Source organism: Achroia grisella, unplaced genomic scaffold (assembly GCF_030625045.1).
Source record: "Achroia grisella isolate CSIRO2021 unplaced genomic scaffold, CSIRO_AGI_Agris_v1 utg512, whole genome shotgun sequence".
Lineage (NCBI taxonomy): Eukaryota > Metazoa > Arthropoda > Insecta > Lepidoptera > Pyralidae > Achroia > Achroia grisella.
Genome location: NW_026712906.1, coordinates 4,679,010 through 4,932,672, shown reverse-complemented (window position 1 = coordinate 4,932,672; position 253,663 = coordinate 4,679,010). Strand labels below are relative to the sequence as shown.

At 33.8% G+C, this 253,663-nt stretch overlaps 4 protein-coding genes, 1 non-coding gene and 1 pseudogene across 9 annotated transcripts; 2 read left to right on the top strand and 4 right to left on the bottom strand.

Annotated features, from left to right (window-relative positions):
* The first annotated feature begins 21,614 nt into the window (after positions 1–21,614).
* Positions 21,615–92,688, top strand: LOC131846877 (protein halfway-like). Its single transcript, XM_059196300.1, is given in 11 exon segments — positions 21,615–22,018; positions 58,738–58,830; positions 59,964–60,171; positions 80,317–80,442; positions 85,061–85,261; positions 87,890–88,062; positions 88,764–88,833; positions 88,836–88,948; positions 89,867–90,025; positions 91,242–91,346; positions 92,354–92,688. Coding segments are annotated over 11 exon segments (1,557 nt in total). The 5' UTR covers positions 21,615–21,988; the 3' UTR covers positions 92,633–92,688.
* Positions 92,689–95,709: 3,021 nt separating this feature from the next.
* LOC131846858 (DEAD box protein 52 homolog) lies at positions 95,710–107,497 on the bottom strand (annotated as a pseudogene).
* Positions 107,498–109,328: 1,831 nt separating this feature from the next.
* LOC131846855 (uncharacterized) lies at positions 109,329–114,440 on the bottom strand. The gene is made up of 2 exons (XM_059196274.1): positions 110,579–114,440; positions 109,329–110,095 (listed from the first exon to the last, which is right to left on the bottom strand). Exons 1-2 carry the CDS (start codon positions 114,438–114,440, stop codon positions 109,329–109,331), a joined length of 4,629 nt encoding a protein of 1,542 aa, XP_059052257.1.
* An 8,209-nt stretch (positions 114,441–122,649) lies between these two features.
* On the bottom strand, positions 122,650–124,870 carry LOC131846854 (histone-lysine N-methyltransferase PRDM16-like; the record flags this gene model as incomplete). The annotated part of the gene is made up of 2 exons (XM_059196273.1): positions 122,650–124,188; positions 124,768–124,870. Coding segments are annotated over 2 exons (453 nt in total), but the record flags the coding sequence as incomplete, so codon positions are not given.
* LOC131846873 (broad-complex core protein isoforms 1/2/3/4/5) lies at positions 124,790–204,449 on the bottom strand. 5 transcript variants are annotated; one of them, XM_059196297.1, is made up of 7 exons: positions 194,865–195,370; positions 145,415–145,658; positions 140,476–140,658; positions 138,601–139,065; positions 132,563–132,713; positions 132,380–132,427; positions 124,790–125,088 (listed from the first exon to the last, which is right to left on the bottom strand). In XM_059196297.1, exons 2-7 carry the CDS (start codon positions 145,598–145,600, stop codon positions 124,874–124,876), a joined length of 1,248 nt encoding a protein of 415 aa, XP_059052280.1. In that variant the 5' UTR covers positions 145,601–145,658; positions 194,865–195,370; the 3' UTR covers positions 124,790–124,873. The 5 variants fall into 5 exon arrangements, with proteins under 5 accessions (XP_059052280.1, XP_059052277.1, XP_059052276.1 ...); XM_059196294.1 differs by lacking the exons at positions 124,790–125,088; positions 194,865–195,370 and adding exons at positions 125,608–130,142; positions 204,428–204,449; XM_059196293.1 differs by lacking the exon at positions 124,790–125,088 and adding an exon at positions 125,608–130,142 and having other exon boundaries at positions 194,865–195,369.
* Positions 204,450–206,694: 2,245 nt separating this feature from the next.
* On the top strand, positions 206,695–206,778 carry Trnal-uaa (transfer RNA leucine (anticodon UAA)). The gene has a single exon. It is a non-coding gene; the product is annotated as a tRNA-Leu (tRNA).
* The last annotated feature ends 46,885 nt before the right edge of the window (positions 206,779–253,663 follow it).

The window sequence follows — 253,663 nt, the reverse complement described above, 5'->3', positions numbered from 1 at the left end:
TTAACCATATGTCAAATTATTATATACTAGCTGATCCACGCACCTTCATCTGCATCACATTCACTTGATATTTATCATTATACTAGCTTTTGCCCGCGGCTTCGCTCGCGTTAATTTATCCCCTAAGGGGTGGAATATAGGAAAATTCTTTCTTAGGAGATGCCTACGTCATAGTAGCTTTATATATGCAAAGTCTCAGCCCGATCGATTTAAAATTGACAAAGTTTCATCCCCTGTTTTATGCCCTTGGGGGTAGAATTAATCAAAATCCTTTCTTAGCGGATGCCTACGTCATAACATCTACCTGCATGTCAAATTTCAGCCCGATCCGTCCAGTGGTTTGGGCTGTGCGTTGATAGATTACTATGTCAGTCAGTCAGTCACCTTTGAGTTATGTATATATATTTAGATTTCGCCCAATTTACATATATTTTTAAATTATAGCCTATATTCTTTAGCTTTATACATATTCTGATGTATAAGCTATATTACTGTAAAATTTCATTAAAATCCGTTCAGTAGTTTCTGCGTGAAAGACTAACAAACATCCATCCAACTGTCCATCCATATTCACTAACTTAAGTATTGTTCGACAGTATTGTTCTGGTTGAATATATAGTTTTTTTTTATGAATGATAATGGAATGATGCACCCGCCTGCGCTAACGGTTTACGCTGGCGGGGCACCAGTGGAGAATGATAAGATGAGCATGAGGTCAGGTCAGTTAGCCCATCACGACAAATTCACCAGGACCATAACATTTATCATGATGGTTTCCAGGGGGAACCGCGTGGAGGTCAACCTGACATGGTACATTGCTAGCAATAAAGTCATCAGTCCTAATTACTAATAATCCCCTTTCCTCTTTATATATATTATGTATGTATTAAAAGTCAAAGTGTATGTCTATCTGTTACCTAGTACAGTGCATGCTCTGTTTAGTTTGAAACTAGATGGCGCTGTGAGTTATATTAATTAATTGTAACTATATAACTTGGTGTTACACATTGTTTACGTAAGTACAGTGCGTAATGAAGGTACCTCAATATTTGAGAATGTATGTGTCACCATTGTGCAGACATATCCAGGTGTAAGTTTAGGTTTACAAAAAATCCAAACTTTGATAGCCAATTAAATTTAAACATTAATAAGTTGAATTTAGGGTACAGTTTTAAATGAATGTAATTGACAAGAACATGTTTGTATTTAATACAATCTGTTAATATTATTATTTATATAGTAAACTACCTACTCGCCCCGGCTTCGCACATGTATTATACATATAAACCTTGCTCTTGAATCTCTCTATCTATTAAAAGGAAACCGTTTCATAATCCGTTGCGTAGTTTTAAAGATTTAAGCATACATAGGGACGGACAGACAGCGACAGCGACTTTGTTTTATACTGTATAATAATGATGAACATTTGTGTCCAAAACTCAATCAGGATTGGCTTTTAACGAACTATTCTAATTCTGTTGGTAGCAGCTGGCCATTACAGCTTTACCGGACGATAGAGGGCGAGTGCAGATGACACTCCAAACCGGAAGAAACTTTGATGCGGCTACAGGCCAATTCCTTTATGACGGATACGATTTTAGTCTGATGGTACCATTAGGGGTTCGAACCTCGGCTCAGACCGTCGTAATTTCGATCCCCGTTTGAATTGGACTGGCGATCGATGGGGTTTTAAATCGGTGATCTATGCTTACATCTGTATAGGTCTATGTGAATATATCACTTATTTTTTCAATTTACATATAATAAATGAATGTAAATAATATATGACAGTAGTTTCTGTGCGTATAGTACATATATATGTATATTATTATAGAAAATTATCAAACTATTGTAAATAATATTGTGAATACAGATAATCGTTACTTACAAAAATCTAATTTTAATATAAACATATCTATAAACCTACAAACTTCTGCATAACAATGTTAAAACATCTTACAATGTCTGATTTCTCTATTGAGGTATTGCTGTCTTGCTCTTACTGATTACTTTCCTCGTTTGAAAGAAAGTGACAAAACACTATTATAGATAAAATTTGTTAAGTGAATGAGGTTATATAGAAATGAAGATGCTGCTTAGGAATATATTAGCAGATGCTCTATCTATATCTACGTATACGCTAGGTATAAAAACGTCTAGTGTAGGGCTATAAATGCATTATAATCTATTGTTAGGTGTCTAAGGCCACTGGTATACAGTCGGTTGTCCGGTTACCCGATTCCAGCGAATAGTCATATGAACTATTGGCGTATCTCAGGAGTTTATATTTAGACGCTGTAGTACTACAGCCGGCCGCACAAATATAGTCGATTTTGTCATATATAGGGCGTAAACGATGCAGAGGTGATACACCCAGGGTCCTATAAGGTAGTCCTTATTGGGCTCCAGCCCGCGTACGGCCTCGAGAAGCAACCGTTCGGTACTCATGCCTTACGTCCGTGAAAACTCTAGAGTTTAGTTGTTTACGCTGCCTCAGGCAAACTCGTCTGCGTTTATCATTGATGTTCAGATACTATTAACACTACGACCAATGGTATTGGAACCCGATATAGAAGCCTTTATATAATAACCTTGTAAGAACGATACAGCTTTGTACTTCAATTTGAACCAGTAGTTTCTGAGAGCGCGTTCAACCACACAAGCTCTTTAACTTTATGTATTAGTGGATAGCTTATGGTAGCTGTTCCCTATCGGATGGGCCGTAACTTTGTTTGACACCATTAGGGTATAAGAAATCGGAATTACCTACTGTATATGAGTGGCCTAACTAGTGTTAGCTTACATCGTAATAATGCATGAATGTCCAATGATAAGAAACGAGTCCATCTAAAAGGACGTATCACGGACGAGTTGTCAATGCAATATGACTTGACCGGAGTTGTGATTAAGCTCATTTTTCCTAGTATTACACTTATCATGATAAATCAATTATTTTCCAATTAACGTAATGTATTCGACGCTAAATGAAAATATATTTGACTAGTATTAAACGGAATTATTTTTTTGATAATAAAATTGTACACAGTAATGTGTTTTAGTAGATTTTTTAGTATTTCAACGACTCCAAAAAAAGGAGAAGTTCTCAATTCGACTGTATTTTTTAATGTTTGTTCCTTCATTAGTACTTTTTATAAACCTATTTGGAAAAACTTTTTTGTCTCAGTCAGTCTCAGTCTCAAAAAAAAGGGACCAATCTGAAAGTACAGGTACTTTCATATTGGTCCCTTTTTTTAAGATTTCGGAGTCGGTTTTTTTTTATTCTTTTTTATGTTTGTACTACTTTAATTTAGTTTTACCTACTTAATAGAGATTTTACGATATTATTAGATTAATTTTTAAGTTTCTTTTCATAGATATGTAGGTTGGAAGCGCGTATAGATCTATGTATGTACATTTAGATAGAAACAAATTATTATATTTCTATTGCCGTTCAAGGAATTGTTAATGTTTAGAGGTTACGTTCAAAATGGAAACAATTACCCGTTGATTTAAAATAGTTTTTTTTTTTTAAATCAACGGGTATAATTTAAAAAAAAAACTATTTTTAAGTATCAATGTGCTTTTTTTATAATAAGACTCGTGCAATAATACATATAATTGAATATTTTCAACGATCTGATGTGATTAATTTTACTATAAAAACATTAAAATAAATTTTTCAACGTATAATTACTGCAAATTTATGGAATAAGTTACAAATAAGTACATTATATATGATATATAATATAATTTTAAAATATGTATTGTTTTATACAATGTGTATTAAATATTACTTTGATGAGAAATATATGGTTGGCTCTTATTTAGTAAGAATCTGTTGGCAAGTTTACAAAATTCTTAGTGGTATTGTTTAGCATAAATATTGCAAATGTCTTATAAACAGAAAGTATACAATTTTTTTAGTAGTATTGTTTAGCATAAACATTGCAAATGTCTTATAAACAGAAAGTTTACAAATATTTTAGTAGTGTTGTTTAGCATAAACATTGCAAATGTCTTATAAACAGAAAGGTTACAATTTTTTTAGTAATATTGTTTAGCATAAACATTGCAAATGTCTTATAAACAGAAAGTTTACAAAGATTTTAGTAGTCTTGTCTAGTATAAAAATTGCAAATGTCTTATAAACAGAAAGGTTACAATTTTTTTAGTAGTATTGTTTAGCATAAACATTGCAAATGTCTTATAAACAGAAAGTTTACTAATTTTTTAGTAGTCTTGTATAGCATAAAAATTGCAAACAGAAAGGTTACAATTTTTTTAGTAGTATTGTTTAGCATAATCATTGCAAATGTCTTATAAACAGAAAGTTTACTAATTTTTTAGTAGTATTGTTTAGCATAAACATTGCAAATGTCTTATAAAAAGAAAGTTTATAAATTTCTTTGTAGAACAGTCTTGTGTTGCATGAAAATAGCAAAAGTCTTATAAATAAATCCAATTTAAATATCGGTATATCAGAATTTTCAATTTAATTATATTTGTTTATATTATTGTCGAATACGGTACTAATAAATGTTATTTATACGTATAGAGACACATAAGAACAATAAACTTAATGTTAGTAGAATTTATTGAATATTGAAATAAACATCTCAACAAACATATCTTTTGTATTTTTTTAATTTATTTATAAAGAAGAGATGTAAAGGGAGGGGACGCCCTAAGAAAAGATGGATGGATTGTGTGAAAGATGATATGAATAAAAGAAGAGTATGTTTAGATATGACGACCGATAGAGAGCAGTGGAAGAGAATGACATACTGCGCCGACCACAAATAATGGGATAAAGGCACGGCAATGATGATGGCAATGGTGATTTATAAACTAGCGACTTCCTCCGCGTGGAATTTAACGTCATTTTTCTAAAATAAAAGTAGCCTATGTTACTCCTTATTACATCAGCTACCTGCCATAAAAAAGTCCCGTCAAAATTGGTCCAGCCATTTCAGAGATTAGACGGAACAAACAGATAGACAGACAAAAATTGTAAAAAAAAAATTTTGTGTATGTACCCTATTTATATTCATATGCATGTAGTAAAAAACGGTTATTACAATATTACAAACAGACACTACAATTTTATTTATATGTATATACTATTATATATGTATTATACATATAAACTTTCCTCTAGAATCACTCAAAACCGCTTCAAAATCCGTTGCGTAGTTTTAAAGATTTAAGCATACATAGGGACGGATAGCGACAGCGACTTTAGTTTATACTATGTAATGATATTAATGATAAGATTATTGATTTAAAAATAGAAAGAAAGAAGGAAGGAGAACACCAAGACACCAAGAAGATTAAGGAAACAGCGTGAAGGTCAACCTGACGTGGTACATTGCTAGCAATGGGTTTATAAGTCCATATTACATGTAATATATTCCCTTCAGAAATATACATTGACATACACAGTCGAACTAAAAATATTTAAATATTTCTATCATTTACATATTGTCGGCCTCAGTGGTCTAGTGGTTGTAGCACACCGCTTTATCATGGTCGCGGTTCGATAACTCGCATGGTACAAACATTTGTACTTATGAGTTTGATTGTTTGTATCGGTCTGGGTGTTTTCTATCTATATGTACGTATTTACAAAAAAATATCTAAGTATTTATATCAGTTGTCTAATACCCTTTGCTTTTTGCCACGCTCAACCTTGTGGAATCAACTTATTATTGGGAAGTTATAGAAATGATACGTCGATGCAGCAGTACTTTATTTTATTACTTTTTCAAATTACACTCCACATAAATTGCGTCGCTGTACATTCACGTATGGAAGTCTCAGTCGCCTCGAACAAAAAAAGAGTACCCCGCTCCCTTCTTGTTCCCAGCCTCTTTATCTCTATTCCTATTGGTGGCTGCATAATCGTGACACCACCAACATCACGTGACTCGCTATGGTTTTAAATTTGAAATGTAAGTAACAAATTAGTCAACTGACTGTTCTTTATGATTGAAGCTAACATTGTAACCGATATGATATTGAAACCTTCAAGAAAAGAGCTTATTCCTTTTTAAAAGGCATTTTTGCAGTTCCCCTGTGTGTGAATACAGTAATCCTTTACCACCAGGTGAGCCGCATGCTTGTTTGTCCCCTATGTTATAAAAAAAAACACCATAACACAAGCTCTGCTTAGCTTGGGACTAGATTTCGCTGTGTGAATTGTCCAGGGGGCGTATTATGAACTCTTTAAAATCCAGTCAGTTTCCAGGCAGTTCAGTTTACGGCCTTAAACTGAATTGTTCTTTTTCGTATTATGAGGGTCCAAATTCAAACCGTATTCTGCCTGGATAGTTTGTCTCTGGCTGGTTAGTGGATTTTCTCGCGCTGCGTTCGGATACGCATACATTCGTTGCAACGTTAAGTTGAGTTTTTGTGTGTCACTTTTTGGACAAAATATTAATTAAATAAATGTAAATTAAATATAGAAAACAGTAATTAAGATACAATGGTAGAATTTGTGTAATATACAAAAATATTCCAGACAGTTTTATTGTCTTTTTTAATAATTCCGATTTATTTGTAAAAAATATTTTCATTGTAATATCCAAACGAACTTTGTGCATCTACTTAAAATTCCGCGCAAAGTAATGTACAATTTGAAACTTAGCCTTTCCATGACTTTATACGCAAGTTAAATTTAATAATTCAATTATTGTGAAAAATATACCTAATGTAACGTAAGTATTCCTAACATTTTCTTAGTAATGTTTTTTTAAAATGATGCAAATATTTAACTGTTTATATTTGTATATTTATCTAACTAAATTGTATGTAGATCACGGACTGAAACCCCTCGCCAACGTTGTGTATCGTACCGGTAATTTAAAATTATATGGGATTTTTAAAATCCCATAGGGAAATGGCAAATGGCTTTAATAAGTCCGCCCAAGAATACCATACCAATCGCTTGTGTGAGGACGTCGCTCAACAATTAAACTCCTTAGGAAAAGGGGGTTTTAAAGACTGGAAAGGATTGTCAAGTTTAAGCGTTATAAGGTAACCATCTGAATTTTAATTTATTTCATTTAATAGGAATCTCAGTAAAATCTGAAATACATGTATCTATGCAAATAAATTGAAGTATCTGTTTGTAATATTGAAGTTCACCAGTAACAACAGCTTTTCAGTAAATGCATACATATATAAGGTAAGATAAATGAAATTAAAAAAAATATATATTTGTCTGTCCGTTTGTTCTTGCTAATCTTTGAAACAGCTGGACCAAATTTGAGGGATACTTTCACTGTCATATGTAATGAGTTGTGTAAAGGAGTAACAAGTTGCTTTTATTTGAGATATTTTATTTATTTTAACAAAAACTAGGTATGCCATATGGACAAAGTCATAGGTAATAACTAGTATATAATAAAATTATCATATCCCTTTAATTATAACTTAAAAGACATAAATAATTACCTATATCATTTATTATAAAAACAAATAATTAAAACATTGACCTATTAACAATATTATTATTTATAAATGTTTCAATTTCTTAGTTCCACAACTAAACAACATGGGTTTGTCTAGCAGCTAGACCTTCATTTAGTTCTCCATAAGAACTCAAAGTACATGTAGGCATCTAAATCTTAGAAGCCCAATTGTGCTCTCAATGATATTCCATGTTCTTACAGTGTAATATGCTTCTTGTGGTCCTGGTATAGCATTTGAGATGGGAGTATACTTCTAAAGCATATCCTGGATCTCCTAAAAAAAGAACAACATATTATATACTATAATATTAATATTTATTTACAAAAAGTATTATTTCATTAAAAACACAGCACAATAACTGTTGGTGCTGATAAATAACTATGTTTCTAAATTACTGAAGTTTAGAGCTTAGATGTAATGATGTTTGTAGTTTCATAATAAAATTTTGTTCTTACCAAGTACTCATAAGCATTTTTTCCAGCTTAAGTCCTCTAGATGTTGCTTAATGCCTCTGGTTTGCCCAAATGTCATGAGTAGCTCCAGTTCCAGTTGGCATCCACACTTATAATCTCCATGTCAGCATTACTAACCTAAAATTTTTTTCCAGATTAATTACATAGATGAAGATTATTTGAAACATAAGAGAATAATTAATAGATAAATATTATTTGAAACATATGAGATTAATTACATGGATACAGATTATTTGAAACATATGTCTAAGTGTTATGGTCATTTAATATTTAAGTAAACAATTTATTGTTAGTATATAAGTAGCTTTAGAGATGTATAATCATTAACATATTTTGCATGTCTAAAATCTTGTTTATTGTTAATTTATATAATTATATTAAAAAAAGATATTAAAAGTGCTTATATTATTAAACATGTCTTTTAATTTATATTTCACTTACCAATTATATATTTAATGAATGGTAATTGTTTTCTACAGTAATATCTCTTCTTAATTTACAATGGGGTCATGTGTACAGTCAAATACAGCCCAATACACCCAGCATTCCAAATTCCATTATAAAACCTAAAATATAATTAATTTAATTTAATTAATTGTCCTCGAGGAAAGACCAGAGACTGCACATCATCAGACTGTTGCATACTTGTATACTTGCTTTCTAGGCTTTACTTGTATGCATACATTTTACCATATATATTATCACTATATCATATGGTATGGTACAAGGTACTCATAGATGTATTTGCAACAATAACAGTTGCTAATTGTATAGAAATAGATACCTTTGAATATTTATTATCTATCCTTTACTCAGATGTCCTTGGAATTTTATATATGTATTTACTTTTGGATGTTGGGTAAATGCAATAAATCGGTTATTTGCCATTGGCTGTGCTAAAGAATGAACAGCAATATCACTAATAGGCCGTTGATAAATATGCATGTAGCATAAATAATAATCCTACTAAAACCTGACATAGTCAGCTAGTGATTTAGTGAAATAATTACAATACATTATACCTTAGTTTCCACTGGTAGGTCTGTAAATTTCGATGATACCGGCATATGAGTTCGCACGCATATTACGCACCAAATCTTTATTTAGATTATAACGTTTTCTAAATTGTTCATTTTTATTGGATTGGTCTCGTAATCGCCGTCTTTTTACTTTCCTTACTTCTTTTTCGTAGGGTGCACACATTTCCAAAAACTCCAATACTTCGAGTTCATCACACATAATTAAAATTAAAACGAAACAAAAACAATCGAAATAACTGCACAAACATGTTTTAAACATAATAAAAACTGACATAGAAATAGAAATAATAACCAAATTACAATAATGAAGCTATAAATTAGAAAACAATTCTATAAAAGCTAATATGAAGCCACCGTAAACTGAATTGTTTTTAAACGGTCTTTTTGACAGTTGCGTCCGCTTAGATCTGTCAAATGAAACGCTCATAATACGAAATAGCCGGTCAGTTTTCGGGCAGAAGACGTTCAGCTGTCACGTGACTGCTGACTGGCTGGCTAATAGCGTTCGTAATACGAAATCGCCAGGCAGTTCAGTTTAAGCCGTAAACTGAATGGGAATAAGAGTTCATAATACGGCCCCAGGAGTAATATAATTCAAATTCAAATTCAAAATATCTTTATTCATGTGGGAGACTTATAATATGTCAAATCTACCGTCAGTTCTTAATTATTTCGAGATTAGAACGACTGAACAGAAACTGAGCTCGTATTCTTTTCAAATAAATGTTGTACATGTTTATAATAATGCACGGATATTAAAATTCAAATTTGGGAGAATAGAGTGACCACCAGCATATGCTATTGAAAAAAACAAAAAATCTAATCAGTGTTCGCAACCTGAACAGACCAGTCCCCACAAGCAGCACCCGTTCATGAGTATGACGGATGAGCCAGCCATCATTGTACTCAACCATATTTGAGGGAGCACATCGACCCGGCCCACCACGCCGCCACAAGTTTGAACTTTATAGCGAGTATGACTGTTTCAAGTTACTCCACTACGTCAATTATATTATTTACAGCATAGGCTGTATATATACATATTTAATTTACGACATTATCATTACTAAATTTATAACAGGTAAGTTTCAATTTATTAATTATTCTTTTAGTTGCGCTTAGTTTGGGTCTAGATGGCGCTGTGTGTTCTGAATTGTTATTATTATTGTTAATTGAAAATACAGAATCATGTAAGCAGCAACTAAGCTATTGTCCTTGTTTTGTAATAGCTTAGATTGCGTCAACCATTGCAATTTTAAATCCATAACATACATAAAACCCGAAAGTTTGATAACGGTTGCACAATAGCAATACAAAAACCATTTTCCATTTATGCTTTGTATGCTATAAACAAATCTAGGTTCAGTTCCCGGTAATTGGATTTGCGGTATGTAATTATAGTAATGTTTTTAGGGCCGAGTGAATTATTACTATCGAGATTATTTTATACTCTTACGGTGGCAAAATGGCATGCGGCCCGTCTGATGGTAAATGGTTACGCCTAAGACACCAGGGGGTGTTACGTGCGCCCCTTAAGAAATCTTAATATACCCTTTTTTAATTATTACTCTTTAATATTCTCATTACACACAATCTCCCCCCTGATTCCTTATCAGGATCTTTAAAAAAATAAAAGAATCCTACTAGATTTTGAAGTGCTTTTTTTAAACAGATAGAGTGATTCTAGAGGAACGTTTATATATATAATACATTTACATCCATGCAAAGGCGGGGTATTATATAATAGCTAGTATTGAATAAAAAACAGTAAAAGCTACCAACCAACCAATGGTGCCAACATTCTGTAATAAGTACCTATGCTATTTTATTGGCCGTAGAAGGCGAGTCGGTTTCCATCCATGCAGGTTTATAGCCGCGACGTAGTTTTTAGTTTCCAGTTGAAGTTTTTAACGACGTTGATAAGGCCGACAATTTTACGCCTTGGAATAGTGGTTTTATAATGAACAGAATCTACATACCTGCGTGGTAGTTTCTAGAATCATTTCTTGACTATAATTTTGTTATTTGAATGCTAAATAAGTTGATCGACCAAAGTAACGGAGCTAGTAAATAAATAAAATATTCATTCATTTGTCTATATGAATGAATATTTTATTTATTTACTAGCTGGCCCCGCAAATAAATTAAAAACGTTGTTTTGACATATAAAGTAATAACTGTTTTAAACTTGACGCGGTCATTATTTATAGGTATAATTAGTAAAAATCACGGGATCTTACCACGTTTTATATTTATTTACTGAGTTCCCTGAACTCAAAGATATAAAGTATAAAGTAATAACGTTATTAAAAAATAGGGGTTGGTGAAAACTTAGAGTTATATGTATTTTTTAATGCCACATAATAAAAAATAAAAATAAAAAAAATAGTCGAAAAAAGAAAAAAAAATTTTTTTGGATTGAGCCACCCTTAACAGTTAGAGCTATAAAAATTGGTTTTAAACCCATTCTTAGATTTACTGAATATATACATATAAATTTTATCAAAATCGGTCATGCCGTTTCGGAGGAGTGTAAACATGAAACTTGTGAAACGAGAATTTTATATATTATATATTTAGATATATAGGTTTCTAATTGGTTTATTATGATTTTTTTTCGGCCTATTCTAATGCTGTTTGCCGCAGCTGGCCTTTACAGCAGCCTTACCGGACCGGGGCTATTTCAGGTCGGACTCTAAACCAAAGGAAGGACTTATGGAGCGGCTGAAGGGTCTTTCGGATACGACTTTAGTCTGAGGGCACTGCTAGGGGTTCAAACGCTGAGGCCGTCGTAATTACGATATTTTTTTCAATTGGACGGGTTTTGATTGGAGGAGGGATTGGTGTGTGTGTATATATCGCTGATAAAATGCCAAAGGGCCACAACACGCAAACGGTAAATGTTACAGGAGAGCTCATAAAAGTTTTCACTGTGATATTTTTACTTTCTTTACGAATCTATAAGTGGTACATCTACGTGTTAGCTCTAGAATCATGTGTGTCTTTGTTTAATATAAAAATTATAATGATTTAGATACCATTTTTGGAAAACAAAATAATGACAGTTTTTTTGCGTTGTGGATCTTTGGCATTTAATCAGCGATATATTATTTAATTTAATACAATCTATGCTATTTATAATTCATATTAATGTCAAATAATATTTGATATATAAATATATATTATTATAATATTGTGTATCGGGTTTTAACACGAATATTTTTATGGTAAACGTTGAAAGAGGTAAATATCATTGGTATTTACCTCTTTCAACGTTCAATGTATTCAGCCTGCTAACAGGCGTGCAAAATTTATACACATTATTACTTTTATAAATTGAATTAATTTTTAAAATATTTCTAATAATTAAATTAAATTATTTATATATTAAAATATGTCAATGTCACGTTTTGATTAAGTTGCACTAGCCATTGTCTCAAATTGAGCAGCCAGCTCGGGACCACGGTTTGTGCAATCATTATTAATAATAAAATTATTCGTGTTAAGACGGGTCTTAATTAACAATAAGTCTAACCGGGGTGAACAATATAAGTAAAGTGTTTTGAACATGAAACTTTAGAAACAACGATATTATTTATTTGCTCCACAAAATATGAAATATATAACAACAGCAATACTGTAACACTACATAGTATAAAACAAAGTCGCTGTCTTTGTCTGTTCGTCCCCATGTATGCTTAAATCCTTAAAACTACGCAACGGATTTTTAAACGATTTTTTTAATAGATAGTGTGATTCACGAAGAAGGTATATATGTATAATACATGTACACCCGTGTGAAGCCGGCGGGGGAGCTAGTAATACTATAAAACATAGGAGATTGGACCCTGAACTAGATCGGAGATCTGAAATGAACAGAACTTATTTGGGGGAAACAGTATTTTACATGTATTAGACATGTAGCACTGCGATCTGCGCAGATCTACTGCGCTCGCTCTATTTTAAAAATTCGCTACCTAGACCTATCAGAGCAAGAATTTAAGGATATTCTTAGGAGCGATGGTTTTTATCTCCTCAGGATAGTGTGTACTTTGTAAAGGATATATTTAGTTTATGCATCGGTCTGGCTGTTTTCTGGGAGTATTCTGTATGTATGTAGAAAAAAAACATAAATACTTAGACGTATTTATATCAGTTGTCTAGTACCCATAACACAAGCAGTACTTAACTTGGTACTAGATGGCGCTGTGTGAATTGTAATTTTATTATTGGTTTTCACAAAAAAAATATGTTTACGAACTCGCCGTTTCATTTTGTATTGAATAATTTCATAACTTACAAGAACACATTATGTGCATAGCACACATACAGATGGTTAACTGTTATTTTATATTGTGGCCCAGTTAAGGAGGTATGGTCGTACCAAGTTTACGAGCGTATTGTTTCTAATCAACACATTTCGCAAGCAAACTACATTATTTTAGTAATTTTAATTGTTAGTTCACTAGGAAAAGTGCTAGCAATCTGTCGTCACATTTTGTCGACCTCCACGCGATCTACTCCCCCGAAAACATTCTTGGTTTTTTTTTCTACCACTCAAATGCAGCTGGCCTATGCAGCTTTACCGGATGATAGGGGGCGAGTGTAGATGGCACTTCAAATCAAAGGGACGACTTATGAAGCGGCTGAAGGCCAACTCCCGCGAAGATTTTAGTCTGAGGGCCCGATCCCCGTTTGAATTGGATGAGGGATCAAACGGAGGAAGTCAGTTCGTCATGATGTATAGGCTCATTTACCTGACTTCATCATTCTATCATTGTTTACTGATTCCTCGCCAGCGCATACCGTGCTTGCACTAACAGGAGCAAGGTATGGAATCTTGCTATCGCCTATTAAAAAAAAACACCTAAGTCTTTTATCATCGTCATTTACTTGGAGGCTGAGAAGCGCTGGAGTAATGGGTATTCTGTTAGAATGTGTTTCCGAACGCGGCGCTATTCGTCTATGGTTGTTAAGTATATATAATATATTATCTATGGTTAGGAGTCTGTAGTCTATGGTAAGAAGTCTTGACTTAGTCTTGATTATCTCGAAATCTCGATATAGTTTATGCGTGGATTAACTAAAGCTATTACAATAAAGAATTACAGTTAATATTAATTCAAATCGATACATCATTACAGGCCCTTATGATATGTCAAATCTTTTGTCGTAGAAGTCAACAATCAAGGCATATATCATAATATTAAACTCGGCTATCATTTCACATTTATGTTTTTGATGGGATACATCATTCAGGCCCTTATGATATGTCAAATCTGCCGTCAGTTCGGAATGATTTCGAGATGAGAAGAAATTACAAGAAACTCAGCTCGTATTCTTTTCACATGAGCTTTAGGTACATGTTTACAAAATACAGATAAATTTTTTTAAATTCAAATTTGGAAGAAAGTCATTCCAGACTTCATCCTCCACTGGTGCCCCGCCAAAGTAAACCGTTAGCGCAGGCGGGTGCAATATTTCATTATCAACCACAAAAAAACGACCCCCGGGCCGTTCCCGGGATGTGTAAATCGGGTTTAGGTTTTAGAGGCTCTTGCCGAAGTACGTCATCATTCACCTTCACCACTCGTGTTTCTCTATCATACCAGATATGTCTGGATAGGGCCTGCCAAATCATGCTTCATGCATTCTCTGCACCACCTATGGTTGACTGGTAGAAAATGCCGCATGGTGTTAAGTCGAGCGAGCGGACGAGTTTCAAAGCGTTCGTGGCCCGGGTCCCCACCAACATGCTGCCCACCTTTATGAATGAGGACTACTGGCCGAAGGGTGTGGTGTACCGTGGCAGATTGCCGTCGTCAGTGCCGTGTCTATAGAGACAATTTTTAATTTATATTTTATTATTATTTCTTATGTATGTTAGTCTATAAGGTATTTATAATATGGGCCATGTAGCCTGAATTAAATTAAATAAGTTTACCTTTTGTAGTTAAAAAAATAAATATATAAAAAACATGCGACGTCGGTACAACCATACGTAATATATAAACTATGGTTCAGATCTAACTTTAAGACCTAATATAAAGTACTTACTCCAAAATCTAATATAAAAAAAAAATGTCGGTCTGTCTGTCTTACTAATCTCTGTAACGACTGGACCTATTTTGACAGGACCTTCACTCACATATAACTAATGTTATAAGGAGTAAGTTAGACTACTTTTATATTATAAATATTATTTAATTTAGTTCTATGTTAGTTATTTTAGTTTCTAAGCGGAATAATTTGAGGTGTTACCTGCAAATTATTCTGCTTAGAAACTAAATTAACTAGTTTTCAATAAATAGTCATAAGACGATGGACAATTAAGTTAGGTTAGATTGTTACTTCGTATATAGTAAACATGTACAACATTTATTTGAAAAGATTACGAGCTGAGTTTCTTGTCAGTTCTTCTCATCACGAAATCATTCCGAACTGACAGTAGATTTGAGATATCATAAGAGTCTGTAATAGACTTACATAAATAAAGATATTTTGAATTTGAATTTGAATTCGTAGGTACAACCTAGTAGAAACCTCGACTATGATAAACCTTTATTAGGACCACTTAACTATATCATAATGTGTATTATATATGAAAGTTTAAGTTAATAAAGATGGTATCTAGTGGGAACCGCGTGGCGGTTAATCTAATAGGGCAGGACATGGCAACCATTGCAACCATTGCAGGGTATGTACTAAACTCCCTTTTTTTTAACTTGGAGAAAATCTTTTATGTAGATCCGCCCGCACCGTGAGAAGCAAGCGGCTACTGTGTGACTTCTACTCACTGAACTGATGTCACATCTTGGAGTATTTAGTGAGTAGGACGTCGTCCAAGGCCATGTGCCGGAGTTGGGGATCGAAACAATCCACTGCGATTCCGACGGAAATGTACTAAACTCCCTGCTCCATATCATTATACATTATGTCATAATTAAAATGGAATTATGTACTTTAGAACCGATAGGCACTCACGTGTCCTCGCCAGGATTCGTGACGGTGATACACGGCTGTGGTCGGCAGCGAGTGGTGACCATGCAACGGCGAAACGTGACGCCAAACGACTCGAGCCGGGGCGAACAAACTAGCATGCAGACATAGTTTGCTCATTCCGCTCGGGTTGTCTTATTGTCACACTTTGTTCCTTGTCACACTGTATTGTTGGTGATGTAAATGGTGAATGATGAAACGGTGCGTGGTGATGTAAATGGTGGATGGTGAAGTGCGCGCGCGCACCGCCGGAGTACAACTGGCTCGAAAAATGTAATACTGTTTGTACAAGTGTTTTCTGAAACAATTGTTAAGAAGTTTTCTACTATTACCTTTATCATGTTGCTGTTTTAACTGGCGGTCGGGAGAATTGAAAATGGCCGATGATTTATTGAAACATAGCTGTGCTCACGGTTTCACTCGCGTGAAATTTATAGCCTATATGTTATTCTGATGTATAAATTATATTACCGACTATAATATTAAAAAGATTGCTATGCCCGCGACATTTTCCGCGTGGAATAGACGACGAATGAGGAATTTCCATTTCATCCCCTATTTTACTTTATACATTATATATACTTTAAGGGTAAAATTAATATAAACATTGAATGTCTTATTTACATCTAATCAACAGCCTTAAAAATAACTGTCAAACTTCCAGCTTTATAAATACACGATATTTCCATACAACCTTTCATCACCCTTTCAACCCTTTTTTCGCATTAAAAAGTAGCCTTATGTCCTTTCTCAGGGTCTAGAATTACTGTATAAATTTCATTTCAATTAGATTTTATATTTTTTCCAAAGTAGGTTGCATATACTGTGTACCAAGTCTGTTTCACTGATTTCTGCCGCCAAGCAGCTTGCATAGTAAGCTGTCTCGGTTTGAAAGGTGAGACATGGTAGTCAAGTTACATGGCATAAAGTCATGACTTGGTCATCAGGATTGTCAACGCAGAATAAGGACTACGAGTGTCAGCTGAAGATGTGCTATTCAATGAGATTCGATGAGATGAAGAGGCGCTGTTTCTGTACTTAGGCAAGATTGTTTTTTCTGTATTTATTTAGCGATTTTAGCTTCTTTTGGTATGTCAGTCCCATCGCATCATTTAGTTAATAAAAGTATGTAATATTATGTTACCTGTGATAAAAGGTAACTAGACCATATAAAAAAAATGACCATAAACATTCTCTTAATCGTATCATGCCGAACCTCAGACGAAGTCAACCGAAAAGACGAACCGCTAGGAGTCTGTGCATCACATTCACTGTTCAAAATCTACCCTGTACCAGCTGTAGGCACAGACTATTATATTAGAGCCCATTAGTGGTCCACCTAAGTCCTGGGCTCGAGGGGGGGGGGCTAACCTTACCGCCCCCCATGACTCCCCCCCCTGGATGCGCCGTTGTATTGTATTCATGTTGGCCGGAAGGGAAGTTAGTTAGTTATCCTACACAATTTATATTGTTTTGGATGACTGAATAACAAAAAAAAACCAAAGAATTGCTATTAGCACAGATAACATAATATCTGTATATAATCATCCAAAACTAATAGTATGTACTATTAGTTTTGGATCATTATTACAGAGTATAAAACAAAGTAGCTGTCGCTTTCTGTTCCTATGTATGCTTAAATCTTTTAAACTACGCAACGAATTTTGAAACAGTTTTTTTAATAGATAGAGTGATTCTAGAGGAAGTTTTATATATATAATATATGTACACCCGTGCGAAGTCGGGACGAGTAGCTAGTCAATAATAAAAAAATCAAAGAATTGGTATAATATTAGTCGCTTTTGAAAATAACGAACTTCCTGAGTGACTGTGGCACAGACAAACACAAGTGTAGGCAACCACTGCGACCCACATAGCGGTTGATCGGCGGTTATCGCTGTTGATAAACTTAACTACCAGCCCTGCGGATAAACTACAGCGTGAAATCGACGCGAGCAATAATTAGTAGCACATGCTGCCACGGCGCTGTGATTGCTTCGATTTTTTTTATTGATTCTATTCGTTATTCTGATGTATAAGCTGTATTACTGTAAAGTTTCATCAATATCCGTTCAGTAGTTTTTGCGTAAACACCTATATTTACAAACTTATGCGTTTATAATGTTACAAGCTTTTACCCGCGGCGTCGTATGCAGAACTTCATTACTTCTTGCTAGATGTCGCTGAAGTAGCAAAATGTTAATATTTTATATTTTTGTTTAATAGTGCACCCGCCTGCGCTGACGGTTTACGCTGGCGGGGCACCAGTGAAGATAAGATGAGCATGAGGTCAGGCCATCGTGACAAATCCACCAGAAATTTATCACAATGTTTTCCATGTGACAGTCAACCTGATTACTATATATTGTTGTAACAATATACGATATATTGTTAGTAATGAGATCACTATAGTCCAAATAACTAACAATTCCCTTCCCCTTGATTATATCTCTGGACAATTCACACAGCGCCATCTAGTCCCAAGCTAAGCAGAGCAAGCTTGTGTTATGGGACAACTGATATAAATACATGGATACATTTTTTTTTTAAATAAATACATATTTCACATAGAAAACACCCAGACCGATACAAACAATCATACTCATGAATACAAATGTTTGTAGCGTGCGAGGAATCGAACCCACGACCATGGGATAGTAAAGCGGTGTGCTAAACCACTAGACCACCGAGGCTGTCTAATATTAATTATGATGTCAGATTAGTGAGCACCTCGTGGCAAATTCACCAATTCACCAGGAACTTATCACGATGACTTCCTGGGGACGTACCTGCCATAGTACTTCACTAGCAATGGTTATCAGTCCACATTACTAATAACCCCTTTCTCTTCTTCCAATTAGTACCACTGTATTCCACGACGCTGTGAATGCTTTATGATTTTTTTTATTGTTAATAAAGGAATGGTGCACCTGCTGTAACGGTGTACGGTGGCGGGTGGGGTGGCGGTTTTTTTTTTCACGTCAGGAAAATCCATCATGGAGAACCATCCGCTTAGGGACGAATGGATACTGCCGGACTCCTACCTGCTAAAAACCTGACGACTGTTCCTCCTCGACATAATCGCCGTGGCCATGGGATACGCAAGCATTCACCATGACCACCGGCATGGTTCCCATCGAAGGGACCTCCATCTGGGCGTGCAGGGAACAGTGTCTGCACGCCACCTCCAGACCCTAAAACCTAGGTGGGGTGGCGGTTAGCCCAACCAAGCCAAAAGGCTAACAAGTTAGCCCAACCAAGCCAAAAGGCTAACAAGTTAGCCCAACCAAGCCAAAAGGCTAACAAGTTAGCCCAACCAAGCCAAAAGGCTAACAAGTTAGCCCAACCAAGCCAAAAGGCTAACAAGTAAGCCCAGACAAGCCAAAAGGCTAACAAGTTAGCCCAACCAAGCCAAAAGGCTAACAAGTTAGCCCAACGTGACAAATTCACCGGCGTTATACTGGAAATCTTCAAGAAAAGAATTTCTTCTTAAAAGAAACCACCTTTCACCATCGCACCGCTCGCCATCGACAGAGAATTCATTCCCACACGCTGGAACCTAAGTGGTCTCGGACAGTGCGGTTTCAGAGGAGCTTCCTCCCGCGTACACTTAGATTGTGGAATGAACTTCCTGCCGAGGTTTTCTCACGAGACTACAGCATGGGGTTTTTCAAGAAGGGTATATTAAGGTTTCTTAAGGGTCGGCAACGCGCACGTGACACCCCTGGTGCTTCAGGCGTCCATAGGCTACGGTAACCATTTACCATCAGATGGGCCGTTTGCTTGTTTGCCACCATAGGAGTATAAAAATAAAAAATCGGCTACGCACTTGCAATTCCTCCAGTACGGGGGGAAGGGGATTGCTAGTAATATGGGCAAATGACCCCATTGCTATGTGCCATGTCAGGTTGACCTCCACGCGGTTCCCTCTGGAAACCATCGTGATAAATCCTGGCGAATTTGTCACGATGGGCTAACTGACCTGAAATCATGTTCATCTTATCATCCTCCACTGGTGCCCCGCCAGCGTAAACCGTTAGCGCAGGCGAGTATACCATTCCATTATCTTCCATAAAAAAATTCCTCTGGTATTACGGGTGGGCATGGGCGTCGGTAATCACTTACTATCAGGTGTCGCACGCACGTTTGTTCCCTGTGCTGTAAAAAAATCACTAGGAATTTATCACAACTGTTTCCAGGGAGAAACGCATTTAACTGAATGTACAATACATTATTAGTAATAAGGTCCACATTATTAATAATACCCTTTCTTTTTTCAGATTACTACCACTGGTTGTGACGGCACTCTGCTTTTTGATTTTGATTTATTTTAATTTGAAGGTTTTCGAAATATCGTAAGCTTAAATTTGGGCCATACCAAATAACTTTGTCTGCTAACTTTGTGTGACACCTTTGGTAGTCTAGCGATTTAGCATGCTGCTTTACTTCCGGTGGACGCGGGTTCGATTCCCTGCACGGTACAAACATTTGTATTCGTCATTATATGTCATACAAAATTTAAATGATAGTATATGGACACAGAAATACAAATGCACAGGGAGAGATGTCTATGCTACTCGGCTGGTATTAAAAAGCTAAAAAATGATGAGGTACAAAGGTAAAAAGTTAATATTGGCGACGGTTACTATTTACCATCAGGTCAGCTTGTTTGCTATTTATTTATTTATTGTTATTTATTGTTTGCTATTTAACATAAAAAAGATGAATATAACGTTGCTCTATAATATAAGAAAAATATATACATTATAGTTAATTAAATTACTATTTTTATTTTAAATAAATAATGTATTGTATATACATGATAATATGACTTTCGCCTGATTATATATTGGAGCAATTGTTGCAAGATGCAAGAATTATAGAATTATAATCTGTCAGGCGCTAGAATACGGTTGACTTAGACAAAATAGTTGCAATACAGATCAACAATTGACAGTAAATAATACGCATTCATAAAAAATATCTATTCAATTAATAAATATCCATTGTTAGTCATTCAAACAACGTGTAGGTATATCCAACATAAATAGTGTAGTGCACAGTTCAATTTGAATGTTTATCGATAATTTCATTTAATATAATATTTTGATATATAAAAATAAGAAATATAAGTTGAAAATTTGTAAGTTCTAAATTACTTATAAATAATTGCAAAAGTTTATTTCATATATTTAATTAATATAACGCCATTAAGTTATGATTAATTTATAGATTAAATACTTTCAATTGTTTCACCTACTTTACTTATATAGCGATAGGTACTAAATTCCTTTGATTATACATTAAGACTACAGGCTCTTTGTTTCGATGTGGAATGACATGGAAATTAATAATTTACTGAATTCATTAGACGTATTTCTATTATTCATATATTGATAAAATATAGAGGTCAGAACAGTCAGTTGCATGCAGTGACCATTGGCCGTTCCAACCGACGCTATCAATGCTCCACACAAACAGAAAGAACGACAGAAATCTCAAACGGGAATACCGGATACCGTCGAGTGCATGACAAACTCTTCCCATCTCTTTCCATGAAATATGCATCGTCGGTCGTTCGTTCGGATATCTATCATTCTATCCCGCTCGCACCAACGTTAATGGCGTTCTCTCACTGTAACTATAGGTGTAGAGCTAGACTGTGGTTGTGCTTATCCACTTTTGTGTGCAGTAGTTTCGCCAAGTTGGAGTCGTTCGGAATTAGACGCGCTACATGTGTTTTTTAGTGCGGGAAATGTCAAAGTGCTGAGAACGGTGCCGAATTTAAATACCCGCGAGGTGTTGCAAGTGATTTCTTATTGTTCAGTTGAGAAAAATGCACCGCCTCCCCACCGAGCGGCGGAGGCGCGCGAACGCAGCATTTTTTAGATTCCGATAAACTTCGAAAGTCGCTCGGACATATTTTGAAATTGTGCAATTTGTGTTTTGTGATATTATTGTATTACTACGGGAAAGTGTGTTCGAAAGTGGCGTTAGGTGACAATGAAAAATACGCGACTATGTTTGTTTGACGTGAGTATTTTTATTGTTACACTAGCTGTGCCCGCGGTTTCAACGCATGAAATTTATAGCCTATATTATTCTGATGTATAAGCTATATTACTGTAAACTTTCATCAAAATCCGTCCAGCAATTTTTGCGTGAAAGAGTAACAAACATGCGTCCATCCGTCCATCCGTCCATACTCACAAACATTAGAATTTATAATATTAGTAAGAACTAAATACCTATTTTGTTTCATTATAACTTATAAATATGTTTAAATATATATATCTTCTCATTTTCCTTATATGATTTATTTACTAACTACCTACATGACTACATACTACATGTTATAAAGACTATATCGTTTCTTGGAATCTGTGTCACCCAATGTCTAAGCGAGAGTCTCATTAAAATAAATAAATAAAATGTCTAAATCAATTAGAAATTGTTTGCGGAGCGTCTTCGCCAGCCGATGTGGACAAAGATCTGGCATGTGCCCAGTTCCTGGCGTGGAACATGTTGTTTCATTACGTTTCTAATATTATTTCTTTGTTTACTTCGCTCATAGCATGTAATGTCTTCAAAAAAATCGGTCGCACGTGTATTTTGAAAAACTAGAAATAAAATAATTGTATAATTTAATCTTGAAAAGTTAAATTTTTAATTTTTATTAAAACTATTATTATTAGGTTCATAAAAAGTTTAATCTTTAAAAGGTACAAGTTTTTTTTACTAATGCTACAATAATTAGTTAGGTTATTAAAAAGAAAAATGCGAGGGTAAACATCTGTTTCTATAAAAAAAAAAATACAAATCCAATGAATTTATTGTAATAACAATGATATCCAATACACACATAGGTAACTATAAAAATACGACCTATCAATTTTTTTCAATGCATTTAATAAATATAAAAATGTTTATTTCATAAATAATTTAATACTTAATTCAAATTTAAATTCAAAATATCTTTATTCATGTAGGTCTATTACAGATTCTTATGATATATCAAATCTACCGTCTGCTCGGAATGATTTCGAGATGAGAAGATCTGACAAGAAAGTCAGCTCGTATTCTTTTTAAATAGATATTGTACTTGTTTACTATAATACAGATTCATTTAAATTCAATTTTGGGAGAGAGTGATCACCATCATATGCTATTGCAAAAACAAAAAAACTAATCAATGTTCCCAACCTGAATTACTATAAATATATCGAAATATATATCACTCAGTAAGTACTAATAGTTATCTATATTTATTTTATTAATTGAACAATAGTTACTAGAATAGAATAGAATACAAAATCATTTATTCAAATAAACTTACATTGAAGCACTTTTGAATAGTCATAACATTTTTTTTTAATCTACCGCTCATTTGGAATGCTGTCTCATCACAAGAAGAACGAGCAAGAAACTTGTGTGTTGCTCTTTTAAATAATTTATTCTTACTTACAATTTAAGTTTAAGTGTGTGAATACAAACCACCGATTAGCACTAATTCAATGAAATAATAAAATAGAAAAAACATTCAATATACAACAACTGGTTAAACAATTAATAAGAGAAAATAAGTCATAGTGATTAGAGCAGACCAGTCCACACAAGCAGCACCCGTTCACGAGTATGACGGATGAGCCAGCCACCACTGCGCTCGACCATATTTTAGGGAGCCCAATGACCCGGCCCACCACGCCGCCACAAGTCTGGACATTTTAGTGAGCATGACTACTCAAAACACCAGACCACGTCATATTATTTAATAATATTTGATCACACATACTATTTGAATATATCCCTTGTTTATACTTAAATATAGTGTCATATTAATGAAGTTGCTTAAACAAAACTATTTTCCTTAATATACATAAATAGCACCACGAGAACTCAATGAAGATAACTACCTAATATATTGTGTTTGTACTGTGAAAAACCAGAATTTATAACAATCCAACATTCATATTATCTACCTACTATTAAATAAACCACAGACTAAAGAAAGGAGTTTTATATCAACCACAATATAGATAGATAAACACTATTCATAACAAAAGGTACATAATATTACATTTGAATACTGGCATCTCGTCATGCATTACAAATCTTTGAATTTCTCGGCTTGTTATACTATAACACGCATGTATTATATATATAAACCTTCCTCTTAAATCACTCTATCTATAGCTGAAAACTGCATTAAAATCTGTTGAGTAATTTTAAAGATATAAGCGAACAGACAGCGGCGACGATTTTGTTTATTTTATACTAGCTACTCGCCCCAGCTTTGCACGGATGTACATGTATTATACATATAAACCTTCCTCTTCAATCACTCTATCTATTAAAAAAAACAACGCTACAAAATCCGCATACATAGGGACGGACAGACAGCGACAGCGACTTTGTTTTATACTATGTAATGAATATGTAGAGATGGGAAAGACGGAAAATTAAGAAGTGCACGAGAGAAAGTTTTAGTGATCTTGGTGAACTGTATATTTTAGTATTTTGTATGTTTATATTAAAAAAAAAAACTCGGACGCTGTATGTAACGAATGTGTAAAAAACTAAAAAACTAAATTATTGTCATAATTTAGTTAACATCCTACTATTTAGTTAACCTCCTTTGTTAACATTAGTTCTAATTAATATATATAAAAAATGTATTTAAGTGCAATAAAGAATATTATATAAATAAACGGTATAGAGGTCGTCTCTATGGAATTTAATATTATAATTTAGTCGTTATAACTTCTCTTTATGTCAAATGCAAGACTGCTGCAACTTTAAAATTAAAGAAAGTACTATTTTAACTTTCTGACAATATTATCTGATTACATTAATAATGAGTGCGTAGCGATTTCTATGTTGATCATCGCATGCCTCTTACTTGTTATACTGTAATTATTATATAAAAAAAAACATCTATTAAAAAGAGCAACACACAAGTTTCTTGCTCATTCGTCTTGTGATGAATCTGCATTCCGAATGAGTGGTAGAATCAAAATATGACTATTCAAAAGTGCTGGTAATGAGTTTATTTGAATAAGGATTATTTCTTTCTTACTTCCTTTCTATCTTTCTTTCTTCCTTTATTTCTTTCTTTCTTTTAGCCCGCAGATGTGCATATAATTTACGTACAAGCATTAAGACAAATTTGTTTGATGTTCCATGGAGAGAACAGAGCTGGCCAAACAGGCTGCTATTTCTCTGGGATTGAATCTACTCAACGGTGTAGTTAGTCGCTTTCCAGATCTAGACATATTTACTTGTAATTAGCTGGAGTTTCGTAGGATGGCAGTAGATTATTTAGGTAGTATGGAAAATTAAGATGAGATATTATTTTTGTTTTGTTTCCTTGTGTAATTAGTGTGTATGTATGTAATTAGTATTTATAATTCCGTGTATTTGTATACAATCTTCCTAAGTGAGCATTTGGGAGACTGTAAAACTAACTTAACATGACGTAAATAAATAAATAAATAATTATTTAACTATGTCAAACTATTTTAACTTCCAACAAAAACCAATTACAATACTATAGTTGAAAGATTTGGGAGGGAATATTTAATATTTACTGCATGTACGGACTGGCCTGCTCTGATAAAAGCAGGGCCGATTTATTTTGTTACTTAAGTAACTAATTATTTACTTAAATGTATTAAAACTACTTAATGTACTTAAATGTATTTCGTCATCTGCTTCTTTCTTATCCCATTTATTTGGGGTCGGCGTAATATGTTTTTCGCTTCCATTCATCCCTGTTCGCAGTCATCGCGTTATTTACTTCCTTTCTTACCATATCATCTTTCACACAGTCCATCCATCTCTTTTTCGGCCTTACTCTGCCTTAAATGTATTTATATTTTGCTATTTGGCAGTTTGTATTCAAACGAAATCTTAAAAAATATAAGTAATCCTGAACAACATTTATTTAAAAATGCAACACACAAGTTCATTTCTCATTCCTCGTGTGATGAGTTTACGTTCCGAATGAGTGGTAGAATAAAAAATTAGGACTACTAAAAAGTCCTTTTTTAAAAAAAAGTTTTTTTGTCCATTTTTTCTATATCCATTTTACATATGTTAATAATAATAATAAAGTAATTTATTTGGTATTAGATAGTTACTTTTAAACTTTCGTGTTTAATATACATTATTTAAATTATTAACCAGGTCTTAACACAAATAATTTTATGGCAAATAAAATAACCTCGACTGACAGCAACAGCGATGTCAATGTAGAACTCCAGTCAGCTCGTGACCACGGCTAGTGCAACCCAGTCGAAACGGCGAGAGAGGTAAATATCTTTATCGGTAATAGATAATTCAGTAGAGTTTATAATAATGTTTGTACTTTTTTTTTCGGACTACTCTAATGCTGTTGGCCGCAGCTGGCCTTTACAGTTTCACCGGACGATATGGGGCGACTGCAGATGGCACTCCAAACCCGCGGAAGGACTTATGGAGCGGCTGAAGGCCAACTCCCGGCTGACGGATATGACTTTAGTCTGAAGGCACCACTAGGGGTTCGATCCTCGGCTCAGGTCATCGTAATATCGATTTAATTTGGACGGGGGGTCGATCGGAGGGAATATGTTTGTACCTATATATTTTAATTTATGATCCATTTTAATATTAATATCTGAACATGTAGGTATAGGAAATCTTTCTGACGTCGATGTACTTGGGAGAAAATTACATGGGAATCACTTTCAGAGTTACTAGCCGTAACTTTTAAATTATATACTACTAGCTACCCACCCCGGCTTCGTACGGGTGTACACGTATTATACATATAAACCATCCTCTTGAATTACTCTATCTATTAAAATAACCGCTTCAAAATCCGTTGCGTAATTTTAAAGATTTAAGCATACATAGGGACGGACAGACAGTTATAGCGACTTTGTTTTATACTATGTAATGATATATAATCCCAAATACGCCGAGCAAAGATTTGCTATACCTACATTTTTAGGTATTAATATCAAAATGCATTATAAATTAAAATACAAGCGTTAAATACGCACCTGATCATTTGCGACCGACCATATTACGTAGTGGTTACAACATGGTGGATGTAATGAGTTCATTAGTAGGTACTGTGTCTATAAATAGATCTGGGATTAATGATAACTATGCTCTGCCCACTATATCGCTGACAACAAGCGCCACGTCACAATATTATGTTGGTATTGTAATTAATTTTCTTTGTGTTTATGACACAGAATTGTTATGTGCACGTGTAAAGTGAATAACATTGTTATGGCATAAATTATATGTTCACGATTCAATTACATATAACTGTATTGTATATGTTACAATCATTAATATGTATAGTTAAATTGTGCATTTTAGATTTAATTAAATATCAATCATATTTGAGAGAGACGTGGACATCGACTCACTCCTCCAACTCTATCACTGTCCAAGCTATTCGTCTCTGGAACTCTCTACCACTCTCCATTCGATCCGCTCAATCTCATGCAATATTTAAAAATCGTCTAAAGTCTCACTCTATAGCTCATTTTATCATATTTATTTCTGAAATCTTCCAATATGTTGTATATATGTATGATAAATATTTATTTACATAACCTAATTGTACAACTAGGAACCTAAAATTAAAACGCTTAAAAAATATAATATGATGCCTAAAATATATTATTAAAAGGGGTCCCTTTAGGCAACGTTCCGAAGATACTGGCAGCGTTCCCTCTTTGAATAGCTAGACTAATTCTTTGTCCAAGGTAGCTGCCAGCTCTTCGGTCTTTTGTGATGTCGACTATATATGTATGTAGATGTGTAAGTTTATTTATATATATATATCTATATATGTATGTCTATTTATTCGTGTAATAATTACAGTGTCTTGTATGTGTCATCTGCCTCTTCTATGTACGTTAGTCCTATTGATTGTTAGCAGGTTGTCTGTAAGAAATTAGCCTATAGCGATAAGACCGTCATTTGTAATTTTTTTTTTATTTACTGTTTTTCTTATTGTATTGTATGTACACAATAAAGATTATTATTATTATTATTATTAAATCAAAAAGAAACGGACAAACTGGAGGCTTTTGTAATGTGGTGTTGGAGGAGGATGGAAAGAATTAGCTGGAAGGATAAAGTAAGAAACGAAGAACGTGTAGTACACACAGGGTAAAAGAAAAAAGGCAAATATTGAACACAATAGAAAATAGACGAGGAAAATGTTAGGACACTTGATACGGCACGATGATTTCATGAAAATTATTATTGAGGGGAAAATATAAGGAAAGAGGGGGAGGGGAAGACCAAGCCACAGCTACATCAAACAAATTAAGGAGAAGATGGGACAAACAGACAGACAGACAGAATGACAAAAATTTTAAAATATGTTATTTTGGTGTAAGTACCGTATTTACTTATATTCATATGCATGTAGTAAAAAACTGTTATTTCAATATTACAAACAGACACTCAAATCTTATTTATATATATGGATGTATAGGTTCATATAACTGTAATTAAATTTTAATTTTATAAATATCCTTACTGTATATTGTGACATGGCATATTTTAGTTTTTTACATTGGTCAATAAACTAAAATATAAAAAATATAAAAAAGTTTATTTTATTTAATACAATAACTGATAATATTGTTCAACACAACCCCCTATTATAGCCAATGATATCATCCATGTCCTGCTCTAGACGAACATGTGTTATTGTGTGTTCATTAGTCACAATACACGAACGAACTACGAAACTAGAGTTATAAAGATAACATATTTAGAGCAAAATATTTCTATTATAAATCTATGAAACTGATAGTTATTGAATATACAAACTGTACCCGCGATTTTACCCGAGTATAATTTATAGCCTACTAGCTTTTACCCGCGGCTTCGCTCGCATTGAATAAAAAATATTTTGTTTTTTTATGTTCTGTTTCTAATACCTACAAGAATATGCATATAAAATTTCATGATGATCGGTTCAGTATTTTTTGTGTGAAAGCGTAAGAAATCTCCCTAATTTCACATTTACAATACTATTAAGGAATTAAGAATTAAGGATAAGTATGTATTATTCTGATATATAAACTATATTATTGTGAAGTTTCATTAAAGTCCATTGTTGGCGACTGACCGCCGAACTCTTTAGATATTTTTATTATTTTTAAATTTATATTTTTGAAGAGTTCTTTTTTATATATCATGTTACTTGATACTTCAATTTATTGTATTATTCTCTTATTGTCTTTTCATAGATTCGCAACTGCACATATTAATATATTATATTATACAGTCCACCGATCCATTACATCCATTCAGTAGAAAGAGTAACAAACATCAATTTATCCATCCATCCACACTCAAACGTCCGCGTTTATATTATTATTTAATTTTAGAGAATAAAGATATTTTGAATTTGACTTCTTTCAGACTTATTTGTTCATTAGCTGTACACGCGACATCGTCCGCGTGGAATCTAACTTTATTTTTCTAAAATAAAAGTAGCCTACGTTACTCCTTATTACATCAGCTACCTGCCAAAAAAAGTCCCGTCAAAATTGGTCGAGCCATTTCAGAGATTAGCCGGAACAAACAGACGAACAAAAACTAAAAAAAAAATGTTAATTTGGTATGGTACGTGCACCAAGTTAACATTTTTTTTTTAGTTTTTGTCCGTCTGTTTGTTCCGGCTAATCTCTGAAATGGCTCGACCAATTTTGACGGGACTTTTTTTGGCATGGTTATACAATATTACAAACAGACACTCAAATTTTATTTATATGTATAGATTACTAATCAATATAGAGTGAGTTCCAAACAATAAAGAAACGATTAAATTATACTTTAACTTGATAAGCCCGTGCAGTCGGGTAAAGAAAGATAAAATAAGATTGGTACACCTACACGTCTAATCTCCTCACGATTGGTTGCGATGCATCTTAAATTGCCTGCCATATTTGATATCTCCTATTTATGTTATTTTATATACCATCAAAAACATAAATGTGAAATGATATTATTATGATATATCAATTGTTGATACGACAAAAGAGATGAGATCTAAATGGGTGCAAAGTTCAATAAAGTATTTATAACAATATAAAATATCATTTCTTCTTATAACTTAGGATAATATACTGTATTCTAACCGCCTCATATACCAATTATTACTTTCGATTGCTAGTTACTACTAATATTAAAATAGGAGCCGACAAGTAACATGTTTAGAACTTGGAAGGCTACACCTATTTAGTTTTTTCCTTTATATTCACCTAATTACTTCTCATGCCAAATTTGAACTTCCTAGGTCATCTGGAAGTGGGTTATAATTTTGATCTATAGTTGATCAGTGATAAAAATGGCGATTTTTGGACATTAATATCTAAATAACCGTTTGAGATATGTTTATGAAATTTGGTCGCAAGTCTCAATATATGAACCAAATTTGACAGGGTTATGGGAAAGAGTTTTTGAGTTATGAGGGGGTCAAAAGTGGCTCCAAATGGTTCGTGTAAATATACACACGGTGCTGCTTGCCAGTTTACTTGAAACTCGGCTTGACACGCTACCGCGTGTCTAGATTCTTTATTTATATACGAATTACGTGCGTCGCAGCCTCAGGAGTTAAAAAAACCGAAATTATTTTAATATATTTAATTAAGAATAAAGTAAGAAACAAAGAAGTACTACACAGGGTAAAAGAAAAAAGGCAGATATTGAACACAATAGAAAATAGACGAGGAAAATAGTTAGGACACTTGATACGGCACGATGATTTCATGAAAATTATTATTGAGGGGAAAATATAAGGAAAGAGGGGGAGGGGAAGACCAAGGAATAGCTACAACAAACAAACTGAGGACAAAATGGGAGTCGTGTCGTATCAAGAATTAAAGAGCATGATGGAAGATCGCGGAAAGTGCCAAGAGCTCCACCGACAAATTATGTATGAATGAATGAAATTAAGAATAAAATATTACAAATTAAAATCTAACTGTAACTATATTCGGACGAAGTTGGTACCGAATTAAATTGAATTGACAAATACTGAGCCGCGGAAACACTACAATGCGGTGTCAAGTCAGCAGTTGATAGCGCGGTGGCGCAGCGAAGATGTGGAGCGCTGACTCGACATTACCAAGTACTGGCACAAAGTACAAGGCTGTGCTCCTTCATCAGCAATTTCCTTATTAGCTTTAGGGTTTTTAAAGTTTTATTTTGCACTCCGAATATGTAGTGTATAGTAGATCCAGTGGCGTAGTTAGGTAACGAAGTCTTGGGGCAAATAAAAAAATGGTTATAAAATGGTTAAAAAAATGCTTAGCAACATCGTTATCCGTCAAATTGACAACACTTCGAACCCACAGAAAACAACAACTTATAAACAGGTTATAAACTATATTAGTATACTAGCTATTGCCCGCGGCTTCGCACGCGTTAATTTATCCCCTTAGGGATGTAATTTATCAAAATTCTTTCTTAGCAGATGCCTACGTTATAACACCTACCTGCATGCCAAATTTCAGCCCGATCCGTCCAGTGGTTTGGGCTGTGCGTTGATAGATCACTATGTCAGTCACCTTTGAGTTATATATATTTATTTATTTATACAGTTTATTGCACCAGAACAAACAAAATATATTAATTAATATAAATATATATATATACAATCATAGGTACAAAGGCGGCCTTATCGCTAAGCAATCTCTTACAGGCGACCTTTAAGTAGACGGTGAAGGTATATGAAAAAGAGTAGGTGGTGCAAATAACAACACAACTAATATATAAATAATACATGCAAATATACATAAATATAAATATACATATATATGTATATACCTACATAGACATACATAAGTTTAATAATACACATATCCATGAAAAGTTTGAAGGAAAGAAAGGGATTACAAAAAAAAGGAAAAATAGAACAAAGGGAAAGGAAATGAGATTTTACTGATCCTATATATTTAGATTCATATATTTATGTCTATTTTGCACTGGGTCCGCAGCAGTGCAACGATGTCCAGTGTCTCTGGAGGCGACAATCTGACATATTTGATATGGTGTTTAAGAGGCTGTTTGCGCTCCCTCGAACTCTACACATCAGTGATGCAGTTCTATTTCGCATTATGGCTTCAAAACCAGATATGATCGAAGCATAATATTTAATATCTTTCCAGAATTGGGCTATCAAATGCAAAAAGGTTTTTCCAAACTGGACAAACAATCACACTCATGAATACAAACGTTTGCACCGTACGACGAATAAAACCCGCGACCATTGGAATTAAAGCGGTGTGCCTAACCACTAGACCACCGAGGGCGGCATGATTGTTAGATATTGAATGGTAACAGTACGCGTATGAGAGTGTTTTCGTACATAAACCACATTGCTAATCGTGATGTATCTAAAATAGAATATCCCAGTGCTTCCCAAACCTATTCATATAGTGACTCCCTTGGGACTTTATTTTTTTGCGACGCCCCTCAACCCAGCCCCAAAAATACTTACCAATTTTAGTACTAATGACGACCTCGGTGGTCTAGCGGTCTAGCACACCGCTTTACGACCGATGGTCGCGGGTTCGATTCCTCGCACGGCACATTTGTATACATGAGTATGATTGTTTGTATCGGTCTGGGTGTTTTCTATGTATAATATGTATGTATTTACAAAAACATATATCTATGTATATGTATCAGTTATCTAGTACCCATAACGCAAGCTTTAGCTAGCTTAAATTGGGTCTAGATGGCGCTGTGTGAATTGTCCTGAGATTATTATTATTATAGGTTATCAGAAAAACCCTATTTGAACATTTGAAGGTCTGTTTGGGTTGCGAACACTGATTAGACTATTTGCTTTTGAAATAGCATATGCTGGTGGTCACTCTATTCTCCCAAGTTTGAATTTAAAAATGAATCTGTATTAATTTAAACATGTATAATATTAATTTGAAAAGAATACGAGCCGAATTTCTTATCAGTTCTTCTCATCTCGAAATCATTCCGAACTGACGGTAGATTTGACATATCATAAGAGTCTGAAATAGACCTACATGAATAAAGATTTAGTGAATTTGAATAGTTCAGATAATGAAGTGTATTGGGAGTCACCTCTTTCTGCAACCGCAGATGGTCGATCAGCACAATCTGCACATCTTTGAACCAGTTGAATCATAAGAGTCTGTAATAGATCTACATGAATGAAGATATTTTGAATTTGAATTTATAATTTTTATTAGAAAATTAGAACTAATCCAAACATAAGCACATAAATAAAAAGAGATATTTATGTAACTGATTGGTGTGAAGTGAATGTGAAGACTCGGCAATGTCGCATCGACACGCGACGCCCCTGACACAACACTGCGACCCCCTGGAGCGACAATTTATTTTTCGGTCTAGTCTAATGCTGTTGGCCGCAGCTGGCCTTTACAGCTTCACCGGACGATAGGGGGCGAGTGCAGATGGCACTCCAAACCCGCGGAAGGACTTATGGAGCGGCTGAAGGCCAACTCCCGCCTGACGGATATGACTTTAGTTGAGGACACCGCTAGGGGTTCGATCCTCGGCTCAGGCCGTCGTAATATCGATCCCCGTTTGGATTGGACGAGGGATCCATCGGAGGGGGGAGGGTCGCGACACACAGTTTGGGAAGCTCTGGTGTAAGCTACTTATTTATAGTTACCGTGTTAGAACGTTCAGTGTTTGTTGAAATAATCAGTTAAATAACGCACTTGTTTGTGTCTTTGCTGCTGAATCTCTTAATCCTACCGTGTTCCACATAATCATTATACAACATAAACTAGTTTATACCCGCGTCTTCGCTCGCGTTAATTTATCCCCTTAGGGGTGGAATTTATCAAAATCCTTTCTTAGGGTATGCCTACGTCATAGTAGCTTTATGCATGCAAAGTCTCAGCCCGATCGGTTTAAAATTGACAAAGTTTCATACAAACTTTCATCACCTATTTTATCCCCTTGGGGGTAGAGTTAATCAAAATCCTTTCTTAGCGGATGCCTACGGAATAAAATCTACCTGCATGACAAATTTCAGCCCGATCCGACCAGTGGTTTGGGCTGTGCGTTGATAGATCACTATGTCAGTCACCTTTGAGTTATATATATTTAGATTCTAAGAGTATGTTGTAAATGTTATTTTACTACATAACATACATGTCATTGTTATAGATAATATTACTTTTTTTTTTAAGTTTGATGCGGTCATTATTTATAGCAGTTTATTTATATATATTTAGAGAACTAAAATATATTATCAAATGGAGTCCCTTAAGGCAAGGTTCCGAAGATTGATTATTTGTTGTTTTATTCTGATATTCTATACACCGTCAGTTTTATTAATATCACCTCTGTTATCAACATGCCAACCTTACCACACACTGTTGACTGTTACTCAGTTTGTGGTCGGTAGTTTTGTTTTTCTCGCTATTTATTGCTTGTTCTTTACGATACCTAATTCTTATGCATTCCGAAGATATTATCAGTGTTTACATTGACAATGGCAACTGTATCACAAGGTTTTTGACATTGGATTTAGTAATAGCGGTAATCACTCATGTTTATCACTTGGACTATCTGCAATTGATGCAATAAAACTACTGCTGTATGTCGTTTATTGCAGCAGATATATTTATATTTATTGTACTCATGTGCAACATTTATTTGAAAAGAGTACGAGCTGAGTTTCTTGTCAGTTCTTCTCATCACGAAATCATTCCGAACTGACGGTAGATTTGACATATCATAAGAGTTTGTAATAGATCTACATGAATAAAGGTATTTTGAATTTGAATTTGAAAAAAACATAACATATTATAAACACGATAAAATAAATAAATAAAAAAGCCTTTTATATTCCAAAACAATGATATTACATGCATTTCTTTAATTATATTATTATTTAAGTTATATTATTCTGATAATTTTTATTCACTTTATTTGTATATTTTTGTTATCTTATTATTAGCAATAATTATTAGAATTACACCAATTATCCATTTCTCTTTTTTATTTGGGTATCCATATAAGTATATAAGTAGGCCTCTTCCGACCTTTCCATTTTACCATTGCCATTTTTGTTTTGCCTCGATACGAATATAACATTTTAATTTTAATAGTCGCATACAAGTGACTATAGACATAAATCTTATATATTTTATATATATATATATATATATATATGTTTTCTGTTCAATTTTTGCATATTGGGGTGTGTAATTATTTACAATTATTATTTTAAAATTGTTACTTTGCTTAAGGTTGGAAGATTTTGGTCTACTATTCCCACAGGGACCGGCCGTATTAAGAAAGAATTTGTGGTCCTATAAGTATCTGTTTGTGTTCCGGTTACATAAAATAAACACGATATTTTCTAATATATTAACATCATGAGTGTTACTACTAGAAAATATAAACTTCGTAATTTCAAAGAGAGAACGGGGGAGACTTCGATACCTAACGAGCGCCAAAGAAAAGAAAGTTGTCATATTGGGATCTAGATTGAAGATTGAACTGGAGATAGGGATCAATCTAAGATTGGCTGCAATCAATCAATCTAGGTTATGGATACGTAAGGTTAGCTGGGAGAGAATGCCATATGGCAGTAAGCTCGTCTGTTATACAAGATTTTATTGATTAATAAAGAATAAATAAATAAATACGTTATTCAGGTGTTAAACATTATTAAAGAAAGGCAATAGACAATAATAGAAATAGAAATAGTAGCTACAAAAGGTCTTATCGCTAATGCAATCTCTTACAGACATGCTGAAGGAATGTTGACATATATTATCTGTTCTAACCAAACAAAACTCTAGTTGACACTATCTAAATCTGGCCAGTCATTAATTGTGACAATACTCCACTATATATAAGTACAGCTTATGTTTCGGTTTGTTGGCAATTGCTTTATTAAGATCAAGCATTTTCGCCGCTGTAATTTAAATGTTAATGCTGATGATATAAGATCTAATTCAATTAAAATTAACGAGATCAATGATGATTTCAATTTTTTAACAGTATTTTGCATTGTTTTTTTTAGATAAAAAGTTTTATTTTTTCCAAGTTTACAATATTGAACTGTCCTGCAATCCTCCTCGTGTTTTCTCCTATCAGGAGTTGTTAGTAATGTGGATTGTTGACCCTATATTTAGCCATGTACCATGTTAGGTCAACCTCCACGCGGTTCCCCCTGGAAATCATCTTGATAATTCCTAGTGAATTTGTAACGATGGGCTAACTGACCTGACCTCATGTTTAACTTATCATCCTCCACTGATGCCCCGCCAGCGTAAACCGTTAGCGCAGGCGGATGCACCATTCTATTATAATCCATTAAAAAAACCTATCTGGGTTTGTCTGCAGGTACATAGTCCTCACTTATTATCTCTAGTTATTTACTAACTAGGAGTTTTCATACAAAAGTTCGAACCCGCGACAATCATAAGTAATGCGTGTGCTAAACCGCTAGACCACCGCGGTGTCATCCATCACTTTCCATTTCTATCAATTAACTCCCGTCTGGTCTGAGTAATTGTATGGGCAGCCATGTAATAGTAACAATGACTTGCATGACGTAATTAAAATGGAGTCATACAGAACAGATTGTGTGACCGGTCAAGAATCATGAGATAATTCGATTGGGACATTGGCTAATGCAATTGTATCCGAGTCTCGTCAATTGACACCGCACTGCGTGTATACAAACACATGTGGACACCCCACATGTGTTTGTATTTAATTGCATTACACGGGGCGTATTAATGCAACACTTGCATTTAGAATACAATGGAATAGAAAATCATTTCAATTTTAATTCAAATAAACTTAATTTAAGCCCTTTTGAATAGTCATAACAATGTTTTTCTATCTATCTACCGCTAGTTCGGAAAGCTGTGTCATCACAAGAAGAATGAGCAAGAAACTTGTGTGTTGCTCTTTTAAATAATTCTTGCAAGTTCATATTTACAAGTCCAAACGTGTGAATACAAACTACCAACCAGCACTAATTTATTAGGGTCAAATATAAATACACAATAAGATTAAATCAGTCGTAGTGATAAGAGCAGATCTGTCCCTACAAGCAGCACTCGTTCACGAGTATGACGGATGAGCCAGCCATCACTGCGCTCGACCATATTTTAGGGAGCCCAATGACCCGGCCCACCACGCCGCCACATGTCTGAACATTTTAGTGAGCATGACTACTCATTCCACTCGACCACGTCATAGCTACTTAAAATTACTATATGGTAGTTACAGTATTCGCACTTTACATGAGGATGCATGCGGCAAGCAATACAAAGCTGCTACGATATCATATATCAAGAAAGCAGTATGAAAAATAAATTATAATGTTGTCCGCAAATAAACTTATACTTGCTATATATTGCTATCATCTATAAATTCATCTATCCTATAATAGGCTTTTCTACATAACATTTGTTTAATATAAAATTTGAATTGTATTTTTAACGCGACTTCATTTGCGCACACTTCTGAGTTATTATATTGCATTTTACCCGCGACTTCGTTTGTACTTATGTACTATAATACAGAGATATTATTAATATCATAAATGCGAAAGTTTGTGAGAATGCATGGATAGATGGAAGGATGGTTTGTTACTCTTATACACCAAAAAACTACGGAACGTTTCATCAAAATGCGTTCAGTAGTTTTTGCGTGAAAGCATAACAAACATTCATACTTACAAACTTTCGCATTTATAATATTATTAAGATAAATACATACATATTTATAGAAAACATCAGACCGATATAAACAATCATGAATACAAATGTTTGTTTACTGCGAGGAATTGAACCCGTGACTGTTGAAAGTAAGACGGCGTACTAAACCGCTAGACCACGGAGGTCGATATGTAGGTAAACGTAAACGTTAGGAGTCATAAATTGTCGAGCATTCTGTGTGCATAGCAACAGAAATGTTTGTATGAACAGCAAACAGGGTGGGGTCGTAGAATGACTCGGTAAACAGTTTAGCCGAATTGACCGCACGTTGTGTCAATTATGTACACAGTTTAGTAGATATACAGACATACAGACATATAACCGATAAATTATGTAGCAAGAAACACACACAAATATGTGTGCGTAGTTTGGATAGTAATAATCTATGCATGTAAATAAAATTGGAGTGTCTGTTTGTATTGAAAGAACCGTTTTTTACTACATGCATACGAATATAAATACGGTATGTACACCAAAATATTTTTTTTTCTATTTTTGTCTGTCTGTCTGTTTGTTCCGGCTAATCTCTGAAATGACTGGACCTTTGGAGTATTTTGACGGGACTTTTTTTGGCAAGTAGCTGATGTAATAAGGAGAAACTTAGGCTACTTTTATTTTAGAAAAATAACTTAAAATTCCACGCGGACGAAGTCGCGTGTACAGCTAGTAAATAATAATAATAATCATTTATTCAGCATCATAGTTCAGAGTAAAAATATAGAAAACTTAAAAACTAATATTTCGCTATGAGCTGAAAGGGCCTCCACTTAGCTGGTGCCGCAGCGTGTCACTGCAGCGCTAATTTTCAGTGAATCCACTATAAAAATAAAAAGCATTCTTTATGATGATATTATTGACTTTAAATATATATAAAGGAAGAGTGAATTAAATGGATGAATGAGAAATATGTGTAATCAATGGAAAAATATATAAGGATAAAATTTCGTAAGTGTTGAATAAAATACTTAATTGTCTAATATAATGGAGCTTGAATACAATACAAGTAAGTAAGAAAGAAAGAAAATTATTTATTTGGTACATAGCAATACTAAAAATTAAATAGAAGATAGAAGGAAAGAGGGGGAGAGGAAGATCAAGGCACAGCTACATGAAACGAATTAAAGACAGAATTGGAGTCTTAAATCAAGGCTTAAAGAGTATGATGGATGATCGTATCCTTTTGTATCTTAGAAATTTTTATACCCATTCCACAGACAAGAGCGGTGCTTGTCTTAAGTTTAATATTATGAATATATATCTCTTTTTTAATATATATATATATAAGAGAGATAAATATATAAGAGGAAAAAATTTTGGCTTCGAACGGGTGTACATGTATTATATATATAAACCATCCTCTTGAATTACTCTCATCTATTATCTATATATTACACTCATCTATATATATCTCATCTATTAAAAAAAACGCTTCAAAATCCGTTGCGTAGTTTTAAAGATTAAAGCATATATAGGGACAGACAGCGACAGCGACTTTGTTTTATACTATGTAATGATGTTAATGATAAATATTCTCGTGTCACAGTGATAGTTGCCTTCTCATCTCATATGTGTCATTTCATACAATTTCATCAAAATCGGTTAAGCCGGTTCTGATTTTCATGATATTTTATAATAAGAACTTACTTTCATGGCAGTTCTTAGCTCGAAAGCGCTCTGAATTGATAGTCTGTAATAGACTTACATGAATAAAGATAAGTGTGTTTTTTTATGTATTAATTTTTCTTATGTATACTTTTCTTACACGTCTTGATTATAGAATTTTGTATGTAATATTTTATAAACGGATAAACATTGTATCTATCTATCTATCTAAATATAACAATAGTCGCTGTTAACTATTAGAGCGAGCCACAGCGTAGAATTATCGGATTAAGCTAGAACAGTGAGAAATGAAAATCGTTGATGAAGCATTGACCCAATACAGGAGGCGGTTGAATTATAATGACAGTAAATGAGTGTTGCTTCTGTTGTTTATCAAATTGAATTAGTCTGTGCACGTCGGGTGTTCTCAGCTATAGAATTCCTGAGATGAACGACTCCACACGTGATACTGGAAAAAAAATTACGTTCATAAGCGGCTAAAATGTCCTATATGAATAAAGCTTTTGCTCACGGCTTCGCTCGCGTTAATTTATCCCCTTAGGGTTGGAATTTATCAAAATCCTTTCTTAGGGGATGCTTACGTCATAACATCTACCTGCATGCCAAATTTCAGCCCGATCCGTTAGCACAATCGGGTGTACCATTCCATTGCCATTAATAAAAAAAATCGTAAAGCAACTAATGAAATGAAGAGAAAGGGGATTATTAGTAACTAGCTTTTGCTCACGGCTTCGCTCGCGTTAATTTATACCCTTAGGGTTGGAATTTATCAAAATCCTTTCTTAGGGGATGCTTACGTCATAGTAGCTTTATGCATGCAAAGTTTCATCCTCTATTTTCTATTTTATCCTTGAGGGGTAGAATTAATCAAAATCCTTCCTTAGTGGATGCCTACGTCATAACATCTACCTCAGCCCGATCCGCCCAGTGGTTTGGGCTGTGCGTTGATAGATCACTACGTCAGTCACCTTTGAGTGATTATTTTTGATTTTTATTTGGTGACGAGGGTATAGAGTGTTTAATACAGGGATGCTGTTCTTGTTAATTGCTTGAAATGCTGGACCGACGGGACTTTCATTCGTAGATAGCTAATCTATACATATAAATAAAATTAGAGTGTCTGTTTGTAATATTGAAATAACCGTTTTTTACTGCATGCATATGAATATAAATACGGTACATAAACTAAAATAACAAATATTTAAATTTTTTCTGTCTGTCTGTTTGTTCCGGCTAACCTCTGAAATGATTGGACCGATTTTGACGGGACTTTTATTGGCCGGTAGCTGATGTAACAAGGAATAACTTAAGCTACTTTTATTTTAGAAAAATAAAGTTAAATTCCACGCGGACGAAGTCACGGGTATACAGTTAGTACATACATATATGTTCATGTTATTTCTTATCGTTGCGTGTAAATATAACAGTTGTATGTATAACAAATGTTTGTTCACGGTTTTGAGGTTAACGTGACAAACAGTCATACCTCGTGACATGTTCTTAGCTTATGATTAGTGGTCATAGACAAATGTTTTCTATATAGGTATATTTACAACAAAAAAAAACATTAAATACATATATATAATCTTCTTATATATAAAATTCTCGTGTTACAATGTTATTTACCACACTCCTCCGAAACGGCTCGACAAATTTTTATGAAATTTTATAAGCATATTCAGTAGGTCTGAGAATCGGATACTATCTATTTTTCATACCATTTAGTGATAAGGGTTGTCCACCCCTAACATTGTTTTTTTATTTTTTTACAATGTGGCATTAAAAATACATACAACCCTAAATTTTCACCCTTCTATCATCAACCCCTATTTTTTAATAGCGATTTTAATTTATATAGTAAAACAACGTTTGCGACATACTCGTATATATTTACATACATAATTGTCTAGTACCCATAATATGAGCTCTGCTTAGCTTAAGACTAGATGACCACCAGCTCATGCAAAGGCGAATAGTCTAATCAGTGTTCGTAACCTGAACAGACCAGTCCCCACAAGCAGCACCCGTTCACGAGTATGACGGTATTGCAACCTGCCCGATAACAAAATCTGCTGTCTCATTCTAATTGCGCATCTGAACATTCACTGTTGATTTGTATAGGTTATATATATATTATATTTAATTGTATGTGTATGTATGTTAATATATGTATGACTATATTTTTATATTGACGACCTCGGTGGTCTAGGGGTTTAGCACACCGCTTTACGTCCGATGCTCGCGGGTTCGATTCCTCGCACGGCACAAACAGTTGTATTAATGAGTATGATTATTTGTATCAGTCTGGGTGTTTTCTATGTATAATATGTATATATTTACGAAAAAAAATATCTATGTACTTGTATCAGTTATCTAGTACCCGTAACACAAGCTTTGACTAGATGGCGCTGTGTGAAGTGTATTATTATATTTATAAATATTGAGTATATGTGTTTATTTATTTAATATTATGTATTATATATATACTTGTGGGGACTGGTCTGTTCAGGTTGTGAACACTATTAAATTTTTTGTTCTTTGCGATAGCATATGCTGGTGGTCACTCTATTCTCCCAAATTTGAATTTTAAAAACTATATTTATTATAAACATGTTCCACTATTATTTGAAAAAAATACGAGCTGAGTTTCTTGTCAGTTCTTCTCATCTCGATATCATTCCGAACTGACGGTAGATTTGACATATCATAAGAGTCTGTAATAGACCTACATGAATAAAGATATTTTGAATTTGAATTTGAATTTGAATATAATTATGGACTAGTTTATAATGTTTTTTTTAAACATTGTTATTTTAAATGATATACCTACATTTTTTTTTAATTTTGTATGCACTGCCCACATAGATCTCTCTTTGCCCAATGGTTGACTGCGAGAAAATACCTCATGGTGTTAAGTCCGCCAAAATAATAAATAAAAAAAAAATACAGACAGCCAAGTTTCAAGGCGTGGATACCTTGAAACTTGGCTGCCTGTATTTTTTTTTAATTTATTATATATATTTTATCTAATATGTATCTTAATATATATATAGATATATTTTATCGTTATAAGTCATGTTTGGTATTTCTGTTTGTCGCAATTATTTGTGTTTTATGCTGAACACGTAGAGTTGTCGAATTTGAATTGTTACTGTCCATTGTTGACTAATATACACTGGTATTTGTGTATTAGATTATTATCTGCCTCCTAACAATTGAATTACAATATTTCAATAACGGGTATATATATATAGGTACGTCACGACTTTGACATACAAACGGATATATCTAAATATATATAACTCAAAGGTGACTGACATAGTGATCTATCAACGAACAGCCCAAACCACTGGACGGATCGGGCTAAAATTTGGCATGCAGGTAGATGTTATGACGTAGGCATCCGCTAAGAAAGGATTTTGATTAATTCTACCCCCAAGGGAATAAAATAGGGGTTGAAAGTTTGTATGAAACTTTGTCAATTTTAAACCGATCGGGCTGAGACTTTGCATGCATAAAGCTACTATGATGTAGGCATCCCCTAAGAAAGGATTTTGACAAATTCCACCCCTAAGGGGTAAATTAACGCGAGCGAAGCCGCCGGCAAAAGCTAGTAATCTATATGTGTGCGAAATTTCATACTCCACCGCCCGCAGAATTTTCATAAAAGTGTTTTTCCTTCACGTATTAATATACTAGCTTTAAAAATAACAATACTTCCTTACAAACTTTCATCTTTTCAACCCCTCACAACCCTTTTTTCGCATTAAAAAGGAGCCTACATCCTTTCTCAGGATCTAGACTACTAGTGTAACAAATTTCCTTTAAATCGGTTCAGTAATTTTGGCGTGAAAGCGAAACAGACAGACAGACAGAGCTACTTTCCTATTTATAATATTAGTAAGAATATATTTCGAATATTATGGGATGAATATAAAAGCATGTAAATTGCTGTAATTATATGCGGCATTATTCACATAGTCTATGACTGTGCGTGTGTGTGTGTGTGTGTGTGTGTGTGTGTGTGTGTGTGTGTGTGTGTGTGTGCAATGTGAATTCAAATGCACCTAGCCTCTATTTATAGAATGGTGTTTCCTTGACAAGCCTCCTTCACTTTACCTATACAAATAAATGAAATTGAAATGTCTGTCTGTTATTTCAAATTAACAGCTTTTCACTAAATGCCTATGAAAGCATATACGGTACTTACACCACAATTTTTTCTTCTGTCTGTCTATACTTGATGATATTTGAAACGACTGGACCGATTTTGACGGGGCTTTCACTCCCAGATAGCTAATGTTATAAGGAGTAACTTCCGCTACTATTATTTAATATTACTACATATTTTTAATTTAAAAAAAATACTCTAGTACGAAGTCGCGGCTATCAGCTAGTAATAAATAAATAATTTAAGATTTTTAATCTATTCTAACATGTTTGTATGAACGTATTAGTTTCTGGAACTACCTTTTTTTTCTTGGGTAAATCCGTCATGGAGACCCGCCCGCTCCAGGGGTAACGAGCGGGTACTGCCGGACTCCAACCAGCTAAAACCCCAAGAAGTACCCTCTACTGCTTATTGCCGGAGCTCCGGGTGTGCGTGAGCCTTCTTCCGCAGCTCCGACGGCTTCTGGAACTACCTTAACTAATTACTAACTCAGATTTGGAAAAACCGTTTTGCATTTGATAGCTCAATTGAGGAAAACTACTATAACATTACTCTTTCACCATTTGGATTTGTTTGTCTGAACGCATTAGTTTCTGGAACTACCAGTCAGATTTGGAAAAACCTTTTTGCATTTGATAACCCAATTGAGGAAATGCTATTAAACAATACGCTTTGATCGTTTGGCATTAGGAGACTTTTATTTTATAATATTTATTTATTTTTAATAATAAAAAAGGTTAAATACCACACGGACGAAGTAGCAGGCTATTTTATGTAAGTGTAAAAATATTAAGTAATATAATTGTAAGAAGATTGTCTTTTATGTAAACTTACAATGATTATTTAAAATAGCAACACACAAATTTCTTGCTCGTTCTTCTTGTGATGAGACAGCTTCCCGAATGAGTGGTAGATTAAACAAAATGTGACTATTCAGAAGTGCTTAAATTAAGTTTATTTGAATAAAGGACTTTCTATTCTATTCTTCTTTTATACGTACGAATATCGTTCGTTATATAATTGTACGAAGATTGTCTTTTATGTAAACTTACAATGATTATTTAAAATAGCAACACACAAATTTCTTGCTCGTTCTTCTTGTGATGAGAAAACTTCCCGAATGAGTGGTAGATTTAAAAAAAAATGTGACTATTCAGAAGTGCTTAAATTAAGTTTATTTGAATGAAAGATTTTTTATTCTATTCTTCTTTTATACGTACGAATATCGTTCGTTATATAATTGTAAGAAGATTGTCTTTTCTTGTTTCGTGCAATAGTCGGTCGTAACTTGTTGAATAACATATTTATGTGACATTATCGTGTGTGCACGAGATAGTCTGGTAGCTAAATATAGAAACAGCAATATGGGGAATACGTTGTAACGTAACTATATAAAAGGACTTACTATCTTATCTACACAATAACATCGACTATTTGACGAGGTAAGCCCCGGTATTAGGCTCGACACTGTTATAAAAATACTCAGGGACGTTCAAAACAAAATCTCGGGTGTATCTAGGTACATATAGACCGCGGTCTTCCGTAATCACAGCCGAGAAGGACTTTTAAAAAATATATATTTATTGATTATTATATAGGTATTAATAGGTCGACTTAACCAGTAACCCTGTATAATTTCACACCGTCAATAATTTTTTTTATGGATGATAATGGAATCATGTTAACGTGATATAAAATGAACATGAATTCAGGTCAGTTAGTCCATCGTGACAAATGGCAATTTATAACGATGGTTTCGTAGGGACACCGCGTGGAGGTCAGCCTGACATGGTACATTACCAGCTAGGGTTATTAGTACACAATAAAAACCACTTTCCTCCAAATCCGTCAATGATTTCCTCCCGGTTGAAATCTCGTCACCTGAAATATAATGACAATCTCCTTTGGAGATTCAAAAAAGTCCATCTAGTGGTTCTTTTAAGAAAAAGTTAAAATCATACTATTTGATAACTGCTATGTGATTAGTGTCATCATTGTATATATATATCTTTGTAGTATTTATTGTTTGATTCAGTATATATTTATGTTTATCATATATTTATTATAAATGTATTTTTTTGTTTAGGTATTCAAGTACATATATATATGTATATATATTAATATATATATATATATTAATATATATATATATATAAAAATTTATCTTTATGTATATTGTATTAGTATCTGTATTTTGGTAATTATATTTTTATGTTTAGTTTTAATTATTTATGACATTTTTATAAAAAATATTATTTGCACATTTTGACCCACTCAACACTTCCTATGTCACGCTGTATTGGGTTGACTGGAAGAGATCTCTTTTAGAGATAAGTCCTCCTTTGTTAACATTAGTTGTAATTAATATACTTACAAATGTATTTAAGTGCAATAAAGAATATTTAATGTTTTTACCGTGCGAGGATCGAACCCGCGACCATTGGTAAACCGCTAGATCACCGAGGCCTTCAAACATATATAGACAGGTTATATAACACTAATGGTGTGTCAATTAGGCAAAAACTAATATACTCTCGCATTATATATTTAAACAGTTCTAGGTAAACCAATATACTTATACATTGGTTTAAATCGAGACATTATTTTTGTTAATTTGCATAATGTTCAGGTAATTATATTTGCTGACAATATGAGATGACGTACACCAATTATATTAATCTATATATATTACTAGCTTTTGCCCGCGGCGTCGCTCGCGTTAATTTAATCCCTTAGGGGTGGAATTTATCAAAATCCTTTCTTAGGGGATGCCTACGTCATAGTAACTTTATGCATGCATAGTCTCAGCCCGATCGGTTTAAAATTGACAAAGTTTCATACAAACTTTCAACCCCTAGTTATAGTTATTATTCCCTTGGGGGTAGAATTTATTAAAATCCTTTCTTAGCGGATGCCTACGTCATAACATCCACCTGTATGCCAAATTTCAGCCCGATCCGTCCAGTGGTTTAGGCTGTGCGTTGATAGATCACTACGTCAGTCACCTTTGAGTTATATATATTTAGAAGATTTATTGCATACATAATACCTACATTATCTTACAATTTTTGTCTGTCTGTTTGTTCGGGCTAATCTTTGAAATGGCTGAACCGATTTTGACGGGACCTTTATTGACAGGTATCTGATGTAATAAGGAGTAACTTAGGCTACTTTTATTTTAGTAAAAATCTTGTTTTTTTTAGAAAAATAAAGTTATATTCCACTCGGACGAAGTCGCGGGTACAGCTAGTTAATAATATAATATAGAGACAATGTGAACAAAGGGGTTAAGTACCCCTTTGTTCGTATTGTCTTTTTTTTGTCTGTCTCTGTCTTTGTTCCTCATAAAAACATAAAAAAAGAATATTTTATATATATAGATATCACGGTTAACATATATATATATATATATATATATATATACAATTCTCTCGCACGTCGAGAGGAAGTAGTTCATTGGATAATTGGTCGAATGTCCGGGCAGCCCGTCTCAGCGGCCGTCAGGGAATAGCGAGTGACCAGGGTTGCCAGCCTTAGTAATATTTACCTTGTGGCAACATCGCCTGTACGACATTTCAGTTTGTTTAAGCGAAGACATCTGTCAGAAATTAACAGACAGTTTTTTCGAAGTCAAACTTCGAAAAAACTGTCTGTTAATTTCTGTTTAATTTTAAGAGGCCTATTACAAAATGATGCCGCTCAACTTTAGGTTTAATCGCATGGATTTACGCACACACACAGCAATACACGCACACAGACGCAAATAACCGTGTAGCGCAATCGGTGTGGATTTAGTATGAACCATTTTGATCCTTGTAATATTTTAATTAATAATGTGATATGTTTCTACTTAACTGAGTAACATAAACTACTTATTGGATTTTTTAAAATAACGTGATTTATCTTAATTGTCAAAGTGCTAATAATGACCATATTTTTTTATTATATTATTCCTAGAGGGTTGATGTCAGGATGCTGGCCGATTGTACAACTAAAAGCCAAAACCTTAAGTAATATGAGTAACAAATAGTTGGGATAAGGACAAGAAGATGAAATTACTATAACATAAATTTACTAATTCTTCTTACATATTAATTCAGTTTATTTATTAATAGATACAATATAATTTATTATAAGAGTCGGATACATTATTGCCATATTCACTTGTTCTAAATATTATACTTAGCAAATAATTATTTTATTTATATATAATAGTTATGTTTTCAAGGCTTTGTTTTGATTTAAAGGTCCCATCCTTATATGTATATTAGGTGTATCCGCGACTTCGTCAGCGTGGTATAATGAAATTGACCAAATAAAGGAAATATATTTAGATTATAACCTAAAAAAGTTTCATTGTTTCACTTAAACAATGACGATACTTTTATACAACCTTTCATCTCCGCTTTTAATCCCTTACAATATTTTTTCGCACTATAAAGTAGTCTATGACCTTTCTCAGGGTATACTATCTGTGTATATGTATATCTATCTATATAGACCACCTGTGTATATATATGGTAGTGAATTTACAGGGTACAGGGGGATAACACCCGAGTTTTCAGGAATGGCAACGCATGAGGGAAACAATATGCTGATATGAACATGTCAGGTACTGCTCATGTATATAGGCGACGATTACCCTTTCCATCAGGAGAGCCGTCAGCTTGTTTGCCATTCTAAGTTGTAAAAAAAAAGCTTCAACTGCTATCATTGCTGTTCCTGCATCATTGACGTCGCCGCATGATATTGGCTGATATTGCAGCTTCTCGTTCTTGGTTGGCCAATTATTGATTCTTGATAAATAATTACTTGTTAATATCAAACCTATTTATAAATTATTACAAGACGCCTCATTGATTATATGTAATGAAATCACCATGAGCTATAGAGATTTTGGATAGAACCTTAAAAGACCTTAGAAACACCTCTGCTCTCATTGGCGGGATTACTTTTATACTTTTGCTGGAGATTTCTGAAAGACTCTCTGTGTCATTACCATCGTCTCCCTTATGTACTTTAATTGAAAGTTTAAAACTACTGACAAATTTGAGAGCTCATTTTTATGGAAGCACAGATAGTGATTTCCCACACTAACTGCTCAAACTTGAGGAAGGAATTTCTCAAAAGCATGATCCAATCATGAAATTTAAGCCCGCCGAACATGTGCAATGGCATCCCATTGGATATGTTGCTTACTAAAGAATTGAAAGACAATTTAATTGTAGACCATTATAACCGGTACGTTAGCTGGGCAACCAGCTTATATACCAAGAATACCGATGATTCCAACTGATCTGCCAATACCATTTTAACGGCTTCAATTTCCGGTTAAAATATCATCTACACATGTAATAGATCTATGTATGTTTTGATCTTAAAAAACTACGCAGATTTTGATTCGTTGTTATTTAATAGACAGAATAGATAGACTCAAGAGGAAGGTTTATATATAACGACCTAATACTGTACACGGATCTTTAAACGCGCGATAACCTATGTATCCCATATTCACACGGGCGAAGCCGCGAGCTAAAAGCTAGTCACTAAATAAAAACATTTATAATGTTGTTGACTTTTCACCCAAACACGCATAATTATTTGACATAACTGTACAGTAATGAAAGTCCAACGAGTATAATAACAGAATGGCTGCAATTTAGAAATATCTGTATTGTGTAAAATAAAATAAAGTATCTCTAAACATTAAGGAATATAATTTATATATAATTTGGTAATTTATTTACAATCCACATTGCATACTAGATGATATAACACAAGACAAATGTACGTAAAAATAATAATGGTATTTTTATAAACAATAACCCTATTTTAATTTAAAAAAAAACTACAAAATAAACATAAAGTAAAATTGGTTTACATTTTCTTACATTTTTCTCTCAGATAAGCGTTATTTTTAAAAATACTAAAACGTTCTCTTTTTTAATTTTAACAATTAATTGCCATTAGTGTGACGAAATACCATGCTCTTGTGCTTTTCATAGTGCAGCAGGGTAGGTAGGTTTTATTTGTATCATAACTGTACTTTTGTTTTGGCATGCTAAAATAAATATTATATATATATATATATTTAACAACAACTTTAAATTAATATTCGTAGAAATAAGTATGTATTAGCAAAATTAATTAAATATTACTTAAATTATCAAAATTGTTTAGTCGCACTATACTAATGTTCACTGACAAATGTTTACGAATGTCTTATCGTAGCGGTGTCGTAAAAAATAGCATAGGTCCTACCTCGACGAGCGCTAGCGCAGCACTGAGATTTTGCTTTTGGCGCAACGAAATTTATACAACTTTAAATTATTATTATTGTTTATTTTTTTCTTAGAAACTTATATTTTTTTTTTATATTTCTAATTTACAAGTATATTAACTTTATTATTATGTTTTTTTATGCAAAAATTTCGTTGTATTTATGAGAAAATTAGAAATGATTATGGCAAAGTTTTGTTGAAATTTCAGGTTTCATTATGATCAATTTTTTAGATATTTAAGTTGAAAATGAAAAAAAGGACGATGCTGTCACAATTTATGAAGTAATTATCAAGTTTTAGTACAGATATCATATCAATTTATGTTTGTTTATTAATGAACGACGACCCCAAACTTCTGTCTCTTAGCGTTTTTGAATAAACTATTTTAGAAATTAGGAAGACTAACAAAGAGAAAATTAACATTTCAAAGATGTAGTTTTTAAGATTAGATATCTATCTATATAATTCAGGAATAATAATGTATATCCGACTCTTAATTTCTTAGAACCAGAACCCCAAAGACCCTGCTTTTAGGCCAAAAAATGTGAAAGGCCTCTTAATTCAAAATATCTTACAGACTGTTATGATATGTCAAATCTACCGTCAGTTCGGAATGATTTCGAGATGAGAAGAACTGGCTAAATAAAAAAGTACAGATTGATTTTTAAATTCAAATTTGGAAGAATATAGTGACTACTAGTATTTGAATTTAGAAATGAATCTGTATTATTTTAAACATGTACAACATTTATTTGAAAAGAATACGAGCTGAGTTTCTTGTCAGTTCTTCTCATCTCGAAATCATTTAATTAGTAATAATGTAAAATTAACAAAATAAAAAAAAAACAACAGCAAAAAATTAAAAAAATACGCATCAAAATAATAATCATAAAAACAGTCCAAGTACGGTACTACTTTTAAGTTAGGATAAGTTTATGTAAATATATTTTTTTTTCGTAACTATTTTTCAGTAGGTGACTAGCCGTTTTTATGAAAATATAACCTAATCGTTATGTACATGAACGGATGCTGCTTGTAGGGACTATTCTGCTGTGATCATGACTAATTTTGTATAAATTTATTTTTATTTTAATATTTATATTATTATTAACTGACAATATTTTTCTTTCTTTCTTTCCAAGAATGCTTTCTGAACAATTAGGAATGAGTGGTAGATTAACAATAATATGACCAACTAAAAGTGCTTATGTTTAGTTTATTTGAATCGAGTCGAGTTCTATTTCTATTTATCGTATACAAAATTGTACTAGGACGATGTTGCAACCCTGTAACTAATTACAATTTACAAACAAACCAGGGTATCCTACTCCAACATTAAAAATCATGTTTTCACACACACACACACACACACACACACACATACGTACGGAGGCATAATGGCCATTTTTATTACCTGCGATTTTGTGCATTTGCTCATGATTGATCTGCATAGAAAAGTCTGTTTTCAAATAAAACGTTCCTTACTTTCAAAGACTTAAACACCATACCAACTAGGGTTCATGATTTCTCGAGCTTTTCAATTTCTCGGGTCTCGAGAATTCTCGAGGTCAATTTCTCGGGTCTTCTCGGGTTGTCGAGAAATTTACATTTACGTACGTTTTCTCATATTATTTGGTTCCAATAACGTCAAAAAATTCAGTGGTTTTCCTCTCAAATAAAAGTATAAAATTAAACTTTTATTGAGTATATTTAAAATAATTAATATTATGAATATTTTTTTTTTAAATAGAGAAATAATATTAGGTCCTTACATATGAAATTGGCGTTTTGTCGTACTGGCCACTTTGATCTCAAATATCTCCTCTTTGGTTAGGAATTCCATTTCCAAATTTATACAGCTATTCACTTTGGGTCACTCACAGCATACAAAATGAAAAACTTAAAATATCGCGTTATTTACGAGTACGAGTTCCGCTGTGGCACCAGTGCTACACGGTGCTAAACGGTTCGAAGTATTAATTATGTGTATGGCAGTGGTCTCGCAAAAGAAAACACGTGCATTTTTAGTTCCAACGTTTTCGTTCTGGAAATTTCGACCTGCAAAGCAACTCTGTGGGCGGCCGGAATCCAAGGTTGATAATGAAGAATTAAAGACTATTGTGGAAGCGGATCCATCGCAAACCCGTCCGAGTTAGCTGCAGGCTGCGGTATTAGTGACAAAACTGTTTTAATCCTTTAGCAAATTTGCAAGTGTGAAGAAGTATACATACTTCTTAGCGAGCTGTTACTTAGCAACAAACATTATAAATAGTGTCTTTTAAGCTTTTTAATATATTTCTTATAAATAACAAAACATTCCACTGCGCTCAATCCTGATTTACTTAATATGGTAGCAGAGCGATAAACAGTAACGATTTTATGAGGCGCCCTTGACTAGACAGGCAAAGTCGGAACTTGTATTAATAATATCGCCTTCTGAATTCCTATAAAATTTCGGTTACAAAAATTGAGCCCTTAACAAAAGAGAACTACGACACATGGGTAATTCAAGCTGAAGCTATCCTTGTAAGACATAAATTATGGAAATATATTGATATATCTATTAATAATTCATTTGATGAAGATGAATCAGAATTGTTAGAAAACGTTATACAAACAAGAACTTTACGAGACAGATCAAATATAAATCTTCCTAAGCGTTATAATGATTTCATTATGGCCGCAGTTGAAGATATTGAAAACAAACCCAAAGAACCTGTAACATTTAAAGAAGCAATTCAGTCATCAGATAGGGAAAAATGGCAAGAAGCTATGTTGAGTGAAATAATGTCACTTGAACAGAATGAAACCTGGGATTTGGTGGATCTACCTAAAGATCGAAAAGCCTTACCCTACAAATGGGTTTACAAAATAAAAATGAACCCTGATGGTTCTGTCGAAAGGTACAAAGCCAGAATGGTGATCAAAGGTTATTCCCAGAAACCTGGTCTAGATTATGGCAAAACATTTAGTCCAGTAGTTCGTCTGAGCACAGTCAGAACACTTTTAGCCATAGCTGCCCAAGAAAATCTGAAACTATATCAGTTTGATGTGTCTACTGCCTTTTTAAACGGTACAGTAAGTGAAGAGCTATATATGAAACAGCCAGAAGGCTACCAAGAACCATCTTGGTAGCCTTCTGGCTGTTTCATATATCTCTCTTCGTACCAACGAAGAGAGACTGTAAACTAAAGCGCAGCCTCTATGGTTTAAAACAAGCGCCTTGGTGCTGGAATACATGCATTGGAAAGTTTTTAGAAGAAAGCGGATTCAAACAGAGCGAAGCAGATTCATGCTTGTACATCCGAGTTAGAGAAAATTCCAAAATATTCCTTGGTCTTTATGTTGATGATGGACTGGTAGTATACGATGAAGCTACAGCAGGAACGGAATATATAAATGAATTAAAAGCGCGATTTAAAATCACAACAAAGCCTGCATCATATTTCCTAGGGATGGAAATTAATGTACAGAAAGATAATACTATAACACTATGTCAAAATGCGTATTTAAAGAAAATTTTAGAGAGATTTGGAATGGCTAATTGTAAATCTGCACCAACGCCGATTATTAAAGAAAATTTAGTTAAAGACAAAGACAGTGTTATGCCAAATTTTCCATATAGACAGGCTGTGGGTGCATTATCATATCTTTCAGTAGGCACACGGCCTGACATATCATATGCAGTAGGTGTCGCGTCCAGAAACCTTGAAACACCTACTAATAATGATGTAATGTTGGTAAAGCGCATTTTACGTTATTTGAAAGGTACACAAGAAAAAGGACTCAGATTTGAGTCACTATCGTCACCTAAACGTTTAATCTGTTACAGTGATGCAGATCATGCAGGAGATCAGACTACTGGTAGATCGACATCTGGAATGGTTTGCTTACTTTCTGGAGCTGCTATTAGTTGGAGAAGCCAAAAACAACCAACGGTATCTATTTCCTCAACTGAAGCGGAGATTATAGCAGCAAGTGAATCAACACAAGAGATTTTATGGTTAAAGAGTCTGCTCAATAGTCTGATTACAACTGAAAAAACGTTGTTGTATCTAGATAATGAATCAGCTGTGAAACTTGCACATAACCCAAAATACGAATATCACAAGCGCACTAAACACATTAAACTAAAACATTTCTTTGTAAGAGAATGTGTTAGCAATGGAGATTTCGATGTGAAGCAAGTTTCATCAGAAGAACAGCTAGCCAATATGTTAACGAAACCCTTGTTCGGTCCCAGGCTAGAAAAGCTAAGTTCCAAAATAGGATTAAAGAATTTAACTTTAAATTCTTAAAACTTCCGAGGATGTGAAGAAGTATACATACTTCTTAGCGAGCTGTTACTTAGCAACAAACATTATAAATACTATCATTATTCTATGTATAAAAATTATCTCAATAAAAAATAGTGTCTTTTAAGCTTTTTAATATATTTCTTATAAATAACAAAACATTCCACTGCGCTCAATCCTGATTTACTTAACAGGAAGGTGAAAAACCTGAAAAATTAGTTCCTTCATGAATTCAATGGAGTAAATCGACAAACGCGCGTAGCCTGCTGCGTTACATTAATCAACCGGCATAATAATAAAGGGATTTTAAATCAAATCACTTCCTGTGATGGAAAGTGGATCTTATACGATAATCGGAAACGCTCATTGCAATGGCTAAACCCTGGCGAACCAACCAAATCCTGCCCCAAGCGAAAATTGGCTCAAAAAATGTTACTTGTGAACGTTTGGTGGACTATTTCCGGTGTTGAACACTTCAGCTTTCTTAAATCTGGCCAGACGATTACGGCAAATGTGTATTGTCAGCAATTGAGAAACCATGATGGAAAAGCTAGCTGCTAAACAACCGAGGCTGGTCAATCGCCAAGAACGCTTGACCACATACTGCACAACAGACAGTTACCAAATTAGAAGAGCTTCAATTGGAAAAATTACCATTTTTTTCGAAATTTGGATAACTTCTTGCAAGGGAAAAAATTAAACTCCGATGGGGCAGTCCAAAGTGCAAAAACAAAAGGCAAAAGTGCATAAATAGAAATGGTACATACTTTGATTAAATAAATATATTATATTTTGAAAATAAATACTTCAGGTTATTCCCTTAAAAAACGCCAATTTAAATTTTTAGGACCTAATTATTCAGATTTATGTTTATAATGACAGCACCATTTTTGGCTGCTTATTTAGAAAAAAAAAAAACGTAAACAAAAATAGTTTCTACAAAATAAAAAAATAACATGAAAGAAAACAATAACGTTAATATCTTAAATTATTGCGCCGCCACGCAAGAAAACAAAGGGCAATTTAATTTCTATATAGGTACATGATTTCTCGAGTTCTCGACTTTTCTCGAGCTTGATTTCCCGGGAACAAAACCCATGAATTTCCCGGGAATTCTCGGTTCGAGAATTCCCGGGAATGAACCCTAATACCAACCCTTTGGCCACAACTCTCTTGGACTCCAAGGATTACGATGCAGGCTGAAAAGGTAACGTCTGGCTCCAATTTAACACAACTGATGTATATAAAAGGAGTTCCTAAGAATATCCTTCAATTCTTGTCGTCAGGGACAAGATATCGTGTCAAAGTGGTTAATGTCTTTGTCCTATAATGACACAGAGCTGATTCTAACTAATCTGTAGTCGATGATTCTATACAAAAGCACACGCCCACAAACTTCCCTCTGTATACGCGCACACACACACACACACACACACACACACACACACACACACACATACACACACACACACACACACACACACACACACACACACACACACACACACACACACAAAACACGCACAAACGCACGCTCATATACCTACCCAGCCTACACGCAAACTTTACCTTTATTTTAGTTATTATTATTCTTTGTAAAGTACCGATATAATATTGGTTAATTTTGTACCTCGTTGAACTGGAGCCTGTTTTAAGTTAATGTTTTTGTAATTAAGGATTTCTGATTCCTGCAACACAAGCCCTGAGCTTAGTGCAGGGATTGCTGTTAATTGTCTTGTCTACAACCATTGATGTAATGTGTACAAATAAATAAATAAATAAATTGAAGGAGGGTCTAGGTAGCGAACTCTGAAAAGGGCGAGCACAATAGATCTATGTAGGTCGCAGTGCTACAGGTCCACGCACCTGACAATGGCAGCCCTAACAACCAAATGAAAAAAAAATATAAAAGGAGCGACCACATGACTGGATGAGGTAACTCAAAGCAACAGATAACGAAAGGTATAAAATCTAATAAAAGGTAATTGGCTGATTGCCGATAGATAACGAAAATGGAAAAAAATAAATATCTTTCATTCCAAATTTTATGTATATGACAAATTTGATGATATTTCATTCATTCATAATTTAAGAGCTGTGCTCTTGTCGGTGGAGCTCCCGCCACCTTCCACGATCTTCCATCAGTCCTTTTAGCTGTTGATACGACACGACTCCAACTTTTTCTTTGACTTGCTTGATATAGCTGTGTCTTGGTATTCCCCTTCCTCTCTTTCCATCTATTTTTCCTTCAATAATGTTGTTAATTAGTTCGTCGTGTCGTATCAAGTGCCCCAACATTTTTCCCCGCCTATTCTCAATAATATCTATGATCTGTCTCTTTTCTTTAATCCTCTCAAGCACTTCTTCATTCCTGATGATATTTAGTGATGCTATTAAGCTGTGAATTAAATAAATAACTCGATGGAATGGGATTGTTAGTAATGTGGACAAATAACACTATTACTAGAAATGTACCATGTCAGGTTGATGTCCACGCGGTTCCCTCTGAAAACCATCGTGATAAATTCCTGGTGAGTTTGCCACGATGGGATAGCTAAAGACATGCCCTGATCTCATGCTCATCTTATCATCCTCGACTGGTGCTCCGCCAGCGTAAACCGTCAGTGCAGGTAGGTGTACCATTCCATTAATGTCTGTTAAAAAAAACTCGTTCTCCCAAGTTGCTTTTCAATCATATTGACAGTCATCTTGTATTTAATTACCTACCAGAATCATCAAGTTACGCATTAGGAACAAATAGATTTAGCGCTAAAAATACCTGTGAATCATAGATGATATGTGCCGTGTATTTCAAAATACATTCGTAATGGACGTCTCAGTTTCCTTATTACCAGCGGCGTGTTATGTATTTATTGAAGCCGTTATAAAAATAAATAATTTCATTTCATTTTATTGATGTGTAACACATTTGACGGCCTCGATGGTTAGCCCGATGATGTCGGGTTCGATTCCTCGCCCGGCACATTTGTATTCATGAGTATGATTGTTTGTATCGGTATACCATGTTGATAATTACAAAAAAAAATGTATTTGTGTCAGTTATCTAGTACCTATAACATAAGCTTTAGCTAGCTTAACATGAGTCTAGATGGCGTTATGTGAATTGTCCTGAGATTATTATTATTCTAACGGGTGCTGCTTGTAGAGACTGGTCTGCTCTTATAACTATGTCCGATTTATTTTGTTACTCAAATAACTCTTGATTTCTTTATAGCAACTTTGCTATTTGATAGTTTGTATTAATACAAAATGCTTAAGAATGTAATACTAACCTACTAATACTAATAATAATTCTAACAAACCACAATGGAACCCGAAAGGAAGATATTTGTAATATCTTCCTTTCGGGTTCCATTGTGGTCCATAAAAAAAACCTTATTGCGTCTTACAAATATCTCATTAAGTTTTTAATTTTCAAGTAATTTTGTTTATCACGCGTATAAAGACGCAGACGTCGTGTAAATGATAACAATTTTATATTTGCGTGATACCCTTTGCCATTTTGTTCCAATAATACGGGGATTCGTATATTTAGATGTAGATACACTCGTCTATTTATGTAATGTTTGTACTGTGGAATGATTTAAACAGCAATAAACATTAAGCGGAAAATTACTATTAATATATTACATAGTAACAAATAAAACAGATCTTGTTTTAACGCGCCTAGCTCTGGAACTGCCAGATGGATTTGAGAAAATCATTTCATTTCATTCATGTAGGACATCTTAGCCGCTTATGAACGTAAAAATTTTTACATTATAATTTTAATGTTTTCCTTACCGTCCAGTTCAGTATATAGATCCAATTGAGAAGAACAGGCAAGAAACTCAATTTAATTTTTTTTTTTAAAGCTAGTTTATTTACAATATATACTTATATAGGTGTCTATGTCTAACATTTTATATTTCATAGACTAATTTTTAAGAAAGATATTTATAGACATCTATAACATCACGCTACGTCCTTTAGGAGCCGACCAAAAAGAATGAAGCGCAAAGATTCAAATGAAAAAGGAAGTCAGTTCTTTTTATATATATATATATATTTACTAAAACTTTATAAATAGGGGTTGATGATAGAAGGATGAAAATTTAGGATTGTATGTATTTTTGTATGTTGTATCATAAAAAAATAGAAACTAAAAATTTAGTCTAAATAATAAAAAAAAAATTTAGGAGTGGACTACCCCTAACATTTAGGGGGATGAAAAATAGATGTTGGCCGATTCTCAGACCTACTCAATACGCTCACATAATTTCATGAGAATCGCTCAAGCCGTTTCGGAGGAGTATGGGAACGAAAACTGTGACACGAGAATTTTATATATAAGTATAAGATATAAAAATAAGTTTCCACACAAAATATTTGTAGTCTCACACATGTTAATTGTAGTGGAATTAAATAAAATAATATAAATCCATTAAGTAGTGTAATGGACTTCCACAAAATAACACCCAATTCAATTAAATATATAAAAATAAGTATTGTATAGTTTTTGCGACTAAAGCTGTATAGAGGTTATTCTGTAGATTTTATATGCAAATAAAAATAAAAGTAATGTGTTTGTTCGCAGGTGACGATATGGATTCTAGTTATATATTTGACGCTACATTTGCCGTCCATAGAAATGAGGGTAGACGACTTAGAGCAGCCAGTACACAGACAGGTAAATAATTTTATTACTATACTAGCGATCATTGTAGTAGCTGTGACGCTCAGAAATAAGCTCAAAGTCACTCAGAGGGCAATGGAGAGGGTGCTCGGAGTTTCTCTGTGTGATCGTATCAGAAAAGAGATCTGCAGAAGAACCAAAGTGACGTAAGTGAGTGAATTGCGAAATTGAAGTGGCAATCGGTATGCCACATAGCTCGTAGGACAAGATGGCCGTTGGAGCAGTATAGTTCTTGAGTGGCCACTGCTGACCGGAAGACGCAGCGTGGGAAGGCCTCCGATAAGGTGGACCGACGAACTAGTCAAGATCTAGAAAGTGTAGGATGCGAGCAGCGCAGTATCGACCGTCGTGGAGACTTTTGGTGGAGGCCTTTGTTCAACAGTAGACGTCTTCGGGGCTGAAATGATGATGATAATTATGATTAGTTATCATTGCTTAAGTTAACACATATACAAACAAACAAAATATATAATAAAAATAATAAAATTTCTGAATGGTTACGTTTAACGATGTTGTTTCTAAATCTTCTTTACCTATGTTTTGTAAAGAAGATTTAGAACCATACGTATACAACTACATGTATTATTTATCTGTACATAGTATAAATTGAAGTCACTTTGATCTTTTAAACTACGCAACGGATTGTAATGCAGTTTTTAGCTAAAGATAGTGTGATTCAAAAGGAAGGTTTATATATATTCGACGATCTCGGTGGTCTAGCGGTCTAGCACACTGCTTTACGACCGATGGTCGCGGATTCGATTCCTCGTACAGCACAAACATTTGTATTCATGGGTATGATTGTTTGTAACGGCCTGGGTGTTTTCTATGTATAATATGTATGTATTTACAAAAAAATATATATCTATGTATATGTATCAGTTATCTAGTGCCCATAACGCAAGCTTTAGGTAGCTTAATTTAGGTCTAGATGGCGCTGTGTGAATTGTCCTGAGATTATTATTATTATTATTATATGTTATACATGTACACCCGTGCAAAGCCGTATGTAGGTATTTACATAAAAAAATATCTACGTATTTATATCAGTTGTCTAGTAACATCAGCTTTGTTTAGGCTATGACTAGATGGCGGTGTGTGTGATAAATTTCAATTTAAATTAAAAGGGACCGAAACCAGTACAGCATCAGCCACCAGCTTCAACGCAGAAGCCGAAGACAGTGAGCCAGGCTCACTTGAAGAGAGGGAAGTGCTTCCACATGTCCCGCTCCCAGTGCCCACCAGAACGCGGCACGTGCGCCAGGGTCGGAGACGCGTCTGTCTTCTGCTGCGACCTGGACAGCATCAGCCTGAAAGATGCCTTAGCAAACACAAGTTAGTATCTTTTTTTCTTGGAATTAATAATAATAATAATAATAATCTGATCTGTGCAAAGCTGATCTTTAATATCGGTCTGCGCACCGCACTTTGCTCAATAATTTTTTTCAAACTTATAAATTAAAAAATCATTTCTTCATGTAGGACATTTTAGCCGCTTATGAACGTAATTTTTTTTATATTATAATTTTTTCCCTACCGTCCAGTTCAGTATATAGGATCCAATTGAGAAGAACTGGCAAGAAACTCAACTTATATTATTTTCTTAATAAGTCATTTTATTTACAATGTGTATTTATATAGGTGTCTATGTCTAACGTTAAATGAAAATCCCGTGCATGAACAATTTTTTTTTTTTTTTTTTTTTTTTTTTTTTTTTTTTTTTTTTTTTTTTTTCTTCGACTAGCAACACCAACGACAGTTGTCATTTTCAGCTGGCCGTAATAAATAAATAATTTTTAATAGTCTATCACACGAATATTATATTTTCAACATCGTTATTAGTCATATAATAGTGCAATAAGTGTCGATTATTGTTTGTGTACAATTTGGTAGTATATTATTTGCAAAAATCGACATCAAAATAGTGTACCGGCCATCTGTCAAACTTCTTTCGTTGGTAAACAACTAATTTTAAAACTGTTTTTTATTACTATTTGTTGGACTTATTCAAAGAATTTCATAATATATACAAGTTTTATAGAAATATTCACATAAAGTTAAATTGATATTAATAATTGTGAAGTTCAGTTGTTGCGTACGTCGAAGGAAAAAATATACCCACAAAATATATTGTAAGTAATTTTATGTTTTATATTAATATAATTTGAAGGAAAGGAGCACAATCTAATTCCATTTACTTAATCTTGTAAAATATAGGTTGTATAAATATATCTAACAGAAATTATTCAAAATTTTAACACATAAAATAAGTAAGGTTCAGTTGCTGTTCTCGTTGTGATACTTTGTTTCTTTTAGAAATAACTCACTTCACTCTCCCTAGTAACTATTCATATATTCAATAATGTCACTATCTACCCGTTCCACAACTGCACGGCAGACAGAGATGAAGCTTAAAGTGGCCCTACAAGAACTTCAGGCATCCAAAGATCTCAGTGACAAGTTGATCAGGGAGAGAGAAGAGAGTGAAGATGAAATTTTAAAAATTATAAATAAAAATACCCAATTAAAATCAGAATTGTCAGAACTTCATAATAGTCATCAGGAAATTATTGAGCAGCGGGATCAGCTTCAAGAACTAATAAGTAGCTTTCATCAATGTAGTGACACTCATGAGCAAGCCTTGAGGCGTATCACTGAATTGGAACTTGAGTTAAAGCAGGCATATTCTAAAATCAATGATCTAGACACAAGATTGGAATCTCAACAAAATAATGAGATTAGTAATTTATATGAGGAACTTATTAGTGTTGACTGTGTGCCTCCTTCTACTACAGTTCCATGCACCCATCCTGTTGTAATTGACCTTACTAGTGATACATCACCTAAATTAGGCAACTATAACAGTAACATTTGTATGTTGAGTAATAATAAATTAAAAAAATATTTAAAACTAAAAAAGTTTATAATTAAGAATCGGAATATATTAAATAAGCGTTGCAAAAAGGGACAGTTATTGAAAAAAAAACACTTTAAATAATTTAAAATTGCATGATTACATTAATATATGTAATAATAAGTTAGTGGAAAGCCAAAAGTTATATGACATTGATACAGACTACCTAACTTCAAAAATCAATAGTTTAGAATCTTCGCTTCATGATTTAAATACAAAGTATATTATCTCTCAGAAACAAATCCAGGAGCATATTTTAGCAATGGATGATCTGATTGATGTCAGTAAATACAATGCTGACCGTTTTGAGTTGTTGACTAAGCATTGTACATGTAATCACACAAATATATCAAATAATAATTCAGTTGTAACTGTGCTGGAAAATGAAGTTCAGGGTGTTTGTGCCAGTGACTGTAACCCTAAGAGTAGCACAATGGTGTTCTCTGACAGAATAGGCTGTAACTTTGGGTCTATTTTGAAGTATCATCTTAAGGGTGATTTATTAAACTACTGTATGCCAGAAGCATCATTTACACAAATAATAAATAAAATGAAGTCTACGAAAATGAACAATATGACCACAATTGTGTTATTTTTTGGTAATAGTATTCAATTAAATAGGCAGGATGTAATTAAAGGAATTGAATATTTATTACAATTAAATGTGTATAAGATTGTATTGTGCGCTTTTCCTTACACAAAAGGACATCTTCATAAAAAAATTAACAGTAAGGTACATTACCTGAACAACTTATTACATACATTGACATGTCGTCATAGTGACATTTTTACATTTTTTGATACTAATAGTTTTATTAGTGATTTTTATTTGACAAAAGATACAATGTATCTCTCTAAATTATCTAAAAATAAAATAGCCACTTTAGTGGCTTATAATATTGATTACATGAACAGTTTACATGGTAAACTTAAACATAAAAATACTGACATAACAAATAATTCTATTAATATTTGTGACATAAATACTATGACTGCAGATTTAAACTGCTCACAAAGACAAAGGGAAAGCAATCAGAATTAATAATTGTTCATCAGAACATACAAAGTTTTCCCGGCAGCGAGTTAATTATACAATTATTTTTAGAAAAGTATAATATTGATATTGTCTGTTTCACAGAACATTGGCTTAAAGAGAGCAATATGATGTTCAATTTAAATAATTATAACGTTGTCAGCTGCTTCAATAGAAAGTCAGTTAACAGAGGCGGGTCTATGATAATTGCAAGAAATAATATTAAAGTAAAGGAACGTGCTGACATTGTTAGACTCTCTATTGAGTGTTGTATAGAATTATCTTGTATAGAACTAGAAAATTATATCCTTATATGTGTGTACAGGCCTCCTAATAGTGATTACAATGTATTTGAAGGGGTGATGGAGGATATATTAAAAAAAATATTTAATAGTATTAAAAAAATTATTGTATGTGGAGATTTTAACGTTGATATTCTTTGTAACACACCCACATGTACAAAAATTATTAGTTTATTTCAATCATTTGATTTAAATCATGTCTTTCATGAACCCACTCGTGTAACTGCCACGTCTGCTACTTGTCTTGACAATGTTTTTTGTAACTGTGAGTATACAGAAAAATTCATAATAAATAAACTTCCTTCAGATCACTGTGGTCAAGTTGTTAAGTTTAACAGTCAGATCAATAAAGTCAACAATAATAAAAAATCAAAAAGACAAATAAATGTTTACAATATTAACAAATACAAAAGCGCGATTAAAAATAAATTGGATTTGCTGTTACAATCTAGTAATAATCCTGATTATCTTTACACCAAGCTAATTACTATTTTATCAGGAGAATATGAACAATTTTTCAAGAAAAAAGAAGTTTATGTTAAATCTAAATTCACGGAATGGGCAACAGTAGGTATACTTAAAAGTAGAAATATTTTGTTTGATTTATACGATCAAAAAAAATATCGATTTGATGACAAATTCACCACTTATGTGAAAAATTATTCAAAAATTTTTAAAAAAGTTTGTATTACGGCTAAATCTAATTATATTAATAAACAAATTAACCAGTCTTCTGACAAAATTAAAACCATCTGGGGCATTATAAATAAAGAAACCGGAAGATCTAAATTAGCCTATAATCAATTTGCATTAAATTATGATAATAAATTAATAACAGCAACAAAAGATGTAGTTAATGTTTTTGAAGATTTTTTTGCTAACATTCCGATTAACATTACATCTTCTCTGGACTCATCTCCATCTCGAGCAAAAATATTACTAGAGTCTAATATCGGTTGTTGTGCTTTAAGATTTAAATTTTCACATGTTAGCCCCGTTCATATCATAAAAATATTCAAACATCTAAATCTAAAAAATACAGAAGACCTTTGGGGCATGTCTGTAAAAGTAGTTAGTTCTTTCATAGATATTGTTGCTCCATATCTAGCTACTATTTTTAATAAATGTATTGATAATGGCACTTTTCCACAATTAATGAAATTTAGCAAATTAATCCCACTATTTAAATCAGGTGATAAATTTGAGCCAGGGAACTATAGACCTATATCTATTTTGCCAGTTCTAAGTAAGGTGTTTGAAAAGATAATGTTAAATCAAATGTTACAACACTTCAGGGATAACCGACTGCTTCACAGTCAACAATATGGTTTCACCGCCGGCAAGTCTACCACTGACGCAGGTGTAGCGCTGATAACACATATTTTCCAATCATGGGAGAAGTCACAGGATGCACTCGGAGTTTTTTGTGACCTATCAAAGGCATTTGATTGCGTGGATCATAAAACACTTTTGTACAAGCTCGAACATTATGGTATAAAAGATAATGATCTAAAATTAATGAGAACTTATTTAGAGGATAGGGTCCAAACTGTAGATATTGACGGTATAAAATCTAAGGGAGCTAATATTGGGATGGGCGTTCCACAAGGGTCAATCTTAGGCCCCTTTCTCTTTTTAATTTACATAAATGACCTTCCCTTTATGGTAGAGAAAATTGCAGATATAGTGCTGTTTGCGGATGATACTTCGTTAGTGTTTAAAATTGGACGTCAAACTAATCAATTAGACGATGTAAATTGTGCTATGTCTGCTATATTAAATTGGTTTACATGTAATAACCTATTATTAAATTCCAGCAAAACAAAGTGTATAAAATTTACACTTCATAATGTAAGATCAATAAATACACAGTTATTGCTTAATGATGAAATAGTAAATTTTGTTAATGATACAGTTCTTTTAGGTATAACAGTGGACTCGAAATTACAATGGGGGCCCCATATTTCAAAATTGGCCAATAGACTCAGTTCAGCTGCATATGCAATTAGAAGAATTAGGCAATTAACAGACGTGGCGACGGCTAAACTTGTATACTTTAGTTATTTCCATAGCATTATGTCATATGGTATACTACTGTGGGGTAAAGCAGCCGATATAAATACTATATTTATTTTACAAAAGAGAGCCATACGTTCTATTTATGGTATGGGTTCAAGAGAGTCATTACGTCAGTGTTTTAAAGATTCAAATATCCTCACCGTTACTTCACAATACATTTATGAGAATATCATGTATACACGGAAGAATTTAGAGAGTTTTAGAAAACTTAAAGACTGTACAAATAGAAACTTACGCAATAAAAATAAGCTAATTTTACCTAAATGCCGCCTGCACAAAGTCAGTAATTCATTCTATGGTAATTGCGTAAGATTTTATAATAAACTGCCAGAATCTGCACTAAATCTGACAGAGAGGCAATTCAAATCTTATATTAAACAATTTTTGTGTAAGAAAGCCTATTACAGGATAGACGAATTCATAGACGACAACATAAAAAGTAAATAACTAGTTTATTAGCATACAACGTTATAATTTAATTTTCTCATTGCTTTCTTGATTTAATTGATTGATTTTAGAAATATGAAAGCGTAGCGGTTTTTGTATTGATTGCCGCATGCATTCTTATGTAAAATGTGAATACTATAACTATCAGATAGCAATTGTAAGTAGCTTTGACGTAGTCTAGTGTTTTGAGTAGTCATGCTCACTAAAATGTCCAGACTTGTGGCGGCGTGGTGGGCCGGGTCATTGGGCTCCCTAAAATATGGTCGAGCGCAGTGATGGCTGGCTCATCCGTCATACTCGTGAACGGGTGCTGCTTGTGGGGACTGGTCTGCTCTAATCACTATGACTGATTTCCTCTTATTAATTGTTTAACCAGTTGGTTATATATTCAATATTTTTTCTATTTGAGTATTTAATAGAATTAGTGCTAATTGGTGGTTTGTATTCACACACTTAAACTTAAAAATGTAAAGTAATAATAAAATTATTTAAAAGAGCAACACGCAAGTTTCTTGCTCGTTCTTCTTGTGATGAGACAGCTTTCCGAACGAGCGGTAGATTAAAAAATGTAATGACTATTCAAAAGTGCTTCAATGTAAGTTTATTTGAATAAATGATTTTCTATTCTATTCTATTCTATTATTGCCATGCACGCTCGTCATTCAAGTAATCGTTTAGTGAGTAATAGGCTTTGCTCAGTAAATATGATTTAACACATATTTTGAATTTGGTATCTTATTGTAAATTTTTATACCCATTCCCATAAAAGATCTATTGCCTTTTTCTAAACGATACTTAGGAATAGCAAGTTTGTCTTTAAATCTAGTATTAATATTATGATTATTGCTGTTTTTTTTAAATAAGTGAAGTTTTTGGTAATGTATTTGAGTATATAAATTGAGAAGCAACGGTGGGAATATTTGCCTCTTTGAATTTCTCTCTTAATGAGTCACGACTCTTCATACAGTAGATCGCTCGATGGCACTTTTTTGTAATAGGAATATATTCTTAATATCTGTCGTTTTTCCCCATAATAATATTCCATAAGAGAGTAAACTATGAAAATAACTAAAATAGACTAATCTAGCAGTATCAGTATCAGCGTACTGTCTAACCTTACGTTAATAATACCTATAACAATGAATAGAAATATATAAATATATATACATACAAAAATATTATATAACTCGTTAATATAATGTGTACACACATATGAATGAATGAAACTATATTGCTCCTCTCACAGAAAATACAATTACATACACAATTATGTAATTATAAAATGATAAAAAAACAATAATAAATAAGACAAAGAGGTAACAACGGGCGGCCTTATTGTTAAAAAGCGATCTCTTCCAGGTAACCTTAGGATAGAGCGAAGTGATTAGATTTGCATCTGGTAGAGGTGTAATAATGGTAACAATATTGGAAGAAATGTTATAAATATACATATAACATAATACAATTCTGAGGAATTGTTCGGATTAATACCAGCTGCTGAGTTTCATCACCGTACCACCCGCCAGAAACTGAAATACCATCCTGATCATCTGGATGAATGGCGGTCTACCACAGTGCGGTTTTCTAGAAACTTTTTGCCTCGCACAACCACATTGTGGAATCACCTTCCAGCAATGGTATTTCCGAACCGATACGATATTAAAACCTTAAAAAAAAGAGCTTATTTCTTTTTAAAAGGCCGACAACGTACTTGCAATTCCCCTGGTGTTGCGGGTGCTCATGGGCGGCGGTAATCACTTACCATCAGCAGAGCCGCAAGCTCGTTTGTCCCCTGTGTTATAAAAAAATATACAATACAATACAATAATATAATATACTTACATATACATACATATACATATATGAACATATATACAATCATGAATACATACGACACATATATTTGCGAGCAACTACTATACTATTAATACAGTAATGTACATATATGGCTATTCAGCAACATAATTGCTAGAAACACACGTTGTGTAACATGCTGCAGGTATTGTGCATTCGTAATGCATTCCTGAGCGGCGCACGCGCAGCCCACACTAGGGCTACCACCTCTTCATTTTAAATCCGAGACAAATTATCTTTTAATTCGAAATTCTGCTATGCTGTTTATGTCTGGAATTAACAAAGTTATGAGAAGATGTTCACCTTGTACTCTATCTAACAAAATATAAAACTATTAAGAAAAATATTGCCCACGTCAAAAATTAGAGGAGAATTTCATTAACCGACATAAAAAAAAAAAATTCCATGTACATTTTTATCGCGATTTTGTGCCGAGAACCTGGAGATATTCATGTTCAATCAACACTCAATTATAGGACATACCCGATTTTGTGAGACAGGTGGTAACTCTAGTTCATAAGCGAGCGTTGCATACGACTACATACAGAGTAGTTCGGTTATAGAAAAACGCGGCGCAGAGAAATTTGATGCATGACACGTTTAATTTTTTTTTCAACCTTTTATTTGTTTCACAGTTTCTTTTTAATGTATATATTTTGATTTATTTTAATTCTTAGGCTCCCGCTGCGATTTGATACAGGGGAAGTTTTTAATAGAAGTTTTCACTGTAGGGATATATATTATATTATACATAGTTTCATAATTACACATATATTATACATAAAATATTATATTAAAGTATATAATAGATTTAATATTTAAATATAAAATTTAAGCATAAAAAGTTTTCGCATGTATGTAGTGTACACTTATGTATTGTTAATCTGTTTTAACTTATAAATAATACTTTTAGCCAACGTTTAAATTAACGTCCGATACGTAATTGATATAAAGGTGAAGATACGCGGTCGTGTTATATACTGCACCTACATGGTCTAACAGGGGGTAAGTCAGGTCAGGTCGACCTCCACGTGGTTCCCCCAGGAAACCATCGTAGTTAATTTCTAGTAAATTTGCCAAGATGGGCTAACTGACCTGCCACAATGCTCATTCTATCATCCTCCACTGGTGTCCCGCCAGCGTATACCGTTAGTGCAAGCGTGTGTGCCATTCAATTATCTTCCATAAAAAAAAAATCCTCTGGTATTACGGGTGGGCATGGGCGTCGGTAATCACTTACTATCAGGTGCCGCGCGCACGTTTGTTCCCTGTGCTGTAAAAAAATTCACTAGGAATTTATCACAACGTCAGGTCAAGTCTTCAGGGAGAAACGCATCAAACTGACATTGTACGTTACTAGTAATAAGTTTATCAGTCCACACAACATGGTCTAACAATATTAAGCGAGGAAAATAATAATAATCATCATCACCATCATCAGCCCACTGCAGTCCACTGCTGGACATAGGCCTCTCCCAAGGTACGCCACTAGGCACGACCTACAGCCCTTCTCATCCAGTTACTACCCGCAACCCTACGCATGTCGCTCCAATAATGAACAAATAGAATTAGAATAGAATAGAAATAGAATAGAAAATCATTTATTTAAATAAACTTAATTTAAGCATTTTTGAATAGTTACCAATTTTTTTTAATCTACCGCTTATTCGGAAAGCTGTCTCATCACAAGAAGAATAAGCAAGAAACTTGTGTGTTGCTCTATTAAACAATCCTTGTAAGTTCACATTTTACAAGTCGAAACGTGTGAATGCAAACTACCAACCAGCACTAATTCATTTAGGCTCAAATATAAAAACATAATAAGATTAAATCAGTCGCAGTGATAAGAGCAGACCAGTCCCTACAAGCAGCACTCGTTCACGAGTACGACGTATGAGCCAGCCATCACTGCGCTCGACCATATTTTAGGGAACCCAATGACCCGGCCCACTACTTTAAAACAAAATGCATAAAAAGTACATGGCTTAAGAGAATGTAAAACAGAATGTAATTAAAGAAAACATTATTAAACAGGAAGGAGGAATGAGGTTAAGAGGGGAATGGGATGTTTAGTATTGTGGATTTGTGAACCCATAGCATGTCAGGTTGACCTCCACGTGGTTCTCTCTGGAAACCATCGCGATAAGTTCTTTGTGAATTTCTTACGCTAGGCTAACTACCTTTTTTTTTACTTGGAGCATATCCCTCATGTGAGATCCGCCCGTCCAGGGGGAGGCAAGCGAGTACTGTGAGACTCCTACTAAATCTAATAGTAAATGGTATTTCCGAACCGATACGATATTGAAACCTTCAAGAGCTTATTCCTTTTTAAAAGGCCGACAACGTACTTGCAACACCAGGGGATGGTGTTGCGGGTGCTCATGGGCGGCGGTAATCACTTACCATCAGGTGAGCCGCATGCTCGTTTGTCCCCTGTGTTATAAAAAAAAATAAAAATAAAAACCTTAGAGTTTTTATTTAGTAGGAGTCTCGCAGTGATTCCCAAAGTGGTCTATATCGACCCTCAGGGGTCTATGACAAACTGCAAGAGGTCTACGACAGCGATCATCTTGTTGTTTTTACTTTGTTTTTAACACTAAACTTTACTACAGTTAGAAATTAATCCAAACAAGAATGGGAGTCTCCCCAAAACCGAAAAATATGGCAAAGGGTCTACGACCCAAAAAAATTAAGGAACCTCTGCTGTAAGGTATCCTGACGAAGCGTCTATTGCTGGAGACACGGGATGGCAACGTTAGCCCATCGTAATTCCAGCGGCAGGCTAACTTATCTGACCATGCGGTCAATTTATCATCCCCCTTTGGTGTCCCAGCGTAATCGTTAGCGCAGACTGGTGCACCATTCCATTATCATTTATAAGAAACAATACCCAGGTATTTGGAATATTATTAACCTCTATTACATTGAATGTGTCTTTTATTGAAACCTTCAAGAAAAGAGCTTATTCCTTTTTATAAGGTCGACAACGTACTTGCAATTCCCCTGGTGTTGCGGGTGCTCATGGGCGGCTGTAATCACTTACCATCAGATGAGCAGCATGCTCGTTTGTCCTCTGTTATAAAAAAAAATGTCTTTTAACACTTGTGGCGCCAGAGCTCAGCTGTGATGTATCTTAAATATCAACAAATGGTCTGATGTGATCTCACGCCGCCAAATGTTTCTCATGAGTACAAATATTTATATTTATATTGCCAATGTGGACCAGCTGATACCTATACATATAAATAAAATTGGAGTGTCTGTTTGTAATATTGAAATAACCGTTTTATGTTACATGCATATGAATATAAATACAGTACATATACCAATATAACATTTTTTACAATTTTTGTCTGTCTGTCTGTCTGTTTGTCGGCTAATCTTTGAAATGGCTGGACCGATTTTGACGGGACTTTTTTTGACAGGTAGCTGATGTAATAAAGAGTAACTTAGGCTACGTTTATTTTAGAAAAAATCTTCTATTTTAGAATAATAAAGTTAAATTCCAAGCGGATACTCCAATTTTATTTATATGTATAGATGAGAAGCCCTTTAAAAAATCACTAGCAATACTAATTTTGACCAGCGATGAGTGTGTTCTTTCATAGTCAAAACATTTATTCATTATTATGAAAATGGTTATAACCGACAAACAAAGAGGTAAGTATTTTGGGAGCTTACTCGTTTTGACATCCGTCTCTCTTAGTTCACCAACTGTGGTCATTATACATTATTTTCACCGATAAAACAGGAAATCGTTTTATCATATAACTAGCTTTGCCCGCGGCTTTACTCGCGTTAAGAAGTATTATTATTAATTAGGTTTAGTATCATTATGTGGCTGCTTCAGTTGTGATAATGATGATTGTATAATCTTTTTTTATTATAATATTCGAGGTTTTCTCACGAGACTACAGCATGGGGTTTTTCAAGAAGGGTATATTAAGGTTTCTTAAGGGTCGGCAACGCGCAAGTGACACCCCTGGTGCTTCAGGCGTTCATAGGCTACTGTAACCATTTACCATCAGATGGGCCGTATGCTTGTTTACCACCATAGGATAATAAAAAAAAAGAGTGCTATCTTGTATTCACACATTTCAACATAAAAATAAAAATTTACAATATTAATTTCGATCAACACTCTAGTTTCTTTCTTATTCATCTTGTGATGGGAAGAATAAAGAATTTTCTATTTTTGATGGCCACGATGGTCCAGCGGTTTTGCACACCGACTTGCATCCGATGGTCGCGGGTTCGATTCCTCTTACGGTACAAACATTTGTATTTATGTGTACATTTGCCTGGGTGTTTTCTATGTATATTATGTATGTATTTACAAAAAAATGATTCTATATATTTGTATCACTTGTCTAGTACCCATAACACAAGCTTTGCTTAGTTTATGACTAGATGACGCTGTATGAATTGTCTTGAGATATTTTTTTTATACCACGTAGGTAGCAAACAAGCATACAGCCCATCTGAGAGTAAACGATTACCGTAGGCTATAGACGCCTGAAACGTGGTGTTTTACATGTGCGTTGCCAACCCTTAAGAAACCTTAATATACCCTTCTTGAAAAACCCCCATGAAGTCTCTCGAGAAAATCTCGGCAGGAAGTTTATTCCACAATCTAAGTGTACGCGGGAGGAAGCTCCTCTGAAACCGCACTGTTCGTGACCACTTAGGTTCCAGCGTGTGGGGATGAATTCCCTGTCGATGGCGAGCGGTGCGATGGTAAAAGGTAGCCGTAGACATCATGTCAAACAATTTATCAGAACACAGTCCGTTGTATATTATTATTTACATTTCTTTTAATCTGACTTTGATAGTCTGTGGTAGTTACGACAACCTGAGGGGGAAGGTGATTATCTGTAATGTGGACCAATAACCATTGCTAGCCATGTACCACGTCAGGTTGACCTCCTCGCGATTCCCCCTGGAAACCATCGTGGTAAATTGTCATTTACCAAGATAGACTAACTGGCCTGACCTCATGCTCATTTTATCATCCTCCACTGGTGCAGGCGGATGCATCATTCCATTATCTTTATTACATAGTATAAAATAAAGGCGCTGTCGCTGTCTGTCCGTCCCTATATATGCTTAAATCTTTAAAACTACGCAATGGATTTTGAAACGGTTTTTTGTAATAGATAGAGTGATTCTAGAGGAAGGTTTATATATATATAATACATGTACACCCGGGCGACGCCGGGGCGAGTAGCTAGTAATATTATAAACGCGAAAGTTTGTGAGTATGCATATTTGTTACTCTTTCACGCAAAAACTACTGAACGGATTTTGATGAAACTTTACAGTAATATAGCTTATAGATCAGAACAACAAAGCTATAACCACAACATTGAGAACACGAGACGAGTTTTAGACGCGTTCTCTGGGGTCTAGAGCATTGTATTTTCAGCTTAGTATTACAGCCTAGAGGCCTCTAGGCCTAGACTCTATTATGATACTAATAAAAAACCACAACATTGATAACACGAGATGAGTTCTCTAGAGTTAGACGCGTTCTCTGATCGTTGGCTACTCTATGACGGGTCGTAAATCACGGAGCGCGCGCGCCGGCCGCGACAGCGCCAGGAGTCGCAAACACGCTACCGAGTTCAATAATTTATCTGTTTATTTTGAACAAGAATATTCTGGTCTCGTTTTATTTTTATGCGACATTTTATTATGCTTGTGTCGTTAAATCTATTTCTAATTGTAACCCAGACGGACCACCCGATTGCTGACTTCTGTATATTTGTTCTTAAGACTGTACTTTTTACTTCAATAACATATAAAGACAAGACAAGTAACATATCAGTATAGAGGGAAGGGATTGTTAGGAATGTAGAGTAATAATTATCTCATTGCTAGCAATGTACCACGTCAGATTGACCTCCAGGCGGTTCTCCCTGGAAACCATCCTTAAGACACTTTTTTACTTCATTAACATATAAAACAAGACAAGTAACATAATCATATAGAAGGAGACTGTTGATATCATCATTGCCTTGCCTTTATCCCATTATTTGTGGTCGGCGCAGTATGTCATTCTCTTCCACTGCTCTCTATCGGTCGTCATATCTAAACATACTCTTCTTTTATTCATATCATCTTTCACACAATCCATCCATCTTTTCTTAGGGCGTCCCCTCCCTTTACATCCATCCACATTCATATTATACACTTTCCATAAGACATGGTCCTCATTCCTCCGCATAACATGCCCATACCAGCTCAATCTGTTACCTCGCAACTTTTCTATAACCGGCGCAACTTTCAAACTTCCTAAACTGTTGGTAATGTGAACTAATAGTCATCCAATTGCTAGCAATGTACCACGTCAGATTGACCTTCACGGTTTTCCCACTGGAGACCTTCCTTAAGGCTATGATTTTTACTTCAATAATATATAAAAATAGGACAAGTAACATATATATATATATATATATATATATATATATATATATTATAATAAACTGCCAGAATCTGCACTAAATCTGACAGAGAGGCAATTCAAATCTTATATTAAACAATTTTTGTATAAGAAAGCCTATTACAGGATAGACGAATTCATAGATGACAACATATCAAGTAAATAATTAGTTTATTAGCATACAACGTTATAATTTGTTTATCTTATAGCTTTCTTGATTTAATTATTTTAGAAATATGAAAGCGTAGCGGTTTTTGTATTGATTTGCCGCATGCATTCTTATGTAAAATGTGAATACTATAACCATCAGATGGCAATTGTGAGTAGCTATGACGTGGTCTGGTGTTTTGAGTAGGCATGCTCACTAAAATGTCCAGACTTTTGGCGGCGTGGCCGGGTCATTGGGCTCCCTAAAATATGGTCGAGCGCAGTGATGGCTGGCTCATCCGTCATACTTGCTTGTGTGCTGCTCTAATCACTATGACTTAGTTCCTCTTATTAATTGTTTAACCAGTTGTTGTGTATTGAATGTTTTTTCTATTTTATTATTTAATTGAATTAGTGCTAATCGGTAGTTTGTATTCACACACTTAAACTTAAATTGTAAGTAAGAATAAATTATTTAAAAGAGCAACACACAAGTTTCTTGTTTGTTATTCTTGTGATGAGACAGCATGAAAATGAAAATGATGAAAATGTGATGACTATACAATAGTGCTTCAATGTAAGTTTATTTGAATAAATGATTTCTATTCTATTCTTATTCTTATTATATATATAATCATCGCATTGCTAGCAAAGTACCATGTCAGTTTCAACTTAACGCGGTTGCCCCTGGAAACCAATGTGATAAATTTCTGGTCCAATTACCACGATGAGCTAACTGACCTGACCTCAAGCTTATCATCTTCCACTGGTGCCTCGCCAGCGTAAATTGTCAGCGCAGGCGGGTGCACCATTCCATTATCATCCATTAAAAACATATTAATATATCAAAAAATAATAGCAACATAGGGACGTATAAAATAAGATAACATTTCAAAACAAAACAGTCTAAGAAAGAAGCGTCTCCGCGACGTATCTAGAAATAGCTAGGCTGGAAGATTTTTTACAACAATGGCAATAAGTATAACCGAAAACGCTAAAAATGTCGTTAAATTTCCATCTAGTTTACTATATGACATACGTTAAAATTCAATATTTGTCCATCCGTCCGTTTGTCACAGCGTTATAAAGGATAACTAAATATTTGAATTAAGTATGCAACAGTTAGAGTAGTTCATATACAATAAATCAAAACTTGATAAAAACAACACAGAAATTTTGGTATAGTGCCAAATTTATTCATACACTTTCGTAGTCTAGAATATCTAACAAAATTATAGAAGTTAGGAAGGCGCCTTCTTACCTTGTAGCGACAACCAAAAGCTTCTTACCTACAGGTGAATCCACATTTAGTTGATATAGGTACGTCACTAATTTCGAAATAGCTCTCGTCCCTAACAACGAGATGGTGCCTGCCCTACACTGTGTCGTGTCGTAGTCTGTGGTGTTGTCAAATAAAGTGATCTCAATTACTCGAATAAATTTTATTATATTTGTTCAAAATCTACCCTGTACCATTGTAAGCACAGATTATTATATTAGAGTCCGTTAGTTTGTGTTCCCGCGGCCTTTGGTTCCCCTCCCTTACCTAGTACTGAACTGACCGTACAGCGGCCTTAACGCGCGCGCGCATTGTGTTGTGAATTAAAATAAATTAGAACTGTGTTAAACCTACTGTGAAACTGAAAAGCTAGCGAAGATATCTTCGAGACCCTGAAGCCCAAGAAATCCGCAGAACCATACAGGTACGTGACAGACGCTTCCCTATATATATACATAGTACTTTCCCTAACATTTTGGTAGCAGAGAGTAAATTCCCTAACATTTTGGTGTTATACACGTGGCGACCTATTTCCCAATTAGTGACAACAATTTAGAACTTGCCCTACCCCGTCTAGGCTGGGTCCGTTGGAACCTGGGTAATTATGCTAACGCGCCCTCGTGACTTCGCCAATGGTGCTCGTAAGTACACCGTATGATCTTTTTGTGGGTAAGAATCTCACACCTCCATCCTACTACCAGGGAGCCCTCATCACGGAGAATGGTCTGACAGATTTTTCCACGTGATAAATGGTATGTCACTATTTGACTCATTCATAATGGAAAAGGTCTCATTTTCGATAGTAGTCAGACCTCCATACTACAGCTATAAATTTCATATTATGTTCGTCACTTTTGAAGTGGAATGTTGCGTGAGAAGGAAACAGATATGTGCGAGAGAGAGGGAAAGTAAGAAGGAAATAGAACAAAATACAATGGAGAAAAAAATACACACAAATAAAAACTTTTATTTGTTTCTACAAAAATTAACTGACTACTTATTTTCATCCGCTTGTCATTTTTTACTCATATTTTAGCTGTTATTATTGCCAGTTGGGCATAAATAAAGCAAATGTAAGAAAATATAGGCTGTCCTTCACCGAAAGACACATAAACCATACTCGTACGCTTTAATTAACTGTTTTCTTGAGACGGTATATAAATAGTTGCGTGATATTACAGTGTTTTTAAACAAATCTCGTCATACGTAACTTTGTAAATATTTGTTCGCGCGAGAGTCGGAGATCAAGAGGCATTTGAACGACACTGCGTTACAAAATTTATTATACTTACCAACTAAGACCTTCTTTACGAGGGCATATGTTCTAAACAGAACCGGCGGCCAATATGATGCTAATTGATGTTGTGACATATATATACTCGTTTGTTTATTGTTAAAGTGTCTGGTGAAATTGTGTTAATAAATAAATAAGACGGTAAAAGGTTACTTATTATGGGTACTAGACAACTGATATAAATATTTAAATGTATGTATTTTTTGTAAGTACATAGAAAAAACGCAGATCGACACAATCAATCATACTCATCAATACAATTGTTTGCACCGTGCGAGGAATCGAACTGTCTCGGCCATCGAAAGTAAAGCGATGTGCTAAACTGCTAGATCACCGAAGCCGTAAAATATATAGAGAATAGACTAATACTGTTTGTCTTTAATATTATTTATCTGTAGTCTTACTGAATGATAAATTATTTATGGTCGAATTTCGAGTGGTCGAGTGTATAAATTAGACCAAAGGTTATCAACACATGGCCCTTTGTTATGCGTGTAATCACTTAATTTGACAGCTGCCCGGTCGGGCCGAGCGACCCCGCGCTCGATACTATCTCTATACATTATAATTAACATGAAACTGCGAATGCCACATACAAATTGCAATTACCACGTTATAAATAGACGACCTGTTGAGTTGTACGGGTGCAAGGCTGGTGTTAGAGTCGCCAATCATCTTGTTTTCCCAGGACATGTCCTAGTTTCTGTAGCATCCTCGCCAACCGTCCCCTTTTACTAAGACATGTCCTAGTTTCTGTAGAATCCTCGCCAACCGTCCCCTTTTACTATAACATGTCCTAGTTTCTGTAGAATCCTCGCCAACCGTCCCGTATTCCCAGTACATATCCCAGTTTCTGTAGCAACCTCGCTAACCGTCCCGTTTTGTCAGGATATGTCCTAGTTTCTGTAGAATCCTCGCCAACCGTCCCGTATTCCCGGGACATATCCCAGTTTCTGTAGCATCCTCGCCAACCGTCCCCTTTTACTATGACATGTCCTAGTTTCTGTAGAATCCTCGCTAACCGTCCCGTATTCCCAGTACATATCCCAGTTTCTGTAGAATCCTCGCCAACCGTCCCGTTTTCCCAGGACATGTCCTAGTTTCTGTAGAATCCTCGCTAACAGTCCAGTTTTACTAGGACATATCCTAGTTTTTGTAGAGTCCTCGCCAACCGTCCAATTTTACTAGGACATATCCTAGTTTTTGTAGAGTCCTCGCCAACCGTCCAATTTTACTAGGCCATATCCTAGTTTTTGTAGAGTCCAGTTTTACTAGGACATATCCTAGTTTTTGTAGAGTCCAGTTTTACTAGGCCATATCCTAGTTTTTGTAGAGTCCAGTTTTACTAGGACATATCCTAGTTTTTGTAGAGTCCAGTTTTACTAGGCCATATCCTAGTTTTTGTAGAGTCCAGTTTTACTAGGCCATATCCTAGTTTTTGTAGAGTCCAGTTTTACTAGGACATATCCTAGTTTTTGTAGAGTCCAGTTTTACTAGGCCATATCCTAGTTTTTGTAGAGTCCTAGCCAACCGTCCCGTTTTTCTAGGACACGTCCTAGTTGTTGTAGTCCTCGCCAACTGGACTGTATTTCCGGGACGTATCCTAGTTTCTGTAGAGTTCTCGCTAACCGTTCCGTTTTCTCAGGACTTGCCTAGTTTTTGTAGAGTCTTAGCCAACCGTCCCGTTTTTTCCAGGACATGTCGTAGTTGTAGTCCTCGCCAACTGGACTGTTTTTCGGGACGTATCCTAGTTTCTGTAGAGTTCTCGCTAACCGTTCCGTTTTCCCAGGAGATGACCCAGTTTTTGTAGAGTCCTGGAACGGTTTGAATAGTTATAAGCGGCGTTTTGGCGTTTGAAATCTTAAATTTGGGTTATCGTTACATAGTATAAAATGAAGTAGGCTCCGCTGTTTGTTCGCAGTCGCTGTAGGTCTACCACGAAGTGCAATTCCGAAATTTCGGATCGATATTTCGTGTGATTCGTACCATGAAAAACGTTCATTCCGAAATCGTGCCCGAAAACGGAGAATATCGTTTCGATCGTCCCACTGGTTCTAAAATTGGGTTATTAAATTATAGTATAAAATAAAGTGGCTTCCGCTGTATGTTTGCTTAGATCTTTTAAACTACGTAACGGATTTTAATGCAGTTTTTAGCAATAGTTACAGTAAATCTATAGGAAGGTTTATATTTAGGACAAGTGTATTATGTAACAGCTGATGATCATGATTCGCATCATCACTTAACATCGGTGAGGTTGCGGTCAAATGTATTCAAATTTCGTAATAATAAAAAATCGAACCTATATGCTCATTTTATCATCCTCCATTGTTGGCCCGCTAGATTAATCCGTAAGCCCTGTCAGCGCAGGCGCATCATTCCATTCATCCATAAAACCAAAAAACTATTTCAGTCACTTAAAAATAAACAATATTTCTAACAGACATGTATTTAGTTTCTTACATATTATCTCTTATATTTATAGTTTATTTATGTGTATATACATATATGCAGCTATTTATTCATATGTTTTTGTATGTTAGAGCAAGAGCCCACGACGGCCAGATATATTATATTATTAGTAATTGTGAAAGTTCTTGTATGTGTGTCCCCAACACAGGTAAGATCCCCAAACATGAAACCTGGATCGTGGTTCCTTTGGCAGTTAACAGGTAACAAAGGTGTAAAATATTTCATATCATATTCGGTATTTTAAGAAACTCTATTTATTCACATATTATTCGTAACAGTATTATTACTTGCGCTGCTCATTGCCGGACACTTAGTATAGATCCAACCCCCCGCCGGACACCCCTAAACTGTATTATTTTATAAAGATACTTACGTTATTTTATTAATAATAATATAAACACGTTGCATATCCCCTCCTCTACAATAGACCTATTACAAAAAGCCGTCATACTAAACACATGCCGAATAGTCAGAAAATTTCTATCTTCATCACATAACTCATCCATGCTTGGCTAAGGCCCGCGTGTTTGAATATATTACCCCCGTAAAAAGGGAGATATAATAAATATATATATATATATATATATATGTAATAATAATAATAATAATATAATAATAATAATAATTATAAATTCTAAATATTACACATTCACAATAACTTCTTACTTTAAAAACATATTAAAGCTGAAGTTTATATATCTTAATCAGACAACTATTAAACTGTATTTCCTAAATTGCCAGACAGTTTTGTTGGTTGTATCATCCTACCAGCCGCACTGATAGCGCAATTATTCTCTGCAGCATACCGATGGTTGACTGGTAGATGCCGCATGGTGTTAAGTCCGCCATATGTACTTTAAAATGATGTAATAAAGTTTAAATGTATTAAATAAATTTGACGACCTCGGTGGTCCAGCGGTCTAGTACACCGCTTTACGACCGATGGTCGCGGGTTCGATTCCTCGCACGGCACAAACATTTGTATTCATGAGTATGATTGTTTGTATCGGTCTGGGTGTTTTCTATATATAATATGTATGTATTTACAAAAAAATATATATCTATGTATTTGTATCAGTTATCTAGTACCCATAACACAAGCTTTAGCTAGCTTAACTTGGGTCTAGATGGCGCTGTGTGAATTGTTCTAAGATTATTATTATTATTATTAAATATTCTCGATGATGACGAGATTGATGATGAATATGACGTTACAGTGACGCAGAACACGACGAATCTGCACGTGTTGAACGCGACCATCGACGAATTGGACGTATCCCAAGCTGTGTTCAGGCGGCTCGTGTCTATGTCACTCACAGACGGCGATATCGGCAAGATTGTTGGTTAGTACACAAATAGAAATCATTATTGTTTTCTTCAATCTTTATTCTTTATTAAAATTCTTATGTTTATTCAAATATACTATACCTTGTGCGCTGTGCGGGTGACAGTTTCAGTAACGTTTCGTTTCACTCTTGAAAGTTTCCGCCACAGTTGAGAATTTACAAGTTATGACTTAATATTTCAGCTGTACCATAGCTTTATGCATGCAAAGTCTCAGCCCGATCGGTTTATAATTGACAAAGTTTCATACAAACTTTCATCCCCTATTTTATCCCCTTGGGGGTAGAATTAAATAAAATCCTTTCTTAGCGAATGCCTACGTCACAATATCTACCTGAATGCCAAATTTCAGCCCGATCCGTCCAGTGTTTTGGGCTGTGCGTTGATAGATCACTATATCAGTCACCATTGAGTTATATATATTTAGATTAATAACTGTAGTAATTTAATTAATTCCAGCCAAAATGTTCTAGTCTACAAATAAAGACAATTGTCACCCTCACCATGCTACAGCGCACGTGGTAGATCTTTTGAATAGTCATACATATAAAATAATAAAAATTAATCTAAATTAAATCTTAAATAACCGAAAAATATTTTGAATAAAGATATGTACTACATGAATATATGAATAAAGATATTTTGAATTTGAATTTAAATTTTGAATTTTGGTATTCTAATGCTGTTGGCCGCAGCTAGCCTTACAGCTTCATTCAACGATAACGAGAGCAAATGGCACTCCAAACCTTACTTATGGAGACTCCAGACTTATGGAGACTTTAGTCTGAGGGCACCGCTAGGGGTTCGAATCTTGACTCATTTTTTTAAGTTCTCTCTCTTAATCTCTAATTTGAAGAGTGAAGATTCAGGAGTGACGAAACTACGGCGTCAATTATCTTGTTGTATCTGTAACACTCTATATACAGCCTTGGCCAAAAGTATTAGGCACCCCAGAAAAATGCACAATTCATGTTTACCAATTGAACAATGAATAAATGCTTATCTTAGATGGCATACCGGGGTCACAAATACCTTCCTACAAAAGCAAACCTCTATTTTTGATGGTCATAAAACAACTGGTGACTGAAAAGAAAGGATTCGATTTTTTGCATTATTATTAGTCAATGTTTGGTCACTTGTATTCAAGACTCTAACTAGTAAACAAGTTTTTATATCTCACTCAGTGATTAAATTGACGCCTAATTTACTTAAAAATACCGAAAATAAGTGAAATTAGTTTGGAAAATCTAGTAAAAATATAACTTCTCCATGAACAGGGGAAGTCGCAAAAAAAAATTACTAAGTTAGTCAAATGTTCGCGTTTCGCCGTGCAATTTGCCATCAAACGGTTTGCTCAGGCTGGCAGTCATGCTAATAATCCAAAAACAGGCAGAAAATGTGTGACTTCGAAGCATGAGGATAGAAAATTAATACGCGAATCTATGAAAGATCGGAAGAAAACATCATCAAACCTTGCTGCTGCTTTGTCCGAAGAGACTGGAAAGCCAATAAGTGCTCGGACCACCAGAAGACGACTTCAAGAAACGGGCTTAAAAGGATACAAAGCCAGGAAGAAGCTCTGGCTTTCAGAAGCTAGCTGGCTTGAATTGGCTCTACGACATTGACATTTCAGTGAGGAAGATTGGGCCAATGTGGTGTGGTCTGACAAATCTAACTTTGAAGTAAGTAAATTTTACTGCTTTTGTTATTAATAATCATTGTCAGCTATTTATTTTACTGAAATAATAAAAGTTAGGGTAGTTTAAAAAAACTTTTTATTTTCATTTTTCAACAGATATTTGGAACGCCAGGTGTGACCTTCGTGAGGCGACGTGTGGGCGAAGAATACCATTCAGATTGAGTTGTACCGACGGTAAAGCACGGAGGAGGCAGCGTAATGATCTGGGGCTGCATGGATGCTCAAGGGGTTGACGAAATGTTTATTTGTGAAGGTCATAAGAACAGCGAAAAGTACATAAAAGTGCTTGAAACTGCGCTTATACCTTCGCAAACGAGTATTTTCGGCGATACCAACTTAGACGGAGTCATATTTTAGCAAAACAATGTACCTTGTCATAAGTCAGCGACTTTGATATATTGGTTTATTGAAAACAACATTGTCTTGTTGCATGGGCCAGCACAGTCCCCAGATTTGTACCCAATTGAGCATCTTTGGAGAATTTTGAAGCGCAAGATTAAAGAGCATAGTACTACATCGAAAACGGTATTAAAAATGGGTTAGTATAAGAATGGCATGCCATTATAAGGGAGGATTGCACTATGCTTGTACGCAGTATGCCAGCTAGAATTAGTGCAGTAATGAAATCCAAAGAAGGAATGACTAGATTATAAGTTTTTTTAATTCTTTTTTGTGTAATTTAATGGTAATAAATCAATTCAAAAAGTATAAGTTGTCTCTAATTATTATTTTTAGTAAAATGTAGGGTGCCTAATACTTTTGGCCAAGGCTGTATATACTAGCTGTCCCGGCAAGGGTTTGTTTTGCCTTAAAATAAAAATAAAATTTAGGGGTGGACTACCCCTAACATTTAAGGGGATGAAAGATGTTGGCCGATTCTCAGACCTACTCAATACGCTCACAAAATTTCATGAGAATAGGTCAAGCCGTTTCGGAAGAGTATGGGAACGAAAACTGTGACACGAGAATTTTATATATAAGATATATTCCATCATGTGGGCTGTTATTTGAACTACTCATTTATTATATTTCAACATTTTCTGGCATAACCTCCAGCATCGGAACATAACGGAAGTCAAACGATTCTTACTAGTGAGTATCATCTTAAAATATATGTCAAATACATGGTAGTGTATAATACCATCTATTTGACATACACACTTATTTATAACTAACTGTACCCGCGACTTCGTCCGCGTGGAGTTATACTTTATTTTTCTAAAATAAAAGTAGCCTAAGTGAACCTCTATTACATCAGCTACCTGCCAAAAAAAATCCCGTTAAAATCGGTTCAGCCATTTCAGAGATTAGCCAGAACAAACAGACCGACAGACAGACAGACAAAAATTGTAAAAAAATGTCATTTTGGTATACCTATGTACCATATTAATATTCATATGTATGTAGTAGAAAACGGTTATTTTAATATTACAAGAAAACACTCCAATTTTATTTATATGTATAGATTAAAGTCTGTGGTCAATTTGAGAAGCTGTTTGCTTTTAATGTTATAATATTTGTCTATAGTGTTACAGAATGTTAAACTTAAATTTAAATTAATTATGATCTAATTTCGAATACTGGGTGACCACTAGAATATCTTTTTGTTATAAAAAAAATATATCGGTATAATATATACATTCAGTAATACTATAGACAAAAAACAGTATAAGCAAACATTTGTCTTCTCAAATTGACCACAGACTTTAATTGTAAAGAAAAAAGTAATGTAAATTTATTAAATTTAAAATAATTGTGATCTAATTTCGAACACTGGGTGACTATTAAAATATTTTTTTTTGTTATAAAAAAAAATATAACGGCATTACCGTGGCAGATTTCCGTAGTCAGTGCAGTGACCTGACTACAGACACTATTTATATTTCTATTATTACTAGCTGAGCCCGCGGTTTTACCCGCATTAAATGTCAATAGAAATATAGCCTATATGTTATTCTGATCATCATCATCATCATCGCAGCCCGGAAGACGTCCACTGCTGGACATAGGCCTCTCCCAAAGATCTCCACGACGATCGGTCCTGCGCTGCTCGCATCCAATGCCTTCCAGCGATCTTGACCAGATCGTCGGTCCACCTTGCTGGAGGCCTTCCCACGCTGCGTCTTCCGGTCCGTGGTCGCCACTCGAGGACTTTACTGCCCCAACGGCCATCTGTCCTACGAGCTATGTGCCCTGCCCATTGCCACTTCAAAGTCGCAATTCTGATGCATAAGCTATATTACTGAAGTTTCATCATAATCCGTTCCATTATAATATTACTAGTTCTACCCACGACTTCGTCCGCGTGGAATTTAACTAAAATAAAAATAGCCTCAGTTACTCCTTATTACATCAGCTATCAGCCAATAAAAGTCCCGTCAAAATCGGTCCAGCCATTTCAGAGATTAGTCGGAATAAACAGACAGATAGACAGACAGACAATAATTGTAAAAATGTATCGTATTTATATTCATAAGCGTGTAGTAAAAAACGGTTGTTTCAATATTACAAACAGACACTACAATTTTATTTATATGTATAGATGTAAGATTATATGTGTATGTTAGTCTATCAGGTATTTATAATATGGGCCAGTAATAGCCTGAAATAATAATAATAATGATAATAATAATAATAATCTCAGGACAATTCACACAGTGCCATCTAGACCCAAATTAAGCTACCTAAAGCTTGTGTTATGGGTACTAGACAACTGATACAAATACATAGATATGCTTTTTTTTTCGTAAATACATACATATTATACATAGAAAATACCCAGACCGATACAAACAATCGTACTCATGAATACAAATATTTGTGCCGTGCGAGGAATCGAACCCGCGACCATCGGTAGTAAGGCGGTGTGCCAACCGCTAGCCCACCGAGGCCGTCAAAAAAAAAAAATTATTTCGCAGGTCAATTCCCGAAGTACTCATCGCTAGCGTGTCTGAACATCTCCAACAACAACCTCACCAGTTCCAAGCTGCAGCCGTCTATACAGCGCCCGTTTGCGTACCTCTTCAACCTGACGGTCCTGGACGCCTCCGGGAACAACCTCACAGAGTTCCCTCTCAGTCTGGTGCATAGCAACAGGAATATCTCAGTGGATTTGTCAGGTAATCAACGTCTATGTGACAGACTCGACCCATTGGCTTTGCGGCGTGATATTGCATCTCTGTGCATTTTCTACCGCATATATCACGGGGAGTGTTCTGAGGAATTGTTCGGATTAATACCAGCTGCTGAGTTTCACCACCGTACCACCCGCCAGAAACTGAAATACCATCCTGATCAGCTGGATGAATGGCGGTCTTCCACCGTGCGGTTTTCTAGAAACTTTTTGCCTCGCACAACCACATTATGGAATTACCTTCCAGCAATGGTATTTCCGAACCGATACGATATTGAAACCTTCAAGAAAAGAGCTTATTCCTTTTTAAAAGGCCGACAACGTACTTGCAATTCCCCTGGTGTTGCGGGTGCTCATGAGCGGCGGTAATCACTTACCATCGGGTGAGCCGCATGCTCGTTTGTCCCCTGTGTTATAAAAAAAAAAGGTAAATTTTATATATAGTTCTTGTTTTATTGGAAAAAATGGTTTAAAAATTGAATACCAAACTTTAGTAATGAAAACGAAAATATTTATTATTATTTACAGTAAATACTAATTAATGAATTGTACTATTTTTAAATAAATAATTTACTGTACTAGTTAGTTAGTTAATTAACTAAAGTAGTTTGGCTATTTATATAGCTGAATATAGAGTCACCAGGGTCACCAAACGGCTCGTTTTTCCAGGACATTTCCTAGTTATTGTAGTCCTCGTCAACCGTCCCGTTTTTCCAGGACATGTCCTAGTTTGCGTACGGCGAAAGGTCGAACCTCGGACCGCTATCAAATATTACATATTTGCCGCCATCAACAAATATCGTTAGAGATTGAAGATCGCCCAGTTATAAGACACACTTCGAATTTGCTGGTCCTCTCGAGTACCAAACTATAAAGAACTGGCCCACGGTCGGTGTCTCATATTAATTTTATGTCCTGTATTTTATAATTCAAAATGATAAATAGCCAGCAGTTTTTTCTGGACCTCGTTAAAATTTTCTCACGCTATACGGCCCCCATCTAACAGATCTATATATTCCATCGTGTGGCTTGTCCATATCCAATTAAAATTTCGAACTATATTTTCAGTAAAAAATTTACTACACTAGTTAGTTAGTTAATTAACTAAAATAGTTTGACTATTTATATAACTGAATTTTGTGTTGGAAACCCTAACGTTTTGTTCATCGGACTGCCTTTCTCTTTATATATATCAACTAGACTGTAAGTCCTAACATTTTGTTCAACGGACTGCCTTTCTCTTTATATATATCAACTGGACTGTTAGTCCAGTAGATCGTGGCAAGGCAAAAAATATAAATACGTAGACCAGACAGCGCAACGTTACCGTAAAAAAAGGTTGGCAATTCCCAACTACGCAATACTCACACTAATAGAAATAGAAATAATCTTTATTCAAATAAACTCATTACAAGCACTTTTGAATAGTCATATTTTGATTCTACCACTCATTCGGAATGCAGATTCATCACAAGAAGAATGAGCAAGAAACTTGTGTGTTGCTCTTTTTAATAGATGTTTTTTTTATATAAATAATTACAGTATAACAAGTAAGAGGCATGCGATAATCAACATAGAAGTCGCTACGCACTCATTATTAATGTAATCAGATAATATTGTCAGTGCTATGGATTTTAAGTTTTTCTATAAAAACATTATTATCGTTAACGAATTCTTCAATTTTATAGTAAGCTTTTTTGCAAAGGAACTGTTTTATTTGACATTTAAATCTTTTTTCTGGCAGATTTATAACAGACTCTGGTATTTTATTGTAAAACCTTACGCAATTGCCATAAAACGAATTACTAACTTTAGCCAAACGACATTTAGGTAAAATCAGTTTGTTATTGTTACGTAAGCTTTTATTAGTGCAATCACTAACTCTTTTGAAACCGTCTATATTCCTTCTGGCATAGATGATATTTTCATAATACATATAAAGTAAATAAGTACTTACTTACTAAGAATAATTTTCACATTTGTGTTTTCTCTCTTTCATAAATAAAAAAATACTATACTACATGATTGTGTACTGTTTTCTTTTCTTTTTTATTTAATTCTAACATTTAGGGACTTTTATACAATCTAAGTATATGCCAGTCCCATTGTACCCTAAAACTCATCACTCTATTACCTCACTAGTGAACAAATTGCCTTAGCCGAACTGTCTGAAGGATAGGCTAAAACAGTTTGTACTGAACTATGCTGTTTAATTTATGATTTCAATAACTATGTAATTGGTAGATCGCACAGGGTTTCAATAGTAAACAGATCTTGGGTCTTATCAAGCTGGCTGTTAGAGTATCCAAATACTTAATATTTAGAAAAAGTTATTTTATTATTTTGTACTCTGTGCTTAGATTATTTTCCTAATGTTGTCGTCCGTTTCCGGTGCTCGAATAAAGAACATACAATCGTCGTCGTCCGTCTTTATTATTTTATATAAAACCCAAGCGGCTATCCTCACAACGCAAGACACTGGCCACCTCTGGTGTACCCCCTTCAACAGAGGTTACGCTTTTTCGTGACCGAAAATTGGGTTAATTAGGATTTCCGGTTACGAAAACGTTATCCGTTCTATATGGAAAATTCACTTCAAACTTTCCAATTTCAGGGAACAAGTATCTTCCATGCAAGCACTTCCAGAAAGCGATGTACGAGACCAACAACAGTTCCCTGGTGACCTTCCTCCACTATAATCAGACATACTGCGCACTAGACCTGGAGTTCAACTGGTTCAAAGATGTGCAGATTGTGCTGATCGACCATCTGCGGGTGCAGAAAGAGGTTGGTGACTCCAAGACACTTCATTATTTGATTTATTCTAACCACACAGAGTTCCCTATCAGTCTGGTGTATAGCAGCAGCAATAAACACCTATATACATAAATAGACATTGTAAATAGTCTGGTTTCTAAAACGACCTTGGTGGTATAGCGGTCCAGCACACCGCTTTATATCCAATGGTCGCGGGTTCGATTCCTCGCACGGCACAAACATTTGTATTCACGAGTATGATTGTTTGTATCGGTCTGGGTATTTTCTATGTATAATATGTATGTATTTACGAAAAAAAAAAATTTAGCTAGCTTAACTTGGGACTAGATGGCGCTGTATGAATTGTCCTGAGATTATTATTATTATTATTATATTATTAAAAAAAAATAGAAAATTCAATTGAGTTCTTGTCAGTTCTTATCAATTGAATCTGTATACTGAACTGGACGGTAGAGTAAAAACATAAGCAGTTAAAATGTCCTACATGAATAAATGAATTTGTTCTTTGCCCGCTTTACCACCCACATGAAATTTCTGTTGTATAAGCTATATTACTGCAAAAATCATCAAAATCCGTTCAGTACTTTTTGCGTGAAAGAGCAACAAATAGCGGATGGCTATTTGTCGCTCACAAACTTCTTTCGCTTCACTTGGCGTTTATAATATTAATAAGAGAGTGAAACTTAAGTAGCTAAAATCATGATGTACAGCTCAACGCCAGTTGCCGAAGAATGGAACCTGAGAATATCAACTGCACTTGCGTGTTGGAACGTCTGGAGCTGGTGGGGAAGAGGTGACCAACCTGGTCGCTGTGGACTGCTCCCAGCGACACCTGAAGAGGATGCCCACCAACCTGCCTCCGAATACAGTGAAGCTCAATATATCTTACAACAATGTGAGTGGACCCATACCTTACTAGTACCCATTGCTTACTATTTCTACATTTAATTGTAATATTTGCGCGTCCGTACTGAAAATCAGCGCTGGAAACTATTTCCAGCATTATACTGAGTTGTGGCCCACATTGACTCCGTTTTTTAATGTGTAAATTATTCTTGTATTTCTTATGTTATTACTGTAAAAACGAGTTAATAAAAATTCTATTCTATTCTATTCTATTCTACATTACCCTGCATTACGTTCTGTATTCGGAAAGCAGTTTCGGTCCTATAGTGATTATTAATTGATCATTGATCGATGGCGTCGGTGATCTAGCTGTTTGGCACACCGCTTTATTTCCAGTGGTCGCGGGTTCGATTCCTCGCACGATGCAAACATTTGTATTCATGACTATGATTGGTCTCTAACTATGTATGTATTTAGAGGATAAAAAGTAACTAAGTATTTATATCAGTTGTCTAGTACCCATAACACGAGCTCTGCTTACCGTGGGACTAGATGGCGCTGTGTTAATTGTCCAGGGTTATATATTATGTGTACATATGTATATTACGTATATATTTAAAAAAATATCTAAGTATTTATATCAGTTGTCTAGTACCCATAACACAAGCTCTGCTTGCCGTGGGACTAGATGGCGCTGTGTTAATTGTCCAGGGTTATATATTATGTGTACATACATATGTAAGGCAAAACGTTTACATACATATGTACACATAATATATAACCCTGGACAATTAACACAGCGCCATATATTACGTATATATTTAAAAATATATCTAAGTATTTATATCAGTTGTCTAGTACCCATAACACAAGCTCTGCTTACCGTGGGACTAGATGGCGCTGTGTAAATCGTCCAGGGTTATATATTATTATTTATTATTAATTGAAATGTTATCTTTGATTGCAGATAACATCGCTTCAAGCGGTAGGCGATGACCCCACATATGAGCACCTTCGGCAGCTGATAGTAGACTACAACGATATAGTGAACATCGTGGAGCTGGAGGGCACCAAGTTCATAGACAACTTCATCTTCTTCTCCATTGTACACAATAAACTTAAAACTGTGAGTATGAAGTCTAATTATTACTAATGTATTTATTTATATTACTTGAATGACGAGCGTCTATGGCAATAGTTGTTCATGCTCCGGATTTTCATTTAATAGAATAGAAAATCATTTATTCAAATAAACTTACATTGAAGCACTTTTGAATAGTCATTACATTTTTCTAATCTACCGCTCGTTCGGAAAGCTGTCTCATCACAAGAAGAATGAGCAAGAAACTTGCGTGTTGCTCTTTTAACTAATTTATTATTACTTTACATTTTTAAGTTTAAGTGTGTGAATACAAACCACCAATTAGCACTAATGTTACCTACCGTCCAGTTCAGTATATATGTTTGGGAAACTACTCTGCTACCAAATGATGATGATAAATGATGATACAGGGTATATTTTAAACAATATAGATCCAATTGAGAAGAACTGGCAAGATATTCAATTGAATGTTTTATTAATTTTCTTTAAAATCTAGTTTATTTACAATGTATATTTGTATAGGTGTCTATGTCTAAACAAAGCATCATCAGGCATTAAAATCTTATATATAAAATTCTCGTGTCACAGTTTTCGTTCCCATACTCCTCCGAAACGGCTTGACCGATTCTCATGTAATTTTGTGAGCGTATTGAGTAGGTTTGAGAATCGGCCAACATCTATTTTTCATCCCCCTAAATGTTAGGGGTAGTCCACTCCTAATTTTATTTTATTGTAAGGCAAAACGTTTGCCGGGACAGGTAGTTGTTATTATATTTTTATACAAGAACTTTGATTTTTTTTTATCTTAAATCGTCAACATGTGTTCATATTTTTTAATTTCTTTTGTTTGATTTTCTTGTTCGTTTTTTTATGTAATGATTTGTATTGTGTTACATATTTCTATTTATATGTTATAACTAGCTGTTCCCGCGACTTCGGTCACGTGGAATTTAAGTTTATTTTTCTAAAATAAAAGTCCCGTCAAAATCGGTCCAGCCATTTCAGAGATTAGCCGGAACAAACAGACAGACAGACAAAAATTGTGAATAATGTTATTTTGGTCTACGTAACGTATTTATATTCATATGCATGTAGTATAAAACTGTTATTTCAATATTACAAACAGACAGTCTAATTTTATTTATATGTATAGATTTATATGCTGTTGTGAGCATCATCATTGTTGTGTTGTGATGAGTGATTGTAATATATATTATTCTATTCTATTCTATTCTAACAGATCCACACATATGTGCTATGGAATCGCTTTGACACTACGGGCCCTACTTTCTTGATAGCAGGCAATCGTATACACTGCGATTGTAACACTGAAAAAATGCTAAAGGTATGTAACAAAAAGTTCATCAAAGAGGATGGTTATTTCGACTTAACTTAAATGTTTTTGGTTTCAAGCTGGATACCTTATATTTTTAATGATTTTTTGTTACGTATATTTAAATCTTGAATCCAAAACTGTTTGTCTATTTGTGCGTTAAGATTTAACGTAAAAAGTTAAAAAGTTACATGATTAGGAGGTATAAGGGACATGAAAGTCTGCATGTTATTTAAATATAAGTAGAGAAAACAGGGTTGTAAGGACTTGAAAGTAGACAGATGAAAGGTTGTATGGAAGTCTCGTCATTTTTAAAGTTAGAGCTTTGAAATTTTTTTTTAGGTTGTTGATGAAATATAAATAATTATGACATTATTTCAGCGCGGCTCATCGAGGTTATTTGTGACCCGAGAGCTGGTAGCTAGTTTGCCATTCAAAGAGGGCTAAGTATGGCCATTCAAAGAGGCAACGCTGCCAGTATCCTGGGTACGCTGCCTCGATGTGCCGCGTTGGATTACAGTGATTGTTTGTATTAATTATGTAAAAAAAATCTCGAATTATATACATATTATTATATATTACATTATGACATTCCACATCTGTAAAAAATTAACCTTAAGTTTGTATGGAAAATCGTTATTTTTGAAGCAGAACGATTTCTTTCTTTGGAATATTTCTTTATTTGATTATGTCAAAACACTATTTTATATCAACACGCAGTCGATGTCGCAGGCATAACACATATTACCATACTATATAACAGTTTTGTATCAACATTTAAAACGCACGGGCGAAGATTGTGGAAAGTGGCAAGAACTTCGCCGACAACATCGTTTCTCTTAAAATATGAATGAATGTGACAGTTGATAGAATCCAGATTAATTTTATATTTTTATTTTTATTTCTCTATCTACCCAAAGGTAGTCTGGAAGAGATTGCTTAGCGATAAGACCGCCTTTTGTATAATTTTTTCTCTGTAATTGGTGCAATATAGAGTATAAATAATAAATAATTTTCAGCCGTGGCTACAGGAAAACTTCAAAAACATACCGGACTACAAAAGTCTAGAATGCCAGGACAACATGGGTGCTGTGGTGGAACTAATTGAGTCACGTGTCTGCCACACGCCCCGAGATTGGACAGATTATATCTATTACATCATAGGTTTAGAAGTTTTAATACTAGTTCTACTTATTAGTAAAGTCTCTTATGACTACTGGGTGTTTAAGACAGCAGGGTACCTGCCGTGGCCTGCAAACAAAATGCCGAGGCTGCCGTGTGACTGGCTGTGCGAGTGAGATGGAAGACATCTATTGGGATTCCAAGGAATGTAATACATTCAGCCATGTGTTTAATGAATCGATAATCATAATCGGTTTTAAAAAGAAAACGGGATCATTTTTTTTAATATTTGTTATACATTTTGTATAAATTATGAAGTAAAAGATATTTTGTTATCTGTTCTATTTTGAAATCAGAATTAAAAGGATATTTTGATCAAATTTGATAATATTAAAAATCTTATAATATTATAAATATAAAGAAAATGTAATATAGAAATATGTGTTTTAGAATATGTTAGAGATCTCTTATGTTAAATATGTTGTAAATTTTAATGTATATGTATATAAATGTTGCTGTATAATTAAGTATGAATTAATATACAAGTCCCAATTTTGAAGTAGTAAGTAGTTTAGTAGTATTGACCGTTTGTTTGGAATCTCCAAATATCTCGATTATATAAAAAACATGCATAGCATTTTCAGGAAGAATGTCGTAATAAGGAAATCTTATCATTATAGGAAATATTATCATTTTTATAATCTCAACTTATGATCACTAATATGCAGCAAAGAGTTAGAATTAAATTATTTTGTCTATCGTAAGCAGAGTTATATATTTTTTAATTTATTGGCCATTGGCGATATAGGCAGATTTTTTTAAATTTTTTGGTTCATCATATAAGCAGAGACAATGAAGTTTTTTTTTTAGTTTTTTACACACATATTTTCTTTTTTTAATTTCGGGACGCAGATTTTTTTTTAAAGACATCGGATAAGCAGAGACAATAAAATATTTTATCTTGTTATTTTTTTAAACTTAAATAATTACGACATTATTCCTGTAATATTGTAAATCAAAGTAGTAAAACAGAAATAGTGGACTTTCATATCCGCATATATTGTGTGTTTGGAATTATGAGGCTAAGCGTAATTATTATTTAAAATGTTGATCGATGTAGTATTTTTTTTAATTTAAATTGCACAATTTACTATCTTCCATTCATCTAATACTTTCTTTTTTTAAACTGAATGTAAAATTATATTACATTTACATTTATATGAGGCTTACATCAGTTGAGAAATCAATTATATACTAGTTTTTATTTTCAGGTGCCATAACATTCAGCTGGCAGTTATTCTGATGCATTACTAAATTCAAATTTGAATCATTTTGCAAATGTAACAATATTTTCAAACTGGTACTAATAAAAAAAATATATAAGATAGACTTTTTATGACTATATTATTATCATTATACTGTGTAAAACAAAGTCGCTGTCGTTGTCTGTCCGTTCCTATGTATGCTTTAAATCTTTAAAACTACGCAACGGATTTTGAAGCAGCTTTTTTAGATAGTGCTCTAAGAGGAAGGTTTATATGTATAATACATGTACACCCGGGCGAAGCCGGGGCGAATGGGTAATAAATAATAAAGATATTTGTAAATTATTTTTAGTACAAGCATTAGTTTTATTCATAATAGTTACGTTTAGTAATGCATCTGAATTGTGGTTATTCTATTAAGTTTAACAGATTAAAATGATATAGATTTTTGTAAATAAGTACAATCAAGACTGTATATTTCGTAAGAGTTTATATAATTATAATAAAATATTTTATTATAAATTGTTTTTTTTTATTCTGCAAAGTCAGTTCGGAAACTAGTCCCTGATTTGTCAAATCACAGTCAGCAAACACAAGTAAACAGGTGTTTGAAAAAAAACATCCACTGTACACTATCCTACCTGTACTAGGATCACATAAATTACGTACAAACTTGTTTAGTACTGCTTTACTTAACAATTATACGAAGAGGGACGACGAGAGTTTGAAAGTACAGAAATGGTAATGTACTAGGAGAACATGTATTTACAGTGATAAATTTGTTAATTTCTGCATGACGTAACCATGAGGAAGAGGGACAACGATATGACAGTTGAGTTTGATAGTGCTAAAGTGAGAGATGTACAATATCCTATCTGTACTAGGAACACATGAATTAGCAGCTACAAACTTGTTTACTACTACTTTACGTAACAATTATACGAAGAGGGACGACGAGAGTTTGAAAGTACAGAAATGTTAATGTACTAGGAGAACATGTATTTACAGTGATAAATTTGTTAATTTCTGCATGACGTAACCATGAGGAAGAGGGACAACGATATGACAGTTGAGTTTGATAGTGCTAAAGTGAGAAAGAGATGTACAATATCCTATCTGTACTAGGAACACATGAATTAGCAGCTACAAACTTGTTTACTACTACTTTACGTAACAATTATACGAAAACGGACGATGAGAGTTTGAAAGTACAGAAATTAATGTACTAGGAGAGCATGAATTTGCAGCGACAAATTCAGCTTTACGTCATAATAAGAGGAGAGGGACTACGAGACAGTTGGAGTTTGATAATGCTAAAGAAAGATGGAGATGAACATCAGAAAGATACTTATTAAAAAACAAATTTTAGGCATTCCACAGAAATTTCTTGGCTAGCGGTTGCAATCTCACGTAATGATTTATAATAAATTTTTTTTTCTATGTTACTTTTATTAATATTTTCTTTTTTTTTTTTCGTTTAATCCTTACCAGTCAGTTAAAATTGAAATTATACCAATTATCCTCTGAACTATTTACATTATTTTTATTATACACACACACCGCACAGACAATCACCAATAATATTGCTCTTTTTTTATATATTTATTTTAATAATTATTTTCACGTTTCAAATGGGTTAAAGCTGAAAATCAGTGTTTTATTCCCCTGAACAATGTTCCACTCTGAGCTTCGACATTTTTGTATTGCCACAGATCACACATAATAACACAATTTTATAAATCTTATGTCGTATTATGTATTGTCTATTCTTATGAACATGTTGTGTGTGATTAGTAACAAACAAATAAACGATATATCTACCTATCTATCTATCTAGATATACAATATCCTATCTGTACTAGGAACACATGCATTAGCAGCTACAAAGATTTATGTAACAATTGGGAAGAGGGACGACGACGGCAGTGGTACGGTTGTACATAATAAAAGAGGTAATTTCATAAACATTACATATATTTAAAATAACATCATTTACTAGTTTTCTTCACTTCATTCGCGAGCACTTTCTTCTTTCTTCTCTTGAGATTAGATTTCTTTTTATTCCTATTGCCATTATTTTTGTTTGCTTCACCAGATATTTTACTATTTCTATTATTATTGTTTCCTTCAACTGCATTTATTTTCCTAAGTTTATTATTCTTTCCGTTTTTGACTATGTTCGTGTCTTTTGTTTCAGCTTTGTCTGTATCTTTGTCACCTTCCAATTTCCTCCTGTGAATTAAGTCGAGTAATAGTTATTTATGTTAATTAGTTCTACATGTGGTGGTAAACGGTAGTCTACGTAACCTATGGATGCCTGAAACACCAAGGATGCTATGTGGACCTCTTAGACCCTTAAGAAAAGGGGGCAAGGGGATTGTTAGTAATGTGGACTAATAACCCCATTGTTAGCAATGTACCATGTCAGGTTGACCTTCATGTGGTGGAAACCATCGCGATAAATTCATGGTGAATTTACCATCATGACCTAACTAACCTGACCTTATGCTCATCTTATCATCCTCCACTGGTGCCCTGCCAGCGTAAACAGCGCAGGCGGGTGCACCATTCCATTATCATCCATAAGACCCTTAAGAAACCTTTCATTTGTAGTGCCCGAGAGAATATTACAGTACAAGCACTCACTTGCTGGGTTTCTCGAGTGCAGTGGATATTTTGTCGCGGTGCGGTGCCTTCTTCATAAGTTTCTTCCTGCGGTTCGGGTCCTGTTTGAGTTTCAGCATGTACTCTGGTACATCGCAGCCGGATTGTTTCATTACAGATGCAATGCTGAAATGGGTTTAATAAATAGACACTTAAGGTTGAATTTCCTTGTGTTGATGTCTAGAGATAGTCTAGTAATGTGTCATATATATAGTCATTTCTTCATATAGGATTGATGGCCTCGATGGTCTAGCCGTTTAGCACATCGCTTTACTACCGACGGATCACGGGTTTGATTCGCGCACGATTAAAATATTTGTATTCATGTGTATGATTGTTTGTATTGGTCTGCGTTTTTCTATACATATTATGTATGTTTTTAAAAAAAACTATTTATGTATTTATATCTGTTTTGTAATACCCACAACCAGCGTCATCTAATCGAACTCGGGACCACCGAAAACACCCGAAAACACATAGACCGATACATACAATCAGTAAAAATGTTTGTATAGTGCGATATCGAACCCGCGACTATCGGAATTAAAGCGGTCTTCTAAACTAGGCCAATCAGTCATTAATACAAAAGTTTGTACCGTGCGAGGTATTGAACCCGCGACTATCGGAATTAAAGCGGTGTGCTAAACAGCTAGGCCAATCAGTCATTAATACAAATGTTTGTATTGTGCGATATCGAACCCGCGACCGTCGTAAGTAAAACAGTGTGTTAAAAAGGTAGGCCAATCAGTCATTAACACAAAAGCTTGTACCGTGCGAGGAATCGAACCCACGACTATCAGAAAGCGCTGTGCTAAACTGGCAAACCACCGAGGCCTGTACTTTGGACTCTTGGACATACCTCCTGAGGTTCACAACGTCATCTTGTGTGAAGAACGTGATGGCGCGTCCTCTTTGACCAGCACGGCCCGCGCGGCCGATTCTGCAAACGTATATAATGCCAAATCTATACATATAAATAAAATTCGAGGTGTCTGTTTGTAATATTGAAATAACCGTTTTTTACTACATGCATATGATACTACAATATAAATACATACACCAAAATAACACGTTTTACAATTTTTGTCTGTCTGTCTGTTTGTTCCGGCTAATCTATGAAATTGCTTGACCGATTTTGACAGGACATTTTTTGGCAGGTAGCTGATGTAATAAGGAGTAACTTAGGTTACCTTAATTTTATCAAAATTCTTTTAGTTTTTCTTAAAAAATTCATGTTAGCGCAGGGAGGTGCACAATTCCATTATCATTCATTAAAAAAAATGAGTATTCTAATTGAAGCTAAAACGATATGAGGGTAAAACACCGACCTGTGTATATATGCGATGGCGGAGGGCGGGAAGTCATAGTTGATGACGAGGTTCACTCCGCGGAAGTCGATCCCGCGCCCCATCAGCTCCGTACATATCAGCACCCATATGCGGCCCACGCGGAAACTACGCACCACGTTGTCACGCTATAATTTTATTAAAATTTAATTTTCTATAATTATTAACTTTTATATTGTTTGCGCCTGTATACCTATTTTCCTTTCCTTACGTCCTCTCCACATCTATCTCTTTCCTTGGCAAGGAATCTGAAAAGGACAGAGATGTTTCGCTCGAGCCCGATCGGCGAGACTCGGGCTGTCGCGCACGTAGTCATTCGGAGATTGTTGAATGGATCATAGTTTTTTCATCCGCATTAAAATTAGTATTTTTGGACAATATATAAACTGATTTAGTATATTTTTGCATATAGACAATATTTGTGTGTTGTGAAGTGTCATAGTGTGCTGGTGCAGCATAGTACAAGAACGAGAGGACGGCCGGCCTCCGGGAAGACATCGAGTAATCCAGGTACCTTGCCTCCTTTCATCCTAAAAATCAAATATACAGTCCACTTTCCACTTTCCATTTTCATTTGCGCATTTTATACACCATATATTATCCCTCGAAATTTATTTATTTATACTTTATTAAACAAAAAATTTTGTACAACAGGCGAGGTTATTGCCCTATGGTATTCTCTCCCAGCTAACCTTAGGGTATAAACAGAAAGCGCTATGTCGTATTAGCGAGAGCTGTTTTAAATTTACTTTTGTCATTGGAAATAAAATCTTTTAATTTCTAAGTTATAAAACATTAAATATTACTTTAATTTATTTATAAATAAAAAAAATCAAAGACATTGGAACCATGTGGCATGTGGTGTGTATAATATAATATATTATACATAGAACACGTAGACCGATACAAACAATCATACTCATAAATATTTGCACCGTGCGAGGAATCGAACCCGCGGCCATCAGAAATGGGACGGTGTACTAAACCGCTAGACAACCGCCACATGGTTCCAATGTCTTTGAATTTTTTTATAATTTATATATGTGTAGCATATCCTACTTGTTGTGCTGACCGTCCCAGTCCTCTGTCTCACTCTGAGTTTGTCTAATCTAGACTGATCTAGTTTCACAGCTTTTGCTGTTTGATTTACTTAGAGTGAATGAAATACAGGGGGATTGAAATGCGTTATAAGAGTACCGTGTTATAAAGGGGGTTACCTTTATAACACGGTACTCTTATAACGCATTTCAATCCCCCTGTATAACTTGGGCTTCATATAAAGCGTGATTTCCTTCTATATTGAAATTTATAATTTTTTATTTATTTTATTTATTTATTTAATTAACACAATATAAACTTACAGCTAATTGCCAACACGTTTATATTTTAAAACTATTTATACTACTTAAAATTATACGATGATAAATATATTCTTATTTTATTTATTATGGAAGGCAAGGCTTCTGTATATACGTCAGCATCTTGGACCTTACCTAAAAATAAATTTAATAATTGCAATGCTCTCATAGTGGGAGAATTGCTAGCGTGGCTTGTGTACCGACGCGGTTGCAAACAGTCGGACACGACGACGAGTGACACTTCTCACGTAATTCGGAGGGATATTGAATCCTATCCGTTCTACAACTGCGGGATTATCTATTTGGTTGCGCAGCAGCAAACAGTAATGGACAGCAAGTACTAGTTTCCTTCTAAGTAGTAATGAGTTCTAAGTTGCAATATCAATGCAATAAGTATAAGGTTAAAAAAACAACTGAGTATAGCATGAGATGAGACAAACAACTATAAATAAGTATATTGAACCGGTGGTATGCAACTATTATGGTGAGAGAACATGAAGGTACACGACGCCACGAATATTCAATAAAATTTATAACGTAAACGATTGTTCAAGTAAAGAGATAATTAAATTTAAATTGATAAGATGGTTACTCGAGCAAATGCATTAGTATAAGTTCTATATTATAGTTAAATTGTAAATTAAGTATAAGTAAAAATGAGTGTCCTCATTCGGAAACAAACTACAAAGCAGTTTGGCGATAATTGTAAAAACAAATTGTATATTACATATATACTACTTAATAAAATACTTATAAATAAAATAAAAAAAAAAAAAGTAAGTAATAATGATTTGGTCATGTTAATTAAGTTGATGTTTTGTACAGTACAGTTCAGTTTTTTAGTTCATATGCATCAGTTTTTTATTTAGAATGTTTATAATTTAGTTTTGATATTAATATGACGTCCATACTTCTTTCTTAATATTCGATTTAAATCCCCTTTAGACAGAAAAAATTAAGTGCGAATAATTTATACGTAACGTGTTATAGGGGGTCGTAAAAAGACGTTATACGGGAATGCTCCTACAACGCGTTTTCCTGTAACGTCCAATCCACCGTATTATATAGAGGGGATGTTTAATTAGGGAATCTTCTATAATAACAATAAAATCTGTAATCAATATACTTCTTTATTTTGAAGCTTTAAATATACTTGTACTGTAGGTAATTTCAACCATTATATCACTTTAAAAAAACTTTTATAATGTATTTCAGTAATAAATATGACAATATATATATATTCTTTACAATTCCCTTCTGGTCTCTATAATATTATGTATTTTTTAAATTTTGTTTTTTACATTTTGGCGCCAAAATATTTTTTACTTTTTTTTATTAATTTATCCACACTAAGGAACATCCTATACAGCTATATTGGTATTATAAACTCTTATTATTATTTTTATCAACATATAAATCGTAGGATATTTAACAGGGGTTATCTGCAGTTCTATTATATATACCTGTGCCTGCGTCCTGTCTGCGTGTATGACGTCCACATTAATCCCGTCGTATATTAACTCCTTAAACAACTGCTTCGCTCTGTCTTTGCTCTGCACGAACACTGTATTAAAGAGATATGAGCAAAATTAAAATAGGATTTATTATGTAAATGTAAGTTGGACTTTTTTCCGCAACAAGCCTCTCTAGGCCGTTGTACTAATAGAGGCGAGCAGGGGCGCGCCGGCTCCATACAGCGCCTGTGTGCGAAACCTATCAAGTGCTCATTTTTTCACAAATCTTTTTGTTTCATCTTATTTAATTTATTATTTGTTAATTTTTACCGAAATAAATGAGATGTAAGATTACTGTAATAGTATAGAAAAAAAATAGAATAGAATGTTTAAGATTTATAAATTAATAAACAGTCTATAATTATGTTTTTGCTCATAGTCAGATGCCGTTTTGCAATGATATCTTATATATAAAATTCTCGTGTCACAGTTTTCGTTCCCATACTCCTCCGGCTTGACCGATTCTCATGAAATTTTGTGAGCGTATTGAGTAGGTCTGAGAATCGGCCAACATCTATTTTTCATTCATTCAAATGTTAGGGGTAGTCCACCCCTAATTTTTTTATTTTATTTTAAGGCAAAACAACTTTTGCCGGGACAGCTAGTTAATTATTAAAAAGACGCTAAGGCGCGCCCTAATGAAGGACTGAGAATACGCTACCCGCCAACTGCGTCTGTCTCTTTCTCTTTTTTCTTCTTTAATGCGCGAAGGCCTAAGACAGACTGTGACGAAGAATGCGCTCAGTGCCGGCCGCGTCTTTCTCTCTTTTCTTCTTTTGTGAAGCCCTACGACTGACTAAGAAGATTTTTTTTATACTACTATGGTGGCAAATAGGCATACGGCCCATCTGATTGTAAATGGTTACCGTAGCCTATGGACGCCTGAAACACCAGGGTTGTCACACCGAGTTTTTTGGACGCAAGCCAAAGCTTGACCTTTTCTTCGTAAGTGTAAGAAAAAACCATACTGTACCCAAAACTGGTGGCTTGAGCCCCTTCTGCACCAGTTGTCTGAACGCCACCAGTTTCCCGTTCTCATTGCCGCAGAACAGCAGCTCCTGGTCCACCAGATTTGTGGCTGCGTTCCTGGACACGAAACAATGGGGTTAAGTAACAGTTAGCTGAATATCCTTGGATAATTTTATATCAGTTCACATATGACATGACGTAATGACATATTGTAATTTAAATAATGTAAATTAAATATTGTAATGGGTGAAAACTGTGATTGGTACAGTTTATGCTGTAAATAATATAAATGACGTAGTGGAGTAACTTGAAACAGTCATGCTCGCTATATAGTTCAAACTTGTGGCGGCGTGGTGGGCCGGGTCGATGTGCCTAATATGGTTGAGTGCAATGATGGCTGGCTCATCCGTCATAATCGTGAACGGGTGCTGCTTGTGGGGACTGGTCTGTTCAGGTTGCAAACACTGATTAGATTTTTATTTTTTTTCAATAGCATATGCTGAAGGTGACTCTATTCTCCTAAATTTGAATTTAAATGAATCTGTATTAATGTAAATATGTATGTACATTAAAAAAAAATACAAACTGAGTTTCTTGTTAGTTATTCTCATCTCGAAATCATTCCAAACTGACGGTAGTTTTGACATATTATAAGTCTGTAATAGACTGACATGAATAAAGATATTTTGAATTTGAAATTATTGGGATATTCAGCCAACTAATAATCGCTGTGTGAATTGTCCAGGGTTATTATTATCCATGTATTTGCAAAAAATATATCTAAGTACTTATATCAGTTGTCTAATACCCATAACAAAAGCTCTGCTTAGCTTGGGCCTAGATAGTGCTATGTGAATTGTCCAGAGTTATTTAGTATAAATTGAAGCAATCGTTATCTAGTACTCATACCTCAAGCTCTGCTTAGGTCACTAGATGGCGCTGTGTGAATTGTCCTGAGATTATTATTTTTATCATTATATTACCTTTGGCAAACTGTGATGTTGAAAGATTCCGTCTGGTCCACTTGGCGACGGGCGGCGTGTGATGGCACTAAACATCGCCATTTTTTTTGATCTTCGAGCTGCTGCCGGAAGTCTGACACCTGGTCTGCAGAACCCTCGAACAGCTTGTCCGCTTCATCGATGATGAGCCACCGGACCCTGGAAATATACAGTGTGAAAATTGGATAAAGAAATAAGATAAATATCTTAATCTCATTATTGAAGACTACCCTAGTTGGAATTATACATAGTCTATACATATAAATAAAATTGGAGTGTCTGTTTGTAATATTGAAATAACCGTTTTATATTACATGCATATGAAAAAATATATGATACATACACCAAAATAACATTTTTTACAATTTTTGTCAGTCTGTCTATCTGTTCCGGCTAATCTCTGAAATGACTGGACCGATTTTGACTTTTATTGGCAGGTAATAAAGAGTTACTTAGATTACTTTTATTTTAGAAAAAAAAAGATCAATTCCATGCAGACGAAGTTGCACGGGTCAGTTAGTATATATATATATGTTCATTACATGCACTATATTCCCTTTTCTTATCCGTTATATTATATATATAATTCCGAGGATTGCCACTTATAAATGGGGAAGTTTACCCATTTAAAATAAGTAATTTTAAGTGACACAAGGGAAACTATATTTACATATATATATATATATATATATATATATTTATAAATACAAGTACAAATACCTGCCCCGCTCATAATGTGTTAATGTTACTTTCTCTACCCAAAGGTAATCTGGAAGATTGTTTAGCGATAAGACCGCCATTTGTATTAGTTTATGTAACATAAAGTTTAAATAAATAACCACTACGCTATAAGCCTATATTTTTACTTACTTGTCCAAAGTGATGCTGACATTGTCTTGATTAAGCAGATAACAGAGGCGGTTTGGTGTACTGATGACAATATCTGAAACAAATCACAAACACATTAACTACCCATACGACTGAACACAAAGAATTCCTCAGTTCGTGATGATTATCAACTACACAAGGACACATTATTATTTACTACTGTGGTTTTACTTTGTAAAATATTAATTTTGTGTTTCAACAAAGAAATATTATTATTATTGTTGTTATATATATTTAATATATATAAAATATATTATATATCTCCCTTTGATGGGGTGTTAAACTTGTCATTGCGGGTGAATATCACCAAACAATGACAATAATAATAGAAATTATTATTATGACAAAAATTTGCAGACTATTTTACAGGTTTATATAATTACAGCTTTTTGGAGAAGTTTATTATTTTTTTTTTTTTTCTCAGCTTATGCAGGTTTTTTCCACACTTACGGGCCGAAACCAAGTAAGTGCAGTGTGTACGTGCGTGCGTGTGTGCGTGTTTGTATGTGTGAGTGTGTGTGTACTTATTGTGTGACTGGTGTTATATCCTTTTCATCTATTTCGAGAAATTTTCGGACAGTACGACAGGTATTTAAAATGGCAGCCTTTTGAAGGGTGATGTAGTGTTTTTTGTATATTTAATTGTTTCAGGCTATGATGTAGGTGATTAGGGATGATTTCCAAAAAACAGCAATATTCATAATATTAATACTAGATTTAAAGACAAACTTGCTGTCCCCAAGTATCGTTTAGAAAAAGTTAATAGGTCTTTTATGGGAATAGGTATAAAAATTTACAATAAGATACCAAAGGATATGTTGGAATAGGTATAAATAAATTCAAAACATCTGTTAAATCATATTTACTGAGCAAAGCCTATTACTCACTAAACGATTACTTGAATGACGAGTGTGCATGGCAATAGTTGTTCATGCACTGAATTTTAATTTAATGTTAGACATAGACACCTATATAAATTGTAAATAAAATTTTAAAAAGTTTAAAAAAAAGATAATTCAATTGAGTTTCTTGCCAGTTCTTCTCAATTGGATCTATATACCGAACTGGACGGTAGGGAAAAAAATAAAATTATAATGTAAAAATTTGACGTTCATAAGCGGCTAAAATGTCCTCCATGAATAAATGATTTTTTAAGTTTGAATTTTTTGAATTTTGATACCTGTGGATGAGAGGACTATGGGTATTATATAAACTTATTCCTATTTCCAAATTCTTGTTACTTATTATTTTTATTATTATTATTAACTGTGTAGTATCAAATTTAGACGAGAAGCGACCCCGCGATCGTCATCGAAATTTCAGTGGTACAGTTCTAAAATACATTGTCTTAATTTCGATGAAGATCGCGGGCTCACTTCTCGCACAATACAAATATTTCTGTTCGTGGATATGAATACTGCGTTTTTTTTACAATTACCTTTTTTTTAATACAAACAACAATACTCATGAATATAACCGTTTGCACCGTGCGAGCAATCAACCATAGGAAGTAAAGCAGTGTGCTAAGTCACTACTAGACTACCGAGGCTGTCAAACTAGGTATATACTTACCACTTTTTCTAATTGTGGCTTCGCGTTCCTTCACTTTACTTTCTTTCATGTTTCGTACCACACTGCATCGCAGCTCAGTAGAGGCACTCAACCTTAGTGCCTCCCGGTAGATCTGATGTGCTAGTTCTCTCGTCGGGCATAGGATTAAGGCTCTCGGGCCTCCTTGGGGTGCTCCCAGTGTGTGCAGTATGGGGAGAAGAAACGCTGCTGTTTTACCAGAGCCAGTCGGAGCACAGGCAAGTATTTGGCGGTCCTATTTTGTAAATAAAAATCATGAATGTAATAATAAAAAAAAAAAAAAAATATATATATTATAATTTTTTCCCTACTGTCCAGTTCAGTATATAGATCCAATTGCGAAGAACTGGTAAGAAACTCAATTGAATTACTTTTTTATTTCAAAAGCCAATTTTTTTTTAATGTTTTATATAGATGTCTATGACTAACAAATGATAATCCCATGCATGAACAACTATTGCCATGCACGCTCGTCATTCAAGTAATCTTTTAGTGAGTAATAGGCTTTGCTCAGTAAATATGATTTAACAGATGTTTTGAATTTATTTAAGGGTAATTCCAGTATATCCTTTGGTATCTTATTGTAATTTTTTATACCTAATTCCTAATGAAAGTTTATATAACAAATCAAATAAATGGTTTGCTTTGATTTAACATACCTCCAACATACAGGGTAGAGTCTGTCGTTGTACAGGTGTGGGTTCACTGTACCCACACTGTATTGCCGTGTTCACCAGTGCCTGGGACACATTGTACTGAGGCACAAGGTCTGAAAACTGCTTCAGAGCAGCGGGAACATGTCGACCAACAACTTTTATACCATACTCATTACGGTAGCGATTTTGCTGAAAATAAATGAAAATAAAAATTATAATTATAAATAAAATAAATAACATAATTTATTATTGTATATATTATAATTGTGTATAAGAATTACAATACCATTTTTATATTTGTTTTGATCAGTCTTGTTTAGAATTTTATTAGTTTAGGTTATTAATTTTGTTAATAATATAGCCCACGATAATTCCTACAGCTCCATGTAGTCCCAAAGTAATCAGATTTTCTACTATTGGTACAGTACACTTGATAGAAATATTTCATTATGTTTTTTAATACATATCTAATACACATAGAAAGTTATACACATGAATACATATGTTTATTTCAAGTGATCGTCATATCCATGACCATTGCAATTTTGGCAAAGTACTGAAGTGCTACAGGACAGACCATTGAGAATTTCTAATAATTTCCCTTACCTTCCTAACAGACCATGGGCAAAATTAAATACAATAGATGGATACAATAGTGTTAAAATAGAATGTACATAAGTGTGTGCCACACTAAGTAAGTTACTAAGTTACATATGTTAATCTATACATATAAATAAAATTAGAGAGTCTGTTTGTAATATTAAAATAACCGTTTTTTACTACATGCATATGAATATAAATAGGGTACATACACCAAAAAACCACTTTTTACAATTTTTGTCTGTCTGTCTGTCCGGCTAATCTCTGAAATAGCTGGACCGATTTTGACGTGACCTTTTTTGGAAGGTAACTGATGTAATAACTAGAAACATAGGCTAATTTTATTTTAGAAAATAAAGTTAAAATCCACACGGACGGAGCGTGGGAACTGCTAGTTATAAATATATTAATGCGTCTAGTACTCATGGTACTCACCTCTTCAAGCTCAAGTTTCTTTTGCAAATCCTCAGACTGTTCTTTTCTCTTCTTTTTTCTTTTCTTCTCTCCAATAATTACACCATCTACCATATATATATATATATATATAGAGGCTTCTGGTTCAGATAGATCTGAATCATTACCATCCTCTATTTCATGTTCATCTGGTTCTTCAATTTTAATCTTTAATTCTTCTTTTTTAACAGCTACTGACGGTTCCTGCTATGGAGTACAGGACACTAATATTTTAAAATCATCCATACATACATATAAATAAAACTGGTGTGTTTGTAATATTGAAATAAGCGTTTTTCCTACATGCATATGAATATAAATACGGTACATACACCAAAATAACATTTTCTACAATTTTTGTCTGTCAGATAGATCTGTCTGTTTGTTCCGACTAATCTCTGAAATGGCTGGATCTATTTTGACAGGACTTTTTTTGGCACGTAGCTAATGTAATAAGGAGTACTTTAGGCTACTTTTATTTTAGAAAAATAAAGTTAAATTATACGCGGACGATGTCGCGAAACAGCTTATAAACAATAAATAACAAAAATTAAGAGGTTATAATTGTATACTCACATTGTTTTTAATGCCCAGAACTCGGTGTTTGAATGTTAGACCTTTCGTTAGTTTTTTAAATATGTCATAGGCGTCCATTGTGAAAAGATTTCTAGAACATTATATTATATTTTCTTTTAAAAACTTCGTTGAAGTACATGTGAAAAGTTTTTCGAACACAACTTGACAAATTGTACTATAAAGTATAACACATAGTGACAACTGTCAACACATGCAAGAGGGCTGTCAGTTTGATCACAGTACAAATGTCAAGAATGACGCACACTCAGGTAAGTTAAAAATAGGGGGCACCACTATGTTCTAACGTTATCAGTGTAAATTATTGTTAAAAATATGTTATTACCTTAAATAGCTATGTAAGACATAAAATAAATAGTCCACATGAGGGTCAAACTGACATGTTTTAACAATTCACTCTCCCAAACTTCAGATTTATACCACAAATCCTATTATCCTACTAATACCCATTAGAAATTAAAATTAATAAATTATTTACATATAAAATATTTTATAGAAATTCATGAAGGAAGTTTTTCGCAGATGTTTTTTTGTAAAACGTTATCAGTGTTGGTTTTTAAGCTGTATTTCGGTTGTAGAATGCAGTTTGTAATGAAATTACAGGATAAGCATGACATCTTAGTCCTCTGATCTCTTGACAATACTTTTTATTTCTATTCTATTTCTGACTACTCCATCTGGGATACCGACCGAGTTATCGAGACGGTAACGATATTATTATTATTATTATTTATGACACGACATTTCTAATGTAAAAATTTTGACTACTTTCTATTACTTCCACTGGCTCCATTGAAACTGATTTTCAATGGAGCCATTTGGTTATTACAGTCTAGACAAAAGTTTAGTTATCCAAAATCCCAATTTTAGCCTTTTGCATGTCGTACACATCTATACGTATAAATAAGATTGGAATGTCTGTTTGTTATATTGAAATATGTGTGTATTTTTGTGTACATGCATATGAATAGGAATACGGTACATACACCGAAATAACATTTTTTACAATTTTTGTCCGTCTGTCTGTTTGTTCCGGCTAATCTCTGAAATGGCTGGACCGATTTTGAAGTGACTTTTTTGGCAGGTAGCTGACGTAATAAGGAGTAACTTAGGCTACTTTTATTTTAGAAAAATAAAGTTAAATTCCACGCGGACGATGTCGCGGGAACAGCTAGTTATTAATATAGGTATTCGGGTAACGTTAATTTTATGCTAAATAAGGTATTTAACTCACTCGACGTTACGACTAGGTTGCACTGGCTGTGGTACGGTCACGAGCTGACTGGAGTACGGTTACGTAACTACCTTCCGATATTTTTTCTAGAGACTACAGCATTGGATTTTTCAAGAAGGATATATTAAGGTTTCTTAAGGGTCGGCAACGCGCACGAGACACCCCTGGTGTCTCAGGCGTCCATAGGCTAACCATTTACCATCAGATGGGCAAAATAATATGTCTGTTGGGTAAAAAAGGGAAACTAAGGACCAACCTGGTTCGTGTCGTCCCCGCGTGCAGGTCTTATTATACGCGTAGCCGTTTCACCTTAAAAACGCACAACACTACGATGAATTTCACTGGATGATGTACTAATCAGATGATTGCGCGAAGATCGCGGCTGATGGTTCCGTTAACGTTGATTCGCGGAGAATATGTTGATTTGCGTGTGCTCGACGCGACGTACAACGAACGACTCATTTTGTTGATGCTACCCCCAGATTTGGTGGATAAAAATAGGAGTAGGATTTAGGGTAGTAACATATTGCAAGTTGGCTAGAAATTAGTAGATTTATATCAACCATACCGCCCCCCAAAGAGCCTCTAAGCTCTTTAGAGAATAAAAAAAAAGTAAGATATGAAACTGCAAAGGTTTCCAACAATGTTAACTATAAAAAAAAAAAAAATCATAATAATAATAATGAGATGTAACTAAACTAATAATACTAAGCTAAGGTTCGATAGCATAATGATCGGCTTTAGGCACAAGGTAATAATGGACAAATCTTGACTACTGGTCGAAGTAACATACCAGTAGAAGTTTTCAACTCTACCACCCTAACAGTACCGTCAGAACCTGGACAAATTTTAGTTACCCTAGCAATTTTCCAACGAAATGGTGGCAAACCGGGATCTTTCAGCAAAACCAAATCGCCTACTTGAACGTTAGGTAGTTTAGCAAGCCATTTGGGTCGCTGTTGTAATGTATGAAGATATTCGGATTGCCAACGCTTCCAAAAATGCTGAGTTATTTGCCGTACTAACTGCCAACGCTTGAGAAGATTTGATTCTATTATTTTTTCTTCAGGTAATGCCTGAAGAGGTTTACCGATGATAAAATGGCCAGGAGTTAAAACGTCCAGGTCATTTGGATCATTTGTCATAGGTACTAAAGGACGTGAATTTAGAGCAGCCTCTACTTTAGTGAAGATGGTAGCTAATTCTTCGTAGACCAGTGAGCGATCGCCAATTACACGAGTAATGATTAATTTGGCAGAGCGAACAGCACTCTCCCATAAACCACCCATGTGTGGACTGGCGGGAGGATTCAAATGCCAAACTATTTGTTGATGAGCTAAATATTTATGGATTTCCTCATGAGAATTTATAATATGTTGCGTAACATCTTTTAGATAATTCCGAGCACCAACAAAATTGGTACCGCAATCGCTAAACACGTCGCTAGGAAGTCCCCTACGAGAAACAAACCGATCGAAGCATGCAAGAAACGCTTCAGTAGACAACTCTGAAACAATTTCCAGATGAACACATTTGGTTGTAAAACATACAAAAATACAGAGATACGATTTTACGGACTTGGCGTTTCGGATACGAGAAGTTTTTAAGAAAAACGGGCCCGCAAAATCGATCCCAACCTTTTGAAAAGGTCGACAGGATGTTACTCGGTGGGAGGGTAGATCTCCCATAAACGGTTCAATAGATCTAGGTCGTGATCTATAACAACGTTGACAACGAAAAATTTGTTGGCGGACAATTCGACGCGCTGATAAAATCCAAAAGTATTTTTGTAATAAATTTAGAAGGGAATTTAGACTAGGATGTAAGAAGACATGATGATAATAGTCAATTATCAATCGTGTCACGTGGTGTGCCTTAGGAAGTAGCAATGGATGCCTTGTGTGGTACGACAAATTAGAATTGGTAAGCCTTCCACCTACTCTTACGAGACCGATGTTGTCGAGAAATAAATTAAGTCTCATGAGACCACCTTTAATAGATTTGTTTTCCTGTAGCCTTTTAATTGTTTCAGAGAATTCCGAAGACTGAACCAATCGAATGATAGTGTGAGTGCTATCAATCAACTCGGCCACACTAATTGGTCCAGTTCTTCGTTGTGAAGGCTTGCGTAGATTGTGACAGAAACGTTTGCACCAAGCTACTATACATCGTAACTTGGTAAACGAGCTGTACTTGGTGAGAAAAGGAGGCTCCGTAATAGTATGCGTGACATAAGCTGCAGGATAGGAGGACCGTACACCAGGCAAGTCGGCTTCGCTAAGTTCTGATAATTCATTAGGCCATGTTGAAACGTCCATTTCAAGCCATGATGGACACCACCATAGGGGATGATCAACTAATTCAGTAGGAGTAAGGCCTCGACTAGCTGAATCAGCTGGATTCATCATGGACGGTACGTGTTTCCACGTGACATTGGAAAATAAATTTTGGATTTGGGATACACGGTTCCCTTCATAAGTTTGAAGTTTGTGAGGTGAAGTTTTAAGCCACGATAGGACTATGTTCGAATCACACCAAGCAATGACAGTAGTGATTGACATTTTGACATTTAAAATGTCAAACACGTGTTTGGTTAAGCGAATGAGTAAAAGTGCACCGTTTAATTCCAATTTGGGAATAGTTAGTTTTTGTTTGAGTGGTGCTACCCGTGATTTTGCAAGTAATAATTTAACATAATTACCATGAGTATTTTGAATACGCAGATAGATGCAAGCGGCATACCCGCGCTCGGACGCATCACTGAAACCGTGCAATTGACATACAAACGGTTGATCAGTGATAACGTAACGTGATATAGATACTTTATTAAGATGAGGAAAATCTGCTATTAATTCCGACCAAGATTTTTGTATAGCAGGGGGAAGTGGATCGTCCCAACTCTTTTGTGTTGACCACAGCTGTTGCATAAGGTGCTTGGCGTAGAAAGTGACAGGAGCTAAAAATCCACATGGATCGTAAAGTCTCGCGATGTTAGACAAAACGCCACGCATGGTCATGACATTACTCATGTTTGAGACATGATAGATGAAGCTATCCGTTTTTGCGTTCCATTCGATGCCCAGAATTTTGAAGATGTTGTCACCATGCTCCTCGAAACGGTATGGTGGCTCGCAATGATCGGAGGTGAAAGATTCCAAGAACTCCTTTGAGTTGCTTGACCACTTGCGCAAATCGAAACCGCCTTGAGAGAGAATGGCAACCAGATTTTGCTGCAATTGCTGAGCAGAATCAAGACAATGAGACCCACTAACTATATCATCTACGAATGTATCTGCTAGCAACACCCTACAAGCCTCAGCATATTGGCTAGTATTTAAATGAGCTAACTCGTGAATGACGCGAATAGCTTGATAAGCAGAGCTCGTGACGCCGTATGTTACGGTAGTTAACTCGTACTGCTTCAAGGGTTCAGCAGGAGAAGCGCGCCAGAAGATAGTTTGGTATCTGCAGTCGTCATCATGCATGCGCACCTGTCGATACATTTGTTTTATGTCGCATGTGAAGACAATTTTGTGGAGTCGAAATCGCAAAATAATATCTTCAATATTTTTTTGAAGTTTGGGACCGGACATAAGTACCTGATTAAGTGAAACACCTGTAGAGCTAGAGGCTGATGCATCATATACAGCACGAAGTTTTGTGGTACTACTGTGTTCGCGTAGCACACCATGATGGGGAATATAATATCGGTCACTTGATACTGGACCTGACACTTGACGCATATGGCCAGCTTCAATGTAATCCCTCATGAAGGCAACATAAAGTTCATGCAACTTCTCATCCTTAAGCATGCGACGCTCCAAATTATGAAATCGCTTTAAGGCGTTGGTGTGTGTTTCACCCAAAGGTTTATGATCCACTTTGAAAGGTAACCGCACGATGAAACGACCAGTGCTATCCCTTGTGTGAGTGTTAGTGAAGTGTTTTTCACAAATAATGTTTTCAGGATCTTGTATAGGTTGACTGGGAGGTTCTTCAGATTCCCAGAACCTTGAAAGGTTAAAATTAATATCTGTGGTACAGGCCATGGAGACCACACCACAAGTCTGCTGCGATGCTGTGGGAGCCTTGCCCATGATGATCCAACCTAAGATGGATGAATGCGCAGTGGGCATGTCTTCACCCAGGCTACGTTGTTCACCATCAATAATTTTATTAAAACAGTCAACACCTAAAAGAACATCTATTTTTCCCGGCATTGAAAAGTTGTTATCAGCCAAGACTAAGTTTTTACATTTATCTAAAATGCATTTATTTACCATAACTGATGGGAGATTACCTGTTATGCGTTTTAGGATGATACAATTAGTTGATATGGTCTTGGTAGGATCCATAAAAGATTTTATGTTGCAGTGTATCATTCCTCGACTATGCTGAGCTGATGAAGCACCTAAACCAAGAACACTGCTAGACGGTGAACGTGGCAGTCTAAGTTGTTGTGCAAGATTTTCGGTTACAATTGAAACCTGAGAACCATTGTCGATGAGAGCACGAGCTGAATGGTAATATCCATTGACATCTCGTACACTGACAATAGCAGTACCCAAAATCATAGTGGATTTACATTCGACACCATGGATAGATTGAAGTTGAGCTATGGAACCCACTGTCGACACAGCAACTTCATTATCTTTTGGGTAAGGTTTCAGTTGATCGGATGAGATGTGTAGCTTTGTATGGTGTCGGCCACGACATACTCTGCATACACTTTGTGAAATGCATTTTGAAATATGATGAGTTCTTAAACAATTAAAGCAGAGTTTATGTTGAAAAACAAAGGATTTTCTTTGTTCCGGAGTCATTGTATCAAATTTAGAACAGTAATATAGACTATGTTTATCCTGACAGCAAGGACAAATAATTGTACTAAGTTTATTTTTATTGTTTGATTCAATGACTGTTAATGTACTACTAGTAGAAGCCCTATGTATAGAAGCACTAACATTTTCTAAAACATGTAATTGATTTTCCAAAAATTTAATTAAATTCTCAAATGTAGGTATAGTTTTAATGTCAACTTGAGATTCAAATTTGCTTCTTAAATCCAGTGACAATTTTCTAAGAATTATATGAAGTAAAAGAGAACTCCATGATTTAGTATTCATGTTTAAGGCATCAAGAGCTTGAGTGCTCTCTTTAATGGTGAATAAGAATTTTGTTAAAGTTTTTAAATTTAATTGTGTTAAATTTGGCAAATTAAGAATTGCTTCTACATGTTTATCAGCGATAACTCTCTTGTTTTCATAGCGTTCTGTTAATAAATTGTAAGCAACTTGATAGTTTTCACTAGATATTACTAAATGCTTTACCAAAGAGAGTGGTTCCTTATCCAAAACACTCAATAAATAGTGTAACTTTTGAACAGAACTTAAACTATCATTATTATGAATTAGACTGTTGAAAATTGAGATGAAGTTTGGCCACTCTACGCTCACACCTGAGTACCTATTTAGAGATATCTTGGGAAGCTGAAAGGCAGGTTCAGATTTAGATGATGAGTGTTGAAAACCACTGGCATTGTTACTCTTTGTTTGTATTGAACTATGCAAAACCTGAACAGAATAAAACATATCCATAAAAGTTGAATATCTGTTTTCCAACTCCTCACGAGATTTGTCACTTACAGACTCAGTACTAGACATAAGAATAGCAAAAGCCTCCTCGAATTGTTGCCTAAACCGTTCAATATCCTTAAATCGAACCATGAAACCAACTTGCTCTTGTGAAGTTAAGTTTGGATTTTGGCTAAGTTTACCTGCAAGTTCATACACATTTCGCATGTTTTTGTAACTCAGATCGCAGTTTGTGGCATACGCTTTAATATTTGCCATTGTATATTGATGTTATTTAACCAAAATAATGTAATATTTTCCTAAATGATATACGAAAATTAAAATGTAAACAAAAGTTAAACTAACAATTTGATTGAATGAATTAATACTGACGGGTTATGATTGACAACTTACTGTTCTGTGTTGCCAACAATGAGTTATGATTTTTGCTTAAAGCTTTATTGACAGCCAATGAATGATACTGATTTGATGGAATGAATGACAAGGTGAAATATGAGCAAAATGGCTGATATGTACGGCGGTTGATATGACAATGAAAAATGACTTGCAATACTTGATGAAATTATGAGATGAATATGATAATCAGATGATTATGAAATATGATTTATTTATGGGTTTTGAGATGAATGATGGTGATCTGGACGAAGGACCATGAAGAATGTTGGGTAAAAAAGGGAAACTAAGGACCAACCTGGTTCGTGTCGTCCCCGCGTGCAGGTCTTATTATACGCGTAGCCGTTTCACCTTAAAAACGCACAACACTACGATGAATTTCACTGGATGATGTACTAATCAGATGATTGCGCGAAGATCGCGGCTGATGGTTCCGTTAACGTTGATTCGCGGAGAATATGTTGATTTGCGTGTGCTCGACGCGACGTACAACGAACGACTCATTTTGTTGATGCTACCCCCAGATTTGGTGGATAAAAATAGGAGTAGGATTTAGGGTAGTAACATATTGCAAGTTGGCTAGAAATTAGTAGATTTATATCAACCAATGTCAATTAAGTAAGGGTAGAAATATATTTATATAACTAAAGTTGCATTTATATACTATATATAGTTTTTCAGTTGGTACTTAATCATATTTATATATATAATTACTAGCTGACCCCGCAAATGTTTAGTCCTATAAATTAAAATCGCTATTAAAAAATAGGGGTTGATGGTAGAAAATATAGGGTTGTGTTTATTTTTTAATGCCACATTATAAAAACAAAAATTTCAAAAATAAATGAACGCTGGGCTTGGACATTCATTATCACTTGATGAAAAATATATAGTAGCCGATTCTCAGACATACTGAATATAAGATTTCATAAAAACATTGTGACACGAGCATCACTATCATTACATAGTATAAAACAAAGTCGCGGTCGCTGTCTGTCTGTCCTTATGTATGCTTAAATCTTTAAAAGTCCGCAACGGATTTTGAAGAGCTTTTTATTAATAGATAGAGTGATTCAAGAGGAAGGTATATATGTATAATATATGTACACCCGGGTGAAGCCGGGGCCAGTAGCTAGTTTTAATATATAAGATTAAGTTGTCTTAATACGAACTAACAAGCGAATTACCTAAAAATAATTATGTACTTAATTTATATGCGGTCAAATTGGGAGCGAGAGGTATACCAGCGAAATCTCTCTACGATCTTCTAAAAGATCTTGGTCTGTCTAGAACTGCAGTAGGTTCTATACTACATAGAACGTGTATCTAAAACTGCACTAGCAGACTCCAACCAGATTTGTCTTGGCAGGGAGAGAAACGTAAGCGGTGAAGATGAGTGTTGACGTCAGCAAAGGGGCTAGTTAAACTTACACCAGTGTCCTTGTGAGCTGGATTTAGGTATAAGGGGACTTTCAGGGAACTACGCGTAGTTACTCTCTCTGCCACATTGTGTACCCGGCTCCCATAGGATCCAAGGAGTTCTAAGAAGTTTGTCACCCGGCTTCCGTAGGGTTACTCCAAAGAGTTCTTAGAAGTTAGTCACCCGGCTCCCGTAGGGTGACTCCAAGGAGTTCTAAGAAGTTTGTCACCCGGGTCCCGTAGGGTGACTCCAAGGAGTTCTAAGAAGTTTATCACCCGGCTCCCGTAGGGTGACTCCAAGGAGTTCTAAGAAGTTCGTGTCTCTTAAATGTATATGTAGGTGAAAATAAATTAAAATACACATCATCAATGGAATCACTGCGAGTTTATTTTATACTTTTATTACATCCAACTGTTATACTTCGCGTGAGAATTCAAATGCAGATATCGAAACGAAAAATGAGACGGATCAAAGAAACAATTCACTTGAAAGTTAAAAAAAGAGCAATTATTGCGCTCCGGTCCATCATCGCTATTGCTCACCATAAACAAACATTTTAGAAAAAAAAACAATACATGTACAAAATTGTAACATCTGAAATAAAGACATGTAATAATTTAGCGCCAATATACTGTAAATAATATTACAAATAATGCCGTTTTAAGAAAACATCATATAATAAACATTAAAGACTAGTCAATACAATTTGGCGCCAAAATACAATTGACAGTGGAACCATAGACAATGATGGATCGTAGCAGGCAAAGGCGTCAGATACAAAGATACTTACAGTACTAAGTTTTCCGACCATTGATATGTACCTACCTACCAACTGCAACCCGAGTTTATTCCTTAATCACATATATCAACAACATCAAAACAAGTAAAGACACCAGTTAAACTGCCGCTGGAACCCCGGGCTTTCGCCACTTATGAGATCAAACACTAATTTCCGAGACAAACAAGAATACACCGTATGGTAAGTAATTTTGTATTTAATTTTTTTCTCATTATTATATATATTTCTCATAATCTTGTCTGTATGTTTTATGAGTATTATAATTTACCCAATTTGAAGACAAAAATTGGCAGCAATTTATTTGGACCTCACAAATAATTTACACAAAATTCTAATCTAATTCTAACAATTTATATGAATTTGACATAATTCTCCACTAATTTGGCAGTATGTACAAAATCTAACTACGTACAATAGACACATTTTTATTTTTCTAAATACAGTTCACATTAAATTATGCTGTCAGTCCTATTAATATTTTGAAAATAGCAACACTGACATTAAAGAGTAGTACCGTGGACTGGTCGTGTGTGATCCTACAATTAATAAACTAACAATATCAAACACTAGACATTTTGAGTATCCATTGAGCAACATACTGCGAAATAAATAATTTTACACATGATTTTGCCTAGAGTTAAAATGGCGCGGTTCCAGCGGCCGTTGAACACCAATTCGTAATTCGATTTCATTACATGCTACAACAATAGTACTTTAAGTGTCTTCACCGACAATAGATGTTCAACTTACAACAATTTCAAGAGAAGCCCTAAGTCTCTATAAGGGCCGCTTAGACGGTCCCGCACACCTAGTAACCTTATTCGATCAATACACAATACTATGAAACATTTTTTACATCCTCCACTCTGACCCATCCCGAACATTAAAAGTATAACAAAACTCATTAACTAAATGTATTTAACACATATTTTCATCTTTGTTCAACGATGGCAAACCATATTTTTACATAATAGTAACACAATAGTAGTTTAGACTAAGTAAAATGTCTTATGTGGCACTTACGCTCGTTTGTAATCAATAAATAAGTTTGTTGTAACGACTCGAGGGTATGTATCACTTAAGACACCGGCTTAAAGAAAAGAAAATCAATGATAATAAAAACGCAGATCGTGCATACATTAAATTACGAAAAAAGAGAAAAATCTAACCTAAGTGTCAGCAAAAATATAGTGCAGTAAAAATTAGAATTGCCACTTAATTAACTTTCACATATAAATTGTTTTTTATTTTTAATTATAAAAAAATATTTCTGTGTATAAAATGTCACCCAGGCATAACAGTATGAGCGGCGTGCGTTTGTTAAAAGTTCACCGAAGAAAAATAACATATTGACGCACCGAACGTGTCAGTTCGCAGCATTTTGGCGGGAAGTTGAATTTCGAACGGCGACTTTTAACAAAATGGCGCCACAACTTAATGTGTTATCTACACATAAAAGTACATCTACTTCATAATAACTGTTAGTATATTGAATGTCGTAAGCTTGTATATTGTAAATATTTTTATTTTATGTACTGTAAAGACGGGCTATCAACGATGGCTCGACCGCGGACATGATTGAATCTTAATATAATATAATACTTATACTTTTATATAAAAGTCGTAAGTGCACTTTGAATTACGGAACTATTTTATGTTAACTAGATACTGTAGGCCTAGCAGATTTGTCGCTATAGTTAGACAAGAAATCACAGCTACAGAGTTTGTCTGATTCAATAACAGTCAATTGTGTAAGACTACAATCCAATATAATTTAAAAAAAATTAAGTACTTGATTTATTTTATGATTTAATTGTGCGTTTTGTATTAAAACGATTATATTTGCAGGAATTCTTTGAATACAATTTAATATGTACAAACTTGTATTTTTTGGTCTAATTTTATCATCGTTAGGTTATGCAATTTTTTGGAGTTATCCGGCATTTTGTACAAATATTTTATTTAACGCCATTTTGTTTACAAAACTTCTTTCTACTTGCAGTATAATTTGACCATAGATAATAAATGACTCGTGTGTCTATATTCAGATATATTACAAATACAATGTGACAGATTAAAAAGATTATTGTTTTATTACCTACAAAAATTTATCTCTCAAAGAATAAACTACATTTTTTGTACTTTTTATTAGTCTTTATTTAGAGTTATTATTTAATTGCAATTGTAAATATACCAGTTGTGTTATTGAAACAAACAGAGAAAATAATAACATTCTAACATTAATTATTAATTCTATTGTTCTAAACTAAATATTGATAGCTGAAAAATCTGCTAGTTGATTCTTATCTATATATAAGTGATAATATATAAACGTAACTATATATTTGAGGTATTGTGGCTGATTGGGTACTATTGCTATATGAATTATTATACGTTACCTTAAAGTGGAAGATACTGTTTTATATTAAAGCTATGTTGACTTAAGAATAAATCGACTTTACCTAACAATATAAATAGAGAAATACCTGTATCCCATTTAACATATAATACATACTTATTATAAATACGAAAGTATGTGTCTCTGTTACCTTTTCACGACTGAACAGTCGAAATGGTCTTAACGATATTGCTGGTAACGGTTAAGTATAAATGAGAAGTGGTAATGATTTATAAATATAAATAGTTAATAATAACGAGGCGAGTTTCTATTTATATTTTGCAGTTTAATATAAACTATAAAACGTGATACTGAAATAATTTTAATCTACACATTTAAATATATATTTGTATAATAAAAGTAACTTTTAAGGTAAATATGCAAAGAATGTTGCCATATGTATTATAAAACAATAATCATTCTTAATAATTCTACGTTCGTAACACCTATAAAGTGTTTAGTGATAAAATCGATTTATTCTTAAATAAAAGAATCATGTCCTCGGTCGAGAATTTGTAATATTTCAATAAAATTAACTATTGTAGATACTGGTAGGCAACACTTTTGTTTATGTCAAACATGTCGGCATAGACAAAAGTGCTGACTGCGAACTATTGCATTTTATATATGGTTTATGATTCAACAAAAATAATGTTTATGTATGGGAAAATATTTAACAAATGCTATATAAAATTGATATTTACAACATAACTGTCTATTGGTAAATACGATGACATCTTAATTGGCTGATAATACATAATGTTAACATTTTGACACGCTCCCGAAAAACGCGCGGGAAAAAGGCGTGTCGAGTTACATAATTAAAAAAAATAATGTATGGAGGTAATACTTAATCTTATTAGAGGTAATACTTATATTATAAAAGCATTTAAAACAGTTGTTTGTGAATACGTTTGTGAACATGGGGTTATAAAATCTATGGTATAAACACTTTTTTTTTAATTCGATATAAATTATACAATAAGAAAATGATCGGTTGATATTTCATTCTTTCATTAAAAAACGTTGCAAAAATGATATATTGATTATGTATTCCAAAATGACATTAAGAGGTTAGAGTTTACGTCACTAGGTACCTAATTCGTTTTATATGATATAGTTATTTTTATGAGCTAGTGTTGTACCTAGGTATAAATTATTTTTTTTAATATACTTATCTATGTTGTAAGGACAAAATATTGTTTTAAGATCTTTTTAAAATTTCTTAATTTATTTCCAAAATCCTAATGTCATTTTTTTTAAATATGTGTATAGGTATCTTATATATATCTACCTAGTGTATAGGCTATTGTAATGTTGTACTGTAAGAAGGCATTCCGTTGTTGATTATTTGTGCATTACCCTACTTAGTAACACAGTCGACTTATAAAGTATTTCTCTGTTAAACTTAACATAATTGGCGAAGAAGCGAAAATTATATTGCGAACCTGACGGCGTACATTAAATTTAAGAAAAAAAAATGTTCTCACTTTAATCTTATCTATAAAAAAATGCAGTATTTTGGTATACATTGCAAAACATTTAAAAACCTATTGTTAACGCTGTTGTCATTGTAAATTTTGATACGTAACCGAGTTACGATATTAGTTCCCTAGCTGCGATTGTTTTTTTGCCGACACATCCAAACTTAACATAGTAAAAAGACCTAACAACAATCACCAACGGCTGTCTCCAAATGGTTGTAGTTCGCAGCTGTTCATTGAGATCAAATAATTTAGAATTACAAACACCAAGAAACGATACAAAAATTGGTGGGAAAAAAAACCAAACAAGCGCGAGGCAGCAACAATTAACGCGGTCGCACGCGCGCTTCAGAGCAGGGGTACCAACCATACAAGGATTCTCGTGATACGACATTTTCTTGCAATACAAGTTTGTACGACATTTCGACGTAGAGAAATAATTTCGGTCATAATTTGATGACGTAGTCAAAGAGCCAAGATACGAGACTTTTTTTACTTCCACGCATGAGGCTTAATATTTTTAGGTTGGCAACCCTGCCGCCAAGTATTTGTACAGCGAAAACAATAAACACAAAACGTTATAAAGTTTTGGAGCCTATACTAAGTTTCACTATTAATAAATCCATTAGTAGAATATATAAAAATCCTTTCCAATTATGTTCTCTATTTACTATATAGTTAATAATATCACGAGGCGTTCATTCCCAAACGATGCCGCGATACATGCGTAGTGTTTGTAGTCACTAACGTATAATATGTACAATTCAATCTACCCGCATATTTTCTCTTCTAAGCTCCAGCTAAATGTTGTAAGACGTTTTAGTACCCATGTTATTGCATTTACTAGAAACACCGAGCCCCTACCTCGAATATGTAACGTTTTCGAGTTCGTTCCGTCTCTATCTGACCACCGTAACATATCCGTAGTTAGAACGAGACGGTACGCTCAAAAATTCGCTGCAAGGGCTCTATCGATACTCGTAAGAATAACATTCGATAAAAAATATAAAAACAAAATAATATATCTGAGGTATTACGAAACACTGGAGGTATACGCTTGAAACCCGGGTGTAGCCAGTTCAAAACCCGAAAACTAACCCGCGGTTTAATTTTAAATTAACATCTATTTTTAAGTTGAGGTTATGAGAACTTATGTATAAACTATCTGGAAATAACCAAATAACTTTCCGTTATACTTAAATACATATCACAAAGTACGAATATGTAACATTCCGAGAATGAAAATAAAATACGAAAACTTAAATTATTTCCTTAACCCAAGTTACTTATATTGAAAAAAAAAATAAATGCAAAATATAATGTTGCTCTGAACGATCGAACGTTTAAAAACTGCGTTGCTTTACTGCTCACAGAACAGATGCATACAACAAATTTGTTTCAACGGTTTTTTTGTAAACTGTTTCAAAAACAGGATCACTTTCAGTGAATTGATATGTTCCGAATCGAGTAATGAACAATATTGGATATGGCACAAGGTTATCAAATCATTTCAACACTTGTAGAATTTCAACGTTTCCTTTAAATCATTGTATATAAGTTACTGAAAATAAGTATGTAGATATCTCCGTATGTTTCTTTGGCTTTGTGAAATATCACGGTGTTAAATACTTGCATTTCATATGTATCAGTAGAGATAGATGTGATATGTCAAACTAAGACTCGTTTCGTTCATCTACGAGCATATGATTCTAGTCTATGATATTATCTGTCAACGTTCACCCTGAGAAGATATGTATGACTTGTGTTTCAAACGAATGCGGTTCTCAAGTAATTTCCTACATATATAATGTAAATAAAATAATTTTTATACAATCTGCAGCCATCTTATGGTTAATTCTAAGATTTTTGAGAATATAATAATAATAATAATAATAATAATAATCTAATAAATTTTCAATAACGTGACGGCCGCTACGTTGGTCAACATTTAAATAAGAGTCACTATACACTCATAGAGAGAAATCCGAAAATGGATACAGGTTAAATATAATTCTATCAATTATTACCTAAAGTCTACATAATTTTATACAGAAGAAATGATTAAATTTTACTTCATGATTTCAAATCATGCACACGTATACGATCGTCGAATCCCTATCCGAAGACCTCGCACAGGCTCATGTGGCGCATCTCTACTTCTACGTCACTTTACTCACTCATAACCCTGTATTCTAGGGCCCTGGAGGCCCCATCGCACGTTATCGCTCACCGTTCGCCGGTCCACCGGCACCGTTCCTCGTTCCTCGTTCACCGCCTCCGCGTCGCGTCGTTCGTTCTTGAGCGAGTCTCCGAACACCATCCAACTTATGGCATCAGACGAACGAAGGCACGGCTACTTATACATTGATGACTATTATTTACTGAAGCCATACGCACATACAATAGATTTATTATTATATCGTTCAATTAGACGTAATTTTGTACTTTCGAAATCAGATTCTAGGAAGTCTTTAGATTTTTACTCAACATTAACATTTATTTTTTATTCTCTAATTTTTTTTTTTGTAATTAACTCCTAAATAATCTGTATTTTTTTTTTCATTTAAATTTGGCGTTCCGAAAAAAGTTACTTTAAAAAATATTTTCTTTCCACTTTAAATTTACTGTTTAAAATTTGTACGTTCCATTTTGTACAGTTATCGAATCTAATTTGACACTAGATAATTATCGAAAAGTGATTTTAAAAAATTGCATCTTCTCTTTAGAATACAGTTGGCATTACTTTGGCAGTACTAGAAATATTAATACTTTAGTATTGCTCTGGATTACATTGTCATATTGAACACCGTTGGAACATTTTCACTAGAAAATGTCAGTAACTTGCGTACTGTTAGTCACAAAGCGAAGTCCGACCCTCGAAGCGTACACTAGGCGCTGGGCGGCCGCTAGGGGCCGCACGCGACAATACTGCATGTAATTTTTAAAACTAACGTCAATATTTTACTAATTATAATACGATTAACCATTAAAATGCGGCAAAGTCCAGCATTGTTTTGGCATTGTCCATTATATTGCACATTGTGTCATGCTATCCCTTTCATGTCCGTGTCGATTTGGCCATATTTCAAATACGCCTGGTCCTCGTGGCCAAGTCTATTTGGAATAGGGAGTTTTACCACCGAATTAAGCCATGGTCTGAGGTCATTGAAGGCCGGGCGGCAGCTGCGGTCCGTGGTCGCTGGCGCCCAGGTCGAACAGGTGGTGCGGGGAGGGCGCCAGCGCGCTGTGCAGCGCCGACGTCTTCAGCAACCGCTTCAGCATCCCGCTGGAGCCGCGGTGCTGCAGGCTCTTGTGCGTGGTCAGCGAGTTCTTGGTTCTGTACCTTCGGTGGCAGAACTCGCACACGTACAAAGTATCAGACTGCTCGTGCTTGTCTTGGAAGTGTCGTTTCAAGGAATAGTAACAAGAGAATGTCCTGCGGCAGTACGGACACTCTTGAGGCTCATTGATGCCGCCAGCTGTCGGCGGAGGCATACGGAGGGGCGGGACAGCTGGAAATCAGAAATATAAATTTTTCAAACGAGTCTTCACTTCAGATTGTCAGCGGCTGCTAGAATTCTGGGAGTGTATTTTTAGCTGGCAACACACACGAGACAGATTAATAGACAAAATTTTGAAAATCGAATGCATATGTACTTGAGGTTATTTTTATATGAGTACGTAGAATGTATGAGGTTAATAATAATTATTATAATACTAATAATATGCACTGTACACATTGACTAACTACACAGTAATCACGAGTTTTTATAATATTCAAAATCTTAGGAAATTCTTTCAACCACAATGACACAGAAACACGTGATAACAAAAATGATAGAAGCATGCTCCAAGCAACACAACAACGTCAAAACTGCGAAACCCGATGGGAGGTGGGGCCTTTGGCTTTGGGACAATAGAAAAACAAATAGAAACAAAAATGTCTAAAATCATAAAGTTTAAATAAACTGAACCAGTAAGAAAACTAAAAAGGACCTTAAACCCTATCTCAGTCTAGTCAGATAGAATATATTTGTTAATGAGTTAGCGTCATTTACCCTATGCTGTTCGTTGTATAAACAAAATCTAACCTTTGTGATTGATGCTAAGTACGGCGGTGGTGTGCAGATTGTTCTGTTGGTTCTCTTTGCTAGATGAATACTGCCGCACGCCGCGCCAACTCCGTCCGAGTAGTCACTAAAAAAACCGGATATGTTCCGTCTCGCCCGGTCTCGACTTGTGGTACGTGTATATATGTGTCATCAGAGAGTTCCTCGAGCAGTAGACTCGCTCGCATATGGTACATCGGTACTCCTCCTGCCTCTCGGCGTGCTTGTCGGCAATGTGCCGCTTCAGCGATGCCTTCGAACACAGAACCTTCCCGCATATTGAGCACGTGAATAACTTTTTACCTGTAAACAGATCGGAAAACAAAACAAATGTGGGGTTGGTCCCCGTACGCGCTCAAATAAAACACGTCACCTAGCTGGGAGTCTAGAATTTTCCAATGGCAACATTCACAGGTTGTTACTGTTGCTGTTCAAATTTTGAATTTGGAACCAAACATAATTAAACAGTGAAACAAAGTGACTAAAATTATAAAAGATGAAATAATATTTAAAAAATTTAAAATAAAATTAAATAAATAGAAATGATGGCGAAGCTACAGTAGCCGATGATGGTGTTAGAACATACATGCAGGAGGCGGGAAACTACACAATCGGCACAAGACCGGACAATGCAAAGCTCTCTCGGACATACAAACGCAACTTGTGGAGGTGTCAAGCGGAGGTGGTCGGTGTACAGAAGCGTGTGCACTGTGCTGGACGGTGGACGGTGGACGGTGGCAAACAGCGCGAGCGCTGTCGCTCGGGGCGGCCAATAAAACTGACAATATGATTTTTATGTATTTGTTTTTATTAAAAACGCCATTATCATCAATATTAGGATTTATGAAGTTCGGTTTAACGATTACAATTACATTTTATGAGTTACGTCAAGTATCTTTAATAAAAGTAAGGAAGGAATAGAGCTATTCATATACAATAATAATTATGTGATGTTAATTCATTTCGATAATAGTCCCTAATGTTAGTACGTGGTTGCAGTCCATTTAATTCTATTGCGGACACCATTGATTGAATTAGAAACTGTTTCACGAGCGGTAGGCACTCTTACATTAGTAGATATAGAGACATCAGAATATCAAATGGAAGACGAAAAATTAAAAGTCAACAATTTGGCACGACGGCAATTAAAATAGAATGGACTGCATTACACAGATGTTAAACTGTCAACAAAAACATTTACTGATAGTACATATAATAATTTAAGGAAAAAAAAAATATAAAATTTCAATACAACAACCAATAAATTAATTTAGATCCCTTATAAAATAAGTAAAAATGCCAACAAGAATTATAAGAACACATTGTACAAGGTGGGCGCGCGACTGCGACGCATAGAAAAAAAAAACACCTTAACTCGATAGAAAGTAAAAACTTAAACAGGTCACAGAAACAGTCTTAAACTTGCTAAGAGACTATCTAATATAGTTTTGACAGGGATGTGTTCTGCTCCTTAGAACACGGTGTAGTTCTCGCCCATTAAAACCCAGAAGGGCCCACGGCCCTTTGAGATCCCAAAATAACTTAGCACCTAACAGCGTCAAATAAAGATCACGATCACAATTTTTTCTTCGAATAATACAAAAAGAAATCACGCTTCGTCAATTCGCCACAACGACGGCTTTTTATAAAATTGTTAATTTAGTAAATAATGTACAATTTTTATTTATAAAATATGCCTAATAGTGTACAATTCAAACGCGTACTTACTCTAATCAGTCTATAGCGCTTATTAGATTTTGGCATTCTTTTTAAAAATCCAGATATAACTTTCATTTTTTTTTTATAATAAATAAATTCACAAGCTCTCCGCAGTGCTACCATAGATTAGCCAAATTATGACCGTACTGCCATCGCAGCACATCCCTGTAATCGTAAATTAAACATATAGAAGCTATTAACTATATGAATTCAGATAAACCTTATAACTAGTTAGTCAACTAATTTAATTCCCAAACCCAAATTAACAAGAAAATCTATCACTAAAATTACTAGACATAAAACAACAAACCTACGCCTCGCGTCGAAACTTTGCAATTTGTGCAAATAAAAACTTAACAGTTCTCATCATAAGGAATGTTGCGAAAAAACTTTTTAAATACACCATACGAATTTCGAGTTTTTGCTTTTTTTTTTCTCTTACATTTTCTCTAACATGTTTCCAATTTAGCACCAAAACACTAGCTTCCAATTTAATAATAAAGCTTACTAAATAACTAAACAAGTTGTAATGGCTAAGCATTTATGTATCTAGTAATAACAACAGAATCTTATAAAATATAGCATTACATTTACTTTAGGAAGCCTCTCGTTAGTTTAAAGTATAAAGCACTGATCAATTACTAAATAAGTAAGATGTGTTTCCAACACTACTCCTAAATATTTAGAAGTTTTCGCAAAATATGTCTTTTTTTCACAATGAAAACAATAATGTAAAAGTAGGCACTAACAATTACTAAAAGTGTTCACTATTGTTTTACAATAAATTATGTGTTACAATTACATTTAAGATTTCTTATTGCTACCGTGAAAGAAACATAACAAATGATTTACGATACACTAATTGTCGATAAAGTGATGTATATTGAACTACAATTAAGTTATACAACGCAATTTTCGTGTGTAGACTCGCGGGCGTCGCGACTTCGAACCTACTCGTCATAGCATTAGAATCCACTATCCAGTACCGACTGATTATTATGATTATTATTGTGATATACTATACTTGCAAGTCGCGGGGCCCGTGACTACATCGATTACTACTATTTATGGCAAGCAAAATATCGATAAATGTCAAGTTGAAAACATTATAGTTAAAAAATTCACACTGTTCAAATTTAGGAACATTTAACACTGAGAATTATTCAAAATTTATACTATTACCTATTATGTATTTTATATAATAATAAATGGTGTAATTAAATTACATATTGTACAACGAAACAGCAACATATGTAAGTAGACATTGTACAAAACCGCACAAAAAATTGAAGTATAATTGTATAGAAATAGATATAATGAAAAATGCTAAGCTATTGTAAGAGAATTTAACGAAACAATAATAATTATTAAAAGAACGAACACATTTAATAAGACTAATTAAAATGTAACTAAAAATCTGACTAAACTAAAATAAAATAATATAGCCATATCATTCTTTAAAATGGCACCTTACGATTCACTTGGCTAAATAATGCTGTCCTGTGCATTCATAGAAACATGGCGATAGCTGTAGAAAGAGATAGCTAATGTATAGAGCCGACGAAATAATAAAATTAACTTGTATAGAAAGTGTCGACTTTGTAAATAATTGTGAACATTGTATATTATTTATGTTGCTATTGTATGTATGATCCAGAATGATGGTACGCTGTCCACAATTGTGATCAAATCCTTTAATTGTTTTTTTATTGGGGGTTTCGGCTGTTGTCAGTCGCTTGGACCTGTAGCACTGCGACCTACATAGATCTGTTGTGCTCGCACTATTTCAGAGTTCGCTACCTAGACCCGTCAGGGACAAGAATTGAAGGATATTCTTAGGAGCGATGGTTTTTATCTCCTCAGGATATAGTGTACTTTCCAAAGGAGATATTCCGTTTATGCATGAGTGGGCTACAACCACACAGGATGTGTAGTGGCGTTTCCTCTTCAGTTGGGCAAAATCTGCAGATTTTTGTTGTACACAAATTTGTTTTTCAATTATCTAATAATGTTAATAATAACTGATGTACTAGAGCTACAGAACTCTACAGAGAATATTGTATCGGCTTTTTCAAAAAGACATAAGGGGTTCCTTAAGGGTCAGCAACGCGCACGAGACACTTCTGGTGTTTCAGACGGCCATAGGCCACGGTAACCGTTTACCAGGTCTATTGTCAACTTCGTGGTATAATAAAACTTATTAGAAACTGATTTTCATCCACAATTTTATAGTTATGAATGGTTAATATAACAGTTTCAATTGCGAGCCGTACTTAGCTCGTATTTGCAACTCTGAAATGGTTCATGGAAAATCGCAAACGCGTCAATATTATACAGTTGCAATTGGGAATTGTTAATAACAACGTAATTAAGGGCCTGAACACACGGGGCAATATTTGGTTAGATTTTCTATTAATCACAATCGTATTACGTACCATTACTCGGGAGTTTATTGTGTGTGTGTGTATGTGGAGTGTATTCAAGTCCGGTTTTTATGTATTATATGCTGTGACAAGTACTTTCTGCTGATAATTTTCTGTATAACCAAATCCGAACGGTTTCCGTCTGCTGGTGCTATGTCCTGAACAATTCAGTCTTACATTCAATAAACAGAAACTCCTAACTATAAAAGAAAGATTTCAATAAGCCTCATAAGCCAATTATATAATTCATGTATATAATTTTTTTTTTATATTTTTAAATATGTTTTAGTAATCTCGTATAAATAACTAAGAGTGAGATCATGCAGGTAAAAATAAATAAATTGCAATTACGCCGAAATATGAACACAATGTTGAAAATAATATGCCTCTTTTGTTACTTTATTCGAACACTGTTTCTTTTTTTATAAATTTAAGCCTAATATATAAATTTACAGCACCAAGATTTTTCATCTTTTCTCAAAATATTATTTTTTCTTCTCCTTATTGTCACACATTAAACATAGTGTAAAAAGTTGGGGTTGTTGCAGTATTGCACTATATAGGGCGTACACGGTCCTACATCATTGCATTTAGAGATAATGATTATTTGCCGTAATAACGGTCAGTCTGCGGTCGCCCTACATCATCATTGGAATGTCAGCGAGTCAAGAGTGTCGACGTCGATGCAATACATTCATAAGTCATTGTCATGTTCCATCAAGATTTCACAAGTTCAAAGTTCATAAATACGAAATAAATATTTTATATAAATCTTAACACAGTAACATAAAATATATCAACGTATCCCGATAGAGATTAAAAAGGTATAAAATAAAGAATATAAAATGAAAAAAGAAAGTCCGATTAGGTAATCGGGCTCGAGCCTCGTTTAGACGTTGAATTGATCTTTGAACTTGTAGAAGTCGATGTTGTGGTGGGGGTGGGGGTGGGGGTGGGGCAGGTTGAGTTTGGCGTCGGGGCTGGTGGTGAGGTTCTGCGGCTGCGCCTGCTGCGGCAGGCCGCGCTGGCGGCGGTGGTAAATACTCTTGTGGTTGTTGAGCGAGTTGAGTGTACGGAACACCTTGTGACAGAGGCTGCAGCGCGCCGAGTGCAGGGGCTGCAGGTGCTGCTGCTCCGTGTGCCTCTTGAGCGTGAGCCGCGTCGAGAGCAGCTTGCCGCACACCTCGCATCGGTGCCCCGCGCCCAGTGGGCCCACTGCGCCACACATAACAACCAACATTAGCGCATTAGTCAACAACAGTACCCTAACCCCCGGGCAAGTACGGTATGCTCGTATCCAACACCACTGCGACCGCTCGCTTCCAACGGGTCCCAAATTGAAGGAACCAATTGGCACAATAGTACCACGACATTCGGGTGGCAAATTTTGAGAAACCTGGGCTGTAGAGGCAATTTAACGTGCTCATATTTGACTAATGCGCTTGATTTTAAGTTGGTGGTTATGCGTGTACCGATCATAGATGTCCCAATTGGTTCCAGAAAGGCAAGGTTCATGCGAGCGGAGCGCCGTCGGTGGCGGCGGGTCCGCGGGCGGCACCGACGGGCTGCGCTTGCCTCAAGCGTTAGTTACGTCGTTTAGTTAGAATATAAATCATACATACATATATTATAAAGTTTGCGATGCGCATGCAAAGTACATGTATAACTATTCTATGTACAAGTTAGGAACATATCGCGTTACAGTTTCGTTTTAACTTAACAAAGATCTACGGGCAAGACTATGGCGTTTAGGTGGTTAGGATGGCAGCTTTGTTCCTTTGAATGGCAACGTGTTTTCGTATGGCAACGTGTTTGTGGGAGGGCGCGGGGCGCGCGGCGGGCGTCAGTTGACGGGGTAGAATGGGCCCTGGCCGGCGGAGGCGGACGGTTGCTGCTGCTTGCGGTGGTAAATGGACTTGTGGTTCCTGAGGCTGTTCAGGCTGGAGTACACCCGCCGGCATATGTTACACACTGGCTCCCTGGAGGGTCGCATGTGAACGTTCTGAATATGCCGTTTGAGCCGCGTGAGGGAGGACAAGCTCTTGTTACACGGCTCGCATCTGTAATCTTCTTGGGGGGTGCGGGCGCCACCTGGTCACAACACAAGCAGTTAGCCCCTTCGAAGCTTCCGAACGCAGTTTTAATGCACTCTCCATATCGTAGCCTCTCTTTGTATGTAAGCACCGCCACCCCCCTTTAAATTTGATGATAGCCATCCGTCGCGCCGTTTATTTTAAATGCGAAGCGGTATTAGTAACGCAAATAATTTTGTTCGACGCCTAACGAGAGGCAGATAGCTTAGTGAAGCTTACAGTAATGGATGCATGATGCTGTTCGCTTGTTTTTCATAACATACGGCGCGACGTGCACTTCTCGAGTCCGCTTCCAACGAAAGCGTTAATTCTTCAATGAAATATTTGATCGCATATTTAGGTAATTATAAACTGACACCACGTTACCATTATTAAACTCCATTGTCCAATCTTGAATGTACCCAGTTATTATTTTACACGATATTTCGATTCCCAAGACAATACGTTTAATAGTAATTCGAGAGTGTATTTAGAAACATGAATGAATCATGGGATCTGCTATGTTTCGTAAAGTAAATACAAGTGGTCCGGAAATCGTTCTAAGTTTACACCGACAAATGATTGAATTTCTTGGAAACTAATTTCGAAAGGTCTTCTTTTGTTTTCATTATCTTGTACTGATTAGAATTTTAATGTGCTAAGTTCAAGTTCAGTATATTTACAGCCAATTCGTATAAATCAAGTGCATTTAATATTATAAAAATTTCTTTCGTACTAAATGATCGGTATGTTTAAAAAGAAAATAAAAAAAAGATAAAGTTTGGAAAAATAAATAACTAAAACTGCGTATAGAATGTTGATAACAAAACCAACCTAATCGGAGACTTAGGATCGAGGGGTTTACCTAGCACACATCGTTCAAGTCACATCTAGAAACAAGCTAGCATATCTTCTTTGTTTAATAGGTATACATTAAACTATGGTTACAGTACAGTAAACATGCACGCCACATTGCATTTTGGTTCAATGATCAACAGGGACACAGAACAGTCACTTGTCTGAATCTGAACAACGAAACAGTTACGAGCGAAGTTATGCTACTCCATCGAACCAAAACACAAAAAAAGCTGACATTAATTATTTAATACACAGAGCACAAAATGAAGACATATATAGAGGTTATAAGAGGAGATAATTATATACATATACTATAATATTATATTATATGTCACGTGATAATTGCCTCATACATTTTGTAAAAATATAAAACCTATTAATGATATATAAACCTAATAATGACAGAGCAGAGAGGAAGCGGTGATGGTGGCATACGACAGACAGTGCATTAAAATATCGTTTATTTCAATATATGTAGTTAATGCATAAAATAAACTTGTTGCTAGACAAGCTGACACTCACCTTGAGACGTGCTCGCCATGCCGTCCGGCGTCAGTGGGCTCTGCAGACCTGGAAACGTCACAACATTCCTTATGCATTCATCTTCTATGCCTACAGGGTTCATGCTGAAGCCTACAATTCATTAGATCATTTGTAATTTGTTATACAACACACATGACAGATAGGGTATTTGTTGATATTCACCAGCCAACGATGATTCGGTCAGCGCAGCCATGGTGAAGTTGTAGGATGGAAATTTGCTTTCTGGTGGCACGAACGGAGAGGGCGGCAGCGGTGGCGGCGGCGTGCGGTCATCGGCCTCGGCCGAGCTGCCGCGGGACGGCGGCCCGCCTCCCTGAGACACAATCGCGTAGGCATTAAACAATTGCATTATGACAACATAATCTATATATTAATACAAGAGAGGATCTTTAATAACAGTAAATTGTGGCTCCATATGCCAATAACGTATCACGTCCATTCAAACTCCAAGTTATCCAATTTTGACAACTCAGAACCCAATTATTAAATAAATGTACATATTTATATAATAATTAATCAAATATAGACAATATTTAATACAAATAGCTGTATCGTACGAGGAATCAAATCTTAATATTCGAAGTGGGAGCGAGAGGTATACCAGCAAAAACTGCAGTAAGTTCTATACTAGAACCTGTATCTAACTGTAAGTCTGCACTAGCAGACTCCTACCAGTTTTGGCTGGGCAGGGAAAGAAACACGAGCGATGAAGGTGAGTGTCGACGTACGTCCTTAAAAGGGCCTTTTAAACCTACACCCGGGTCACAAGTCCCGGGAACTGAGAAACCGGGAGCCTTCTCTGCCACATGATGGACCAGGCACATGGTGAATCCATGGACTAAGAAGTTTATCTCTCTCAAATAAATTTATCTCAATAGAGATTAGAAACAAAAGCATCTAAGTAATTGAAGTAAAGCTAAAGCAATTCTGTGTTCCTCTCAAATGAAATTAAAAATGTTGGTTATTAAGGAAGTTTGGAGTCATCAACTATTAAAGTTAGTATTCCAATCTAACTTTGAGGCGGGAGCATTTTTCTCTCTTTAGCGTTACCTTTACGAAATGTAAATAGGGTGCCGCATTTTGTATATCTATATATATATATATATATATATATAACTCAAAGGTGACTGACATAGTGATCTACCAACGCACAGCCCAAACCACTGGACGGATCGGGCTGAAATTTGGCATGCAGGTAGATATTATGACGTAGGCAACCGCTAAGAAGGGATTTTGATTAATTCTACCCCCAAGGGAATTAGGGGATGAAAGTTTGTATGAAACTTTGTCAATTTTAAACCGATCGGGCTGAGACTTTGCATGCATAAAGCTACTATGACGTAGGCATCCCCGAAGAAAGGATTTTGATGAATTCCACCCCTAAGAGAATTAAAGCTGCGGGTAAAAACTAGTATATATATGTAGATACCAGCTGTATCCGCGACTTTGTTCGCGTGGTTATCAAAAACACTATTGTTTTCCCCGTTTTTGCAACATTTTCACTGATGCTTCGCTTCTATTGGTGGTAGCGTAAAGTTATATAGCTTAAAGCCTTCCTCAACAAATGGACTATCCAACACATGAATTCAACACTCCTATTAAACACTTAACACTCTTATGCAATAATTTTATTTTCTCTTTTGTTTTTCATATTTATTTTATTACATGAATTGATAATAATTTCCTATATATTTTATGCCTATATGTTATACATATTTCTTGTTTTATTATAGTTTTTTTTTAATATACTAATATTTATGGTAATTAATAGGGCTGATTACAAGCTGTGGTCTTGTTACATGCGTCCTCGCGTATGTCTCTGGGCAGTGCCTGAATATCGGTGGTTTGCTGCTTGTATGCTGCAAACAATACACTGAGGTGCTGCCTTTTTACGTATGGGCTATGCACACACACTACGTTACTCACACCGTTTTTTGTTATCTGTATTGCATTTTATTTTATCTGTATATTTGTTGTGTATTGTATTTTGTTTGACTTCACTAATGTAATGTGTATATCTGTTTTTATTTTTGTTCTTATTATTACAGTGCCTTGTGTGCGTGTGTGCCTTTAACGTGAATATTTTTTTTTTATCTTATCTTATCTTTTTATCTTAAGAATAATTTTTCAATTCGAACCAGTGGGTCCTGGGATTAGCGCGTTCAAACAAACAAACTCTTTAGCTTTACAATAGTAGTATAGATTAGGGGATATATATAAATAAAGTCATATATGATGGGGGACTACCATATTACCATTCATGGTATGGGGGATATACCATGATGGGGGTCACAATATGTGACATTAAGCAACAAGACGAGTGGTTCTAAATTTCTTCAATTCACATTTCAAATATATGTATACCATAGCACTGCTCGTCATCGATAGGGAATACATTCCAACACGCTGGAACGGAAGTAGTGGACAGTGTAGTTGCAGAGCCCTTAGATTATGGAATTACAGAGGACCTCCCTCCAGAGAGTACAGAATGGGGTTTTTCAAGAAGGATGTACCCTTGGAAAACCCCATTCTGTATTCTCTCGAGAAAACCTCGGCAGGTAGTTTATTCCACAATCTGAGTATACACGGGAGGAAGGTCCTATGGAATTATTAACATAAGGTTTCTTAAGGGTCGGCAACGTGCTCGTGACACTCCTGCTGTTTCAAGTGTCCATAATGCCCCTCCGATCGATCCCCCGTCCAATTCAAACGGGGATCGATATTACGACGGCCTGAGCCGAGGTTCGAACCCCTAGTGGTGCCCGACAGACTAAAGTCGTATCCGTCAGGCAAGAGTTGGCCTTCAGCCGCTCCATAAGTCCTTCCGCAGGTTTGGAGTGCCATCTGCACTCGCCCCCTAACGTCCGTTGAAGCTGTAAAAGCCAGCTGCCGCCAACAGCATTAGAGTAGTCCGAAAAGAAAAAAAAAGAAGTCCATAGGCTACGGTAATCATTTACCATCAGATGGGCCTTATGCTTGTGTCTTTTATTAAAATATTAAAGAACAGATTATATAAGATTACAACGAGGTATTTAATTTATAAGTCTTTTTTTTTCTCATTATTTATTTAGGATATTAGCACAATAGTGAGCATGTTAGCTCCGTGTTGTCTTCTTAATCAATTACATATCATCTAAACTTTAAATTACTATAAAAACAAATCTTACCTACTTTTATCTACAAATTTATAAATTAATAACGATTCTTTTGATGCAGGTTCTGATAAAATACTCTGAAATATTCCTAAATTAATTTTGTTTAAATTTTTTTTTTTAGTAAGATTTAGTGTCTTAGTATCAAGTATATATTTTTAAGTGTTAACGGCCACGGTGGTCTAGCGGTTTAGCTCACAGCTTCATTTCCGATGGTCGGGGGTCGATTCCTCGCACGGTGCAATTATTCGTATTCATAAGTACGATTGTTTGTATCGATCTGGGTGTTTTCTATGCATATTATGTATGTAGATACAAAAAAATATATCTAAATATTTATATCAGCTGTCTAGTAACCATAATAAGCTTTGCTTATCTTGGGATTAGATGACGTTGTGTGAATTGTACTGGGGTATTATTATTATTATGTATGTATATATGTATATATACTAGCTTTTGCCCGCGACTTCGCTCGCGTTAATTTATACCCTTAGGGGTGGAATTTATCAAAATCCTTTCTTAAGGGATGCCTACGTCATAGTAGCTTTATGTATGCAAAGTCTCAGCCCGATCGGTTTAAAATTGATAAAGTTTCATACAAACGTTCATCCCCTATTTTATCCCCTTGGGGGTAGTAATAATCAAAATCCTTTCTTAGCGTCATAACATCGACCTGCATGCCAAATTTTAGCCCGTTCCGTCCAGTGTAGGCTGTGCGTTTATAGATCACTATGTCTGTCAGTCACCTTTGAGTTATATATATTTAGATAATACATACTTATCCTTAATTCTAAATTCCTTAATAATATTATAAATGTGAAAGTACGGATATTTGTTATTCTTTCACGCAAAAAGTACTAAATGAATTTTAATGAAATTTCAGCCCGATTCTTCCAGTGGTTTGGGCTGTGCGTTTATAGATCACTATGTCAGTCAGTCACCTTTGAGTTATATATATTTAGATAATACATACTTATCCTTAATTCTAAATTCCTTAATAATATTATAAATGTGAAAGTACGGATATTTGTTATTCTTTCACGCAAAAACTACTAAATGGAATTTAATGAAGTTTCAGCCTGATTCTTCCAGTGGTTTGGGCTGTGCGTTTATAGATCACTATGTCAGTCAGTCACCTTTGAGTTATATATATTTAGATATATGAGAAGAACAGAACTGGCCAAACAAGCACCTATTTCACCTAGTAGACTCAATGCCAGCATTGATTCTACTCAACGGTGTAGTTAATTGCTTTCCAGATCTAAACATATTTAGTTGTAATTTGCTGGAGTTTCGTAGAATGGCAGTAGATTATTTATGTAAAATTAGGATTGTTTTTTCCCTTGTGTAATTAGTGTGTATATATTAGTAACTATCTTCCCAATATGCCCAATATTGGGAAACTGTAAAGCTGTAACATATATATGTTAGGCTGTAACATATATGATTACCATTCACCACCAGGGGTCAGCTTGTTTACCATTTCGATTAAATAAAAAAAAACACCGGAATTCTAATCAAATCAGCATATCGTTTGGCAGTACAGCTAAAGTGATACTTCACAGCGTTATTATTCGTTACTTGAACTCATATGACAGTCCGTATGACACTTGACTCGACAAGTTCCGGGTATAGATTCTAGCTTTGCTAGACATGCGATCTGAGCAGACTCGCCACTTTTTGTGTCGGCGAGGTCGATAGTTTAGTCGCTTGGACAGCGATTACACGTTCAGAAATAGGTTTTGGTAATTTTTAGTTGCGACCGGAATCCTATGTTTTTTTATACCACGTAGGTGGCAAACAGGTATATGGCCCATGAAAAGATGAGATATGACATGTCAATTAGTTATGCAATAATGACGTCATGAGAGGCACTGTTCATATATATTACGACTTGTCAATAAGCGGAGTGGGTAAGTCAAATAAAATTTCGATTTGTATGGAGAGACGTCGCGGACATGCAGCCTTGTTTGCTGATCTATTTATATAAAGAACCCTTATGTATGCTATATAATTTAAAAATTTATGTAATTGCTAAACTTCGATTATTTTCTTATAAAAATGAAAATTTAGAATGAATTATTATCAAAATACTATAATAGATAAATTTTATTACACTATAATGCGAAAATAATTAACAAACAAAAAGAGGAATAAAAATGGCGACTGCCTGAGCCGTGTGCTACACGGGAAGTATTTAATAAGCTACCACCTATTGCTGACACAAAAAGTGGCACGTCTATGTAGCCTCTAATACTTGGTAAGTCTCAATGTCACTTGATGTTTATTTTTAAGAACAATTAACTAGTAAAATTTGTCTGTCTGTTGCGAAGAGAATGTATCTGGTGCTATGAATACTAAATATGCATCAGATATAACTCTGCACATCTCTGCACTCCCTAAGGTTGGCTGGTAGAGAACTCTAATAGCATTAAGCCCGCCTTTTGTACAATTTAATAAAGTTGATACAATTAAACCAAGTTTGACTGTACCAACCAACCAACTTGTAAACGTTCACATAAATTCCTGGTGATTTTTTTTAGAGCATAGGGACAAACGGGCCTGCGGCTCACCTGATGGTAAGTGATTACCGCCGCCCATGAGTATCCATTACCAGGGGAATTGAAAGGGCGTTGCCGGCCTTTTAAGAAGGAATAAGCTCTTTTCTTGAACGTTTGAACACTGTATCAGTTTCAATTTTAATGTGTCACGATGGGCTAACTGACCTGACCTCATGTTCATTATATCATCCTCCACTGGTGCCCCGTGAACACCGTTAACATAGGCAGGTGCACCATTGCAATATTAACCTTAAAAAACTTAAAATAACATAACGTCTCATCTGCGAAGGAGCCAATTATTAGAGATGGATACTAAAATCTCATCTGAGGAGAGTCCAAAAACTTTAAACCTCAGTTTCAAAAATTATTGGATACTCCACAGATGGGCTCAAACCTCCATCTGTGAGGTCCTGTAATTGGTCTCACAGATGGTCATTATTGTCAATTTGCTGGTAATAGTTGAAAGATGAATAAAAAAATTACTCACAAGGTTTCTATGATGCGAATGCGGTGGCGTGTCGTCTGTGCTTCTGTCGATGTCAGCATTGGGCACGCATATCATATCCAGAGGTTCATTCTTCACTTCGTCCATCAGCCTCGGGGATGGGGAGGAGCTGCTATTCGAGATACCATTGCCATTGTTCCCCGGTTCCGCATGGTTCCTATTGTTCACCATCGAGTGGTTTTTCGTGGAGAAATCGTGGACCTGATTCTGCTCGGTGTTATTGTTGTCGTGCCGGGGGCGTTTGATGACGTCGGGGGAGTTGTCAGCAGAGCGGCTGATGCGTCGCGGGGGGAGGGGAATTCGCCGTGAGAAGGGTCCACCGTGGGAGAGAGCTTCTTCAAGTTTCTCAGAGTATGTTGGGGTGTGGGCAGTGTGGGGGATATGCGCGGGGTGCGGCGGCGTATGGGGGGAGGGGGCTGTTGTAGCTCGCAGGCTCTGCAGCAGCGGCTGTGGACAAAATGGTGTTGTTATTTTTTTGAAGAGACAGGTTGACGGCCTTGTTGGTCTAGCGGTTTAGCCTTACATCCTATGGTTGCGGGTTGCGATTCCTCGCACGGTACAAATATTTGTATTCATGAGTATGATTGTTTGTATCGGGCTTGGGTATATTATATATGTATTCAAAAAATATCTGTCTATATCTACCCATAACACTAGCTCTGCTTAACTTGGGACTGGATGGTGCTATATGAATTGCAACAATTTTCCATCTGGTTATTTCTCGTTCTAATAAAATAAAATATACATTTCATAACCTATTAATAATTTGAAGGCCTCGGTGGTCTAGCGGTTTAGCACACCGCCTTACTAGATGATGCTGTATGAATTGCAACAAAACATTTTCCATCTATGTATAATATGTATGTATTTACGAAAAAAAACATTATCTATGTATTGGTTTTAATAAAATAAAATATATTATTATTCTTTATTTTTTCTCATAAACTATTAATAGTATGGATTCTTAGAATGGACACATTCATAGAATGCATTAATTGAAATTTATAAAATTCTCGTGTCACAATGTCAGTTACCATACTCCTTCGAAACTTTATATGCATTAAATTTTTATGAAATTTTATATGCATATTCAGTAGGTCTGAGAATCGGTTACTATCTATTTTTCATACCCCTATGTGATAAGGGTTGTCCACCCCTAACATTATTTTTTTATTCTTTGGGCAAAATACTTTATTTAAATTTTTTTATTGTGTCATTAAAAAATACATACAACCCTAAATTTTCACCCTTCAATGACCAACCCCTACTTTTTATAGCGTTATTAATTTATATGGCAAAACAACGTTTGCCGGGTCAGCTAGTATATATATATATTAAAGTGTCAGCATGTACGTACGTTACTAATCTGAACCTTGTCTATTATTGTGTTGCATATTTTTCCGTGTATCAGCTAATTACTGATAACTATCTGTGTTTTAACTAGATTGTAGTAATTCAATTATAATAATTTATAAATATATATAGTGTGACTTCAAATATTTATACGTTACATCACTTCCAAATCGTACAGCTCCATTTAGTATCTATATATTAATAAATGAATGAATGTTTATTTACTTATAAATATTGGTATTTGCATATTAAGCAGATATTTTTTTATTTATGTATGTAGTTCATGTAAGTGTATGTAAGTTTAATGTATGATTATTATTGTATACATAACTTTTCGAACTCCTACACTCAGACCAGAGTTGTATCCGTCAGGCAGGAGTTGGCCTTCAGCCGCTCCATAAGTTCACAAGTTTGTTGTGCCATCTGCACTCGCCCCCTAATATTTGGTGAAGCTGTAAAGGCCAATTGCGACCAACAGCATTAGAAGAGTTAAAAAAAACTTACCCCCTGAACATCCTCGTTCTGAGTGAGGCCGGAGACCCGGAGGACCTCGGCGGTCTTGAGGAAGGAGGAGAGACTCCTCTGATGAACGTTCACCTCGCCGTGGTAGATGAATTCCACCAGCGCGTGCAGGTCTGTGAATGCCACATCCTGGAGCACGATCACGGGGTGCTTGCAGGGTGTTGACTGTACAAAAATGATAAAACAAATCAATAGCTGCCTTTGAAAGACATTATTTTAGTATTTTATTGAATCTATACATCTATACATATAAATAAAATTGGAGTGTCTGTTTGTAATATTGAAATAAACGTTTTATACTACATGCATATAAATATAAATACGGTACATACACCAAAATAACATTTTTTAGAATATTTGTCTCTCTGTTTGTTCCGACTAATCTCTGAAATGGCTGGACCGATTTTGATGTGACTTTTATTTTAGTTGCTGATAGAAACCGTTACGCGCTCATTCTTTGTGTAATCAGATAATACTGTCAGCTTTATCAATTTTAAATTAGATTTTTTCTTCATCAATATTATTATCGTTTATAAACTCTACAATTTAATGATAAGCTTTTTAAATTATTATACATTTCTATAGAGAGCATATAACATATTTTTTATGAATGAGATTGTAAGTTAATAAAAGTTACCTAAAGATAATTAAGTGTTTTCGGTTAAAAAGTAATTTTTTAGTTAAGTTGTTTATAGAGTTAAAGTTTTGAGTTAGTCAGTCATTACGCTAGTGTTATTCTTTCAAGTTAAATTATTATTACCAAATTTCAATTAAATTAAACTGTGATACTGTAACTATCTGTGTATCAAGTTTCAACTAAATCGGTTCAGTAGTTTTGGCTGCCCTGTCTGTTGTCTGTTGCTTGAAAGCAAGGCAGACAGACAGAATTTCACATTTACAATATTATACAAGTAAGGATTATTATAGAGTGGAAAGAACAGGTTATTTTTTTTAAGATTAAGATTATAACTAACAAAAAGTTACGTAAAGCTAATTGAGTGTTTTGGGGTAACAAGTAAATATTCGAAGTTGTTTACAAAGAGTTAAAGTTTTGAGTTAGTCAGCATTAGGTTAGCGTTAAGTTAAACTATGATACCGTAATTTTGTGATTAGGTGTATTCAAGTTTTTGATGAACTAACCTTCCCAAATATATAACGGTCAAGTTACGATGGCTTCCGAATTTATTTTTTTAAGAAAAAAGTAGTCTATGGTTGAAACGTGTATACTGTAAAACATTTCTCATTAAGTATTTCTCTATATATTTATTAAACATCATTTTAAGTTCACTAGCCTATTGCACGTGATTTCGCATACATAGATTTTCGAACCCTATTTTCTACCTTCCAGATTTTTTTTAAACATAAGAAATTCAATTGAATTTATTGCCAGTCTACCCTATTTCATACCTTTACACATGTTTTTTTAAATAAGTAATTTAAATGAGTTTCTTGCCGGTTCTTCTCAATTGAATCTGTATATGGAACTGGACGGTAGGAAAAAATATAATATAAAAAAATTTGACGTTCATAAGCGGCTAAAATGTCCTACATGAAGAAATGATTTTTGAATTTGAATAAATGATTTTTAGTTTGAATTTGAATTTGTAAAACTGTAAAAGATTGCTGTTATTGTGCCAGCTATATGTATTAAATTTTTTATTACAAAAAAATTATTCTTGACCTGGTTTATAATATAAAAAATGTATATTAAACACGTAAGTTTAAAAATAAAAAGAACTAGGATAAAAATCTTTTTCACAGAATTAATTTACTATAATTTTTTTATTATCTATCATTAAGTTAAAGATACATGTTCACTTAAAATGAGATAAGTAGCTACACATGATCCTACATTGAACCGTAGTTACAAATAATAACGAGACACTACTCAATTCAAGAATAGAATTCTTCAACTGACATATCTTCAAATACTAGGTTTGTTCCGGTGTGTTATGTACACATAAGGTCACATGATGGGAGCATGTATTTTTTGTAAATACATACATATTATACATAGAAAACACTCAGATCAATACAAACAATCATACTCATGAATACACATTTTTGTGCCGTGCGAGGAATCGAACCCGCGACCAATCAATTATACTCAAAAAGAAAAAATATAACCACCTAGACCACCAAGGCTGTCAAATACATACATATATACATAGTAGGTAGACAACGAGTACCGGAAAGTATTTTGTAGTATTATATTAATAAACTAGCTGTACCCGCGACGACGTCCGCGTGGCATTATACTTTATTTGTCTAAAATAAAAGTAGCCTCAGTTACTACTTATTACATTAGCTACCTGCCAAAAAAAGTCCCGTCAAAATCGGCTCAGCCGTTTCAGAGATTAGCCGGAACAAACTGACAGACAGACAATAATCTAAAAAAATTTTATTTTGGTGTATGTACTTACTAATTTTATTTATATGTATAGATAGTAACATAGTGGGTATTTCACTATAGCGCTCTGCTCAATTAATTTTATGCAATTTCACGCGAGTAACGCCACGGGATATAGTGAGTTTATAACAATTTAACATTAATACGTTATCTTAGCTTGTTTTTATTAACTGTTACACGAAGTTCACCTACGCAACTAAATATTTAATGAATGAAAAAAACAATAAGATCTGAACTCATCAATATTTGGTTTATGTATTTCATTCATAATAAGTACTTATCAATTAAATAGGTATTTAACATAAAAATTAATCTGTATCAGTTACAGTAATTAATATGTAATAATGAAAAGTAATTTATTAAAAACATATAACACTCTATCACGACAATAATACCAGAAGGGGTAGACAGAAGCCTGGTTAAAAGAAGACATGGTAAAAAAATACTTAAACATTAAAAAAAATATCTGAGCAATTTGTAAAATAGTTAAGTTTTATCAAATTAACTTATACTTATTACATACTAGCTACACTCCCCAGCTTCGTACGGGTGTACATGTATTATACATATAAACTTTCCTCTAGAATCACTCTATATATTGCTAAAAACTGCATTAAAATCCGTTGCGTAGTTTAGAAGATGTAAACGAACGGACAGTGGAAGCGACTTCTTTTTATACTATGTAAATATAAATATAACCCATGACTATATAAAATGTATGCAAAATATTCTGTATAAATTGTTTTAGCACGATTCAATATTCATAATATAAAAAAATTAGACATTCATAAGCGGCTAAAATGTCCTACATGAAGAAGTGATTTTTGAATTTGAATAAATGATTTTTGAGTTTGAATTTGAATTTGTAAAACTGTATAAGATTGCTGTTATTGTGCCAGCTATTTGTATTAAAATTTTTATTACAAAAAAATTATTCGTGATCTGGTTTATAATATACAAACACATAAGTTTAAAAATAAAAAGAACTAGGATAAAAATCTTTTTCACAGAATTAATTTACTATAATTTTTTTATCATCTATCACTAAGTTAAAGATACATGTTCACTTAAAATGAGATAAGTAGATACACATGATCCTACATTGAACCGTAGTTACAAATAACGAGACAATACTCAATTCAACTGAAATATACTAGGTTTGTTCCGGTGTGCTGTGACTTCATTTTATACTATATAAATATAAATATAAACCATGACTATATAAAATGTATGCAAAACATTCTGTATAAATTGTTTTAGCACGATTCAATATTCATAAGTAGTTAGTGATGTAAATACAATGCGGCGAACGCGAAAATTAATCTGTATCAGACAGCCAATGTGTCATAATGGCCGTAATTTAATAAACATATAACCCTCTATCACGACTATAATACCAGATTTAAGCTCTGGTTCCCGAGAGGGAGCGTGGGTTCGAACCCCACACCTGACAGTAGTTGTTCCTTTTTACTTTTTGTTATGTTTTTTATTATTGTCATTATATTTTGTTTTTAATATTTTGATTTATAAACGTGAAATTTATTTAAAATTAGTTTTGTAATATATTTTTTTTATAAAATATCTTTACTACAACTTTCAACATAACTGTTAATTTTGATAACTTTAATTTTATATAATATTAATATTTGTCAACAATAAATACTAATATAGAAATATTAATTTACTACGTGCTTATTTTGATTACTTATAGCGCAATTTATACTATTGAATTTTTACGATATTTAAATCATGAAGTTGTTAATGGTTCAATACCTATCTTAGGATATATTCATACGTTTTTAATTGCTTTGACCATAGATTAAAAAAAATTCCCGCCAAAATGTTTACATAGAGAATTTTTCCAAGATACAACTTGACAAAATTGTTCCTTTTTAACTTTTTGCCTTGCCTATATTATTATTGCAGCATATTTTGTTTTTAAATTTTGATTGAAAAAAATATATTTAAATGTTAATGTTAATTTTTTTATAAAAATGCTTTACTGCAACTTTCAACATATTATTAGTTTTGATACACGTAAACATATAATATTAATATTTGTCAACAATAAATACTAATATAGATATATTAATTTACTACGTGCTTATTTTGATTACTTTTGCACTAGATTTAGAATGATTTCTTCTCAAGAGATTCTCAATCAGTTTTTTTTTCTTTTCCTTTTTTTGGAATCAGTTTTTTAAGTGTCTACATTTCTTCTGTACAACGAATTCTTTTATCCGGAAGATTTCGTGAAATCCACCATAGAAGAGCATGTCCCGCGTAATCTCCAGGAAATATTAAGAAATTCAGGTATACATAACCTCAACGAGACATTAAAAATAATATAAGAATATCATCAATAAAAAATATGAAGACATGGCTGTATAGGTGCAGTTCCCTATGCCTTACCGTAAAAGGATAAACAGAAAAAAAGAACATGTGCACGTTTAACAATAAAATAATAATTTCCCGCCAAAAATTTGACATATCGAAACATGGCGTACTCACTTTTAACAGTTCTCTGAAGTAGGGACTACAAGCAGAAAGCACGACGCGGTGGGCCTTCAGACTCTTCCCGTCACACGCCAGCGTCACGTCCACGAAGTCTTCATCGTCGCGAAGGTTCTCGAACGCGCTCGTTATGCTGCTTTGGTAGTTGTTCCACCGCAGACAGAAGTGTTGATTGTCCGCCATTGTGAGATTTTGTTTTTTTTCTTGTGAGTTTATGGAATCATGTGTCCGATGTGCAAGTCTGTGGAAGGAAGTCAATTGTTAGTTTCGAAATTTAAAAAAATAATAAAGTTATATTTTAAGTTTTATTTTTTAAGGACATTTATCACTAAAAGATGGATAAATTAAGTTTAGTGGTTTGTTTTATAAAGGAAATGATAATTCTTAAAGTGGTTTGATTTCCGTAGTACGAAGTGATATTTGCTGTAAAAACTTAAATAAATAAGAAGAAATGTTGAATAATAATTATTATTTTATTTATTATTTAAGATTTTATTGAATAAAAGTAAAAATTGCATATTTAAAAGAATGTTATATCCTTCTCATTATTTACTGTCCTTTATCCCTATTTCAAGAAATTATGTTACAACCGTACCAGAAAAAAATGTGTAACATTTATTTTAGTGTTTAGAGTTATAACAATGTTAATTTAATAATATCACCTCTAAGATAGCCGTGAAAGGACTAGTCAAAAGTAATCTAGGTATATTATATTGCGTTTAGGACGGTAGGGAAAAAATAGTATTACAAAGAAAATTACTCGTGTATGTAAGTCACTGATATATTCTACACGAGTCAATGGGAATTCTAATTCGTTTATTTATTTATGAGTGAAGATAAAATTATCCCATAATTTATTTAACCCCTTTAAGGGGAAAATATTTAAAAACTTTGTATGTCATATTTATTTACATTTAACTAGTTACTCGCCCCAGCTTCACTCGGTTGTACATGTATTATACATATAAAGCTTCCTCTTGAATCACTCTATCTATTAAAAAAACCGCTTCAAAATTCATTACGTAGTTTTAAAGATTTAAGCATACATAGGGACGGAGAGACAGAGACAGCGACTTTGTTTAATTCTATGAAATGATTAGCAGCCTCAAAAATAATTTTCAAGCTTCTAGCTTCAAAAATTACGATTCTTCGATACAATATTTTATCCCCAATTTCAACCCCTTACAACTCTTTTTTCGCATTCAAAGTAGCCTATGTCCTTTCTCAGGGTCTAGACTATCTATGTACCAAATTTCATTTAAATCGGTTCAGTAGTTTTGGCATGAAAGTGAGACAGAGAGACAGACTACTTTCGCATTTATAATATTAAAGTAAGGATAAGGATTATTATCTATATATTCAAAATAGCCGAAAGTAAAAATATACGCCAATTCAGTTAGCTATAGTCCTTAAAATAAAATCCGTTTGCAGAATAAAAAAAATTGTCCCAAGTAGGTCGGAGTGATAAACGTTTGCATTTAATGCGAGTTTGCATCACTTGTTTATTGCGAGCGAGTGGAGAATTATTTATTCGGCCTATTTCTTTATATTTTTAATGTTATAATGTGACGGTATCAACTCGAATGATAAATGAGTTCAATTCCTTTAGACACAGTTACTAGTTAAACTAACCGCTTCTTAGTAAATATTATATTAAAAAAAAAAAAGTAATTTTAAGTAGTTATGACGTGGTCGAGTGGAATGAGTAGTCATGCTCACTCAAATGTCCAGATATGTGGCGGCGTGGTGGGCCGGGTCATTGGGCTCCCTAAAATATGGGCAGTGATGGCTGGCTCATCCGTCATACTCGTGCACGATTGCTGCTTGTAGGGACTGGTCTGCTCTTATCACTACGACAGTAAATCAGTCGTCTTATGTACGTATCTTATTATGTTTTTATATTTAAACCTTATTAGTGCTGGTTGGTATTTATTCACGTTTCGACTTTTAAAATGTGACCTTATAAGTATTATTTAAAATAGCAACATTCACGAATGTGCGGTAGATTAAAAAAATAATTTTGTTATGACTATTCAAAAGCTTACATTATGTTTATTTGAATAAATGATTTTTTATTCTATTCTATTCTATTTAAAAAGACTGATATTTTTTATGCTACTCCGATCGATCCCCCATCCAATTCGAACGGGAATCGAAATTACGACAGCCTTAGCCAAGTTCGAATCCTTAGCGGTGCCCTCAGACTAAAGTCGTATCCGTCAGGCGGGAGTTGGCCTTCAGCCGCTCCATAAGTCCTTCCTTGGTTTGGAGTGCCATCTGCAGTCGCCCCCTATCGTCCGGTGAAGTTTTAACAGCATTAGAATAGTTGGAAAAAATGTTTTTTGACTGTAAAAACTTGTCTGCGTAGGAACCTCAGTCCCACATATCTCATCCGCCAAGCAGCTTGCTTTGTAACTGTTTCGGGTGCAGATTAGGCAGTGAAATTTCAGGATAAGAGGCATGACATCTTAGTCCTCTCAAAAAAATCGTTTGGGTAGTGTCGTGATAACGTGATATCCGTAAAATTAATGTATATAGGTGACGGTTACCGTTCACCATCAGGTGGGCTGTCAGCATGTTTGCCATTATAATCCTTTTTGAAATAATCATACCATAAAACTTCAAAGAGCATATCACTGTTTATTAGGCGTCGGCAACGCGCACGTGACACTCTTGGTGTTTCATGGCCATAGGTCTCGGTAACTGTTTAACATCAGGTGGGTCGTATATTTGTTTATCTACCACTACGAAATAAATAAATTTATTTAAAATATATATAAATATATATTATATACTAGCGACCTCTCCCGGATTTTCACGGTTGCATTACAAATCTTTGAATTTCTCGGCTTGTTCTATACTATTACACACATGTATTATACATATAAACCTTCCTCTTGAATCACTCTATCTATTGCTGAAAACTGCATTAAAATCCGTTGCGTAATTTAAAAGATATAAGGGACAACGGCGGTGACTTTGTAATAATTTATATTATACTATGCGAGCAAAGTCGTAGGCTGTAGCTAGTGTTACTTTATAAACACATAACAATAATTTCTGGCCGAAATATACAAAGAAAAAAGTATGGGAGTAGATGAAAAACACGGTTTATTTTATTGTTTCGCGAAAAAAGTTTTATTATAAAGTTCATTACTATGAGAAAATACTCTGATTTCTGTTCGAATCGTGTATTTAGAAATTGCTAAGTTGCGGTGTGATTCTGCGAATTATTCACGTGTTTTGCACTTTTAGGCTTTTTGTTGGCCTTGAGTGAAACTTGTTCCTAGGCTTTACAATTGCTCAGGGACTCGTTTGGAAGAGAGAAATAATTGAACTCGTTTGGAACTTCTAAAAATTATAATTTCAATACATATAACGAAACTATAGCCAAATGTACAAATTCAAATTCAAATTCAAAATATCTTTATTCATGTAGGTCTATTACAGACTTATGATATGTCAAATCTACAGTCAGTTCGGAATGATTTCGAGATGAGAAGAACTGACAAGAAACTCAGCTCGTATTTTTTTTTAAATGTTCCTACATGTGGGATAAACTATTATTGGTGTATTTTATCACCGTAATAGAATCTAAAACAAGAGTTGTTAGAATGGTTGTCTGTTCCTCAGTCCACTTGAAAGTAATATCAAAAACGACTTAACCGATTTCGGTCCGATTTTCGTTAACTTATTGTGGTTAAATTTGAATTAAAATTGAATATCATTTAATTTGTTTTATTTCAATCAGTTTACTAACAAAAAATAGTTACTCAGATACATAGTCATGAGTTCATGTAGTTTATAAATACATGATATTGACGCTATTGTGATCTAGCGGTCACACCGCCTTGCCACCGATGATTGTGGGTTCGATTCCTTCCACAGTAGAAACTTTTGTATTCTTAAGTATAATTGTTTCTATGGGCCTAGGTATTATCTATGTATATTATGTATGTACATATTAATAGTACAAACACACAAGTTTCTTGCTCGTTCTTCTTGTGATGAGACAGCTTTACGAATGATCGGTAGATTAAAAAAAATGTAATGACTATTCAAAAGTGCTTAAATTAAGTTTATTTGAATAAAAGATTTTAGATTCTATTCTATTCTAAAAAAATGTATCTATGTATTTATATCAGTTGTCTATTACACAAGCTTGGGGATAGATGGCGCTGTGTGAATTGTCCTGAGATATATTATTAAGTTTATTATTTAATTATTGTGTAATTTTTATAGGTTGATACCTATAACGAAGAATGTTTACGCAGTTTCTATCTCTCAGGACATCCGTGCCTTGACCCAGTTGCCAAGATCATGACCCTATAGCGTTGCCTCTTTGATTCTATTATAAATTATTACCTATATTTATATTATAAATGTTTATTAGTACTCCTATCTGTTTTTAGTTAACGTAGTAGTAGATAAAGATTAATATAGACTTTGCATAGTTTAATCACTAGATGGCACTGTGTAACTTGTCCAAGTATATTAAATCTCTTTTTTAAGATAGAATGGAAAATCTTTATTCAAATGAACTGAATAATAGTCCTATTAATTTTAGTCCAATGAATTGAATAGTCCCATTTATATTTTAATCTAACGGTCATTCAGAAAGCTGTCTCATCACAAGAAGAATGAGCAAGAAACTAGAATTTCTTGTTCGCTCTGCTTCTCGTGGTTCTGGCCTTGTGGTTAGGTAGTCATATATACAGCTGACTCAATAATAAATACGACCGCATTTCATTTAACATTCAGTAAGACTATAGACAAACTAGCCGTGCCCACGTTTTCATCTGCATGAAATTTATAGCCCACATGTTATGATATAATAACAATAATAATAATCTAAGGACAATTCACACAGCGCCACCTAGTCCCAAGTTAAGCTAGCTAAAGCTTGTGTTACGGGTACTAGATAACTGATACAAGTACATAGATATTTTTTTTTCGTAAATACATACATATTATACATAGAAAACACCCAGACCTACACAAACAATCATACTCATGAATACAAATGTTTGTGCTGTGCGAGGAATCGAACCCGCGACCGTCGGACGTAAAGCGGTATGCTAGACCGCTAGACCACCGATGTCGTCAATATATGCTATATAAGCTATATTATTGTACAGTTTCATCAAAATCCGTTCTGTAGTTTTGGAGTGAAACTGTAACAAACATCCATTCATCCATACTCACAAACTTTCGCGTTTATAATATTAGTAACATAAGCTCACCTTTACGCATCGATTAATTTTAAGTGAAATTTATATTTAAAATATTTTGTTTTATATTTATATATCTTTTTTTGACATTTCTCATTTATATTAGTGCATCGCCAACAATCTTTCTCTGGTTGCCTGGTAGATACCACCACTCATGGTTGCCTGGTAGATAACGCCGCATGGTATTAAGTCTGCCATATGTACACATTGTTTTTGTGCATTAACGTTAAATAAATAAATAAAAAATTAAATATATTAGGTATGAAAATGTCTACAGAACATAATTGGGTTACTAGCACATATCTTGCATTCGATTCCGCCAATGTTTCTCTGCGATTGCAAACACCAGATTCAGAGCCAATTGTTTCGTTTGACACACATTGGCGGGTGCACACGTAACTTGGCGTTACTTGGAAGTTATCAAACATTCGTAGACAATACGGAGTGGTAATGAGACAATGATAGGTAATCGGGTTACCTGCAGGACGGTAGCTCTATCACAACAAACGCTTGTAAACTAACAAACTTTTTTACACCACTGAATTTTTGCTTGTGACTGATCTTCATCATTACATAGTGTAAAATAAAGTCGCTGTCGCTGTCTGTCCCTGTATATGCTTAAATCTTTTAAACACCGCCATTTTGGTATGCTATACGTGTGTCATTAGGGATGTTCCGATACATGTGAATGTATGCTCGATACTTTTATTTATATACTCTTTATTGCATCAGGAAAATTACATTAATAAAATTAATAGAGTAATTAAAATTAAGAGGGCACAGAAGGCGGCCGTATCGCTTATGAAATCTCTTCCAGGCAACCTTTTAGAGCTCTACCCTCTAAAAGGTTGCCTGGAAGAGATTTCAAGAATTGAAAAAGATTTGAAGAAGAGAGAGAAAAGACAAAAGGTGGGAGGTGGCGTTAGAATAGAAGAGAAAAACATAATAATAATAATGACAAATTAATAATAATGAATAACATAACATATTACATATATAAATAATAAATAAATAATATCTCAGGACAATTCACATAACGCCATCTAGTCCCAAGCTAAACAGAGCTTGTGTGGGTACTACACAACTGATATAAATACATGGATACATCTTTTCAAAATAAATACATATTACACATAGAAAACATCCAGACCAATACAAACAATCACACTCATGAATACAAATGTTTGTACCGTGCGAGGAATCGAACCGACGATCATCGGATAGTAAAGCGGTGTGCTAAAACACTAGACCACCGAGGCTGTCTATATTACATATATAAACAGTATACACCTATATAAATACTTTTCAACTTTTCTTAGACAGTTTTATAATAGCTTTTAGTTAATAATAATTTCAGGACAGTTCACACGACGCCATCCAGACCCGAGTTAAGGTAGATGAAGCTTGTGTTATGGGTACTAGATAATTGATACAAATACATAGATTTTCTTTTTCGGAAATCCATTTGCGTACATCGTTACATAGTATAAAACAAAGTCGCTGTCGCTGTCTGTCCCTGTACATGCTTAAATCTTTAAAACTACGCGGTTTTTTTAATAGATAGAGTGATTCAAGAGAAAGGTTTATATGTATAATACATGTACACCCGTGCGAAGCCGGGGCGAGTAGCTAGTAATATTATAACACGAAAGTTTGTGAGTATTAAAGTTTGTTACTTTTGAAGTGTCTGTTTGTAATATAGAAATAACAGTTTTTTATTCGATAGCTACATTATTGTAGACTAAAATAGGCTATATATTTCTTTATTTATAAAATTACATGCTCTCAATATTATGTTAATATATACAATACTAATGAAATTATTAACTCCCGAGCGAAGTCTGGGCGTGCCAGCAGTTATCTGTTGTAATCTTCATACGTATGTTGTAATACAATCTTGAGATTATAATTATATATTTACGATTGGGACCATAAACAATAGAATGCTCGGTAATTGATAAAGTTGGTAGCAGGAACATATAAACACTGTGCTTTGGTATACGATAAGAGGAATTCATTCAATACATCTGTTAACATCTGTAAAAAAAAATTTATTGAGCAAACTATCTAACCCATCGTGACAGATTCACCAAGAATTTGTCACGATGGTTTCCAGGGGGAACCGCATAGAGGTCAACCTGACATGGCACATTGCTAGCAATAAGATCATCAGTCCACATTACTAACTGGCTTTTCTCCCAGTCTTGCTGAGTTAATAAACCTATTGCACCAAGCAATTACCGAGAGGGTTATACATATACATATACATATAAATAAAATTGGAGTGTTTGTTTGTAATATTGAAATAACCGTTTTTTACTACATGCATATGAATATAAATACGGTAAATACACCAAAATAACATTTTTTACAATTTTTGTCTGTCAGTCTATTTGTTCGGGCTAATCTCTGAAATTGCAGGACCTATTTTGACGAGACTTTTATTGGCAGGAACAGATGTAATAAGGAGTAACTTAGGCTACTTTTATTTTAGAAAACTGAAGTTAAATTCCACGCAGACCAAGTCGCGGGAACAGCTAGCTGTCTGTCCGTCCCTACGTATGCTTTAATCTTTAAAACTACGCAACGGATTTTGAAGCGGTTTTTTTTAATAGATAGAGTGATTCAAGAGGAAGGTTTATATGTATAATACATGTACACCCGTGCGAAGCCGGGCCGAGTAGCTATAGTATAAAATGAAGACGATTCCGCTGTCTATTCGCTTAGATCTTTTAAACTACGGAACGGATTTTAATGCAGTTTTTAGCAAGCAAGCAAAAGTGATTCAAGAGGAAGGTTTATGTATAATACATGTACACCCGTGCGAAGCCGGGGCGAGTAGTTAGTTACATAGTATAAAACAAAGTCGCTGTCGCTGTCTGTCCGTCCCTATGTATGCTTAAATATTTAAAACTACACAACGGATTTTGAAGCGGTTTTTTTAATAGATAGAGATTCAAGAGGAAGGTTTATATATATAATATATGTACACCCGTTCGAAATCGGGGTAGCTATTTATAAATAAAATTAAAGATTATTTCTTTTATATAATACAATTATGGCGGCAGAATTGTGTGATTAAATAAACAAATTACGTAAATAATATTAGTTGAATTAAAATTTAATTAGCGATCCTTAAAACTAGTATTTTCGCGTAGATATAGCGTTATCACCATCCATGCAACGGTACATTTAATATAATGCACCTAATACCATACTAATCATAGTTTTCTAAGTTATCAGTGATATCATTATCATTGAATAACGTATCGCATACGGCACCGTAGCTACACTGCAAAACATTATATAATTTTATATTTAGTCAGATAGCGACGCGATTTCCATACTAAGTGCATTCGTAATAAAGTGCATTTTTCTATCGCATATGCATTTTGGATGACCCAGTTTGCAGTGTTAAAAAAAATTCGTATTATTTTTAGCATGATGTTGATGTATTGGCACTTCCGTTCGAAATTGTAATTTTTTTATTTACTTGTTGTACTGACTTGTAAAAAGGATACAATATTATCTTTTTTTATAGGTGAGTCCATGTATGTTTAAGTAGAAAATTTATTTTAACTTGAAAATTTATTTATTCTTCACTCAGCCTGTTATTTTATTCTATTCATAAAAAAAATTCCATAAAAAAAATGTTTTTTTTGTGATTTATTTCCGTTGATGTGGCATTATAGAATAAAATAGAAAATCATTTATTCAAATAAAATTAATTTAAGCACTTTTGAATAGTCATAGTTATCATTCTTTGAATCTACCACTCATTCGGAAAGCTGTCTCATCACAAGAAGAACGAGCAAGAAACTTGCGTGTTGCTCTTTTAAATAATCATTGTAACTTTACATATTTAAGTTGAATCGTGTGAATACAAACCAACTAGCACTAATTTATTACGATTAAATACACAATAAGATTAGATCAGTCGTAGTGATTAGAACGGGCCAGTTCCTACAAGCAGCACGCGTTCTCGAATATGACGTATAAGCCAGCCATCGATGCTCTACCATATTTTAGGGAGTCTAATGACATTGGAAACTACTTCTAGTTAAAGGGTTGACAAATCGGGTTCTAAAAGCTATGTACATAATGTGGATTGCGTCAAATAGTTAAATAATAAAGGCGAGGCGTTAAATATACAAAAAGTCTTTTGAATGTCGACAAAGATAAATGGTCAAAATTTAAATGAGACAAAACGGCCATTTTGTGTCATAGTTCGTTTGATATTGGAGTGTGTCCTGGATACAAGCGGGTAGCGGATGAAATTTAAAACAAAACTAACTAAAATACAATAAACAACGAAAATCATTATTTTTATCTACTTTAGCAGTTTTATTCATAAATTATTTAAATAAAACTAACTAAACTATAAAAAATAGCCACGAAATTACGTTTATATCTAGTTTTTTTTTATATAAATTATTTAATAATAATTATGAAAGTAAATCTTTATTTATTTATTTAAAAACTAAGGCTAATTTATAATAAATAGCCACGAAATTACGTTTTTATCTAGTCCAGTGATTTTATTAAATAAATTAATTAATAACAACCGTAAAAGTGAATAATTTTTTTTTCTTTGAAAACTAAGTCTAATTATTTTAGTTATAAATTAAACAAAATATTACACCAAATAAACTATAACAAATAGCAACAAAATTACGTTTTTATCTAGTTTTAGTATTGTTCTTTATAAATTATTTAACTGTCAAAGTAATTTTTTTCTTTGAAAACTAACTAACTAATTATTTTAGTTCTAAATTAAACAAAATACATACTACATGTGCTAGACATACTTAAACATTTACGTATATATATTTATATAAGAACACAAAGACTAATACAAATATATGTATTTACGAATACAAAAGTTTGTATTGTGCAAATACAGAACCCGCGACCGTGCAGCAGTGTGCTAAACCGATATTCTATCAAGGTCGCCGTCTTTGAATCGATCTCTTAGTTCTTTTTAAAACGTCTTAACTAGACATAAAGAAAGGTTATTAGTTCGTTACCTTTTAGTGATTATTTAAGCGACGTAACCAAGCATAAAACGAGATTTTTATAACTGGCTGTACCGGCAAACGTTGTTTTGCCTAAAAAAACATTTAGGGGTGGACTTACCCCTAACATTTAGGGGGATGTAAAATAGATGTTGGCCGATTCTCAGACCTACTCAATACGCTCACAAAATATCATGAGAATCGGTCAAGTCGTTTCGGAGGAGTATGGGAACGAAAACTGTGACACGAGAATTTTATATACATATAAAATTTATATTGGTGCTTTTTTAAACAACTTACATAGGCATAAAGTGATTATTAGTTACCTCTTAATGTCTTAACAAAGCATAAATAAACGTTATAAAAATTTTTTTACTACTTTTTTAAACGTCATAATTAGGCGTAAACAAATAGAGGTTATTAGTTACCTCTTAACGATTTAAATATCTTAACTAAGCGTAAATAAACGTTGTAAGTTAGTTTTTTTTGTGATGTTTTAAACGGTTTTATTAAGAATGAAATCTATTACTTATCTCTTAGTATTATTTTATACGTTATAAGCATATAATAATATAAACATAAAGAGAGATATTAATACGTTCTCTGTTGATTAAATGAGCAAAATCGCGGGCAGGTCTAGTTATTTTATAAGTGATAATGCAAAGATAAAATTTATATCGATTAATAATTTTAATTTGAAGTTTTTTTATTGATGATGATTAGAAAATGATTATAGATATTAGGTATAGTAAATTATTACTATAGTTTATCGTAGTGCATTTTTGTATGTACTAATACCTTTATCATGAATAATAATAATAATAATAAACTCGGGACGATCCACACAGCGCCATCTTGACACAAGTTAAGCTATCTGAAGCTAACATAGATGTATATATTTTCGTAAATACGTACATATTATACAAAGGAAATATCAATAATAATGTTTGCACCATACGAGGAATCGAACCTATACATAGAAAACAGCCAGACCGATACAAACAATCATACTCATGAATACAAATGTTTGTGCCGTGCGAGGAATCGAACCCGCGAGCATTCGCAAAGCGGTGTGCTAAACCGCTCGACCACCAAGGCCGTCAATGTGCATGTAAATGCATGTTGAATTATAATAAAAGGATTGAAATTGAATTTTTAGCCTTACATCGACTATTTTTTCCATTTGAATTGGTTTTTAACTAAATAAATGATGACCTCGGTGGTCTAGCGGTCTAGCACACCGATTTACGACAGATGCTCGCGGGTTCGGTTCCTCGTACGGCACAAACATTTGTATTCATAAGTATGATTGTTTGTATCGGTCTGGGTGTTTTCTATGTATAATATGTATGTATTTACAAAAAATATATATCTATGTATATGTATCAGTTATCTAGTGACCATAACACAAGCTTTAGCTAGCTTAACTTGGGTCTAGATGGCGCTGTGTGAATTGTCCTAAGATTACTATATTATTACATAAATAGTTTCTTATTAGGATGGAAATGTATGTTGTTTGTATCATTATACGACGGCTGTGGTCTTTGAGCACCAAATAGGGCATACGATAATATAGTCGGTATATCTATCGATTACGATAAGATCAAAATCAAAATATAACAGACTGACGTAAATTTTTTACTACATTTGTTATGTACAAGTTTCAAAACTTTAAATTTTTTAGAGAGGCAGAAGTGGTGCTGATGTGGTTGCCAACTTGTTTTGAGAAAAAAAAAAGACGTATAAACTGATTCGAATTTGAATTTAGAAATGAATCTGTATGTCGTAAATGTTTACTCTGTGTTATCCGCCTATATTTATGTATGTATGTGTATTATTATTATTATTTTATTATATATGAAGGTATACACTGAAAACCAGCGTCCCAGCACCCCGTCATGACATATGCTGAGCGGAGACCTATTTGGTACTGTAATTATTAATATAAAAATGTAAATTAAATTTTTTTTTTTTTTATAGTGTACCAAATAAACAATTTTCTTTCTTTTCTTTCTTTAATGGCATTTTCTACCAGTCAATTGCAGGATGTGCAGAGAAAAATCACTCTATTCTCCCAAATTTGATTTTAAAAATTGTATTATTGTAAACATGTGCAACATTTATTTGAAAAGAATACAAGCTGAGTTTCTCGCCAGTTCTTCTCATCTCGAAATCATTCCGAACTGACGGCAGATTTGATATATCATAAGAGTTTGTAATAGACCTACATGAATAAAGATATTTTAAAAACGTCCGTTTATCACTTAATCTACAGGCTACAGGAGGGTGAGTGCCTTTTCATATACGTTGAATGGAATAAAAAGATTTCGCGCTGCGGTCTGTAGTGTTGGCACTTTAACTAAATATGGAGGATTTTTGTTTAGGATATCTGTTTATGTACTTACTTACACATATATAATAATAATAATAAACTTCTGAAAATAGAGCATACAAATAATAATTAAAAAAGAAACGTGTAAAAGCTGTGAAAAAGAGACAAAAGTAAAAATAATAATAAATAACCCTGGACAATTAACACAGTGCCATCTAGTCCCACGGTAAGTAGAGCTTGTACGAGTACTAGATAACTGATATAAATACTTAGATACTTTGTTTTTTGTAAAACATCATCAGGCAATGATTATAGTTTGGAAGCCTAGTGTTGTCTGGCGGCGACGAGACAACACTAGGCTTCCAAACATCCCGTAGTCAGAATTTGATCACTAATAGGTCGTAACGCTTCCAGTAGGCGGTCAGGTTTCCACACCGAATATATGTGGTATCACACATGCTTATGTTAGTGGAATTAAACAATATAATATTAGACTCGTTCATAGGCGAAGTAGGTGTCGCATTATGGGTGTAGACTCAATAACGGTCGGAATTTGATCACCAATAGAGAAGGTCGTAACGCTTCCAGTAGGTGATCACTTTTCGCACTGAATATTTGTGGTCACACACTTGCTAATGCTAGCGGAATTATTATGGGTTTAGACTCAATAACGGTCGGAATTTGATCACCAATAGAGAAGGTCGTAACGCTTCCAGTAGGTGATCACTTTTCGCACTGAATATTTGTGGTCACACACTTGCTAATGCTAGCGGAATTATTATGGGTTTAGACTCAATAACGGTCGGAATTTGATCACCAATAGAGAAGGTCGTAACGCTTCCAGTAGGTGATCACTTTTCGTACTGAATATTTGTGGTCTCACATATGCTAATGCTAGCGGAATTAAACAAAATAAAATAAATCCATTGAGTAATATGATTATTGTTATCTAGAGGTAGCTGGATATTAAAAAAAACAACCGTGCTTTGGATACTCATTATGTGATAAGTCGCGTTCATATTTAAGATTTTAATTTGTCCGTTCCTATCTCATGTATTATCTCTTTAATTAATTAAATGATAATGCACCCGTAACGATTTAGTTTCTGACTCAAATGTTTTCTGGAAGTCTCTGGTATTTTATTAAGTTTAAGATGTAATATATAATAATGTATAATAATAATATAGATATAAAAAAAATGATTTTAAGAATGTCTATAGAAAATTTCAAGAGATTAAATGTAAATTTGACAAAAAATAAATAAATATCTATATTAATAAATAAAATTTAAGTGTCATTTTGTAAGTTCAAATTTACAGTTTTTAACTAAATGCATAAATGTATATGTTACTTACATTATCAAAAATGTATTTAATTTATTTTGTCTGTCTGTTTCGTATTGTTCAATCTTTGAAACTTGTGCTTATCTTTTGATTTTGTTAAAAGGAACTTAGGCAACTTTTAATTGACCATTTTTTTTAATAAGATAAAGTTATATACTACACAGTCGAAGTCGCGGGTAACAGCTGGTGATGTATTTATATATATAGAAAACATATAATATATAAAAATTTCGTGTTGTTTGTCCGTGATGAAATCCGTCCGTAAACTACTAAATCGATTATCATGAAGTTTTATATGTATATTCGGTATGTTTGAAAATAGGTTATTTATTACCTATTTATCATAAGGGTAGTAACCCCAAACAATATTTTTATTAAACATAATTTTTTGTTCCAAAATTATTATTTATGTTATTATGCTTGTCCATTAATAAATACATACAAACTAAAATTTTCACTCTTCTATCATCAACTTCCATTTTTAATTTATTAATTTACTAACTACTCGACCCGGCTTCGCCCGGGTGTACATGTATTATATACATAAACCTTTCTCTTGAGTCACTCTATCTATTAAAAAAAATCGCTTCAAAGTCCGTTGCAAAGTTTTAAAGATTTAAGCATACATAGGGACAGACAGCGACAGAGACTTTGTTTTATACTATGATAATGATATGTCAAAACAACGTTTGCCGGGTCACCTGGTATATATATATTAAAAACTTGTTGAGTGCCTATCTCCAGTTTTTTATTACTTTATTATATATTTGTTATTTGTTTATAATCATTAGGCTGCATATTTATCTCGCAACTGCGATATCGCGTTACTGTACATTAAAATTATTAGCTAAAAATAAAGACGCAGTTGATTTTGTATAATTAATAATTTATCAAATATTATACTTTATATCTGTATATGTTATATATATAAATATACAGTTATCTATTATATATGTAAGGTAGTCACCGTGACCTCCTCGCTAGGTATATATTTTGGACTTTTGTTTATGAAGGCATATAGTATATATTAGGTACCACCAATATCATATAAGTATAATATAAGGTTGTTTAACTGGCGATGACTCGCGACTTTGTCTGCTGTTTTTAATTTTTTTAAATAAAGGATAGCTTATGTTCGTAGTTGTGGTATAGTCTATCTTTGATATTATATTTCATGAATATCCGTTTAGAATATGTCGCGAAACAAAAGCACGAATTCGAAATTATAATATTACTAGCTACTCACCCCGGTTTCGCCCGGGTGTATATGTATTATACATATAAACCTTTCTCACCTCACCTTCGTGATTCAAGAGGAAGGTATATAATATATGTACACCCGTTCGAAGCCGGGGCGTGTATTTATTTATAAAAGTTATTAAACTTCGCACATATTTTGTATATATAATTTTTTTTTAAATTTTACTCACTGTTTGTAAACGATTAAATTTACTAATAATTTCACATGTAAATGGATCTGTAATTTTTCTGGGAACAAACAGACTGATACACAGCTTACACTGTTTATTATTTATAGTAATTACGAACTCACTCCGATGGAAATCCATAGATAGAATATACTTTATTTACAATATACAGTGAAGAAAATACATAAATAACTGTCAAAAAAAAACCGATATAAAACATCATCATTACATAGTATAAAATAAAGTCGCTGTCGCTGTTTGTCCGTCCCTATGTATGCTTAAATCTTTAAAACTACGCAACGGATTTTGAAGCGTTTTTTGTAATAGATAGAGTGATTCAAGAGGAAGGTTTATATGTATAATACATGTACACCCGTGCGAAGCCGGGGCGAGTAACTAGTTTATATATTTATATGAGAGATTGCGGTACGCACACTCTCCGTCACGTTGTATTCAAATAAAACCCTTTATTTCTTAATAATATAAATACCAATCAATTCACGTTTAAAGGTGTCGATGATTATTCATTTATTTTAATTTTCGTCACGATTCTTTTGAGGAAAAAAATAAATAAACCATAAACAATTTAAAAGGTAAATTGATTGGTATTTTCAAAAGGAAACAAACGAATCTTCTGTCATTTTTATATGAAAAGATTAAGAATTCCATTTGCTATACTTACATTCTGAGTGCTTCAATGTATATTTAATCCCTATATTTATTTGCGGAAGGTTGCCACTTTACATCAGGTGGGCCGTAAGCTTGTTTGCCGTTCTAATAACAATAGGCCTCGGTTTAGTGATTTGGCGCGCCGTCTTATTTTCGATGGTTGATTCTCATACTATACAAATATTTGTATTATATATATTGTTTCAAAATCAGAATATCCTTATTCATATAGGTCTATTACAGACTCTTATGATATGTCAAATACACCGTGCATACAGAATGACAATTCGTATTCTTTTTAAATATATGTTGTACATGTTTACAGTACTACAGATTCATTTTTAAATTCAAATTTGGGAGAATAGATTGACCACCAGTATATGCTATTGCAAAAGCAAATAGTCTAATCAGTGTTCGTAAGTGAGAACACCAGGGACTGGTGGCACAAGCAGCAGTTTGCCATCCAACTTACATAAAAAAAAATCATAACAACAATAAAGTTTTTTAGGATCAGCCCGGGAATTCCTATTTCTGATTAACGGTAATATATTCCAACATTATAAATATAGCTCTAGATAACGTTTTATATATTTTCAGTGCAACGAGCAACAATTCTGATAGTTCAAGATATTTATTTATTAATTTCAACCAAATGCTAGGAAGGTACCGAAACCTAAACTACGAAGATAAGATAGTTGTAGCCTAGGTCTCTGATAAGAGCTAAATTTACGAAAAAACTGCGATAACGCTGGGCTATCAAGCGTGTCATAGTGGCCATTGCCTAACACCGTTATAAACATATTATGCCGAAATTGAAACTTTTTTTAATGTGTTTTTTTATGTTACTGTAATGGTAAATAAAACCACCTGATGATAAGTGGCTCCCGTCGCCTGTAGGGCTAACAAACTGACACAGAATTAGGGGGGAAAGGAGATTGTTAGTAACGTGAACTGATGATCATATTGCTAGCGATGTACCATGTAAGGTTACCTCCATGCTCGTGATAGCTTATACGTATGTCGAAGCAGAGATGAGAGATAGACATACAGATCCCTAATGTGGCGACCTAATATGAGAAGCAGAAGCATAGGCAGATCAGTTGCTAGATGGTCGGACAGGCCGCAGACCGAAGAAGGTGGAAAATTATGAAAGAGACATACGTTTGCATATATTTTTGAAGAGGATAATAGAGGAAATAGGTCCTCAAAAATACTTCCAAATAAGTATTTTTGATGACCTATTTACCTATGTTAGGTAAAATTATAGGTTAGTCCTTTCTCACCACTGCCCATCAACCGCTTTCTGTTCTTACCTAATGATTAGCTGGTTGAGAATGCCAATGGTATTATGTTCGCCGAATTGTACAATTTTTAAGTGCAATAACAGAATAAATCATCATTACATAGTATAAAACAACGTCGCTCTCGCTGTCTGTCCGTCCCTGTGTATGCTTAAATCTATAAACGGATTTTGAAGCGGTTTTTTTAAATAGATAGAGTGATTCAAGAGGAAGGTTTATATGTATAATATAAGTACACCCGGGTGAAGTCGGGGTGGGTAGCTAGTAAATAATAAATAGTTTCGGCAGTGGACTAATATATGCTTAAGAAAAGGACTTCAGATTTGAATGTAACATTTATCTACCTTCACGCCATTTTAATTACGTGGTAGGCAGACAGTAATAGAGTGGTTTTGAGGTATTAAAGTTAAAAACAGTGCATTAATTAATCAGTTCAAACGAGACCACATCTTATTTCAATTAAAAAATATTATGAGTGTTATAGGTCATAATTGATTTCGGCACATATCTTCTGTGATAAGCGTTATCGGAATGTGAATTTACACAAACTCCGTTGATTATGCAATTTATTGCAAAAAATATAGGTATAGGTAATTTGTGTTGATATAAATTCAACTCTAAATGGTTTACCAGATCGGTAACCAGGTAGAAACAAGATTATGTTCTAATTAATTGAATTTAAAAATGTATCTGTATTTTTGTAATTATGAAAATGAACATGGGTCATGGATGAACTGGACGGTAGGGGAAAAAATATAGTATAAAAAAGCCGTTCTTAAGCCGCTAAAATGTCATAAATTATTTTTGAATTTTAATTTGAATGTTGAAAGAATAAGAGCTGAGTGTTGTCAGTTCTTAGCCCGAAAGCATTTCGAACTGACGGTAGATTTGACATATCATAAGAGTCTGTAATAGACCTACATGAATATAGATATTATGAATTTATTTTTTGAAGATACGAAGTGGAAATCTCTGAACATATTTTTTCATTATAATAAATAACATTACATTCGTGTGGCAATAGTTGTTCATGTGGGATTTTCATTTAATGTTAGACATATACACCTATATAAATACATTGTAAATAAACTGGTTAAAAAAAATATTCAATTGAGTTTCTTGTCAATTCCTCTCAATTGGATCTGAACTGGATGGTAGGGAAAAAAATATAACACGTTCATAAGCGGCTAAAATGTCCTACATGAATAAATTATTCTTGAATTTGAATTTAATATTTCATTTCACGTTATTATTTTTAGCTGTAATATATAAAATTTTAATAGATAATAAATAATTTATTTCACTCTTTCAGTACACATATAACATAATAATACAGTAAAAAATTACCATTAACTATGTAAAAGACCAGTTTTTAGCCGTTATTCTTGCAATATCTATCACACCTATAGTGTTGAAAAAATACTATCAAATCTGGCTGTTTTTGAGTTTTATCCAGATTAACTAATAGCATATGATATATACATATACGTATATATAGAAAACGGTAGAATAAGCATATTTTAACTGCATCTATAGATGAAGAAATAAGTCAAAAAGTGATATTAATTTTTGTCTATTCGACGAGTAATTTGTTGCTAGAGTTCGGCGGAATTGCACAGATGTTTTAGAGGTTTTGTTTTTATGTATATTACGTATATACTGGCAAATATAGACACACATCCATGGACTACTAAGTCCTTATGGCCAAAGTTGTAAAGTCGAAGTTGGCACCAAATAATTAATTGTAATTTGAACAGCTTACATTAGAATTGCGAAAACAATTGTTCAATCGACCTTGTTGTACGTACATACTGAATATTGTGCAAATATAGTTGAAGAACTATGTTTGTCTAAGAATATAAATATCCGATATGTACCAAATGTCTTTTGTGCAACAGAATTTTCATATTTTTAAAAACATCTTGACGGAATATTATTTTAAAAATCGAACTATATTTTTTTTTATTATTCAATGCCTAACCATGAAAGTATATATATATATATAAGTTTATATAATAATAATTTAACGTAATATAACTTTGGACGTCATACGGTGGTGTCTAGTATAACACAGCCCTTCGATCGATCCCCCGTCCAATTCAAACGGGGATCGATATTACGACGGCCTGAGCCGAGGTTAGAACCCCTAGTGGTGCCCTCAGACTAAAGTCGTATCCGTCAGGCAGGAGTTGGCCTTCAGCCGCTCCATAACTCCTTCCGCGGGTTTGGAGTGCCATCTGCCCGCCCCCTATCGTCCGGTGAAGCTGTAAAGGCCAGCTGCGGCCAACAGCATTAGAGTAGTCCGAAAAAAAACATATCTACTAGGTACTAGATGACTGGATGTTGAAATTTTTTTTATGAATACATATATAATAGCAAACATATAGATCAATACAAACAAACGAGTATGTTTGTTTGTATTGGTCGTATGTATACGAATGTTTGTAACGTGCAAAAATGCATACTCGCGATCAGAGTGCTAAACCCATGGTCAAACCTTTGTTTGTCACGATGGGCTAACTGGCCTGACCTCATGTTCATCTTATCATTCGCCACTGGTGCCCCGCCAGTGTAAACCGTTAAATAAAATTGGACTGTCTGTTTGTAACATTGAAATAACTGTTTTTTACTACATGCATATGAATATAAATACAATACGTACACCAAAATATCATTTTTTACAATTTTTGTCTGTCTGTCTGTCTGTTCGGTCCGGCTAATCTCTGAAATGGCTGTACTGACATTGACGGGACTTTTATTGGCAAGTAGCTAACATCATAAGGAGTAACTTAGGCTGCTTTTATTTTAGAAAATTAAAGTTAAATTCAACGCGAACGAAGTCGCGTGTACATCTAGTTTTAAATAAAATAGATTACAAATAAATACCTATATTACCAATCGTAGGCTGATGTAATTTTAAGATATAGAAATAAAAATAAACTTAATATAAACACTTTTAAATAGTCACATTTTTTTATTCCACCACTCAGTCAGAACGCAGACTGATCACAAGAAGAACGAGCGAGAAGAGAAGAATTAGGTAAATAATTTAAAATTAATAAGTAGGTAAAATAATATTTGTTTATATTACTCGTATTTATATTATCTTAATGCAATATAATGAAGAGTTTATTAGGTAAGTTTAGACGTGAGCTTATCGTCTCTTCACGATTGATAACTTATACCTATTACATGGTATATATTGTTAAGTTAATATTAATTATTAATTTATATCTATACTAGCTGTCCCAGAAAACGTTGTTTTGCCTTAAATAAAAAAAAAATTAGGGGTGGACTACCCCTAACATTTAGGGGGATGAAAAATAGATGTTGGCCGATTCTTAGACCTACTCAATACGCTCACAAAATTTCATGAGAATCGGTCAAGCCGTTTCGGAGGAGTATGGGAACGAAAACTGTGACACGAGAATTTTATATATAAGATATAGTTTATATATCTAAATTGTACGGGGTTATTACTAAAAAAAAATATTACTCATTAAACGATTACTTGAATGACGAGCGTGCATGGCAATAGTTGTTCATGCACGGGATTTTCATTTAATGTTAGACATAGACATCTATATAAATAAACTGGCTTTTAAAAAAAAAAGTAATTCAATTGAGTTTCTTGCCAGTTCTTCTCAATTGGATCTATATACAGAACTGGACGGTAGGGAAAAAAAAATTATAGTGTAAAAAATTTGACGTTCCTAAGCGGCTAAAATGTCCTACATGAATAAATTATTTTTGAATTTAGAATTTTGAAACAACCCGCGTGTTTCAAAATTCAAAATTCAAAAATAATTTAGCCAACGTCAACGCCAAACGCCAACCTTAGCTAAACGTGGATGAGTATAAAAGTTATATGAGGATGATGAAAGTGGTGATGAAAGAAATTTTCTTACAATACGGCATGTGTTTAGAACGACGGCTTTTTGTAATAGTTCTATTGTAGAGAAGAATTTCGTAGCTAGCGAAGCTAAGTGGAGCTTGTGTTATGAACACTAGACAACACTGAGATATCAATATATATGTTTGTAACTTGTGAGGAATCGAATCCGGGACCACCGATATTAAACCGGTATACTCAACCACTGTGGGCATCGAAACTATATAAGAATTAATCCCCATTTCTCTTGGTAACGCCATCATGTTTATTTTTTAGACAGTTCTAAGCACTTCACAATAGCCCTAACCCCTCAATGAAAAAAAAATTTTAATTAACTGAAAATGTTCAAATGTGTGTCGGTAGGCAATATTGCACTATACGCCATTTGCAATGTTCACAATGACATATAGGGATGTGACGATATCTCTAGAGTATCGATACTCATTCAAATAATACTCAAATAACATGTCGATAATAAGGGGGAAAGGAATTGTTAGTAATGTGGTCTCATGACCCCATTACTAGCAATGCACCATGTCAGGTTGACCTCCACGCGGTTCCCCCTGGAAATCATCGTTATAAATTCCTGGTGAATTTGTCACGATGGGCTAACTGACCTGACTTCATGCTCATCTTATCATCCTCCACTGGTGCCCCGCCAGCGTAAACCATTAGCGCAGGCGGGTGCTCCATACCATTATCATCCATAAAAAAAACATGTCGATAATACTCATATGAATATACTTATTAAAATCGATATATTTATAATTGGAAATTAGATTTTATAGAAATGGAAATATTAACTCAATTCATATAACAGAAGATCTTTAACTTTTAACTATCCAGAATGCTTTTGTGACGTTTTTTTTTCGGTCTACTCTAATGCTGTTGGCCGCAGCTGGCCTTTACAGCTTCATTGGACGATAGGGGGCGAGTGCAGATGGCACTCCAAACCAAAGGAAGGCTTATGGAGCGGCTGAAGGCCAATCCCGCCTGACGGATACGACTTTAGTCTGAGGGCACCGCTAGGGATTCGAACTTCGGCTCAGGCCGTCGTAACATCGGTCCCCGTTTGAATTGAACGGGGACCGATCGGAAAGGGGGTTTTGTGACGTAACTGACCAGTAGTGTCCAACAGACTCAATTTAACTAAAAGCATATTCTGTCTAAGAAAAGATGAAAAGTATTTATATTGGTGTATACTGTTTATATGTTTATATATGTAATATATAAATGAAATATACATGTTATTCATTATTATTAATTTGTCATTATTATTATTATGTTTTTCTCTTCTATTCTAGCGCCACCTCCCACCTTTTGTCTTTTCTCTCTCTTCTTCAAATCTTTTTTAATTCTTGAAATCTCTTCCAGGCAACCTTTTAGAGGGTAGAGCTCTAAAAGGTTGTCTGGAAGAGATTTCATAAACGATACGGCCGCCTTCTGTGCCCTCTTAATTTTAATTACTCTATTAATTTTATTAATGTAATTTTCCTGATGCATTAAGAGTATATAAATAAAAGTATCGAGCATACATTCACATTATCATGTATCGGAACATCCCTAATGACACACGTATAGCATACCAAAATGGCGGTGTTATCACAATAAAAAAAAAACTCTAAAACTTAGACTTTTATCTAGTTTAGTGCCGGCTATCGTGGGTTACGACCTAACTTATCTACATCGGGTGTTAATTAGCGAAGAATTATACAGAGATCTACACTATCATCATTGTTTATGCGTTATAAGATGAACTTTTTAGCAGATGACTTTTAACGGAGGCTATTTCAGTGCAGTCAGTGTGATGTGACCTTGTCAAAGTCGTGCTGTCAAATTATTTATTTCTTTATACTATAATGTTTATAAACGTACATACTTATCAATTTTTTTCCTTATAATATGTTTGTAATACATATACATTTCTGTACTAATATTTTTATATATATGTAGCCGTGGTGTCTAATTATTTATTTCTGAATTGTACCTAATGTTTATAAACGTACATACTTATCAATATATTTTACATATATTATTCTTAAAATACATATATATGTATACATTTCTATACTAATATTTTTATATATGCGTACTTATGGGAATTTAAAGGACTTTTGAAAGATGAAAACATAGTGAATATTATAAAATTACCGTAAATATAATGGAAGAAACTTAATTTTTTTGTTCGTTATCGGTGTGTCCATTACCAGAGAGTAAGTTAGAAATGTAATTAGACACACAAAGTTTCCGGTGTCCACACTATTCGAACTTGACTTCTCAAGTACCTACACTCCTTATTATAAAAAAATTAAAACATAATATGAATCTCTTTTATTTATAAAAGTATTTTGTCACTCTCTTTCAAATGAAGAATCCCGTTGGTAAGTTAAGGATAAAACAGTTCAATAAGTAAAACTTGTTCTAATAAGTTCGGTATTTTTACGGTAATTTTGTCTACGTTCTCAATAAATGTAAATATATATAGATACAATTTTGAATATTATGAATACTATTATTATAAATGTATATAAGTTTATTGTTTGTTATACAACTATAGTTAGATATGAATTAAAATGAAATTAATATATATAGACCATATTTTTAACACTAAGGATACATTTCCTGAAACGGGCAGCATCGCGGGACGTGCTAGTATCGAGTAGATTTTCAAAAGAAATGTTAAAATGTTAAAGAATTTATACCCCAAAAATTTAGTTAAATCTGTTACTACAGACTGTACTTGTAATATGTTAAACTTATATTTAACATATTACAACTACAGTTATACTTATTAACTGTATGTTTCCTGAAACGGGCAGCATCGCGGGACGTGCTAGTATCGAGTAGATTTTCAAAAGGAATGTTAAAATGTTAAAGAATTTATATCCCAAAAATTTAGTTAAATACTACAGACTGTAGTTGTAATATGTTAAACTTAACGATACCAAGTTAACTTAAAGTTAAAGATAACCGTTACGTAATCGACGGTTAAAGTCCCTTTGTTATTTTTTTCTAATTCTGAATGTCATTTATCATGATCCATTTACGTTTTATTCCATTCCATACCTAAATAAGTTATCGATAACGTAAGCTTCCTATCTAATCTAATATTAATAATAGATATTTTGCTATTAAACTATCACATATATAAACACTGAAATAACAATCCTCATACCAACATTATAAGCATCATAATTGAATAACGTAAACCGTAAAACTTATACCTAAAGAGGTAAATTCGCGTCTACGCCTACGGAAACACGTAACTAGTATATTATTTCCGTAAATAACGTGTACATGAGGTATACGGACCAATCAGAGCAAAGGTCAAAGTTAAATCGACCAATAGGAACGCGGCATATGTTATTCAAACTATGTAGGCCTCGTACGAAAATGAAAGTTTCTATATGCCGTCCAATGACAGCGCGCGGTTGTATGTAGTTGTTGAATATATGTGACGAGATCTGATGAATGAGCTTTCCGAAGGCTTTGTTCCAGTTCGGATATGTAAGATATAGTTTCCTGATATGTTATGTACAGCGATGAACTTTGCCGGATTTGAGTTTGCGTCATTTCGAAGGTTTGTGTAATAAATGGATATCGTTTTAGGATTGTTTTCAGTATGTTTTGAAAGTGTAATTATTTGTTGTGTTGTTTAGATAAATGTAAGGTAAATTAATATGATATATGTAGATACTACATACGGCTAGTCTTTTTGGGATACGCAGAGAGGTCTGTGTGTCCCGTAACTCTATCAATAATTATTATATAGATAGATGTCATGTAAGAATTGTGATTTATGGGCACAGAGATGGAAAAAAATGTAAGAGAAATATGACGGTAGGAAATTCTTTCATAGATACTAATAATATGAAGGCGAAAGTTTTGTCGGCCTGTCTGTTTGTCTCTTCTTTACAATTGGTTCGGAACTAGATAGAAGCTTGTTTTGCTATCTACGTGGTATAAAAAATAGATAGAGTAAGTCTATCCATTTTCACAACTTGTAGGTAATAGATAAGGTTGTAGGTATGCTTATATCGATGCATTATGATTCTTAACTCATTTACATATTAGGTAAATTTTACAATGTATCCATGGATTTATATATCTAGCATTTGTTTCAAATCGTGACGGACTATGCACAAAAAGGTATTAATCATAATTAGATAATGTATTGCAATATCTATACTAGATATGTAGGTACATAAAAAATAAGGAAATTCTCATATTCATGGAAATTTAAAAGGGAAAATGATAGAGAATATTCTTAAAAATAAATAAATGAAAATAATAGAAAATATATATAATTTAATTTTATGATTGATTTTTATATTGGCTTGATATGTTTCTGAAAGAGATATAGTAAAATGATCTAATAATAAGAACTAAGGGACAATTTACACAGCGCCATCTAGTTGCAAGCTAAGCAGTTATTATGTTATGGTTGCTGAATTAAAGATATAAATAAAGAGATTTTTTAAATGGATATATAATATACACATAATGCTCAGACCGATACATATAATAATACTCATGAATACAAATTTGTATCGTGCAAAGAACCGAACCCGCGAACATTGGAGGTAAGACGGTATGTTAACCTGCTAGACCGCCGACGTCGTTTCAAATATATTAAATACTAGCTGTTCCCGCGACCTCGTCCTCGTGGAATTTAACTTTATTATTCTAGAATAAAAGTAGCCTAAGTTACTCCCTATTACATCAGCTACCTGCAAAAAAAGTCCCGTTAAAATCGGTCCAACCATTTCAGAGATTAGCCGGAACAAACAGACCGATAGACAGACAGACAAAAATGTTAAAAAATGGTATTTTGGTGTATGTACCGTATTTATATTCATATGCATGTAGTAAAAAACGGTTATTTCAATATTACAAACAGACACTCCAATTTTATTTATATGAATAGATGTACTTAATATTATATATTAAATATATAATTTTACATAGTATGATATATTTTTTTATATACCTATAGATTCGTATCCATTATAAAATAACATTCGTTCTTTTCGACCCGTGTGATTATATAAATGAAATGAAATGAAATGAAATTTATTTATTTGCGTATTATACAGTTAGGTATTCGGTAATATGTCCAGGTAATAATATTATTGGCAACTGTTTAATTGCCCCATTTTACGGGCATTCAAATTTTGGGTATATTAAAATGGAATAATCTATAATATTATAATTTAAAATTAATATCTTATGTACCATTCTAATTATATATAAATAGTAAAAAAAAAGTCAACAATCATCAGATATATATATATTTAAATATGTTTTTTATGTATTACAATTAATTATTTATTGTTCGTCTCACAAAGAATTGTTTTATACATTATCAGGTATCTATAAAAAACAATATAAACATTTATATCAGTAACAAACTTAGTTTCCGCAGATTTTTTCATATTTTTATAGTCTATAGAAATAGAATGAAAATCGTGGGCATAAACATCTCTATATCTAAATATATATAACTCAAAAGTGACTGACTGACATAGTGATCTATCAACGCACAGCCCAAACCACTCGACGGATCGGGCTGAAATTTGGCATGCAGGTAGATGTTATGACGTAGCCATCCGCTAAGAAAGGATTTTTGATTAATTCAAGGGGATAAAATAGGGGGTGAAAGTTTATATGAAAATTTGTCAATTTTAAACCGATCGGGCTGAGACTTTGCATGCATAAAGCTACTATGACGTAGGCATCCTCTAAGAAAGGATTTTGATAAATTCCATCCTTAAGGGGATAAATTAATGCGAGCGAAGCCGCGGGCAAAAGCTAGTATTTTTATATTTATTGTCTATAGAAATAGAATGACACTCGTGGGCACGAATAATATTATTGATTAACGCGAGTGAAGCCGCGAATAAAAGCTAGTATTTTTATATATTTTTTGTCTATAGAAATAGAATGACACTCGCGGGTACAGATAAACATCTCTATATGCGATTATAACCGTTAAACTTGACAGATACAATCATTAACTAAAATTATCGTGAGCGCAATATATTTCGTTGAATTTTAATAACAAATATCAATAAATTCTTTCGTTTGTACAATGAAACATTTGCAATTTATTAGTACCTAGCCGCGTTCCGAGATTGCAAGTGCTTAAGTACTTAGAAACAGTGTAAAACTAACATGTGATGAGTCAATTGTTGTGACATTATACTTAGAATCAATATGGTGCACAAGTATTTGTGTTGCCCAATCGGAACGTTTATTTTTTTTCTATTCACGGTGAAAAAAGCAATAACTTCATAAATCTGCTCTCAGATTAATCACTCGAGGGATTTCCTACGATCGATCCCCCGTCCAATTCGAACGGGGATCGAAATTACGACGGCCTGAGCGAGGTTCGAACCCCTAGCGGTGCCCTCAGACTAAAGTCGTATCCGTCAGGCGGGAGTTGGCCTTCAGCCTCTCCATAAGTCCTTCGGGTTTGGAGTACCATCAGCATTCGCCTATCGTCTGGTGAAGCTGTAAACGTCAGCTGCGGCCAACAGCATTAGAGTAGATCGAAAAAAAAACTCGGCTATTATAATACCTCGTTTCTTTAGATTTTACCGAGATAGTCTAACATGTATTTTTTCTATTGATGACGCCAAAAGGTATCAGTCATCTAATACCCATAACACAAGCTTTATCTAGCTTAACTTGGGTCTAGATAGCGCTGTGTGAATTGTCCTGAAATTATTATTAGTATTATATTTATACTAATATTTGTGTTACTACATGTGTTTGTGCCGTGCGCGAAATCGAATCCGCGGCCTATAGACGTAAAGCCGTGTACTAAACCGCTAGACCACCGAGGCCGTCGTAAATATATATATATATATATATATGTATATATACATACGGTTGTTGGTATATATAAGTCAAAGTGTAAGAAGGGACGATGCTCTCATCGAGTACAATGTCCTAGTGTAATCCTCGTGTTACATTATTATAGTAAACAATTGCATTATCTAATTACTAATTACACACACAGTAAAGCGTTTATTTTTAATATTTTTAACGGCTTTAGAGACCAGCGAGTTGTCAATTGCAAGTTTTTTACGTATTTGTTACATAATATAGAATGTATGTAACATAGATATTTTTTTCGTAATGGATTTTACTTTTATTATATTATAATTAATTATATTAATTTAGTTAAAGGATGTGGTTTATAGATAAGAATATAATGCTTTTGAATCTATAGACAGGTAGTATTATACTCTGTGCACCCATAAGTACTGTATCTGAATTCATTACTTGTTCTACATACTTAAATTTCGCTACAACAGAAGGCACAGTTCATATCAAAAACTTAACAAACAACCAACTAATACCTTTACATACATTAAAAAAAATATATTATGAGTTCTTTTTTCAAAATTACGTTTTTGAATATCAAAACATTTGGACTTAGGAGATCCTAAGAATCATTTATTAATCTAAACTATGTAATAAACTACCATATAACTTATACCTTTAAACACATTAAAGAAAAAAAAAATATTAAGAGTTCTTTTTTCAAAATTACGTTTTCGAATATCAAAACATTTGGACTTAGGAGATCCTAAAAACAGTAATTATTATTCTAAACTATGTGACAAATTACTATATTACTTTTACCTTTGCACACATTAAAGAAAAAAAAATATTATGAGTTCTTTTTTCAAAATTCTGTTTTCGAATATCAAAACGCTTGGACTTACAAAATCCTAAGAATAGTAATTATTATTCTAAACTGTGTTTCACTCCGAGGTCATTTCTTAATACTTTTTTTTTTCAGGCCTTCTCTAGACACAAAGATTTATTTATTCAGCCATAACTGCTGAATCTTTCTAATTGTATTTTACACTGAGGTCATTTCTTAAATTGATTTTTTTTTTCAGAAATTCTCTCGGTACGGAACTTTAATAATGCAGCTACAATTCTTTAACCTTTTATTGACAATGTCTATAGCGTAATAGTAAATTATATAGAATATTTTTTTATTACATAGATAGCAAACAAGATGCACCCCAACTGATGGTAAATGGTTACCGTAGCCTATGGACGCCTGAAACAGCAGGGGTGTCACGTGCGTGATGCGGACTCATAAATTTATTTTTATAAATCCATTGAGTTAATCACTATCTTTTTAAAATGAAAATAGGCGTTTCCTGAGCCTCCAGTGCTGTATAGCACTGGAGGCTCAGGAAACGCCTAGCATTTCATAAATAAGTTAATAAAACTGACTTAATTGTGTAAAATTTAATTATAGTTTACTAATAGAGATAACATTATAATAATATTAATATAATAATGTTGTTATATAAGTCTGTATATGATAAGAAGTTTAATTTCTTCCTTGTTATATCCTTAAGGGGTTTTTAACCTTGTGCGTCATTTGCTCAGAGATCTTTTCAAGGCAATGCTCGCTCTACATTTAATTCAAGTACTCTGTTTTTTTTCTTACTCTCTACGTTTTGGATGTTTACAGAATAACAGATACTTACTACAGATTAATGAAGAACAACAGATTATATACTATCCAATTATTTTGTGTAAAGCTTTCTGAACAATTATGTTTTTGTTTTATATAATACTAGATGCTCGCCCCGGCTTCGCATGGGTATATGTATTATACATATAAACCTTCCTCTTGAATCACTCTATCTATTAAAAAAACCGCTTCAAAATCCGTTGCGTGGTTTTAAAGATTTAAGCATACATAAAGACGAACAGCGACAGCGACTTTGTTTTATACTATGTAATGACTAGGGACTAATTCAGGCTTCACACGGGTGCATTGCAGATCTTTGATTTTCTCGCTTTTTCACTATTGCTATATACATGTATTATACATATAAACCTTCCTCTCGAATTACTCTATCTATTGCTATTATTGTTTCATTAAAATCCGTTGCGTAGTTTAAGAGATCTAAGCGAACTGACAATGGAAGCGAATTCATTTTATATTATGTAAATATATACTAATATTATAAACAGGTAAAGTTTGTTCGTAGTAATCACCGGTTATACTGAACCGTTTTCGATAATTCTTTTCAGGCTGGATAGCTCATTAACAACGCAAACAGCCTCCTAAACACCATATCCAATATGTCGGACTGTCCGCTTCAGGGGCACTGGATATCGCTGCATTGCTGCGGACCCAGGGCCTCTGGACGTGGACAGAGACATAAATATATGAATTAAATATATAAAATTGTAAATTACTAACATAGTTAATAAGTTGTTTACTAACATAATATGGATGGATAAATATCCGAAATAAATGAAATAATAATAATAATAATTAATCAAGGCTGTAGGCTATATAATATCACGGTACGGCTAATAGGAGCGGAGCTGTAATAAAAAATGTTGCTAAAACAGGAATTGTGTGAATTCTCCTGAGTTATTATATATTACTAGTTGTCTGAAATTTATAGCCTATATGTTATTCTGATGTATAATCTACATTATTGGAAAAGTTTTATCAAAATCCATTCAGTACTTTTTGCGTGAATGTTTCATATGTTACAGATATACACACATACTCTGTCCGTAGTTATGGGCATAAACAGAGATTTCGCTTAATAATAAACTGCATTAAGTCACAAATAACAAAATTCGAGAATACAACTCTAAGATTTTTGGCGTAAGGTCGAATTACATTTATTTATAATTTTAATATTTTTATCCGTGCTTAATAATAAACTGCATTAAGTCACAAATAACAAAATTCGAGAATACAACTTTAAGATATTAAGTTTAAGGTCGAATTACATTATTTATAATTTTAAAATGTTTTATTCGTGTTTAATAATAAACTGCATTAAGTCACAAATAACAAAATTCGAGAATACAACTCTAAGATTTTAGGCGTAAGGTCGAATTACATTTATTTATAAATTTAAGTTAATGCAGTTCGTTATTGAGCATGAGATATTTTTAATATTTCCCATGCTCTATAATAAACTGTATTAAGTCACAAGTAATAAAATTTTAGAATACAACTTTAATATATTAACCTTAAGGTCGAATTTCATTATTTATATTTTTTTAGTTAATGCCATTCATTATTGAGCTTGAGATATTTTTCTATTGCGACCGTATAAATATTTGTATAAAATATAACATGGCGTATTGATAAGCGGAGTGCAATGACTATAGTTCGTCTGATTCGAACTCGGTACTCTAAAGGGAGAGCGGGGTGCGCGGGAGTGTAAGTTGTAACTTTACAAATTTATACGCGGTACTCCGAGCGGGTTGTTTAGTCGAAAGTCCGATTTTCCTTTTATTTATTTATATTTAAAATTATTTTTATCTATTTATTTAGATTTACATTTATATTTATATATATATATATATATATAGATTTACATTTAATTACTACAATATTTTTGTTATTTCTAAAATTTAAAAGTCCAATCTAGTACAGACCTGTACCTTGAGGGCTGGGAATTTATAATAATTTATATGTATGACATACTATCTGCACCCGCGACTTCGTCCGCGTGGAATATAACTTTATATTTCTAAAATCAATGTAGCCTAAGTTTCTCATTATACATCAGCTACCTGCGAATAAAAGTCCCGTTAAAATCTGTCCAGCCATATCAGAGATTAACCGGAACAAACAGATAAATAGACATAATTTATATACATGTAGTAAGAATTGAATATTTCAATATTACAAACAGACACACCAATTTTATTTATATGTACTCGTATAGATATATTTATTACATTTCATAACATTACAGTATGTTTACGTACATAACAGAAAATCTATTGCGGACTCTTTTGTAGACAGTTTAACACTAGGCTGGCCTCGATCTGTAAACGCCTAATTTTGAAACCTATAATTAGAAGACCCTAGAAATTTTGTACCCAATCGCCTTAACCACAGGACAGTCTATTTACTTCTTCATTAAACTGTACTTAAAATAAATCTGTCATTATATAATTAAATATAATACGTCGAAAGTTCATAAACATTCTATAAATAAATGAAATGTATAAATATCACAAAATTTTCAATTGTCGAATGAAATATTTTCAATTTGTAATAATAAATTAGGAATATAAGGGAACCCTGTAACCGTAACAAAACTATAAATATTATTTATTGCACTTAAATACATTTATAAATATAGAATAGAATAGAATAGAAAATCATTTATTCAAATAAACTTACATTGAAGCACTTTTGAATAGTCATTACATTTTTTTAATCTACCGCTCATTCGGAAAGCTGTCTCATCACAAGAAGAACGAGCAAGAAACTTGCGTGTTGTTCTTTTATATATGTAATTTTATTATATCTTTACATTTTTAAGTTTAAGTGTGTGAATATAAACTACCAATTAGCACTTAAAACACTTAAATTGTAAAGTAAGAATAAAATTATCTAAAACAGCAACACCCAAGTTTCTTTCTAAGTCAGCTTTCCGAATGAGCGTTAGATTAAAAAAAATGTGATGACTATTCAAAAGTGCTTCAATGTAAGTTTATTTGAATAAATGATTAAAAAAGAAAGTGCAATATAGAATATATTTATTAATTATCTATTATATATCTATATCTATAAAGAATTCATAATTACCGGTTTCAAATGGATGCAATGGTAGCGGTGACTATCGGTCGTGTTCCTTATCTCCCAACGGTTTATTAAAAAGAAAAATGTCAAGGTTAAACTGGCGTACATACGTCGTTTTGTAGGTACGTATATTAACTTATTTAGTTTGTATGCAAAAATACTTTTATTACATAAATAAATAAATTGTATGCAAAAATAAACTCAATATTGACGGTCTCGATGGTCTAGTGGTTTAACACATCGCTTTAATCCGATGGTCGCGGGTTCGATTCCTCGCACGGTGCAAAAATTTGTATTCATGAATATGATTGTTTGTATCAGTCTGGGTGTTTTCTATGTATATTATGTATGTATTATGTTACTTCCTTGTATGTTTACATGTTTCAAGTCGAAACGTGTGAATACAAACTACCAATTAGCATTAATTTATTAGGGACAAACATAAATATATATGTAGATACATCTAAATAAAATTGGAGTGTCTGTTTGTAATATTGAATATACATACGAATATAATACGGTACATATACCAAAATAACATTTTTTATTATTTTTGTCTGTCTGTCTGTTTGTTCCGGCTAATCTCTAAAATGGCTGGTCCGATTTTGACGGGAGTTTTTTTTGCAGGTAGCTGATATAATAAGGAGTAACTTAGGCTACTTTTATTTTAGTAAAATGAAGTTAAATTCCTAGCAGCAACTAGGACACAATATGATATTTCAGAAAAATAAACTTAAATTCCACGCGGACGAAGTCGCAGGAGCTAGTATACTAACAGATTAAATCAGTCGTAGTGATAAGAGCAGACCAGACTCTACTGGCATGCTCTCGCTCTCACTTTGACAGCATATAAATTTGTCATATTGAAGATTGTGTAAATTATGATTCTACATTTGTTGTTGGCAGCCCTAAACTAGACCTAGATATACATACTATCTGTAACTACGTGAAATAGTTCATATTGTTATCTTATCACTCACAAATCTACGATAGAATAATATAACCTTCGTAAAGAAACTGTAGGTTTTTTCGCTATATTTGTAGATACAGATAAAATCGTGGTATCATTGTTTATATGTTATATTTTGCATAAAATTGGTTTATATTTTAGTTATATTTATCATCATTGCATAAAATTCATTCTCTTCCACTGGTTTATATTTTTTTATTCATATCATCTTTCACACAATCCATCCATCTTTTCTTAGGGCGTCCCCTCCCTTTACATCCATCTACATTCATATTATACACTTTCCATAAGACATGGTCCTCATTCCTCCGCATAACGGTGTTTTCTACATGTATTATATATGTATAAACCTTCCTCTTGAATCACTCTATCTATTAAAAAAACCGCTTCAAAATCCGTTGCGTAGTTGTAAAGATTTAACATATATAGGGACAGACAGACAGCGACAGCGACTTTGTTTTATACTATGTAATAATGACTATGATAAATTATTACATATATATAACATATAAATAACCCTACACAATTAACACAGCGCCTCTAGTAAATGTTATATAGAAACTAATTAAATTAAATCAAATCAAATCAAATCAAAATTATTAATGTAAGATATTATGAACGATGTAAATTTTTCATGACTTTCTTTAACACGCTCTCTATCAAGCACTAATGTAAACAGCTAGTTTCCTGTGACAGACGAACTTACTGTTTAATTACAATATTTTGTTTATTGTAAACGACACCTAGATATGTATTGTTTGTTGCAGCCATCCGCCCCGCGTGAATACGATTAACCGACTTCAAAAAGGAGTGTCTTAATACGACACAATTTTTTTGTGTGCAACAGTATATATAATAATTCATATAACACTCCATTACTACCACTGGAGAGCCAGTCAGAAATAGAACTAAGGCTACTTTTATTTTAGTAAAATAAAGTTAAATTCCACGCGGACAAAGTCGCTGGAACAGCCAGTATTAACTGAAGTTGAATGCCATCAATAATGATTCAATAAAACAAACATATAACACCCTTGTGATGCAACAAGGAACGTCAAATTTTGAGCTTAGTTATGAACTCGGAATGATTGTCAAAGTATTCAAATTCGAATTTAAAATATCTTTATACATGTAGGTCTACTACAGACTCTTACGATATGTCAAATCTACCGTCAAATGTGAGTGAGTGATCTACATAAGGTGAGTAACTAATTTTAGAAACGGCTTCTATCCAGTATTCATATCCAAAAGGTCGTTAGTTCAAATATAGACTAATGATTGTTAGAATTTTTGTCTGTTTGTCTGTATGCGATAATCTCTGAAACGGCTCAACTGATTTACAATAATGCTGAAACCCTTCTAATGTTATTAAAATCTTAAAACTTTAAATGTGACACGAGAATGTTATATAAATACTAGGTGTGCCGCGATTTCACCTGCATGAAATTTATACATCAAAATAATATATATGTTATTCAGATATATAAGCTATATTATTGCAAAGTTTCATCAAAATCCGTTCAGTAGTTTTTGTGTGAAAGAGTTACAACCATACTCAGGAAATTTCGCATTTATAATTCAAAATATCTTTATTCACGTAGGTCTATTACAGACTCTTATGATATGTCAAATCTACCGTCAGTTCGGAATGATATCGAGATGAGAAGAACTGACAAGAAACTCAGCTCGTATTCTTTTCAAATAAATGTTGTACATGTTTCCAATAATACACAGTCATTAAAATTCAAATTTGGGAGAATAGAGTGACCACAAGCATATGCTATCGCATAGAACAAAAAAATAAATTGCATGTATTAGTATGTATGACAAATAAGCTATTTATGTATATACATCAGTTGTCTAGTGCCCATAACACAAGCTCAGCTTACCGTGGGACTAGATGGCGCTGTGTGAATTGTCATAAGATATTATTATTCTTGCTTCTCATTCAATATGAATGAGGTTGAATCATTGAAAAAATCGCTGACATAACGTGTAATTGTCCACTTCTTAAAACTGTTGCGATATATTTGAATGTTAGATGCATGGAAGTGCCGACACATCATTCGCATTACCCATTGCCAAACAATACTTGGAATATACTAAGACTGCAAACTTTACTGTCCAGAGGTGGACTGTAGCCTACGGCTACCTTTTACCATCGCACCGCTCGCCATCGACAGGGAATTCATCACCACACGCTGGGATGTAAGTGGTCTCGGACTGTGCAGTTTCAGAGGGGCTTCCTCCCGCGTACACTTAGATTGTGGAATGAACTACCTGCCGAGGTTTTCTCGAGAGACTTCAGCATGGGGTTTTTTAAGAAGGGTATATTAAGGTTTCTTAAGGGCAACGCGCATGTTACACTTCTGGTGTTTCAGGCGTATATAGGCTACGGTAACCGTTTACCATCAGATGGGCCGTATGCTTGTTTGCCACCTACGTGGTATAAAAAAAAAGTCTGTAAGAACTCGTCTGCGTGTGTACCTAAGTCTCACTAATTTCAGCCGTCAAGCAGCTTGCTTTGTAAGCTGTTTCGGTTGTAGGGCGCAGATCATCATTATCATTATATAGTATAAAATAAAGTTACTCTCGCTGTCTGTCCCTATGTATGCTTAAAACATTAAAACTACGCAACGGATTTTGAAGCGATTTTTTTAATAGATAGATTGATTCTAGAGGAAGGTTTATATGTATAATATATGTACACCCGTATGAAGTCGAGGCGAGTAGTTAGTTATTAATAGGAATAATTCACACAGCGCCATCTAGACCCAAATTAAGCTAGCTAAAGCTTGTGTTATGTATACATCTATATATATTTTTCTATAAACACATAATATACATAGAAAACACCCAGACCGATACAAACAATAATACTCATGAATACAAATGTTTGCACCGTGCGAGGAATCGAACCCGCGACCATCAGATGTAAAGTGCGCTAAACCGCTACACCACTGAGGCCCTCGAAGAATGATTACATGCGTACTAGTAACTTCTATGAAGTTGATATTGAAACTGTTATGTGGAATGACACAAATACATACCCACACACATCTCTTATTACCCAGTTTCCTAGACGTTACAAGTTTATTTGTGTCATATAAGCGTTTTGACTTAAATCGCGGTAGGTCGGGAATTTCCTTCCGTATTGCTTTTTGTATCGGATATCTTGTAATCTTAAACCGGTTCTATATATCGAGAGATACGTGTGAATTATAATTTACATACAATTACTACATATACATACATATATTATACATGTATATATATATATATATATATGTATATATATTTTACTGGCAGACCCATCCACGCCTCGCTGTGGCTAAGGTTCTTGAATAAAATAATATTGCAACTATAAATTGAGATGTAAGCTATCCTTATTTCAAGTTAGATCAAATTGCACACAACGTGCAAATCAAATTTGCAATCTGTTCAGTAGTTTAGGAATCCATCGCGGACAAACAACGTGACACGTAATTTTTATATATAAAGATATATATATACAAGGCGGGGCACTGGTAGAGCATGGTGGAATGAGCATGAGGTCAGGTCAGTCAGTTCAATTTTGGCAAATGGCACTTACCAACTACCACTATGGTTTCCAGGTGTAACCGCGTGGAGGTCAATCTAGGTATAGAGAATATAAAATAAAAATTACATTTGTTAGCGGTTAAAATCTCCTACATGGAAGAAATATTTTTGATTTCGTTTACCTAATAAAAATTCAGAATATATTATGACCTCGACAAATTAAAAAAGTATTATATTTTTTAAAAGTATAGAAGAGGGCAAAAGAGCTTGCAACATACCTGACGGTAAGTGATCACTGTCTATGAGCACCTGCAACTCCTGAGAAACAATAAATCACAGACTTTTTGCTCGTTTCTTGAATATTTCAATATCATATCGGTTTGGAACTATCTGCAATAAATACCTATATGTACCAAAATGTAATTTATGTTACGTTTGTGATAAAAAAGCATACGCCCCGTCTGATGGTAAACGGTTACCGCAGTCTTACGCTTGAAACACTAGGGGTGTAGCGTATTGCCGACCCTAACAATATGATATATGTACTTATATGATATATGTATATATTAGTTCATATATAATTATAATAGTGTTACTGTTTTCGGATTGCCTTGTATCCTGTTTAGCGTTGAGTCAGGCCAGTCTAGTCGTTCTGATAAAAGCACGCCGTACATACGGACGCTCAAGTGTCTACAATGTATATATATATATATATAATGTTTAAACTTTGAATAGTTTCAAGACATGTAAAAAAAGAAATATTAATAATAAATTACGGTCTCGCACCGCACGCCGCTTCACTACCGATGATCACAGATTCGATTCCTCGCACGGCACAATTATAAATATATAAATATAAAAATAAATATTTTACTAGATACCTAATCTACTTTAATCTCTTTAACTTGGTTTGTTACAGGAGTGTACATTGCCGAATAGAAATATAAATTGACAAATTTAATATCGAATTCCCGACCGTTGGGGGTGTAGTATCGAAGTCAGGACCGTTGTGGTATAAGACAGGATAGTAAACGACTAAGCTACAGCTCTCTGTAATTGAAGGTAAATAAACAAACTCTGTACAAGCACTTTTGCATATAATAGTACTAAATAAAATATTTATATGCAAAACAATAATTTTAGAGGAAAACCAACAATTCCTAGCTAGGTACTTGTTAAATATATTGTTCTAAAATTAACTATTTAGAATTATAGCACTAGTGTACATGATAAAACTACATTGGCTAAATATTATTTTGATGTTCCTCTAATACCATATTTTAATATAAAACAAATGCAGGAAGAGTTGATAATAGAAACTAGTGAAAAACAAATTTATGTTTAATAAAAATTGTATTAAAATTCGTTGTTTCTTATCATTCCATTGAAATTTTCAAAAAAGAATTTCTTTTGTAATATTGTTATGTTGGCAATAGCGAAAATAAAGTGTTACAAATTTGGTAATTTTTAAAAAAGGAATCGATTTTGTAATATTGTTATGTTGGCAATGGAGTGGGTTTAATAATAATAGGTATGAAATTCGTTGACTATTTCTTATCGTTCTATCGTAAGTTTCTATTTGATAGTTTTCGAAAAAGGAATCAATTTTGTAATATTGTTATGTTGGTAATAGCAACTAGTGAACATAAAGAGTGGGTTTAATAATAATAGGTATGAAATTCGTTGATTATTTCGTATCATATTATTGTAATTTTCAAATTGAAATTTTCAAAAATGGAATAAATTTTGTAACATTGTTATGTTGGCAATAAGGTATACTGAAAATAAAATGTAGTTTTAATAATAATAAATATTATATGTGTTGACTATTTTCAATTGTTCTATAAATTTCAAATTCACAAATACATTAAGAACATATTTAATAAATAATATATGTAATTAACAATAAACAAAATGCCGGTCTCTATATAGAGCAAATGAATGAATGAAATGAATGAAAGAGCAACAAACAAGTTTCTTGCTCGTTCTTCTTGTGATGAGACATCTTTCCGAACGAGTGGTAGATAAAAAACAAATTGTTATGACTATTCAAAAGTGCTTAAATTAAGTTTATTTGAATATATGATTTTCTATTCTATTCTATTCTATTCTATTCTATGTGAGGAATAAGATTTTTCAACGTGTTAAACTTCTTCGCAACAGTCCTGGGAAATTACGAGACATGTTTCTAAACGTATCAATTTTGTTCCCAAATTGAGTAAACATATCCCCATATCCCCCCCACTACTAGTCCCCCTTACTGTAACATACTATTCGCTACTATTACAAATATTAACGTATGTTACATAAAGGAAGATATCACATTTTTTATCGTTCGGCCAGGCATTGAACCTAGATAACGTGGTAACTCTAACTGTCTAAGTAGGCTGGAGATCTGTTTTTTAATACCAAACGTCCTGTAATTCTAGGAACTGCTGTATATTTATGTATAAAAAATTCTCGTGTCACGCTGATAGTTGCAATAGTTCTACGAAACGGCTTAAACGTTTTTGATGAAGTTTTATATGTGTAGGTAGGTTTGAGAATGTCATCTATTTTTCTACCCATAAGTGACGTGGGGTATCCCAAACAAAAAAAATGTATTTTAGTTATTGGACATTTTTTTTATTTAGGTTTTTCTTTATGTAATTTCTAAAATATGAATTTTGATTCAAGAACGACATTATACTCGTATTTTTTTTAATGATTTTGTATTAATGTTCAAATACAGTCATATTTTTGATATTTTTATAATAAGAAGTGGCGCGGGTCAGTTAGTAAATAAATATTTATATTTATGACAAACGTCTAGAGAAAGTACAAAAACAATGTAAATATAAATAGGGATCGTGTAATAAATAACCGAGTCTAGTACTCGGCCTTGTAGAGTTCAAGTGAACGCGACGCCTCGATCTAAACCGTAATATGACAACACGTAAATAGTATTTCTACAGCTAAAGTCACAACAATAATGTAACAGTTTCCTTCTATATATTCTATCATTACATAGTATAAAACAAAGTCACTGTCTGTCTGTCCTTATGTATGCTTAAATCTTTAAAACTACACAACGGATTTTGAAGCGGTTTTTTTAATAATAGATGAAGAGATATTAAAAAGGATTATATGTATAATACATGTACAAGCCGGGGCGTGTAATTAGTATTTCTATAATATAAACTACAGTTAAATTTTTAAAATAAATAACATTTTTTTTATATACCTGGAAAATGCGTATAGCGTCATCGAATCCCAAGGTAAACAGAGCTTGTGTTATTAGTACTAGACAACTGATATAAATACTTATATAGATATAAATACTTTATACATCAAAACATACAAACACAAATGTTCTACTGTTCCTACATACATGGATACAAATTTTTGTACTGTGCGGGAATTGAACCCGCGACCGTCGGGAGTAAGGCTTAGTGCCTTAGAGTATATATGCACTGTAGTGTGTGTAATGTTTTTTATATTGATTTAATATATTTTTGCATGCATAATAAATTCTCTATTTGCTTTCCCCATCAGTCTATCCATATCCCCTTTGACATGGGGTCGTCTCTCCTAGTCTTCTTCTCCAGTTCTTCACCAGGCACATCTGTCCTGGGCCGTCGACTCGGTTATTTCCTTCAGGTCGTTGATAACTTAATAATAAGAGCTAATGTTATTTTACTATTTCATTTTGTTATTTCTATCATTTGTTTCAATTAACTGGTAATTCGAAATCAGTTAAGTTGTATCATGTTACCGTAGCCAGTTAGTTAAACTAACTCGTTGTTCGTATCAATATTATTGAATTGAGATGAAATTCTAGAAACTATGGCTCAAAACAGTAATTTTTCATTTTTAATGTAATAATGTAATTATATCTTAATAATAAAAAAGTACATATCAAAGAAGCGACCAAATAGCTAAACACATTTTAATTAGATTTTGGTAAAATGAATAATTTAATTGGATATATTCACGACTTTTATTCTTGATGGGGTACTAAGAGGTATTGTCAAATGTCGTATGTAATATAATATGGCACTGGTCTCATGATTAATTTGAATTGTTATTGGTATTACCATCACTGGAGAGTCAATAAGTATAAATTGACATATAGTTTTTTTGTAATTAACAGATTCGAACTCACGCACTTACGATCAAAGTCGAGGTGATACACCACAAAGCCACTAGAGTATTTTTCTATTCTAGTTACAAAAAAGGTTCATAAAAAAAATATTAAGATTAGGAGGTCAATGAATTTAGGTCGGCCGAGGACTATTTTGGTAGAGGTTCGTATATGTAGTAGGTTCATGTTCCGTAAATTAGACGACCCCGATTGTCTAAAAGTTGTGTGTCTATCTTTTAAATATTCGTGAGTTCGATTCCCATATATTATTATTTGTATATATATTTGTGGCAGTATGGATGATACAATTTAATATTAATAGTGTTCAATACAAACAGACGTACAAAAAAATACGTAATAGAAATATTCGTACTGTGCAGGTAACGAACCCGCTACCATCGAAATGTGAAGAAGTATTAAACCACTACGCCATTGAGGTTATCCAATAACTATGTGTTTAAATAAATTTCAATATGTAATAAGTCTCGTATTAAGAACTGCTAGAGTGTAGTAAATTATTATTAATATAAATAATTAAATAGTAGAGTTGTCTAAGTCCATCTATCTATCTAAGTCTATCTCTATCTATCTATCTATCTATGTAATCTTTCCCATTTAATTAATTAAATTTTTAATCCTACTATAGGTTTATCTTAAATACAAATAAAACTCGAGAGAGAACATTACGCGTAACAATAATAAAAGCAAAATCATCGTAAAGTAAAATGAAACAGTATATTTGTTTGTTTTAATTCTATGATACCTGCTTTCAAGTGTTAACAACTTAATTATTATAATAATTATATGTAATAATAATAATAATAAAGTACCTAATGCACACAATATACAAACTACCATTTCAGATAAAGTTTCAATATATCAGGATCTTTCAATAGAAGTAAGAACACAATGGCGAGCTGATACTGTACATACTGTACCTATTGTACTTTCTTCTACGGGTATTGTACCCAAAACACTTCAAAATAGCCTGCAAACATTAAATATTCACCCTTCCAAAACGTATCTCCTACAAAAAGCTACAGTATACCTGTCGCATAACCCGAAAATTCTTAACCTCCTCAACAATATCTTCACCCAGCACAACCTCTCCCACACTTGGCTAAGGTCCATCTAGGTGAGTATTACCTTCTTTTAAATGTATAAAAGAAGAGAAAAAAGAAAAAAAAAGAATAATAATAATAATAAAAAGCCGTAATTCTCAACACATGCCGCATTGTACGGAAATTTTGATTGACAGTAGATTTGACACATCATAAGAGTCTGTAATAGACCTACGTGAATAAAGATATTTTGAATTATAAATGCGAAATTTTCTGAGTATGGTTGTAACTCATTCACACAAAAACTACTGAACGGATTTTGATGAAACTTTGCAGTAATATAGCTTATATATCTGAATAACATATATATTATTCTGATGTATAATTTTCATATTTATATATATAACATTCTCGTGTCACATTTAAAGTTTCAATGACATTAGAAGGGTTTCAGCATTATTGTAAATCGGTTGAGCCGTTTCAGAGATTATCGCATACAGACAAACAGACAAAAATTCTAACAATCATTAGTCTATATTTGAACTAACGACCTTTTGGATATGAATACTGGATACGTTTCTAAAATTATTACATTCAGACAAACAGACAAAAATTCGAACAATCATTAGACTAGATTTGAAGTTACGACCTCTTAGATGTGAGTTCTGGTAGGTAACCACTAGACGGCTAGCCGTAATTACTTAACAATGAAGCACTATCTGTTCAGTTGTGATAATACAGATAAACTGCGCAGCGCATAGAAAGTTTCTTTCAGAGATAATGTATAAAAAAATTTTATTCACTAAACTAATAATATAAGAGTTATTTATAAATTATATAAATGAGCATAGTTGTCACTATTCGTAGGTAGTCATTGAGATATCGTTGGAATGAACTGATGTTTTAGTTTAATGTAATTATATATTATATTTATATATATAATAATATGTCAGGACAATTTGCACAAACATCATCTAGTCTAACACCAATCCAGCTTATATATAAGTACTAAACATAATAAACTGTTGATATATATATATAATTATAATCTATATATATATATATATATATATACAAATTCCACGTGGACATTTTTCTAAACTAAAAGTAGCCTAAATTACTCCTTATTACATCAGCTACTGCCAAAAAAAGTCCCGCCAAATCGGTCCATCCATTTCAGAGATTAGCCGGAACAAACAGACCGACAGATAGACAAAAATTGAATAAAATGTTATTTTGGTGCATGTACCGTATTTATATTCATATGCATGTAGTAAAAAACGTTTATTTCAATATTACAAACAGACACTCCAATTTCATTTATATGTATCATTATATGTTACTAAAATATCCTTATATATGTATATATAGTTTTATTATAGATATATGTTTATATATATAAACTATGTATTTACAAAATATGTTCCTATTATTTGTTTAGTACTTATACAAGCTCGATTAGTGTTAGACTAGATGACTGTTTATTATATTTATATATATAATACGCCTATATAAATAAATAATATTTATATATTTTGTTATCCGGCAGCATTAGACTGTTATATACCGATAGTTTAGTTACTAAAAGGAAGACGACTAATAAACGAAAATTATATATAACTATTGAACTTAGGCAGACTAGATATATATATATCTATACATCTATACATATAAATAAAATTGGAGTGTCTGTTTGTAATATTGAAATAACCATGTTTTACTACATGCATATGCATATGGTACAATACACCAAAATATCATTTTTTTACAAATTTTATCTGTCTGTCTGTTTGTTCCGGCTAATCTCTGAAATGGCTGGACCTATTTTGACGGGGATTTTTTTGACAGGTAGCTATACAAAAAAATATTTTTTATACTTAATTTTTATATGTTTGTTATTTAACAATTGATATGAATACTTAAGTATATCTTTTTATAAATACATACATAATATATGAATACATATATATAATAATAATAATAGTCAGTTTTATTATACACTGGCTATTACCGCGACTTCATACACTTGAAATTAAATTTAATTTTTTTGGTGAATCAACAAAAATTTTTAAATATAAAAGTATCCTATGTTCTATATATATAACATGGAATTCTTATAATTTCGCATATAAACATATTTTGTTATATATTATTATTTATAAAATAAAATGATAAATAATCTAAATATTATATACATAACTCAAAGGTGACTGACTGACATAGTGATCTATCAACGCACAGCCTAACCACTGGACGGATCGGGCTGAAATTTGGCATGCAGATAGATGTTATGACGTAGGCATCCGCAAAAAGGATTTTGATTAATTCTACCCCCAAGGGGAGAAAAAAAGAGGAAATGAAAGTTTGTATGAAACTTTCTCAATTTTAAACCGATCGGACTGAGACTTTGCATGCATAAAGCTACTATGACGTAGGCATCTCCATTGAAAGGATTTTGATAAATTCCACACCTAAGGGGATAAATTAACGCGAGCGAAGCCGCGGGCAAAAGCTAGTTATATATCTGTGAACATATAAGCATACCGTGGCGACCAGTACTTAAGGCAACACTGTACTCCAAACTCGCTAACTCCTTGATAGGTTTTTATACTATATTTTAATTTTATAATTATATTTTATTGACATATTCTTTTCACGCAGCGTGGGGAGGCCTCCAGCAAGGTGGACCGACGATCTGGTCAAGATCGCTGGAAGGCATTGGATGCGAGCAGCGCAGGACCGATCGTCGTGGAGATCTTTGGGGGAGGCATATGTCCAGCAGTGGACGTCTTCCGGGCTGCGATGATGATGATGATCATCATCATCATCTTTTTGTTATATTCTATTATATATCGCTGTCGTATTAGTTGCATTTTATCTCTGCATTTTCCTTATTAAAACCCTCAGCACCTCTCACGCATCAGACACATTAGATACCTCCGCTTCAAACATTATATACCTGAACTTTTGCAGGGATAATAATTGTAACTTTATAGTGTAGGTTTTGTTGGTCGCTCAAATAAATAAATAAATAAATTTATTTATACTAATAATATGAAGATTTCTCTTTAAGTGTATTTAGTTTTGAGGAATATAACTCAGTAACCACTAAACCGATTTGGTAAATTCTTTAACTGTTTGAAAGATCATATCTTAATCTTAATAAAATTATAAACGCGAAAGTTTGTAAGTATGTTTGTTACTAATTCACGCAAAAACTACTGAATGGATTTTGATGAAACTTTACAGTAAAATAGCTTAGACATCAGAGTAACATATAGGCTATATTTTTTATTGAAATTTAACGCGGATGAAACCGCGAGCACTGCTAATATAAATGATGTTAATATCATATAACTCAAGTAGTTATGAGCCTCTATGTAAAACCGGGGTGTGCCACTAGTTTTAATGTAGTTGATATTTTTAAATAAATAAATTTATATAAACATTACATTTAGAATGTAACTAAATGTTAATATCACTTTACATTCAAAACACAACTAAATGTATAATTATTTATATTGTTCACCGGTTTGTAACACGAATAATTGTATGGTAAATAAAGGTATTTACCTCTCACGATATAAATAATGTATAATAAACACGATAAGTTTAAAAATAACTAAAAGTTAATAGTTATATACAAATATACTTTAAAAATAATTATTTTTTGTTTTATTAATAGAGTTAAATAAGTTTTAATAAGAATAATTACTGTGTACAAAACGCGAAAGTTTAAAAATATGTATTACTTATCTTGTTAAATAATCACTAAACAAAAAAAGAAAAAAATCTGCTACATTTTTAATTGAACGACATAAGAAAATGCTACGAGTAAACTACAGTGACTAAGAAAGGTATATAAAGGTACCATTGCTTTAAAAATTCACATTATATAATATATATAGTGGTTATATAGTATATCGGTAAATTAATACTATTTTGACAAAAAATTGCAACTAGTTAAATCTATGAACACGCATTTAAGTATGTATAATTTTAATATATTGCATAAATGTGAGGATTTTATAACGGAAAAATAAGAAATAATGTGTTTATTAGTTATTAATTAATAATTATTTAAATTAAAAACGAAATTAAGTAAAGTAGTGTTGATATGTAATCACTCGTAACAAACACAAATCTGTCCATAAAAACCATTAGATCCTTCACACCGATTATATATAAAACGAAAATATTAATAATATCGAAAATAATGTATAATGTAATAGGTATGTTTAAAAAAACATCGCCGGCCACAATAGCGCGTTGTCCTAAATTGAGGTTATCCAAATCAGTCTAACATATTTTTTGTGCAAATAATTTTATCATCATGCCACGACCTTGCTCCCAGCTATCGCCAAATTTTGCTAGTCCTAAACGCCACGTATGATAAACTAGACATTCTAGAATAACTCACCGGAATTATTTAAATTTTCATTTAACAAAAATATAACCGTATAATCACTGTGCACTGCACTTCACTTGTGTTTAATTAAAAAAAAAAGTTCGATCGCTAGTAGTAGTTTGGAGGATGTGTGCCGCGTAAGTGCAATAAGTCGTTTTGTTTGTGTGGGTCGCGTAATGCACATCGCGCGTTCGCCGGCGATCGCCGACTGGCGGCGCGCACGCAACACTCGCAGTTCGCGCCCCCCCAAAAAATATGCCGCGAAAATATGGCGGGAGGAATACACGCAAAAACTGAAGGGGTGCCGCTCGTTTCTCGCGCTGTGAGGCTGTATGCTAATCCATCGTGTGCTCGGGCCCTTTTTTCCGGGGTGGGGGGTGGGGATGCAATTAAAAAGCCGCGCGTGCGTGGGGGCGCGATTAGAAAGGAGACGGCGGACGAAATGACTCTGTCAACGTTTTTTACTTTTTTCTAGTCTGCTCTACGTTTGTAGGGAGACGAGGGGAATCGATGCTTCCTCGTCTGATGCTATAGCTAATCGTTCTCTATAAATAGGTATAACTCCAGACATAGAATAAATAGCCTTATAGAGTATTAAGTAAATTTTATACTCTGTGTAAACATATACTTACGAGACGTTACTAAGTATAAAGACGTGTGTAATTTACTCAAATAATATTTAAAGTTAAGCAACTTATATTATTTACGAGTAAAAAATGAGCGTAAATGATCAAATTAATTTTACTCAACACTCTTACAAATGACGTAAATATTAGATAGCGGAATATCATTGCGGCACTCACGCGATCTAATTTATTTGTCACAATTATAGCCATCGCTAAAATTTCTGAAGATTTACATCAAATAGTTGATAAGTTATAAAAAACATACGTAATATTTAGGAAATGACTAAAATATTTTTAAATTACGAATAAAAAAAAATAAGAATAATCCCGCCAAAAATATCATCTATGCCAATATACAATGCAGGCCACAGACAATGCGTCTAGTTTAGCTGTATGGGGTTCGTGCAACGACTACGATGCTGCAGACGAGAGCTCCGCGCTCGGGGCGTCTTGCGAGCTCAGCGCTTGCAGGTCCGCCACGCGTAGCTAACGGCGTATGTCAATAAGCGTACTAGTGCGTCTTTCAAATTTCATTTAAATTTCGAATTCAATATTACGTTGATTATAATTTTAATTCTAAATTGATTTTTTATAGCCAGTATTTAGTGCTTTTATTTTATATTTCAAATTGAATATATCTTTCAAATTTAATTCAAATTTCGAATTGAATATTGTATTGATTATGTTTTTAAATGATCTCTATTTTTTATCGCAAGTATTTAGTACTTTTACTTTATATTCCAAATTCAAAATTATTCTTACAAATTTTATTGAAATTTCGAATTGAATATTATATTAATTATATTTTTAAATGATCTTTATTTTTTATCGCAATTATTTAGTACTTTCACTTTATAACTTTCCAAATTCAAAAATTTATATTATTATATTGATTTATTTTGAAAAATTCTTTATTATTCTTTATCGCCAGTATTTAATACTTATAGTTTACCTATTAATACTTTTCTAGTGTTCTTAATTTAAAAGTAATATGGTATATATTAACTAGTTTAAAATGGAGATTTAACAAATTATTTTAAAGTGTTAAACGCCTTCTTTTTACGTAATGCGTAATATGTTTAATATTTATTTATAATTAATATAGGATTGAGATAAATATATATTTTTTCTATTAATGTTTTTAAACTCACAAATAATATTTAAGTGAAATAAAGTAAATACACAAAAGTTTTAAAATACTAACAATACTAACTGAGCGTAACAGATTCAATATTTCTATAAGCTTTTATATATAAAACTGGCAAAACTGCTACAGAATTTGCACAAAGCTAATTAAAATTACGAACTAGTTGGGTCAACGGTCGGTCAAATGCAACTATTATTACTTTTAAATCATTATTTATGCAAGTTATCTAATGGCGAGCTCCGAGATGTGCTGCAAGACAGCTAGCTCGTGCACCGGGCGCCGTCCGCACTGCCCAATACGTTTCTATATTAGCATTATAATAGATTCCGTCCGAAGGGGTTTATTTGTTGCCTAGAGACGAATTAAAAATTATTTCAAGTTGATAATAATATATAGAAATAATTGTGTTTATGTTAATTTCGATTTAATAAGTATAAATACGAATTCACAATGAAGAGTTGACGTGAAATTGTTAAAATTCTAGAGGTCACTTCCGGTTAGCTAACGTTAATATTTTGTATCTTTAATCGTGTGAAATATGCAATTAAAATTAATAATAAAATTTTAAGTGTGAGATTTTTTTAATAATAGGGAATATTTGACTGCGTTGCTTATATTAATATTTGTTGTGTTTTAATTTAAAACTCGTTCTGAAACTTTTAGCAAATAAACAATAAAATAAAACGGGTTAACTAATAATAAAAGCTAAATGAGTGTAAAATTAAAAGCGATGTAAATGAGTATTTCTTACCTGTCCAGGCGCCATAAACCACTTTAAAAATGTTAGTCAACAGAAACAGTATCAACAAAACTTCAACAAAGTCACTAGAAGTCAATGTCTGGCAACAGAGCAACGCGTAAAAAACCAGGCCGAAAACGCGTTAACAAAATTTGCACTAATAATAAAAAAAGTAATAAATTTGAATAAAATAAATGGAATCGGCTTTTTGAATGTGGAACGCGGCGCGCGACCGTCCAGCCAATCCGTCCCGCGACTAGTTCGCTGTCCACACACGCACGTGAGAAACTTTAGCCGAACTTCGTCCGAAAACTTTCCCCGCACGCGTCCCAATAGTTCGCTCGTCGACGCGTTCTATTCCAAACTTGAAAATTGTTCGCCCGAAACCGGATGCTGGATTTAATTGCGGATATTAATTTCCTATAATTTTTTAATGTGTGTATTTTTTTTCAGAGGCGTCCACCCGTCCGGTCGGGTCCGGTCGGTCTGCAATATTAACACGAGCCGCGTCCACCTTTTGTAATGAAACGTTCACACATGCTTCCGCATTACCGTCCCGATGCCATCAATAATGAAGCCGGGCGGGAAAAAACAAAACGGGGCACCTCTCCCGACGAGGCGCCCGCCGACACTACAGCCTCCTCGTCAAAGATCAGAATTGCATATCTGGGTTGCGTTAATGAGCGGGGGGTGGGGGTCGTGGGGGGTCGAAAAAGTGGCACCGCTCGCGCGCGAATATAAATTCATCGCCAAAAAATCATTACGCGGGGGGTGGTATTACGGGCGCTCGCTGCGCGGGTTCGTTCGTATAGTTTTTAAATCGGGCGCTCATTCGGTGGCGCGGCGTCGCGACGGGCGGCAGCCGCGCCACTGCCGCCGACCTGCACCTGCATTATGACCTGCAACTATCACGCATGCACCTTACACTTCAAAAAACCAAACTTCACACAAGACACTTACCCGCCGTAGGCGTCTCGAATCGAACACCGTATTACTCGAACGTTCGAAATTCAAACACTACATTTAAAAAATACAAATCGGCGGGAAATTAATAACATCGAACTGCTGGCTGGAACGTTCGAAATTCAAACACGACATTTAAAAAATACAAATCGGCGGGAAATTAATGCGTTCCAGCGCGGGAGATGGATTGATTTTTTGAAAAAAGAACTGATCCACGTGTATGCAAATTTCTCTTTTCGACGACGATCGTAATCAATTTGTGCGTAGGAAGTGGGTACACTTCCGCACGCACACACGCCTATTCTAGTACGCACACATTCTCACAATGTGCGACTCAAATTAAATCTAATACAAAATTGCGTTTTATGTTCATGCTAGTGCGTGTGGGTGTGTGTAGGGGCGCACAATGCGAACTCGCGGCATGTACACTCCGCACAGTTATTTAGAATTAGAAAAATACAAATGTGGTAACCATTAATTAACATAACATAAATTAACAAATTATCCACGACATATTATTAACATTACCTATAAGCTATATTTAATAATAAACAAGCTTCTACACGTGACTTTGTTCGCGTGACACCATATATCGCCCTCAAATTTCAATTATAACGCCCAATTTCATAATGATCTTTGAGAAATAAACAAACATATAAAAATACTATCTATCAGAGAAGTAATATATTCCGCACTGGTATTGAGAAAGAAAAAAAAACACTATGCCAAGCCAGGTGGCAGTACCCTAATTCAATATGGACCGTCCAACAATCTGATGCTGTAATGATTTACATTATAAAAAAGAATTCTCCTAATATAATAATCTCATAACATTAATATTAGATTTAAAGACAAACTTGCTGTTTTCTTTCCCAAACATCGTTTCTAAAAAGTCAATAGGTCTTTTATGAGAATAAGTACAAAAATTTACAATAATACACCAAATGATGTACTGAAATTACCCTTAAATAAATTCAAAACATCTGTTAAATCATATTTACTTAGCAAAGCCTATTACTCACTAAACGATTACTTGAATGACGAGCGTGCATGGCAATAGTTGTTCATGCTCGGGACTTTCATTTAATGTTAGATATAGACACCTATATAAGTACATAATGTAAATAAACTGGCTTAAAAAAAGAAATTCAGCTCAGTTTCTAGTCCTGTTCTTCTCAATTGAATCTGAGACTGGACTGGACGGTAGGGAAAAAATATTAATACAAAAAAGATCAAGTTTATAAGCGGCTAACATGTCCTATAGAAATAAATGATTTTTAAGTAATATATGCTTCTTGTGTCTTCTAAAATCATACTCATGTGCGTGTTAAACCGTTAGATTACAGAGACCGTCAGTAGTCGTCGATATATGTGTATAATAAATAACCCTGGACAAATAACACAGCGCCATCTAGTCCCACGGTAAGCAGAGCTTGTATTGTGGGTATTAGACAAGTGACATAAATACTTTTTTTTGTAAAAACATACATAATATATCATATTCTATGTATCATACTCATCACTACACTTAGACCACCGAGGCAGTCGATAAATATATATAATAATAATACTGTATAATGTTAGGGTTCCCATCGATATTGTCGAAAAATCTGATATTTTATATTAAAAGAAGGTACATAGTTTCATTATTACTCGGTATCGTTAAACTAGTTGCATATAACAAAATGTACTCATATCTTCTCTGTATAAAAAGGAGGGTTTTTGTAGGCCGCAGCATTCGGTCTTTGAGCACAGGATGTGCTGTACATAGAGTTGATATATCTAACAATAATGAGATAATATCGTATGTAACATGGGATCGCATAGATCTCCGCACCGTCGCAGATTTCCGCACCTAACTGTACTTTAAAACCCACACAAGCTTAATGTTAAAAATGAATTACAAACACAACCCAGCCGCCTCCCTACTACACTCATTTTCATTTCGATGTTTTTGGGTTTTTGCGCAGATAGGGGGCACCCCCCACCCGGGGGTGGGGGCGCCACCCTCGCCCTATGAAAATAGGATATATTTTTATGTTTTATTTGCCCGGAAGCCTGAAGCTTAGTTGCATGTTTATTAGAAGTTTTTATTAGTAGAAACAATACGGTTTCGGTTTTTTTTCGCGTTTTCCGGGTTATGCCGCTTTGCCGCATCGGTACACGATGATTTGCGATGACAATTGTATAGGTCGTAGTCACGGCATGTTTGTTTATCATTAGGCATAGTTTTATCTTTATTGGTTCAGTGCCGGCACATTTTTGATTTATTATTTTACCTCTAATATTTCTTTACTTCTAAAAATATAGTAAATTTACTAAATTAATATTTTTAATCAGTAGTTCACGCAAGTTTCTTGCTCATTCTTCTTGTGATGAGTCTGCTTTCCGAATGAGTGGTAGAATCAAAATATGACTATTCAAAAGTGCTTGTAATGAGTTTATTTGAATAAAGATTATTTCTATTACTATTTCTGTAGTCTAGCGGTTTAGCAAACGGCCTTACTTCCGATGATCGCAGGTTCGAATACTCGTACGACACAAACATTTGTATTCACGAGTATGATTGTTTGTAACGGTCAGGTGATTGTAATTAAGAAATAAAAAGTGATTTGTATCAGTTATTTAGTACCTATAACAAACTTTAGCTACCTTAACTTGGGATTAGATGGCGCTGTGTGAATTGTCCTGAGATTATTATTATTAATAATTAATTATACCTAATTATTAGAACATTCAGTTGAAGAAAATTGTCGACCACTTTTCAAAAAAATTAACACACTTCGATTGACATATATGTATATTAATAACATTTATACAATTAAGAATAATAATAATAATATTTCAAGACAATTCACACAACGCCATCTAGTCTCAAGCTAAGCAGAGCTTGTGTTATGAGTACTAGATGCTGATACAAATACTTAAACATGTTTTTGTAAATACATACATAGAAAATACCCACGTTTGTATCGGTCTGGGTAATAATAATAATAATAATCTAAGGACAATTCACACAGCGCCACCTAGTCCCAAGTTAAGCTAGCTAAAGCTTGTGTTACGGGTATTAGATAACTGATACAAGTACATAGATATTTTTTTTCGTAAATACATACATATTATACATAGAAAACACCCAGACCGATACAAACAATCATATTCATGAATACAAATGTTTGTGCCGTGCAAGGAATCGATCCCGCGACCATCGGAAATAAACCGCTAGACCACCGAGGCCAGCAATATTAAGAGTAATGAGATGTTCCGATCTAAGCGTGCAGTCGATGTCGCTACGGCGTAGAGGGAAGCGTAGACGTGATTGTAGATAGAACTTATATTACACTAGCTACTCGGCCCGGCTTCGCGCGGGTGTACACGTATTATACATATAAACCTTCCTCTTAAATCACTCTATGTATTAAAAAAAACAGCTTCAAAATCCGTTGCGTGGTTTTAAAGATTTAAGCATATATAGGGACAGACAGCGACAGCGACTTTATTTTATACTATGTAATGATAATATTTACTTTTAAAGGCGAGAAGATTAGAATAGAATAGAAAATCCTTTATTAAAACAAACTTAAATTTAATCACTTTCTAATAGTCATACTTATTTTTTTAATCTACGGCTCATTCGGAAAACTCTCTCATTACAGAGAAAACGAGAAAGAAACTTGCGTGTTGCTCTTATAAATAACTAGCTACTCGCCCTGACTTCGCACGGGTCTACACGTATTATATATATATAAACCTTCCTCTTGAATTACTCTATCTATTAAAAGAAATAGCTTTAAAATCCGTTGCGTAGTTTTAAAGATTTAAGCATACATAGGGACGGACAGACAGCGACAGCAACTTTGTTTTATTCTATGTAATGATAATATTTACTTTTAAAGGCGAGAAGAATAAAATAGAATAGAAAATCCTTTATTAAAATAAACTTAGTATGACTATTAGTCATACTTATTTTGTTTTCTTGAAGGTTTCAGTATCGTATCGGTTCGGAAATACCATTGCTTGAAGGTGATTCCACAATGTGGTTGTGCGTGGCAAAAAGTTTCTAGAAAACCGTACTATGGATACATACTAATATAAGTATTACATATATACAATTTATTTTTACAATTATCGCCAAACTGCTTTGTAGTTTGTTTCCGAATGAGGACACTCATTTTTACTTATACTTAATTTACAATTTAACTATAATATAGAACTTTTTGAGCATTTTTTCGAGTAACCATCTTTTCAATTTAAATTTAAATATTTCTTTACTTGAACAATCGTTTTCGTTAACACACTTAAACGAACTATGAACACACAAGTTTCTTGTAGTTCATAGTTCGTTCATATTCAATGTAAGTTAAATGATTTTCTATTCTATTCTATTCTATTCTATTCAATTTAAATTTAAATATTTCTTTACTTGTAATTAGTTCTAGTTCATAGTAGTAGTTGGTAAATTTTTCTTTTGGTATTTAATTGAATTAATTTCTTCTAGCACTATTTTTTTAGAGTCAGAATAATAAATACGCAACTAACTGGTTGTTGTTGCTGGAGTTTTTTTTTTATACTACTGTGGTGGCAAACAAGCATACGGCCCATCTGATGGTAAATGGTTACCGTAGCCTATGAACGCCTGAAGCACCAGGGGTGTCACGTGCGCGTTCCCGACCCTTAAGAAACCTTAATATACCCTTCTTGAAAAACCCCATGCTGTAGTCTCGTGAGAAAACCTCGGCAGGTAGTTCATTCCACAATCTAAGTGTACGCGGGAGGAAGCTCCTGGAACTGGTTGAGTAATGAAATAAGAGTAAATCGTAGTGATTAGAGCAGACTAGTACTTACAAGCAGCACTCGTTCATTTTGAGATTAGATAATCTAAACCTCCGAATTTGAGATCACCACAAAGCGCCATTTTTGAGGTCGTTCAAGACATTAAATTCAAATTAAAAAATCATTTTATACATAATACTTAAGTTTATGTATTTTGCTTATTTATTTATACATATAAATAAAATTGGAGTGTCTAATGTAATATTGTAATAACTGTTTTTTACTACGTTCATATGAATATATATACGGTACATACACCAAAATAAATTTTTTTACAATTTTTATCTGTTTGTCTGTCTGTTCCGGCTAATCTCTGAAATGGCTGGACCGATTTTGACGGGACTGTTTTTGGCAGGTAGCTGATATAATAAGGAGTAACTTATGCTACTTTATTTTTGGAAAAATAAAGTTATATTCTACGCAAACGGGAACAGCTTATTATAAGTATATTTGTACGTTTATATATAACATACTCGTCAATGAAAAAATGTTTACACTCAATCGATCCCCCGTCCAATTCAAACGGGGATCGAAATTACGACGGCCTGAACAAAGATTCCAACCCCTAGCGGTGCCCTCAGACTAAACTCGTATCCGTCAGGCGGGAGTTCGCCTTCAGTCGCTCCATAAGTCCGCGGGTTTGGAGTGCCATCTGCACTCGTCGCAATCGCCCAGTGAAGCTATAAAGGCCAGCTGCAGGCAGCATTAGAGTAGTCTAAAAAAAACCGTCTGAGTAATCGAACTGGCGATAACCGGAAGTAAAGCATACTGCTAAACCGCTAGCCCAACCATATCTAACTAATCTAGACTCTATCTGTATTGTTCCCTTGAACAAACGTCTCTGAACAGAACATGGCGACTCGCCAAGAAGTTACAAAAGAAATAATTTGATGTTGCGACGCCAAGTTAAACTGTTACTATACATAGTACATATGTCTACGTTTACGAGTGTAGTAACTGTCTGCGAGCTTATTGGCCCAGTTTACTAGCCTGTTTCGCATCAAACTTAGCTTGAAGAAAAATCTGCCGAGGTTTCCTCGAGAGACTACAGCATGGTGCAACAAGGTGATTTTAAGGTTTCGTAAGGGTCGGCAGCGCGTACGTAACAGTTGTTTCAGGTGTTTATAGCCACGGTAATTATGCTTATTTATGACCATCGTAGTATAAAAAAGAATCATTGTGAAGTTCGGATTGGAACCTATTTTTTTTGTAGTATTTTGAGTAGTCATGCTCGCTTAAATGTTCAGACATGTGGCGGTGTGGTGGGTCGGGTTTGGACTTCTTAAAATATGGTCGAGCGCAGTGATGGCTGGCTCATTCGTCATACTCGTGAATGAGTGCTGCTTGTAGGGACTGGTCTGCTCACTACGACTGATTTACTCTTATTTTGTTGCTCAACCAGTTGCATGTATATTTAATATTTTCTCTATTTGAGTATTTAATTGTTTTAGTGCTAGTTAGTAGTTTATATTAACACATCATCATCTGCTTCTTCCTTATCCCATTTATTTGGGGTCGGCGTAATATTATTATGTTTTTCTCTTCCATTCATCCCTGTTCGCAGTCATCGCGTTATTTACTTATATTAACTTATAAACTATAATTAATATTAATTATAGTTTATATTAACACAAATACACTTAAAAATGTAACAACAAAATTATTTAAAAAAGCAACACGCAACATTTTTGCCCAATTCCCATCAGAAGTTAGTTTTTGCGTTTTCATCTATACATTCAAATTCGAACTCGTAACCTTTAAATATTATAAACCACTGAACCACAGACGTTTTTTGTAACGTCATTATTCCCTCATGCCCAATAATTTCGGCTATTGAAAACGATTGTGTATACATATACGAATTCTTTATGTATCATTAAAAATAATGTATGTGGGATGAGGGGCGGGGCGGTGCGGGGTGCGGGGGGGTGGCGGCCATAATAAATTCATTTGCTGTAGTTTTTCCAATAATACCTACCATTGGTGGGAAAAATGACCACTTTTCATTTTGGCCGCTGGTTGCGGGAGTCATCCATCTCTTTTCAACATCAACATACGATATCTTCCCTTTTTTTTTTACTCGGCGTCGATCATTGTACCTTATATAAGTATCTACTATTTAAACGCTAGTAACTTAGTAGTTACATGCGTCAATTGCATAAACAAAGGCGTAGATTCAAATTCAATAGAAATAATGTCTATTCAAATAAACTTAATATAAGCACTTTTGAATAGTCAAGTTTTTTTATTCTACCGCTTATTCGGAATGCAGATACATCACAAGAAGAATAAGTAAGAAACTTGTGTGTTGCTATTTTAAATCAATATTGATTTGCTTATATTTAATTAACGACAAGGATTAGGCATGCGACAATCAACATAGAAACCGCTACGCACTAAATCTCTGTTCAATCAGATAACATTGACAGCGCTATAAATTTTAAGTTAGATATTTTCTACAAAAACATTATTATCATTTATAAATTCTTCAATTTTATAATAAGCTTTTTTACAAAGAAAATATTTGATTTTTTTTCTGGATTGGAACAATCAGATTTCATAAAGACATACCTACGTAATAAATTTAGTCACGATAAATAGACTAAAAATTAGAGAACACTGAGCTGATCCGCACAACTTCGTCTGCATCACACGACATTTGACGACCTCGGTGGTCTAGCGGTATAGCATACCGCTTTACGACCGATGGTCGCGGGTTCGATTCCTCGCACGGCACAAACATTTGTATTCATGAGTATGATTGTTTGTATCGGTCTGGGTATTTTCTATGTATAATATGTATGTATTTACGAAAAAAAAAATATCTATGTATTTGTATCAGTTGTCTAGGACCCATAACACAAGCTTTAGCTAGCTTAACTTGGGTCTAGATGGCGCTGTGTGAATTGTCCTGAGATTATTATTATTATCATTATTATCACACTTACTTAACATTTATCATTATATTTCGCCCAATTTACATAATATCTTATTAAATTATAGCCCACTAGCTGTACCCGCGACTTCGTCCGCGTAAAATGGTGACCTTGACCAAATAATGAAAAATTAATAATCTAACCCAATAAAAGCCAAATAAAAAGTTTCTACGATTTAGATTTAAAAAAATGACGAATTTTCATAAAGATTTTTATATAACTCAATCAACAGGCTAAAAAATAAGCTTTGATAATGACGATACTTCCATATTATCTTTCATGTCCCATTTCAACCCCTTACAACCCTTTTTCGCATTAAAAGTAGCCTATATCCCTTGTCAGAGTCTTGACTATCTGTGTATCAAATTTCATATAAATCGGTTTAGTAGTTTTGTGTGAAAGCGAGACAGACAGACAGACAACAAACACCCGTACATCCATACTCACTAATTTTGCATTTATTATATTAGTAAGACAACTTACTTAGAAATACAAATACATCGTGCGAGGAATCGAACCCGCGACCATCGGATGTAAAGATATGTGCTAAACCGCTAGATCATCGAGACTATCAGTATAGTAATATTTATTTTAATTATTATTTTCACGTACCCTCAAATGGGATGAAGCTGAAAATCAGTGTTTTGTTCCCTGAACAATATTCCACGCTGAGCTTAGACATTTTTGTATTGCTACAGATCACACATAATAACACAATTTTATAAATCTTATGTCGTATTATGTATTGTCTATTCTTATGAACATGTTGTGTGTGATTAGTAATAAACAAATAAACGATGTATCTATCTATTTATCTATTAATATATTATTTAATAATCTTACCTGACCGAATGAACTCCGAACACGAGTACCTGAAAATAACGAATGTATGTTTGAATAAGTGGCAGTCACAAGGTCGACAGATGGAAATTAGTTCATGACCATATTATATAAGCACTAACGAAATTTAATAATGATAATAATAATAATAATAATACACACACTCTGCACTTACTTGGTTTCGGCCCGTAAGTGTGGAGAAAATAACCATATTATATAAGCTGACGAAAAAATAATAATAATAATAATAATCTCAGGACAATTCACACAGCGCCATCTAGACCCAAGTTAAGCTAGCTAAAGCTTGTGTTATGGGTACTAGATAACTGATACATATACATAGATATTTCTTTTTTTTTTGTAAATACATACATATTATACATAGAAAACACCCAGACCGATACAAACAATCATACTCATGGATACAAATGTTTGTGCCGTGCGAGGAATCGAACCCGCGACCATCGATCGTAAAACGGTGTGCTTGACCGCTAGACCACCGAGGTCGTCTAATAAAATCAAGAGCTAATAAAATCAATTTTAATAAAAAAAAAATTAAAAATATTGCAGAGTCATGAACAAATGACCATTTTATGAATGTGTAAAAAACATTATACTTTTACGCGCGGCTTCTCTCGCATGTTTTTTAAATAAAACGTATCCTATGTTCATTCTAATACGTACAAGAACACGTGTACAAAATTTCATGATGATCGGTTCAGTAGTTTTCGCGTGAAAGCCTTACAAACGTAACTACTCTCACATTTATAATATTACTAGCTACTCACCCCGGCTTCGCCTGGATGTACATGTATTATACATATAAACCTTCCTCTTGAATCACCCTATCTATTAAAAAAGATCGCATCAAAATGCGTTGCGTAGTTTTAAAGATTTAAGCATACATAGGGACGGACAGACAGCGACAGCGACTTTGTTTTATACTTTATAAATTACTGATATTTAATTGTGAAGTTTTACTAATTATTGTAATGTAATTGTATATATATGTACCTAGCTGTGCACGCGACTCATCTGCGTGGAATTTAACTATATTTTTATTCTAAAATAAAAGTAGCCCAAGTTACTCCTTATTACATCACGTAGGCGGGATCACTAATTTGTCGATACTCGTACGTACCTACTGTTTGTACAACTTGTACTGACTTCTACGTGTACCGCTTCAAAATTTAATTCACATATTGATCACTATAGACATTAACCTTAGTCGTAAGTATATTGTCATAGCACTTAGATTGCGTTCAGGACACATTCCATCAAACAGATTTGGATTTCTCATGAAAAGAGTAGACACCCCTAATTGTCAAACTTGTGGTGGTATTGATGATGTTCAACATCTGTTGATGGAATGCGTCAAGAACAAAATAGAAAGGCAAAACTTACTAAAACAAAATAAATTTAAACAAAATTAATTTAGGAATATTTCAGAGTATTTTATCAGAACCTGCATCAAAACAATCGGTATTAATTTATAAATTTGTAGATAAAAGTAGGTAAGATTTGTTTTTATAGTAATTTAAAGTTTAGATGTTATGTAATTCATTAAGAAGACAACATGGAGCTAACATGCTCACTATTGTGCTAAGATCCTAAATAAATAAAGAAAAAAAAAAATCACTATAGACACATATTTATACTTACTATTTTATTACGATCACTATAGACACAAATTTATATATTACTAGTTATTCCCGCGTTTCCTGCATTCCGCGTGGAATTTAAGTTTATTTTTCTAATATATAAGTAGCTAAGTTACTCCTTACATCAGCTATATGCTGAAAAAAGTCCCGTTAAAATCGGTCCAGCCATTTCAGAGATTAGCCGGAACAAACAAACTGACAGATAGAGAGATCAAAATTGTAAAAAATGTTATTTTGGTGTATGTATCGCATTTATATTCATATGCATTTAGTAAGAAACGGTTATTACAATATTACAAACAGACACACCAATTTTATTTATATGTACAGATAACGTAATTCCGGTGCCCTTACGGTGTATCACAAGTCTTATGGTCTTTTTATTTATAACATCTATAATGTACCATGTGAGAATAAATAAATAAATATTTAATAAATTTCAAGTTTTTTTACGGATGATAACGGAATGGTGCACCCGCCTACGCTAACGGTTTACGCTGGCGGGGCACCAGTGGAGGATGATAAGATGAGCATGAGGTCAGGTCAGCCCATGCCCATCGTGACAAATTCACCGGAAAATCACGATTATTTCCAGAGGATACCGCGTGTGTCAGGTTGGCCGAGTGGTCTAAGGCGCCAGATTTAAGCTCTGGTTCCCGAGAGGGAGCGTGGGTTCGAACCCCACACCTGACAGTAGTTGTTTCTTTTGTCTCTCACAGTACCCGGTTACGTCCATTGAGGCGGTCGGCATTGTCTGTCTGTTTGTACCGGCTAATCTCTGAAATGGCTGGACCTATTTTGTCAGGACTTTTTTTGGCAGCTACCTGATGTAATATGCGGTAACTTAGGCTACTTTTATTTAAAAAAAATATAGTTAAATTCCACGCGGACGAAGTCGCGAATACAGCTAGTCTAAAATATATTCTGTAATACAATAGTGATATCTAATGGTACCTGTTTTTTTATTACATCCAAATTAGTGTTTCCTAATTCATACATTTTTCAGGTAACAGTTTCTAGTATATATATATATAATTACAGTTCATAATTACACTGTCCATCTGCATTGAAACAGATGGCTCGGTATGTAATAGAAGATATGTTTGTACAGCTGTTTGTAATTTTATGTAAGCTATTTGCGTTATATTCGTGTTTTCTGTTAGTCTGGTCGAGTCTATCCATTCATTACGATACGAGTGGAAAGCTGTCTCATCACAAGAAGAACGAGCAAGAAAATTGCGTGTTGCTGTTTTAAATAATTGTTGTAAATTTTTTAAGTTGAATAGAATAGAATAGAATAGAATAGAATAGAATAGAACAGAATAGAACAGAATAGAACAGAATAGAATAGAACAGAATAGAACAGAACAGAACAGAACAGAACAGAACAGAATAGAATAGAATAGAAAATCATTTATTCAAATAAACTTAATTTCAGCACTTTTGAATAGTCATAACAATTCTTTTTAATCTACCGCTCATTCGGAAAGCTGTCTCATCATAAGAAGAACGAGAAAGAAACTCGTGTGTTGCTCTTCTAAATAATCCTTGTAAGTTCACATTTTACAAGTCGCAAATAAGATGATCAATCCACATTACATCTCGGTCCCCCTGTACAAATATTGCTAGTAATGCACCAAGTCAGGGTGACATCACTCGGTTCTCCCAGGAAACCATCGTGATAAATTTTCGGTGAATATATCACGATGTGCTAACTGACCTGACCTCATGCTCATCTTATCATCCTCCACTGGTGCCCCGCCAGCGTAAACCGTTAGCGCAGGCGGGTGCACCATTCCGTTATCATCCATAAAAAAAATTATACATGTTCATAAAAATAGACTCTACCTGAATTACCATCACTAGTAATTACTGGTGAAACCGCGGGCAGATTTAGTTAAATATAAAATAATATCGTTTGCAGATTAGAAGTAAAAAAATCATTCGAAATGGAAATAACGAAAACCATATGGAGACAATATGAAGACTCCAACGAACGTTGAAAGTGGAATTTAAATATGTAAGGAATTAGGAGTTGGGGGGGTGGGGGGTGGCGGGGCCCAGGGGGGCGGGGTGCGCGGGAGGGCGGCAGGGGAGCGCTGGTTTTTCAAAACTAGAAAGAGATGAACACGCGTTAGTATCGCGATCTGAGCTCGCGTACTGCGTACTTGTTATACACGGGATTGGATTTGAAGATGTGTCTTAAGATATATCTTTTGTTATTTTTTATTTAACTGGAATTGTAAACCAGTTACTGTCATTTGACTATAAGTTGTTACCGTCGCCTATATACTTGCAGATGAACAACCACTACTTCTGACCTTGAGGCTTGAATGGCAACGCATAAGGGACACCTTACGCGTTGCCATTCTGGCGTATTAAGATGCTATACCTTTGTATGCCATAATTCCACTATTATATCTTTCCTTCAAACCAAATACCTTACAATGCAAGTTGCTTAGTTTATGAAAGTATTTTTAGTAGTAATTAGTAGTTTTATTAGACGATTGATCTCAGAAAAAACGAAGTAAAAATAAATTCACGCACTTAATTGAGACTTTCGGATGATGGAAACATTCTCACACAACACACCTTCTATCCCTTGTTGGATATATAATATTATTAGTGAAATGTATTTAAAATATAAAAATGTAATAATTGAAATAAAAAAAAATACGCATCATATATGTCCTTTCAATTTGACTAACATATCTCGACATTACACATAATCAAATCAAATCAAAACCCATTATTTATACATTTCAGCCACTTATGCACGTCAAGTTTTTGTACTTATATTTTCTCCTACCGTGATAGTAGATACTCTATAGTACTCTGTAAACCCGAGACTAATACAATCAATCAAAAACATTGATTATAGGACCTTCCGGTCGTTACACATGTCGTGATTTTTGATAAAAATCCTTGTTCAAAATATACCCTGTATCATCGTAAGCACAGATTATTATATTAGAGTCCGTTAGTTTCTTTTCCCGCGCTTTACCTTCCCTTCCCTTACCTAGTACTGAACGGACTGTACGGCGGCCATGACGCGCGCGCATTGTGTTGTGAATTAAAATAAATTAGAACTGTGAAACCTACTGTGAAACTGGAAAGCTAGCGAAGATATCTTCGAGACCCTGAAGCCCAAGAACTCCGCAGAACCGTAAAGGTACGTGACTGACGCTCCCCCTAGTTTTACCTGTATATATACATAGTACTTTCCCTAACATTTTGGTAGCAGAGTAGATTCCCTAACAATCCTTATGTTAAAAAAATTGTAAGAGATATATCCGCCGACCTGTGTGCCGTGTGCGCTCCACGCACGCGCCGTAATGAGCGCGCGCGGGGGGTAGTTAGACAATTTTACAACTGCGCCGCTCCGTTTTTTGGGAGACTCGCGTCGCTAGGTGTACCTACATAGAATATGTTCGCAGACGCGTCACATGGTTCACCTACCAATAAAATAATTAATAATTTAATAGAATGTCATACAAATATACATAATTTTATATCATTTTCTATATAAACAATTTTTTCATTGTAATCCAACGCGGCATGATCGAATGCGTACCCAAGATACTGGCAGCGTTGCCTCTTTGAATGGTACTTACGCCTTTGGGCAAAATAGCTACCAGCTCTCGGGTCAGGTAACCTCAATGAGCCGCGGTGAACATAATGTCAAAAACAATTTGGCTTCCGGGCCCATTGTGACCAACGTCTCCACCAAATAGAAAAACCAATACGACCCCTACAGATTCGTATATTTTCGTCTTTTTAAAATTGCCGCCTGTGGAGGTGCCAGACGAGACGATCCAGACACATGACTTGGTGCCAATGTATCCACACACGTGGCATCCCATACTAAAAACTATTTAATAGAATTAGATTAGACATTTATTTAATAGATTAGACAATTTCAAAAGAGTTAGTGATCACACTAATAAAAGCTTACGCAATAATAACAAACTGATTTTACCTAAATGTCGTTTAACTAAAGTTAGTAATTCGTTTTATAGTAATTGCGTAAGGTTTTACAACAAAATACCAGAGTCTGTTGTAAAACTGCCTGAAAACAGATTTAAATGTCATATAAAATACTTCCTTTGCAAAAAAGCTTACTATAAAATTGAAGAATTCGTTAACGATAATAATGTTTTTGTAGAAAAACTTTAAATCCATAGCACTGACAATATTAACTGATTACAGTAATAATGAGTGCGTAGCGATTTCTATGTTGATTATCGCATGCCTCTTACTTGTTATACTGTAATTATTATATAAAAAAAATCTATTCAAAAAAGGAACACACAAGTTTCTTGCTCATTTTTCTTGTAATGAATCTGCATTCCTAATGAGTGGTAGAATCAAAATATGACTATTCAAAAGTGCTTGTAATGAGTTTATTTGAATAAAGATTATTTCTATTTCAGTTGCTATTTTGCGGAAGTCAATTTCACTACTCGATGGATTTATATTATTTTGTTTAATTCCGCTACAATTAGCATGTGTGAGAATACAAATATTCGGTATGGAAACTTGACTACTGTTACCTTCTCTAATGGCGATAAAACCGCGGCTTGCGAGTCGCGCTTTGGTCGCCGAAGAGTCAAAACTAGGCTTCCAAGCGATATACGAACTCCATTCAACGTCTGATGATGCCTCATTCAGAGGCGAAACACGTGTCGCAATATGAGTGTAGACTCAATAACGGTCGCCATTAGTAAGAATTTTTTTTGAAAAAAAATTAACAAGTAGTTTCTAGAAAAAAAACGGGCAATATCTATAACAAAAATATTTTGTACTTCGCTTTGTAACTTTACGTATATATAATATAATAGCTTTTGCCCGCGGCTTCGCTCGCTTAATTTATCCCCTTAGCGGTGGAATTTATCAAAATCCTTTCTTAGGGGATGCCTACGTCGTAGTAGATTTATGCATGCAAAGTCTCAGCCCGATCGGTTTAAAATTGACAAGGTTTCATACAAACTTTCATCCCCTATTTTATCCCCTTGGAGGTAGAATTAATCAAAATCATTTCTTAGCGGATGCTTACGTCATAACATCTGCCTGCATGACAAATTTCAGCCCGATCCGTCCAGTGGTTTGGGCTGTGCGTTGATAGATCACTATGTCAGTCACCTTTGAGTTATATATATACAGATTACACACAAAAGGAAATTTAAAAAAAAACGCTTAATCGTTTGGTATAAGAATAAAACATAAGATTCCGGGTTCTTTTAACTTTGCATCATCTGTCACGTCTGTCACGAACTTATCTATGTCAACATCTGTAGGTGCGCACAAATTTGCATATGTCGAAATAATTTAGGGGGTATCTCACATATCTATACACTAATGTGCGCATAGAGTATCGGCCATAGAGAATATGAATAAAGTACAGAACCACCATTATTTAATAGGCATTTTTTACATCTATGTTAATTGATTTATTTATTCATATTTTAAATGAAAAATACGCATATTTAACTTAACAATTTATGATATTTTCTGCTTCCCCGACTTTGCATGGGTGCATTACAAATCTTTGAATTTCTCGACTTTTTTATATGTAATATTATGTTTGTATGTATTATACATATAAACTAGCTGTCCCGGCAAACGTTGTTTTGCCTTAAAATAAAATAAAAATTTAGTGGTGGACTACCCCTAACATTTAGGGGGATGAAAAATAGATGTTGGCCGATTCTCAGACCTACTCAATACGCTCACAAAATTTCATGAGAATCGGTCAAGCCGTTTCGGAGGAGTATGGGAACGAAAACTGTGACACGAGAATTTTATATCTTATGTATAAAATTCTCGTTATCACACAAATACTTATTTATTAATAACATTATAGCTTCTAAAAATACATATATATATATATGTCTCTAGAATCGTGATATCTAGATACGTCATACTCGTGAACCAGTGCTGCTTGTATTGACTGGTCTGCTCTAATCACTATGACTGATTTAATCCTATTGCGTACTTAATATCTCAACCTAATAAATTAGTGTTAATTGGTGGTTTGTATTCACACGTTTCGAATTGGAAATGTAAAGTTACAATGATTATTAAAAGAGCAACACGCAAGTTTCTTGCTCGTTCTTCTTGTGATGAGACAGCTTCCCGAATGAGCGGTAGATTAAAAGAATGATAACTATGACTATTCAAAAGTGCTTAAATTACGTTTATTTGAATAAATGATTTTCTATTCTATTCTAATCACTCTATCTCACTCTAATCGAGATAGTATCTCCAAAGACGCTGCGTATTTTAAGATGTAAGCATATAGACAGGGGGCAGCCGTTTTTTGTATGTTTACTATGTAAAGATATCAAAATCCATTGAAGGTCCGTTAAAGAAAACTCCATGGTTTTTCATTTTACAATATTTATCAATTTTATATTTATTAGTACAATGCTTTTCAGGCTAAGCTTATTGTTGCCTCTTTGTCTTGTCAGTTGACTATAATATATGTTTTTACATTAAGAATGAAATTATAAAGAAATAATATTAATGTGGATGGATGAAATATGGATAAGAAAAGATGGATGGATTGTGTGAAAGATGATATGAATAAAAGAAGAGTATGCTCAGATATGACGACCGATAGAGAGCAGTGGAAGAGAATGACATACTGCGACCACAAATAATGGGATAAAGGCAAGGCAATGATGAATGAAATTATAAAGAAAAAATAAGTTTTTATTATATACTGTTTTAAATTTGAGGTGGCTAATATTTATACGTATAATTATTAAAAATAACGGGATCGTACCACGTTTTATATTTATTGAGTTCCCGATATTTCGGCAGTGTTTCAACCGCCATGATCATGGGTAAATTGTAAGTTTTTATTTTTTTTAAGCATTTTAGTTCTCATAAGTGGTATCGTGAGTGAAATAATAATATGATTTCCGTAGTGCTGTTCATGTATTTGACGACCTCGGTGGTCTAGCGGTCTAGCATGGTCGCGGGTACGATTCCTCGCACGGCACAAACATTTGTATTCATGAGTATGATTGTTTGTATCGGTCTGGGTGTTTTCTATGTATAATATGTATTTACGAAAAAAAATATCTATGTACTTGTATCAGTTGTCTAGTACCCATAACACAAGACACACACAAGCTTAACTTGGGTCTAGATGGCGTTGTGTGAATTGTCCTGAGATTGGTATTATTTTTTTTTTTCCAATAATTCTCATCTCCCCTCTTAAGGAGAGGAGATGGCAACATACCCCGGCAGAAGCACAGTCGGCCGGGGTTCAGGGCCCCAGGGAGAGAAACCGGCGTACAAGCGGGCAGAATCTAACAGCACCGCTTTCTGCATATTTCCCGGTAGTGAGGCACCTCGGAATCCCAACCATCTGAGATGTTGCTCCAGACTGGTTGGGATAAGACCGTTCACCGATATAACGATTGGAATGATTTCGGTGGACATCACCCCCCACATTTCGGTCACCTCGTGAGCCAGGTCGAGATATTTCTCTTTATTATTATTATTATTATGTATATTACCATTTACCATCACCTAGTTTCAACAGCAGGGAGAAATGGAGATCTGTCGTAAGGCAGATTACAAGTGCCTCTCACTCCTTACTCGGAGGTACTGCTGGGATGAAACAATATTTTTTTTTAATCTGTGGCTGGGGCTACTTATTAATAAAATATTATTTAAGTCAAATATGTCGCTGATCAGGTCGTCGCCTGTCGCGATTAATGTGACTCCTCGGTTGAAAGTATTGGGATTTTCCACTACATAATGACAACGATCGTGTCAACAGCTCCGATACCCTGTCCAATTCAAACGGGGATCGAAATTACGACGGCCTGAGCCGAGGTTCGAACCCCTAGCGGCGCCCTCAGACTAAAGTCGTATCCGTCAGGCGGAAGTTGGCCTTCAGCCGCTCCGTAATTCCTTCCGCGGGTTTGGAGTGCCATCTGCACTCGCCCCTATCGTCCGGTGAAGCTGTAAAGACCAGCTGCGGCCAACAGCATTAGAGTAGTCCAAAAATAGCAATTACATAAAAAATAGAATACAATACGAGTAAAGTGAATGGAATTCACTATCTGTACGTCTTGTCTGCCTCATTTAGTATGTGAGCTTGGAAATTTTCCCTCTTAACATTTTGTGAAAGTATCACGTAGGCGGGATCACTAATTTGTCGATACTCGTACGTACCTACTGTTTGTACAACTTGTACTGACTTCTACGTGTACTGCTTCAAAATTTAATTCACATATTGATCACTATAGACATATATTTATACTTATTATTTTATTACTAGTTGTTCCCGCGTTTTCGTCCGCGTGGAATTTAACTTTACTTTTCTAAAATATAAGTAGCCTAAGTTACTCCTTACTACATCAGCTATATGCCAAAAAAGTCCCGTTAAAATCGGTCCAGCCATTTCAGAGATTAGCCGGAACAAACAAACTGACAGACAGAGAGATCAAAATTGTAAAAAATGTTATTTTGGTGTATGTATCGTATTTATATTCATATGCATTTAGTAAGAAATGGTTATTTCAATATACAAACAGACACTCTAATTTTATTTATATGTATAGATGTATAGACTAGCTTTTAACCACGGCTTCGCTCGCATAACTTCATTACTGGCTGCTGGTTCAGTAGTTTTTGCGTGAAAGCGTAACAGACATCCGTACATTCACATTTATAATATCAGTAAGGACTACGTGAATCAAAAACTGTGTAGTACTTATTACGAAAATTGGATTAGATTAGATTAGATTTGACACACTAATAGAGAAGCAATGCAGAAAGTTGTTATTTTTTTTAATTATACATATTGACGTGGTCTGGTGTTTTGAGTAGTCATGCTCACTAAAATGTCCAGACTTGTGGCGGCGTGGTGGGCCGGGACATTGGGCTCCCTACAATATGGTCGAGCGCAGTGATGGCTGGCTCATCCGTTTTACTCGTGAATGGGTGCTGCTTGTAGGGACTGGTCTGCTCTTATTACTATGACTGATTTCCTCTTATTAATTAACCAGTTGTTGTGTTGTTTGATTATTTAATTGAATTAGTGCTAATAGGTAGTTTGTATGCACACACTTAAACTTAAATTGTAAAGTAAGAATAAAATTATTTAAAAGAGCAACACGCAAGTTTCTTACTCGTTCGTCTTGTGATGAGACAGCTTTCCGAATAGATAGAGCGGTAGATTAAAAAAAATGTGATGACTATTCAAAAGTGCTTCAATGTAAGTTTATTTGAATAAATGATTTTCTATTCTATTCTATTCTTAAAAAATATATAAAAATAATGGCGCACATGGAAGACTATAAAATTTCGCACACCTATAGCATATACAGAGAACTAGTGCAGAATAAAAATAAAACATACATTAAATAAATAAAAAACATACACTATTATTTATTTGACACAAACACATATATACTCTTTTGTTTATTGTTAAAGTCTATGGTCAAATTGAGAATAGATTAATATTGTTAGTCTTTAATATTATTTGTTTGTCTTATTGAATGGTAAATTAATTAATATTGAATTTTGACCGCTGGGCAACTGCAAGCACGAAATATATATATATATAGATAAGTTTAGTTTCAGCATTTATATATATCCTTCTCTATCCTTACTAATATTATAAATGCGAAAGTAACTCTGTCTGTCTGTCTGTCTCGCTTTCACGTTAAAACTACTGAACCGATTTAAATGAAATTTGGTACACAGATAGTCTAGACCCTGAGAGAGGATATAGGCTACGTTTTAATGCGAATAAAGGGTTGTAAGGGGTTGAAAGGGGAGATGAAGGGTTCTATGGAAGTATCGTCATTTCTAATACTAGAACTTGAAACTTATTTTTAAGGCTGTTCATTAAATATAAATAAATATGACTAAGTTGGTAAAATTATTTATTTTTTACCCCCTTAAGGGTTAAAAAATAGGGGATGAAAGTTTGTTATAGCAAATAGTGATTGTTGAAGCTATAACGAGGAATCTTTATTCTTTGCCTTTTTGGGTTCGATTAATAAATACTTTTTCTATATTTGATCATGGTCACAACACGCGGACGTAGTCGCGGGCAAAGCTAGTCTTATAAACTATAAGTGTGCGAAATATCTTAGTCCTTCGTCTGCACAATTTTCTTAAAAAGACGTACAAAATCAATATTATGATATCGAAATATGCAACTAGTTCGAAATCAAACTGCACGCATATCGTAAACAAAACGGACGCAGCAATCGGTTTAGTTCTAAAAAGCGTCAAAAATAAATTTCAAGCCTGGTAGACTTTAATTGAATTGAAAGTGAGAGCGTATGGATTTCAGTCCGTTTTTTTCGCGCGCCACGCAATAAAATAGAGATATTTTCAGCTGAAAATCCCTCGCTTTGGTTAGTGGTGTCTAAAAAAAACTATTCGACCTCACATATTTTTATTTGACGATCATGTTTTTTTAGAAAGTGAAAGTGTACTACGTTTCACGTTGCACTGAATTTTTCCAGTTTTCACTGGTATTGTCAATGAAATAGTTTTTATTGGTTCAGTTATTTTTTATTTTTACGCGTGGATGTTATTTTTATTTATGTTATACATAACTAGCCATTTCAGTCAGACATTTCAAGTAGTCTTTATCTCTAAAGAGCGTTATACTAAGAAATATTGTAAATTCATTGTCTATGTATAAACATAATGTGGAGTGTAATGTTTGCTCCACCAAAAAACGTTATCTGTGCATATTACACATTATTTTACATTGGTCAAATTAATATAATTATAGATATTACTGTATTCTTCTAAGCATCAAAATAAGTAGGTACATATGAATTATCTAGGGTTGTTGTTATTAGTATATTAAATTAATTGTTATAGTTAGAGTATTAAAACTATAAAAAAAGATATATTATATATATTTCTGTCAATCTGTATGTTGACTCATGTAACAACATATTCTGTGATAATATTCCTACAGAAGTTTATTACGTAACATCTTAATAAAAAAAGATATATTATACATATTTTTGTCAATCTGTATGTTGACTCATGTAACAAAATATTCTGTGGTAATATTCCTACAGAAGTTTATTACGTAACATCTTAATAAAAAAAGATATATTATATATATTTTTGTCAATCTGTATGTTGACTCATACTCATGAAACAAAATATTCTGTGATAATATTCCTACAGAAGTTTATTACGTAACATCTTAACATTCAAACGCTCAGCTCATATTTATTATATATACTGATAAACGTATATTTTTTCTGTTTAGTCCTCAATATTTTTTTTCTAAATCAGCGTTTCTCGCTAAGTTATATTCGCTGGCCACGTAACCAAATATCGGGAGCATATCATAGTTCATGAATATCCCGCGGCCGTATCACGTTCTAAACTACGTTCCGCATCCCAATGATAACTCTAACACACACGACAGCGGCGTAATAAAAATTATATGCTCCAATTTACGATGCCAGTGGGATGGGGACTCCAAAAAATGCCCCCCTGAACTTCCCCCCTGATTGCGGGATCGAATCCCGCTAAACGAACGGGAGAGCGAAAAATTCGCGGCGTGGGTACGTGGTGGTACCCTGGTGGGAAGAGTACATTTTTATCACTTATCCCTTTCTATCAAACTATGAGGGTTGGGTTTTGCGAGTAATTATTAATTTTATTTTGCCACTTTTTAACGGAGGTATTATCAACGTATTTTATATGTACACAGCGTTTACGATATCACACATAGATGATAATTATTAAAATATATTTTTAATTATTATATATAATAATTATATAATAATAATTTTCTTCCTTCTATAATAAAAGTATATGTATTGGGAAGGAACTGGCTTCTGTCATACGGCTAATGCTAGTTCAGAAGCCAGGACTACACATAAATACTGAAAGGATTGATATTGTCTGGAATGTGTACCTATTGTATAAATAATATTGTAACGATCCTTCTGAATTTAATAAAGATTATTATTATTATTAAAAAAAAAAAATTAATGTTTAATGAAAGCTATATGACTTATCTTATATATAAAATTCTCGTGTCACAGTTTTCGTTCCCATATTCCTCCGGCTTGACCGATTCTCATGAAATTTTGTGAGCGTATTGAGTAGGTCTGAGAATCGGCCAACATCTATTTTTTATCCCCCTAAATGTTACGGGTAGTCCAACCAAATTTTTTTTTATATTTTAAGGCAAAACAACGTTTGCCGCGACACCTAGTAATATATATAAGTCATATAGGTAACTTCACAGTAATATAGCTTATATATCATAATAATATGCTTATAGTCATATATGAGTTATATATATAAGTCATATAGGTTTCATTAAACATTAAATTTAATTTAATAATTATACTTAATTATTAAATACTAGCTGACTTGTACATCTTCGTTTGCATCATACTTAATATCTCGGGTCTTCATTACATAGTATAAAACAAAGTGGCTGTCTCTATGTATGCTTAAATCTTTAAAAGTACGCAACGGATTTTGAAGCAGTTTTTTTAATAGATAGAGTGATTCAAAAGGAAGGTTTATATATATAGTACACACGTGCGAAGCCGGGACGAGTAGGTAGTTGTGTATATACTATATAATTAGATATATTAAATAAAAATTATTTATATTCTATTTTCATTTAAAATAATGGTAGTGTCGTTATGAATTTTTACACTAGTTTTTTTTTTACTTTTTGAGAAATATTTAAAAAAATATATTGTGATGGATCTGTGGAAGCCAATAATGAGTACTTATAAACAAATTGGAATCGCGTGTACTTGACTGTTAATTGAATTGAGTGCAAAATCAACTAATTGACATATCACAAGCGTGAATTGCAAATAAATTCTTTTCTAAAAGATTCAAATAAACAACATATTTATAAAGTTTACTACCTGCGCCCGCGGTTTTACCCGTATGAAATTTGGAGCCTATATTTATTCTAATACATATATAATCTATATTTATGTAAAGTTTCATCAAAATCCGTTCAGTATTTTTTACGTGACTGAGTAACAAACATCCATCCATACTTACAAACTTTCACTTTTATAGTATCAATGAGATTAGATAGATAGATAAATCTTTATTCATCAATTACAAATATATAGATAAGATATACAAACAGTATTTGAACAAATAAAATGCAGTTGGCTTTATCTACCGCAAAGGTGAGTAGGCAGTAAAATCAGCATACAGCTACAGATAAATCTGCAGCTCTGATATTTTGTTAACATCTATGTTTTAGTTTGACTGGACTTTCACTCGGAAATAACTAATGTTATAAGAAGTAACTTGCTGCTTATATTTTAGTAATTTTATATCATTACATAGTATAAAACAAAGTCGCTGTCGCTGTCTGTCCCTATGTAAGCTTAAATCTTTAAAACTACGCAACGGATTTCGAAGCCGTTTTTTTAATAGATATAGTGATTCAAGAGGAAGGTTTATATATATAATACATATACACACGTGAGAAGTATCTAGTTATTTATTAAAAAATAGTTATAATCTACGGCCAAAGTCGCAGATAACTGCTAGTTAAAAATAAAGTGGATGAAACGATCTTGCATATTTCTATATCGCTCCACTTGTTCCAACAAAAACGGCCACAGAATACAAAACTCTTTTACGATCAACAAAGAAATCATAGTCCACAAAACAACATTCTCTCTCAGCTATATCTTAAAAACATCATTTGCATAATTGCGTCAAGAGCGATCCGTCAAAATCGATACAACAGTTGCCTGCTACGGCGTAGACGTAGCGTACTACGGCGTAGCCGGCCTACGCAGAAATAATATTATTACTAATTTTAATTAATCTTAAACATTGAATGGAGCCTTCTTTTATGTTTACAAGCATTTTTTGTACGATGTAAAGATACTTAAATATGAATTACTAGCTACTCAACCTGACTTCGCACGGCTGTACTTGTATTATACATATAAACCTTCCTCTTGAATTACTCTATCTATTTAAAAAAACCGCTTCAAAATCCGTTGCGTAGTTTTAAAGATTCAAGCATATATAGGACAAACAGCGACAGTGACTTTGTTTTATATTATCTTATATATAAAATTCTCGTGTCAGTTTTCGTTCCCATACTCCTCCGAAGCGGCTTGACCGATTCTCATGAAATTTTGTGAGTGTATTGAGTAGGTCTGAGAATCGGCCAACATCTATTTTCATCCTCTTAAATGTTAGGGGTAGTCCACTGCAAATTTTTTATTTTTTATTTTTTAGTCATCTTTTTAGTTTCTATTTTTTTATGATACAACATACAAAAATACATACAATCCTAAATTTTCACCTTTCTATCATCAACTCCTATTTTTTATAGCGTTATTAATTTATATGGCAAAACAACGTTTGCCGGGACAGCTAGTGTAACGATATAAATATCCAACCCGTCTGTAAAATCTTGAAGAGATTATGAGATGAAGTTCTTAACATTCCATGGATGCACTGTGCGAGTGGCGGGCCCATCGTGTGGCAGAGAGGGAAACTCCAAGCAGTTCCCGGGACTTGTGACCCGGGTGTAGGTTTAACCCCTTCACCGATGCCCATCGACACTCACCTTCACTGCTCGTGTTTCTCTCCCTGCCCAACCAAATCTGGCAGAAGACTGCTAAAGTAGCTTTTTTCCTAAAATTATTTAAAAGAGCAACACGCAAGTTTCTTTCTCGTTCTTCTTGTAATTAGCGTGTAGAGCGGTAGATTAAAAAACATTCGATGATATTCAAAAGTTTATTTGAATAAATGATATTCTATTCTATTCTATTCTTAAGATACACGTTCTAGTATAGAACTTGTTGCGGTTCTAGACAGCTCAAGATAGATTGATAATAAATAATCGTAGATAGATGATAAGATCATCTCATTGCTAGCAATGTACCATATCAGGTTGACATCCATGCGGTTCCCCCTGGAAACCATCGTGATAAATTCATGGTGAATTTGTCACGATGGGCTAACTGACCTGAACTCATGCTCATCTTATCATCCTCCACTGGTGCCCCGCCAGCGTAAACCGGTAGCGCAGGTGGGTGCACCATTTCATTATCATCCATAAAAAAAAGTAGTTTTATTTCTTTATTCTACCACTCATTCGGAACACACTCATCACAAGAAGAACGTAGAAAAGAAGAAGAAGAAGACCTGAACTCATGCTCATCTAATCTTCCGCTGGTGCCCCGCCAGCGTAAACCGTTAGCGCAGGCGAGTGCACTCCATTATCATCCATAAAATTTTTTTTTGAGCTCGAAAACTATGTACGATGCACCAATAAATACCTAATACCAATTACTTATAAATATTATATTTTCAAATATTTAATTGAATTACCAAATACTTTGATACGGAAATGCCTTTGTGGGAGCAATGAATAAGTATTTAACAAGTTTCCTTGACCTAGTTACGTTAACCTATTTTTTAACGGAACGGGAAATCATTTTAGACTGTTGTTAGTATATGGCAATATATTGAAATTATATTGTAAGAATCGCTTCGTAAAGTGCTAAGAAAAAAGTGGGAAAAACATGTCTTCAAGCAATATATGTTTCAATAGATACTATATACTTTATCTTTTATATACAATGAAGAAATTACATGAACAATAATATTAAATGACATATATATAATTACAAGAATTACAATGAGGCGTTTTTATTGCTGATAGCAATATTTTATGTTAATAACGTAAAAAATAAGAAGTAACAAGAAAAAAAATTTTGACAACAGGAGCTGCGTCACCTATACAGAGCTAGTTTAGAGTCAGCTAGTCAGTTAGTACATGAAAAACATAGTAAATAGTGATACCTTTTTAATATTATAAACACGAATATTTGCGAGTATGGATGTATGTTTGTTACTATTTCACGCAAAAACTACTGAACGGATTTTGATGAAACTTTACAATAATGTAGCTGATATATCAGAATAACATATAGGCTATAAAACTCACATGGGTGAAACTGCGAGCACAGGTATATGATCCTTATTATTATTAATATTATAAATGTGAAAGTACGGATATTTGTTAATCTTTCACGCGAAAACTACTGAACCGATCATCATGAAACTTTTGACATGATGATGATGATTGTAGTATTGATAAATACTTCGTAATATACCGTAAGAGTTAAATTCATGGTTTCATAATTAACTGCCGCGTTAATGCTTGTGCAGTTAAATTATTATTTACAAATATACCGCACGGCCAGAAGCGATGAATTATTGTATCAACATTCAGGTATTTTATTGCCTAAACTAGTAGATGGAATGCTGATCTAGCGATTTAGCACACCACTCCACTTTCGATGATCGCAGGTTCGATTCATCGCACGGCACAGAATGTCTGTAAGCTTTGTATTCTTGAGTATGAGTGTTTGTATCTGTCTGGGTGTTTTCTAAGTATGCATTAATAAAGAAAATTCGTCGGAAAATCTGATGGTAAATGGTTACCGTAGCCTATAGACACATTAAACACCAGATGCATCACGTGCACTTTCTTTAAGAAACCATAATATATTCTAATTATAAAACCCTATTCTGTAGTCTCTAGAGAAAACCTGAAACTATTTTTGAAAATTGCGATGAATGTTTTCAATAATAGATTCAGTTTTCCACGTTGCTTCATACGTAAAATTATTCAGTTTAATTGATTATTCAATATAATAGTAATTTCAGGACAATTAATTCACAGCGACATCTAGACCCAAGTTCAGCCAGTTAAAGCTTGTATTATGGGAAGTAGACAACTGATACAAATACACGGTTTTCTTTAAATACATATATATTATACATAGAATACACTGAGATCGATACTAGCAATCATACTAATGAATATAAATGTTGCATCAAGTGAGGAATCGAACCCGCGACCATCGGTTTTTTTTTGCAAATATATACACAATATACCGAGAAAACGTCAGATTGATTAACAATCAAACTCTTGAATAGAAATATTTGCATTGTGAAAAGAGAGTAATCGAACCCGCGACCATCCGAAGATCGTCGAATTCTTAGATCGTCATATGCACTACGCCTAAGTCTGTATAGCTTAATATTGATTACAAAGATTTTTTTAATTAATATACAATTAAAATTGAGTAATTTAATTGGGAAGGGAATTGTTAGTAATGTGGATTGATAACCCCATTGCTAGCAATGTACCTTGTCAGGTCGACCTCCACGCGGTTCCCCCTGGAAACCATCGTGTTAAATTCCTGGTGAATTTGTCATAATGGGGTAACTGACCTGACCTCATGCTCATCTTATCATCCTCCACTGGTGCCCCGCCAGCGTAAACCGTTAGCGCAGGCGGGTGCACCATTCCATTATCATCCACAAAAAAAATGCAAAAACGAAGCATTATCCTTTTGATCTCATATAATTTATATAAATTCAATATTGCTCTGACAGACATTATGTAAATATATCTTATATATTTAATACGCCAGCAGAAAGTAAGCACATAACGAGCTCATACAAAAAAACCAATAGCAGTATGTCGAATTGTGTAATACAACTCATGTAGAACACACCAACATACAAATATACATTTGTATATATTAACCGGCGTGTAGGCGTCACAAAGGGGGTCTGATTAAAAATCATGACATGCGCAGAGTAATTTTAAAAACTACAGGAGGCTGGGTTAATTTTTAAGTATTGATCAAAATTGCGTATATGTGGATGTGTTGGGGGTGGGCGGTGGGGTTGTAGGGGGTTGCGACCCCCCGCACTCGTGCGTGAATTAGATTTTTTTTGTAGGAAATTTGTCATTAGAAAGTTCTTTTGTTAAGTCGTGTATAGGATCTGTCGAGTGTTTGCTACGTCGGGTCGATGTATAACGGTATTATTTTGATTTGATATCGTTTATTATAATTTATTTATTGTTTTTAAATATGTTTTATGTAAGTATCTTACTAATATTAAACGGGAAGGTTTGTGAGTATGGATGGTTGTTTGTTACTCTTTCACGCGAAGTCTACTGAACGGATATGTATGAAACTTTACAGTAATATTCAATGCAGATAAAATTATCTGAAAAGATCAAAAACAGTTACGGGTAACTATCCTAGCTGTATAGGATGACCAGGAAATACTAGACCCAATACAAAACAATCATAGGTACGTAACTAGATCTATTACACACAATTATGATAATCTATACATATAAATAAAATTGGAGTGTCTGTTTGTAACATTGAAATAATTATTTTTACTACATGCATATATGAATATAAATACAGTACATACACCAAAATAACATGTTTTACAACTTTTGTCTGTCTGTCTGTTTGTTCCGGCTAATCTCTGAAATGGCTGGACCGATTCTGATGGGACTTTTTTTAGCAGGTAGCTTTTAGTAACCTAAGTTATTCCTTGTTACATCAGAAAAAAAAAAATATGTTATAAAAATAATTTAAAATAACCCGCGGACGAAATCGCGAGTGTAGCTAATTATTAATATAATGAATCGGGCATTATATGAATAATTATTTTGATTAAAATATTTACCTCTATGGACGATCTCTTTCAAATATATTTAGTATTACTATTACTAAGTACTAACAGATTCGCTCAACTTCGTCTGCATCACACTTACTTGACATTAATCATTATATTCACACCGCTTTACGTCCGATGGTCACGGGTTCGATTTCGTACGGCACAAACATTTGTATTCATGAGTATAATTGATTGTATCGCTCAAAAAAAAATTATCGTCGTCTGTATCATAACACTTTAGCTTGACATTAATAATTATATTTCGCCCAAATTTACATAAAATCTTTTTAAATTTTATCCTATGTGTTATTCTGATGTATAACCTATATTATTATAAAGTTTCATCAAATTTCCTTCAGTAGTTTTAGCGTGAAAGAGTAACAAACATCCATGCATACTTTCGCATTTATATATTTAGTAAGATTATATACATGAGAACAGTATTCTCTCCAGGTCATACGAGGGTTGTGGAGTGGGAAATCGTGCAGATTTCCTGAACCATACGTCAGAGCGGATAGCTGACGTACTATTTCATTAAAAGTCAAATCTTGCTATAACGAGTGTGAGTGAAGACACGCAGTGTCTGCCCTTACAAATAGATTGATAGTATATTTTATTAAAATATCTGTTTAGATTTATGTTATGTATATTTCGCTGTAGTCGTCTAGGTCCTGGGTAGTCTGTAAGAGATTGCTTTGAGAGATAACGTCGCCTTTTTTTGCATACATAGTATTATATTATTATTTTGTATTATTGTTATTACGCAATGGATTGGTATATACCTGCGCTAACGGTTTACGCTGGCGGGGCACCAGTGGAGGACGATAAGATTATAAGGTCAAATCAGTGAGCCCACGGTGGCAAACTTCACCAAGACTTTATCATGATGTATCCAGTAGAACCGCATGGAGATAGAACTGACATTACATTGTTAGCAATGGGGTAATCAGTTCACTTTTCCCTGATGAGAGTAAGGTAGGTAATGCAGACATTTTACAAAGTCTCAGTATAACATTATTACAATTATTTTATTTATATATTTTCAATGTACAAAATACCAGTGTAAAAGTACATATGGCGGACTTAACGCCTAATGGCCTATATATATATGGTAGTATGTCGTAAATGTTTACTCTGTGTTATCCGCCTAGATTTATATATGTATGTGTATTTTTATTATTTTATTATATTTATTATATATGAAGGTGAAAACCAGCGTCATGGCACCCCGTCACGACATATGCTGAGCGGAGACCTATTTGGTACTGTAATTATTAATATAAAAATGTAAATTAAAATTTAAAAATTATTTTCAGTGTACCAAATAAACAATTTTCTTTCTTTAATGGCATTTTCTACCAGTCAATTGCAGGTTGTGCAGAGAAAAATCACTCTATTCTCCCAAATTTGAATTTAAAAATTAATCTGTATTATTGTAAACATGTACAACATTTATTTGAACAGAATACGAGCTGAGTTTCTTGTCAGTTCTTCTCATCTCGAAGTCATTCCGAACTGACGGTAAATTTGATATATCATAAGAGTCTGTAATAGACCTATATGAATAAAGATATTTTGAATTAAATTAAATTTTGAAAAAAACTGTAGGCAATGTAAATATAATGATACGAATACCTAATAAGTCATAAGTTGTGTATTTATCTTAAATTATTACGGTGATTATTAACTCTCTTTGTATTTCTAACTGTGATCTACTTTTAATGTATTTAAAACTAATAAAATTAAAATATCAATAATATTATGATAGAACGTGTTGACTGAAATAAAGAAGTTTTTATTTTTATTTACAATAACTTTATGGCTTTTACTATTGGCTTTTTTACCCGTGCGAAGCCGGGGCGAGTAGCTAGTGTACATGTATTATATATATAAACCTTCCTCTTGAATCACTCTATCTATTAAAAAAACAAAAACACTTCAAAATCCGTTGCGCAGTTTTAAAGATTTAAGCATACATAGGGACGGACAGACAGCGACAGCGACTTTGTTTTATACTATGTAATGATAATGAAGAGGTTTCATGTGCTAACAACCCACAATGTAAGTAGTGTTTATAATGTAAATAACAGTTTATAAAAACGCCTTAATTAAAATTGATGTCCCAATAACACTGCGACATAATAATTTTTGTTATTTATCGCTGTACAAGATTTATAATACAGTGTCGAATGAAAATGTATGTATATTGAAGCAACATGAATATGGATTAATAGAGATGATGTTATTAATTGTTCTGCAAATAGGTCAGACGAAGCTCTAACTGATATATAATTTAATATCTTAGGACAATGCACACAGCGCCATCTAGTCTAGTATAATCTATATCCATATAATTGTATTTTTTTGTAATAACTCATAAATATTAATTAACGTACAAGAAAATTTTAATTACAAATGCACATTTTTTTAAATACGCAAGTATTTAAAAAATGCGACTTCGTTTGCGTGAAGTTTTATTATTAAAATAAATAATAATTCTTAAATAAAAGTAGCTGAAGTTACTCCTTATAATATTACCTATCTGTAACTAAAAGAGCAGTCAAAATCGGTGCAGCCGTTCAGATGTTAGCAAGAAAAATAAACAGATAGACTTTTTTTTTTATTAATTTTTGTATGTTAGTAGATAGATAAAAATCTTTATTCGTATCCAGATAACACAAACAAAGATAGTACAAACAAAATTCAATTAACAATTGTAAGAAAATAACACATAAGAATAATAAATAATAAAAAAAACACATAACACTTAACTTACACATAAAATAAAAACATAAAATAAATATTAAAATACATATTACTGTATATGTATATTGATATGTATTTAGTAAAAAGATATTACAAACAGACACTTCAATACAATATATATATATAGATAAATTAATGTAATAGTTATTTCTAGTAACTTAGAAATATAAAGAAATAGAATTGAGCAAAGCACAAGTTTCTTGCTTATTCTTCTTGTGATGAATTTGCATTCCGAATAAGCGGTAGAATCAAAAATTTTGACTATTCAAAAGTGCTTATATTAAGTTTATTTGAGTAAAGATATTTTCTATTCTACTTATTTATATGAAATATGATGTCGTCTTCCTCATTATACAATGAATCTTTATTTAATTAATTATATTATATATTTAATATTTTTTTTTTGTTAATTTATAACAGAATGTTAATTTTTATTCTTAGTAATTCCTTTTTTTTATTTATTATTATTATTTTATTTTATTTCATTTTACGCTTTCTTTCTATTAACAAATAAGTTGCATTTTGAGTCGATATTTGCAACTTTATATAAAATTCACCACTACTCTAAACAAATTTGCATGATTATATAATTATTGTCTTAAGTAAACTGTGATTAACGTCGTTGGTGATACATTTATCTTTCATCTCATCACATATTGTATGTATATTTAATATTGTATTACTGTTTGTTAGTCCTAAATAAATTAAAAAAAAAAAAAACACTTTGTTGCATCAAAATATATACGGCATAAACAAAATGAAAAAGTAATATAATTAAATTAAAATATCGTAGTGAGTCTATGATATTTTAGTTTAATTATTATAATTTAATATATTGTTATTAATATATTGTTTAAATCAAACAAGACTTTGATTTAACACCTAGTTTTTTAAATTCAAACGTATAAATATTGAAAGTGACTGCATTACATTTAGTTTACTTTACGCCGATGCCTCGTCCCCATGGCATAATGCCCTTGATTTTATAAGGCTCAGCATGGCTCGTACACCCTATGAGATATCGTTTTACTGCGGCCACCGTAACCCCATAAGTATAGAATGTTTAGCTGACGATCGAGAGGGGTGGGCGTTCAAATCCTGTTTACATCGTTGCATTTGACGTCGCTGTAATAGTACAAAATCTATACTAATGTTATAAATGTGAAATGTTTGTCTGTCTATTTGATTTTTCATGACTAAACGGTTGAATTGATTTTAATGATATTTTACGTGATTATATGTAATATCAGTAGGATGGATCTAGCTTTTTATATCAAAATACAGACAAAGTAGCAGGTAAAATTTAGTATTTAAGTAACTTCTAAATGTGACAAAAGATTATTAATGAAAGAAAGTGAAATCAAAATTATTATAATACAAATCTTATTAATATCACAAACGCGAAAGTTTGTGTGTATGAATGGATGTTTGTTACTCTTTCACGCAAAAACTACTAAACGAATTTTGATGAAACTTTACAGTAATGTAGCTTATAAATCAGAATAACATAAATTTCATGCGAGTGAAATCGCAGGCACAGCTAGTATTTGTACATATTGGTGTTCACCAAAGTATTATAACAGTAACCTAATTATATAGTATAGTAATTATATATGACTATCACAATGTTACAAACATACAAAAATAATTATATTATCACTATCAGAACGAAAAGAAATCCGTCGCTACAAGTAGCAACCATTCACGAGTATGACGGATGCGTCAGCAATATTCTAGGGGGAGCGTTTACCCGGCCCGCCATTCCGCCACCTGTCTGGACATTATAGTGAGCATGATTTACAAAACATATTCAACTACGTCATAGCTAATAAATCAGTTATATGAAACGGAGGAAGCAAAAGATTACATTAATCCATATTTGAGAAATAGGGAACAAATAAGGATGAAACTACAAAATGGGGATGAAATAGAAATGGAAATATATATAACGATTGACTTTCAAACATTTATATTTGAGATCTAATAAAGATTATAAAATTTAATTATTAATTTAATTATAAAATTAATAATTGTAATAATTTAAATAATAATAATCTTTTTTCTGTACACAGAAGAAACATTATGAGAAAAATCGTCAATGGTAAAGTATTGTTAATACTAAGTAATAGTAATGACTATAGGCGGTCTTATCACTATAAACAATTTATTACAAACAACCTAGAAGTGAGGACTTATGTATGATCATCATCATCATCATCATCGCAGCCCGGAAGACGTCCACCGCTGGATATAGGCCTCCCTCAAAGACTTATGTATAGTGTAATAATATTAATAAATTTTATTAAGCTACAATGATATACAGGTATTATACAAAAATAAGGATGAAATAATAAATAGAATGGGATGAAACGCGATTACATGACCGTAGGAGTTCAGATGCGCTATATGTATTTAAACAGTTAAACACTAAAACATCCCACGACAAAGGCGAAATAAAAAAAACGGCAAAAAGTATTTTCATTATCTAACCCGTCACGGCACAGCCTCCGAAAACCTACTCGTATATTCATTTCCGTTCTGTTAATACCGCATACTTTTAACTGTCTAACTAGGTGGGTAGGGGGTCGCCCCCCGGGCCCCTACCTCACACCATCACTACTTACACGGTAGGCACAACTTTTATAATACTATGTACTCGGGCGCTTTTTAACGAACCCCTCCACGGGGGCGCCACCTGCCACGCGTACCGAAAAATACGCAAAACGGGAGGGGTGGGGGGTCGCCCCCCTAGTTAGAAGTGAAGTGGTCGTATTTTGCGTATTTTTAAATTATTCCCCACATGCGGGCGCGTTGGTACGATGTTTAGTTGGGATGTGTATTCGTTTCGAGGTCTCGAGTCTGACATCCTATTGCGGAGTTTGTACTCTGATTTTTTTTATGAAATAAGTATGCGGAATCTGACAGAGCTATCAAGTACTAAGTATTCTGCTTGAGTATTAGAAAAGTAATACATAAGGACGTATGTTGTTTGCACTCGTACTCTGTTTTTTTTTTGTATATTTGTTTTAATATGTAACCCACAGAAAACTGGCATACAGCTATCTACTACCAAACTAAGTAAGTATTACGGGTAATAAATAAGTGATAAATATAAATAATTATGAGGAATCTGACATAGAGCTATCAAGTACTAAGTACTCTGCTTGAGTAGTAGAAAAGTAATAAATAAGGACGTATGTCGTTTGCAGAGTTCGCACTCTGTTTTTTTTTGTATATTTTTTTTTAATATGTAACCCACAGACAACTGACATACAGCTATCTACTACCAAACTAAGTAGAGTATTATAAGTACTAGATAAGTGATAAATATAAGGACGTATGTTGTTTGCGGAGTTCATACTCTGATTGTATTTTTTTTATATTAAAATTTGACCGCGTTTGACCGTAAACTTACCTCAATATACTTTTTTTTTTAATGAAATAAGTAACCCAAAGGAAACTAACATAGATCTATTGATTAACAAACTAAGCAGAGTACTATAAGTAGACAAGTGATAAATATAAGGACATATTGTATACTGTTATATAAATCTGTTTCAAATTTTGATACCATTATTACGGCTTCGATGTCTAATGGTCTTTACCTCCGATGTACGAGGTTCGATTCCTCGTACAAACAATTGTATTCATGAGTATGATTGTTTGTTGTTCAGTCTGGGTGTTTAGTCATCAGTCTAATATCCATAACACAAGCTTAACTTGGGACTAGATGCCGCTGTGTGAATTGTATATTATAATTATACAATTATGTTACATGTTTTATTTTATCTTTATACTATTTTCTCTTGCAGTATTGTATGTTATTTTATTACAAGATATAAATACAATAAATAGTGTTATAATTCTTATACTAAAAATTACACACTTAATTATTATACAAAAATATATTTTTTTTATTTGTAAACTCAGCAATATCTATTAGATTTTAAAATGATGTAGACTTTGTGCAAAGGCGTTTATCAGTTAATATACATTCACGGCTCTGGTCCCAAATTGGGTAGGCAGACAAAGTCGTAGTGAACAAAACTCTTGTGATTCCGCATTTCGCTGATTACCAAAACTTGAAATGAGGCAGTAGACGAGCTTACCGCAGTCTCTCGCATTAATTTTTATTTGTTACCGGCACTTTCATCACCAGAAATAAGTTAAAAAATAATTTTGACTAAAAAATGTTTTAATATCAGTTAGATACGATGCTATGTTGCCGGCCTATTCATCACCAGAAAGTAAGTAAAAAAATTAATAGTAACAAAAAGTTAATTTTGGTACAGTAAGTTAGATAAGAACTATCTTTTGCGCTAGGATACGATGCTTATTATTTATTAATTAAATTCTCGTCAATTTAAAGTTTTACAATAATCCCTATACATAAAATCCAAAGATATATCTAACATAAAACATAAAACCTATCACTAACAACAACCACTTAGAAAATAAAAGTATATTCAGAAAATATTACATGCAAATACAGCGGAAGGAGAACGCAAAAAAAATAGTTTCCTCCGCCCCAAATACATCGTTGCAAATCGAGACTTACATCGAAACTATAAAGTCGAATATCGTATACCGATCGGCAGGCAATTCAAAATATATTTTTATGCCATCTAAACATACTGTCGCGTTTGACAATCCTTGACAGGACCCTTGTACCTTGTAAGCAACAAGTTTATTTGTGGTTACTATCAGTTCCCGGCTGCGGGCGCCGCTGGCGGCCTTTCACAGCTTCCCTTCTTACGGTTTTTTACAGCGAAATCATCTTAAACCGACATTATAAGGAAGGGTTGGAGCATGAATTTTGCTTATGGTAAAATATTTGTTACGAAACTGTTACATATTTAGTTTACACGTAAATTGTCTATGATGATCGCGGTAGTATTGCAGTTAAGCATACCGCCTCACTTTTATAAGTCGCAGGTTCGATATCTCGCACGGTGCTAATATTTGTATTCATGAGTATTGTGTGTATTGGTCTGGGTGTTTTCTATGTATATTTCCCTAAAATATAGTCGAGCGCAGTGATGGCTGGCTCATCCGTCATACTCGTGAACGGGTGCTGCTTGTAGGGACTGGTCTGCTCTAATCACTATGGCTGATTTTCTCTTACTAATTGTTTAACCAGTTGGTTATATATTCAATATTTTTTCTATTTGAGTATTTAATTGAATCAGAGCTTTGTATTCACACACTTAAACTTAAAAATGTAAAGTAATAATAAAATTATTTAAAATAGCAACACGCAAGTTTCTTGCTCGTTCTTCGTGTGATGAGACAGCTTTCCGAACGAGCGGTAGATTAAAAAAATGTAATGACTATTCAAAAGTGCTTCAATGTAAGTTTATTAGAATAAATGAATTTCTATTCTATTATGTATGTATTTACAAAAAAAGTATCTAAGCATTTATATCAGTTGTTTAATACCTACACAAGCTCTGCTTAAATTGGGACTAGATGGCGCTGTGTGAATTGTACAGGGTTATTATTATTTTAATATAATAACCCGACCGGTCCCGGCTTCGCTGCTTCATGCTTCATGCTGAGAAATGCCAAGTTTTTTAATGTATCCGTACATTAAAAAACTTGAAATTTCTCAGCATGTTCTATACTATAACGCGCATGTATTATACATATAAACCTTCCTCTTGAGTCACTCTATCTATTGCTGAAAACTGCATTAAAATCTGTTGCGTAATTTATAAGATATAAACGAACAGACATCGGAGGCGACTTTGTTATATACTATGTTAAGATGTTATATGTAAATAGAAGTATTTATTATAAAAATATTCTGTGTGTATCTTAACCTAAGATATAATCTATCTTTGTGAAATAAGGCACATTCGAATCTTGCTCTTTCAGCATGAAACATCAAAACTTTCCTATAGTAGAATAATATTAATACATTTTTTACGAGATAATTGATTTCCTGTATTAATGGACTATGCTGTTATGGATACATTTGATTTAATAATTATTAATGACATTATTATTATTAATAATAACTCAAAATTCTTGAAAATTAAATATGAACACTATGGAGTATTTAATTTTGAAGGATTTTCAAATTGTGTGGTAAAACATATTGTTTGTAGAAAATACATTTCATTTCAAATAAACCACATATTTATTAATATTTTTCATTATTAAAATAATAAATGTTTGAATAAAGAAAAATTAAATTACTAATTGATATTGTAATAATTAAAAATGTATGTATATACAAAAATATTAAACTAATACTTAACGAAGATGCAACGAAAGAGACACTGTGAGATCAAATGCAGTGCGAAATGTAGTGCCTGTCAGTTGCTTTGTAGCTCGCATGTAATTTTTTGCTAGTATATTTTTAACAGGCGTTTCATATATGTTAAGGCTTTATGTGATTTATCTTCTTTTTTCTACGTTACTTTTATCAAAACATAATTAGTTTTTTTATATAACTGCAGTAAGTAAGAATGGTCTCTATTTATAAGTGGCAGCCGTCGTCTATATACATGAAGTCGTTATATACAAATTTTATTTATTCCGATTTTTATTTCAATTATAAGTTTTTAATCATTCCATAGAACTAAGATGTCATGTCAATTGCCCATTAATGAAAGTATAATTTACAGATCAAGTTGTAAGCCAGCTGAAATAGCTGAGACAGTAGTAGGACCCACGTAAAAGGTATATATATTTACCTTAGATATACCAAGTAATTGGTAATAATATTAATTACAACATCTTCTATAAAAGTAAACTTAAAAGTGCGGTTGTTCCATTTCTACTCAATTTAATAGAAATTTTCACATTAGTGATTAAAGGCAAAATATTACTTGTCAATTTTAATCGACTTATGATGTAAATTATTAGTGAGAATTAGTATAGTAATAACATAGTATCAAGTAAAATGTAGTTAAAATTAGTTAGTGAATTTCGTAATTATCAAATATTATTATTATTAGATTCCCATATTTTCTTGTTATATATATATATATATATATATATATATTTTTAATTACATAATAAACATGTACTATAGTTAGTAATAAAGGTTATTTACTTACTAGCCCTGTACATTAGAATACCAGTATTATACCACGGCGATGCTCATACGTGTCGTTACTTTTATTGTTCGGACAGCTGGCCTGCAGAGCGAGGTACTGAATGGCCACAGATTTACGGTCATCGTAACTTGGGGCCACCAACAGGAGCCTAAATAATAAATTTCCAGCCTACGTCACACAAACATTGGAGTGAAACAATTTATTACAAAATGTAAACAGGAAGAGCCGAATTTTCATTTGGAGCGCGATTTCTCGGCCCCCTCGTCCCTCGCCCCCACCCTACAGGACATAGACGAAAATACCCAGTTATGATTAATTCCAAATGCGCCTCGCATTGATCAAGAAACCGGCTTTTTACTCCAAACTACCCATCTCTCGCCCCCTTCTCGCCCCCACGAGCGAGCGAGACTAAGCTTGCAGCGTTACCCGTCTCGCTCTAAAACAAAGATGCTAAAACTTCTTTCGCTAGTATGAAGATTTTAATTTCATATTTTTGACGAAACGGTTCTAATTTTACTCACAGACCCAACTAAAAAACAACTCTAACTCTATCAGCGTAGAGAACAAAACAGCTCGCTAATGGAACGTACTTGCATCCATTTTCTAATTCCGAATTAGTTTTCGAAGTGAAAAGATACAGTGCCAAGACTGTGTGCGTTGATAGCACAAAATTACACCTTATTCATTAATGCCCGAAAGTCTGATTTCGTCCATAGATGTGCACGCGAGAAATAATTCTCCAGTTGTACCCGAAATTAGTCGAATGAGGAGAAAGGGGTTCATACGATGGGTGGTTTTAAAAGAAGGCAAAAAGGTGGGGATAGAAAGATGCGCAAAGACTTAGTTGGCGGGGGTGAGGGTGGTGTTATAAAATATATAATTCTATACTTACAATACTTGTAAATACGGCACGCGGAAGTATGACGACCTACACTCCTTGACACTTTCCAAGACGTTCTGATGTTACCTTCTATTTAGTGCAATCAACCATTTTGTCATATATAGGTTTGACGTTTAACAGTATATTATTTATTCTTTAACGATATATTAGAATGAGTATTATTATTAATTAAAATAGACCAAAATATAATAATAATCTCAGGACAATTCACACAGCGCCATCTAGACCCAAGTTAAGCTAGCTAAAGCTTATGTTATGGGTACTAGATAACTGATATAAGTACATAGATATTTTTTTTTCGTAAATACATACTTATTATACATAGAAAACACCCAGACCGATACAAACAATCATACTCATGAATACAAATGTTTGTGCCGTGCGAGGAATCGAACCCGCGACCATCGGACGTAAAGCGGTGTGCTAGACCGCTAGACCACCGAGGTCGTCAAATAATAGATAACATCCAGTGTACATTTTATAAGGAAATAAAAAGGTATAATAATAATAATAATAATAATCTCCTTAAGTGGGGAGATGAGAATTTTAAAAAAAAAATTCTTGGCAAACATCTAGACATGTTGCAAATCCTTTCCTCTGGGGGGAAAGGGGATTGTTAGTAATGTACAATGTCAGGTTGACCTCCACGCGGTTCCCCCGGAAACCATCATGACAAATTCCTGGTGAGCTTGTCACGATGGGCTAACTGACCTGACCTCATGCTCATCTTATCATCTTCCACTGGTGCCCTGCCAGCGTAAACCGTTAGCGCAAGCGGGTGCAACATTCCATTATCATACAAAAAAAAAATCCCCGCCTCTACAATAGAACTATTACAAAAAGCCGTTATCCTCAATACATGCCGTATTGTAAGAAAATTTCTTTCTTCATCACCTTTATCATCATCATCTAACTCATCCACGCTTGGCTAAGGCCCTCGTGTTTGAACGTATTACCCCCGTATAAAGGGAAACATATAAAACATATATACAAATAATAACAATAATACTATAATATTTCTGGAGAATTCACACAGCGCCATCTAGTCTCAAGCTAAGCAGAGCTTGTGTTATAGGTATTAAACAACTGATATAAATGCTTAGTTACTTTTTTTGTAAATACATACATAATAGAATAGAATAGAATAGAAAATCATTTATTCAAATAAAGTTACATAGAAGCACTTTTGAATAGTCATACCTACACACCTGATACACACTTACGTGAATTTTATGAATACATACATATATATGTAATATTATGTTATCTGTGCATATATTACTGCACTATTCATATAGTACGAGAGGTAATGATTTTTAACTGTATACCCTCAGAAATATTTTATTGTATATAGTTTATACAATGTTTTTATTTGGAAATAAATATTATTATTATTATTATTATATAGAAAACACACTAGTTGATACACAGTAGTCTCATGAACGGCTGGTATACTCATCGTAGCTAATAATTAAATCTAAAATAATACAATATAACAGAACTTATGGCGCATACATCAAAAAAATATAAAAAAAAGAAACTGCAATTTACACATACACATTTATACGTTTGGAGTTATCTAGTAGAAGCCAATTGGAGATTCCTTTGTGATGTGGCGGCACAAGAGGTAAATTTTTGCATGTACAAAGTGTCGCAGTTAGAAAAAAACATTATTATATAATTACTATTAGGAATAGAACTCGCGTCGTCAGTATTTCCATATACATTTTGTTCTGTAAATTATCAAATACAGCATATAAAAATATATATATTATTTCATGTGTGTGAATTGTACTAAGATTACTATTAACATCATCATTATATAGTATAAAACAAAGTCGCTGTCGCTGTCTGTCCGTATCCCTATGTATGCTTAAATCTTTAAAACTACGCAAAGGATTTTGAAGCGGTTTTTTTATAATCTCCTCGGTGATTTAGCGGTCAAGCACACCGCTTTACGACCGATGGTCGCGGGTTCGATTCCTCGCACGGCACAATCATTTGTATTCATGAGTATGATTGTTTGTATCGGTCTGGGTGTTTTCTATGTATAATATGTGTGTATTTATAAAAAAAAAATATCTATGTATATGTATCAGTTATCTAGTACCCATAACACAAGCTTTAGCTAGCTTAACTTGGGTCTAGATGGCTCTGTGTGAATTGTCCTGAGATTATTATTATTATTATTATTAATAGATAGAGTGATTCAAGAGGAAGGTTTACAAATATAATACATGTACATCCGTGCAAAGGGGCGAGTAGCTAGTTGTTAAATAAAAATGTCATAAATAATGAAAACTGATTATTATGATTCTTTACAAGTATCAAGTGTGTTCAGTCGCTTTACATCGCTACATTCGCTGATATTTAGTCGCGAAACGAGATGTATTATAAAGGCGGTAGTTGTTTAAAATAAGAGCGGGGCTGGGGGACGGGGCGGTGGGGGGCCGGGGAGCACGTCGAGTCCTGGGTTCGAATCTGAACAAAACTTATTAACTACAAATGATTTGATACTGTCATTCCGGAGTTGATTAGTATAATGAGTCGGTTAGGTTCAATGTGTTACAAGTTTGATTCCAATTTGGGATTATTTTTAATAAATCATTACATAGTATAAAACGAAGTCATTGTCGCTGTCTGTCCCTACGTATGCTTAAATCTTTAAAACTACACAACGGATTTTGAAGCGGTTTTTTTTAATAGATAGAGTGAGTCAAGAAAGTTAATATGTATAATACACGTACACCCGTGCGAAGCCGGGGTTGGTAGCTAGTATGATATATTGTTGGGTTGTAAGTATTTTTTAATGAATGGATTTTTACAGAGTTTATTACCTACTTATTTTTAATCGTCTAGACATATTTTAATATAATTTGGTGGTAACTGAAAAAATATGATATTTTTTAACCAGGTAAGTTGAGGCTTTCTTCATAGTCCAATAGCCACGTACTCATTAATAAGGTCTTCAGTTCGGTTTTCGGTTGGGGCAAATTAAGAATTAATTTCATTTAAAATGTTTTTTTTGTTGACTTGCCATTTATCTTAATTGATTTGTTTTATAAGTAACATTTTGTTTTTTTTTTCTTTATTGTGTAGTCTAAAAACTAGTAAGAAATTAGATTGACATCTAAAAATTATGTACATTATGACGGCCTTGATGGTCTAGTGGTTTAGCACACCGCTTTACTTCCGATGGTCGCGGGTTCGATTCCTCGTACGATGCAAACATTTGTATTCATTAATATTATTGTTTGCATTGATATGGGTGTTTTTTATGTATATTATATATGTATTTAGAATAAAAAATATTGAAAGTTTTATATCAGTTGTTTAGTACCCATAACACAAGCTTAGCTTGGGACTAGAACTGTGTTAATTGTTCAGGGTTATTATTATTAATATAATATTAAACAAATTATGTCGAATAATTTTTAAAACTTTTTTATACCTGTTTATATACTTAAATTTTAAATAATTAATTACACAATACCAAGTAAGAGGCGTACGATAATCAACATAAAAGCCGCTACACACTCATTCATAGTGCAATCAGATAATATTGTCAACGCTATCAACTTTAAGTTTTTTTTTACAAATACATTATTATCATTTACAAACTCTTCAATTTTATAATAAGCTTTATTACAAAGGAAGTGTTTTATATGTATAACTTGCTGTACTCGCGACTTCGTCCGGGTGGAATTTTTCTACAATAAAAGTAACCCAAGTTACTCCTTATTACGTCAGCTACCTGCCAATAAAAGTCCCGTCAAAATTGGTCCAACCATTTCAGAGATTAGCCGGAACAAACAGACAAAAATTGTAAATATGTTATTTTGGCGTATATACCGTATTTATACTCAAATGCATGAAGTAAAAAACGGTTATTTCAACATTACAAACAGACACTCCAATTTTATTTATATGTATAAATACGTGTGCACCCATGCGAAGTCGGGGCGGGTACCTAGTAGAATATAAATGATTAATAAATGAGTGAAGCTACCTATGTTTTATCTACTCATTTCGCGTAGTAAACAGTTGTGCCGCGCCACTAGCGCCTACGATCCCGCGCGGGGCTACGCCACGCCGCGGCCCGTAGACCCGTAGCAGGGCTGCTACGAGCGTAGCTATTCAATACTTCAATAATATAGAATAGAATATAGAAATAATCTTTACTCAAATAAACTTAATATAAGCACTTTTGAATAGTCATATTTGTTATTCTACCACTCATTCGGAACGCAGGCACATTACAAGAAGAACGAGCAAGAAACTTGCGTGTTGCTTTTAAATAATTGTCGTTACTTAACATTTTTAAGTTGAAATGTGTGACGAACTACCGATTAGCACTAACTTATTAGAGTCTAAATATTGAATATATAATAAGATTATATCAGTCACAGTGATTAGAGCAGGCTAATCGCGACAACTGGCACTCGTTCACGAGTGTGACGGATGAGGACATTTTAGTGACTACTTAAGAAGTATAAATTATTATATTTATGTTTTTTTAGGAACTATTCTACTGCCCTTTACAGCTTCACCCGAACACTGAATGGGGCGAGTGCAAATGGCACTCCAAACCCACGGAAGGACTTATGGAGCGGCTGAAGGCCACCCTGCCTGATGTATACGACTTTATTCTGACCACCATTAAGGGTTTGGACGTCAGCATAGGCCGTCATAATTTCGATCCCATTTGAATTGGACGGAGACCCGATCGGAAAAGTAATATTAACAATATGAAAAGCTTGATTTTTTGAGTTTTGAATACTCCATTTTTGAGAAAGGATATTGCTGAGAAACTCTTTTGATATCAATATATTTAAAGTTTTCTTTTATTCTATAATTAAAACTATAAAAACAAAATTATATAATTGTCACTTCACTGTCTACCATCTTACTATTATATACATTTTTCAGTCATAAATAGTTTTGCTACATATTTTCTACAAAAATATATATTTTATATAACATCAACTATATGACTAATAGAAGTAAGTAATGAAAATGTTGCAAAAATGAGGATAATATGCAGACAAAGTTGGGCGAATCAGCTAGTATATCATAAACAATTGACTTCATTAATAGATAATTTACTTTTTTTACTGTAGTTCTATAGTAGGCTATAGTAGAATTGAATCTTTCTTTTCTATTTCACCACTGAGCTACAGTATCGCGGTATAACATAGTATAACAGTATAGCTTCAGAAAACATATAAATGATAACAAGGTCAGAATGTTTTTTTAGTACAGAATAGAAATCTTTATTTAAATAAACTTAATTTTGAGTGCTTTTGACATTTATTATTTTCTGTTATACCAGACAGTATTAGATTCAATAAGAATTGACAATAAAAAATATTTTCGCTCTGTTAAACATAACTTATGCAATATGCATCTTTATATAAGATATATGTATATATAATATATACATAAAAATAAAGAAACACCAGAAATTTATAGTAGTTAAAATATTAAACAGAAAGATGATTGAGTAAGAGAATGAATCAGACGCAATGATCACAGCAGACTAGTTCAATCTAGCGTCAGTTTCAAATAGAGTTTGTGCCAATAAATGAAAAATATTTGAATGAAATAAAAACTTACTGTAAGAGTTTTTGAAGTTGAATTTTTTATTTTGTCGTCATGAAGCATGAATTAGAAACATGGTTGTTACAAATTCAAAATTAATAGTAATTTATTACTGTATTGTTTTTATATTTCCACTATTGATAGTACTTCTTTACTCTTCTGCTTACTTCTATTTTTCAAACGATTGATATATAAGTTTATATTTCTATATTTTCTGTGAATACAAACTACCGAGTATCAGGAAATCATAATAATCAAGAGACGACATTAAACTTTGTTCTAACTCATAATGAATTCATTTGCAAATTATAATTATATTTTAATAGCAATTGAAGTAAGTAATTACTTTCTTCCCTCAATAGATCTTTGTATATATCGTATTCTTCCATGTTCCCGGTATAATGAATACGTGAAAGTGAATTCAAGTGGTGAATACAAAGTGTGTCGCTGCCGACAATAAGAACTACATCTAAGATCCCTTTAAGAAGCACCCTAAAAACTTAAAAGTTCATTAGCCCCGACAACCCTACTGCTTACTATCTTGCACGTTCCTAAGACGCCACCCGGGGGGCGCCCCACGGGGGAGGGGGCGCACGCGGAAATATGAAGGGAGCCTCATTTATCAATACAGCGAGACTGTTTCTTTCTCTGTAAGAATTGATTATATTCTACTAAGAATATTGATGGGGGTGCCTCTTGAAAGTTTTCCGGCTTAATGCGGGGGGCGGGTGGGGGTGCGCGGCGGACGAGGGGGGAGGGCGCGGGGGCGTCGTAATGTTTTGATTAGAGTTTTTGATGTACCGAGCCGTGTGCGATGTTGCTATTTAACATATATGCGTGTTTTTGGTAATGTGCCGGTGGGGGGTGAGTAGAGAGGAGTTATGTAATAGAAATGTGAAGTTTCTATACGTTTTACATGTTAAAGCATATACGATGTTTTAAATATATAAATGACATCATTACGTCGTTGCCCAGTGGTTTACTATGACGCTAAACGTCGGGAGTTCAAATCTGTTTAACATTTAAAATATTGTAAGTCAATTTATTTGCTATGGCTCTAAAGATTGGGAGTTCAAATGTAACTAACACCAAAAAAGTGTCTTCATTTGTTTGCCTAACTCGCCGGTGAATGGAAACACCGATAACAAATTATTATTGTGATCACGATAGACACACCTTCATTCACGTTGTATTAAAATAAAAAAAATAAGTAAAAATAAATAATATTATAAAAATAAATATAGCCAACTAAAAATGTGTATGTCAAGTGTTGTCATATGTTGGACAATACTTCAGACTACCCCACTTTGGATTATAGTACTGAAGATATAGTTTATAACTAACATTACATGAAGAACAGCAAGAACCTTCCATGTTGCACTTTTATATATTGTTCAGCATAATGTTTGAATACAAACTGATAAACAGCAAGGTTGACAGCAATATTCAAAAGACATTCATTGTAAACTAGCTAAACTCCCCGGTTTCACATGGATGTACATGTATTATACACATAAACCTTCCTCCTGAATCAATTTGTTACTAGAAACTGCATTATGATTGATTGATGATGATTGTTGACTTTTTTAATAATAATATTATAAAAAACCATTTTAATATACCCAAAATTTGCATGCCCGTAAATTGGGGCAATTAAACAGTTGCCAATAATATTATTACCTGGACATATTACCGAATACCTAACTGTATAATACGCAAATAAATTTCATTTCATTAAAATCCGTTGCGTAGTTTAAAAGATCTAAGCGAACAGACAGCTAAAGCGACTTCATGTAAAAGTGATTATAATATTCATAATTAAAAAAAAATCATAATATCTTTATTCATGTAGGTCTATTACAGACTCTTATGATATGTCAAATCTACCGTCAGCTCGGAATGATTTCGAGATGAGTACTGACAAGAAAAATCATATTTATTAATAATTCATCTATTTTTATGAAAGTTCTGATATTAAAAATCTCCTTTTAAAAGCTTCAACATAACATCCGAAGCTTTATCTGTAAATTATATTAAATCCTGTAATAATTGAAGTTAACAGAAATGGCAAACAACCGAATATAGGTCGAACAGCTTTTCGGATTAATTGTAAAATAGCAAAACACTTTTCAAAGTCGCTTATGATATTAAAAATTGTGATACAAATGGCCCAACCCGGGTTCGCACGAGTATTTCACAAAGAAATTAAAAAAAAACCTACACACACGTCACGGCCTACCGGTTTAATACACCGCCATTATTCCGATGGTCGCAGGTACGATTCCTCGCCCTTGTTTTTTTTGTATAAATATATTATGTATACATGTATTTACCAAAAAAATTATGTGTTTGTATCAGTAATCTAGTTAGGTACTAGACACTGCTACTGCAACACAAGTCAGCTAAACTTGGGTCAAGATGGTGCTGGCGTAAGATGATATGGTAAGGAAGGGAGTAAATAACGAGATGAGTGCAATGATGGCTGGCTCATCCGGTCTCGTGAACGAGTGCTGCTCGTGGGGACTGGTCTGTTTGGGTTCCGAACACTGATTAGTTATTTGCTTTTGCAATAGCATATGCAGGTGGTCACTCTATTAAAAAAAAAAAAATATGATGACTAAAATATATTATTAAAAGGGGTCCCTTTAGGCAACGTTCCGAAGATACTGGCAGCGTTCCCTCTTTGAATAGCTAATATATCTCTGTATCTGTATATTATAAGTTACTAACATAGTTTTATAAGTTGTATTAGTAAACAACTTGGATGTAATCCGAAATAAAATAAATAAATAAATAATTATCAGAGCAGACCAGTCCACAAGCAGTACCCGTTCATAAGTATAACGGATTTGAACCTGTTCACGGATATATTTTATCAGAACATACCCACTGATTGACAAATTAAGTAAAGACCTACGAATTAAAGGAACGAGTCGTACAAATACCAGTTATTCGCAATATGATTTAATTTTTACATTAATCAATGCGATAATATATAATTAACATTATTATCACGACGTGTTGGATTGTGTTTTCTTGGCGGTAAGTAAACAAGTTCGACATAATTTTGTTTCGAATCGAATTCGATATTCATTATTTAATTTATACATTTAGTATTGAAAAGACACTCCAATTTTATTTATATGTACAGATAAAGAAACAAAAAAATATATTAACTAAAAACAAAACAATTAAATTCATTATTTATTTACATACTGTAATATAAACTGGGCATTTACCATGACAATATTATATCAAATATATTTACAATGTATAAGTATTTATATAGGTGTCTATGTCTAACATTAAATGAAAATTCAGTGCATGAACAACTAGATTGCCATGCACGCTCGTCATTCAAGTAATCGTTTAGTGAATAGGCTTAAGTTTAAGTATATTTGAATAAAGAATTTTCTATTCTATTCTTCTATAACCAATCCTAGATATCGTCTCTACAGATTGACACTCAAATGTACAGGTAGGAGCATTGAGCTGAGGTCGAGCTTCAAAAATTCTAGGCTATTATTGCCACCTGCTTTGTAATTTATTTGGGTAAATGCTCCTTTAGAGTCAGGAAAGAGAGGTAAAGAGGGTTATTGTTTCTTTTCTTCTTTAACAGCTGTCATACATTAGTAAATTGCAGTAAAATTATAGGGTAAATATGGCATGACATCTTAGTCGTCCGAAATGGCAAAAAATTGTGTGCGGAAGTCACATGAAAACGTGATGGTGACGGTTGCCACTTACCGTCAGTGTGTATCGTCAGTTTGTTTGCTATTAAATTACATATAAATGTATAATACATTACATATATTTTCAATAATCTTACTAATATAATAAACGAATGTTTGTGAGTAACGCAAAAACTACTTTACTGTTTTTGATGAAACTTTACAGAAATATAGCTTATACATCTAAATAATTCGGTTATATAAGCTATATATAAGTATAATTTAAAAAGTATTATTTAATTTGTGCGAATTTTTTAAATAGTATATAATGAAGTCGCCTTCGCTCTGTTTGCTTATATCTTTTAAACTACGCAACGGATTTTAATGCAGTTTTTAGCAATAGACAGAGTGATTCAAGCGGAAGGTTTATATGTATAACTAGCTGCACCCGCGACTTCGTCCGCGTGGAATTTAACTTTATTTTTCTAAAATAAATTAGCCTAAGTTACCTTATTACATCAGCTACCTGCCAAAAAATCCCCGTCAAAATCGGTCCAGCCATTTTAGAGATTAGCCAGAACAAACAAAATGTTATTTTGGTATATGTACCGTATTTATATTCATATGCATGTAGTAAAAAACGGTTATTTCAATATTACAAACAGACACTCCAATTTTATATATATGTATAGATAATACATAGGAAGGTTTATGTGTATAATTAATGTCAAGTAAGCGTGATGCAGATGCAGTTATGCGGGTCAGCTAGTAAGTTTGAATTAGTTTTTATATCCGAGTTAAACTTACAAATATTATTAACATTTTACCCGAACAAAACCGCGGGCACCAGCTAGTCACACATTCACGCATGTGGTAATATCAGCAGGTAGTAGACGCCGAGACCTGAGGCAGTTATATTTTCTTATTTCGCGTTGAGATGTACCAACTAATCTTGATTAAAAAAAACCCTCGCGTTCTCAAGTATTCATACATTAATTCCGTTACGCACACACGGGAACTAGGACGGAATAATAGGGTTGCCAACATGGAGAACTCGGCATTTTTTTATTCAAAGAGACTTTGTATAAAGTATTGGGGCTGCCAATATTGAGATCATGACATGGTTTTATTGTAATAGACTTTATATAAAAGGGCTGGTAACATGAGAACTCGGCATGATTTTACCGAGATAGACTTTGTATAAAGTCCCCTACCTCAGTTTTACCTATTTGATAGATAAATAGATAATTTTTTTAATCACCGCTAACACAAAGGAGCAGCCCTAATACAGTCTCTCTGTTCTCTCCTATATAAATATAGGAATCTAGACTCTAGACTATATTTCAGTACCTAAAATTACCTGGTTTTAAATTAAAGTACCTGGTTAGAATAAAAATATTGACCCAAGAAAAAATCGAAAACAATAATATTTTAAGGACCCATCAAAATCGCTTTAGAGATTTGCAAGAACAGACAGACAAAATAATTAAAAATGTATTATTTACATACATACATACCTGCCGTATATACTCTCATACACATTTAATGAAAATCTTTTAATTTGAAGTTATAAATAGACATTTCAATTTTGTTTGTTTGTATAGATTTAACAGACTGTGTAATACAAAAAAAATTACAATAGTTGATATTAAATACCTATACCTAATATTATAAATGCGAAAGTAGTAGTAAAGTAAGTAAAGCTCTGTCTGTCTGTTTCGCTTTCACTCTGAAACCACTGAACCGATTTAAATGAAATTTGATACACAGTTAGTCTAGACTCTGACAAAGGGTACTTTTTAATGCGATAAAAGGGTTGTAAGGGGTTGAAAGAGGAGATGAAAGGTTATATGGAAGTATTGTCATTTTACGTGTATGGAGTCGCAGGCGCAGCTAGTATTGAATATTGTGATAAGTAATGAATTTTTTAACACTAAATATTAAATAACTGAATATTGCGAGGCAACCCTATATTAAAACGGCGTATACGTTACAAGGGTGATTTATAAAAGATTAGTCTGCTGTGCGACTTTGCTCGCAGTTTGGTGACATTAAACGATGTTTATACGCTACTCCTTGAATTAAATATTTACGTAAATATTACTGTTAAACCATTTAGTTATATTTAAACATTCGCTTTTAGTGCACAATATTAACATATGTAGATAATCAAATCAAATCAAATCAAAATACCTTTATTCATAGTAGGTCTAGTACAGACTGTTATGATATGTCAAATCTACCGTTACTTCAGAATGACAAGAAACTCAGCTCGTATTCTTTTCAAATATGGTTGTACATGTTTACAATAATACAGATTCATTTTTAAACTCAAATTTGGGAGAATATAGTGATCATCAGTACATGCTATTGCAATTTTACAAAGACAAATAGTGTAATCAGTGTTCGTAACCCGAACAGACCGGGGGGAAGGGAATTGTTAGTAATGAGGACTTTTGGCCCCATTGCTAGCAATGCGCCATGTCAGGTTGACCTCCACGCGGTTCCCCCTGGAAACCATCGTGATAAATTAATGAGGAATTTATCACGATGGGCTAACTGACCTGACCTCATGATCATCTTATCATTCTTCACTGGTGCCCCGCCAGCGTAAACCGTTAGCGCAGGCGGGGGCACCATTCCATTATCATGCTTAAAAAAAAAAACCCGAACAGACCACTCTCCACAAGCAGCACCCATTCACGAGTATGATGATTCAGTCATCATTGCACCATATTAGAGGGAATTGACCGGGCCCACCACGCCGCCACAAGTTTGGACTTTATAGCGAGCGACTGCTTCAAGTTACTCCAATATGTCATTCATAGTATTTACAGCAGAGATTGTAACAATCACAGTTTTTACCTATCGGGAATTAACATGAATTTTATGGTAAATAGAGTATATGGTAAATTTACCTTTCAATCAACTCGTGACTACGTCGAGAGGTAAATGTCTTATTTAATTTAATTATAGGCTACTAGCGACCCGTCCCACGGATATATTACATATCATAGAATTTCTCGGATTTTCTATAATATAATATGCATGTATTATACATATAAACCTTCCTCTTGAATCACTCTATTTATTTCTGAAAACTGCATTAAAATCGTTCGCGTATTTTAAGAGATATAAGCGAATAGACAGGGGAAATTTGCTTTATACTATGTAAATATCTAAGTTTGCTATACGATATTGCTAAACGACCTCGGTGGTCTAGCGGTTTAGCACACCGCTTTACGTCCGATGGTCGCGGGTTCGATTCCTCGCACAGCACAAATATTTGTATTCATGAGTATGATTGTTTATGTCGGTCTGGGTCTTTTCTATGTATAATCTGTATGTATTTACAAAAAAGAAATATCTATGTATTTGTCTCAGTTGTCTAGTACCGATAACACAAGCTTTAGCTAGCTTAACTTGGGTCTATGATGACGGTCTGGGATGGCGCTGTGTGATTCGTCCTGAGATTATTATTATTACCTATTAAAGTGTTTATTACCATAAAATAGAATAACTTGTTTTTTAAATAAAGCAACGATTGACAGACTAATAACATTATGAGTAAGTAGTCCTCTTGCATTATAAGTTCAAAGCCATCGTTACCAAACAATCAAAAATAATAAATAAAACTTATAAATATTCCATTTAGCTTTAAAACTTACTACTAATCAAATATTAAAAAAGACATACGCCATTACTAAGCGTTCCAAATTCGAAATCCCATAAAATACATAGACAATAAAAAAACTCCGGCATTTTCCGCGGCAAAAAAACCGTACAAGAATCCGCGGAACTAACTAAAAATATATCATAATTTGAAAGCGTGCGTTTCACTGAATCCAACGCTAACATTTAGGTTAAAATATAAGGATCTTGCATAAGAAAACGGCGTGTGGGGTGGCCCTCCCCGCTGTATCTCCGTTTTTAGTATTTTAGTAAGTTCAGGGGGGAAATTACCCCCCGGGGTGGTGGGGCGCGAGCGGGCTTAGGGGGGCAAGATGTTGATGTTTCTTAGTTTTATATTACTGCCGTACTTTATTACTTATTTGTGTTAGTGTGTTGGTATTTTATTCGCTCCGCGTGTGGGTGGCTACGTGAGCCCGGCATGCAGATGCTGGATCTTGGCGTCTTTTACTGAGGGATGTAATACATTTTATAGTTTTTTTTAAGTGTTACCGGTTATGGGCGGTTTAGAGTTTTGAGGGTAAGTGCGGGGTTATTGAACGGGTGAAATGGCGCGTAATTTTAGGCACCATAATATCTTTTTGCGTAATAAATTCTAGTCATTGTTCCAATTGGATATTTTTGTTGGGTTTAATAATGGTTTTAATGTACTATTAAAGGTATTTGTGTAAAAATTTACGTTGTATATTTGTTTTTATTTTATCTTATTATTACATAGTATAAAACAAAGTCACTATCGCTGTCTGCCCGTCCATATGTATGCTTAAATCTTTAAAACTACGCAACGGATTTTGAAGCGGTTTCTTTTAATATATGGAGTGATTCTAGAGGAAGGTTTATATGTGTAATATATCTACACCCAGACGAAGCCGGGGCGAGTAGCTAGTATATTATATACGCGACAGTTTGTGAGTATGGATGGATAGTTGTTACTCTTTCACGCTAAAACTACTGAACGGATTTCTATGACATTTTACAGTAATATAGCTTATACATCAGAATAACATATAGGCAATAAATTTCATGCGGGTGACATCTCGGACAGAGTTTGTTTATGATAAAATCTAAGTTAGACGTTACACATATATTGGGCTATGTTAAGTCTGTACTATTTCGTAGTGGAGTTTCAAATGCAGATTGTTCTTGTATATTTTATTATATACAATTATTTACCATAGAATCAGAGTTAGACGTTAAAAATCTTGGGTTACATTACGTCTGTACTATTTCTTTGGAGAATTTCAAATGCAGATTGTTTTTGTGTATTTTTGTATAGGTACAAAAAAATATTTGACGTGGATTTGTATTATTTGTGTCAGATTTAAGTTTCTAATGTAACAAAACGCAATGTAAGCGCATAAGTAAATGATGTAACAAAACGTAATATGCCATCTTTGTATGATTGGTTGTAATTAAAAAAAAAAAACTACTCTTTGTCTGAAAGTCAACGTGTTTAAATAATTTGTTCTAAAAGTTTAAAAGCATCTTAATTTTAATATAACGTTAGTATGTTTAAGTTTTTATTACTTGATACTTAAGTAATGATTTAGTTTTTTTCACTAAGTAATCAACTAAGGGAGAATTGATCACGGAAATCATTAGTAAATTCATATTTTTAATTTAGAATAGAATAGAAAATCATTTATTCAAATAAACTTAATTTAAGCACTTTTGAATAGTCAACATTTTTTTAAAACTACCACTTATTCGGAAAGCTGTCTCATCACAAGAAGAATAAGCAAGAAACTTGTGTGTTGCACTTTTAAACAATCCTTGTAAGGTCACATTTTATAAGTCGAAACGTGTGAATACAAACTACCAACCAGCACTAATTTATTAAGGCTCAAATATAAAAACACAATAAGATTAAATCAGTCGTAGTGATAAGAGCAGACCAGTCCCTACAAGCAGCACTCTAATTCTAGTTACATCATTATGATTACGTTATAGAAATAATATTGGAATTTATGGATATTGATATATATATATGAAGATGTAAGTTTATTAAAATCCATTATTGTAATTTTATTGCCGATAGATGGCAGTGTATTCATATTCAAATAGTGGTGCTCTTTATAAATTAAATTAAATTAAATATTAGTATGAATTCCAACAACAATTTCCGGGAAATTTCTGAAAAATTCCCAATTTTAAAATTGTTTGTAACATTTTTCTAAATTCACAATATACAATTATATTGTTTCATGATATGGTTACTTTTTTTTATTTCAGAGTTCACAAATTGAGTTCGGAAAATCGTTTTGAAATTAGAAAACATTAGTAAAAGTTAGTAACGATTTGTTGGTTTATTCACATAACGTACTTTCTGGTCATCGCTCTAAAACTAACGTTCCGTTTTACAAAAAATAAAGCAGAATTGTTGAACACGACAATGAAATTTTTATTGCGACAAAAATGGGCCAAACGAAATGCCCATCCGTCTAAAATAAACGCGGGAATGTGAAAAATGACAATGTTTACATCCAACACGATAGAAAAAGCCGCTGCACGCGATCACACTAAAATGACGTGGGAACTGCATGAAAAAAAAAATAGAAAAAAAAAACATTGAATAACCCTGAAAACGGCGTGCGCTAAAATCCAAACGGCATTTTTTCCAATCTTTATTTGCTTTTACGAGCGAGTACTGAAAACGAGAGTGGAAAAATACGTCACTATGCTCCATAGTGCGGGGCGTTGAAAAAAAAAATATAAAAAAGCAAACAGCCGGCGAGAGCGAGAGTTCTATTTTTGAATTGCGCGCCACTTTTTTTATTTTTTTAAAAGGATTTTCGGCCATGTGCACGGGAAAACGCCGGCTCAATGCACGGAGATGTTTTATTGGGCAGTTATTCGGATCTAAAGCGTTGTTGTTTTTAAATTGCATATTTTATATGTTTGCATAAAAATATTATGATTTCTATATATGTGATAGAACTGTAAAAAACCTATATTTATAAGAATTCAAATTCAAAATTCAAAATATCTTTATTCATGTAGGTCTATTACAGACTCTTATGATATGTCAAATCTACCGTCAGTTCGGAATGATTTCGAGATGAGAAGAACTGACAAGAAACTCAGCTCGTATTTTTTTTTTTAATGTTGTACATATTTATAATAATACTATTTCATTTAAATTCAAATTTGGGAGAATAGAGTGACCACCAGCATATGCTATATAAAAAAAAATCAAAAAAATCAAAAAATCTAATCAGTGTTCGCAACCTGAACAGACCAGTCCCCACAAGCAGCACCCGTACACGAGTATGACGGATGAGCCAGCCATCATTGCACTCAACCATATTAGAGGGAGCACATCGACCCGGCCCACCACGCCGCCACAAGTTTGAACTTTATAGCGAGCATGACTGTTTCAAGTTACTCCACTACGTCATTTATATTATTTACAGCATAAACTGTACCAATCACAGTTTTCACCCATTACAATATTTAAATTACAATATGTCATTAATCGAATCGAAATAGAATCCGACCTTTTATTGTTTATGTAAATTATATTACGTAAGAGAGTACAGTTTTAATTTTACGTAACTGAATGACAAGCACCTAAATGGTAAATTGTAAGTATTGCCTATATATATGGACAGAACCACGTTATCATGTAACATCTAAGTAATAATTAGAGTAGAGTGTTCTTCTGTTCCCCGCTCAAACTATTTCCGTTCGCCATTATGGGATTCACACAAAATTTCATGGAATTATTATGGTATTCCATAGATTATGTAAATTGGATTTATCATAAGAGTTTGAAATGTAAAATTTACCTTTTTTTATATTATGTAATATAAATGGCAAACAAACTAACGCTCCTACCTACCTACCTACCTCCTACCGGTCCTAAGGTCACGCATATCACTTTATCATATGACACCCAACATATATATGAAAAAGATGTATGTTTTTTATATTTTATCTAATTATGCATTATTTTACGGAAGTCCATTGTGTATTTTATTTTGTTTAATCCGCTAATATTAGCGAAGTGGAATTAAACAAAATAATATAGTAATAAAAATATGTTGATTTCATAGATCCGTTAGACGAAACAAGTCTCCTATATGTGTGTACAGATAAATTTGACCACTTTATAAAATTCTGCTAAATCCTATTTCATCTGAGAGATTTTTATAAGCTTGAAAGTAATTGAGAAAGTCATCCCCCAATACAGACCGTTGTCAGAAATTGCCAGGCTACTCGAAACAATTTTATGTTTATAGAAATGTACATCTTATACTTGCTAGTCGTCGAAATTTGACTGTAATAAAAGAAAATACAATAAACTAGTTATTTTTAAACTTCCGTGTTTAATATACATTATTATCTAAATATATATAACTCAAAGGTGACTGACGTAGTGATCTATCAACGCACAGCCCAAACCACTGTACGGATCGGGCTGAAATTTAGCATGCAGGTAGATGTTATGATGTAGGTATCCGCTAAGAAAGGATTTTGATTAATTCTACCCCCACAGGGATAAAATAGGGGATGAAAGTTTATATGAAACTTTGTCAATTTTAAACCGATCGGGCTGAGACTTTGCATGCATAAAGCTACTATAACATAGGCATCCCCTAAGAAATGATTTTGATAAATTCCACCCCAAGGGGATAAATTAATGCGAGCGAAGCCGCGGGCAAAAGCTAGTTATTACTATTATTAACTGGGTGTTAACACGAAATAATTTCTGTGAACTCAGTTTTTTGAACCAGCAATAACAATTATGCCCAATTTACACTCAGCCCCAGTGGGCAGGGAAATAAGTACGGAAGTGAGCAGCGCGAGAGCGCGAAACTCGAGTAAACACTTCCCATGCCATTGGCGCTGCCACTCGTGCTGCCCGGCGCTCCCTCGATTGTAGGTTTTTCGTGCGCGAGTCAAAGGACTGGCAGCGCGAGTGGCAGCATGTTTTTACATTCAGCCCTATCGCTCAGTTGTCGCCCGGTAATATTTCCGGCAGCGCGAGTGGCAGGGGAAGCGGCTGAATGTAAACGTAGCATTAAACAAAAGAGTATATATGTGTGTGAATGTCAAATACATGGTAGAGTGTGTAATGTTTTTTTATAGATTTTATGTACTTTTTTTATTCATAATTTAAAAAAAATAGCATTGTATCCTTCTCTATATAAACTATAAATATGCGAAATTTCATACATCAAGGTCCGCGCAATTTTTCTAAAAAGGTGTAAGAAGTATTTGCTTAACGTATTAATATAATGATATAGGTCTCTCAAGTTAGCACACCCCTTTACTTCCGACGGTTACGGGTTCGATTCTCACACAATACAAACATTTGTATTCACGAGTAATAAAGGTCTGAATTTGAT

Coding starts and splice junctions, on each gene's coding strand:
- LOC131846873 (XM_059196294.1), bottom strand. CDS start 145,600: ATGGCGGACAATCAACACTTCTGTCTGCGGTGGAACAACTACCAAAGC. Junction 140,659..145,414: donor ACTTCAGAGAACTGTTAAAA/GTGAGTACGCCA, acceptor ATTTTTGTACAG/TCAACACCCTGCAAGCACCC. Junction 130,143..132,379: donor CATGGCGAGCACGTCTCAAG/GTGAGTGTCAGC, acceptor TGTGTGGCGCAG/TGGGCCCACTGGGCGCGGGG.
- LOC131846855 (XM_059196274.1), bottom strand. CDS start 114,440: ATGGCAAATATTAAAGCGTATGCCACAAACTGCGATCTGAGTTACAAA. Junction 110,096..110,578: donor GGAAAACAAATCTATTAAAG/GTGGTCTCATGA, acceptor AAATTGTTTCAG/AGTTGTCTACTGAAGCGTTT.